At 43.5% G+C, this 288358-nt stretch overlaps 1 protein-coding gene across 1 annotated transcript; it reads right to left on the bottom strand.

Moving 5' to 3' along the window:
* Positions 1 to 6316: 6316 nt before the first annotated feature.
* LRRN2 (leucine rich repeat neuronal 2) lies at positions 6317 to 162720 on the bottom strand. Its single transcript, XM_033152780.1, has 2 exons — positions 162347 to 162720; positions 6317 to 9834 (listed from the first exon to the last, which is right to left on the bottom strand). Exon 2 carries the CDS (start codon positions 9564 to 9566, stop codon positions 7416 to 7418), a length of 2151 nt encoding a protein of 716 aa, XP_033008671.1. The 5' UTR covers positions 9567 to 9834; positions 162347 to 162720; the 3' UTR covers positions 6317 to 7415.
* Positions 162721 to 288358: the final 125638 nt, after the last annotated feature.

The raw sequence follows: 288358 nt of genomic DNA on the forward strand, positions 1-288358 counted from the left end.
GTTTTCTCAAGGTGGGTTCTTCTGATGGCCATTTCCACCTTGCCATAGGTTGAGGTCCCCAAAGAACTGGGTTGTCTGAAAGAATCCAAATAGTGATGGGTGCTGTGGCCAGGCCACTATGCTTTGCCCCGTCAACAGGTTTTCCACACCCATCAGCCAATCACCCATTCCCACCATCCTTCTGAGTAATACCCGTCCTCACTCTCTCACTATATATAAGGGTCTGGTGACTTCTGTTTCAGTGTATCTGAAGAAGTGTGCATGCACACGAAAGCTCATACCAAGAACAAACTTAGTTGGTCTCTAAGGTGCTACTGGAAGGATTTTTTAATTTTTAATTTATATATATATATATATTGGACATGTTTGGGCAGTCCAGTTCCAAGACTCTGCTACAGCAGCATAGGAAGCTGCCTTATACAGAGTCAGACCATTGGTCCATCTAGCTCAGTATTGGTCTATCTAGCTCAGTCTCCACTGACTGATAGTATCTCTCTAGGATTTCTGGCAGGAATCTTTCCCCAACTCTACCTGGAGATGCTGGGGATTTAACCTGGGATGATCTTCTTGCAAACAGATGCTCTGCCACTGAGCCACTGTCCATGTATTAGGTTTCTATCCTGAGTAATGTTGAGGATAGTCATTGCCTTACTGACTATAGTTGCAACTATTTTAATTTTTCCTTTTAGGCTCCTATGACAGTAGCCTTGTGGCAGCTCCACCTCATTAGGTTTAATTCAGCTGAGCTCAGCTCAGTTCACCCTGACCAACCATATTATGCAAGAAACAGACTTACATAAACATAATGTTAATAGTGGGATTTGTAGACAAGGCACTATCATTCCTTGCACCAAAATTTGACCACAGCTAGAAAACTGTCCCAAGTGTTGATGTTCTCAGTGCATTTCCCTCACCGTTTGCACAGCTAGCATGTAGCTAGATTAAAATATGTAGACTATCCAAACAAATGGATAAAAAGGAGGACCTCAATGCCAGGTGAATGTCAGTCTTGTCAAATATCAAAGGCTACTTTCTCTGTTGACATTCCAAAGCTTGCTAAACATTATGAAGATCCTCCTGGCTGATTGAAGTGTATGTGTATAAAATGAAGTATAAAATGGTGAATAAGTATAAAATGGTGAATAATACATTTCACCAGTTCTGGAGGAAACAGCTTTTGACTGAAAGCAAAAGTCAAACAACTGACGTACAGATTAAGTTGCTTATATCAATTTTGTACATGCAATAGTGACCAGAACTATCCTGTGTTCTTCCTGAGCTTGTCAAAATTAGAGTTTCCCAGAGAGGATTGTGTTCATTTTCCTTCTTGGTATGGGCAGGCTGCTCAGAGTGGAGAGAGACTCATCTGAGTTGGCAGAGGAAAGTAGAACGCTCGCCCTCAGGAGGTGGTGGACTCTCCTTCCTTGGAAGTTTTTAAGCAGAAGTTGGATGGCCATCTGTTACAGATGCTTTAGTTGAGATTCCTGAATTTCAGGGGGTTGGACCAGATGACCCTCAGAGTCTCTTCCAACCCTACAATTCTATGATTCTATGAATTTGTTGAACACCCCACCTGTGCAATCCACGTCTATGGAAGACATTGCTATTGTTAAGGCGTTTTTGCCGAGTCAGCTGTGTCCAACAGTTTTGGAACTCCTCCCTGCTTTGCTGCTTATGGTATTGCCGGAGGTAACAAGCAAACCCAGATATGTGTTTGGTCTGCCTGGCCTGGCCAGGAAGCAGAGACAGTCAGGCCAGTGCTAGATATTGCTGCTCTGTGCTGCTGTTTTGTTAACATATTGGCTTTGTGGTTTTATTTTAGGACTTCAATGTAAATTGTACCTTTTTTTAATTGGGATGCTTTTGTAACCAGCCCTGGGATTAAATAAGCAAACAAAAAACCAAAACAAATCAAGAACCCCACCCCAACAAACCAAAGGCAACAGAGTGCTTTTCTGCTCAAACATGACACACTGCTGTGAAAGACTTGGCACCAGATTTTAGAATTGTATGGTTTGGGGAACAGAGTAGTAAGTTGCCTAAATGGGGGGATGCAGATGCAGATTCCCCCCCATATGCCCCTGAGTAACTAATTTGAAAGGGTACTGTAGATCAAAGAAGCCTTGCTTCATGACAGCCGTCCTCATTTAGGAAGTTACTTAAGCATGCATTTAATTTAAACATGGGAATTAGGCCCCATTTACTCAATGGAGCTAAAGCACATGATTAAAGTTAAACAGAAGATTAAGTGCTGTGCTCAATGACACCATGGCTGCCAAGAGCAAGTGTTTAAAAGCCATCAAGAAGGCCCCTAAAACCAGGAGCTTGAAGGATTAAACTGTATCCTCCTTGCTTCTGCTGTCAAGAAAATGTCTCCTAGGAGGTGCCCAGCTAAATACAGTTGTGTTTTATAGGGGAAGTCCCAGGAAGAAGAGGCTTGCATATTGCCAGATGAGGCAAACTTGCAGCCAGCATCGGACTTTAAGGCTAATCCCTTTCCCACTTAGAAAAATAAATTCCAGTGTTAGCCTTTTCACACTCATCGTGTTTTATTAAGCACTGCTGTGATCAGTTTAGGGAAACTGGCCAAGAGCTGAGCTAACAATTCAAGTGTGGTCTGTTCCAAGGCGAAATTCTGTATATTGGACATGAAGAAGACAGCAGGGGAAGTTTTGAAATGTAGCTGTTTTTTAATGAATTGTGTTATATATTTTGTATGTTTTATTTGTCAGCTGCCTTGAGAGGGCTTTCCCCCTCCTGTGTTGTAAAAACTTAAAAAAAAAAATACATAAATGAATCATGTCCTGGGAAGATTCAGCTGACCTGGGATGAAAGGTTAAAAGTTCTCATGCGAAGTATGTCATCTACAGTGTCCAGCCAGAGTCAAATTACACCATGGCATGAGGGTTGGGAGTGATAAATAATACTGGAAAATGGAATATCATCTCCCCTCCATGAGACTGCAGGCAACCCCCTCTTGAGCTAATAGGTACCACATGCAGAAGAGAATCTCACATTGCTGGCAGATTGCTAAGGCTGGGACTGCATCTGTCCCATGCCCTTTTAATTTTTAATGACAGCCTTTCCATTGTACACCTTGAGCAACACTGAGTTATTTGCTGTTGTTACCTGCAGCGGGCTTGCTGTAAGTCGTAAGGGAAACGTGTTGATTTTCCCCTTTCTCTCTGAACAACTCAAGGGCCAAGGCCTCCCTCCTGCTAAAGGGAGTTGGCATCATTGTGTTTACAGTGCTCTGGCATCTTCTACGCACTGCTCCCTGGGCTTTTTAAAGCTTGCTAATGCAGCAAGAGAGGGGAGCTATCCCCGTTGTATATCAGGGGGGGCTGTGTGGAGAGAGTCTCTTCCTTTAAATTCCTGGGAGTCCATCTTAGTGAAGACCTTACTTGGAAGGTCAATACAGCCCAGGTGGTCAGGAAGGCCCAACAGAGACTTCATTTCCTTAGGGTCTTGCAAAAGAACAATGTTAGAAACAACTACTGTAATGATTTCCTTCTATTGGTCCACGATATAAACTGTCCACACTGTATCACGGTGTGGTATGCTGGTTTAACAGCCATGGACAGAAAATCCTTACAGAGGGTGGTGAAGACAGCACAAGACATCATGGGCTGTCCCCTGAGTCCGCTAGATGTTATCACAGAAGACCATTGCCTCAGAAGAGCGAGGAACATTCTGAAGGATGACTCACACCCTGGCCAGCACCTTTTTAATCTCCTGCCCTCGGGCAGGAGATATAGCAGCATGATAAGTCGAACCAACAGGTTAAAGAACAGTTTCTACCTGTGGGTCGTGAGGCTGCTGAATGGAAGACAGCAACATTGCAGCTGACATTTGGGGTTGGTGGTTGTACGACAGCAGATAGAGTGTAACAAGGACTGAGAGATTGAGGGGAAGGGGGCTTGTTTAATCTCACTGTAAACATGTTGTACAGTGACAATAAAATATTTCTATTCTGCTTTAGCTGATTACTGCTGAAAAGTGACCGGAATTTCCCCACTGGCACTTCAGTTTTGAATTGATGAATCCAACCTCGGGTTGTAAAAAGTAAGGAGTGGGATTTTTAATCCCTGGAGGGGTGGTTTTTTTGCACAGAAAGCCCTAGGCAACTTTCCTCTGCAAAGCTCTGCTAATGTCCGTGATCCTATGCTGTTGAACTGCTGACATCAGATCTGCTGAATCCCTTTTGCTGTTCCAGAATTTTGACCCCTGTTTCCCCAGCATACACACCAATTTACCATCTCCTAGGCCAGGGTCAGCTCACAGAGTATCCTAAGGATTATTACTGGACTCCAGGTTCCTTCAGTCCCAGCCAGCATGGCCAGTGGTCAGGGATAATGAGAGATACAGCCCAACAACATTTGGAAGTCACCACATTGTCTCTTCCTGTCCTAGACCTAGTCTAGCTCTGTACAAAAAAATAAAAAAATGGGCAATCTCTCTTCTCCCTTTTTCCTTCTTTGCAATTCCTGATTCGGTCCTCTATTAAGAGAGGTGCAAAGTCATCCCTGCTTCTGTTTATTTGACCATTGTTGGCTTACTGATAAGGGCTCATTCATACATGTCTGGAAATTAAGCAAGGGGCTGGACATGTTTTCAGAACTCAGAAATTTCAGACCACCTTCAGAAGAAGGTGAGTGTAGCTAGTAGTTCTTGTTCATAGGCGTGTCTAGAGGGCTAGGATGCAGTTGTGTATGGCTTCTGGTCCCTGGCATTGTAACTCAAGTTGAGGAACATTGCTGACAGGGATTGGAGAACAATGGATCAGCCCTTTCTGATGGATGGGCATTCTGGATGGATGTGAACGACCAAATACAGCCAGATCACCAGGCTGAAGGCCCCACCTCCAGGAGAGGAAATTTTGGATATATTTCATCTAGAAGAAACAGCCCTTGGCCCCCAAGTTCACCATATCTCATGGCAACTCCAAGAAAGAACAAAATGGTGCTACTCTAGAATAGCTGCTTAAGGAAGGCTCTGCATGATATACATACCTCATGTCATATTGGAGAGAGTTCCTTGCCACTGTAGGCCCACTTAGTGAGAAGGTTGGGTGTCCATGGATGACTGCCTTAAGTCAGTGTTTTTCAGCCTTTTTTGGGCAAGGGCACACTTGTTTTATGAAAAAAATCACGAGGCACACCACCATTAGAAAATGTTAAAAAATTTAACTCTGTGCCTATATTGACTATATATAAAGTAATTCTCTTGAATAGGAATCAAATAAACACAATTTTCCCACGGCACACCAGGCAACATCTCGCGGCACACTAGTGTGCCGCGGAACAGTGGTTGAAAAACACTGCCTTAAGTTGTTCACTGCAAGCAGCAAAAAGAGTACGTCCAGACTCGCTTCCTACTGTGGTTGTGGGAATATCCCAAGGCAGGAATGAGGAACCTCTCCAGACATTGCTGGACTCCAACTCTGCTTATCCATGTGCATTGGCCATGCTGGCTGGAGCTGATGGGAGTTGGAGTCCAGCAACCTATGGAGGTTCACAGATTCTCTATCCCTGTCTGAAGGGATTGATGCCTCCTTATTGTGCCGTGGAGAGCAAGGGAAGCTACGGCTTAGAAGTGCCTTATGATGAACACTGTGCCCAGGGTCAGTCCCATTGTGCTGTTGGTATCTGGGACTAAGGACTAACCTCCTCTCCCTCACCAGGGTCACTCATTCTGCTCCTGGTCTTAGTTGGACTATTGCCAGCCAAGAGAGCCCTGTTAGCTATCCTGCCAATTATCACCTAGGCCAGAGGGTGCTGCACTCTGTACTTTTATTATTATGCAACTGTTCACCAAATTGTTGGTTATATGGAGATCTAGTGGATGCATTTGTCATGCTTGACTGTGTGCCAGCTGGAAAAGTGGGATACAAATAAAGTGACTATTACATCACATCTGATGGCTGCATGATCCTTTACGTCGGGGATGGGGATCCTGTGCACTTCCAGCTGTTGCTGGATTACACATCCCATCATCCCTGTTAGCCATGATGATTGGGGACAATGGGAGTTGCAGTCCAACAGCATCCAGAGTCACTTGCAGCAGTGGAGCCAATCTAGTGCTCCTGCTGGTGTGTTTGCACTGCACCAACCTTGCCTTTCTTCCTCCCGATAAGCTGCAGCAGCACCAGTGATGGGAAGTCAGGTAAATGCTGCTGCCCCATCGACCACTACTGACAATGGTTCTTCTGTAGAACAGTTTCTTCCTATGTGTTGCACCCCCTAACCCACTGCTGCATTTTTATTTTATTTTGCTCAACTAGGAAGAGGTTTGGGGAAAGCACACTGCCCACTGGTATGTTTCATTTGCAATTTTAATTGGCTTATCAGAGACAAAGAGGTGATGACAGAGTTAGAAAATGAAACATTTATCCTCTCCCCTTTTCCTCAACCCTTCACCCACTCCACTTGCTTTTGTCTCCTGGGATATTTTGAGCTATGCAGCGTGGAGATCAGCCACTTCAAAACGAAGAGATTCTTATTCTTTGAAACCTCTCTTACATCAAAGATTATCCCCCATAGCCTCCCCTCCCCACTGCCCACCCCTTAGCTGAAGCAATGCTGACCTAGCATAAAGCCTTCTAGCTATGGTAGATTGGTATACAAAGGATTTTTTTCTTTTCTTTTCTTTTTCTTACAAAAAACAGAAAAGCAGGAATTTCTTCGCCCTCCCTCTTCCTCTTTTTTTTTTAAACATTATTCACAAAAGTTTACAAAATAGCCTTGAAAGTAAGCTCCAATCCACTTTTGAGATCCAATCCATTTTTGCTAACTGATGTTGCTAATAGATTCAAGGATGCATTCATTGTTCTGAGGACCATTATTGTTCCTTGTGATCTCATAGGCCCATAAGTTTGCCTTTCCTCCACATTCACCTTCCCTAAGGTGGTCCCCAGGAGGCAACCCATGCAGCCTACAAGAAGAGGCTTGGTGGATTTGGTTCAAGATTAGATTCTCTATGGGCAATACACATGTACACATAAGGGAAAAGCCTCTTTTTTTGTATTTCTAAGGGAGCAGCAATTTGCTGAACAAAACGTACATTGGTAGCAGGCTGCCAGGGGATCCACAGGCAGCCTATAAAGGGATGGTGAGATGCCAAGCTTGGTGCTTCCAAGCTCATGCTGTCTGCTCTCTGGGCACTGACTTTCTTTGCTGGAACTTTCCCTCCATAAACAATAGATTGTCCATCTTGGTATAAAGAAACATTGGTTTGGCCAAACTGGTGATTTTTGTTGTGTAAGGGGACATCCAAAGGGGACATTTTGTCATCTTCATCCTCCATGCTTATTGTTTTCATGGTTGAGCTTTTCCCCCATTTATATTTGGTAATTTTTTTAATCCACCAGAACTTCTTGCCCACCCTCTCTGGGGGGAAAAAGCTCCCAGAATCCTTCAGGAGTCTAGTGTTGTTGCTTGAACCTCCATGGCTAGGAGTGTCTCACTTTTCCTTGCTTGATCCCAGTGTTTGATATAAGTTGGATACACAACACGCACTGAAGAGGAACCTGACTTCCATGGCATGCAGGCCCCATGGCTCCCAGGCTGTGGCTTGAGAGCACCCAAACCATAGTTGCCTATAAGGCTAATAAGCAGCAACAAAACGCAAAGAGACAGCACCAGCAGAGCGCTCTGCCTGCTTTCCAGGTACTGGTATTGCGCCTCTTTAGTCCTAGCATTGACGCAGGACACCTTGCTCTGCAAGGCTACGAAGGCGACATGAAGGCAGGCCCAGTATTCTGTGCTGTGGTGTAGCCGTGTGATGTTGTACATATGGGTGCCTGTTGGGAGACGGGCCACACTCATCATGTCCAGGCTGGGGTTGAAGCTGGACCATGTGAGGTTGGAAGAAATGGTATTGAGATGAGGTTTCCAGGCAACCAAGATGTGGTAGGCCTGGACGTCCTTTACCAGCAGCTCCAGAGTATCCTCGCTGACGGGGAAAGAACTGTTGACCATCAAGCTGATGCTTCTTGTATCGGCACCAATGAGATTTTGAGCCATGCATGTGTACAGCCCAGCTTCTTGTGCTGTAATCTTGTGGATCTCTATTGTCCCTTCGGGGTACACTTTATACTTTCCATCTTCAGAGTAGGGCATTAGCTTGAGACCTGATGGTGTGACCCAGTAGATCTCTGGCTCTGGTTCTGCCAGAGCCCTGCAGTGAAGAGAGACATCCTCACCATCTGCCACCTCCAAATGGGAAGGAAAGCTTTTGTCAGAGATGAGGGGCAAGCACCTGTCAGTCATTTCCCTGAAAGGGACATCACGGATGTGCTTCCTCTTTAGGTCTGGTGGCTCAGCACATAATGTGGATTGAGGCTCAATGAAGCGGATGCGGTTCTCTGTACTGTTGACCCAGCGGATGACACAGTCACAGCGGATGGGGTTGCTATGGATGCTGATCTCCTGCAGATTGGGGAGGGACTCCAGTGTCTGCTTATGCAAGGCACTTAGGGCATTGTTGTTGAGCATGAGGGTCTCCATCTGGGGGAGGTGGTGGAAAGCACTCGGGTGAATGTAGGAAAGTTTAGGGTTATTGGTCACATCCAGCTTGGTCAGTTCAGGCAGGTTGATCAAGGCAAACTTGTCAATGGAAACCAGCTCCTCCATGTTGTTGAGTCCCAGTTCCTTGAGGTGTAGCATATTTGTGAAGTCACTCTGCTTAATCCTCTGAAGCGGGTTTTTGTTCAGATCCAGGAACTTGAGACCAGGGACTTGCTGCAGCGCCCGTTTGGGGACATTGACCAGCTTGTTGTCATAGAAAGAAAGGCTCTCCAGACTTTTCAGGCCTACTAGTGCATAATCTGAAATCTCCTTCAGGTTCATTCCAGCCAGAACCAAACTCCTCAGATTGGATAGGGCCCTGAAGTTCATATCCAAAATGGCATCCACTTTGTTGCCTCCAATCATGAGGATCTCCAAACTCGGCAGCACTTGGAACCAGCAGCTGTCAACTGCCCTCAGGAAGTTGGAGTTGAGGTGGAGCCGAAGTAGACTTCCAAGGCCTGAGAAGGCTTGGGGTGAAATCCTACGTATTTGATTGTGGTTAAGATAAAGCTCCTGGAGGTTTGACAGGCCCAGGAAGCTGTTGTCAGGCAGTTCAGCCAACTGGTTCTCTTCCAGGTGAAGGCTCAGCAACTGGGGCACATTCTTCAGGCCAAAGTCCAAAATGTCTGAGAAGCTGTTCTGCGACAAATCTAGCTCTGTCAGATTTTTCAGATAGTCCAGCTCGCTCTGCTCGACCTTGGCAACATTGTTACTTTGCAAGAGAAGAATCTGCGTCCCCTCTGGCAAGCTTTCAGGCACTGTGGAGATAAACAAATCATTACAGTCAACTGTGGCTGCTTCCCTGTACACAGACCTGGGTGTGTACCATGGCCTGATCTGGCAGACACATTGCAGTGGGCATTTGACCTTCCAGGGCACAACAGGGATTGCAGTGGTGGTTGCCATACAGATGAGAAGCAAGTTCAGTTGGAAGTGTCTCATTTTCAACTGGCAAGTCCAACTTCCATGCAAAGTGTAAGCTTTTACAGGACACATTTGGAACTCAACATAAGCAAAAACAAAACCCAGAAACGGGGAAGAGCAGAAAGCAAAAATCCACTGCCCTGCCACCCCCGGAAGCTTCTACAGAAGTTGCTGTTCCTGAGGGTGTTGTGCTAGGGGTAGGAGGCTTCCTCAGCTAAAGAGGTCATCCTAATGGGCCTTGTGGTCCTTTTTTCTAATCAGAGCTTCTCCTTTTCCTCCTCCATAAATGGTTCATTTTTTCTCTGGCTTGCATCATTCAGACTTCTTCTTAAGGCTGTACCTGAAAGAGATAAATGAAAAAACTTTGTGTAAGAAACAAAATTCACAAGCTAGCAACACACAGGAGTCAAAGCTTAGCATGCCATTGTGGAGATTTCATACAGAGCTGCTGTAAGTGTAGCAGAGGCAGTGTTTCAGAACTCATGACCAAAGTATGCATGATGTGTCCATCATGGGTTGACATTCTGTGAAAATTGTTCAAATCTGTTTGACCAAAAAGGCCTCATGGCTTGCTAACTGCTTTCAATATTGTGCTTTAATGTTTACCTGCTTCCCCCTCCCACCCATGATCCACTGCCTACAGCCAGATCTTATGATACTACTGCATTTGTGCCTGTCCTTCTGACAGAGAACAATGTCTGCAGGATTTACACCAGGCATTCTTAAAAGCCAGGGAATTGTGTGTGTGTGTGTGTGTGTGTGTGTGTGTGTGTGTATGTGTGTGTGCTGGAGGGGTGGGGACGGGCAGCAGCAGATTGACAGGGCCTGGAGGGTAGTTCACCCAGGAGTCATTGACTGTGGAAGACAAGCCCAGCACAGAAAGTTAGAGGGCACCACTTGTTACCTGCATTTCTTAGCTGAAACCTATCCAGTGTATCAGCCAGGACCTGCAATTCATTTGGGGAGATGCCTATTCCCTTTCATGGCCATTTGGAGGTGGGCCTGCCCTTCTTTATGAACAGTCCCCCTAGTCTGAAGTGGCTACTCACCAAATACCGGTGGGCTACAGCAGAAACATAAAACCCTGCAACAAACTAATGTGCTAACTCTGTCACCTTTTCTACCCAGGTAGGACTATATAGATACTTTACAATGTGAATCCTAGTAAGAGTTTGCCCACCCTGCTCATCTTCTAATGTGGCATACACTATCAGCTGCCAATAGCACCCCTGTAACATTTACAGATGTCAAAATGGTTATCTGCTGTGGAAGAGGATAAATGGACACAAATCTGGCATCAAAAATGTAACTCTAAAAAAACAGCAGGAGTCCATTTCAGACCATCAAGGCACTCTATAGCAAACTTTAAGGTTACAGTACTTAAAAAAATGTTTCAAGAGAAAAAAATGTTTTAAAAGGAAGCTGCCAAATGGGAATTCAGTAAGAAAACTGACAGTGTGGAATTTGGTCTGGGATACTGGGAATTTCAAGCTCACTATATAATTGCCCGTTTTATTTTATTTTGTTTTGATGATTCCTTCTTTATTCTAATGGGTCGCACCCAGGCCAACAGGCTTTTCCATGCTTATGACTGAATTCTGTATTCATTCATTCATTCATTCATTCATTCATTCATTCATTCATTCCAGCTCAGCAGTTGTGTCTCTGAGCACAGTGGCCTCCAAAGTTGGGGAAACTCTGGTTTATAAACTCAGACACAACTCCAAACCACAGGTAGCACAAACCATGGTTTGCAAACCTGTTTCAAAGCACAGCTTCTGATCCTGGTTTGTTGGTTGACTGCAGTTTGTCAGTTCAGACAAAACACAAATCCATAGTTAAACTTGCTTAACCATGATTTGCTGTAATGTTTAATTGATTTATAGCAGAAATCTACAGCCAGGAAATAAAAGTGAGAATGATTTTTGCACAATCCAGAAAAAGTTATGCATGATTAAGAGATCCCTTCATTCAGTATACAGTATGTCCACACAAAAAAGGAAGAAAGAAGTTACTGTATATGCATACACTGCACTTGCTGGGAAGGATTTCTCTTTCTCTCTGTCTGTCTGTCTGTCTGCCTCTCTCTCTTTTTAAAGGAATAGTCTATCATAGGCTTGTAGCTCAGAGAGAATATATTCTCTCTCAATCTTGCGTGCATGTGTGCACTCATGCACACACATTTTTTGAGTGCAGACTGCAGTCAAGGGCTATATTGGCAGCTTGTGAGTAATGCATCAGGTTGCTCTGCTGGCAGCTTAATCAGAGAGTGACCTCCTTCCTGGGGGGTGGGGGGACATGCCCTCCTTTGGAAAACCATGTCACCAACTATTATTCTGCCTCCATCTTCCCAGTGCTTCTATGATTATACTGCAACTCTCACAGACACGTTCCCTGAGAAGGTAGGATGGATAAGCCTGCTGTAAAAAATCACTCTCCTTCTGTTCCCAGACCCACATTAATGGCATTCATAAGAGACACATCGCAGGCTCAAATGTGTTCTTAGTTTCGCTTCCGGTTAGGTGCCGGTCAATGGCGGACGGGAGTCCGACGGCTCCGTCCTCCGCTAGGCTTTAGGGACTTCCGTGCCTGCGCCACGGGTCCCTTAAAGCCACGGGAAGAGCGTCCCGTGGACCTGAGCTTCGTGGGTCCCAGACGTGCCGTCTCCGTTCCCGATTGACCCTCGTAAGGGGGAAAATCGGGCGAGCGGAGCGCCGGCACGGGACTGAAGAAGCATCTGCCTGCGGAGGATCAAAGCAGCGATCCCGCCAGACTCGAGCACCCGGCACTTCCTGCAAAGAAAACTCCAAAGAAACTCTGTAAGTTAAAGAATTGGATTATTTTTACAAGTTTAAAGAGCACTACTTGCAGAGGAATTGCAAAAGGAAGCCTGTTCCCTTTGTACTGTTCGTGCGAGCTTGGTAGCGCTAAAAGATCAAAGCCGCGACTAACGGAAAAGTTTTGCGAACTCTGCCAAACTTTTTAAAAGTGGTTTAAAAGTTGCTTAAAGTTTGTTTTAAGACTTAAAAACAGTTGATATGGCAAAAGAAGACGCCCCTCACCCTCTGGATTAGGATTCCGGGTCAGTAGCGGGCTGTGATATATTGTTGCCATTTTTTCTTTGTTGGTGTCTCAGTGACTGTTTACCAGTGGAGACATTTTGACTTCTTTGCAACCAGATACAAGTTACTTTATAAACTTTGGTGGTAACACTGCAAGTTAAGAACTGTTACTGACTTGGGCTACATGAAAATGGACTCTTCTTGGCTTTAAGGAATTTATACTTTGGAATGTAAACTCTTTGCCTAAAACTTGGATTTTCGGGACTGGTGTGGGCTCCTGGCTCAGCAGCCTCTTTGTTCTCAGAACTGATCTGCTGGCCACCTGGTGTTTACTTTTGGGACTGTTGGCCTTCCACTGTGAATGTCTGAGATTGTTACTACAGCAACTGGAGTGACCTTGAGATTACAGTTGCAGAGCCCACAGGGAATGGAAACTAGATCTAAAGGAACTGGCTCTGAGAAAAGAAAAGGCTCTGTTTCCCTAACCCTACAGGAACAAATGGAGAAATTGGTTGCTAGTGTGGCAGAAATTGCAGCAGGACTGAAAAGCGTTACTGATGGGCTGAAGCAAACACAAGATCAAGTTTCATCAGGAAATACAGCAGTGAATTCAGCGATAGAAAAACTTCAAGCGGATATAAAAGCTGATATTAAAAATTCTACGCAGACCCTAGAAAAATCAATTGGGCAAATTGAGGAGAATGTAAAGAAGAACAGAGAAGAGATCAACAGGATTGGGCAAGAGGTGACCACCTTGAAAAAGGACTCAGAGGAAATTAAAGTGGTCAAAGAAAAAATAAAAAAGGTGGAGGAAAAATTGGACAATTTGGACTTGGAACAGATAGAGAATATTGGAACACGACAGAGGTCTGTGGAAGAGTCCCTTGCGTTTCTGCAACTACATCAAAGAGAGGGCAACATCCGCCTAAGAAATCTTCCAGAAGTGGAAGGGGAAGACCTAAAAGACTACATAGTGAAGTTATTTTCAGGATTTTGGGAGATAGAAGAGATCAACGTCTCAGCGCGCATAGTGAAGGCCTTCAGATTTGGTCCAAGAGGTTCCAGAGGAAAGAAAAGTAACAAAACAGTCAGTGACTGTTTGATTGTGTGTCACGACCGACACGATAGGGATTTCTTTCTGGACTGTCATTACAGAAACAACCTGGTGGTAGAGCAGAACAAAGTAATTTTTTATAAGGATATCCCCAGATTTTTCCTTGACAAAAGAGTTCCTTACAACGATTTGGCAACTGAGATTAGAAAAAGGAAAATCCCCTACAGTTGGGAATTTCCAGAAGGCCTGGCATTTACGTTTGAAGGGAAAAAGATAAGAATAAGGTCCCTGGCGGAGAAACAGAAGTTCTTGGATAAGCATCTGGAACAATTTAAAGGCACACCACTCGACCCAGCACAATTCTACAGGTCTCCAGAGGTATTTCCACCACCGCCGGGACCTCTACCAAGTCCACCAAGCCCAGGCAAGGATCCAGAGGAAGACAAGAAAGGAGAAGCAATTGGAGGAGAAGACTAGAGAAAGGAAAATGGCGCTCAAGTTAATGACATGGAATGTCCGGGGATTGAACCAGAGGCCAAAGAGACGCAGAGTGTTTTATAGCATAGAAAAGAAGAATTTGGATATAATATGTTTACAGGAAACCCACATAGCCCGACGTCACAGAAGATTATTACAGAATAAAAAATTGGGCCAAGAGTTCATATCATCGGACAAGGTCAAGAAGAGAGGAGTAGTGATTTATGCAAAGGAGAAATATAGCCCAAGACAGCTATTCAAAGATGAAGAAGGGAGATACATCGCAATTGAAATTAACGTACAAGGCGAAAAATTTTTGATTCTGGGACTTTATGCACCAAATGATGGAAAGTCAATCTTTTATAAGAAAATACATGACTTGCTGTTGGACTATTTGGATTACAAATTAGTTTGCCTTGGAGATTTTAATGGTGCAGTTTCCACATTAATGGACAGATCTCAAAGAACTAAATTAACGAATGATGGGAAACTCCCAAAGACCTTTTTTGAAATGGTGGACAATTTGAATTTGGTGGACTCATGGAGATTAAAAAACCCCACAGATACAGAGGCAACATATTTCAGCGAACCTCAGCAGTCATGGTCGAGGATAGACTATATTTGGATTTCGAATGAATTGGCTCCAAAAATACAAAAGGCAGAAATTGGCCCTAAAACTCTTTCAGACCACAATCCTGTACAGCTAAATTTAAAAATGATTTCCAAGGACTCTTTTAGATGGAGAATGGATGACGCTTTGATGAGAAACACCAAGCTAGTGGAAAGAGCGGCGAAAAAGATGAAAGAATATTTTCAGATAAATTGGAGCTCCGAAGTGGAGAAAAGAATCGCTTGGGATGCAAGTAAAGCTGTAATGAGAGGATTTCTTATTAGTGAAAAAGCAAAAAAGAAGAGACAACAAAATGCAGAGATGGAGAGATTGTTGAAATTAATCAAAGAAAAGGAAAAAGAATTAAGAGGACATCCCAGATGCGTTAAAATTCAAAAAGAAATTAAATACTTGCAATCCCAATATGCCAACATAATGAACCAGGACATTGAATGGAAAGTGAAAATGATGAAGCAAAGAACATTCGAATCGGCTAATAAGTGTGGAAAACTACTAGCTTGGCAATTGAAGAAAAGACAAAAGGTAAATGTCATCAATACCTTGGTAGTAAATGGGAAAAACGTGGAGAAACCAGAGGAAATCAGATGGTGTTTTCAAAGATTCTACAAGCAACTGTACAAGGAGGAGGAGATAGATGAAGCAGAAATAGACCGATTTCTGGAAAAAAACGGATTGCAAAAGGTCCCAGAGGAAAAATTAGTTACTCTCAACCACCCAATAACGACGCAGGAAATAGAAGATGCAATAAATAACATGCAATTGGGGAAGGCCCCAGGACCGGACGGATTAACAGCAAAATATTATAAGACATTGAAAGACTGGCTATCGCAGCCACTAAGAGAAGTTTGCAACAAGATACTAGAAGGAGATAGGGCACCAGAGACGTGGAAGGAAGCCTTTATCACACTGATTCCAAAACCAGATATGGATGTGACGCAAATGAAAAATTATCGTCCAATATCCCTTTTGAATGTGGATTATAAGATTTTTGCAAATATATTGGCTACAAGGTTAAAAAGAGTGTTGAAAGACTATATACATAGAGACCAAGCAGGTTTCTTGCCAGGAAGACAAATTAGTAATAATACGAGAATTATTGTGGACATTTTAGAAAAACTGGAGAGAAACATAAATACGGATGCGGCATTATTGTTTGTTGATGCAGAGAAAGCATTTGACAAAGTTTCTTGGACATTTATGAAAAAGAATTTGGAAAGGATGGGAGTTGGCGAAAAGTTTTTGAATGGAATTAATGCCATCTATACAGAACAAAGAGCAAAAGTAATTGTAAACAGTGTGATATCGGAGGAGTTTGAAGTCGAAAAGGGAACAAGACAAGGGTGCCCTATCTCCCCTTTACTCTTCATTACGGTCCTGGAAGTCCTCCTAAATATGATACGAAAGGACAAACAGATAAAAGGAATTCGTGTGGGAGAGAAGGAATACAAATTACGCGCCTTCGCAGATGATTTGATGCTATCCCTGCAAGAACCGGAAAGCAGTGTCCCCAGAGCTTTGGGAATAATCGAACAATTTGGACTTGTAGCTGGTTTCAAGTTAAACAAGCAGAAAACCAAAGTTTTAGGAAAAAATATGAGTGCAGAACAAATTCAAAGAATACAGGAAGGCACTGGCCTCAATTTTGTCAAAACAGTAAAATATCTAGGTATCAACCTCACAACCAAGAATTTGAACCTGTATAAGGACAATTACGAAAAATTGTGGATGGAAATAAAGAAAGATATGGAAATATGGACAAGATTGAAACTGTCGTTAATGGGAAGAATTGCCGTGATAAAAATGAATGTCCTACCAAGGATGCTGTTTTTATTCCAAGCCATACCAATTTTGGATAAACTGGATTGCTTTAAGAAATGGCAAAAGGACTTATCAAAGTTTATATGGCAGGGCAAAAAGCCAAGAATCAAGTTTAAGATCCTAACAGACTCTAAAGAGAGAGGAGGCTTTGCCCTGCCGGACTTAAGACTTTACTTTGAAGCAGCAGCCTTTTGCTGGCTAAAGGATTGGTTTAAACTAGAGAACGTTGATGTATTGGACTTGGAAGGACATGATAATATGTTTGGATGGCATGCATACCTTTGGTATGACAAGGTTAAGATCCACAGAACTTTTAAGTCTCATATAGTTAGAAAATCCTTGTATCAGGTCTGGACTAGATATAAAGACTTGTTAGAGAGAAAGACCCCTAGATGGATCTCTCCAGTGGAGGCCAAAGCCTATAAGAGACCGAACATGTCTGCAAATTGGTTAAGATATATGGACATATTGCAGCAGGAAGGGGACTCTTTTAAGCTAAAAAGTTACGATCAGGTGAAAAGTCAGGTCCCCGACTGGCTGCATTATCATCAGGTATATGAAACATTTAAAATGGACAAAAAAGTTGGTTTTCAAGTAGAAAAATCAAAACTGGAAACAGAACTGATAGAATCGAATTTTAAGAACCTTTCCAAAATGTATAATCTTTTGCTAGAGTGGCATACGAAAGATGAACTGGTTAAATCGTCAATGATAGACTGGGCGAAAGATGTAGGACACAATATCATGATGGATGACTGGGAGAGATTGTGGCAGAAAGGTATCAAATTCACTGCTTGTCATAGCTTAAGAGAAAATATAATGAAAATGGTTTACAGATGGTACTTGACACCAGTTAAGATAGCTAAGATGAACACCAAAATGTCAGATGTGTGTTGGAAATGTAAACATGCGAAAGGTACCTTTTTTCATATGTGGTGGTTGTGCCCAGCGGTAAATGCTTTCTGGGATAAGATTTATAACGAACTTAAGAAGGTAATGAAAGTTACCTTTTGTAAGAAACCAGAGGCATTTCTTCTGAGCATAACAAATGAAGAGATACCCAGTCAGGACAGAGTGTTTTTTATGTATGCCACAACAGCAGCTAGAATCCTATTGGCAAGAACATGGAAAGGTGAAGAGATACCAACGGTGGAAGAATGGCAGATGAAGATGATGGAGTATATGGAACTCGCAGAACTGACCGTCAGAATCCGGGACCAGAGGGAGGAGAAGGTGTCACGGGATTGGAAGAAATTTAAAGACTACTTAGTTAAATCAGTAAAATTGAATATTTGAGCAGAATCAAATAGAATAGCGGCTTTAGCAGGTTTATGTTAGATAAAATTGTTAGGAAGATATTTTTGTGTGAAAGATTTATTTGTTAGAAAATATGTTAAGATTTGGTGTTTAAGTCAAGATTTATATGCGATTAGGTATATGATTAAGTAAAGTAAAGCACATTAAAAATTGAGCAAATGTGAATAGAATAAGATACAAAGCTACCTAGGAGATATATATGATTATGAAGACAGTGGAGGGAATGGGGGAAGTCCCCTAAAATAGAGAAGATAGTACCAAGAAAAGTAAGAGGATAAGTGTTAGTTTAAAGGTTTGTATATGTTTCTTTTTATTGTAATTGTTTGATTGTGTTTTTGTGCTGTGTTTATGTATTGTATTTTTGTATTGTTTTGTATTGTTAATGGTGGTGTTTATGTTATGTTTTTCTTTTGTCTTAATAGAAAATAATAAAATCTTATAAAAAAAAAAAACAAATGTGTTCTTAGTTTCACTTGTGAATTGGCTTGAAGACCCATGCGGGGATTGCTACTGGCCATTTGGATGTTTTAATACATTTATCTGCTGGCATGGCTCTAAATGCACAATCCAGAAGTCAAGCTTGATCGATAGCATGCAGCAGGATGAGACAGCTGAATCTTGAGAGTGGACAAACGCAGCTGGCCCTACAATTGGACAGAATGAAGTAGCTGCCTCAGGAGACGTCGTTGCTGCTGCTACTGCTGTGTGTGTGTGTGTGTGTGTGTGTAGCAGCACATCTGCAGCCCCCCTGGTTGTTCCACCTGAAGCCTCCAAGCCGTTCCCTTTCTTGGATCTAGAAAACCCGTTTCCTCCAAGAGTGCCTGGAGTGTTGAAATAAGTCTCAACTGGTACTAGCATATAAGGCACTATATATTAACCCTTAAATGCCCAGTAGGTCAGTGCAGTCTGCAGGAGAGCTTTACTTTCATGTCCCCAAGGTATCTGAAGGGTGCTCTGTAAACACTTAAAAGCAGGGCTTCTGAAGGCGGCCCTGTTTAGGGAAGTTTTTAAGGACTGATGTTTTAGTGTATTTTTAATCTTTGTTGGAAGCCACCCAGAGTGGCTGAGTAGGCCCAGCTGGATGGCCGGGGTGCAAATAATATATTATTATTATATTCATTCATTCAGTCTGGTATGGCTGCCCCTGTTCTGTGGAGCAGCATGTATCCTGTGAGGATACAACAGGCACCCACCAGCTACACTTTCCCATAAACAATTGAAGACCTTCTTGTTCAAACAAGCTTTCCCATCTGGATTAATACTGTATTTCTCTGCCAGATCTACTCTGCTACTGTTTTCTGTGTTGTTGCTCACTGTTTTTATTGCATTTTGTACATTGCCTTGAGATGTGTGTTGAAGGTGATTAAACAACAATGGCCAACCTAGTTATGGAGTGGGCATCCTCTTGTATTTAGCATCTGGCAGCAAAATCTCTTGGGCCAGCCTTGAGAAGAGAGGTGATTGAATACTCTTCTCACAAAACCACATAGAAAACATGCGCACCTAGGAAACTGGTGTGCCAGAGAAAAGCCTAACCTGGAGCTCTTCTTGACACCTGATTTTTGTGTGTCCAGAGTCTCTATGTGCCAAGCCTGGTCCTGTTAAAGACAATGTTTGCCTATATTTCTTGATCAGTTTTCCCCAGATCACTTTCCAGTCTCAAGGAAACGAAGGAACCTTATTCTGTACTTGCCTCCTTTAAAAGAGGAAAATACATTGTTTTGCACGATCTGGATGGATTTATGGAAGAAAACACATCCGCAGAGAGGGGAAAGAAAGATGAAAGTCCATCAAGAAGGATGTGAAAATCAATACAGCCCACCCTTTCTTTAGTGCAGTTCCTCTGGGAGTCGCCATAATAAAAGTCAAAAGACCTTGTGGAAGGCAGCAGCGTAAATGCAAAGGATCAATTCTGGCACATGGGCCGCAGTGAGGCAGTGGCATATAATCTTTACTCTGACACCCTTTATAGAGTGAGCATTGGGCCTGTAACTAACTTCTTTGGCCTTGGAAAACCACGGCCTTGTTCATTTAATTTTCCTGGAGTGCATGATGATTGCAAGTTGCATGTTTAAGCTTCGTAGATGATTGGGGGTTTTGTTCTGCAAATCACAGGGTCTTTCTCTTTCTGAACCTCAAAGCCGGGAGGTGGTTTGAAGAAGAACTGTTAAACTGATCTGGAAATGCTGATCTTTTCAATTTGGAATTGGGAGTATAAAGTGAGGGTTAAAGCAAATCAGCTTTAAGGAAGCCTTCCTGAAAAGGCACAGAATACAGTTTATTTTCAAGGCATTTATTTTTGTCGCCCCCCCCCACTCCATTCTTTTTATCTGTTTGTTAATTTAGTTAAGTGCCTTATGTGTACATCTGGAGGTTGAGGCTCTGGGAGGGTGGAAATACAATTGGAGGTGGGTATAGGCTTATTTAAGGGACGCGGGTGGCGCTGTGGGTTAAACCACAGAGCCTAGGGCTTGCTGATCAGAAGGCTGGCAGTTCGAATCCCCGCGACGGGGTAAGTTTCCATTGCTTGGTCCCAGCTCCTGCCCACCTAGCAGTTCTAAAGCACATCAAAGTGCAAGTAGATAAATAGGTACCACTCTGGCGGGAAGGTAAACGGCGTTTCTGTGTGCTGCTCTGGTTCGCCAGAAGTGGCTTTGTCATGCTGTACACCAGCTCCCTCGGCCAGTAACACAAGATGAGCACCGCAACCCCAGAGTCGGACACGACTGGACCTAACGGTCAGGGGTCCCTTTACGTTTACCTATGGGCTTATTTATTTATTTGTATTTATTTGTTATGCGAAAAGGACGGGGGGGGGGGAAGGATCCATTTATTCTGGACCAAATCTTTTGGAATACAAGTTCTTATTTTAAAATACAGTATTGCTATATAAATGTTATTTTTTGTAAAAAACAACAACAGTGAAAACAATTTGGGATTTCTCTTTTAGGTCATCCTATGGATTAGTCGGTGCTCGCCCTCTCCTCTTTCATGGAACCTGTTTGGCCATTGCATGGTCAGTTAAAGCCTGCGCCTTTGCTTTCCATCACCTGTGGTGCTGTCGTATAGTGTTAACACTGACGAGTGTTAGGTAGGGAAGGGAATTGCCCTCTTTCAGTGTAGGTGGACTGCGTAAGTTATTGTAGGAGACCTTTGTGATAATCCTTCAGTCAGACCCATAATGTCGTTTGTACTGGTGTTGCCTTACATGTCCTTTCTAGGTCCAAATGTGGAGGTTTGGTGAAGATGAGCTTCTAGCAAACTGTTTGTTACAGAGGAGGGGTGTGGGTGTGGGTGGAGGAGGACAGTATTCTAGCAATCAAACTGTGCAGAATGACAGCTGCATTGTCTGTCACTCCTCATTAATCATTTTGTGCTTATCACTCATTATTACTGATTCCTTGTCTGCCATTCGTTGTTAACAGCCACACAAAGCATATGGGCTAGTCAATTCTGGTTATGGATTTAGCAATTTTACCTAATGGAGGAGCTGCAAAGGTAATTAGCAGGGGACCTTAGGCTAGTCCCTGCCCTGCTGAACTCTGTTGGACTAGGTTTCTGTTTCATGCTTCTGCAATGCTTGCTTGCTTTATATAGCTACATGCTCCAGTTTAAATTATTATGGCTCCTTTTCTCCCATTGCCATCTTTTCTGTAGCAGATTCCATCCATATGATAAGATAAATCTAACAGGCAGCACTTTAAGGCAGGAGTGTAAATGTTTATTGATGTCAGTGAATGGGAAGAGAGGAAGTCAGGTCCAGCACCAGTGACTGGTGGGGTTGGGCTTTGGTCAAGGGCTCCATCTGCTCCATGATTGGCCTGAGCCAGCCATGCCTCCCCCTGCCTGCCAACTTACTTACAACCTGCCGGGGAATGGTGCTGGCTGTCAGCTTCATCTTCCTTAGTCTCAGGTTTACTCAGCAAGGGAGGAGGAGTGTAAGGACAAAACCAAAATTAGCTGACTCTTCTTGCCATTGGCTCTGGCTCCTGCTAGTGTTGGGTCTCCCTCTATCAGTCCCATTGGTCACCAGACACCAATGAAAGCTTGAAAAATGGACATTTTTAAATTTAATTTGCTGGAAAACTTCCAGTTGACTGCAAACAACATCCTGCTTACAAGAGAACACAGAGCTGTGGCTTTCTCTTTTCACACATTTCAACATACCTTGGGCCAGGAAGTAGGCAAGGAAAATGTGCAGTGTGTTAGTTGGGAGCAAAGTTTTGAAAATGGGATTAGTCGCTGTTTGACAGAAATGAGGATTCTGGGAATTCCCCTGCACATTTTTTTTTCACAGTCCTTTGTGACAGTCTTGAATAAATGATTGTGACTGCAGGAGGATTTATTAGTGCTTAATAACACAAATTCCAATGAGTTTGGCCATTCATCTGTACCATTTTACTTTCTATGCTCTTTCCCAACCCAAGTCCACATACACAGAGCAAATGCACAAGAGCCAGTGTGGTGTAGGTCAGGTTAAGATCTAGGAGACCAGGGTTCAGATCCCCACTTGGTCATGCAGCTCACTGGGTAGCCTTGGACAAGTCACTGCCTCTCAGCCTAAGCAACCTCGCAGAGTTGTGGTGGGGATTAAATGCAGGGGGAGACAACCATGTCTCGAGCTCCTTGGAGGAAAAAGGTAGGACCTAAATGCAATAAAAATAAAATGAAATGAAATTTACCAATTTGCTGTCACAGATGCCTGCCCCCCGCCCCCTAGACCTTTGAATGGAAGTTCTATGGGGATACTACATAAAAAAATTCTCGTACTGTCAGAGATTTAAAGTTCCTAAGGGTGCCATGGACAAAGATTTTTCACATTGTTGAAAGCAGAGTTCTTCAAAAGAGATAACTCTCTACAGCCTGGGACGTTAGATTCAACGAAGGAGATGAAGCCGACCCACAGCAGGTTCACATCATGGGGCCAAAATCTCTCTGACTAGCATTTGAGCACACCTGCCGCAGCTACCATCTCATATAGTGTAGCTGCTCATTAAAGTCCCCAACTGCTAGTTCTGAAATCTTGGGCATCTTTTTCACACACACGAACTCTGAAGTACTTCCAACTTAACTAACCAAAAACATTCACATTCACTGTGCGTAGGCACCTTAAGGTTCTGTAATTGCTACCAAGTGACATCCTAATTGGTTGCAACGATGCTGTGAAGAGATGCTGGATAACAAGTGGAGATGTTGCATTCTCCCTTTCTCTTCTTTCTGCTTGCCATTCCTAGCCTACTGAGTCCTTGTATGTTTCTATCCATATGTGACAGGAGTGAGCCAGCAGTAAATCACACTGTGCACATTGGAGTTAACCCTTTATTAGCAGGAACAAGATCTGCACAGACTTGGCAGTTTCGAACTCATCCCCGGTAGGATCAGTTGCCCCCCATGGATCAGTTGTCGAGATTAAAGGTCCCTGCCTCCCTACAGCTGTCTCTGTCTCCTCTTCTCCAGTCAAAACAAAACAAAACAAAACAATTCCTTCCAGTAGCACCTTAGAGACCAACTAAGTTTGTTCTTGGTATGAGCTTTCATAAAGAAGTGTGCATGCACATGAAAGCTCATACCAAGAACAAACTTAGTTGGTCTCTAAGGTGCTACTGGAAGGATTTTTTTAATATTTTTTATTTTGTTTTGACTATGGCAGACCAACACGGCTACCTACCTGTAACTGGATCCTCTTCTCCAGGTTTCCCATGGATTGCTATTTACTCCTATTCAGTGGTAAAGAATGGATTTTTGGGAGGAAGTGCCAGGGCAAAAGAAAGGGAAGGGGAAGTTCTTGGACACAGTGCTTTAAAGTGCAGACCTGCACCTAGAAACGTGGCATGAAAGGAAGCAGTCATGTTCCATCAAATCTAGTCCACCTCTCCATTTACTTCCCCAAGATATCCCCCTCACCTTCCCACTATTATATATCTTTCCTCTGCATCTCCTCCCTTTCCATGATTTCACACCTTCCACATCCAGCAGCCCTGCTAGCACACTCACAGTGTGAGTTTGATACAGTGTAGAAAAGAGCTCATAATTCTACACTACTGATTCCCAGTCATTGTTTTTTAAGAGTACATTATCATCAGGAGTGACTCCTAAGTTAGTATCATGGGAGGGGGCAAGAGCTTTGAAAACGGGGGAAATCACATCTAGATGATTGCTTTAACTACAGGGGGTGGAGAATCTCTGGCTTTCCATCAGCCCCATTCAGCCAAAACATCTGGAGAGCACCAGTTTGGGGAAGGCTGCTCTCTAGGACATAGAGACCAGTGCCAGTTTACTTGGGAAAGAGTTGCACTGAATGCAGTAAGACATCTACAGTTAAGGCTAGGATCAGGGATCAAGCTTATCTCCCTGCATATCCAGAGGTGCACTCTGTTCGAGAAAGCTTCAGGACATGTAAAAGATGCATCAAACGAAGCCAATTGTCTTCCATCTAAACTCATTTATCTTGAAGGAATTTGCATCTGTTGCTATGGCACTGACTTTGAATCATGTGCTTTTAGGACCAGGGTGCTTGGATGGCAGCAGTACAGTGGTAAATAGAAGTCATAGAGCAAGGACCCTGGGGACATTGGCTTTTCCTCTGGGTAACTCATTATGCACCACTGTCCCCAGACATCAGCTGGAAGTTTTCCAAATGCCTCCTAAATAGAATTTAATGTAGTTTCCGTGAGAGGGCTGCATCTCTTTTATTTAATCATCCTGCTATTGTGGGGCCTGGGCCAGTCACACGGGAGCCCAAATGCACCCTCCAAGAGGCTGTTAAAATTCAATCTGTCTCCTTTGTAATGGACTGCATGTGCTTGCAGCACAGCCGCCAATTGGTTCACTGAGAGAACAAGATCTTTAATTACAGAGCAATTGTGGGCAGGTGGGACTGGTGGAGCTTGTTTGTGGAAGGTTAAAAATAAAATAAAGTCAAATTCTGTTATTGTAAATGTATTAATTCAGGAGATAGCAGGTGGCTGCACAGATAAACACAGAAAACACACCAGATGGACTGAGATGTTGCCCCGACAATCCATCGAAAGGACCAAGCCTTACAGAGTGTTTTGCACTTATTGCCAACTCCCAGCACCTTAATGTCCCATTAAATGTCTCAAGGCACTGAAGCTACCCGGGAAATAGAAGCTTAAGTACTGAGCAGGATCAGACTGTTAAACAGCATAAGATGTGCCTATGACGTTTTATGCAGATTGCCTTCTCCTACCAATCCAACAAGGTTGGCAGAATCAGGATAAGAATCACACACTTTCCATTGTTATACCAAAAAACGGAAGGTTGGTTCAGATGAGCATGTTTGTCATTTTATTAGCCAGCAAGCTATGGCTTAACATTGGAGTGTCGAGTGTGTGTTTGAACTGCATATTGTTCAGATGATGTCATGGGCTACAAAAATTTGGTCTGTGGAGTTTCATCTGTGGCGGCTCTTCCGCACATGCAGCTCGCCACTTGATGCTGACTACAAGAACAGTATTGCTGGATCACATTGAAGCTCCGTCAAAGCTTAGCATGTGTGCTGGGGTGGAGCTATGGAGCTACCCTTCTGACACTGATGCTGCTGGTGCATACCTGGGTGGGACTGGAATAGGGCAAAGTTTGGGTTTTGATTACCAGAACTCAGATCGTAGTCTTTCAAAAAACAAACAAACCAAAAGCAAAACAAAACACTCCACTCCTGGCAACCTCCCCTCCTTCCATTTCTTTGTTTCAGCAGCAGTACAGTTTAAGGAGGGAAGAGTCTTTTTCTTTTTTTCCAGGCGGTACAGTTAAACAACCAGGAGCCAGAAATCCTTCCTGATCCACCTTACACTGTCCAACCAACAGATCCTAATCTACTTTTACCTATCCCTGTTGTCTAAATCCACAGAACCATTGCCATTTTTCTAGAAAAAGGGGTGCCTGGAACTCACCATGAACTTCTCCCTTGTTCTCTTGGAATGGCAATGGTGCCCAGCCGAGCTCCGGCTGAAAAAAAGCACTGCATAGAACTCATTGCAACAATCCACTCCACTTCACCTGTTTCCATCCCCTGTTGCCTTCCTTGTGTCTGATATGTCTATTTATAGATGCCCTTCGGGGCAGGGACCTCCCCTCTCATTCTTTGTAAAGCAATTGACTGCTTGTCAATAGCACTAGAAAAACCATGCAATCCCATGCATGTCTACTCAGATGTACAGCACAAAGAGTTCAATGGGATTTGCTCCCAGATCAGCGTGAATTGGATTGCAGCCTCAATAAGTAAACCCATATACACACAGCCATAGTCATTTCTGAATGGTGGCCCTGGCAGATCTGGGGGCTGTGCATGACATGCTAATGTCCGCAAGATTTTGGTTGCTAGCTCCATACTTCCTGTGTCTATTCCTGAGCTCTGTTTTCAGAAGCATCATCTTTACTTCAAGCCTGTTGGTTTCTGCTCAATACTTCATTTTTATTCTTCTATCTTTTGCAAATCCTTTCCAGTTTGGGTAACCAAATGTGAAAGAGGGCTGATGAACGTTTCATAGTTGTGCAGGAGAGGCAGTTGCAGCAGGTGGGGGGGGGGCTACTTGTCTGAGAAGCTGCATGCCCCAAAATTTCTTCCTCTACATGGCTTTTACAAAGACAAGAAACTTGTCTTTCCTCACTCTTTTTCTCTAGCATCCCATTGTTAAATCCAGAAAATGCACGCGCTAACTAACATATAACAGTACATATCATAAGCATTTCTGCAGAGCAGAGTGCCTAATTAGGGTAGCTGATGCAAAAGAAGACAGGGTTCCTGCACCTTGGTGTAGGGAATACCTGCTGAATTTTCCTCAGCTGCTCACTTATTAAAGATGCAGGAGCCCCAGCCCTCTTTTGCATCTGGTCACATTAAGTTTAATGCAGCCGAATCTCACACTTGGGAGTCCAGCTTCCTTCCCCAGATTTCCAGCCCAGATCAGTTTCAGTCTCTCCTCTGGCTTGATCTCAAGCAGAAGATTCAGCCTTCCAGGAAGTCACAAGAATGCCAAGCAACAAAGCAGCTAATTAAAAATAAGTCCCACACATTTCTCTGCTGCTTCCTTCAGTGCCTTGTTCTAACCAGCCACCGCAGGGGAGTGTGGTTGTTCACAGAAGCAGGCGGGTAAACTCATTAGTAGTGCATTCCCTGTTCATTGCATGAGATAATTGTCGGAGGCTTTAGCACATTATAGGTGCTCTGAAGATGCGGCTAATGGATTGTGTACACATAACATTTCACTCATGCACACACCTACACACTCATCCCTGATTTATCCCAGGGAAAATTTGCAAGCCATCCCCAAGATTCCAAGGCAGATGAGAGGCAAGATAAACCAGGCAGTCCTGCATCTTGCTAGAGCCCTCTAGCTACCTTCAGGCTTCCCTTTTTCTCTGGCACCCCAGTGGGGGTTGGAAGAGTCCTGGGAAGATTCAAAGGCTTGCACTTGAATATACTCAAGATTATGATGTACAAAAGCAGTGTTTCCTAAGAGCTGTCATCACACCTATTTTGTCCGCTGCCAGGGATCTTATGTACGTGGATCAAATTGTCTTAACACTATTTTTATTTGTTTCATTTTATTTATAAGATGCCAAAAATGTTCTGGGTGGTATGCAAAGATTTTAACAGGCCATAAGTACTGTGCTCAGGCTTACAATGCAAAAGATGGTGCCAAGGGGGGAGGAATATGGGGAGGGAAGAAGGGAAACAACCAAATCCAGGTAGCAAAAGTTTCCACCAGCAATTAAAAACAAGACAAATCCTGTGTGATGTACAGCTGATACACAGGCCACTTAGTTGTTCATTGACCAAGCATAATAAGGTCTTTGGTTTAACCACTCATCCATTTGCCATTGTGTTAATAAGTTTGTAATGCATTAACTTTGTTGAATGTTAAGATGCGGGATGATACTTGATATACAGCACTGGTATCTGACAATACATTTAATAACAGCAGCAGCAACAACAACAATGAAATAAATTTATCAAGGGGTAGCTATGTTAGTTTGTACCAACAAAGACAGTAGTCTTATGGCACCTTAAAGGCTAACCAATGTATTCTGGCATAAGTTTTTGTGAGCAAAAGTCCATCATGGAATGAATGGAATGTTATCCTAAATTGACAGATTTAACACACACACACAGAGAGAGAGATGTAAAGAGGAAAAAATGTTAGCTGTGATGTCAGAGGGAAATTAAACGCAAGAAATGCAGACAGTAATAAGTGCATTAATACTTTAATGTTTGCAAAATAATTCCAGTGACAGTTCATAAAGCAGTGTTGAATATAATGCAACTACTCTGGTACTGGTGTGTTAATTAACACCTGTATCACCACCATCACCATCCTAACCACTAGAACAGACTGTTCTCTTGCTGCTCTGTGCTTTCCTTAGACCTTGGCTGCCTAGGAATTTATTTTTATTTTTTTACAAAGCAACCACTTCTCCTCCTTGCAACCTTGTTTGATCAATCAAACAAATACATTTGTTTGCATTCCCAGGCTAGGATCAATAGGCTATCCCTGGCCGCAAGACGAGATTTAGAACCAGCATTATAGAGCATGGGGCTTGAATGAAAGATTGGCTATGGCATCTGACTTCTCCCACCCGCATCTTGTGAACCAGTCAGCCTCTGCCCACCATTCCATCTCCCACTTCCAATGCACACCTCCAGGTTTGGGTGGGGGGGGGGTGGGGAGGAGAGAGAGAAAATGAATCACCATGAAGGTGGAATGGTATAGAGAAGGAGAATATAAGCTGAACAGAATCAGGAAGGGGGAGAATTGGCAGAAAACAATTTCCCTCAGGGAGGCAACATAACAAGAACAGCTGAGTGCATCCAAGCTGCCAACACAGAGTGCCTTTTGCAGGAGCTATACAACGATGCTTATGAAAAGGTGCCTCTTTTGAGCTAAATTTCCCCTGATGAAGAGCTTATTCCATCTCAAAATGTAACCCTATTTTGTACCTATTATGAAGTCTGATTTGATCTCTGTTGATTAGGTGTTCCTCTCATGCTGTGCCGCCGCCGCCAGACAAAAGCACAAGAGCACCTGTGTGTTTCGTTTAAGACCGGAGACAGAGCTGGACAATGGCTGGGTTCTCTAGTCCAAAAAATGGAGGATATGCTGTGATTTGGAAAGCTGCCTCTCCAGCTGTACCCTGGCTGTTTGAAGGGCCCATTGACTCCCAAGCCTGGAGCAATTCCTGAACCACCCTCCTCCCTCCCACAGGACAACCATGGGGAAGGAGCACTGAGGGTAGCAGAAGTGATGTGGGCAGCTTGGGCTCACCAGGAAAAAGGCCTGGCCACCACCCCTGAGCATCAGGAAGGGACAAGTATGGCTACCACATTCAATTGATGGATGGGCCTCTCCCCTTGGGTAACCATGTTACTCATTTCATTTTTGTCCAGCACAAATATTAATCCGCTTTCCCTTTGCTGCTCTCCTAGTGGTAGGGTGTCCCAGTGAAGGATCCTGGAACTGAGTGAGTGGCAAGATCTAGCAGGTCTCTCTTACGAAAAGCTAGGGTTGGTCCCTTGCCTATTATTCTTCTACTTCTCCCTGCCTTTTGCCCTGCGCTATGGATACGTGAGGCAGCATTACCCTCTTGGAAGAGCATTCCTTTTGTTTGTTATGTGGTACCAAGGAAATACCCCTAGGGAAAAGGGTTATTGAATGTGCACCTCTGTCGGCAACAAAGTACCAGGCAGCAGTGCTTTGCATTTTCTCTCCCCTGCCTTGAATTGATTGAAGAAGCATTTGGTCAGCAGCTCTGGCAGGAGAAGCAGAGAAGCCAGCAAAGCTTTTATCATTTGAAAACCAGCCAACCTCTCCTCCGCACCCCTGTGCTCTGTCGTGAAGCAAAGCCATTTTGTGTGTTTGTGTGTGTAACTCGGATATAGATTGTCCAAACCAAGGGCCATATTATCATGTGAGCGACCTTCTGGAGGCTGCTCAGAGCAAGAGGCAAAAGTGAGAGAAGCAACAGATGTAACTCTTAGTTTTGTACAGCCAGCTACATTTCAGCCCAGGAAAAAGGGGGAAAGGGCATCCAAGAAGACTGTAGAGTGCAGACCACCAGGTAGATGATTTGTGCAAAGAAACTTTCAGCAGGTGATGTGAAGTCTCATGCCACGTAGCTAGTTTTTCTGGCGCTTCTACCATTTTTAATTCCCTCTTGATGCCTTTCACAATGCAGTGGTCTTGGTAAGGGATTGCACTGAGGATCAAAATGGTGGTGGCATTGACGAGTCCAGCTGTGGGGGGGGGGCTAACACTTCTGTTGCTCCTTTAAAGCACACGTGTCTGCATGTACAGTATGTGAAGAGAATCCTTCCTGGTTAAAGGGTGCCATCCAACCCCCAACCCCTAGCTAGGGTTGTCATATGTCCAGATTTTGCACAAAAAAACCCCTCAACAACTTTGGCCAAAAACGAATTTTCCTTTCAAATTTTGAAAATAAAAGCTCAACAACTTTTCACTTTTTGAAATATGGCAACCCTAGTCATAGCAGAAGGCATTGATAGGAAGGAGGACAACTGGGCCTGATCCTTGAACCAGCTCCAGGCTGGTGCAGCAAACCAGGTCTGGATCAGACCTGATGCTTTTGCACCAAGTAACAAAAACACCTTGGGATCCAGAGCACAAACCTGCCTTCGCTTTAGGGCTTTCCACTGACGCACATTGGCAGAAGACACTGCCAAGGAGCTTTCCACCCACCCACGTTTGCCAGTTTAGCTGGCAGAGCTGGGTGAAGGGACACATCTGCTCAATCCAACCCCCTCCCAGTCCAATGTAAGTGGGGGTTTGGATTAATCTAGGATCAAGTCTCAGGATGCTGTGGGCTAGATTTAATCTATCCTGATGCCATGGGCTGGGACTTGGGTAGCAGAACATGGTACAAACTTGTATTATTACCTCCCTCTCCCCCTGAAAGGCCTTGTCTTCTTTGAATAATGGGAGGATTGATGAATCTTTGTTTAGTTCCTTTAAGCTCTTTACATTTCTGGCTGCCTGATTTGTATTTATAGCCAGACATGGAAGTAAATTAATTATTCTGAGAGGCAACCACTTCACTAGGGCTACTAAAGACTTGTGTGCCCTGAAGGAAGGCAGGAAAAAAAAGTCCAGACAAAGGAGCAGAATAGCTGAAGGCCTCCCCTGTGTGCCTACAGATACATGCATGCAGCAGGTTTCCATGCGGTCTGGAACTGCGATTGCGCAGTGGTCAGGATTACACAGAGCCTCCTCTGCAAGGCTCCTGTTTTCAAAAAGGACAGGAGGGCGGGGGGCCTGATCTGTCCAGCACTTTTAATTGTTCTCTGAGACGAGAAGGGGAGGAAAAAAAATTGGGACACTCCAGGATCAATTCAGAAACCAAGATGGCTTCTCTAATTCTGGGATTTCCCCTGCAAAATCAGGACACTTGAAGTGAATGCAAAAAGGGAAACTCCAAAGAAGTATCACCTTTGGGTTGTGACTTAGGGGAGTAGCAAAGGGCACTTGTATTTTCTTTTGTCTCTTGTCAGGGGCTGGTCTGGATCGGAAGATTGGGAAATGCAATTGCAGGGAGACAGAAGAGAAGAGGAGGGGGAATATCACCCCCCCACTTCCAGCATTTCCAGAAGCAGAGAGACAGGCAGACACAGAAGCTGCACAGTTGGGAGTGGAGCTACCCAGCAATGAGAGAGTAGCTAAGCAACCAGAAGAGAGGGAGTAGCTGGGTGATACATCAATCAAGAGGGGGGGGACCCCTCCTTCCCCCCAAACATGGAGGTCTGAGCATGTCAGAGATCAAAGGAGGAACTTCCCGTTGGCACGCGCGGAAGTGGGGAGGAGTCAGAATAGGCAACTGATTCCTTGCGGAGGGCTGCCTATTTGTGCTTGCAACATAATGCTATAACAAAAGGTCTATAAATCTACCAAGTGATGGTTAATTCTTATCGGTGAGCTACCAAAAGGGAGAGGGGAACTCCTGTACTTGACATCTCCATTTAAATCTGTGGTGAGTGAACAGGTTTGATGTGAGCAGTGGCGGAGTAAGGCTCCGCGGTACCCGGGGCAGCAAAGGAAACGCCCCGCCCCGGGGGCGTTTCCGGGAGTGCCGCCGCTGCTTCTGCAGCCCCCTTTTAAGCCGAAGAGCCCCCTTTTAAGCTCTGCGGCTCAAAAGGAGGCTGTGGAAGCGGCGGTCCGACGACAGAGTACGCCTGCGCACCGCTGCTCGCTCAGTCGCCCCAGGAGCTCAGCGCATGGCAGAGGGAGCACCCCGTCTGTGCAGCGCTGCTGCTCCCGGGGTGACTGGCCGTGCATGAGGAGTGGTGGGAGGGGCTGCCACTTGTCACCCCCACGCGCCTCCGTTCGCTCCGTTGCCCCGTGAGCAGCAGCACCGCACACACCGTGCGCTGCTGCTCCCGGGGGGACGGAGCGAGTGGCGGCACGTGGGGGTGACAAGCGGCAGCCCCTCCCACCACTCCCCATGCTGCCGGTTACCTTGGGAGCTCCCACCGCACCCCCCTAGCGACACCCCTGGATGTGAGGGATGTTAGGTGTGTTCAGCCTTGACATGTGAGGGCTAAAGTGCATAGGGTTGCAGCCCCTCCCCCGTGTGTCACCAGGCATTCCCCATCCACTTCTGGTCTTAGCTTCTTTAGGTCAAAGTACAGAGGGACTTATAAGCATATTTAGGTAAACATGCTTAAAAGCCTCTTCCTAGTCAAGAATATGCCCCCACTCCCCACTGCCCTACTATAGGCCTCGAAACTCCAGCCTGAATGCTTGAAGGGGCCTTATATTAATCTGTATTTGCCTGCTTAGAGCATCTTGGGTTAGCTGATTGTACTTTAGGAATCCGAGTTGATGTTCATGAATTTTGAATCACATTTATTAATTGAATTATTAATGTCCCCCATGGGATTTAATCAACAGATTATTGTTATATTTTTATTGTGGTATATTTCCCTATATTGTTTGATTTCTTCTTTTTGACATCTTGGTGCTCGTTTTGGTTGTTGACAGTACTTTCTTTACTGGGAACTACTGCTCTGTGCAAATAAATACCTGATATTTTGCCAATAAAACTATCGGCTTAGAACAGGGGTCGGTCCAGGGCCACATTTACTCAGGGTAATCTGTCAGGGACCACATACCAGCAGTGGGTGGGGCTAGACTCTAAAGCTCAGAGCCAAAAATGGGTGGACCCAGAGCCAAAAGTAGCTGGGGCCACCCTCTCTTCTCTTTCAACCGTCCCATTATCTCTTTCTCTTTTTCTGTTGCCCCTTTTTTCTCTCTGTTCTGCTCCTTTAATCTCCATCTCCTCCTCCTTGCCAGCCACTGAAATTAGACCAATGATGCCCACCTGTGGAATAGGATTTTGGAGCAGGGTGTCCTGCTGTGGAAAGAAGCAGACCCTTCCAACTCCTGGATCGTGTAGTGCACTACCCACAGTTTGATATTTCTGCTACTGAAAGCAGAATGTGGTTCCTGCCCTAGCTGTGTTTGCTTCCTTATGCTGCATACTCCATATCGGTGCAGAATTGCAGCTGCCATGACTGCGGTGGTGTCCCTAGTGGGCAGACAGACACATTCTAGACAGTCTGAGCATTGATGGATCACCTCAGCCTTATGTTGTGCTGACTGAAAAAGCCTCCCATCCCTTTGCGCCAGGCAGAGCCTTGAAGAACATATGACTGGCGTAATGGAATCTAACTTTGATAAACTTCAGTCTTCTTGGGGGAAGATAAACTGTGGCTAAGAAAATACAGACACAGAGACAGCACTCAATCTCTCTCTCTCTCTCTCTCTCTCTCTCTCTCTCTCTCTCTCTCTCTCACACACACACACACACACACACACACACACACCTGCATAGTCTGTACACAAAGCTAATGCTCTTACTGTTGGCAGATGCCTTGTAAAGGCTTCTTGCCAACACACCTTGTGCAATACTTCAGCCGGGGCCCATCAAACTGCCACGCACTGTTTTCCTGGCATTCCCCCGTCCATCACTGCTGCTGATGGCTAAGGTGTGTGCTTGAAAACATTCTCCCTCCATCATGGCTGGAAAGGGGGCACAGGACTCGTATAAGTGGTGGAAGGAAGCCAGACCTGGGACAGACAAGGGAGTATGGGCAGTGCATAATGATGACAGGGAGTGAGATGTCATCCAAATAGAGCTTGACAAGGACAATGAAGTCCTTTCCCGGTTGTAAGGCAGCACCCGGTTGTAAGGCAGTTTCAGATAGGGGCAGAAGGGCTATGGAAAGCAGCTAATGTTTCTCTTTCTGTACAAGAAACATATGGAAGCCCAGCTAGAGCAATTCCCCCAAAGGTAAGGAATGGTCATATTTCTGCAGATTTCAGTTGGTTCCATCCCTCCCCCCCCCCCCCGAGAGTATGGAAACTAAAGATCTGTATTCAGGAGCAACTTGTGCTCAGGTCCTGCTTGTGGGTTTTCAACAGAATGCTGGACTCAATGGGCCACTGGTTTGATCCAGCAGGCTTTCCTTATCCTCTTATGGCCCAGAATCTTAGAAGACCTCGGGTCCTCTTCCTCTGACACATCCTGTCTTTCTTACCCCCTTCCAGCTAGTGCCACAGGGCCCAAGGCAAGATGACCTTGGTACCCAAGAATCCCCATCCTTGCTCTCCATCTTACCTGGCACACACTCTGCTTTAAGAGGAGTATGATATCCCAAAAACTCATTTTGGGGGCAAAATTAGCAGACAATTAGACTGTGAAATGCTCTATGCGATCTCTAGTGACACTAGCACAAGGGGTCTAAAGTTCTTGGTTTCACACCTCCTGCTCTTTGCCTGGAGGGAAAGATGTGCTTTATATGCAGGGTGGAGCACAAGCACGGATAGGATTCACGCCGAGGGATTCCATTCTGTTTCTGCTTCCTCCCCTGCCTCCATTGAGATAATGAGAATCTTCTTCCCGCTTACAAAAATCTGCCCTATGCAAATGGGAGCACTGAGCTGGGCCGGATTATTTCCGTTGCCGAAATAAAGCTGGGGCAGGGGACCTGTTGGTCGTCATTTATTAGTTCCGCAGTCTAGAATGGAGTCTGCCTCATTATTTCTTAATTAGAAGCCAATGATGCCAGGAGGTAGCATGCAAAGTCATTTACTGTTTTATTGCACTGCACCACTGAGGGGCTTCAGGGAGGGGAAATGGGGAGCCCCTTCTGAGCAGGAAGAGCCAGATGAGACATTTATGAGTGTGTTTTAATGTCTCAACCACTGGGATGTATTTCAGCGTGGAGGGGAGGGAGATAAACTATGCAGAGGTAGAATGCTCACTTTAAACATTTACAGGGGAACTGAGCGATCTTAACATTTTTAGAGGAGGCCAGGAGTGAAAATAGTAATAATTTTAATTGGTTTTCCTCCCCCTCTACCCACAGGTCTTCCAACGTGCCCTAGAGATAAATAAATATTATGAAGCCCACTTTGTGAGATCAAATATATCCAGTGTCCAACCTTTAAGGTGCTCAGTACTGTTCTTTGAAACTTGGAGGTCCCTGGCATCTATCCCTGCACTCACATCTTGAACAGGTTTGTGAAATGTAAAAGCCAAGCAGCTAGACCCTTGCGTTAAGTTTCTGCGAGGATCACAGGGAACTTTTCACAGAAGGGGTTTCAGAATACCTCATCCCTCTTAATGCAGACAGTGTGCCTGGCAAGGGAAAAAGACTTTGTCTAGGGTCATAAATCACATCTGTGATTGCTGAATCTAGGTCAGGATTTTGAGAAATCCACAGCAGTAAAAAATCTAGACCAAGAGGATTAGTTAAACAATGGTAGCCATAATGAGGAATTCCCTGGATAACGATCAGTAGCTGAGTCTTCTTCGTTCTCAGCTTTGAGAAGTTGGGGGGAAGCATCCTTTTTGCATTCTGCTGCAGGAAAACTCTCTGGGTCTGAGGTGCTGTAACCCATCACTAGCATTTCTCACTGTATGATCCTTTGGGAGGAGGGGGACAGTGTGTGCCTGTGAACTGGTTCCACAAAATAAATGATACTGCTGAGGCAAAACATACAGTCCTATTGATGCAGCTTTTGCTGGGTTGTATGAACCATGGTGTGCAGGGCAATACTGCTTGTTTGGTCACCTCCAGATGACTTGTTTAATGAGCATTGAGTCTGATTTGTTTGCAGAGAGATAAGGCAATCACAGCTATTTAATCAGTATTCAGCCCAATTGTTTGTGGGCATCTTAGGTTGCATCAAGGCAAGTGCCACCCCACACTTCCCGGTGCATTTTACCCAGGGAAAGCAAGTCCTGTTTTGCTGCTTGAGGTGAAACAGGAAGTGCCACCCTGCCCTGCTGCCTGTGCCACCAACCCTGCTGCCTGCGCCGTTGGCAGAGAAGCAGCACCAGCATCAATGCCAATTCTGGATGAGATCCCGTGCACTTTGCAATACCTCTTGTGATTTCGGTGAGAGTGCTGATACTGGCACAACTTCCCCACTGGTGGTGGGGCAGGTGAGGTGCTTGCAGGGGTGCCACCTTGGGGGATTCCACTGCCTGAAGCAGCAGCCTCACCCCACCTAATGTTTTTGCTGGCCTTGATTTTACAATTGTTTTCCTTATTGCAAAAAGCCTGATTTTCTGCAGAAGGCCACCTCACCCCAATCAACTTTAATTGTGCAGCCTGAATTTGCTGGTATGTAACTGAGCTCCACCCCACCCCAAATGATGACAATCTCAAAGGGCCTTTTATGGTTGGGGAGACAGTGTCTAACATTGAAGGAAATCTCTCCTCTTCCCCACTCACCTTCAATTAGCAGAGCTCACCTCTACTTAGTTCAGGGCTGGGGAACCATCAGCTAGAGCAGGTGATGGGAAGCTTTGGCAGTCCAGATGTTGCTACAACTACAACTCCCATCAACTCCAGCAAGAAAAGACAAGGCTAGTAGTGATGGGACTTGTAGTTTAGCAACATCTGTAGAGTTAGAGGTTCTTCACATCTGAGCTCGAGCAACTCCTTGTGGTTGTGGCAAATCCCCAATGAGCAGCTGTCTAAGGAAAGCCAGCAATCTAAGTGTGATTGCAGGTAGCTGTAATTAACAGTGCTCTGTCCTTCTGTTTCCTCTGGAGAGAATTGATTGCACTGTTTAACAGGTTATCCAGACTTTCCCTTTGTATGAGTCTCATCTCATTAGGGGTGTGGATTTTTCCTTGCATGGCAGGAGAGTTGCTTACCAGATCATGGAGACAGACCTCATAGAAGCATGGTTTTAGTAGGTAGGAAAAAAGTCACCCACTCCCCCCACCAGCAAGGCTGCTGCTTCACCAGCAAGGCTGCTGCTTCTCCTCTTCCCTGGATTGCCCAGTATAGCCATGACTGCCATTTCCGGCTTCCTTTGCACATCATCACATGGGTCACACGGCACATGTCCCCATAGTCTGATTCTCTACTATAGGATCCTTCACCCCTTGTTTATTAGTGCAAGAGTGTATCCTCTAAACATCTTTTATGAGATACCAAATTTTGTACCATTGTGCCACCTCTGTGGTTCACCCTCAATTATGGAATACCCTCCCCCCTTCAGATACAGTGAAAATCTATTTATTTGAGCAAACCTTCCATGTTTATGGCCAGGTTTTGTTACTGTTTATTACTGTTAACCAATGGTTTATCTGGTTTTATGATGATGTTGATGGCATTTGTGCATTTCCTTTTCTCTATGGTCTCCTGCCCCAGGAACACTTGAGATGAAGGGCGGGTTAGAAATATTTTAAACAAACAAACAAAACAAAACAAACCCCTCACTGTATATGCACCAATGTAGCATGCAAAGAAGATGGCTTTAGCCTAGCCTTTTCCCTTGATGCATTTGCTTTATATCTGCAGGGATTATGTGTTTTCCCCAGCTTTGCTGGCACAGGCACATTTGGCAGCTATGAAAGCATCAGGGTATCATTTGCTTCAATTCAATAGCAAAGAAGAAATGTTAGGTTTTATTTTGCATGAATAAATCAGTTTGCACTATTTACAGAGTCTTCTGATATTCCGTATCAGCTGGGCAATCACAGCATACTCTTGGCTCCGCCCACCATTGGCTCTGACTCCACCTACAGTCAGTCTCCTTGCATTCCCACCACTGCTAAGATATTTCTTATAAGGAGACACAAAACCCTGTTATAGATGCATGCAGAATCCATTTCCCATAGTTATATATGCAGTATCTACTTCCCAAACTAAGATTGTCCAATTTGCAGGCCTAAGCTTTTTTGTATTGTTCTTTAGTTTAAATAGCTCTCCTTCCTTTATTGTACTACCCCCCCTCTAATAAATTTGTGGAACACAGGTTCTCACCACAATCCTCCCTTTTTTTCTTTGCTGAATAAGGTCACACTATTCTGATCCCTCTTCATAAGTTCTTTGTTTCAATAATGGTTCCAGTTGCTTATACGGTCCTTAAGAAAATCACGTGGGCCTTTTCACAGTGCCAGGGATTGTTAATTATATTGTTCTAGTTAAACTTCCTCATTAAGATCCAGTTTCCACCAGTGTGCAAAGAACTTTTACAGATTTGCTCCCCCACCCCCAATATTTTGCAAAATAGCGATAAAATTGTCATGGCCAAGGGACCTGAGCTACATCTGCATTTGCAACAACAGGCAAGGATGCGTTCTGCAAAATCCGGCAAGGTTCCTTGGAGATGAAAGGGTTATAGAAAAACAAGCTATTATTTAGGTTCGGGGGATGGCTCCTGCTGCCATTAAAATCAATGGACAGATTCCAACAGGAGCTGGACAAAGCTCTCTGTTGGCAAACTGTGCGCCGAAAGGACACCTTCTCATTAGCTCCCGTGTAGCACACGCATTTGCTGCATGTTGCCTGCAATCTGTTGCTGCTTCTGTTCAGGGAAGCGTGGGCTCAGATTCTGGGTTTTAAGAGTTTTTTATTATTATGATCTTCAGTTCAAAAGATTCGGCCTACGGTGCTGCATGCTGGAGTCTGCGAGGGAGAAAAAGTACTTGCTATGTGACTAGAAATTCAATGTCGGAGCCACGTGACACACATTGGAACTGTAAAGGCCCACTGTGTCTGTTAGTAATGAGCTGCTGTCAGCTGGGACTCAGCAGCTTATCCCTTCAGGCCTCGCTTGCTTCTGCCAGCAGTTGCTGAGATGCAGGCCTCTAACACAAAGGCGGCTGCTACGAGGAAGGTGAAGAGGAATCCCTCTAGCTCTTTGTCCCCTCGTAAGCAGGCCTCACTACCCCTTCATTCCAATTAAACTTCTGTGGCTATTATGCCTTTCCTCTGCTCATATTCAGATCACCAGACTCTTCTTGCCTCTTTCTCTCTGCTAATGGTTGCTAGGAATGGAAGGCTCTGTCAGTTTCATTTCTCTCCCTTGTCCATTATTCCAATCATCTTAAATTCAGTTCTCCACATTCTTGCAGAAATTTGCAAAACTATTTTTTTAAATCCCCCTGAGAATTACAATCTTAGTGTGAATTTCTCCCAATATACATGTATGTTATTTTCACCAAAGCCTTCCTTTTTATGCGTGCTTCCCCCCAAATATATGCATTTTTGCAACTATTGTTTAGTTGGAGAACTGCATCGCAAAATTCAGATGTGTGTGAACATAACAAAAGCCTGCTAGATCAGACCAATGGCCCATCCAATCCAGCATCCTGTCCTCACAGTGGCTGACCAGAAGCCTGCGGGAAACCCACAAGCAGAATTTGAGCACAAGAACACTCTCCCAGTAGCGGGCCTTGGAGCCTAAGATTTCAGTGGCAACTTCTGTGACACGAAAATTTGGCACCTCCCCAACTCTCACCTTCCAATTCTACATCAGTAGTTGTGGTGCCCCCATGGTGCCCCAAGGCTCTGCCTAAATCTGCTTCTGACTCTTCCCTCCTGTGCTTTCCAGCAATTGGTATTCAGAAACATACCAGCGATGGCTAGCCATCAATAGCCCTCTCACCCATGAATTTGTCTAAAGCCACATAGGTTGGTGGCCATCACTACATCCTGTGGGAGGGAGTTCCATAGATAAAGTATGTGTTGTGTGAAGAAATACTTTTAAAATCTGTCCCAAATCTTCCAACATTCAGCTTCACTGGATATCCATGAGTTCTAGGGTTCTAGCAAACTCCAAAGGAAAGTTACAGGTGGGTAGCCGTGTTGGTCCTGCCATAGTCGAAACAAAATAGAAATACTTTCCAGTAGCACCTTAGAGACCAACTGAGTTTGTTCTTGGTATGAGCTTTCGTGTGCACTGTATCTGAAGAAGTGTATCTGAAGAAGTGTGCATGCACACGAAAGCTCATACCAATAACAAACTCAGTTGGTCTCTAAGGTGCTACTGGAAAGTATTTTCTATTTTGTTCCAAAGGAAAGCTGTGTTTCAGTCACATATTGTTGTGCAAGTGCAAAGTTGATAGATTTGTCTTTAAATAGGTACAGAATCAAACTTCTTCTCCTCCCTTCCTACCAGCCACTCTGTTCTCTCCTTTCCTCCCCCTCCTTTCTCCCTGTGTCATGAACATTTGATTGAATTTTGACTTTCACATAAAACTTTCCTACGACACATGCACCTGTTGTGGGAACAGCCATTGTGTAAGGATGGCTTGAGTCTTTGAGGCAGCACCAGGGGTGAGGTGGGCTGAAGGGAGAGAGAAACTGGCTTGCCCAGCAACATAGTGGAGTTAATTTTTGGCCCATATATATTTGAGAAGTACACTGTAGCCCAGGGATGGGGAACATTCCACCCTTCAGATGTCGCTGGACTTCAGTTTCCATCTCCTGCATCCAGAATGGCCCATGGTTAGGTCTGATAGAAGTTGTAGTCCAACTGTATCTGGAAGGTCATGGGTTCCCCATCCCATGGGCAAATAGCCCAAGCAGTTTAGTTCCACATCTCATAGATTCTGTTGCTGATGGCTCAGATAAATCATTTATCCAGAATGTCCAAACCATATTAATCACAAAAACACAAAAGAACTAATACATGCATTGGATCTTCTGTACCTATTCTTGGCATATTTTCTGCTTAAGGATGTTTTCTTCTATGCATATGAACACTACCATGCACACACTTAATATTTCAGTGACATGGAAAGGATTTGGCCAAGGGAACCCACTGCTCTCATTTCAAACATGCTCACATTATTAAGGCAGCGACCCTCCAGTTGTAGTTGGAATAATCCCATCAGTCCCAGCCAGCATGGCAATTTGTCAGGGATGATGGGAGTTGTTATCCAACAACATCCTGAGGGCACTCCATTGACTGCCCCTGGATAAAGGACTAGAAGTGCCTAGGTTCCAGCAGGCTAATAACTGTAGAGAATGAACAGTGAGTTTAGATCATGTATTTATTTTTAAAAAATCACCATATTCCCCCCCCCCCCAAGAGTTGACATTTCTATCTTTGGCACAAGATGGTTATATGTGCCTGGTTCAATGGAGATAATGGAGAGATACTAGCCCCAAATAACTGGAGTATACCTTTAAAAATAAGTGGTGATATATGAAGCTTTTTCTCAGATCATAGGCTTTCCCCCCAAAGAGAAATAATGAGCAACAGGTGCTCGCATAAACAGCCTTTTAACCCCCCTCCCCACTTCAAAATAACTGCTTCTCAGGGTTAGCCAATATTTGGGGGGACTGCCCATGAAATAGATAGAATCTGAGAAATGCATCAAAGGGAGGTCTTGCGATGCCATAAGTAATTTTAGGGTGTCACTTCCAGATTGCATGCAGCTGTATACAGCTCAAGAGTAGCATCCCAGCAGAAGTAGCGTGCCCTCCAGATATTGTTGAACTATAGCCAGCATAGCCAGTGATCAGGAATAATGGGAGATTAGCTCAGCAATATCGGGAGAGCACCGAGTTAGCTGCACCTGCTCTATGGCATTGCAAAAAAGAGCAAACTGTGCAATGCTTGCAGCTACTTGAGGTAGCAAATTCTGCCCTCTTCATGTTTTTTATTTGTTTTAAGAATACATGTGCTTCTTTCCAACTTTATGGTTCATAAAGTGGCTCACAACACGTAAAACAGTATTTTTAAAAAATAAAATTAAAAATGCTTACTATAAAAATAACCATAAAAACCAGCGGCATACTTTTAAGAACAGCAGAACAATAGAAGCAGTTAACAGCATATCAGCGTAAAACAAGCGAATTTGCAGCCACAGATTTCTGGCTCCATCCCACTGTCCCATCTCTTTCTGTGTCATTCATTGCCTTCTTTAAAGCCATTTGTTAAAACCATGTTTATGGAAGACAATTTACCTGGCTACGAGTGATCACCGAAGAAGAAGAAGAAGAAGAAGAAGAAGAAGAAGAAGAAGAAGAAGAAGAAGAAGAAGAAGAAGAAGAAGAAATAACCTGCCACTAAAAGACCCAATGTTGGTGCCTACCTAACTTTTCAGGCAGAATGTACCATAGGTGGGGCACTAACACACCCTATCAGCCACTCACTTCATCTATGATGTCAGGACATCTGGCAAAGGGACTTTAGGCACACAAGATTCTCTGTGCACAAAACTCCGTGTGATCAACCCTGACATCTAAATTTAAATTTAGTGTTTTGGCAATCTTACTGTAACCTGTGGGTCTACTGGTAAGGCAGAAACTGAAAGGTGCCAATCAAATCAGCTTGATGTGCAGGTGGGGAAAGAAATTTAACAGGAAAAGCGTTCCTCACACTTACCTGCATACCAAGAAAATTTCACCAGTTCTATTTCTTTAAGTCAGGCTGCCAAAAAAAAAAAAAGTACAGAAAGCAAGACCAGGAAAAAAATAGAACAGAGACAGTTTGCATCCCAGAACCTACTCAAATCCTGTTTTCTGCCCCAGTAGGCAGGGAAATAACCTCTCTTACAAATTCTGCATTGATATTTATGTCTTGATAGTTTCTGAAATAGCCTGACAGGTCTAGTGCTCAGCTAAAAACCTTCTGTTGGTTCTTATGCTGTCAAGAATAGATCTGACTCGAGCATTCCATGGATAAATATATATCCAGCTTTAATTGCAAAGCACCATATGGTTTTAAAACACCAGGGCTCAGAGGGGGGTCTGTTAGGCAGGAAAGCCAGGATCCCTCCCCCTGAAGTGCAGTGGATGCCACAGATTGTAGTGGTTGCCGCCAGGCAAAGGGATTATGCAAAGGCCCTCGAACGCACAGTCTCTATGCTAATGAATATGGCACCAGAGCCTTTTGTGCCATCACTGCACGTGGAAATGAAGGAGAAGCGGGAGGTCCAATGTGCAGATGGAAGGAGTTCCTACAGGGACTAGCAGAACATTCCATCTGGACCATAGGTTGCAAATCTGTGATGCCCCAAAGCCTTATGCCTAGAAGGAAGGCGCTTGATGTGGCAGAGATCAGCAAGAACAAGCTCGGAGAAGTAAAAAATAAAATAAAAATGTAATAAAACCGACTTCCTCCTAATATCACTGCTTATGCTGAGTCCGGCTGTTCTGTGCCTGCCATCAATTACTTCATTAACTACACCACATGGCCAGCTTCAGCACAGCTACTTGCCAAAAGTGTACGTGAACATACTTCCTTGACCTTGAGCTCAAATGGAGCTTTTGGATCTGGACTGGGAGCTAATCTGTCAAAGCATACTTAGAGGCTGCGCTTAAACCACTTCTGTGTCTGCATCTGTCTCACATCCCTTATTCTGCCAGAAGTTCAGCCACATGGGGTTCTCTGTATGGTGTACCTGGAGAACACCAAAACAAATGATGCGATCAACAAAGAGTATGTTTCAGGGCGTGCAGTGCTACCTTTGCTTGTTCTGCTGAGGCCTTAGGGCAAAACTAGATGAGATGTGGGAGATACAGGACCTCAGATCTCCTGAAATCTTCTTCTTTCATTAAGAAAGCCAACTGGGGGCCAGTTTAGACCAGGGCCATGACCCTTTCTCCTCTACTCTGCCTTCCCTGCTCCTATACTGCTGTTAACTACAGGGTGGGGAGGGGGAATGACAGGTACTTGTATCTATTGCTAATTGTTGCTTCAATGAGTGATATAAATGGGAGAAAGGGTATAGAGGGGAGAATGGTTGGATACTAAAGGAGTTTCCTTTAGTACCATGGTCCTAATCCAGAATGCCCCCCGTGCAGCCAAAATCACAAATGCATGTTTTGCTATTCAAGCACAGGGCTAGTACAAAGAGAGTTCTTAAACTTCCTAGAGAGGACCCTCTGTATATGGTTACTTCCTTTGCCTCCTCTGGGTGGGAATTCTGTAACAAAGGAGACATCCTTTATATTTCCTTCTGCCTGTGAGGAGACTCTCTCTTTCCACCATGCCTCCAGCTCCAAGCATGTTAGCTAAGACTACCGACTTTTATTTTACCGTAACTTAGAAGTGCTTTCCTGCCACTACTTTGTTGTATTTGTTGCCTGCACTGATTTGTTAGTAAAACCCTTTTCTCGTTTATCTTACAAAAATGTGTGCTTTATTCTCTGCAATGGGGCTGAAGAGATTCATATACTAGAACTATCAAATGATGCTGAATGGTAGGTGAGTCGGGGCAGAAAAAAATGAGGTCTTGTTCATACAGTGATTAGCTAAGGAATGGGATAAGTGACAACATATGGTGCAGTGACCTCCAACCTGGACAGCTTTAAAAAGGAATTAGACAAATTAATGGACAATAAGGCCATCATGGCTATATACTACTTTCAGTTTCAGTGTTACCATAGGCATCTGGTTGCCCACTGGTGGGAACAAACACAAACAAGAAAGTAAAACAGATATCCAATGCTGCTTGCAATTGCATAGCAACGAGGGGGGGGGGATCTCATTTCCTAGGAGCACAATCTACTGGAACATTCTTAATTCTTGTCTGCTCCCCCCCCCCAATTCTGAACGCCTCAGCTCAAATACCACAATGGTGAGCACAAGAAAGATTCTCCTTTTCAGACCCACAGAAGGAACTGAAGTAGAGCTGTAATAGGGAGATCAGGGAGAGGGGGAGAGCAGGCAGAAAGGCAGGGGGTAGGAATGAGCAGAGATAAGAGAAGTAGGGAGATAATGAGAGATTGAAAAAGAACAAGGGAGAGATAGTAGTAATGAAAAGAAACTAGAATCTTTTCTATAGAGGGTGGGGGAGTGAATGCAATGAGAATGAGAATTGATGAGGCGCAGAGAAAGGAAAGAGTCCTTCCATCAGCAAGTTTGCCAGATGAACTGGGAGATAATCACCAACTGGAAGGAGCCTGGGTTTCAGTGCCTTTTGCTGGCTGCTTCTCTCCCTCTGTCATCTGTCTAATAGCCCAGCTTCAGGAGATAAATGGCTGCAGCTGAGTCTCAGGCTATTCACCCCCCCCCCAGCCACCCTCTTTCCCCAGTCTCTTTTTCTCACTCCCTTTGCTGCAGTGAGCAGGGTCTGTCACTTTCTTGACTGCAAAAGTGCTGGCTGGCTAAGTCCCAGGCACGGCACCATTATTCAGATTGGACAGAAGGACGGCGTTCATATAAAGCATCAGAGGCCGTAAATGTCTTCCGAGCATTTTATTAGGAGCATTATTATTTTTGTAAGGGAGAATTGATGCATAGCAAAGGCAGCCACCAGATAAAAGAAGGCGATAAATGACACGGAAAGAGATGGACAGTGGGATGGAGCCAGAAACCTGTGGCTGCAAATTCACTTGTTTTACGCTGATATGCCAATTGCCTCTGGCGTGAATTTCATTTCAAGGCTAAAATCTGTCCTGATGTGCAGAAGTCATTTTGACTGCTGGAGTGACAAGTTTTGCACAGTACTGCAAACATCACCACCGACTGTTTCATAGACTACAGTTTTTGTTTGCATGAGAAAAACCATGTGGCAGAGAGTCTGATGAATCTTGGGTTAATAAATGGTTCAGCAGCACTGGAACCAACTGGACTTCTCTACGGAGAGAGATCCAAAACTGAGGTGTCACCACAAAAATGTTCTCTCTGTGATAATGGCCTGTTTTCCTGTGGCAGGTAGGGATTGCAGAGAAATTTGATTTGGTACACATTTAAAAGAAAATCTATCAAACCATCACTTTCCAAAACAACAGATATTACACAAAGATTAATTATAGGCATTAATTTTCTCAGGAGCTCTGAGGAAATAAAACTCTATTTGAGATGTGGATGGCTGAAAGGTTCTTCTGACATCTAAAGACCTGTGCCATTTTTCTTGGTATTTATATTCTGTTTCCTGAGGTCAAATTATAATAATTATGGAAAACTTTCAAATGCAGAGTGCTTTACAGTCCTTTTCTCACTTGGCTTCCTAACAGTGGAAGTTTCAGCTGAAATATTCACACAACAACCGGTTGCCCCCCCTGGCTGGATGATAGCAGAGGGCCAATCCAGCACTACTGGCTGTCATGAAGGCTCCCAGACCTCCTCACTTTCCTCTGTTTCAGCAATGTGTGGCTGAGGGAAGTCACCATGTCCTCTTTCTTTGCCACCAAACTACTGGCGTTCAGCCATCCAGCCTGCCTTTTGACCTGTGGAAAACAAGATGCTGGATATGATAGACCAAGTGTGGGGAACCTTTGACCCTGCAGATGTTGCTGAACTACAATTCCCATCACCCTTGGCCATTAGTGATGCTTGCTGAGGCTGATGGGAGTTGTAGTTCAGCAACATCTGCAGGGCCCACACCTGGTCTATCACACCCAGCATCTTGCTTCCCACAGTGGCCAGCCAGATGCCTCTGGTTAGCTCACAACTCTCCTGCAGTGGCTGTTCCCCAACAAATGTTCTCCAGTGGTATATTGCCTCTGAGGATGGAAGTTTTATTTAATTATTATGATTTACAGCCTTTGATATACCTGTGTTCCATAAATTGGTCCAGTCCCCTTTTAAAGTCACACATGGGCACACTTCAGCCTTGTGAGATATACTTTGTATTTTTATTTGCATCCTGAGATCTACTAGAATAGAATGTAAAATGGTGACTCACAAGATGGAACCAATTATGGTACCTTTCACACTTCAAATCTGCAAGCAAAAATCTACATTTGAGTTACTACAGATCAGAAATTCTAAGAGTCTAATTTAGAAGGAGGGAAGCCTTTTTGCTGTTGCTAGACCATAGTCTGAAAACCGTAACTGATCTGCCAGTAGATCTAAGGTACTGCCACTGTACCCTGTGGTAGTAAATTTTGTCAGTTAATTAGCTCTAAAATACTACCTTCTGTCTGAAGCTATCCCCAATCTATTTTCTTGACTGACTCAGAATTCTAGTATCATGAGTAGGGATGAGGGAGAAATTTGATTCCGTTTGTTTTTAGAGGCAAACTTCCCTAATTCACAATTTGCAAAACAATTTGCAAATTGAAACACAGCCACCCTTCCAAATTCACATGTCTGAAATTCTCTGACCAAGTAATGTGTATGAAAGTGTATTTGCTAGGGTAAAATGTGTGTATATAAATGCATTATATGAAGGGGAAATGGTTTGCAAAAAAATGTGTATATTTGGAGAAATGGACACCAAAATGCAGAATTGAGGAATTAAAAAATTAATAAATCCAAAACTGATGTAGAAATGTAGAGAACTGATAGAAGAAAACGGAGAGAAACTGAAAATGATATATTCACCCATCCCTAATGATGTGTAAGGGAGAGAAGATGACCTCTATTTGCTTCTTCCACACCATGCATGATTTTATATCTCTCTATCATGACTCATCTGAGCCACTTTTCTCCCCCTAAACTGAATAGTCCCAAATCCCTGGAGCTCATGCAGCAAATCACAGGATGGAATCACCATCACCTCTTCTGTCCTGGCTGCTGTGACTGACAGGGCTTTGTATGCAGTGGTGGTCACTGAGGCCTGCCACTCTCTTATGGGATTTAGGATTCCTTCCTTAGCCTTATCTTTTAGGAAAGATACTCCAGCCCCTTGATCATTTTGGTTGCCCATTTCTGCACCTTTCCAGTTCTCGAATATCCTTTTTGAGATGTTGCAACCCAGACCATACACAGCATTCCAAATGCAACTACACCACACAAAGCCAATGCCAATAAAGGTGTTACAATACTGGCTATTTTATTTTCAGTCTTCCCCCTTTTTCACCACCACTAGAAATAAGCTGATATTTTCATTTTTTTTCTTGCCACCACAACTTTAGGATTCATCTCCTGGCTACCCGTAGCCAGTTCAGACTCTAGCAATAGAAATGCAAAATTTGGATGTTTTACATTACTTACTTTGCTAGGATGTGCATTACTTAATTTAAATCTTGTTTGCTACTTTATTGCTCACTGAAGAGAGATCTTTTTGGATTTTTTTTTGCAAGCCTCTTGGATTTTCATTATGCTGAATAGTCTGGTGTCATCTCTAAACTTGACTATCTCACTGCTCACCACTGACTCCAGATCATTTATAAATAAGTAAGCAGTACTATTCCCAAGATAGACCCGTGGAAAGGACTCCACTTACATCGTGAAGATTAAAAAACAAAAAAATTCCTTCCAGTAGCACCTTAGAGACCAACTAAGTTTGTTCTTGGTATGAGCTGCTACTGGAAGGAATTATTATTATTATTATTTTGTTTTGACTGTGGCAGACCGACACGGCTACCTACCTGTAATCGTGAAGATTGTTCATTTATCCCTACTCTCTACTTCCTCTTCTTTAACCAGTTGCTGATTTTAAAGAGGCACGTGTCCCCTTTTCTGTCTAGACTGGCCCTTTGCTACTTCAGTGAAAGTAAGACCAATGTAAGTAATGGCTTTCCTCTAACTAGGGCCGAGAAAACAATGTCAAAGTTTCTCAGAAATATTTTTGACCCTGCTGAAAAATATCTTCCACTTTGATATTCTTCAGTACTCCTTTTGGATATAATTGACTGTTTATTTGAACTGCCCATTTCTTATCGGTTTCTCTGTCTCTCAACTTCATGCGCTGTCACGCTTGTGTCCCACCTTTTCCCTCCTAAGATCTGAAGGTGGCATACAGGGTTCTACCCTCTCTCCTCATATAATCCCCCACAACATCCCTGCAAGGTAGGATAGGCTGAGAGGCAGTGAATGATGCAAGGTCAACCCGTGAGCTTCACATGGCTGAGTGGGGATTTCAACTTTTGCCTTCATAGTCTTTGTCCAACAGTCTAACCACTATACCACACTGGCTCTCAAAGTGAAAATTACATGAAATGCAGCAGTTGTCTGGTGAAACAATTGGCACCAACCAGAATGGTAAAAAGCGAATGTCAGCCCATCTAAGAGAGCAGGAGGGGGGCATTTCTGTGTCTCCTGAACACCAAGGTGGAGAAAATACAGGACAGCATTAGTTGGAAATATGCTGCCCTTTCTAGTCTCTCTTCAGCATTTTCTGCAGCAACTGAGGCTGTTCAAACTCTGAGCCTGTCACCCAGCAGCCTGCTTCTTTGCTTAGGTCCACACACACACATGCCACCCGCCACCACGTGCCAAAACCTAATAATTCTGAGTTCAGGGTCAGTGAATAACACCCTGTTCTAAATGTTGGAATTGGGTGTTAATGAGAAAAAGCATTCAACTCCAGCAGAGTCCTGGCCTGTAATTAATGACCCAATTGGTTTTGCTTGGTACCCCAGGCAGAAGGCAGGGTTCCTGTATGACAATTGCAAGCGACTGACCCTGAAGGGCCACTGGCAAAATTATACAGTAATAATTCGTAAAGGCTCTAGTTGAGATGCAGGTTCTGCTGACCCTAATTCTTGGAGGTGGAGGGCAGTGTACCTGATGCCTGGAAGCAAAAGTCCTGGCCTTGTGGTTAAGTAACTTTAGACTTCAGACTAAATCATTTTACAGGCCTTCTGTTTAGATGGTAAAGAGTATTATTTCACTTACTTCAACATGTGGTCAGCCAACTAATGTGATGGGGAAAAAGAGGGAGGGCATCACCAAAAAGAAAAAGCAGGGACACAGATTTGCACAAAGTGCATACATTTTCCCCACAAGAAACAGTGATAGCCACCAACTTGGATGGCATTAATGGAGGCTTAGACAAATTCATGGAGGAAAAGGCTATCAGTGGCTACCAACTCTGATGTCCATATTGTTAAGTATAATTATTTAATTGACACTGAAATGGAAAATAGCTAGTGTATTACTGAAGGCTTTAACATGGGTTTTTTCCACGGGGCTATATTTCAGCCAAGAATAGGACTCTGATCTTGGAGCTGATAATTAACTATTGTTGTTCTCTAGTAGCTAATATGTGAGTGTTTAACCTTAGATCAGGCGACAAAGGTATTTGGTTGCAAATCTCCATTTTGAAAGGGGGTTGCCTTTATTTTTTGTTCTCAGGCTCTGTTAAAGTAGAAGAGCTGCATAGTTTAAGCGGCTGGAATGCAGGCAATGGTGTGTGTGTGTGTGTGTAAGAGAGAGAGAGAGAGAGAGAGAGAGAGAGAGAGAGAGAGAGAGAGAGCTCTGATTGTCAGCTCTGATTATAAGTTTATTATTTTTAAGAAGATGTGTTAGACTTGCATAATAGCACATGGAATTATTTGGATGTATCTTTGATGTTTTTGTTCTGTTTTGAAGAAAGTTCTGCAAGTAAAGTTTTGAACAACCTAACGGGTCTGGACAGTGCTTCATTCCCAAAGGAGTCAGTTTTTATGCATCTAGTCGCTTCAGAATGTGCAATATTAATATCTGCATATATTCTGCTTCCACTACTTTCAGTAGTATGCTTCTGAATACCAGTTGCCGGAAACCATAGGAGCGGATAGTGCAGTTGTGCTCAGGTCCTACTTATGGACTTCCCACCAGCATCTAGTTGGCCACTGTGAGAACAAGATGCTGGCCTAAATGGGACATTGGCTTGATCCATCAGGCTCTTCTTATGTGCATCTGCTAATTTATATGTACAGGTGCAAAATTACAAAGAAGCTACAATCTGAATTGATTTTTTAAAAAGAAATTGAATTTTTAAATGAGATTTTAAGAAATAAACAAATAAGTAAATATCATACACATCACCATAGATTATGACCAGGTGACCTTGTACGTTTACTCAGTTTGCTGTTCAGGAGCTAACTGTTGATAGGTAAATTTGGAGCCCCTGTTCTCCCATCATATGATTCTTCATTTTAGATTGGACTTGAGTGGGACAGCCTTTCAAATAGGCAACTTCCACAAATAGAAGTCTGTTCTCTGCAAAGCAGGACACACAAGGCTATCTTGCCATAGTCTCTGATGTGACTTAGCTTTGATGAATAGGACAGTATGTGTTTAGCTAGAGTATTTAAACCCTTAGGAAAGGGCTCAATGGCAGAACATCTGTTTTGCATGCAGAAGAGCCAAAGCTCAATCCCCAGTATCTCAAGCTTGGACTGGGAGAAACTCCTTGCCTGAAACCTTAGAGAGCCGCTGCCTATCACTGTAGACAATACTGAGCTAGATGGACCAGAGGATCTGACCATAGCTGTCAACTTTTCCCTCTTCTTGCGAGGAATCCTATTCGGAATAACGGAATAACCCTTAAAAAAAGGGAAAAGTTGACAGCCATGGATCTGACTGAGTATAAGGCAACTTCCTATGTTCCCTTGGTGTGTTCTGTGTTTCCATCTTCAATCTTGGAAGTGCAACAAACAGACCAGGCAAGCATCAGAGGGTCATAGCCACCTGTTAAAGCTGAACTACATGACTGCAGCTTTCCTCGGCATGGAGCTACACTGATAGGAAAGAACTTTACCTGTTAAATTGCTGCCTGCCCCATAGCTATGAAAAATCCAGTAGTTCAATAAAAAAGAGGCAATTCTATTGACGAGGCTGCAGTATTTCTATAATTTGTTGCACTCTATGGTTTGTTCTGCGTCTTCAGGAATGTAAAGGGACTGTAACTCAGTGGAGGCAGGTGTAAACAGCTGCCAGGTAAATCAATAAAATTCAGATGGCATGAATTAAACTAATTACAATTGAGCCACTATTGATTTTTCTACACACTCAGGACAAGGATATATTCATAAAATGAAATAAAAAAAACTACCCATCGCTTGGAATAAGCTCCTTGGCTTTTCTGAATAGCCCAGAGATGGAGAACTGGGAGGAGAGAACTTCCTTTGATGAAACTGTGGCTGTGAACACACTATTCATTTAAAGGACTTTAGAAACACATGCCTTCCCCCAAAGAATCATGGGAAGTGTAGTTTGTTAACAGTACTGGGAACTGTAGCGCTCTCTCTCTCTCTCTCTCTCTCTCTCTCTGTGAAACTAAAGTTCCCTGGATTCTTTGCAGGAAATCACATGCATTAAATGGATGGTGTGTCTGCAGCCCAAGTAACAGACTAGTGTTCCATGATGGTAGTTACCGTGAGGCTTGTTCACACATTACATAATACAGGTGCATACCATATCTACGCAAGACATTTGTGTGAAAGTGTGTGCAAATGTTGTTTTATACAGCTCAAACTACACTCATTGACCGTTAACACTGAACATGGAATTGTGAGGGATGTGGTCAATTTTTAAAGCTAATGGGAATGCAAGAATGTAAGAACATAAGAAAATCCTGGTGGATCAGTCCAGTGGCCCATCCACTCCAGCATCCTGTTCTCTAAGTGGCCAACCAGATGTCTGTGGAAAACCCTCAAGGAGGATCAGAGCACAAGAGCACTCTCTCCTCCTGCGGTTTCCAGCAACTGGTATTCAGAAGCATTCCTCTTCTAACCATGGTAGCAGAGAATTGCCATAGTAGTCCTTGATAGACCCAGAGATGGAAAGAAGATAAAGTCCCCTACAAGACAAGAATGGCAGATCAAGTTGATGGATTATGCCAAAATGGCCAAAATGGCCAAAATGACCAGAAGAATCAGTAATCAGGAAGACCAAAATTTTAATAAGGAATGGGGAAAATTTATAACTTATCTTTAAAACCATTGTAAACAGTTAAAATCGTTAGTAGGATTGGAATATCACGTGTAGTTTAATGGTGAATTTTAGACACAACAGAGAGGTAAAAGATTTTGGATAATCATAAAAGATGCAGGAGGAAATGATTAACAATAGGACCCACAAAGGGGAGGAGGGAAGTCCAAGAGATTCCTTGGAATCTTGTTTTTTGTTGCAAGTTGGACATGTGACTGTAAATTTTTAATTTGAAAAACCATATATTAAAAAGTAGTCCTTGATAGCCTTATACTCTATGAATAAGTCCAATCCTCTTTTAAAGCCACCCTTGCCTCCTGTGGGAGTGAGCTTTATATGTAATTCGAAGTGGAAATAGGGATTTGTTAGGCAACCCCCATGCTGGCACTGAGGCTTCTTGGCCCCCCTGACAGCTTCTGCTCAAGACGTGCATTACATACAGCAGTGGGGCAGGTGCTGTGAGGACTGATGTTATGAGAACTGTCAGCAGGAAGGAGGCACAAGCAAGAAAAGAAATAGATTCGGTGAGAACATTGGGCAAGGCAACAAGAGAGAGAATGGACTTGGCTAACTTTAGTCCACATCTTTCCCGCTAAGGCCTGACAGCTGTAAGTGCAAAAGAGAGCAGCTTGTGTTCCCTTCTCGAGAGATTAGGTGGCAGCTGGAGTGAGTGGGAGGTCAGTTAGCCATAACCTGGGAACAGCTGTGCTGTGAGTTGCTCTACACTAGAACAAACTGAGGAAAGGAGGCTCTCTTGGTGTGCGCTCACATCTCTCCCCCCCCAACCCTTTTGCAGCAAATGATGAACAAATCTGTATTTGTAGTAGTAGAATATGACTGTAGAAATCAGGAATCGGGCCAAGGGCTTGTCCAGTCCTGCATCACCGTCTCATGGTGAACAACCAGATGTTTCTGCTACCACCCTGCAACCTGGATTTTCAAAGGTTGTGCATTCAACGCCACTTGCGACAACAAAAGTATGTGGTATCTCCAGTGCCAACACCATGACCTGTAGAAAAGTCAGATGTGTTTCCCAAAAACATCCATGCATGCGTCATCTTTCCTCATTATGCTGGGGTATTCTGTTTAGTAACATGTAGTGAACAGGCAAGAACGGGTGTTTTCCAGTGGTACTTCGGTTTTCGAACGTCTCCGTTGACAAACATTTCGGGTTCGAATGCCATAAACCCAAAAGTAAATGCTCCGGTTTTTGGACATGCCTCGGAAGTCGAACATGCCATGCGGCTTCCGCTGAGTGCAAGATTCTGAGGCCTAGCTGTCGGCTATTGAGTTTTCGGTTTTTGAACGTTTCATAACTTGAACTGTCTTCCAGAATGCATTACGTTCGAAAACCAAGGTACCATTGTATATGTGAAGGGGCTCTTACTCTCTTACTATCAAATATCTTTTTGTCCAGACTAAACCATTAATCTAGACAAAAAAACAACAACCCACAGATCCTTAGGAAAAGAAAGAAAAAAAGGGAGGGGAGAAGAGAGAGAAAAATAAAGTTAAGAAACTAAGGAACTTTCAATTCTTCATCTGTCAGCTATATAGAAACATTATTCAACTCATCCACTCCAATACACCCAGCACAACCACTTTCTATAAACCAACATTATATTCAACCTTCAAACCCAAATGTCATTATTTCTTTTTCATGCAAAAAGTCTATGAGAGGTTTCCAATCTTTAGTAAATGTTGACAATGACTTTTCTCTGATTAAGCATGTCAATTTTGCCACCTTAGTTGTCTAATAATTTTAATACTATGTAAACTTTCTTAAATATCAATGGAGCTCAGGTGACGGAACTATTGATCATTTGGTTTTCAGATATGAGCTGACAGCAAATGGAACATTTTCTTATATGAGTAATAACTGTGCTTTTAATATACTAATTAACCAATCAAAATTGATACAGTATATGACTGCTTTTTCAAACATGGGTTGAGGATATTTTCCTGACTTAAAAAACAAAAATGCAACCACCACAGGGTGTTAATTCCTTATTTAGTAAAGGCAGTGAAGGAAGCTCCTGCATGCAAGCAAAGGGTCCAATGCACTCATGGAGAGTCACATACAGTATTAAGAACTTGTTCACTTTTCTTATATGATGAATTGGAGACATGCTCTGTGGGTCCAGTAGTCTGTTGTGTGCATGAAGCTCTCCTTGACCAACAGAAGAAGATGGGGACAGCCCCATCTTTGCATGCCTATGTGTGCCTAGGGTATTGCCACAGGATAAGGATGAAAACTGTAACAAGGTTAAAAAACATGATATCATAATGACAACTCAGACAACGCTAACATTTCTTCTGAAAAAGAGATAAAGCCTCATTTCACAGGAGCCTGTAAGAGGGCTTGGTTTGGCCAGCCGGCTGGAATCCTAAGAATAGGACCATGATATGTAATAGTGCTGTGGGTGGTGATGATACACTACAACATTTTTTTTTTTGGCATGCTCCACTTGCAATATCTACCGGTATTTCAGAGGCAGGGGACACTGCTGAGCTTAACCTGCCTAGACTTTGACTGGATCTCTTCTCAGCCTTGTAATCTGCTGTATGTGAAACATGAGCGCACAGGTGAAAGAAAAATATTACCATATCAAATTATGTATTTTTTCTGCAAAGGATATGAATTTAGAATGGCTGTACGCTGTCTCACAAAGTTCCATGTGAAATGGAATCTGGCTGAAAAAAAGTTACTGAATGGTGAATTTTAATTTCCATTGTAAATTTGACTCCAGATTAATTTCCGCTTGTTCTGGATCAGCTGCTCCATAGTTGTGATCCTTGGAGTGTCTATTACCTGGCTGTTAATCTTGAATAAATGTTCTTAATGACCACCCTCTTGTTTAACATAATATAACTATGTTATTAAATTTCAATTACATTGGATGAGTCACTTGTGGTTAATGCTGACAGAAGCATATGTTTGTGGAACACCTTTGGCACCATGTTGAAAATCAGATATATCCTTTATATGTCACTTTATCACAGAAACACTGATAAATCACAGACTCATAGAAATGTAGGGCCGTCATGGACCAAGGGTCCACCAGGGCTTCATTTTAATAAAATAGGACCATAAGAATCTGCTGGACCAGGTCAAAGGCTCATCTAGTCCAACATCCTGTTAAAAGATTATTCCATTAAAAGAATCAGGTACCAAGTGATGGTAAAGACATTTCTTGAGATCCTGGAAAGCTGCTGCCACTCAGAGAAGGCAATATTAGGCTAGAAGTACAATTAGTATGACTTCTCGTAGGACGGTTTCCTATGTTCCTATCGCATTGCAGCCTGAACACAGAAAGTAATCAGGAGTGAACATGTTTAAGCCTATGCAGTGTATATATATTTCTCACTGTGGAAGAACAACAAACCCATATCCTGACTTAATGGAAGTGATTCCAAGTAAGAATGGATGACTTCCAGGCAGATTTGAGACACGATGCCCCTTATTTTAGCTTAAGCACTGATATGGTTCCCTAAATATCATTAATGCAGTTGAATTTATATACAAAGTGAATCTCCAGTCAGACTGGGAACTTCTTGGAATGGAAAAATTGTTCTGTTCCTTCACAGTATCTTATTTGATTTCTCCACTATGACCCATAGGAGAAACAACTATGTGCCCAACTGGTGGAAATATCAAAACGCTAGTAGAGTGGACAATATAGTTCTTCCTTATCTTTAGAAGGTACATGACTTAGTTTGAGAGACTGTGGCTCTTTGGACTGAGTCACAGGTAAAGTTATCAAGGGTGGACAGCACACAAGGGTGGCCGTGTTTGTGTGCTTCATCTCTGTGTTAGCACTGGCTTACAGAGAAGATCATGTGGTGTACAAGTCAGAGAAGAGTTCCCATGCCCTTTAATCGATCGGCCCTTGTCAAACAGTAGCACAGGATGTGCTACAGCCATGTTTGAGTATGATCCGCATGTGTGTGTATTTTGCGCAATGTATTCTGCTTCTGAGTAAGAGGATAGAGGAACTATGTATCATTATCCACTACTTAGAAATAATATTCAGTGATCCTCACAAGAGATGGTGAGGTTCACACGCTACCATCAAGGGCTCACAGATTGTTTTGAAATGAAAGCTGGGGTACTAAGAAACCTGAATTGTATATCCAATGTTATATTCTGGAGAGTTTCCCCCCTCTGTACTTGTGCAGGATGGCAGAATCCACACAGCCTTGTTTTATATCCCAACATTAGCAGCATACGGTATGGCACTTTTTTGAGAGAGAGAGAGAAGAGAGAGAGAGAGAGAGAGAGAGAGAGAGTAACCTATACTGTAATCACTCAACTGCATGTGCCAACAACACAGCCCACAGAGGCAGAGAAACAAGGAATGGCATGTCAGAGGAATCACTAGAAGATTAAAACCTGAATGGATTGAGGAAGTAATTCATGCTCCAAGAATACACACCAACACTCACTTTCAGTCAGATACACACTATGGAAATATTCTCCCCAGTCCACTATCTGTTAATCAACTAGGTTCTGAGTTGGGAAACAACCAAGACTCATCCATGATTTCAAGATGCTATGCTTCTCAATTAGGACCCTTCCTCTAGTTTTCAGCACACATTTGTGCATTGACATAAAGAGCTGCCCACTGATTTCATCTTTTTTTTTGGTAAACATTATTATTATTATTTCATTTTATAATATATATAAAACAGAGATAACAACAGACAAAATGATTGCACATAGAATGATTAGTTGCAGATGTGTTAAAAAGTGATTTTGTATCTTTTGAGATGTGTAAAGTCATTTTTCCATCTATGATAAATCTAAGTTCCATGCAGAAGGCAATATGACTTTTCATGCCTGAACTGGGACTTAGCCCATGCAATATTATAGTGTGGATTGAGTGGGCCCATTTATGTTCCTCTGTGGCCTTGTGATGGTGTGACTAGTCCTGGCTTTGAATGAGATTCATGCGCCATCTGTTTCAATGGCCAATTTCACATGGGGATCATTTCACTCACTATCCTTCAGACTCAGAGCCTTAAGTTAGGACTGTTTTTGCCTTGGGGTTTCTAGCTCAAGGCTGGAAATGGAAGCCCTGCAATACTTCAAAATTTCATTTGTCCTGGTATAAGAATGATGGAATCCCTCGTACAAATGATCAGAATGGAACTCATAGGAATGCTGTAGTCTTCATACTGCTCAGTTTGAAGCAGCATCAAAAGTCTATGGTACAATTTCAGAGTAAATTAATTCAGAACTGTGATCTTTGAGGAATCACAATCACGTATTTGCAAGGGCATCTAAGCAGTTGTTTGGAATTTCTGATGACTGCATCCAAATAAAAAAAACATATTCCAAGAAATGTTCATGACACCAAGAATGATTGGCATGTTACTCATCTATGCATGTTTGTTATGCAATGCCAAGGAGAAAGAAGGGTTAATTCCTTGCATGGTGGCTGTTGCTTGGTAGCTTAAGTGAGAGAAGTTGCTCACTTAATCAGACATCCCTCTATTCTTCTTGTTTCTTTCCACCTCACAGCCAAGAAGAGCCTCTTACTAGACTTTGAGAAAAAGCTGTGCTAAACTACCTGTTTTAATGGCGTGTGCATTAGAAACCTTTAGCATTCTATAAAACAGAGAGGGAGGACTCATGGCTCTCTCTAAATTGTTAGACTCCAGTTTGCATTAGCTCCAGCCAGCATGGCCAATGGTCAGAAATGATGAGAGTTGTAGTCCAACAACATCTGGGTGCCCCCAGGTTCCCCATCGCTCCTATAAACAAATGTAACATTTGTTGCTTGAAAATGCTTTTAAAAACTGGAGATTTGCACAAACTGCAGCAAGCTTTTCCATTTTCTCACTTGAATTCTAAAAAAATAATAAAGAAAAGTAAAGAACTGTGGGCACGTTGCCAAATGTAATCTGACCAGCAATGTTGTCAGTTTTAAACGAACCTGCATTTAATTCCAGCTTAAAAAACAATTATAACGCTTTGGATGGGAGCAATAACATTACCAGTATCATTAGTCTAATACTTCATTCCTTTGTATATTTACTTCTGAATATGCCCATTAAACTTTGGGACTTACATCTGAGTAAACATGCATAATATTGGGCTGAACAATTAAGTTATTTGCTGTAGGAGAAGGCATTTTATGGAAACGTTTCAGCATTTCCCATTTATTTAATCAGGCTTGGGAGAGAAAAAAAAGGGTGTGAGGGATTCCTTTCAATTTTCAGCTCTTGTAAAATAGTCTAAAGCTATGAGAAATAAGCCCTGATACTACTTCCCCTCAATTTCCCAGCCTGAAAAATGTGGGTATGGCTATTTCAAAAAGGCCTTTGAATAATATAGCAAGAGGATAATGTAAAAGCACACCAAAGCGAAAGCATTACTGGGCTGTAGGAAACAGTGTGCCAGATCTCCCTTTGTAACATGGCAACCAAATCTCCTGCAGCAACGCTAGCCTTCCTAATCTGTATGCTTTGTCACAGCCTCACACCATCCACTGGGTTAGCGCCATGGCAACACCATGGTCTTTAAACACAGGAGTTTGTGCTGTGATTGCAAACGGCATTAGGCAATTTAATTAAGAAGCTGGCAAAGGGGAAAAACTTTGTCACTTATGGGCCATTTTATTAAATTCCGCTGCATTATGAATCCCTGCACCACCACTATTTTGCTTAGAAGTAGAAGAGCAGACTTCTCTCACACACCTGCCTCATATTTCAAAAGAGCTGGAGTTAAGCAGGGATGCTTTGGAATTACTCTGCCATCCATTGGTGGAAATGCTAATACACCATTTTGTTCAAGACTGATTCGAAAAGCCTGTTCCATTTAGTAATAGCAACTCCCTTATTCATTCCACAAAACTGTCATACCCCAGGTTCAAACTCTGATGACACAAAGGATTGGGGAAGACTTTGGGGGGGGCATTCCTAGAGAGAGCCCCTAAATGTATGCTGCAGGGGACCCCAGAAGCCAACACTAATAATGATGATGATGATGATGATGATGATAATAATAATAATAATAATAATAATAATAATAATAATAATAAATTTTATTATTTATACCCCACTCATCTGGCTAGGTTTTCCCCAGCTGCTGCTTCACCCAAGGATGTAGCCCAGCCCCCTCCTCTGACTCCTCCTCCTTAGAACACTTCATGTGTGGGAGTGAACTGCCACGATACAGTCGGGGCAGCAACCCCACCAAAATGCCTCTAGAATTGCTCTTTTCAGTTGTCACAGCTTCCTACAGAGATGGCATGGCTAGAGAACACTGTTGGCTCTCAGTTACCTCTGGGCAGCAGTTTGAGCACTGTTTCTGGTGTTCTTTTTTGACTGCGCAGATGGAAACACCATTAGGCTTGCCATGCGTCCGTGATTCCTGGACATATCCGGAATACTGGAGTTGTCAGCAGGAAATTGGTAAAATGTCTGAGAAAATCCGGATGCATGGCAACCCATGTTGGCTTTTTGTGATTTGTATTAATCTACAATGGTGTGCAATCTGGTTCTTTCTTTTCTTTTCTTTTCTTTTGAAAAAGTGTTTCAAACTGAAAAGTTGAGCAAAGCCATTACAGTATTGCATCCAGCGTCTGATATTCCACAAGGAGCTGGCCAGGGTCCTGATCTCCTACACCGAGCATTCCTCTTTCAAAGTCTTTCTGGTATTCCAGCATGGTATCCAATAAGCCACAAATAAGTCCACATAAGGAGTTAGTTATGCCAACATACTGTAGGATCTTCACAGAAGACTGACCAACATGTAGAGATCAAAAGTGAGACGAGCAGTTGTGATCCTGCTCCCCTCTCCATGTGTTGGTTACCCCCATATTATTGTGTGTGACAGGACCGCCTCCCCTTCCCCAGGGAAGGCACTGCGGGCAGGCATCTGGGACCTCCCAGTGAACCAGCAGTGGGCGGAGGGATGCCGCCCATGTCATTAGGACTCCCAGCTGCGTCATCCCCCCCCCCCGGCTGACCAATCGGGTTAGCCGGGGTGTGTGGCCAATGCTCTTTAAACTGCAGTGCAGCTGAGGAGCGACCCTCCATTCACCTTCTTGACAGATCTTGGGCAGCCTGTTCCACAGAATCCTTCACACCATCATTTAAAGGCAATATGGATATTTTCTTATCCCTTTAGAAATGACCTAAATGCAGGATCTGGATAATGTTTCTTTAAAAACCTTCTGAATTAGGTTCCACAGGAGAACTAAAGTGGAAGAGTTATATTCTTTTTTTAAAATAAGAATTTATTGATTTTCTAAAAAATACAAAAGAATAACAAACAAAATACAATACAAAATATGAAACAAAACACTACTATAATACACTACAAAACTAAAATACAAAAACAACCTAACAAAAGAAAAAAAAACATTTATTTACCTAATCTTATCTTATTTATAATCTTACTTAGGGACTTCCTCACATCCTCTCTTCTGCGTTCATTTCAAATATACTATAGTAACAGGAAGAGTTATATTCTTGTCTCAGTTCACCAAAGCTCCACAGAATGACCTGGTTCAGGGGTTCTAGTCAAAGGGTTTCTACTCCCAAGGCCCACTTGAGATGGGGGGAAATTACTGAGTCTCACCAGTTACAAAAGTGGGTGCAGGACAGATCCAGTTATAATATGATGGCAGATGGAGGCTGAGTGGCATAATCAGCTGGCAGTTACTGACATCATCTTTTCACTGATATCTAATCCACCTTTGGAAATTGCTTGGTTCTTTTCCACAGTATTTTCACTATAGCTAGCAGTTCCATAGCTCAGCTTTCCTCAAGCTAAGTGCAGACATTTGCTCTGGAGGCATTGTGATTCACCTCTTCCTTTAGGCAGGATTTTCTGATCCTGAGGCTCTAAATCAGGGGTAGTCAATCTTTTTATACCTACCGCCCACTAATGCATCTTTCTTGATGGTAAAATTTCCTTGCCGCCCACCAGTGCTCGATGGAAGGAGGATTCAGCATGTGCCGTAGGACCCCCTACCGCCCACCTAGAATCCTGAAACACCCACTAGTGGTGGTAGGGACCAGGTTGACAATCCCTGCTCTAAATAGAGGAGGCATTACCTTTTATAATTTTGCATTCCCATTCCTCTCAAAGCATTTTTACCCATCTTTTGTAATTTCTTCTCCCATTCTCTTTTCACACCCAACTTGTATTCCACCCAAACCCTCCCAGTTTCTTACATCCCTTCTCCCTGGTTCTTTACATTCACTTCTTCCTCATGTAACATCTTCCCTCTCTTATCCCTTTCCTTTCCATTCCCAGTTTATTGATTTTATTCTTATAAATGCCTATTAGCTTTTTATCTTACATTCCTTTAGCAACTCCTCTGGTACTTTCCCCTTAAAGAAGGATGACCTTCCTTCCCTTCTTCCCTGTGAACTTCTCTGTCTCCTGGGCATCTTTACTCAGCAGACAAGGAGTTGTTGGTACTAGCATTAATCCAACCAAAAGAGGGTGGGACAGGCTATGGAAGGCTGTGCACCGAGACCCACCTGGAAGTGCTTGAGAAACACAGTTCTACATAGACTTCATACTAAAGCCGCAAGATCTGCCAGCTGGACTAAAGCTCAAATACATGTGCACACAAAAACCACTCCCAGTTATTCCCCTCTTCTTCATTTCAGCAGTACAACTTAGGAGGGAAATACCAGTAATTTTCTTGCTGCAATTGCTAATAATTAGGAGTCAGAAATCCTTACCATTCTACTTCAAATAACCTAGAGGACTCCCAGTAGATGCCAATCCACCCAGCTATATAAAATGTCACGGAACACATCTCAATCCTTTAAATAGGAGGACCTCATAGAACATCCCCAACTCACAGACTTTTAGCTGAATTCCAAGGCACATTCTAGGAAATACAGGTCAGTTTGAGTCTTTGATGGTTGGTCCATGGAAACTGCAATAGCCAGATATAAGAGGGCAATTCATTTCAAATGAGAATAATAGCCTAAAATATTTTTGTTGAAAGCTACAACCTTTAACTGCTGTGCCACAGGCTGAGTTGGCCATGCCCATGTAATCGGCACACATTGAAGCCAGCACATATGGCTTTTGACACTCACTCATGACCACAGTTTCAATCTTTGATCTGCCAAGGGCTGAAAGGGTTGTGTGAATTTGCCTGGAGCTTCTGTGATCTCATCAGAAGCTATTTCCAAGAGAGTATGCTAAAGGCCACAGCCTTAATGGACCTGCCACAGTAGCTGCATATTCATAACGGAGCCCTGGCTGTTTCATTTATAATATTCAGTTAATATTGGAAACTGTATTCAACTGGACCTCCAGTTGTTATGGGCGGCATGAAAAATGAATGCGCTCACAATGGCTTTGACAGCACTAATTGATGGATGGGCAGAATGGCAAGGTTTCTTCAGTCAATAGACCAAACCACTGTAGCAATCCTGACCTTTCTCCCATACCTGCATGAAAATTGCTTCTGGTTTTGTTGAAGCTGCAGGTATTCAAAAGTTATGCTTCTGGCCTTATCACCACAAGGCTTAATTCCATACATGGGAGGGGATTCCCAGGTGGCTCAATGGAGTCCTTTAACTTCCCACCAGTCCTTGTCCAAGCGTGCATCTCTTTGAGTGCACTGCAATGAGCCCAGCCATTGCCTGGAATGAGAAGCCTATACATACCTCCCACAGAGCAGCCATCTCACTCAGTGAGCAGACTGAGTAGGACTTGAACTAGGAAGACAATTCTCCAAATTGGTGCTCAACCACAAGACTTGGTGTGCAGCCTGGGAGTGATAATTATCCTTCAGCTTCTCCCACCTCAGAAGGCTGCTGTGGCACAATTCTGTCTATAGGGCATTGAACTTTTTGAAGGAGGCACCAGATAGTCAAAGTGGGGAGTCTTTTTGTCCTGGTGAGAGTCATGTGCTGCCAGTGGTGGAGCAGAATTGGGAGGGGGGGGGCTAGAGCCAAAAGTGAGCAGGACGGCTTCTTTTCTCTTTCTTCTTGCCAGTCCCTTCCTCCTCTCTCTGCTACCCCTCTTCTCTTCCACCATCTGCATGAAATCAAGTTGAGATCAGCATGAAATTAAGAACATACCAGTTATTAATAATGGTGTTAGAATATGCCTTTCTACTGCTGCAGCCGCTCAGAATATAAACAGAATCCTGCTGCTTGATCTCTGTAGCATACCCTGTTGATATTTTTTTTGTGTGTGTGTGATCCTTGCTCAGTAGCAACTCTTCTTCGTCTGGGACTCCTCGTAAGTAGAGCCCTGAAAACTGCTTTCAGTGGCATGGCCCAGTCCTGGAATGTGTGACTGCTTTTGTGCATGCACAGAGCATCCTTCTCATACAATAGGTTGTCAAATCCAGCCTCCAGATTAAAGGCTTTCCAGGTGGCAGTGGGCATGAGTTCCATATGAGTGTGAGCATCTTGACCTCTCCTTTGTAGATGCTCATCACTAGATAGCAGGTCTCTGTTAGTTTTAGGCAGTGCCTTTTTTTCTTAAAAATGCTTTGGGGTACTCTTATTTTCTTACTCATATTGAAATACTGCCCCTCAACAATGCCAAACTTACATTCACAAAATGTTTAGGGGTATGCGTACCCCAGCGCCCCCCAGAAAAAGCACTGGGTTTAGGTATTTTAAAGGTATCATTGCTGCTATTGACTCATGTTATAATGTGGCTTTGATAGTGTGCTTTTATTCTGTTTTTAAACTGAAGATAGTTGCCCTGGGAATCCTTTTTTAGGGGAAATTGGGATATAAAATCTAATATATCTGCCAATCGATCTGTCTGTCTGTCTGTCTGCCTGCCTGCCTATCCATTTGCAGAGATAAATAAATAGATAACACACAAAACTTTTCTATGGAGTTTTGGGAATCCCAAACAGGTATATTTTAGCATTCTGTTTTCATTGACTTCTTTTCCCAAATGTAAAAGAGATGTCTGTGCCAGAGTGCCTGCTGGGCCCAACCTGACTTAAAAGGAAGCAGTATAAACAGGCTGAAAGCATATATTTACATACTTTTTATGTTGGTGCCTTATTTGTTTTAAACACTTAATGTCTTGCCAATTTTTCATTTACATCTCCCATGTCTGATGCTATGTGATGCTCTTTGTAAGTCTGTGTTTCTCCTTGTGGTAAGGTTGATACCACTAATTCTGTTTGTCTTGAAGATGCAAAAGAAAAAAGAAAAAAGTGGGGAGGAAAGAGAGGGGGCTGCCATGATGGAGGTGTGTTTTGAGTAAACAACCACAGCTGGCTGCACCTTGTTATCTTGGGGAATCCTTAAGCAGCCAACGGGAGGGAACAGCACCTGGACAGACTCTGAACTGTTGCTGCTCGCCTTTCTTCCTGGTTTCCATTGTTGTTGGTTTTTTTTTTTAAAGAGGGTTGTAAAAAATATTTCACTTACTCTTTGCTGCTAGGAAGGCAGGGGATCCTGCCAACCATTTTATGCATTTCACACTTTCTCAATATGGGGGTTTGGAGATGGAGATGCCCAATAAAAACGAGTGTGATAACCTGTGGGAGATGAAATAATTAAGGAGCAGCAGTAGCAGGCAATGTGGGCAAGGATGAAGCTGCTTACTTGTCTCACTTGCCTGTCATGGTGCTTGGCACTGGAAGTACACAGAAAATGTGTACACCACTTCACTCTAAGCCTCAGTTGTTCTTATTTTGCAAAAGGAGCACAATCGTCCATGCATTTCATGTGATCCAGAAAAGGGAGAGAAATGCTGGCTAAAACAAGAATTTGCCCTATGGTCGGAATTCATTTGCAGAATGTATGAATAATATCCAATCATCCTCAGAGTAGATCCACTGAAGTCAATGGAGTTCATTGGGTATACTTGGAGTATGAGTTATCTGAATATCACCGTCTGTTTTCAGGAGAACATAGCACATGGCATTGTGAAATTTTGAGTTCTTGATGTACCTTTAGCTCCATTCAGGCATTCAGTTGCAAGCCCCCCCCCCCCAGTGCATCACCCATCCTTACTTTATCGCCCTCCATAAGTTGAAGGACTCATTTCTGGAGTGGGGAGCACCCTGTACTCTGTCGCGTCAATGCTGGTATGAGAACAGGCACCACGGAGTGCACAGTTTGTCATTTTATACACTGCCGCGGCGGCGGTGTGTTTTCTACCGTTGTATGTTCTATTATTCTAGAACAATTAGGCTTTTAACCAAAAGAACAACCACCCCATTGGCTTTTAGGTTGGTGGAAGATGTGAAATTGAAAGATGGAGAAAGCAAAGTAGAGGCTTCAGCAGTGTGTAACAGTGGGGGAGGAGATGGCACTTGCACCACAGTGATCTGTGATATGTTACAAGAGTGTACCTCCTTTTAACTGTGCAGTGATGGAGGGTACAGTCTGGTGGTAGAACATTCATATTCTCCCCCCCCTCTTCCCCCCCACTATTCCATGTTCAAAAGCCAACCAAGCTTGCTTGCTTGAGTGTTGGCAACAAGAAAACATTCTCCACTACATGTAAGAGCATCAGGCTAGCTTAGCAGCACAATGTGCTCTATGTGGTACACACAGCCCTTTCCTCCAACACCTCTTCAGAGGCTCCCAGCCATTCAACATTTGTTGTCTGCAGTGGTTGCCTCGCTCTACCTAATAGTCGGGCTGGCCTTCAGCTATGACAAACTACTACAATGCATCATTAATTTGGGCTCTTCATTGTAGATAACCCCCCCCCCTAAATAATCCACATGGTGTTGGGTACACATGAGCAACTCACCATGAACTGAGAGAAGCTGGAAAACAACATGTTCAGGGTTCCTCACCTCCACGGCCACCACTAGGCCCTTCATGTATACCCTCAGCCCCTTATATAAAGAAGAAGAAAAATTACATGTAGGCCTTCTTCCATCTGGTTTTGTCTTTTAGTTCAGGTGACAGAGGACTAGAAATGTTGCACTGGAGAGCTGTGAGCTCAGTTGCCCATGCAAGATGCAAAGAAAAAGAGCACAGCGTTTGAAAGCAGGGGAAGGCTTAGATCATTACACATGGACAGCCATGCATGACTCTCTGTCTCTTTTTCACACAGAGAATCCCGAGGACTTTTCATTCTCTTCGAAGATCACAGGCAGAAGACAAAATCTGTGAGAGCTGTACAGTTCAATCTTTTTAAAGAGAAGTGGGAGAGCACTGTGATCTGTGCTCCGGCTTGCCTAATTAAATGAAAGGTTGGGCAGATGGGAGCTTCCTTCTCATCGCATAACAGAATTGTGGCTTGTCCTGTCAAATGTGGTTCATGTGTGTGTGTGTGTGTGTGTGTGTGTGTGTGTATGAACAAATGAAAGGAGAATTATCCTGCAGTAGATTGCATCATATTGCATCTTCGGAAGCCTCACAAATGACTTGATCTCTAATAAGAAATGAATTCAGAAGTGGTTTGCTCCTGCCACAAAATCTAATGCCTGCTTTCTAGCATCAAATCAGCCTGGCACCAGGATCCTTCAGATGTTTATAAATGTGAGCATAACTAGCAAAGCCATTCAAGAGGAAGACTGCTGGGCTGGAAGGGAAACAAGAGCCCCTCTGGGGATGCCCCCCCCCAACGGTTTTAAAGGGGAGAATAGAAAACCATACACTACGGGCCCTGTTCTGAGTTTTACACACAGCAGGAAAGCCTTTGGGCTTTTTAGTTGGTAATGCATAGAATCCTGTGTAATTCAGACATGATCAGCAGAGCAAGAAGTGGCCAGAAATTCTCTTTATGAGTGACATACTGCCAGATTTTTCAAAGAGCCATATTAGAATGTATTATTGTGATTAGATTATCCTAACGTATAAAGCCCAGGGAAGTATGTGCTCCCAACAGAGCCCCATATCCAGGGCCGGCGCGTCCATTAAGGTGAACTAGGCAATTGCCTAGGGTGCCAAAATGGAGGGGGCGCTGACCAGGCTTGGGCGGGGGTGCGGGATGGGCTAGCAGCAGCTTCTCCACTGTAACGGAGAGGTGCAACTTGCCCCCTACACCACCTCCCGGCTCCCGCTAAAGCAGGCTTTGGCAGGGGGCGGGCGGCGGGACGGGCGAGCAGCGGCTTCTCCGCTACAGCGGAGAAACCGCTGCTTGCCTCTCCACCCCCCCACCTTCCTGCTAAAGCAGGCTTTGGCAGGGGGGGCGGTGGTGGCGCATAAAGCCACTAGCACTCGTACTCCCATATCCATGCTGCACTTGTTTTTGGTAGCAGTAACATGCCCTACAAAAGGCATACTGTTCATTATCCTCTTGCCCTTTCTACCATGATGTATACAGATTGCTACTTTGTGCCAAATTGGCATCTAATACTGCCAGGGGTAGCCATGTGGCACTGGAGAATGGTTGGTGAGGCTCGAGGTTATAGCATGGTGCTAAAATGTATAGATAGATGGCAACTCACTATGTAGATAAGATTTATTGGATTGTGTGTGTGGGGGGGTAGGTATTCCTATGAAGAGATTAAGAATAAGTGGTCCAGAACAAAAGGCACATCTGCATAAAGGTTTGGTATGTGCAGAACTGCAACTAAGCTGTTATTCTGAACAATGCCCTAGGCATAAACAAAGGTTCTGTTATATTGATTGGTCAGTTGGTAGTCCATAGCATAGGAAGCCATCTTATACAGGCAACTGTCTTTTTAGGAATTTGACAAGGATGAGGATCATTATCCGGAGCTTTGATGCATAATGTTTTCAAGGGTTCCAAGCACTGCTCATGCATTATTCTACAACTCCTAGAACAACCCTGCAAGATTGGTACTTATTATTGTTCCCAGTAACAAGAGTGTGTGTGCATGTGTCCTCCCGAGGTTGAGAAAGATCTAGAACAGCTTGTCACCAATCAACCAGTGGGTTTATGGCACAGATGAGATTCAAACTGGAGACTTCCTGATTCACAGCTCAGTTAACTAGCCACCAGACCAGCATTCAGGGTCCCAAAGAAGACTTCCAAAAAAAGAGAAAGGACAAGGGATCACCTATCTCAATGCTGGAGCTCATGTGCTGCAGGCAGAAGGTCCCAGCTCCAGTCCTGAGCCATCTCCAGACTAGTGAAAAATACCATGTGAAAGTCTTCCTGCTAAGATCCTAGATTGGCGATGCTGGTCAGAACAGAAAATACTAGGCTAGGTGAACAAGAAGTCTGATTTGGGTACATAGCAGCTTCCTAAATGACAGGGTTGTAGGAAGCTTGCCAATTCTCATGCTGATCACCATTATTTGAATGCCTCAGCCAGGGCACAGAACCAGTAATCACAGCACAAAGCTCCTGCTCTAGTTGGTACCTTTTCTCAGAAGTAATTTACTTCTGCATTTCCTTTTTGATGCTGCCTCAGCCACGGCTATTGGAGAATCAGGCTCCCAATAGCACAATCAGAAGGCACCTTTTTCTTCCACCCACCACAAGCACACTTCATTTGCCTGCAGTAGAGCAGAAAACGTAAATTTTGCAGGGAGCCACATGCCCTCATGGGTGGGCTGAGTATTTCTAGGGTCATTTTGACTCCATAGGATCTGGGAAGTGCTGTGTTATGGGGTCTCTAGGAGGTCTGAAGTGCCTCTCTACTGTATCATTTCAAACAAGATTATTTGTACTCAGGCACACCATCTAAGTACAGAATATTTGTACAACATCAGATGTGGAATGAACCAACTTCCCATTGTTGGCATTGTTGTGTCCCTAGATAATGCATTCAGAAAAATATCTTTTTTTTTTTTTTTTTATAAGAATTTATTGACATTTTTACTTATAACAACATACAACCTTAACCACACCTACATTTATACACATACAAACAAATACAATTACACATCTATTACAAAAATTGCCATGATTTTTCTTCTTAATTAGACATCTCAAAAAAAAATTTCTTTTTCCAATCTTGACAGTTGACTTCCCCTGCCTTTTCACCTTCGAGTTTATATCCATAATCTACTTTTTAACCTCTTCATTTAAAAAAATTAAACTTAATTATATATATAAAGTAAACATTCATCTTAATCTTCATCTTAATCTTAATCGTCTTAATCTATAAACTTAAACCACTTAAATTGACTTTATTGTGTACTACATCCTCATCAATCCTCACAAATCGTCCTCATCAATCTATCTCTTCTATCCTTTGAACTGCTGCTAATAACATAAAAACTTGAAATATCTCTTTCCATGGTTCAAACAAATAATAAAACAAACTATTGTTGAGTGTTCACCCCTCCAATTTCAAAATACCATAACAGATTGCTTTAGATTTTACTTAATACTTCACCCCACACCCCCTCTGTCCATTCTTCTTCTCCTGGATGGCATTCAGAAAAATATCAGCCTTAGAGACAAGCATCCAAAAATACACATGTGTTTTTTCACACTTGAAGCAGCACGCATTTATTTTGAACTCTGAACATAGTAAGTCTACTCCTTGGCTATTCTTTCATTAGGCTAAAAGCCCACCATGCTCAGCTGATGTTCCATGAAGCCAATGACAGGAGATTACTTCCTGATAGGAGGAGATCTTGCGTTGAGTGTTTTGACCTTAGAGCAGAGGTGGGCAACATGTGCCTCCCCAGATAATCTTGGAGTACAACTCCAGGGTGTATGGTCAGTGGTCACAGGGATGATGCAAGTTCTAGTCCAATGCATCTGGAGAGCCACAGATTCCCCACCTTAGAGAATCTGATACGAGGGCAGAGAGGCTGCAGAAAGAGCAGTTTTGGAAGAGAAAGAGACTGAGAAATTCCTAGTTGGAGTTAGGTAAGCATGCTGGATGGTACCCAAAATTGTTCTTTGGGATTCCTTGTAGGAGTGCTAGTTTGCCGCTGCTTATGCTCAGCCAAGTATATTTATAAGTAAAGCAAATATTACAAAGGCACCATAAGCTTCTAGTGTTATTTCTCATCCACCGAAACTTAACCTGATACCAATGGCTCTGAAACCCCATACTGCTTGAGGAAGTAAGCAGTTCAAGTACAGCAATGTTTCATTTGATGGGACCCTCTCCCTGCTCTGTCCAAGAGTCATAGGGTCACAGAAAAGGACCCAGAAGCTACCAATTTCCAGAGGCAGAAGCCATTCTTCCTGGATTCTTGTTTTTTTAATTCTCAGGTTGGTGTCGCTGCACGGATGCTGAGCTGTCAGCTCCGCTGTGAAACAACACGACAGGGAAAGCATCCCTGTGACCCGATAATAGGCACAGGACGCTGTTTATGATAATGCCAGCAATAAAACCTAGAGAGATTTGACAGCATCCCTTTTTTTGCACCAGGAACGGATCAAACTCCCCTGTGTGTCTGTCAGCTGAGCAAAAACCTTTCATTTCTCAAAAATAATAATAATTCAGATTTTGGCTCCCTATGACAGATGCAATGAGATGACAGGCGACAAGTAGGGCTCATGGCACGTAATATAGCAACTTCCTCAGCCCCTGGAGTGTGGGGGAGCAAGTGACAGTGGATCTAATAAAAGACCAGTTCTCTATCTACCTGTGGAAGAAATTTTGGGGACCATGGACATGGGGGGGGGGGACAACCTGGCCCGTCAATCCCTCATCTGGAAACAGTTGAGTTCAGAGTGTTCTGCCCTTCTTCCAATGAGCTTGCAGCAATTAGGGTTGCTTTTTCCCATCACGTTGCCATACATCTGGGTTTTCCCTGACATTTTGCCAATTCTGCAAAATTCCCCCCTGACACCATTTTTACACCTGAAAACCAGGACATTTTCCTGATGTATGGCAAGCCTAACAGCAATATGCATTTGGCTATCTTCAGACTACCACGTTTTTGGGAGAATTTGTTGGCTAGGAGTTGAACTACAACTCCTATTACCCCAAGGTAGAATGGCCATGATGACTGGAGCTGATGAGAAATCAAGTTCAGGACATTTGGAGGGCAGCAAGTTGCAGAAGGCTGCCCAAGGGTTACTGCTACAAGGTTAGCTGTAGCACTGAAGATATTGCCCTATGTTGGCAGTCTCTGAGTTTTTGCTCCTCTTCTACCCAGGGTCCTGTCATGCATTTGCTGCGTCTCCACCCCCACTGCCCTCCACCACAAACAGACTGCACCCTTCACCATGATTGGCTTGAGAAAAGGTAGCAAGCAAGGTGCCTCCCTCACCACCACATCATCAATCTAGATGCCACACTAACTCAAGCTGCCAAATTACCAAGCAGTTTTAACACTCCACAAAGAACAACCCCACACTACCCCCTAAATGCAGAGTTTCTTTGGGGCTTCCAACACAATTCAGATCCAGATCCCATGCAGGGACAGACTTTCAAATTTCAGCAGCACCCCGTGCAAGCCCCAAATTTGGTGCCCCTCACCTCTTACCTTCTGTTTTGCTCAATTCACTATGTCATCTTTCGCCCCAGAATTGGTTGTAACCAGAGTATCATCACCATGGCAGCCATTTTTGTGCTGGCACCTACATCTATATATGAGTACTAGCACCTCATTTCCCCCCCCCAAATCCCCACTGGTTGTAGTTTGGGCCTTGTGGCACAAGTAGACAGAGCCAGAAACAAATTCTGTACCCCAGCTGCTATACCAGTAGGGGGATTTCGTGGCTCTGCAGATGTTTTTGGATCGCAGCTGCCATTGGCCACAGCCAGCATGGCCAATGGTCAGGGGTGATGGGAGTTCTAGAGCCCAACCACACTTGGAATGCCCCAGGTTCCCCATGCCTGCAAGCAGTCACGTTTTCAAGTCACACTGCAGCTTCCATCAACCTGCTCTTGGCATCTGCCCCACTGTTTTGGATTTCTGCTCAGTACTCAGCATGCACAGTGTTCAAATGGCAAAGTGTGAACTAGAAGCTGATAGCAGTGTTCATGCAAGTAAAATGAGCTGGATGCTGAGATATGGCTATGGGGTTTGATCTTTCTACACAGGCTTCCAGGATTGACAGCATCCCCCACGCTTGCTATCTACATAACTTCCCTCTGACAACCAAAAGAAACAAACTACTCCTGTATCATTAAATGGCAAAGCTCCTATTCATTTTAATGGGAGAAGGATCGCAGTCTCAGTATTTATGGGCCAAAGAGAAATGCAAAATGTAAGATTTCCCATTAGCTGTTTGCAGAAAATGGGCATAAAGGAAAACTCATTCTTCCCCTTTAAGAGAAGAATTTTATATTTTACGTGCACACACAAATTCACAGAAAATGTAGTATCAACTTCATCACAGAAGAACATGATTTAATCAAACAGAGCTCTCATAGCACAACATGACTCTTCTGTAATACATTAATCTTGCTGTAATATATTGATGGAATGCATAATCCGGAGAAAGTTAGTTATGCTTAAATCACACTGAAATCAATAGGGCTTAAGTTAGCTGTAAGTAACTTGGTTAATTGATTTCAATGGGACTTAAGCATGACTATTTCCTCTGTATTGTGGGGGTTCTATGATTGTGAAGAACAGAAAATCATCCTGTGCAGGGAAAATGGGAGAATTTTATTTTTCATTGACTTTTTACATCCTTTCCTCATTCAGGAGTGAGAATGAGAGCAGACATTTCATGTGGGGCAGGAATTCCATTTGAGGGGCAAATTTGTTTATTTGTTACATTTGCCCTCACATAAATGGTAGTTTCTTTGCATGTTTCAATAGTAGGGCCTGCAACAAAATGTTGCAGCGTGGACAGCTCCTGTCCCGAATTCTACCAAGCCAGCCATTCAGCCATTCCCTTTTCTAAAACTCCATTGCAAGTTCCTCCTGCCAAGTTTTGTATTTCTGTACACAGTTGCTCTGTGCCCCGCCTTAGATTCTTCCACCCCACAAAACAAGATTTGTTGTACTTCTGCAAATGTTGGTGTTACTCCCAAAACCTGACAATGTCTCATTCTTCTACTTACGAGGAGCCCACCCAGAGAATGACTTGGTGATTAATACATAGAATTATTGTATTTTAGGAAGGAACATTTAAGTCTAGAAGAGAGCCAAAGGCCAAATACTTATGCTTGACCTTGGTGGTAGAGTTGCACAACAGCTCTACCTTGTATAGCCATGAGTCTGCTGATTCACTTATTTGGCTGTCGGGCCCTACATTAGGAACACAAGAAGCTACTTTATACACCAGGTTAATTTCCTACGTCCATCAAGTCCAATATTTTCTACTGGCAGTGGCTCTTCAAAGCCTTAGACAATGGTCTTGCCTGCTCCCTGTTCCTTTTAACTGGAGATGCTAGAGGTTGATCATGGGACTTACGCTGTGTACACACTGCACATGTAAGCACATAGGGCAGGATTCCTCTAACCGGCCCTATAAGTGGAAGTTCTGTGCAGAGACTACCATTTGTGCAACGAGGTTTCTCCTTCTCCCATGTGCCCTAGATGCCCCCTTAAATTAGCTTGGGGGCTCAGGAGAACTCCCAGAACAATGAAGGGGGGGGGAGGGAGCAGAATATCACTACATCTGGCAAAAGGGAATGCTTGTACAGACAGAACAATTGGAAGAGTGCAATGTTTAATTCCACCCATGGCTTCCCCCAGAGAATCCTGGGAAGTGTAGGCTATCTTTTCCAGAGCTACAATCCCTTAGCGCCCTTAAAAAACTACAGTTCCCATGATTCTTTGGGGAAGACATGTGCTTTCAAGTTATGGTGCATACTACACAGCTGTTCCATGTGCAGAGCATGTGCCCTACTCACAGAGCTGCAATCCCTCCCTGTCAATAACTGCTCTGGTACTAAATCTCATAATTAAGATGTAATTGCATCTTGAAACTACTAGCATTTTGGGAAGAGATTTTCTTAATCAGTGGTTTAGCTAGCTAATATTAGACCCCGGATATAGTGGTTCTTTGTGGTGGTGGAGGAGCTTTAGACAGTCATCTGCACTATTTCAGATGCAAAGCACACCTTGACCGTTTCTCTTTTCCACCCACCCCAATCCATTCTTTGCAACTGCTTCAGTGTTTCTGCTATAGAGCAAAGTGCAGACAAAAAGAGTTTGCCAACCCTGATTATAATGATGTTGGTGTTGATAATGATGACAGTAATACTACGAATAATCACATAAATACTCTCAAGCACATGCAGTTTCACATTTTTAAAACCCACTTGAATCACAGCACCATTATACTGCAGGAATAAAGTTTATGTCTGTTGCCTTGATGCTAAGGCAATTTACCTTGTGTGCAAGCACCACCCTGTTGCAGGAAAGGGTAATATAATTTTGAAGTAAAAATAATGAAATGAGGATTTGTAACAACACATGTGCCTGGCAAGCTGCCCCTCAACCATAAGATTTTTTGATTTTTTAAAAAACCAAGATGAAAGACAGGATGCTGCAGTGACCCCCATGCCCATACGTGCCACTACTCTCATCCACTGACACCAGAGGTGCCTTCTTCTGAAGCACATTGAGAGGGCCCAACACAACATCCTGACATGGCTCTGCACCCAAAACAAATACAATACCTTGTTACGCAGATGCAATAGTTACAACATATAGAGCACAATAGGCTGACAGGATGTATGCCATATACAATCCTTGTACAGTGGTACCTCTGGTTGCAGACACGATCCATTCCAGGGTGCCGTTTGCACACCCTGAAAAGTCCGTAACCAGAGCGGCGCTTCTGTGCATGTGAAAACTGCGCAGAACGCTTCTGCGCGTGTGCACGTGGCAAAACCCGAAAGTAAACACTTCCGGGTTTGCCGCGTTCTTAACCCGAAAAAAACACAACATGAAACGTTCGCAAGAAGAGGTATGGCTGTATATGGTGTACATCTTGGACTTGAATTGTATGTTAGGAAGTAACCAGTAAAGAAATTTGTTACAAACATTACCATTCAGCCGGTTGCGCTCTATATGTTGTAACTATGGCTCTGCACCCAGCTCTGACACTGAGAGGGCCCCCAGTGCCTCTGCTCCCTGGAGCTGGCACCTATATCTGTGACTCTCTGAGTGGTAGTCTGGGGAGTGGGAGGGTGAGCTGTGGGAAGCGTTGGGTGGTGCCCATTGGCATTGGTAGGCCAGAAAGCAGGGTGGGAGATCCAGCAGTAGGTGGATCCAGAGCCAACAACAGCCAGGGCCAACTCATTCCAGCTCTGTCCTCCTCCTCCCTGCTAAGTTCTACATGGACACAATGGAGACGAAGGAGGATGAAGCTGACAGCTACTGCCATCCTCTGGGCAGGTTGGAAGGAAGTAGGCATACAGGCATTGGTTGAGGGCATACCCTGTAAGTGTTCTGGAAAAAACTAGGCATCCCATTTTCCTTCTTGTGAGAGAATGATAGCCATTTTGGATGCCATGAACTTGCACAATTTAGTGCCGTGACACCCCTCCCCCACTGGGGGGGGACGAATCATGGTGTGAAATCAAGCAAGATCATGGCATCCAAAGTGGCCGTCATTCTCCCACAAGAAAAAGCAGGAAGAAGTTGTCCAGGAATATTGTTGTGTCCTGGATTTTGCTGTCTGGGTGTTATAGATTATGTGACAGCAGATTGCAGTTGGTGGGGTAGGGCCCTGTTCGTCCTCACAGACCAGCCTCCAGTGGCTGTGGAGCCCTAAGGTTCAGCCCTTGCTGCCCGACTGCTCTTAATGACAAAATAAGACTCCAATGAACATGTTTACTAACATTGAGAAATCTCTACACTGTAGTTTGAAAAGAATAGCTTTAAAGAATTTATTTGACTATCCCTTTGTAAGGTGGGACAAGCTACTTAGCTGTACTAAGTCCTCATTCTCACCTTTGCTTCCTCTCTTCCTTTTCTCATATTTCACCAGCAAACCCTCCCCCTCCTCACAGCGGCTCCCACAACATGGCTGCCTCTCCTGGCTGCTGTAGCTATGGCAACCATGCTCTTCCCCCAACAAATGATAGGGGCTATGTCTCCCTCCTCAAATGCCCTGTGGCCTCCTCATTAGTTGTGGTGCTGGCTTTTCAGAAGCCCTGCATCCCTACAAGCCAGGAGCGAAGGCTTGGGTTTCAATAATGGGTAGCGGGGGGTGAAATGGGATGGGGTGGCGAGGAGATTCAGGAGCCAGAGCAGCAAGGCATGCTTGCCAATTCCGTGCACACTAAGGCTGGCAGGGCTGGCTCGGGGCAAGGCTTCAGCTGCTGCTCATTCTGACAGCGGATGCGCTTGTCACATGCCCAGTTTCTCTGAGGCTGGCTCGAGTTAGAGAAGCAATGAATGAAGGCAGCCGCTGTGCATTAAGAGCTCACTCCTGTACCAGGGAGGGCAATATAAATGCCTTGAAACAAGCACTGAACTCAATAGAGCCTGTTTCTGTTTTGGTATAATTTATATTATCAAACTGCAATGAAATCCAAAGAGAAACCCTCGTCTGCACTTCAGCTTGTCTCATTCCAAGGAACCACAGGTCTGAGCAGTTTTCTGCTTGTGCAGTGCTTTCCAGGCATGGGTCCAAGTGGTTTTGCCTTTGCCCCACTGCTTTCCCACAGAAAACCCACTCTTGAGTGCTAAATCAGAGCAAACAGCAATCCAGAGAAAACCCGATTGACGTTTGCTCCGATTCAGCAGTAAACAGCAGGTTTGCCCAAGGGAAAGTGGAAATATGGACGAACCCTTAATCTAGGTGACAGTGCATAAATACTAGGCTCACGTGGGTTTCCAAATCATGCACATGCTTTTCAGCACAACCCTTTTATGCACAGATTGCCTTACAGGGATGTTTTCCCCAGACCTACATTTGCCATGGAATGAATCTGGATGCATACGTACAGAGCTTCCTGATAGGGCCACTCAGAGGCCACGTCTGCCAGATGGAGTCAAACTTCCCCAGCCCTTTAGATGAGATTTCTCCTACATGCCATCCCGTCAAGTGAGATGCTGAATAATTCAAGCAAGACCCTGAACAGCCTGGAAAATACCTCTAGGTCTTGCTTAATGAGCTCATCATGGACTGCTCATCCAAGGATAACTTAAAGGTGGGATGACAGGAGACTCGGCTGAATACATAGCTCTAGCACTTTGGGATGATGCGTGGGAAATGTCCAGGAGTGCTTTTCTAAAGTAACACCCATTAGAAGGGAAGGAGAGAGGGGGCTCCTCCATACTCAGCTGGATCCACTCTAGACTTGGAGGCATGCTGAAAAGTGGGTAGTTAGGAGAGTCGGGATTCAATGTTCAGACTTGGCAAAATAAAAATAAATAAAATGAAAAGCCACACATCTAGCTTTAAGTTGGAATGTTGAAGCCAGTTGTATTTGTGGTTACAAAAAGAATTGTATTCAACAGACTATGAGAGTTTGCATGCAAGATGTTTGCTTTCTCAAAAAGCTTTCTGGGGTGACTCATTGTGTCTATCACAATGAAGTCATACCATTTGTGTACAGGGAAGCAGGGGATCTGCTTTCCTAACCTGAATCCAAGGGTTTTCCATTCTAAGACTGATAAAACTACAAAAGGTTAATACGCATTCCTTCTCTATTTAGTGTTATACACCGGGAGATGCTCAGGCTCGTAAATAGAAAACAACAACAGCAACGGCAGAAGTTTCCAAAATGGTACAGGAAGTGAGGCATGTGGTGGCACAGGTCACTGGTTTTTTCACAGACACAAGTCAGTAGGTGCTTGTGATCCATGCCAATACAGTGCACATGATGTTTGTTTCATGTGCTAGTGGAGGCGGTGGCCATCACATTCCCTCCCCCACACCCGATGTAAAATTGAGATTTCAGTACTAGGAAATCTGATTATTCAACAATAGACACACTACTTGTGGAAAGAACTTCAGATTCCCCTGAGACGATTGAGTAATAGCTTCACATGTGCCAATATGTGATTGTCTTGCTAGGTCCTTAGTTACAGCTAGACCTCTTTGGACAAGTGACTCTCTGGGTTCCTTGTAGGATTTATTTCTCATCCGTCCAGCTTTCAGGGCCTGACTACAGGAAAGAAAGAAAGAAAGAAAGAAAGAAAGAAAGAAAGAAGAAAGAAAGAAAGAAAGAAAGAAGAAAGAAAGAGGCAATAGAAATGGAGGATCTATATTAGAAGCTGCATCCATCCTGTTGTTGCTTTCAGCTTGAGATGCTTGCTTTAGAAATATTTACTCCCCAAGTAATTGCAGCTGACACCTGGTGAGCGCTTTTCATTTCCCCTTTCCTTCACAGGTGACTGCCTGTGTTAGGATATTAATAGCTAAAGGTTGAGAGGGCTTGGGCTGCTTGTCCCAGCAGTGGATTGCTGAGAGCTTTCTTCGTAGCAGCCAGGAATCATTATACACCAAGTGTCTACTTTCAACAATGAGTCGACTGGGTGGTAAGTACAGCAATTCTTTTGGTTATAGAAGAGAGGGGGGCTCCACAAGCAAATGAGAAGCAGAAGGCTGTACACAGCCTAGCCTAGCCTAGCTGGCAGCAGATTTGGCACTTGGTCTCATTTCTCTCTTCTGCCCCTGGCACTTCAGACAAAGTTCGCTGAGCATCATTTGTATGGCGCGTTGATAATGGCCCAGCCAAATCTTGCAGTGAGTCTGGAGAGCATAATACATTCAAGATTGTGAGACACTTCGATAACAGTCAGGTGGAGAAGGAAATTTTAGACGAATGCAGGTGTTCATCATGTGTGGCAGCTGAGCTACACAAATAGAGTGAAATTCATGGCCTAAGTAACCTTGCTGGAGTGGCAGCTAATGTACGAGCTGTAGCCTTCTACTTCCAAGGCTTATGTTTGTGCTGGCTGAGTCTCTGGATCTGCATGAAATGGGTCAGCCTTCATTTGGTTCAATTTCTGTGGTTGCCCTGAAAATTCTTCGTAGTGATATGTGCACCAATCCCTTCAACTACAAGCTGTTAATGTAAAGAGGAGGGGAAAAACAGAACCGCTACATCAGATATGGAAGGAAGGAAGGCAGTGCCCTATTATAGGTGGAAGTTATTTAAAGCTGCTGCCTGTAAAGTAAACCAGGGATGGGTTTACCTGTGGCCTTCCAGATGTTGTTAGACTGCAACTCTCATCAGACTTGGCCAGCATGGTCAACATTCAGGGATGAAAGGAATTGGAGGGCCAAAGATTTCCTGTCCCTTTTCCTGCAGACAAGGACTTCTATATCTCATTTGAGAGAGAAAGAGATTCTATTGTTTCCAGTGTTCAGGACCATGCTTCATCGTATCTGCTGCTTATCATACCTTTTACATTCTTTTAAACTGCTTTTTAATTGTGTTTTTCAATTTTTTTCAAATAGTTTTTAATTGTTTTTAACTTTTTGTGTTTTTTTTGGGGGGGGGGTTATTCGGCTGTTTCTGTTTATATTTTGATTATGTATTTTGTGTTTTTATATTGTAATTTTATCTTGTGAACTGCCCTGAAACCTGTGGGTATGGAGCGGTATATAAATTTAATAATACCTGCACATGCGCTGCACTTTTCTCATGTGTGGCAGAAACCTTAGGATTCCCAGACTGCAATCGCTGGCTTTTATTGTTTTCAGCTGACATGAATTAGATCTTCACACTAAGCACCATTTTTTTTCTACCTGGGATTCTAGGCTGTCCTAGCATGCTGGCTCTTTTGCTCAGGGAAACTGGAATAGACGATGAACCTATTGAGGTTAGTGGAAACTCAGTGTGAAGGTAATATAGGTGCGTAGCCTTAGGAAATATAAATACAGTACATGAGTATTTATCCCCAGTATTTCAGGGAAAACTATTTTGCATTGCTCCTGTATGCAATGGGACCCGTTTCCTCAGTACCTCTCCTCATTGGGGTCTATATTTATCATAGACTGATACTATAGGACAGGGGTCACTAATCCAGTGCCAGATTACCAATATTCAGAGTAGGCACCAGCCTATGGGCCCCATGCCTTTTAGGGCCCCCGCGACAACGGATCAAAAATATTGATTTGATCTTGAAAAAAAATTACAAAAATGTATTGGGAAATGTTTTGTGAGGGGAGCCCCAAGATTTCTACTGCCTAGGGGCCTCCACAGGCTTTAAACTGGCACTGCACTTCTCTGTGTTGCTCCAGATGTTGTTGAATTCTAAATCCCATCAGCCCCAACCAGCATGACCCATGAGAGTTGTACTTCAGCAACATCTGGAGAGCTGTAAGTTAGCTACTCCTGGTCTAGGGTGCACTAGTATGAGGAAGACTAGGAACTCTTTGATTTCCTCACGACTTTTCCTCTTCCACTTAACAGCCTTTTCATATGCTGCTCGAATAGGCTTTAAATCTTGGGACTTCCTCATGCCAACGTAATTTTCCATCTGGGTTCATTTTGCTGATGGATCTTATGTAACAGTTTTCAGAGAGATAGCCGTGTTGTTCTTTTTCATCAAAATGAGAAGCATTGTGGCATCTTAAAGGCGAACCAATTTTCTAATGCTAGTCTTTAAAGGTGCCCCAAGACCCTTTGCTGTTCCATACGTTTACAAAATGTATAGATAGCTTTTCACCATGAAAACAGTATCATGGTTTCCATGATGCTAGATACCCTCTGGAGCTGTATTTGCTAGTCTACTCTGATCTTCTAGGATTTATTACTTGCTCATCATTTTTATGGACTGCTCCTGTGTCAGGAGTTTGCCCATGACTGGAAGAAAGCATTATGGACACAGTTTCCTTCTCTCTCTCTCTCTCTCTCCCTCTCTCTCTCCCCACCCCTCATGTGAAGGCAGAATTTCCCATTTTGCCTTCAGTCTGGAAAATAATAATAATAATAATAATAATAATAATAATAATAATAATAATAATAATGGTGGTGGAGCTGGAGCTGGAGCAGCATTTATAAGAGTTCCCTGATATCCTGTTTACTTTCTCAGCCCTATCCCTGATTAGGAAGATAATTGGGTTATCTATAATTTCCCAAGGTGGTAGCTACTAGAGTATGTGTGTGTGTGTGCGCGCGCGCGCGCACACACACACACACACACCAAACCCTTATTATTTCATTGTAGATTCAATTTTTATACCTTTTACTTCTTTCCTCCTGTGCACCAATTTTTAATAACTCTAATTACCAAGTCATGAGGCTGGGAGTTTCTGAAAGCTTACATTAAACAAACAAACAAACAAACAAACCTGGCTTGCTTTTTCTGAATTTGAGCTCTGAGAATTTGGCTTCCTTTTTGACTGAATTGTTAGAATACCTGGCCTTCTGGCTTATGAATGTTTCCTTTGAGCCTGAGACTAAGCTGGTGGAATAGCTAGGGACAGAGCAAAAGCTCTGCTTTTCAATGCAACAGACTTTGATGAGGGACACTAAGCTGGTGAGTAGGGGTTCTAGGTGGGATCCGAAGGATGAATCTTTTTCCAGTTCCAGAGAGGTGGGAACACACAAACAATGGAATTGTACTCACCAGCAAACTAGTTGTTATCAGCCCAATATTTTGATAATTAGTGGATAATTCTTTTATAACACAATTAAATCACAAAAACATAAATGCTACCATTTAGCTTTACAGTGGTGTCTGATAGAATAGCTGCTTACACTTTATGCTAGGGATGGAAAATTGGTTGTGCTCCAGATGTTGCTAGACTATAACTCTCATCATCCCCGACTTTTGGCTGTGCTGTCTGGGGCTGATGGGAGATGGGGTGTCTAGAAAGCACAAGTCTGAGCAGTTTTCCTTCTTCTCAGGGATACTAATTAAGCCTCTTGAATGTTTCGAGTCTGAAGGCTTCAAACATAAAATGGAATAAGTTGTCTCATCAACTGCCAAATACAAACTACCATTGCATGTTATCTATCAAACACCAAAGAGGAGAAGCATCAATTTAAATGCTTTCTAAAAATGAATATTACCGTATGTCAGACATTATATATTCTAAATTATGACAAGCCATTGGTTTTTAAATTATCTACCAAGGAGCAATTGCGACCTATAAGCTCATGTGGAACCTAAATTCAGAATTCCCCAGAGCCCTGTGTGTGTGTTTGTGTGTATAACAGAGTACCACCTTTAGGATGGAAATGATACATTTCAACTTGTACAGGAAACTTAGTGTCTGGCTTTTGATTAGAGGCAATTTTGGCATTGACCATGAACTCTAGGCTATATCTGCATGCACTTTACACGCATGTAAATTCTCTTTTCCCATTTATATACTCGAAGCTTCCCCCCATGCTCACATTGCTTGCCACCCCTGCCAAACCCATCACCCCCTTGCCAACCCCCTCCCTTTATACCTTGCCACACACCCTGTCTCCTCACAGCTCCTTCAATCCCCTCATCCCCACCGACCCACCTCACCCCATTGCCAATCTTACTCCTCCTGCAGCTCACCCAAAACTCCCCCTCCCACACAGTTTGCCCCAATCCCAAGATCCCTCTTTTGCTGCCGCCACTTGCAGGGGGGAGAGAAGTGAAGAGCAGAAAGCTTTTATTGCTAATGCTTTGTGCTTGGCTGAATGAAAGGTAAAGAGGGCCCTGTGAATGTCTACAAACCAGTCTACTGTACAAAGGTAAAAGTCACAGCCATTGCTTTGCCCACTTTCGCCTCTGGCCCCACCTACCACTGGCACGTGGCCCCTCAAAGGTTTTTCAGAAGGTAATGTGGCCCTCCGGCTGGAAAAGGTTCCCTATCCTTTGGCTAAACACACAACCCCGGAGACCCTCTCGACACCCTTTCCCTCTGCACACAAGGAACGTGGGAAGAAAGCTACAAGGGTTGCCATCCCAAGATAAACTTTTACACAAGCAGGAAGGATGTTATAACCCCCCTGAATATATTCACCAATGGCTACTGGCAACTCTCCTTTATGAACGCTGCCTTATAACTCACATACTTTACTTGTTTTTAGTTTACTTTTTGGATTTTTGTTGTACTGATCTTTACAGCTCAAGGTGGTGCGCAGAAAGCAATTTATTACGGTATATCAAAACACGAGGAAACGGATCTGTAAAGCCTGCATCCAGCTAACCCATTTAAAAACCTTCATAGGATTAGACTACAAAAGGGCAGGCTGCGGGAAGGTATTTATAAGGTCGTATTTTTTCAAGGAACGAGAGATTTAGGACTTTGGCAAGAGGTTGAAAGGGTGCTTGATACATCACTATCCCAAGACACACACACACACACACACACACACACACACTTTCAGAACAGTGCCACACAGTATGAGGTTCATCTGAACTAAGTGGGAGGCTCAACAGCCCCACTGGGGATAAAGAGCGTTGTCTATCATACTCGGAGCTGACAGATAAGGCTGCAACCCTGATGAGATTCATGGCCTCGGGTTGTTTCTGTGACAGAACAAATCGCTACACTTGAATTGATAAGGGGAAGCCGCATATGGGATAAGAATTAGCAGCAAGCAGAGTTCACCAGAGGATCTGATCCTGTGGGGATCAGATAAAAGGGCATTGCTCAGGACCATACAGGAGAAGGCAGAATGGCACATAGCACCCTGTGCAAAGGCATCACAATTTTTTTGGCAGCTCCGATCTTCAAATCAGACATAACCGATTGGTAACATTTGATTAATTCCTCTTAAAGGAACCACCATCAACATGATTTTGATTCTCTCCCAGCAGCCTGATTTAAATTGGTAATAGGCTTCCCTGTGGATGGATATAAACAATCTGTTCCCATGTTTAGAAAGATATGTTCGGTATAAAGTCTTGTAAAGAGCTGTAGTATATCAATTCTCCTATCAACATATCATTTGAAAGCTTCAGAATTATTTGCCTGCTTTGCTTCGCAGTTTGTTTGTGAGGGGGAAAGTTATCTCCCCTGCCCCAACCCCTGTGGGCAGAGAAGTAAACAGCCTACACAGGCATGAACAGGCTCATGCAGAGCTGGAAACCATTCAGAACATGTCATATATTATATATCTATTTATTGGATTTATATCCCACCTCTACCTTCGAACATGGTTCTCCCCCTCCTCATTATACAATATGAGGCAGCTGCTTCAGGAGGTAGTGGTTGTTAGGGACAGTGGAGGCTAGTCCATTAAGACAAATGGGGAATACACCACCAACCTTGGTCTGCCCTCAGCCAGCAGCCACTAGTCTGCCATCTTACTTACAACCAGGCATTGCCCATGAGTTGCCTCCTCGTTAGTCTTAGTCCTGCCCTAGTAGGACTCAACAGCGAGAAGCATGGGGACAAAACTAGAATTCATTGGCTCTTGGCTCCACTCTGTTGCTGGTCTCCCTGCCTTTCACCCTCCCAACCCCTGTGGTTGCTGGTCTGTCTCAGAGCCCACCTCAGTTTACTGCTGGTTAGCTTCAAAGTCCTGTACAACTTGGGACCTGAGTTTCTGATGGGCTGTCTTTTTTCACATGTACCTGTCAGGCGACAGAGACCATCATTTTTGAAGGTTCTTCTCCAGGTTTCTCCACCTTTCAGGAGCTACACATTTGGTGATCCTTGCCCAGAAAAGGGCCCTTTTGGTTGTGGCTTTCACCTGGGAGTCTCTCCTGGTACTCAATCCTGTTTTGTACCAGGCAAATACCACTTTAAAAAAACACCACCCAGTCCCCTCAAAATATCAGCTCATCTGACTTCTTTGTTCTCCTCCGTTTGCTGATTTGATATGTTATTCTTTTATTGCTTTGCAGTGCAACCTAATACACATCACCTCAGAAGTATGTCCCGTTGAGTGGGATTGGTTTTCTTTTGAATTGATTGTGAGTTGTCCTGAGAGCCTTTGCAAGGAGGGAATGTACATTCTAAAAATAAAATAAAAAACTATTGGGAAACAACATTTGTTTCTGAATTTAGGAAAGCATATTAACAAAATAAAGTGGCAGGGTTTCAAATGGTTGGCATTTGGTCCTGAGTTGTAGACAGCTGTTAGAATCATGCAGAACTTCTAACCAAGGTGGAAAATTCAAATGCCAATTTAAGACCTTTAACTGTGATTATCTTCCATCTACTTGTAGTCTGTCTGTCCCCCAACTACCCAAGAAAGTCTCCACCCTAGGCTGTAAGATTTTGGACTGTGGTAGGGTAGACACACCAACCTGTGGTAAAGATCATGCTGTAATGTGCAAGATTCACTACACCTTCCAAGCTCTGGAGATGGAGCAGACAGAACCACTAATGGCATCTCAGGCAGCTGTTAAGCAAATAATACATTAAATGCATACTCCATCCTTCTGACTGCATCTGTCCTTTTATGAACAGTTTGTCCTGCCTTTTTAAGATTGGATCTGTTCCCAGTCCTACAAAGAGAAGAGAGGGGAATTTATGTGCTGTATCCAGATATCCCTCTTTTCAGAGCTTTAATATTTCCCCCCACATCGACCACAAACTAATGTGGGGGCTGTGTGAACAGAGCACCCCACCTGTGTTTTATGATTCCAATCACAGCTTGACTAATGGCAACAGAATCATAAGTTCAAGCATGCCAGCATGACAGAACTGGTGCATTCTGGGAATGTTGTTCTGGCATCAGACAAGCTGATACCCACCAGGCTTCCAATCTCAATGCCAGAGCCTGGCTCATCTTTGTAAATTTGGCACTCTTTCAACTGAAATGCCCCCCCTCCCTCCCTCAGCTCCACGTACACTGTTTATCTTTCTATTAAAGGCAGAGGAGAAAATTCTTCTTTATCCTGTCAAATTGCACACATGGGCCTACCTGTCTCAGTATTGTAGTACTATAGCATTGTCATTACCTAGATTCTTGGCTCACCTTATTCTTAAGGCTAAGAGTGGGTAACAAAAAAAAAAAAAAAACAGTCCAAAGCTGAGTTAAGAATAAATATATTTCCAAATAAAACATTAATTAACTTTTAGCAGATCCTCAAAAAAACAGGGCTTTTCCTTTTGCAAAAAAGCCGCAAAACTTTTAGCTGATCCTCAAAAAAAAAAGGTGGTTTTTAGAGGAGGAAAACCAGAAAAATATTTTTTGGGGGGTTTCCTCCTCTAAAAACGAGGTGCACCCTATGATCCGGTGCGCCCTATGGAGCGAAAAATGCGGTATGTAGAGGACTGTAGTCATGCAAGCTTAGCCAACTGTGCATAAGATTACCTGATAAACTGGGTGTTATGTGTTGTAAAGCTGCTGTTTGTGGGGAGTATGTCAACACAGCTGCCTGCATTTTTGGAGGTTTTGCCCTTTGGTTTCTGTTCATCTTTCCTTTTTGAGTCTGAGCCTAGACAGAAGCCTTTTTCTTCACTTGTGACCTGACAATCCCAGCACCCAACTCGGATCACCTCTGGCTAAATTTAATTATTCCCAATTATCTATTATTTTAGCCTAGTTATATTATTTATTTTCATACAGTCTAGATGTCACAATAGGGTTTGTTCAACACTCAACGTGGGACACCACCATAGTTGTGGAGGCTTAGGTAAAGGTAAAGGGACCCCTGACCATTAGGTCCAGTCGCGGACGACTCTGGGGTTGCGGCACTCATCTCACTTTATTGGCTGAGGGAGCTGGTGTACAGGTTCCGGGTCATGTGGCCAGCATGACTAAGCCACTTCTGGCGAACCAGAGCAGCACACGGAAACGCCGTTTACCTTCCCACCAGAGTGGTACATAGTTATGCACTTGCACTTTGATGTGCTTTCGAACTGCTAGGTTGGCAGGAGCAGGGACCGAGCAACGGGAGCTCACCCCGTCACGGGGATTTGAACCGCTGACCTTCTGAATCTACAGCGCCACCCACGTAGCTATTACACATGTGGAAAAAGGAATGTAAGCAATCCCTAGAAGGATTTCAGGATGTTTCCTAGAAGCCTTCGTAACTCTTTTCCTAGACTTCTCTCGAGGTCTTCTGGAGGTGGATTACTTCATAGTCAGTCATCAAGTACCAGATGTTGCTTTTTCCTCTTTCAAAGTAAACAGCAGACGTTTGGCATCTATTCTGCATGTGGGTTGGATCTTGTTTTGAGTCCTCCTTTAGTGACTTGTCTGCCACCAGTCTGCACTGCACGAAGCCTACCAAGATGCAACTCCTCTGTCAATTAAGTCCTAAGGTGGCATCATCTCTTTAAGCAGCTTTTCTAGCATCTCCATTCCAATGGTTGATATTTCAAGACTTGACCAGGCTGTTTTCAGTGTCACAAGTGGAGGTATACAAACTATTATGCTTCCATCTAGTATGCTTTAACAAATGTTTAACAACAAAGTTATATTTTCTGTTTTATTGTTCAATCTCTTTGGTTTGTTTGTTTATCTGTCTCCTAATTTGGGACTTCCTAAATATCAGGGCTTTATCACATTTCCCTTACATGTTCACTGGTTCCATCTTCATTTATTTTATAAATTCATTCTGTGCCTCTTTTACCTGTTTCTAAGATTTCCTGCTCATCTGTTCTTCTTTGTGGAGTATTGCCTATTACAACCTTCATCTACCTGGTGGCCTCCAGATGTTTTGGGGCACTGGTGAGGCTTGGTAGGATGGTGGAGCCACTATGGCACCTCCAGTCTGGCTGGCACTGTGATTTGGCTTGGATTGCATGACAGCAATGAGAATGGCTTAGAACCCAGAAGATCCTGGGCCAGCCCCCTCTTTGCCCTCAGAATATTTGGGGGCTTCCCACTGTCCACTTCTGGTAGTGTCACCGAAAGTCAGCCTTCCACTCACCTGCTTGGTGACTTGTGAGAGGCCATCTCAGCCAGCAAAGCTGTGTGGATGGACACCTCTGCTCAGTTCAATCCCTTTTCCCCATACTGTATAAGGGAGGTTTGGATTGGTCTATCCAAAATTAATTACAACCCTAACTTTTAAGGGTGCTTTATAACTTAAATTTACTTGTAATAGGAATTTGGTGTGGTGCCAAGTGAACAATCAACTCAATGCTTTTGTATGTTAAAGATAACGCTTTTAGTGAGGACTAATGGCTAGAAAAGTTTATTTAATGGCTTTTGACAGGTGGAAGTATTAGGTATTTTGCCCTGCTTGGATAGTAACTGAAGAGAAATGATCTGGCAACTAGAATATAGAGGACAAAAATCAGTTTTGCAGTTATTTGAAAGAAGACGAAGAAGAGGCAGCAGAGGAGGAGGAGGAGGGGAGCAGTGGATTGTAGGCGTGGGTGGTGCTCTAAAGGCTACATTTCCCCCCAGAGAACTGATGCAGCTTTAAAGATTAGCACTGTCTGTCTTGGTGCTTGTCTGCTTTCCTATATTCAACTTGTAAATTTGAAAATAAACATCAGAAGGAAAATGCTATACAGTATAAATATCCAGCCTGTGCACATAGACTGAGCCTAGAACTTCCTACTACTCAGGGGAGTGGGAGTGTGTAAAGCACACTGTCATCTAAAATATATACAATTTAAACCACAAATTTGAACTTGCATCCTAGCCTCTAAATTATTTTTCCAAGCCAATATTGAAATGGGTGGGATTCTTGCTCCCGGAAACGGAGATCAGAAAGGCCTCCCAAGGATTGATTCCCTCTTCTACCCCCCTCCCCCTTATTTTCCTCCAGGAGAGATTTCATGCCAGGCTGAATAAAGTAAATAATATGATATTACAAAAGACTGCAGTATAGTATATTAGATACCACAGTACCATTACAGGGTGTCTGTCAGCACCAATCACCATGACTGATGACTTATCAGAAGCAGACCTGACATTTCCAAATGAGCTGTTTTGATAGAGATGTCATTTTTTAAAAAAAGCTTTCTTAACATAAAAAGAAAACCAGGTATAAACTCAGATGTACATGGAAAGCAGCTGTCACCTTTGCATTACCTATTTATAGGATTCCCACCTAGGCAACAAAACATTTGATGTTTTCCAAAACTAAAGAAATGAAATGAAAAGCAGCTGAATATCCCAAAGGAAAAACTTGGTTAGGATACTCTCTCAGATCAGAAAAGCTATACTCATGTTTTGCTGAATCTATTGCCTTCCATTTCAGACCTAGGTTGTTGTTATTTACATTACATCTCCAGCTGTGATAGGTGGAGAGCAATTATGTAAGACAGGAGTGGCGAACCTGTGGCCCTTTTTTATGTTGTTCAACATAAAACCTGTGGCCCTTTTTATGTTCTCCAAATCCCTGACCATTGGGCTATTCTGGTTAGGGCTGATGGAAGATTGAAACCAGCAACAACTAGAGGCCCCTGCGTTCCCCATCCCTGATGTAAGACAACGAAAAACAAAGGAGGGCTGCCAAACACCTGAACTCAGAGAGATATCTGAAAAATAGCCATGAGTGAGTGTCAATAGCTGGTTGCTTCAGTTGTTATAGATTGAATGCTTGCTTCCATGCATGGCTGTAGGAAAGGCAGCTTCCAATCAGTAATGGCTGGTGTGATAACACCAGGAACCACATAACACCGGTCCTGAGAGATCTACATTGGCTCCCAGTATGTTTCTGAGCACAATTCAAAGTGTTGGTGCTGACCTTTAAAGCCCTAAACGGCCTCGGTCCTGTATACCTGAAGGTGTGTCTCCACCCCCATCGTTCAGCCTGGACACTGAGATCCAGTGCCGAGGGCCTTCTGGCAGTTCCCTCATTGTGAGAAGTAAGATTACAGGGCACCAGACAGAGGGCTTTCTCAGTAGTGGCGCCCACCCTGTGGAACACCCTCCCATCAGATGTCAAGGAAATAAGCAGCTATCCTATTTTTAAGGGACATCTGAAGGCAGCCCTGTTTAGGGAACTTTTTAATATTTAATGCTGTATTGTTTTAACACTCAATTGGAAGCTACCCAGAGTTGCTGGGGAAACTCAGCCAGATGGGCGGGGTACAAATAATAAATTCTTATTCTTATTATTCTTATGGAACAATGGTGCAGAATATGCCTACCAACCTTACAGTCATGCGCCAAGAGTCAGCTTTGCCTGATGAACATCAGCCTGAAGGGGGAGAATGTGGAGTGACTCAACCTGCAGCTGATCAACCTTCAAGGATACAGAGGAAAAGGCACTGATGAGAACCAGGTAACAATGCTTGCAGTTCCTGGTCCTACCTTGCTGCTTCCTGCTTGTCTTGACCATTGACCCCTGGGCCATCTGACCATGCACGGTTGGCACTGTGGTCTAAACCACTGAGCCTCTTGGGCTTGTTGATCAGAAGATCCTGTTGCTCTTTCCCAGTTCCTGCCAACCTAGCAGTTCAAAAGCATACCAGTGTGATTAGATAAATGGGTACCGCTGCGGCGGGAAGGTAAACAGCATTTCTGTGAGCTCTAGCTTCATGATGGTGTCCTGTTGCGACAGAAGCGGTTTAGCCATGCTGGCCACATGACCGGGAAAGCTGTCTGCGGACAAACGCCGGCTCCCTTGGCCTGAAGTGAGATGAGTGCCACACTCCATAGTCATCTTTGACTGGACTTAACCATCCAGGGGTCCTTTTCCTTACCTTACCTTAGGGTTTGACCTGACTTTGCATGCTGACTCTGCCTTCAGGCAGGTACACCTCAGAGACTCTTATGGTTGGCTGGCCTCCCACTTCACTGAGCTCTGCACATTGTTGCTCAGCAATGAGACTGCAACACCTATCATTGCTGCACCTCACCTGAATGGGGTTGAGGCACAGTGGGTGGTGGTCATGTCAGGACTGTGCTGAGACACCAGCAGAGCCCATCCAATAATCTTACTGCTGCCCAGTCCCACCCTGCCCTGCCCAGTTAAGCTGCAGCTATGCTGGTGATGGGATAGCAGCTCAGCAGCATCACACCACACTCCTTGCTACTGAAGCCATTGGAAGAGGTTTTCTTCACAAGGGGATATATGCACAGGAAATGACATAGAAATCTTGCCACCTAAAATGATTGTATGAGCAACTGGCCCAAAGCATTTGAGCTATGCAATGGTTAGCTGACTTTAGGGATAGGCGGGTCAGTCTAAATTTGGTCTGTGGCAATTTTGTGTGTGGCCAGTAGTCTGTCCCATTCATTTCCCATGTCTGTGTGTGTCTGTGTGTCCGCCTTAAAAAACAACAACCCTACATTTTGGAAAGTGGTCTGGGGCAGCTGCATTTTAATCATCTTCCCCTTTCTTTAAAAGGTTGTAGCTATCTTAAATGGCTAGAAAGTGCAGCAGCTGCTGAACACCTTAAAATTGGGGTCACAGAAGGCCCTTGGGGTGGGGGTGGATGTATGATATGCCACCCCTCCCTTGGACTATACAGAATATAGATCCCATCTGCTGCTATGGGTTATATACTGTAGCACCCCATGGGGATTCTGTGGCCCCATTCTCAAGGTGTGTGGCAACTTTTGTGATTTCTAGCTGTTCCAAGGAGATAGAACCTGGGGGAAATGGAATTGGGGTTTGGGGGTTGGGACCAGAATGTTTAAAGGCAGATCTTCAGTTGGAATTCTAAAGCAGACCGCATCTAATTCCACATATTAAGCTGGGAGCTACAGAAAGGGCAAACCACTTTGGAACGCAGAGCCTCCAAATTCCTCAGTCATCCTTGGCTGGCATAGTATGGCACCTTGCCGCCTCCTTTGTGTGCTTGTCTCATCTGTCCTCCTGATTCCCTTTCCATCCTTTGCTCTCCCTTCTTTCTACATTGGCTCTGATCTTCTGGGGTGTGTGTGTGTGTGTGTGTGTGTGTGTGTGTGTGTGTATGTGTGTGACTTAGCTTTTTGGATCCCGATTATAAACTGTTCTTTTGTGTTGGTTCAATTCTGTTTGCCAGGTGACAGGGCCTCTAGGCTAGCATTTGACTTTAACTCATGGAGATGCCTGTTCTTTTCCCGCTAAAAGTAGAGGGGGGGGGAGAGAGAGAGAGAGAGAAGGGAGGAAATCACACTAAAATTCAGTAATGCCATTTCTAATCCACATAGGAAAAATCACTCAATTTACTCATTAATATTTAACACTTTAATTTATGCAAATATAAAGTAGCCTACTATCTACAGCTAGGCCAAAGTCAGGGTGGTTTGGAGGCGGGGAGCCATCCAGGTGGCAGCTATGCCTATTTCCCAAATGATGAAGTTGTTCTAGTAGCGTTTATTCCTCCCCTGGGGCACTGTTAGAGCGGATTCATTAATGTTAGTAAAATGCTCTGAGACTCTCCTTAGGGATGGAAGGACCCTGAAATATAATAACTTTTGTCCTCCCCTCCTCTTGATTGCTTCTGTAAATAAACGGATTAATTAGGTAAAGTAATACTCTGATATTTGACTACCTCTCTAGAGGGAAAACTGGCCAAGAGCCTGAATATTCGAACACTACTAAAAACCCCCGAAACAAAACAAAACCTCACCCCACACACCTAGGGTAACAGATACTTCCACGAAGCTGACCTGCATTTGCCTTCAAGGCAGAAAGATAGGACAGCATACATTTCAAACAGTGCAATCCCAACAATGTCTGTTCAGAGGTAAGTCTTACTTGAATTTGACGGGGCTTACTCCTAGGTAAATGGGGTTGGGATTGCAACCTTCATTAGCAGGCCCTACTTAGGAAAGTCTTTGTCCATTGAGTTTTCTTGGCAGGGATACCGGAGTGGCTTGCCAGTTCCTGCTCCAGGTGGATCACATTTAGCCAAAACACTCCACTATGACCTGTCCATCTTGGGTCGCCCTACATGGCATAGCTCATAGCTTCTCTGAGTTATTCAAGCCCTTTTGCCACGAAAAGGCAGTGATCCATGAAGGAAATCAGCCCTGAGTGTTCACTGGAAGGACAAATCCTGAAGCTGAGGCTCCAATACTTTTGCCACCTCATGAGAAGAGAAGACGCCCTGGAAAAGACCCTGATGTTGGGAACAATTGACGGCACAAGGAGAAGGGGACGACAGAGGATGAGATGGTTGGACAGTGTTCTCGAAGCTACCAACATGAGTCTGAGCAAACTGAGGGAGGCAGTGGAAGACAGGAATGCCTGGTGTGCTCTGGTCCATGGGGTCACGAAGATGCCAAAGGTAGCTGCCTCGCTGTTGAGTAGAGGGATAATTAATTGTATTTACAGGTAGGTAGCCGTGTTGGTCTGCCGTAGTCACACTTGATCTTAGCCAAAAGGCCGAGAAGCGATTGGTCTGCCATAGTCGAAACAGAATAAAAAAATTCCTTCCAGTAGCACCTTAGAGACCAACTAAGTTTGTTCTTGGTATGAGCTTTCGTGTGCATGCACACTTCTTCAGGTATCTGCATGCACACAAAAGCTCATACCATAACAAACTTAGTTGGTCTCTAAGGTGCTATTGGAAGGATTTTTTAAAATTAATTGTATGTAGAGGTCTCATAGCTTAGGGGCAGAGGCGGCATGACAGAAGCAGCAGGTAGATACTTTCACTATCTTGATCTTCAAAAAGATAGAGGCATGGTGGAAAAGTGTGGCAGCCCTGTGCCATCATGGCATATGTTCTACAAGATGCTGGGGGGGGGGGGGGAGCCAGACGTGCAAATTATATTTTCACATTTACGGTAACATCTAGTTCAGGCCTCCTTCAGAGAAGAAAATAATTAGCTAAATCGTTTGAGATGCTTTCTTTTAATGGTAGCTCTGAAGTCAAGAATGTGTTTTCTTCTATCTGCCTTCACCCACATTGTTGTATGGGAAGGTTTCCCCCTGTAGATGGGTTCCACCCACACAGGTTTCTGAAAGAAAGGCAGCTTGGAGTTTTCCAGCACATTATTTCCTGGGGAAAAATATATCAGCACAACCAAGTCCTTGTACTTCATAATGATTCACTGAGACAAAGATTGTGTGTGTGGTTTTTAAAAAAGAAATGTTGAAGCTGTATTCTCTGTAGAGAACCAAAATTAGGTTTCTATTGAAACACCACACACATCTGGTCGGCTTTCCAGTTCAATACTTGCAGAGCAAGCCAATCAGGTGCCTGAGGTGGCACACGTGCCCTGCACCCAGGGGCAGAGCTAGCTGCCGTAGGGTGGGGTGTGCCGGGGCAGGATGCTTTGCAGGGCCTCCAGGGAGTCTGCCTGCTTCCTCCCACTCAGCTGCCCTACAGCTGAGGGGGAGGCAGTGGGAGGACCGTTTGGGGCAGCATAGAGCCTGCAGGCGCCCAAGCCACCGCATCACTCCCAAGAGAGACGCATGGCTCCGGCGCACTGCAAGCCCCGCGGTGAGTGCCATCCAGCATTTTGTCACCCCCTCAGTGGTGACACCTGGGGTGGACCGCCCCCTTCCTCCCCCCCTGTCACCTGGACCCTTCCTGAATGCATGTAATGAGTCTTTCAACTTTGGGCCATCTCAGAATAATACTGAGTGTCTAGCTAAGACAGGGATAATGGCAGCAGGAATGAGAGAGGGTTTTTAAAGAGCTTCAATCACAACAGGATTTCCTGCTTACATGTTTTGGGGTATGCAAGGCCCTAATTAAGGGTTGAGGGACCTGTGGGCCTCCCATATGTTGTTGGACTCCCAGCATCCATTAGCTTGTCAGTTTGACTAACTGTCAGGGATGATAGAGGTGGTAAGCTGAAGTCCAACAACATCTGGAGGTCTGAAGTTCCCCAGCCCTGTTTAATAATAATAATAATAATTTTATTACGTATACACCGACCATCTATATACATATTGTTCTTGGTAGGGCAACACAGCCTCATAGAATGATCATGTTGCATCCTCTTAAAGATCTATCTAGACTCCTGGTTCCATTCTTACTATGACTAGCAGATGCCCCAGGGAAATTCAAGATGACAACAGCCACCCACAGTGCCTGGTGACTATTATTATTGAACTGCATGAGCAGTTTTGTAGTTAAGGTATGCATGGAGTGGAGCTGGCAGAGAGGAGTCCCTCCCCCCTTTCTCATAATACTAATAAACAGGACATTCTGGAAGATTCGGGTCAGAAAAAGGAAATACCTCTTCACACAGCACATAATGGAACAATGGAATGCTCTACTACCAAGCTCTACTACAGGCAGAAAGTTGGATCATTTTAAAAGGTAAAATTCTAATTCATGGAAAAGAAGACTATCAATGGCTACTAACCATCATGGCATCATGACTATCAATGGCTACTACTTTCAGTTTCAGAGCAATATGGCTTTGAACATCAGTTGCTGGGAATGCAAGCGGAAGAGTGCTGCTGTTTATTTGTAAAAAAGCATTTAATACCAACTCTTCAGTGGGGACTAGAGAGGTTTACGTCATAATAAAACTGTAAAATAAACCACAAAAAATAAACCACTAAAACAGTACAACCAATAAACTATTGCTCACAGGTCCTGCTTGCAGGCTTCTCATAGGCATCTTCTTAAGAAGCATATTACTGACTTTGTCTATTTAAGCCACAAAAAGCTTGTTTCTTATAAAACCAAGATGGATCGCTCTATCAATATGGAGGTTACTGCAGAAGAAATCTTGCAGGAGGGGTATGAGCTGTCTAAATTCAGGGAAATTGAGTGGGAAATGACTGAATTTACAGCTGTTTAAAAACGGGGGGCAGAAAGGTTTGATGTTTTTAATCCCTGATGCTCCCCACCATTTCCGGTTATTTGGCTGGAAGTGCAAATGTATCAGAAAATCCATGTATGCCATGGAGATGGGCCTTTCATTTACTTTTTGATAATCTGGACTTCCGGCGGCGACGCCATTGCGGGTGGTCGTGGGCTGCTTCGGCTGCGAAGCACCCAGTCCATCCCGGGGGTTAGGAGCCCTGCTACCGCAAAGCGGGGCTCCGGTTGGGGTGCGGGAAGAGCGTCCCGCACCCTGGGCTCCCCGGCTGTGCCCGTTGTGGCTCCGAACCCTTCCCCCGCTCCCCCTGTAAAGGGGGAGTGGGGGTGAAGGGATGACGGAGCCGGGCTATAGGGGACATGCCCCAACCGGGATGTAAATGCGGCGACAAAGCCTGTGATGAGCGTCTAAGTTCTACCTGTCTTTAACGAGCTGATAAGAACCCAGTGGCTGTGAGTATCTGATTGACTCTTTGTATTCTTGGAACGATCTGGGGGAAAGAAGGAAGGCAGCCCGCCTCTCTCCCTTCGGGAGATGAAAGAAATTAACTGTTTAAGTGACTGCTGCTACAATAATCGATAGAAAGTATCTGGAATTTGAAAACTGAGACTGTTGAGATTTCCCTTCGGGGGTTAACTGGGGAAAAAATATCTCCATTTGAAGTTTTGGTCTTTATACTCCGGCTTCGGAGAAATGGCGACGACTTGGACTGTCGTGGGAAAAATTGAAACAAAGGAAGGAAGAGGCAGGAACTGAAATTTGACACTCACCCTCCCTTCTAAAATGCTGGACTTTGTGTTTGCACTGGTATTGAACTCTGGTTTAAAGGATGAAGAAATGCTCACTGTCTTGAAGCTGGAACTGCTTAATCGGAAACTGCAAGTTTTGAGTGGAATTATAAATAAAAAGGACTCACTTTCCACAGAGGAGGCTTTTCAAAAGTTTTATACAATGGAATCAAACCTTGGCAAAGAGCTGGGAGGGGTGCTTGAAGGATGGTTCGAAATGGCTGGGCAACTCCGGGAAAAGGAACCGATTTCTGGGGGTGGCAGCCCTGGAACGGGAAAATTTATAATATCCAGACTCCGAGGTGGCAGCTCGGGGGCAAGGGACATGGAATTAAGATTTCTACAAGAAGAAGAAGTATGGTACAAAGGTACGGAGGAGCCCAGAAAGGAAGTGATGAACACCCTGAAGCTCGATGCAAGGTTTGTTGTGAATGCCTGGATCTGTGGACACTCAGAAGAAGACAATTGGAGATCCGGTTCTGGTGAAAGACAGAAAAAGACAATGGACAGAGGGGGAGTGGGTTGAAGTATTAAATGTATAATCCAAATGGTCTGTCATGGTACCCGAAATCGGAGTGTGAAGTCTGTTAATTATAAGTTTATTTTAAATAAGTAAGGAGATATTGAATCTTAAGTCAAAAGCAGCATGATAAAGGATAGAAGAAATAAGTTTAGTTATAAGAATATTTGGTTAAGATTTAGGTTATAATAAAAAGATCAAGATAATTGTGTTATTTTTAAGTAAAGTTAAAAATTTTTATAGAGAAAAGTTGTTAAGGAAATAGCATATTGATTTAAAACCGAAGGTGAAAAGGCGGGGGAAGTCAAACGTCAAGATTCAGAAGTAGATTTTTTTTTTTTTTGTAAGATATACAAATAAGAAGAAGAATCCTGACATTATGTGTATTTGTATTTGTTTTTGTATTTGTAGGTGTGGGGTTGGGTTTGTGTTATATTATGAAAATGCTAATAAATTCTGTTTAAAAAAATAAAAATAAAATGATTTATACTTTTTGATAATCTATTGAATACTTTTAATACAGTTACATTTTCAGTTCCTTTATCATTCAGTAGATACACACATACATTGTAGTTTTACAGCTGGCCCAGGAACTAGCATGAACAGGAACAGGAACAGACTACGGCTAACTTTAGATTGTTAGGTCTGGGTAGTGGTGGAGCACCCCGTATGGTGCCCCTGGAAGGGGAAACAAAGCAATGACTTTGAGAAGTAACTCAGAAAGGAGGTTTGTTAAGGCAAGGCTGCGTAGGTATCTGGACAGCATTCTCTCTCATCTCACAGGGTGCCAAGAGCCACTGATCTTCCCCTGCCCCATACAGACAATCTCTGTCCTCTGTGGTGGTGACATGTAGCCTATATAACATCATTAGCTATGTTGCAGTGTGGAATCAACTAACTCAGCTATTATGTGATCCCAATTGGCCACGAGGACAGCAAAAAGAAATGGAGGAGCAGAAAAGAGGAGGAATATCATGGCTGAAAATAGGCACAGATAAAGTGGGGAAAATCTAACCCCCCCACTTCTGTTAATGTCCTGCAAACACCCAATTTCACTCCTTTTTTTGTCATGGTTAATACTTTTGGCCTAGCCCTAATTGCAATTAATGTTTTCATTACAGCCTATCAGCTTTGTTGCAAGTTTTTGTCACATGCTAACCCTGCGAAAGGTAGGTATGAAGTGGAAATTCAGTGTGAAAAATGGGAACAGTTGCAAGAAAAAGTGTGTGTCATGAGCACTGACTGTAAGATGCATTGTGAGGCAAACGACATGCAATGCTTTCTGCTATATAAGAGCAAGTGGGTTTGCAGTTGGGAGAGCAATTGTTTGAATGGAAGGGATTTGCTTTGTAAATTCAGTAATATGGATCTCCCTTTGGGAAATAAAAAAAATAGGTGCAAAACAACTAAATAGTTCTGATTATTGTATCCTGCCCTGGGGTCTTAGGATGAAAGGTGAGGAGATGATGATGATGATGATGATATTAAACATGAGAATGAAGAAGTGTAGGATGAAAGAGCATCTACTTCAGAGAAGGATGGTATTGCCACGAAAAACATGGTTTGGTCCATTTCCTTTAAAAAAAAATCACATAGAAAAGATTAATGCTGAGTGTGGGTACATGTAACCATTGTAAGCAAGGACAATATGTAAGACTGTACAACATCTTTACTGCTTGTGTGGTGCTCAAGTTAAGCTAAAAGACTTAGCAGGCACAGGGCCAGCTTAGTTTTACACTTTGCCAAAGGGAAATAAATGACACAAATTTCCACAAAAGTTGTGTGTGATAACACACAGAGAGAGGGGGGGGGGGAAGAGATAGAGAGATGCAGAAATAGTTACTAATTAAATAGAAATAGAATCCTCTTCTTCTTTCTTTGGCAATCACTCGTAGCTGAGTAAGATTGTCTTCCATGAACACAGTCTTAATGTTGTGTCCGTAGGTGACTGGAATATGCTCACCACAGAAGTAATACTGTGACTAGTGGCTTGGACTATGCACCTTCAGCCTCCTGTCTCATTGCTAACTGTTGAAAGGCAGCTTCAAAGCCTCACCTCTCCCTTTTTATGGCTCATTGCCTTACACCAACTCAGACTGGACAGCTCTTCCGCTAGAAGACTCTGCTCCGAAAGCCCTTCAAATAGAGGACAGTGCAGTGCAGACTAGGGCACAGGGCCACCTGTTCATCTTTTGAATACTTTATTGTCAACTCAATGTACAGCCAGTTTCGTGATTTTAATGTATGATCTCCATGCCTTACTTGCCCTGACATCTAAGATGACAAATTTATGCACAATGATCTAATCATAAACACCCACAAACACACCGTTTGTTGGCTTTTTTTTTTTTTTAAGTGAATGCAATGTCGGCCAGAGAGGTCAATGTTACCAGCTTTACTAGTGATGAACAGCTTGTACTACTCATTTTAGCTATTAAGTACAGCACATGACAGGTGCTGCCTCCCTTTTTTAAATCGAGCTTTTTGGAGCTTCAATGGATTTGGAAGAGACTTCTCTCATACACTGAATGCTTTTTTTTTAAAAAAAAAAATTGGAATATTATGATTTAAACATAGTACAGTGTGCTTATACCCAGAACAAACTTAGTTGGTCTCTAAGGTGCTACTGGAGGGACGTGGGTGGTGTTGTGGGTTAAACCACAGAGCCTAGGGCTTGCTGATCAGAAGGTCGGTGGTTCAAATCCCCATGATGGGGTGAGCTCCCATTGCTCGGTCCCTGCTCCTGCCAACCTAGCAGTTTGAAAGCACGTCAAAGTGCAAGTAGATAAATAGGTACCGCTCCAGCGGGAAGGTAAACGGCGTTTCCGTTCGCCAGAAGTGGCTTAGTCATGTTGGCCACATGACCTGGAAGCTGTATGCTGGCTTCCTCGGCCAGTAACGCGAGTTGAGCGCCGCAACCCCAGAGTCGTCCGCGACTGGACCTAATGGTCAGGGGTCCCTTTACCTTTAAGGTGCTACTGGACAATTTTTTAATTTATTTTGACTGCGTCAGACCAACACAGCTACCTACCTGACTCTAGAACCGTACAACTTTGTAAATAATATTAAATGCCTCGGCAATTATAGGTATACTGCTACTGAACAAAGAAGTTGAACTTCTCACTATTACATTTTCTAAATACTGATAGAACTAACTAACCTCCATGCAATTATCTAGTTGCTTTAAGGTTGTCTATGCCAGTTGCCAACTCAAGAAGATGACTCCATCGCTTCGATTGAAATTGTCAGTGGCTCAGTGGTTAGTGAAGTATGGGCAGACATGTTAATCTGCAGTACTTGTTTTACACCAATAGAGGGGAAATGCCCTAGCATGATGCACTGAAATAACAAGAAATTGAATAAAACGACCCACTAAAGCAACTTAAGAAGGACCTTGGCCATTTCCCAAGCTTTCAATACAATTCTTCACTTTACAGCTCTTTGTTGCTGTTGTTTTTAAAACAGGCAACTCTGAAGTGCGTTCAATTCACACACAAAAGAATTCAAACATTTTTAAGCAAACAAGATGGATGAAATGGAAGGTTAAGCTGCAAACAACTGACACCCAGCATCTTAACACAACCAGCTTTTCAGCAAAGGGCCGTTCTTTTTCAGCCACAGAATAAAAAGCACCAAAAATACACCACAATGTTCAGAGACATCTTTGTTATGTACACACAGAGAGAACACACTATCTCTCCAGAATATACTATAAGGCAGCCTTTTTCAACCTTGGGTCCCCAGATGTTTTTGGCCTACAACTCCCATCATCCCTAGGTAGCAGGACCAGTGGTCAGGGATGATGGCCGCCGTAGGCCAAAAACATCTGGGGACCCAAGGTTGAGAAAGGCTGCTATAAGGGCTCTGTAACACTAGTTTTACAATAGTGATCAATTTGCATGCACACACGCACACGCGCACACACACACACACACAATATTCCAGTCTATTTGAAGCAGGACTGCAACTGGTAGATTAATCAGTTGAAGCTGGAGTTAACTAAAGTCCAATTTCATCAGAAGGATTGTGGTGTGAGGCTTCAGCTGTTATTGTTTTTAAGGCTTATATGGTTTCAATGTGTTATGCCACTTTTCCTGTCACTATTGCATTAGCCACACCACACATTGAAAGCACATAGCTTCTCCCCACCCCCACCCCCAAAAAGCCCTGGTGACTGTAGTCTGTCATGTGCTGTGGGAATTGTAGCTTTGTGCTGCGTAATCTTCAGTCCCCAGAATTCTATGTGTGAAGCCATGTGCTTTAAATTTATTGGGTGAATGTGAATGAATGGTAGTTTTTCAGTGCAACCCTATGCCCATTTACTAGGAAGTAATTCCCACTGAAAATGGTGGCTTTACTTCTGAATAAACATGAAAAGGATTGTGCTGTTCTACAGTTTAATAAACATTAGTTCACCTTCAGCATCTCAAAAAGTATTTAGTTTGAGTCTTTGTTAATAAGCAAATGCATTTAAATTTGAACAGTTAATCAATCAGTTAAATAGGAGATGGCTGGTCAACTAAAAATTATTTAATTGACTTGACAGCTTTAATTTAAACATATTTAATGATAGTAACTTTTTTTCTTGCTAAAATAAATTAAGCTTTAGTTTTACTTAAAATAATAACTATAAATATATTGCCCAAATCAAGAGATGTATGTAATTGTTTACAACAATGCCGTCAACAACTGAGCACCGTTTTAAGGGACAGCTCCATTTAAAATCCAATTAAAAGCTCACATTTTAAATTGTGGCTAATGAATGAATTGATTATGTGCACCAATTCATCAATTAGAAGTTTTAGTGCTAGCAAAAATAACATGAAGAGCAATTTGAGAGTATAACACAAGAAACCAAATGAGAAAATTGAGTCAGAAGACAAAGTAAAATATTTATAGAACACCAAACGTTAGCATCGCTTCATTTCTAATTCTTGGGTCACTCAGTGACAGCTTCCAATTTCATCCAAAAGGTTTAAAAAAAAAAACCCACTTCCCCGATTCATGTGCTTTCTTCTGTGGCCACATCTACATGGGTCACATTTAGTGTGCATAGAAGGGGACGACAGAGGATGAGATGGTTGGACAGTGTTCTCGAAGCGACTAGCATGAGTTTGGCCAAACTGCGGGAGGCAGTGAAAGATAGGCGTGCCTGCCGTGCTCTGGTCCATGGGGTCACAAAGAGTCGAACACGACTAAACGACTGAATGACAACAAATCCGTTCCTTACCAGCCTGCGAATGATCAGTGAGTGTTGCAGGCCTTGGTTTGAATACACTGGGACTTCCTTCTGGGTGAACATGAATCGGCTTGCACTATCAGCCCCTCAAAATTATGAGCCTATGTAAAATTTATTAGATGCAGGCACCCCCATTTACATGTGATTGACACATATACATACACTGGAAAATAAGTAATTCCATTCAAACCTGGAAATGGCAGGAGAGAGCTGGAGAGTTCTTGTGGCTCACAAAGACACCCTCCCCAGAGCCTGAAGAGGATGTAAGCGAGGGCACAGAAAGCCCTGAAGAGACCTGAGGCGCAGCAGGGCTTTGTTTAGGTTGCTCAGCCTCCCCGCATAGCAGCTGGTGTGCGTGGTAGTACAGCAGCCACATTCCTACATGTCCTCCAGCCTCCTGCCAACCCCAGAGCTTCAATTCTAGTTGTGGGTATTTTTAGATACAGTGTTTTTGGACTGGATTGGAGAGAATGTAGCAGACAGGGCATTTAAGGGGTGTCTAGAGGGTGCTCCCCACTTGCACAATTTTTGCTTATGAGCACAGGGTCCCAGAATGCAACCCCTGTGTAAGTGGGGGGACACCTGTACTTCAAACACATTCAGGGCTTTTAAAGTTTTTGCTTCTGGAGAGACCCTTATTTATTTAGATATATATATAAGAATTTCAACCCTGCACTTCTAATGGATATGCATATTTTGGGGCAGCAAGCAGCGTTTAAAATCACCATATCACAGCAGTTTCAAACAAAGTGTATTGGAATCAGGGGCATTTCTAGCCCCTTGGCTGCCCGGGGCGGGAAGCCAAGAGGCACCCCTGGGGGCGGGGCATCGTGGTGCGTGCCGGGAGTCCCGAAGCCGCCACCAGCCGTCACACGAAGGGGTGCCAGGCAGCAGATTTGGGAGTCTCTGCAGCCCGCAGACACCCCCTAAACAGCCTAAGCGCATGTCGGGGCAGGGAGAGGGACAGGCCAGCCCTTCTCGCTGGCCCGCCCCTCTCCATGCCCCGGCTTCACAAGCCAGCCAGCGGCGGAGCTCGGCATAGAGGCAAGGGGCGGGCCAGTGAGGAGGGGGTGGCACCCCTCCTCGCTGGCCCGCCCCTTGCCTCCATGCCACGGTGAAAAAAGCTGCTGGAAGGGGGGGGCTATTTTTGGTGCTGCCGGGGTGGAGCCGCAAGGGCGGCCAGCGAGGGGGGGGTGACACCCCTCCTGGCTGGCCGCCCCTGATGCTCCACCCCGGCAGTGCTGAAAATAGCCTTTAAAAAAATTTTAAATTTTTTTTAAGCCCAGGGGGTGGGGCTACCACCCAAAGTGTCACCCCCAGCAGGGTGCTGACGGCCCCCCGGCCCCCCGCCCCCTAGCTATGCCCCTGAGGGCATACAATGGAGGAAGGCAGATCAGATAAAACACAAAAACCTCAGGTAAAGATGTCGATCTCCCCTGCAGGAGGCAGGTGGGTGAGTGAGTGGAAGGTCCTATCAGAAGACAACTAGAGAAGAGGCTATCAGAAGTTCATGGGGCAAACTGTTCCAGAAAGAGTATTTATTTTTAGCTTTTAGAATTATATTATTTATATTTTGGACCCTCCACCTGCAATTATCACTGTTTTGAGACACCTCATGACCAGCTGAAATTCTCCCAGTGGAGACTCCCCCAAATTATGACTCATAATAAAATAACGGGCACTAGCAACCTTTACTGAGAGATGCGTACCATGAAAGGAATAGTCCTAGAAGAGTAGATAGCATTGTGGAAGCTGATAAAATATTGTTTTCCCCAAAGGCAAACAATAATATTCATTGTGAATGAACACTAAGCAGCTATTCAAACTATTCATAGAAGAGACAAAAAAGGAAGGTGGTTATTGCCTGAGGAAGCTTTCAGATGTGCCTTTATGGATATATGAAAGGAAAGAATCCCAGCTGTATTTTTTAATAAAGCACCAGAGAAGATAAAGGTAAATTTCAAGAATCTCTGCTCAGAATGAAAATCTACCATGGAAATAACATGGGAAGATATCCCCAACTGCTGCAGATGAAATATCAAGTCCAATTCACCTTTATAAGGGACCCTTTGTGCTGATGCCCACAGCATTAAACACAGCAGGAAGACCAAAAATAATTCACACAAGCTGCTGAATTGAATGGACAGGTTCAGGGACAGCTTCTCAACTAGCCCAAACCCCACTGCTTCTTTGATTTATTCTAGCAAACCATCCAAGCCTTTAAAAAGACTCATAGTGAATGAATGTCCTTTGCTAATCAGACATTAAGCAGACAAGCCACATAGTTATGTACTTCCATGTCAAAGGCAGTTGTATGTGTGTGTTCACACCTAGGCTCTCAAAGCAGCAGAAGTTTACTCAAGTAGAAACTACAGCAGTAAAATACTTCACTTCCACCCACATTGCCAGCTTCTGTGCTGTCTTCACTGCCAACATAGCAGGATGTAAATTGAGGGCATATGGATAATACAGAAATCAATTACGTTACTGGAATAAACTCTACTGCTCTTTGGGACTTTAGGTGTAATTGCACCAATAATAATAAACTGGCCTATCCAAGGCATCTAGTCTCATGCAATTGCCACAACCCACATTTTCTTCTGCTAGTCCCTTTAATTCCTATTTTCTGCCATAAACCCCTCATCCATCAGCCCCTGGTCTTCCCTGCTTGTTTCATTACAAACCCTTAACCAAACCCATAAATCTTTGCCTCCTAAGTACATATTCCTCATGTCTTCTTGCCAGTAAAATAAACGCTCATAGAAAAAAAAGAGAGAACAAGAGGGATGAACAGCTGAAACCAGTCTGGATCAGCAGCATCTTGAGAATTTGGATCCTACAGCATATATACAAATGGACTACTGTTCAGTGATGTTATGTATCACCAGTGGTTCATGGCAATTAATGCTGAGTACTTAAGTGCAGGAAAAGAGACTCAGAAAGTCAGGGACTTACTTAAGGGTAGGTGCTGCTGACAATGTAGTTGTTGATCATCCAGTGCTCACAATGGCAGAAAGGAGAGGATGCAATTAACATTCAGTGCATAAAATCGAAGCAGCTTAAGGCTAGTTTGCTGACTCCTCAAAACCTTGATGAATGAAGCACTATGATTATGACTGTTGATAATAGCAGCTGGAAACTTGGTCTTCTAAAGCCACCTCCATGAGTCATAAAGACACCACCTCAAATTATCCAAATGACAGTGCCAGTCCTATCCAAGTAGGAAGAGGAGGACCTCAACCTTTCCTCAGCTGTGATGACCCCAAAAGTCTTGTACACTAGTGGGGAGACAACGTAGCTTTGATTTAGCTAATCTCAGGAAAGTGTGGCACCATTCCCTATTGAACAGATTGATGTTAAGCATATAGCTGATTTGAGGATGTGAATGAATTGTATATAATATACCTCCGTCTTTGGTTGTCAGCACTATTCTCAATGCAGATGGTTCTGAGGACCAAGCAGATAAGTGATGATGCTTGATGAAATCATGCAAATGAAACATAATGAATGGGTTAAGGTAGACAGGGTTAAGAATGCTAATCTGCAGAACATGGTTGCTTGTGTTGGGGCTCATCAAATGAACACTATGACCCAGCAGAAGTACAGAGGGCATCACCCAGGTCAGTGTGTTGCTGTAAGAAGAGCAAACTGACTTCCCTTAAAAGCCTCCTCATGTTTACTCTGATATAAGTCCCACTATGATCAGCAGGACTTACTCTCTAGCAAGTGTCTTTAGGATTAAAATCTTAAAATATAAGGAGAGGGCCAAAATGACTTTGATAGGTTCCCTGCTTCAGATGGGCAATGGTTCAACATCAATTAGAGATGCCAGGTTGGAGACCATGAAATGCTACCTTTTTATTTAGACACTTAGCTGCATCTTAGAAAAGGGGTGGAAAAGCTATAGCTTCCCATGGGTTATTAGACTATAGATCTCATCACCCCTTACCATTGGCCATGCTACCTGAGACTGATTGAATCCAATGACATGTGAAATGCCACAACCTCCACACCCCATGTTATTATAAGGACTATGCATTTGAAGCAGTCTCATGCCACTTAAAGCAGTCATGGCTTTCACCAAAGAATCCTGGGCGCCGTAGCTTGTTGAGGGTGCTGAGAGTTGTTAGGAGACCTCCTGTTCCACTCACAAAGCTGCAATTTCCAGAGTTCCCTGGGAATAAAGGTTGGTTGTTAAACCACTCTGAGAATTGTAGCTCTGTGAGGGGAATAGGGGGTCTCCTAACAACTCTCAGCACAGTTAACAAACTGCAATTTCCAGTATTATTTGGAGAAGCTATGACTATTTAAAATGGAGTGCTAGTGCTTTAAATTGATAGTGCAGATGGATTGATCGGCTTCTTTCTAGCTCTGCAAGATTTTTTCCTGCTGGAAGGCGAATAAGTTGCCTTTTGCCCAACGTGAGGAGTTTAGATTTGAGAAGAAGACAGAAAAACAAGCCTTGAACTTTTGCCCCAATTCCACTTACCTCCTAGCAGAACTGGAGAATCAGACTAAATTGCATTTTGCTATATTCACACTATTTGCTTATAGATATGTGGCTTTGAGAAAGGGATCTCAAGGGAGTAAATCTCTCCCCCCCCCAACCTTATCCGAGAAAATGAAGACTGGGACTATTACGACATTTTGCTTAAATGATTTGGGATTGTTTTTATCATTGCATTAATATACCCCCCTTTTCTCCAAGGATCTCAAAGTGTTATACATGGTTCTTTCCCTCCTCAGTTAATCTCCACAACAACCCTGTGAGAGGTAGGTTAGGCTAAGAGGCAGTGACTGGGCCAAGGACACCCAGTGAGCTTCATGGCCAAGTGAGGATTTGAACCCTGGTCTTCCAGGTCTTAGTCCAATGCTCTAGGCACTACACCACTCTAGCTCTCTTAAGAATGCTGCTGCCTGGCTTCACCCTTCAGCCAGATGATCTTGTAAGCAAGAAGCTAAATCAGAGTGGGTCAGGGGTGATTTAGTCCAGAAGTCTAAAAGTGGGCCATTTACCATCAAGGGTCAAGAACCATGAGGACTGAGTAGTATAACATAGCTGCTACAATATATAACCTAGCAGCTATACAATCAATATAAGCTCATCAACAGTGATTGGAGAAGGAAAGAAAGAAGCAAGTGTAACCTCAACACCAAAATAAGTGTTTGGTACGAAAGCTCATACCAAGAACCAACTTAGTTGGTCTCTAAGGTGCTACTGGAAGGAATTTTTTTTTAAAAATTATTTTGTTTTGACCAAAATAGGAGTGATCTTAAAGCTATCAGGCATCAAACAAACAAAACTGAGCAGACAGCATTATACAGTATTTCAATCACAAAATAATGACACCCACTATATGGCATGCAGCTACGGAAAACCAGAATGATGCAAAAGAAATAGCTTTAGGAACTGTAAGCAATTTTGAGAAACATTTTTATTTTCTCTGTAGTTTTGTTTGCAAGAAACTGAACTGGAATAGTAGTATTTCCCAGTAGGTTTTAATAAGGTAGCTGTGTAGCTGCTACGAATCTGAGATATAACAGAAACAGTGCCTACTTCTTCTGGAACACTTTTGGAATTGATTCACAAATACTGAGCTAGATTGACCAATGGGCTAACTCACAGCTTCCTATGCTTCTATACCATGAAGACTAGGTGGTATAACACATTCATGTGAAATTTGCTGGGCAGTTCTCCAACCAAAGACCAAATACAAAAATGCAGACATTAGAGGAAAGTGTAGTAATTTATAAAATGCATTATATTAGGAGAAATTACTTGCAAATGTGTACATTAGACAAAACGGCATAGAAAAAAAATATATCTATTAGCAGAAATCCACACTAAAATGCTGAAGATTTTTCACAAGCATTTAAAAAAAAGAAAATTTACAAATTACTGCAGAAATGTGGAGAACCAAATTTTAAGATTTGAAAAATGGAGAGAACAAAAATGGACAAATCCTTCTCTCCATAGTCCAAAAATAAATTAAAGGTATAGATTCCTTTGTCTACTGTATACCTGGGGTTTTGTTTAACTGGAGAAACTTAATAAACAAGAAGTCTCTGGGTCAAAGGTTATTCTATAGCTTTTACAAAGGTAGGTGGAGAGTGCTCTCCTTGCTCTTGGCTGACACATCTGAACTTCCTTGAATATGAACTAATTTGGATTAATTGGCAATCAATTAACCCTCTTTAAAAACTCTCAAAGAGATGTTTGGCCACTACACTGGGGACTTCCAGAGCTGAAAGCCTAATAACTTGAACTAAAGAGATAACATTCTCGTTTAGCTTGAACAGAGAAAGACACATTTCACAATATGCACAAGGGAAAGAAATCAGGCCCAATTAGCATGAAATGTTTGCAGTTGCAATGCTATGGCACAGAAGCCCAACCATGGGATAGTTGTGCTTATGAGATCTTGGTCATCAGGAAGTTCCCTGTATTCACCCACTGTCTTAGAAATCTCCAGGTCCTTCCAGTTGTGCAGCCACTGAATTTCAACTCAGCGATTTGGTTTCTTGATTAAGTAGCATTTTGTTCCCATGTTGAAGAGAAACCTAGTAAATGTTATACAATCATGACAATGAGGATTGAAAAGTGGATTCCATTACCGACAAGTTCTTGGGATCTTTTTGGCTGGGTGGTCTAGTGGGTGGCCAGGGAAGACATGGTTTTAATAATCTGGTGAGCAATGAACCTGCTACTTGAGACTCTGGATAACATAAGTCATTATGTCTCAGCCTCTGCTCCACATATATAATATAGAAATGACAGTGAGCCCATTTTACAGGAAATCAAACACTATGGACCATTTTTCACATCCATCGTGCTGCACACGTTATAAGAGACTGCCACACATTTGGATTCCTGGCTGGTTTGCAGAAGCCCCAAATGCTTCTGGCTGTTTTCAGCCCCATTTGCACTGCCATAACTGAAATGTCCAACAGATATTGCATCGGAGAGTTAGTTGGTATTCAATGTCTAACAAGTGCCTCCTTCAATCTAAATTAAATCCCAGACCGAAAGGCAATTTAGCGTGAGACCATGAGTTCATTAGAAACCCATGCTGAATCCAAAAGGTGCTCGCAGAGAAAAGAGGGATGCACAAGCAAGCAGGTAGTGAGTCAAAGTTAGAAAAGGGGAAAATCGTCATATTAGGGAGATGAAGATTAAATGACAATACACCCTCCTTCCCACAATTGAAAGGACAAGCAGGCAGAGCTAACAAACTGTGACAAAGTGGAGTGCGCCGACACTCGTAGTCAATTCCCTTAAATAAAACTTTTATTAGAAATAATATCTGAAAACAAGCAGACTGCAATAGGAATTAATGGCAATTCGTGCCCCACCAGCCTATCTTTGCATTCACAGTGTGGAAAGGAGACATTGCTGTGTTTGCTTCTGAATGCAAAATCCTGCAAGCACTATTACTGGAAGCAGGTGAGGGTGGGGGGCTGGGAGGGGGCAGAGGAGGAGTGAGACGGAACCATTTAGCCTTCATTAGTCCAAATTAAAATCAGAAGTGAGATGACAATTACAATTTGTGACCAGCTAATTGTTTCCCTCAGAAGCTGATCGTTCTGTAGATCTGGAAAATTAATTGTTCACAGTCCCAGGTGTATTGGCTTTGAACCCTGCTGAGGAAATTAAACTCCTTTGAGCTAGGAATCTGTGACTCTGAGCCGTGCACTGCAGGCCAGGCCTACTAACACATAAAATGGGAATTGCCATCCGTAACCGGAGATGGCTGGTACACACTTTGGGAGACCTGGCTGGTAGCTGAGAGGGATTCCTTTATTTTCTAAACTACTGTATAGGAAACAGAGAGCTAAAGGCACATAATAGGTGGCACAGGAAATGGAAAGTTTAACCATTGCGCAGTAGGCTAGTTTCCATACACACTTCTCTCTCCTCTATCCAGGGAAGCAAGTGACATCGTCAGAGTTCAGGGACACATTCCAGCCAGGCAAAACTACTCAAGGTCTGTATGAAACAGGACTAGTGAAGACTGTGGCTAGGGAGAGGGCATGGCCTTGGGAGAGTCACAGGGGCTAGATCAGTGGTTCCCAAACTTATTTGGGCCACCCCTACTTGGTCCCATAAATTCATCCCCAGTGTCCCCTAGCCTACAAAAAGCATTATTCAGAGCAGCAGTTTGCCCAACCCACTAAGAAAGACAGTAACATAATAAAATTGAAAATGGTAACAATTAATTGCACATTCATTCAAAATCCAGTTAAAACCTGTATTGAGTTTAATTCAACAAAATTGATGAATTAATTCAGTGATTCCAACTTTTCAAAGTCTAATAGTCATTTACACCTTTAGTGTCACCCTGCTACCCACTTGTCTCTTAGCAGCCCCCTAGGTAACCCCACCACACCCAGGGGGCAGTACTGTTCCCCATCCAGTTTGAAACCATACCAGACCCTGCTTAGCTTTGCAAATGTGCTAGCAGCTTTACTGATGCACCAATAGCTTTGGAGCATATTACTGACAGCTCTTTCTACCTTCTTCCCAGCTTTTCACGTACTGTATGTGATATGCCACGAGTAAGCTTCCAGCTAGAGGCACTGGGCTTGCATTACCATTTTTCAATCAGAGTGGCTGCTATTCAAGGATGAGGCATTCCCCCACCCCAAGGGGGAGAAAACCAGCAGGAGTAGTTTTTCTTGGCATATTTAATTAGTAAAACAGTTATTGGAAAATTAATTTTCCTTTGGCTCTTTCACAGAAATACCTGCCCTGAAAAATGACTGCGATGAAAGGATTGCTCACTATGCAGAGTACAGAAAGTCCGGAAGTTAGCTATTGGGTCCTGTGGCTTAGCCATTTGTGTGGCATCTGCTGAATCTTGCCCCTGATGCTCTTGATTCTATGGAATGTCTTACTGCACGCTAGTAGCAGTATTCCAGATGTTCACTATACAGAATGAGAAGAAAACAGGATATTCTTACTATCACCAGGCTTCGGATTACTATTAGGCAGAGTAAGGCAGCTGCCTCAGTGGCAAATTTTGGAAGATGGTGGGGTGGTTGTGGTGTCAGCCTCCCCAATTCCTTCTGAAATTCCCAGGATGTTCTTGTGACAGATCCTAGATGGCTGAGATGGCTGCCCACCACATATATAGCCATTGAACTGAAGTCTCTGAGGACAGCCAGAGGAATGCCATTTTGATATCCCTTTATGAACTAGGGATCAGAGCTTGTCTCATAGGAGTATTTGGAGAATGCCAAGTCTGAGTGTTGGTGCCTAAGTGGAAAACCACCAATTCAGCCTGGACTTGTTGATATGTTCCAGTTCCTGACTTACAGATAGTAACCAAGTCACCCCAAGGTCTTTTTCTCAGTCTAGGGGTGACTAGAGGATGAATCACACACATGCATGTCACTGCTTTGTGGATCTGCCTACTTTAAGATTAAGATGAAGGGAAATGAATTATGTGAAGTATTGTCTTTTTTTGGCCCATCCTTACTTTTGACCTTTTAATCCTGTTTATATAATAAAAGTCTAACACAAGGAGATGTTCCCCATACTTAATTGTCTAGACAAGGCTCTTAATAGAGCCAGAATTATCTGTGCAGATAGATTTTGAGCCTGGATACCTGGAAGCAACTTACATAGAACCATAGAACTGTAGAGTTGGAAGGGACCCTGAGGATCATCTGCAATTGAGGAATATTCATCTGTCGCATATGGGGATCAAACCTGCAACCTTGTGTTATCAGCACCATGTTCTAACCAACCGAGCTATCCACCTCACTTTCAGGGGGGGGGGAGTCGAAACAAAATAGGAAACAAAATAGGAAATTCTTTCCAGTAGCACCTTAGAGACCAACTGAGTTTGTTCTTGGTATGAGCTTTCGTGTGCATACACACTTCTTCAGATACACACATGCACACGAAAGCTCATACCAAGAACAAACTCAGTTGGTCTCTAAGGTGCTACTGGAAAGAATTTCCTATTTTGTTTCCTATTTTGTTTCGACTATGGCAGACCAACACGGCTACCCACCTGTAAGGGGGGGGGAGTGTCATTCAGATAGGGGGCCTCTGCCTCTTGACGTTCTTCTTTGTTGGAAGTCAAAGCTGTGTGTATCACACAGTCTGTGTTGCATCTCCTAAACAAACCTGCTCTTTCCAGGGGCACTGGAGGATACTGCCCCATCACCATTGTAGAAGTAAGACCCAACTGACTGTTGGCTTCTGTATGTGGAATTAGTGGGTGTGCATGCACTAGCTTGTTATTTGCACCAGACATCAAAATGTTTGGGGCTTGCTGTGGGTTGACCCTAACCCCAGAAAGCTCTAAACTCAATGCAATGCAGTGGTACTTCGGGTTAAGAACCTAATTCGTTCTGGAGGTCCGTTCTTAACCTGAAGCACCACTTTAGCTAATGGGGCCTCCCGCTGCCGCTGCGCCACCAGAGCACGATTCCTGTTCTTATCCTGAAGCAAAGTTCTTAACCTGAAGCGTTATTTCTGGGTTAGCGGAGTATGTAACCTGAAGCGTATGTAACCTGAGGTACCACTGTATTCTGAAGTAAAAAATAAAGCTCAGCACTGGAAACAATTTTCCCACCGTTAGCAAGACAGCGCTGGAGACAGTGCTTCAGTTCACATGTGTTTTAACAAGACACAAAATATAATGAAACAAGGAACTATTACATCAATAAAAATGTTCAGAGATAAAATGTTCAGGGCACAGTGTGAGGAAAAAATACAGAATGAGATTTTCAGAGCACAGTGGGGAAAAGTATATATTTCGTACTAGAGAAGAAATGACCAAGAAAAGATTTGCAATACAATAGCATGGAATATGGCATTGTTGCCTACCATAGGTCTAAGGAACCTTTGGTCTTCTAGATGTTGCAGGACTACAATTGACTATTGACCATGCTTGCTGGGACTGAAGGGAGTTGTAGTTTAGCAACATCTGGAGGGCCAAAAGTTCCCTAGCCCTGGCCTACAGATTACACAATGGGCTCACCAATGTGGTGCCCTCCAGAACTTCAACCCCCCCCCCCCACCAGCCCAAGCCAGTGTGGCCAGTGGTCAAGATGGTGGAAGTTAGTGTCCAGCAACATCTGTAGAGCTCTAATTGGGCCACACATTATTTGCACCAAATAAACTGAGGCACCAAAGTAGAAAGTAGTTCATTCTGAGGTGAGAATTTAAGGCTGTAATACTGAGCATGATTGCAGCAAAAATAACTGAACTTTCTTTAGAAGAAATATGTTCATTATAGAAGCATTAATATGAATTACACATGTATTTCATATTAATGAAATACATCTATTAATTTACTTACTTTTGTCTCTAGCTCCACTCACCACTGGAAGGTGACAATTGGGATGAAAATTTATCCTGACCCCACCCCTGACTTTGAGCTGGTTTGAGAAACAATGCATAAAACAGTAGGATTTTTATAACCTAGTTCAAGATACATATGCATTTTAGATAATGTCATGTGAACAGGGATTGAAAACTTGAAATGCACACTAAGTGCACAGTGAGTGGAAATGTGAACACAGCCTTAGAATATCTCATGGGTTAGTGAGATGATGGCATTTCTTTTCATTGCTGATTTCTCAGAAAGATGCTAAAACAAAGTGCAGCAGCAGCAGCACTGGCAACCAACTAAACCTAAACTGGAATGGGGGCTGGCTTCACCGTGATACGCATATGCTTTCTTTTACAACCCAGGTCACTTGAAGACTCAGCTTGGCCTCTTTAGTGTACTTTCAGAAAAACTAGGCCCCCTGAGGATTTCCAATAGAGCGGCTTCTGCTAGTTATTCAAATATCTTTTTTCCCTGGCCTCCTTGCTCCCAGTTTTGTGCTTTAGTGCCAGCTGTCTTGCTTGCGTTCCGAGATTCTAAGCGGCACACTTCTCAATCAAATCTTTTTTATGACACCTCTATCCAAATGGTTATTTTTATACGCAGTTCAGGCATCCAGATGGAAAAGCACAGTTGCCATTAATAGTTGGAGGACTCAGGGACTTGACAAGCATTCACTTAACAGGCATAAATAGACGAGGCAGCCCCTGGATGTTATGCAATATATATAGGGTGCTTCCCATTCTAACTGGAGCACAGCTGCAAATGCGGAAGCACATTATATGCTCTAACATGAGGTCCTTCCTTTGAGGCCTCTCTCACTTCTGCTTACTAATTAGCTGAGAGGCTCGTGAACTAAGTGACAGATCATTCTAAATTTCCCTTTGGTATTTAATGTAATAACATTGATAGTATTCTGTCCACAGACCTGAGGTGCTGCCAGCCCCTGCACACTTTATTAGCACATCTGCCAAGTGCAAGAATAAACCAGCTTGCAAAGACATCACCCCCCCCCCGCCGGGTTATGCTTTCAATATAGAAGATCCCAAGTCCAATCCTTGCTGTTGTTGTTCAGTCGTTCAGTCGTGTCCGACTCTTTGTGACCCCATGGACCAGAGCATGCCAGGCACTCCTGTCTTCCACTGCCTCTCACAGTTTGGCCAAACTCATGTTGATAGCTTCGATAACACTGTCCAACCATCTCATCCTCTGTCGTCTCCTTCTCCTTGTGCCCTCCATCTTTCCCAACATCAGGGTCTTTTCTAGGGAGTCTTCTCTTCTCATGAGGTGGCCAAAGTACTGGAGCCTCAACTTCAGGATCTGTCCTTCTAATGAGCACTCAGGGCTGATTTCTTTAAGAATGGATAGGTTTGATCTTCTTGCAGTCCATGGGACTCTCAAGAGTCTCCTCCAGCACAATAATTCAAAAGCATCAATTCTTCGGCGATCAGCCTTCTTTATGGTCCAGCTCTCACTTCCGTACATTACTACTGGGAAAACCATAGCTTTAACTATAACCAATCCTTGCTACCTTCAGTTAAAAGGATCAGGTAGCAGGTGATGTAAAGACTCTCTGCCTGAGACCCTTTCAGGCTAGATGGAAGAATTGTCTGGCCAAGTATCAGGCAGATTCTTGTGTCCCTTTGAAATATATTCCCCATGTCTCAAAACTGATTCAATATAAGAGAATGAAAGCAATGCAGGCCATTTACATAGTGCAGGGAGAGGGGAACTCAGGACCTGGGGGCCAAATGCAGCCATCAAAGAGTCTCCATTTGATCCTCAGGACCATAGGTGCCAACTCCTAGGGGCCAACGTCCTTTCACCCCCCAATAAAAGATTTCAGGACTCTCACTAGGCCATATCCCTCACCATTCCTGCTCCACATCCTCCTAAAGTGCCTTTGTCTGAATGGGATACATCAAACTGTGATAACTAGCTAGTTGGTGTATGGGGGAAATGTGTCTATCAAAGATCTAGTGGTGGTACCAGAAAGAAAGATGGGAAGGGGACACACAGAAAGAGCAAAATGCATTTCCAGCAGGTGGGGGGAGGCTTTGCCTGAAACACAAATGACATGCTTATTTCATATTAATGTTTCTATAATGAACATATTTCCTCTAAATAAAGTAAATTATTTTTCCTGCAATCACATACGCAGGAGTACAGCCTTATTACAATTTCCAGTTTGTGTTTCAGTTATAATTTATGTGTGATGTGCAATTTATGTGCTCTCTCCTTCAAGTAACCACAAAGGTCCAGCAATGAAGGCAGTGTATGTGTGTGTGTGTGTGTGTGTGGTGTGTGAGAGCAGGCTCTTATGTCACCTGTGCACCTTTCACCCCCACGAAGGCATGTAGGTAGCTAGATGCCCTTGTGACATTAGATGTTTGATAGGTAGAAGGCCCTGTAGTGAGGAAGGGCAGTGGAGGTGCAGAAGAAGAAGAAGAAGAAGAGTTTGGACTTGATATCCCACCTTTCACTCTGTGAGGTGAGTGAGGCTGAAAGACTTCAGAGAAGTGTGACTAGCCCAAGGTCACCCAGCAGCTGCATGTGGAGGAGCAGGGAAGTGAACCTTGTTCACCAGATTATCAGTCCATGGCTCTTAACCACTACACCACGCTGGCTCTCAGAAGTGTGCAATGATTCTCCAGCTACCTGGTGGGAAATGTGATGCATTTGATGTCATATAATACAGGTTTATTTATTTAAAATTTTAAAAGATGATGCTGTTAAGGTGCTACACTCAATATGCCAGCAAGTTTGGAAAACTCAGCAGTGGCCAGAGGACTGGAGAAGATCAGTCTACATCCCAATCCCAAAGAAGGGCAGTGCCAAAGAATGCGCCAACTACTGCACAATTGCACTCATTTCACACGCTAGCAAGGTTATGCTTAAAATTCTACAAGGCAGGCTTAAGCAGTAGGTGGACCGAGAATTCCCAGAAGTGCAAGCTGGATTTTGAAGGGGCAGAGGAACCAGAGACCAAATTGCAAACATGCGCAGGATTATGGAGAAAGCTAGAGAGTTCCAGAAAAACATTCACTTCTGCTTCATTGACTACACAAAAGCTTTTGACTGTGTCAACCACAGCAAACTATGGCAAGTTCTTAAAGAAATGGGAGTGCCTGATCACCTCATTTATCTCCTGAGAAATCTCTATGTGGGACAAGAAGCTACAGTTAGAACTGGATGTGGAATAACTGATTGGTTCAACATTGGGAAAGGAGTACAACAAGGCTGTATATTGTCTCCCTGCTTATTTAACTTATATGCAGAATTCATCATGCGAAAGGCTGGACTGGATGAATCCCAAACCGGAATTAAGATTGCCGGAAGAAATATCAACAACCTCAGATATGCTGATGACACAACTTTGATGGCAGAAAGTGAGGAGGAATTAAAGAACCTTTTAATGAGGGTGAAAGAGGAGAGCGCAAAATATGGTTTGAAGCTCAACATAAAAAAAAACTAAGATCATGGCAACTGGTCCCATCACCTCCTGGCAAATAGAAGAGGAAGAAATGGAGGCAGTGAGAGACGTTACTTTCTTGGGTTCCATGATCACTGCAGATGGTGACAGCAGCCACAAAATTAGAAGACGCCTGCTTCTTGGGAGGAAAGCAATGACAAACCTAGACAGCATCTTAAAAAGCAGAGACATCACCTTGCCGACAAAGGTCCATATAGTTAAAGCTATGGTTTTCCCAGCAGTAATGTATGGAAGTGAGAGCTGGACCATAAAGAAGGCTGATTGCCAAAGAATTGATGCTTTTGAATTATGGTGCTGAAGGAGACTCTTGAGAGTCCCATAGACTGCAAGAAGATCAAACCTATCCATTCTTAAGGAAATCAGGCCTGAGTGCTCACTGGAAGGACAAATCCTGAAGCTGAGGCTCCAATATTTTGGCCACCTTATGAGAAGAGAAGACTCCCTGGAAAAGACCCTGATGTTGGGAGGGCACAAGGAGAAGGGGACAACAGAGGATGAGATGGTTGGACAGTGTTCTCGAAGCTACCAACATGAGTCTGACCAAACTGCGGGAGGCAGTGGAAGACAGGAGTGCCTGGCGTGCTCTGGTCCATGGGGTCATGAAGAGTCAGACACGACTAAACGACTAAACAACAACAATACAGGTGTGGGGAGATGGACACAAATACAGCAAGATCAACACATAACTAAAGTCCTGTATCTCAACTTTTGGAAACAAAACAAGCAATAAAGACAGCAGATTTAACATAATCAATTGCAAAAATAGCCTACAGCTGCAGAGTCCCTTAAGCATATTCATAGGTATATATTAAATATATCAAGAAGTTATTAGAAAATCCAGCAATGATAACACTATGGGGCCTATTCACATTAAATAGTGCTATGTGGCTGTCAGTATTTAAGTGTGAATGAATTCACTATGTCAGCTGTGGCCAACTTGTGGAGCTGCAGAACACACCCTCTGAACAATGACATGGAAGCATGTCTTCTGAAGACATGCTGCAATTGCTATTTACTTATTTTATGAATTAGTTTGAAAGACTGCTCATCATCCAGCCGGTAATCCTGTGGTGGTTTCTACCACATAAAACAACTCAAGAAAAAAATATAGTTAGATAAAGCAATCAATACAAATCCAAACACTACTGCAGCAGCCCAGAAACCAATAACAATGGCAGCTTTGACTGAATAATCCCTACTGTCCTTGGAAAACAGAAATGCTTTTACTTGGTGGCGGAAACCCATTAAGGTATTCACTCTCTGTGCCTCCAAGGGAATAGGATTCTGAAGCTGGGAAGCCACAACAGAAAGGCCCTATCATGTGTCACTATAGGATAAACCTATTGGGGGACAATTAGAAGAGCCCCTCTGCCAATCACAGGCCCAGGACTGTCCTAGCCATAGCCCCCAACTTCAAGAGCACAGATACAGAAGAAAGGGAACCCCAAAACCTTAGAGAGCTCTGGAGTCCAGTGGCATGGGCTACAGAGGCACCAGACATAGGCTCTGTCAGAACACCAAGGCCTAATTATCCTCTCAAACCCTGAGCCAGAACACCCTGTGGTGGAGGCCCTGTCAGAAATACTTACCCATGCTCCCCCCCCCGAGACATCCCAGTTTTTACTCACCAGCTGGCAAAGCCCCCAAACCCCAACAGCATATGGCCCTTTTAAACAGCTCTATCTATCCTAGAGGGAATGGAGCCTGGATTATAGCCAAGGCAGGGAAGAAGAGAAAGGCTGAACTTGGAGCTGTCCAAGGTCCTGATGCTTTAGCCTGGTGCTTCTACTGGCTATTGATAAATTTTCACTTGGGACCCCACATCCCAGGAACCTCTTCTTCTCTCTTCGCTCACAGTCAGGACAAAACAGCCTTGTACTTAACTTGTCCCAAAGCCTTATGGGAGTTGTGCACTGTTTTAAAGCTGGTAGGTATTAGGAATGGGTGAATCAGTCTAACTGCACCCTGTTTGGTGTAGTGGTTAAGAGCAGTAGACTCGTTATCTGGGGAACCGGGTTCGCGTCTCTGCTCCTCCACATGCAGCTGCTGGGTGACCTTGGGCTAGTCACACTTCTCTGAAGTCTCTCAGCCCCACTCACCTCACAGAGTGTTTGTTGTGGGGGAGGAAGGGAAAGGAGAATGTTAGCCGCTTTGAGACTCCTTCGGGTAGTGAAAAGCGGGATATCAAATCCAAACTCTTCTTCTTCTTCTTCTGTGTCACTTCTGCACATGTCCTCCCATGAATCTGTTTCCATACTTAGTATGGAATCTGTTGGGTTTTTTTAGGGGAGGAAACTGTACAAAAATCCACATAAAACACATATGCATTTAAAGAGGTGTTTTAAAACTTGTTGTCTTTCAAAAAAACACCATTCTAAGTGTATCTTCTTTCAAATATGCATTTCCAAATGTATTTTGCTCTCAAATACACACGTGTGTGTGTGCCTGGAACTGTGGTGAAACATTCAAGAAGTGAAAAAGCTGGAAGGCAGCTAAGTTCCTATCTGCACATTAGTTCAGGATATCCAGAGCACATCAGTTTGTATCCAATTTTGTAAGATGAGATTCTCTCTTTTTGGGGGGGAGGGGGAAAATGAAGAAATCCTAGTAATATTTCCTTTTCTGGAAAGGACATCTGCTAAGTAACAACTTGTGCTTGACTCTCTCTTCCTCTCTGCCAAATTAGGAATGTTAGCACTGCTTCTTCCCTCAAGGGAAATAAGAAGAGTGCCTGGTATTTGTGAAGTGGTGCCATGCCTCATGTTCACAGTCTGGTAGGAAGAAAGGGCAGTGGAAGCTGGAGGTGGGTATGAATTGGATTTGGAGCCACATGCAGCCTGTGGGCCATCAGTTGCCCATCCCTACTTGATAAGCTCTTTCACACTGAATAGACTTTTGTGTTTAAGTGGGGAGATGCTTCGGTTGTTTGGGACGCACAGGTGCCACATCTGACATAGTTTAGAAATATGTGGGCCTTTCTTTCCCAAGAGGTTTTACAGCATGCAGAAGCTTGTCCAAACACCTGAGATTTTCCTTCTGCTGATAAGATATGTAGTGCTCCAGGGCTAAATTCTATTCCAGGCCTGCATCTTGGTGGCAAAAGTTATGATCCTTATTGCTCCAAAGCAAAAAAGATTGATGACCATTGTAATTTGTATCCTGGCTGGTCTAACCTCAGTTGCTTTTCTCCTGTATCAGTCCAAACAGCTTCCTTAGCTGGTCTTCTTAGCTGGGGAGAAGATGGGGATGATTAATCACCCTTACAGCAGGCTGGCAAGCCAAACAGGAGTGGGGAAGATGGGCAGGGTGGGATTCTCAGAGCCTTGGTATTTTGCAACTACAGGGACTCTTTTTAGGTGGTTGCTACAGGCAGTGTGAATATTTGCCTTCGAATATGCAGTCAAACAAAAATACAACACACAAGCCCTGGAATCCAAAAAGAAGAGGGGTGTTGCTGACTTAATCTGGGGAATAAGCTTTTATTTCATGTTTCAATGAAGAACACTGTTCAGGGGGCTGTAATAATATGAGGAAAGTTTACAATATTTGGGTCCTTTTTAGGAGAAAAAAGTGAGAGCAGGGGGTACGTAATGGAAATGTACATAATCACGCATGGTGGGGAGAAAAAGATGTTTTTTTTCTTCCTCTCCCATAACACCAGAACTTGGGGGTCATCCACCTAAGCTGGATGTTGGAAGATTCAGAACAGACAAAAGCAAGTACTATTCCTCATAATGCATAGTTAAAACTATGGAACACCCCCTCACACAAACACCGAATGTAATGATGGCTGAGATGGCTTTGTAAGGAGATTAAAGAGACTCATGGGAGATAAAGCTATCAATGGCTACTGGTCCTGATAGCCCATATTTTGAGGCATAATGTCTCGGAATACCAGTTGCTGGGGAACATGATGGGGGAAATGCTATTGCACTCATGTTTCCTTATCTGCTTCTTGTTAGCATCTAGGTGCTACTGTGGGTATGGAACACTGGGTCTGATCCAGCAGGACTCTTCTTGGTGAAATGAACAAACTGGAGTTACAAGCCAGAAAGCTAGAACAAAAAACCCCTGGCATATTGGCAGACCTAGAGATTTAGGTCTGGTGCAGAAGACCATTCTGCTAGTGGGTCTAGTTTCTGCTTCTTCTCCTGTATCCTTGGCAGGTGTCTCATCATAACAGGTGCCTGATTTGCTCACCAGGCACAGAAAAATGTTGTGGGCCACCTTCATTCAACTCAATGTTGAAGGTGGTTTGCTGGCATGCAACATTCCAGTTTTCTGTTTATGTCATTGTGACAAACAATTCAGATGACCCGTTTGGCACTATTGGTACAGCAGCCATAATGACCTATGCAGTTGGTTGTTCTGATTCTCTGCTCCTTCTCATATATCAATGGCCAAAGCCAGTCCATCAGTATTTGTTTCCTAGTTAATACCAATTGATGGTGTGCATTATTTTTGTACCTAAATTTACAGACTAGCTCCCAACTGCTGCTATATAACATTCCCCTTGGTTTGGTACCAAGCACAGTATATTGCAGTACTGCTGCATTCTAAAAATTACAGTAATTGGGAGCTAGACTTGTGCATGACAAATTGGAAGGAAGGTCAGGCAAAACTAGGAAAAAACAAACTCTGGAAAACTTTAAGCATCTCCTACTCAAGGTCTCGAGAGCTTTGTTTGCACAGTTCCCATGCTTGCATCTGACCTTCCTGACATTACAAAGATGAACATCTTTGGTCATTTTCTAGGGAAGACATACATTTCACGAGCATGAGTAGCAAACTGTCACATTGGAAGCAAGACCAAATGTTAAAGACAAATGGGTAGTTGGCAGAGAGTTGGCATTTAAAGTCCAACTCTGTGTGCTCGTTTCAGTCAAAGTCAGTATTTACAGACATATACTTAATCTTGAGAAGATGCCAATCAACTTTGTTGCTTACTGTTACTGTGGGTAAAGGGTCCCAGGGGAGAGGAGATTCCATTTGTCTGTCTAGCCTGTTCCTGGTTGCCTTACCGGCCATGATGCTGTTGCTAATTCTAGAGGAGGAGGAGAATGGAAACAGTTGCAGATAATTGATTTGCATCTTAGTCTGCAGACTGCATAATCTGCAGTGTGGTGGACTAACTCTGGAGGGTCAGCACTAAGGGGGAGACACCAAAGGTGTTTTCAATTTGTTTTCTTGAACAAAGAAAGCAGTAGGAGATGAATGATATTGATAACAGGAACTGTGTTTTTGCTGCCCACAGTGGGGGTCTGAGTTGTAATTTTGCTTTGTGTGGCAAATTTGCTTAATACTGCTCAGTGTGAGGGGATGGCCCAATTGAGAGGGGACAGGGATGGAGTTGTTATGATGCTGTTTGTATGATACTCTATTGCCTTTTTCAGAATAAGGGTCATATTTCCTTCCGCATAACCTTCCAGGGCCACACACCAGTAGTGAGCGTGTGCAGAGCAATGAATGTAAAATTTACCTTTGTAGAGTAGGCTAGTTTTTGCACACACTTCCATGCACATTTTTGTCCTCCCTTTAGAAGCATGAGCAGAGTTCCTAGGACACATTCCAGGCAGGCAAAACCACTCAAGGAGAGTCTGATGGGTGTTGCAGTCCAAGACATCTGGAGGGTGCTGTGTTGACTAGGTCTGCACTAAAGCATTCAAAACACTTTGCATGCATTGTTTAACAGTAAACTTAACAATGCACTTGTAAGGCAAGTCACCGTGTTGCATATGTGTTTTGATAGACTTGTAGATAGACAAGACAGATAAACAGCATTTTGGCTTTTATGTGATTTTCTCACAAGCGTCAAAGAAAACAATGCACTGCTGTACGATGAGTAAATGCTCTGGTGGGGAGGTAGTCACGCTGTTGCTCATTCCTTAAAATAAGCAAGCAAGACAAATGGGAGCATACAGACTTCAAAACAGAAGGGGAAATAACAAGCTATTACAGTCTGTCTATCTACAAAGAGACATATGCAATATAATGTTGTCTGACCTTACCAATAGAATCAGCCTAGGATATTTCAAGAACTAGAGTGGTATCCTGCTGAAAGATATCTGGATCATGGGAAACTACAAAAAGTAAAAACATTTACTGCAAACAAACAAACAAATGTATCAAAGGTTTGTGTCGAAAATTTGTCACAGGAGCTTATGGAAGCAATTTTGCTCATGCTATCTATTTGAGGCTTGCCCCACTATGAGAAGCCACCCTTTCATTTAAATGAAATAAGTGCACCAGCTTTTGTTCTCATTTCATGAAAAATATTGGAACTATGCATGGGACGCAGTGCCAGCAGTCCAGCTATTCCAACAGTATCATCTGTTTGAGAAAGAGAGAGTAAAAAGAATTGGTTAGATAATCCATTTCAAGGAGAATTTTCCTCCTGAGCCCTATTAGTTACAGATTAGAGGATGCTCTGAGGAAAGAGGGTTTGAAAACACTCCCAGCCTTTCTAAAGCAGAATCAATGCAGCCAGCCAAAGGAGGACTTTTCTCTCACTCCTCCTATCCCATTCCTAGGTGACTGTGCAATGTAGCGAAGGCTGATGCGTGCAAAAACTGGTGCCATTACAGTAAACCAAACTTGAGGTTAGCAATGCACAAGTCACACACTATCCCAGTCCTTCCATGGCAGTACCTGGTGCATCAGTTTAAGCTGATAAAGGTGCTCCTTGCCACTGATACATTAAGGAGCACCTCCCAGACTACATATGTGATCAGTTGAGGTGAGGGCTGTTTGGTGAATAGTACTGATTGCAGATTTGCTATAACACACAACCTTGCTTATGAATATCCAACAGATCAGCCTTTCTAACTGGGTACCGTCCAAATATCATTAGACCATTGTATTATGGTGACACGTTAAATCCTGAAGTCTTCATGCCTTTTGATGGTTCAAAACAAGCAATAGTTTAGCAACAGATCCAGCAAAGCTTCAGAAACTGGGTTATTTGCAGATCTTGGTAAAAAAAAGACAACATGACTAGTCAATAGACCATATTTTCCAACATGGTGACAACTCCCTCACCATCGGCCATGCTGGCAGGGGAATATAGGAGTTAGAGTCCAACATGTCATAAACATATTACATATGAATAGTAAGGCGCTAACTGATTGCAATCCATTTCTTTTGCTAAAACAATAAGTTTATTCTATCAGAGAAATCAAATGTATCATGATGGGACGATAGTCCACAGAGTTGTGTTGGATAGGTCAAGTATTCTAAACATCTAAAACAGATTTTCAGAAGGGGTTGAGGACTCTATTAGGTACTGAGAGCTAGATTTCCACACACACACACCCCCAGAAGGGCTGATCACTCTTGCTCCCTGCAGGTAGATTTTAAGAAAAACTTGGGGAAGGGGTGGAGAGAGAAAAGGAACTGAGTCTCTTTGCAAAATCCTGCCCCAGTGCTAAACACTGAGTCATTTGGACAAGGAGTTTGGCCTGTATAATTTGTACTGTCTAAAAATCCCCATTTGCCATCAGATGGTGAGAAACTCCATTACAAATGCTGAAATGTCATAGATCTTACCTTTACAAACTGTGACATAAACCTGATAGCAAGGAGGGAGAGAAATCACTCAGGGGATCCAGGGCGGATTAAACTGAACAAGGCAAAAATTAAGGTTGAAAACTGGAATGGGAGGGATGCAATTCTTATCAGTCAAGCCTTCTCAAATGTGGGAGTGGAAGACCCACATGTTGCCTTGATTCAAATTAAATGGGATAAGAGAGAGAGAGAGAGAGAGAGAGAGAGAGAGAGAGAGAGAGAGAGAGAGAGAGAGAGATGGTGGATTTTGTAGTAAGTCACTGTATGTATCGTAAATTGCAATGACAGTGAGCTGGATGCTTAGCTAGTTGGGGAGCTGAGGGTCTTGCTAAAACCAACCGTCTAAATGAATCAACGGGTGTGAGGCTTGATGCAGAAATTACTGGCTGTATTCCCAGGGCATGTTTTAAGCAGTAGGTTGGACTCAGGACTCATATACACTTCCGCTTGTCCTGCGCCTAGAAACCACTAGGCACAGGTCCAAGTGGTTTTCCCCTTGCACCACTCTCTTCCCAGAGCAAACCCACTCTTCGGCTCTAAATTGGAAAAAATGTCAATCCACAGAAAACCCCAATTCCTGTTTGTTCCAACTGAGTGCTAAAGAGGGTTTTCCCCAAGCAGGGGGTGGGGTGGGGTGGGGTGGGGTGGGCAGCAGGACAAGAGGAAGTGTGGATAAGCCCTAAATGAATAACAGTACAATCCGCTAGGGTGCTTCCACACAGCAGTTTATTGTCAATTTGGTGTCACTCAGGCACACAAGGTACATGCAGTTTCTACATGGTATTGTTCTCATATAGATATAGATATATATAATCATCATTATTTCCCCATTAAATCTGGATTTACAATTTCTGCAAATTCTTTAAATAATCAATAAGTAAAGTAAAACAAAATGGAGGAAACAGTAGATCTAGATTGGGACTGGGATTAAGGGGTGGCATTTTGTTGCAGATGACATTGTGTGAATGCTGCATAAAACTTTTACTTGTGAGCAGCACAGTGGAAGTATCCCTAGTCAACTCAGAAGAATCCTTTTCAAAGTCTACTCATGGGTAATTGAGTTTAGGATTGCAGCTGCATGCAATGCATTCTATGTTCAGCATGCCTAGAATATTAAAAGTAACGAAGTACGGTGAATTTTATGTTTTGCCATTTACAATGTGAAATTTCTTTTAAATGTGCTTTTGATACTTGTATTACAAAGCAAGCCACTATGTTTACAAGTTTTACTCCGCAACAATACTGTTTTCAAAATGAATTTGCAAAGCATATCTACACAGAATACACAATCATCACACATACTGACAACTATAGCCATAACTCATTTGCCCCCCCCCCCAACTGAAATATCAATAATAGGGTTTTTAATGAGCATAGTCCTGCAAGAGTTACATCAATGGACATCTGGATATGCAGTCCAGATGTGATGGTGGTCCTAAGGAAATAGACTTGCATGCAGATAGTATTCATATTCACTGATTTAAATAATCCAACACAGAGGCATGTACTGGAGAGGAAAATTAACAGCCAGCAAACAATTGACTCCACCCCTCTACCACTCCCTAAAGATAGAAATGTAAAGAATGATATTTGCTTAGGTTTTGTTTGCTTGTTTTTTATTTATTAGTGATCCATAGGAGAGCTCCTGTGACCAGCTAGTACAGCAGGAGAGTGCTCAGCCATAGCCAGGCTTTAAAGAACAAAGACTAGAATATCATCACATTTCCAATTATTCACAGCTAATACTATCAATGATGTAACTGGCAGGAAAGGCTCTTCTTGTGCCTGCTAAAGCAGCATTCTGCCAGCCATGAATGGTGCAAAGCTGTCCATCTCTGCACCGCGTGTTTCTGATAGCTCCTGAGAATCCCATTTCCACAACTTTTGCATTGGCACAGGGATGCACCAGGCTGCAAGGCTGCTCTGCTAGGACTTCTGATCTCTTGGTGTGCTTTCCCCAGTGGGGAGGCTGCATGCTCTGACACCGGAGGGTGGAGAGCAGGCAGGGGCGTGGCTGGCGTGTGTCCTGGGGGGCGGGGCGTGTGTCCTGGAGGCGTGGCACCTGGCATGGTGGGTGTTTGTGGGTGCAGCACGTGTCCAGGGGGGCGCCTGCGGTGATATCCCCCTCCCTGATGGTGCTGGGGGTGGTGCGCTCCCCCCGCCCCCCGTTCCTCCCCCAGTGGCTTTCCCTAGTCCTTTCCAACCCATTCCCATCCCCACCCTCCATTATGAGGTTGTGGGGTTTTTGGGCCATTGCTGGCATAGCAACACAGAGGAGAAGATGTGAAAAGATGCTGCTACCTGTCAACATGCACCCAGTCTTCTTCACAGATGATGATGATGATGATGATGATGATGATGATATACCACCCTTGATCTGAGGATCACAGGGTGGTTTACAATATAAGAACACAAACATGCATAACGGAATAATAAACAAAAGCAATACCTCCCATAGTTTAAAAGGCCATAGGTGGTTTAATTAACCAAAGGCCTGGGGGAAGACAAATGATATTACCGCTGCTATATGACAGTCAAGCTCTTAATATGAAGTGCTCACTGCATAGGCCTACTGTCTATATGTGTGTGTGTGTGTGTGTGTGTGTGTGTGTGTGTGTGCTTTGAGAACTGATGTACATTTTAGAGTCAAATGTTTCTGTGCTAACCATGTTCAGCTGCTCCGAATTTGTAAAGCGGCACCGATTGTTTAATTTTGATTAGCAAAGGAACGCAGAATAGATATTTCTGTTCTACACACACACACACACACACACACACACACCATCTCATGCCACCGCACTAGCATGGATGTCTCAAATATTTCCGGACATTTTTATCACTACCTCAAAGTGAAAGGCTTTGATGTTTCTGATCGATTTTACATAGCAGGAGCCCAGAGTCCATAGTGAGAGGCAGCAGTGCAGAAGGCTATTGTTAATAGCTAAGTGGGAGCAAACCCTTTGAGGACTCCGAGCCCGAGGCATTTGGGAGGCCCTTGTGGTGCCTCCCCTTTCTCCGGGGCTCATGGCTGACTTCTCCAGCCTTTTAAGCCTTGCTGCCTTGTCATACAGAGTTGAAAGCTGAAACATCTGTTGCCAACGTTTTCTCTCCCCCCCCCCTTCCCCACACAGACACTGCAGGTTCTTCCCTGCTGTTAAGCAGAGCCAAGAGACACTTATTATTCCGGCAGCTGTTTCTGCAATTAGAGCCACAGGGGTTTCAGAGAGGCTGCCTCCTCTCGCCCTTCCCTCAGCCCTGAGTGACAGAGGGCACAGGCACTCCGAGGCACGGGTGGAACGAGAAGCATTAGCAAAACAAGTGTGTAGGCCCACTCTTCTCAAGCTGAGTCCTCCTAACCAGTTATCATCTGAGCATAAAGCAGAGAATATTGAGGCTGCTTCCTAGCAGGGCTAGCCCACAACATTTTTGCTGCTTGAGGCAAAGGAGGGGATGATGCCCCTCACTTGGTTCCAGTACAAAAGCAGACTGAATCTTACTTCAGCACTGGCGATGGGACAGCATCCCCCTTCATTGGGCAGGGGGGCAGGCAGGCTGCCTGTTGCACACATCGCTCTGGCTTTTGGGAGACCATGCCTGTGCTCACTCACCAACGGGCACCTGGTTGCTGCTGCCCACTCCAACAAATGCTGCAGTGCAGCAGAGGTGGTGTCTGTGTGTGTCATGGCAGCAGAGCAATCAGTGCAGCACTGGTTCCCCCACCCCCTCTTCATTTTAGCAGTTGTGGGTGCGGGGAGATGGGGTGGACATACTTGTGCCCAATTTCAGTGACATTATTCTCACTCCATTGATGTCAATGGATATAAGTGACCTATCCAGACAATGAGATGGTTCTTTCTACCTTTTAGATCTACAATAGTTATAAGAATATATACAGACCTTTTATGTTATACATCCAACATAGACCTCACTCTTTACTTATCTGTTTTTTATCTGTGCTGCTTTTCTCCTGCTTCAGCCTCTTCATTCTATTCCCCCCTCCCCGCCCAGTTGTCAAGGTTCCATGCACTCACTCTACCCCAGCCTGTGTGCACCAGATGTCCTTTTTTATTGTGCATTGATGATGATCTCCACTCATGTTGGTATTGGGGCCAGTTATACATGATCCCACTTTCAATACTGTTTGCGCCTCCAAAGGTTCTGGGGGCAAACATACGCCATCTTTTCTAATGAGTGCACAGCCCATTCCTTCCTGCTGAAATCTTGTGACTTTTCAGACCACAAGTGTTCTGGCGTGTTTTTTTCTGTCCCGCTTTTGTTGCGCTAGAGTGCCAGAGTGCGCCTCCAGATGGCAACGAGACGATAAAGTTGGGGAAGCATCACAGAAAAACTAATAAACCAGAATGATGTGTGGTTGGCCCAGTATAAATCCACCACACACTCTTAGTGCAGAATACACCTGTAAAACAACAGCCCAGTCTGGAGGGGCCCACAGTCCGGTGAATGTGAGGCACCTGACTGTTCCCTTGCTTAGAGATGCTGGATCTTACCTCAGCATTAGTTGTGCTTTATATCCACCACCCCTCCCCGCCGCCCTCAGGCGTTATGCCCCTGCTTGTTATTGTTATGTTTGGCAGGCCAGTGATGTCCTGCAAGACTGGCACCAGTTCAAAGTGATATTCCTCATGAAGACATCCTGCTGCCCACCTCAGCCTAGCCCGACAGGAGGAAAATACACCACGATTTAACACCATGAGCAGAATAGTAAATCACTGCCTATTTATTAGGCTTGGGAAAGTCAGGGGGGTAGGAGAGGGGGCCCTGTTGGAGAAGGATACCTTTGAGCACTCAGAAGGGGAGAGCCAATTCCCTAGATCTCAAGCTTGGGTGAGATGTGAGGGGCTCTGCTGCATGCCTTTCATAGCCCTGCTTAATTAGTGTGCCTAACATTAAAGGGATTTGGGGTGGAGAGAGACAAGCCAATCTCCAGCTGCCAAAAAGCTGTAAATTACAACAAATGCCAATAAGTCATTAGGAAGCACAAGAAAAATGTGGGGTTGCCATGGCAACTGACATTTACAGCTTTCAGGCGATGTTCTGGGGGCTGTGTTCTCTTGTTCCTCAGGTGTGTGTGTGTGTGTGTGTGTGTGTGTGAGCTCAGGAGATAGAAAGAGAAGAACAGCTTCCAATTACTATGCCATAGGTAGCTGGGGGTGGGATGAAAAGGTGGGGAGCATCGGGGGTGGACGTTAAAATCTACCTGGCTGAAAGGGAGCTTGTAGCATTTCAACGAGGAACATGAAGGGAGAGTTGACAATTCGGTTTCGGTGGACAGACTCTCATTAGCGTGTATGAGTATGGGGGGAAGTGAGTATGTCAATCAACCTCTTTGTCTTCACAGGGGTTACAGTGTGCATGCATGTGCTGGTGCGCTTTGGAGGTGTCAGCTGCTTATTAACTTTGACATCTGTCTGTTTGCAGGCATAGGATGGAGAGTGCAGCAGCTCCATCACGATGCTGGATGTTGCACAGGGCGTTGGAAGGCAGAAGAGAAACAGAAAAAATTACAGGAAGTGAGGGGAGTTGCTCCTAGTTTCTATTTTCAGTCCTCTTTCCCCTCGTTCCTAAGAATCTCTCTGTGCACCATATAGCAGATACACTGGTGTGACATATTGTTCCTACTGCATCTTCAAATTAACACTTCTTTTTGCCAAGTACATTAAGGTGCTCCTTTGTGAGGTGCCAATGGCATCAACCTCATCCAGTGTTCCAACACCTGACCAAGAACAACACAGAACTTTACTTTATACCAGGTCTGCTAGTTCTGTCTGCTCTGACTGACAGTGGCTCTTCGGGGTCTCTGACAAAGTCATTTCCCACCATATGATACCTGGTCCTTTTTTAGCCTGGAGATGCCAGGATTCAAATTAAAGAGGCCCACAAAGTCCAGAATCCTGTTCTCACATTGGCCAACCAGATACCCATGGGAAGCCCACAAGCAGGACATGAGGGCAACAGCATTCTCCTCACTTGTGATTCCCAGAAATTGGTATTCAGAAACATATTGGCTCCAACAGTGGAGGTGCAGCATAGCCATCATGACCACTAGCTGTGATAGCTCTGCTCTGCTTCCACAGTCAGAGGCCATATGTGTCTGAATGCCAGTTACTAGAAACTAAAGGAGGAGAGAGTGATGTTGCGTTCAGATCTGGACTGTGAGTTTTCCACAGGCATCTGGCTGGCCATTGTGAGAACAGGATGCTGGACTAGATGGGCCATTGGCCTGATCCACCAGGTTCTTCTTGTAGCCTCATCCTCCATTGATTTGTCTAATCCTAAACTGACTTGAGTCCTGTCAGTAATAAACCTCTTTTAAAGCCACCCAAGTTGGTGGCCATCACTATGTCTTGTAGGAACGAATTCTGTAAAATAAAATAAGAGGCTCCATGTAAGAACATCCAGTGGCATGTGCTGAAGATGTGGACATTTGTAATGTCAGAATAAACTGATGTGAGGAAGATGCCTGCATTTGTAATATCAGAATAAACTGATGTGAGGAAGATGCCTTCGCAAGAGTCTATAAGTTTTGTCCTTCTGCCTGACCTTTCTGACACTTAGCCGTTTCCCTTCTTTACACACATGTAATGTGGGAAACAGCCTTAACGTAGAATATTCTTTCAAACGACTATGGAAATAACTTTCTGAGGATATGACTTAAAGCAGAACAAAGTAGGGTGTGACATTTGAGTAACTGGCCAGCAGAAGATTGCAAGATGCCAATGTGGATCTAAGAGATGGAGATATTGTGCAAAGATATGTAGGAATGCCCACCCTGTGGAACGCCCTCCAATCAGATGTCAAAGAAATAAACAACTATTTGACGTTTAGAAGACATCTGAAGGCAGCCCTGTTTAGGGAAGTTTTTAATGATTGATGTTTTAATGTACCGGTATTTTTAATTTCTTGTTGGAAGCTGCCCTGAGTGGCTGGGGAAACCCAGCCAGATGGGCGGGGTATAAGTAATAAATTATTATTATTATTATTATTATTATTATTATTATTATTATTATTATTATTTCAACATGTCTTTTAGAAAAACATTTTGGTTTATGCATTTGTTTAAATGATGATTGTTACTGAACATCCTCCCTCCCTGCTCTCTTTCTAGTTGGGTAAAATTTCTCACCTACATGTTCTGATAGTCAAATACAGGCACTCCCCCATTTACGTGGGGGTTACGTTCCGAGGCACTGTGCTCATCAGTGAAATCATGTATATTTGAAAGACCATTGAAAAAGCCTGCAAACTTCCCAATCTGCCCCCACCCCATTCTGCCCCTTTCGGAGACATTTTTGGGTCACTTCTGGGTTTGGCGTGATGTGCATGTGCTCAAATGCACACATATTGAACGTGCATAAATGGGGGGTTGCCTGTATAGCCAGGGGGTGAGGGTGGGGCTTCTATCAAGATCCTAATGCAGAGGGTAGAGAGTCTTTAATCCTTTGCCCCCTCCTGTGGGCATGTCTTAAGCTTGTTAGGCTTAAACTGGTTGACATCCCATGCACTAAAACTCTACAGCCTCTACAGCCAGAAATGTATGTCTCCCATGGGAACTGGAACTCGGACACAGCAACTAAAGGTTTTAATAATCTAACACCTTGCATGTTTGGCCAGAAAGGGGAGCAATTAAGTTGGGGTGGCTAACATGAAGCCCTTCAGATGCTGTTGGGCTTCATCTCCCCAGGCAGCATGACTAATGGTTAGCGATGATGGGAGTTGTAGTCTAACAACATCTGGATGGCCAGATCCCTGAGTTAAGGAGGTTGCATTATTAAATGTATATTTGCATAGCTAATCAAATTGAAGTAAGGAAACCTTACTTATAAGAGCCAACTGGGTTCTTAAGAGTTGGTAAGAGGGAATGATATAACATGATTGACCTGAAATGCAAGGAATCAGATTTGGGGCTTGGTGATGAATCCTCAGCCTTTTATACAAATAAAATTCTGGTTCATGTTTCTATAGCCAATTTAAGTTTCCTTACCTAGGCCAGGCTGTCACAGGAGAATGAGATGTCCCACATTTCCCACCTGCCAGGAAGGATTGTCTACCACAAGCCACCAAATAACTCATTCTCCGTCTCCAGCCCCCTCCCAGCAGCCAGAGTGAATTATGAAGATCCTTTCTTCAAGTGAAAGAGATGGAATTGCCCTTCATGGGTGAGGAGTTCTATTTATTCTCAGCAAATTCACTTCCACTTTATTTTAAATTAAACTGTCTTGACTCTCACCATTTGGAACCTGATGATGAAGGAGGAGCCAGGGGAATGAGAGCAAGCCCCCCCCCCCGATCAGCTGGAAAATTAGCACCCAGACAGGCTTGTGTTCAAGCAAGCACAAAGCCTGGAGAACAGCACAGGAGGGATTCTAGGATGAAGCAGATACAATCAGGATGTCCATGACGAGAATTATCTCAGTGCTCCTGGCATTCCTATATGAGTTATTGCATTTCAGAACATGTGGCATTTCCTAGGTGAGTAAAAGTAAAATGCTGATGAATTTCCACAACGACTTTAAAATAGAAATGCAGTTTTTATGCCACTGTTTGCTCTCTTTTTTTGTGATGCATTTCCTTTCTGTTTTGCCAATGCACCAAAGGTCACCCTAACTGGGGCTTCTCAGTGGTCAGCCTCACCTTCAGCCTCAATACCTGCACCACTAGTGTTCTGGGCCCTTACTTAAAAGCAACAACAACTGATCTCCATGGATCATACACCATTGCTTAGATATGCACAATGCAAAAGAGAAAAATGTGAATGCAATGTTTCCCTAAATCACTGAAATCCATTCAAGTCTACAACTCCTATTGCTGATCTCTTTCCTCCATTATACAACACCCACTATTCCTCTTCATTCCCTTAAAATCTCCTTCAGGTTAGGTTTTACAGCTTTGCTGACATTATGAACTGGTCAGATAAAAGTTCAGACAAGCATCACATGGTATGAAAAGGATTCAGTATTAGCAACTGCCTTAAAAAGGCTGCAGGTCGGCGCCCAAGGGATCTATGTCTATTTACATATAGGGCATCGATTGGCTAAGCAAGTCATGAGGCACTAATTGGTTTTTCCAATGGAAAACTAATACCGGAGCCAAAAGGGCACAGTATTTTGTATAAACTCCCATGTGCTGCATCAGTCACCAGTAACTTCTGGAGAAGTTGGCATGGGGAAGGGAAGTAGCTCTGTCATTAAAGCACTTGCTCTGCATGCAGAAAGTCCCACGTTCAGTCTCCAGGCTCTTCAGGTAAAACTGGGAGAAACCTTTGCCTGAAACACTTAGGAGCCACTCAGTGTAGATAATACTAAGCTAGATAGGCCAGTGGTCACATCCAGGATAAGGCACCTTCCTTTGTTCTATTCATTTCCTTCTCCTATTACCTGTCAGTTCTGTTGTTTCCTTTTTGATTTCTGATCTCTGAAAGATAACAGATCACTTCTCCCATCATTCATATTTGAGAAACACTTTAGAAAACCATACTCTTTGTTCTGTGGAGCTTTATTTTCCTAATTTGTTTTGTTTTTAAGCATAAGCACCACATTAGAGGGACTTTCCTCCTCAGGTAGGAAAGATTATTTTGAAAAATGACATCCTTTCTTTTTTCTAACTTCCCCTCTGTGGTATTTCTTGCCTGAAGGTGCACTGCCCAGGACACTTGCAAATATGAAAAAAACCTGCTCCAGTTATCATCAGAAGCAGAAATCTCAGAGTCTAGCTGCCATCACCAAGATAAAATGAATCTTCCCACAATAGCTCAGTCAGACCTATTCTCAGCTGAGGGGGGAAGGGGGGAAGGGGGGAAGCCTAGCACAGCTCTGCTGATTTCACACAATGGCCAATTGACTCTACTGGAGATTTGACCGTTTGCTGTATACATGGTGTAATAATTGAGGCCCATTCTGGTACCAGAAGTACTAGTGGTGTCCATACAGAGTAGTTTTGTTGAATCATTTTATTCAACTCCTTGCTGAAGTTACCTTAAGTTCTCAGTATGTGGCCATATATAGCTAATGTGACCAATTATCTATCCTCATCAAATGCACCTGGCTAAATCGTTGACAATGCAATTCAGTTCAATTGCAAGTCTGCAGTTTCTTAATTAAGGCCTCAGACCTTGAAACTAATAATAAAAATTAAGCACACTTCGACTCTAATGAATAAAAAATATAAGTGCCGTGCAATAGGGACATAAATAAAATCCTTATTTTGTTAATCTCTAGCACTCAATGTTTTATTTCAACCATAACCATAGATCTGCCTTAATCTGTCAAAGAAGTACATAGGAGTGTAACAGAAGAAGAGCCCTGCTGGATCAGACCAAAGAACCCATCTTGTCCAGCATCCTGCTCTCACAGTAGTCAAACAGATGCTTGTGGGGGAAAAGCAAACAGGATTTGAGCACAAGAGCAACTCTCTCTTCCTATGGTTTCCAGCAACTGGTATTCATTCAGAACCATTGCTGCTGCCTCCCACCGTGGCAGAGCATAGTCATTATGGTTAGTAGCCATCAATAGCTCTCTCCTCCATGAATTTATCGAATCCTCTTTTACAGCCATCCAAGTTGGTGACCATCATTGCCTCCTGGGAGAGTGAGTTCCATAGTGTTTTTTTTATAAGAAATTTATTAAATTTTCCAATAAAACAAACAATACAAAATACAATAAAGCAACAACAAACAAAAATACTACAAAACTACAAAAATACAACTATCTTTTTCATATTCATCACATTATATTTAACTATACCGGGCATAGGCAAACTCGGTCCTCCAGCTGTTTGGGGACTACAACTCCCATCATCCCTAGCTAACAGGACCAGTGGTCAGGGATGATGGGAGTTGTAGTCCCCAAACATCCAAAGGGCTGAGTTTGACTATGCCTGATCTAGTCCAACTCCCTGCAATGCAGGAATCTTTCACCCAATGTGAGGCTCAAAACCATGACCCTGAGATTAAGATTCTCATGTTTTACCAGCTAAACCTTTCTTTATAGGGAAGTCACCCAATCACCTTGATCATGATAGATTTATATGATGCATTCATAATATTGTGATGTTTGCTGTTATAGGATATACATAGCTTAAAGACTGCCTAGATTTTTTAAATAGTTGGTGGTCACTGCTTGTACCCTTCTCTCTATATGGGCAAGTCTGTCTGCAATTATCTCCCCAGGACCCCTACATCTTCTGCAGGAGAAGAGAAACACTGGTTTCAATCACCACTGAAATTATTGGAGTCTCATACAAATTCACACCCAATGATGATGTAGTTCACTGTGCTGCTGAGTGGATCGTCTTTCTCCCCTCCTCCTTTCTTACTTAACAGGAGGTGACATTGCCCTTTCATCCATCTCCTGTGAGAAATTACAGGCATTACGCTCCATGTGTGCTGTCTGTAGCTGTGCACATCAATTTCCACCTCCTCCCACCAATGGGTAGGAGGCACTCTGCAGCTGGCTTCTCTGATTTTGCACATGGCATTCAAAAATATTAACCCCAGCTTCTCATTAATTCCTATGGAGCATCATTTTTCCTAGAAACACATTTGAGCTTAGATTTTTAAATATGTAATTAGTTCTCTTTTAAGCATTTCCTAGAAACACTGAGCATCTTTCCTATTTGGGACTCCAAGCAGATTTCAAATTAACATGCAGATGTGCCCAAAGTAATTCTTCCCCAAGTTCAAAGTTCTGCTTCCATGTTGTGACCACAGAGAGTTGATATTTGCATTTATTGGTTGACAGTTATGTGTTTCAGTAATCCAGTGATCCATAGCAGTGTATCTTATTGTTGGTCTCCCTCTGCCCACATATTGTCATCATCATTATAACCACCAAATTGCTGGTCTCATGGAAATGGAAAATTCTGGATGTTGACTGTTATATAATTTGACTGTGATGGAAACTGATATCATGCTATATCATGTTGTCTCTCATCCTACCCCAAAACTGTTATGTGAGACCCCCCTCAGGTGTTAAGCCTTCCAATCATCCAAACCCCAAATCTGTGACACCTGAGCAGGGATGAAGGAAGGTGTCATGATACCCAGGGTGGGCATCACTATGTAGGGTGCATGTGCAGCACTGCTACGTATGACGCATGCACCCTACGTAGCGACACTGCACATGCGCTGCATAGCGGTTTGCTGCCGGCGCCGCTCCAGCACTAGCGGTGACGGAGGGATCCCAGTAACATCCGTATGGTGCTAGAGCGCCACCGCTGCCAAACCGCTATATGTGTGGCATCACTACGTACAGTGCATGCGTGCAATGCTGCACATGCGCTGTAGTTAGCGGTTTGCTGCTGACACCGGCAGCTGCAAACAGAGGATCCTCCACATGTGGCTGCGGCAGCGCGATGGCTGCTCGTGCCACTGCAAGCCCCCATGGGGTGACTTCTTGTCACCCCCGCAGACATGGAACCCAGGGCACACTGCCCCCCATCCCCGTTGTGACGCCACTGCACCTAAGACTCCACATTTCAGGTTGTTGATGTTTGCTTAACTGTTTAAAAGAACATTTGCACATACACATCACAACCTTCTACTGTTCTATATTCTCCCGCTGGAGACCAAATGTCAGTGGTATAAAATCCCAGGTTTATATATTGAGGAAAATATACTGCCGATGAAGCAAGATATCCCAAGTCAAACAACAATACAGAATATTTGTATATGGTTTCCCTTGTATGTCCAAACGATGGCACAATTCTATCCTACACAAGCCTGTCACTTTAAGATTGCCCAGTGTCAACGTCAACAACAACAACAACAACAACAACAACAACAACAACAACATAATTGTAATGGTTCATTACAGAAGCTGTACCCTGGATAGCATATTGTGGGTGTTAATTCTGGAAGACAACTTCTTCAGCATCTGTAATGCCAAAGAAGAAACTAAACAGAAAACACTTCAAAGAGGCATTCATTAGTACAGAGATTTAGTGCTACCACTATTAGTCTATATTTTCCATGCCCATACAGCTAGTCCATGTTGACTAGTAACCAGTCATTAGCACCATTTCCAAATGATTTGGAGGGTATCAGAAATGTTGGTTCAGCAGTTCTGACATTTCTAAACTGTTCTGTTTGGGACCCCCTAAGTGAACTGAAGGCACTTTCCTGCATTGATACTATGATCATGAAGTAAATGCTACGCACTCCAGTTGATAGTACTTATACCCATGGCACAAAATTTGAAGTACCGGTACTTCTGGAGATCTTAATGAGAAACTAAATGCATTCTCTGTCTTGACTATGCCATTGATTACTGCCGTAATATTTGTCTTCATGGTTTGTCTCTTGAATTCCCTCTCTCAAAAAAATAAAAAATAAAAAAGATTGTCAATGGTGCTGAAGGGCTCTTTGGAATGTAGCATGCATGCTGGATATTGCATGAAATAAAATTGCACTGGGGTATGCACATGGAGCAGAAACTGTCACTCACTGATCCCAGCAATGCTGGTGTAGATCTGCAGTAACTCCACTGAGTTGCATGTACCTCCTCCCCTAGCTAATATTCTCTGGCTACTCCTGGTGTTATTCTTCCATCATTACCACCTTGCTAAACTGTTGATATCATTCACTCACAATTCAATTCTGCTGCAAGTTGTCGTTTCTTAAAGCCTCAAGTCATGAGGCTCATAATCAACTTGAGAGAGTTTCAGCTTTGACATATATCGTTTATATAAGTAAGATTCTCGCCCTGATTCTTGTGGAGAAACACTTCAAAATGTGATTGCTATCTAAGCCTGAGGGCCAACAAGGCAAAAACACATTAGAAATAGCCTAACTTTCTTAATCTTTAACTCTCTCAATTTGTAAGCCAGTCTAAACAATGACATGAAAACCCTTTTATTTAAAGGACTTACCAACAAAGTTTTATTATAGGGATGTAGAGCTTATCTTTTGATAACTTTCTCCCTTACAAGATATATAGTCTGATTGTGCAGTGCTTGTGGAGGTAAAATTACTAGAGTACTAAGGATATTTATTGGAAAGTGAGTTTCCACTGAAATAATTGGGGCTTTGTTGTTACTCGAACTTTTTCAGCCCAAGACTCTGTTCTAAATCCATCCATTCATTCCCAGCTGTTGATTAGCCTTCTTTTCAAATGCTGATGCATCACTCAGAGCAGCTTACAACATAGAAAATTAAAATTATATATATATATATATATATATATATATATATATATATATATACACACACACACACACACACACACACAGATAAAATACATTGCAATGAAAGTGGTATGACAGATCAAAGCCAACCCTCCTGATAAAGACAGCTATCTGCCCAGCAAAACAGAACTCTAGCAGAATAAACAAAGTATTTCACATTACCTGTAAGAGGAGCCAGGCTTCATGTTCCATAATTTGGGTGCTGCCTCATAGAAGGCCCTGTCTCTAGTCACAGAGACCATAGGTGAAATCAACAGAATGATCTCTGGATCTCTTAAATTCCTGCCCAATTACTGGGGTCTTTTAGAAAGTCACTGTTAGTGGTTCTTCATGGCTCAGATGCAAAGCTTGCATCCACCAGGAGCCATGCATTTAGTATTGTGGGCCCAATTTTATGGAACTCTGTTCCAGTGGAGATCACACAAGACCCCTCCCTACTGAACATTGCTTCTAAGAGCCAGAAAAGCAGGGAGAACAAGACAGGAATCACACACACAAACGTCATTCTATGCTTGGGGTTTTTGTTTAACTGTTTCCTCTCTTTGGAGGCAGAGTAGAAATCTACTGCTAGTGATTTTTATGACTGGCTAAGCAGATGGCTAAGCAGTTTGAAAGCACATCAAAGTGCAAGTAGATAAATAGGTACTGCTCCAGTGGGAAGGTAAACGGTGTTTCTGTGCGCTGCTCTGGTTCGCCAGAAGTGGCTTAGTCATGCTGGCCACATGACCCGGAAGCTGTATGCCGGCTCCCTTGGCCAATAAAGCAAGATGAGTGCCACAACCCCAGAGTCGTCCGCTACTGGACCTAATGGTTAGGGGTCCCTTTACATTTAAGCAGATGGACAGAAGCCTCTCAGTCACTGGAAATGCACTGATATTATTGTGGGTGATAGGCAAAGACTAGACCATGGCTTGGGAAGTTTTTTGAGGAGTACAGAATCTTGGCAGGGTTATGTCTCAATCTGCCCATAAGTGGAGCCTCCCCTGCAATAAATTGCCACCTGGGGCAACTGCATTAATCTGCCTAATAGTAGGGCCAGCCCTGCCAGAAGCATAGAAACTGAGCTTCTCCCTCCATATCTGCTGCATGCAGAGGTTCTACTCTGCCTTGCCTTAACCAAGCTAAACTTTGGAAGAGGGGAGGCTGAAGTAAGGAAGAGAGAGCAAGCTTCCAAGAGGGAGGAATCACCATGTACAACTGTCCCAATAGCTAAAGCTGCAACCGACTCCTAGAATCATGCTCCGTCACTTGTAAGCATCTCATGTCCTTCTAAGGGAATCCAACCTACAGTTTGAGAGCCCAGGACTCACCTGCAAAGGGGAACACAGGAAACTGCCTTATACTGGCCCATTGGCCCATCTAGCTTAGTATTGTCTGCACTGACTGGTAGCAGCTCCCCAGAATTTTAGACAGGGTTCTCGCCAAGGCCAACCCAGAGGTGCCAGGGATTGAACATGGGACCTCCTGCATGCAAAGCAGATGCACTGTGACTGAGCCATGGCCCTTCCCCATTGCAAATGTATTTCATTTTGTGGTTGAGACTTGTGGTAAAATTATGCCACACTAGGAGCAGCATGCAACAAGATACTGAAGTACTAGGAGGTGAGGGAAGAGAGACGCTTTTACCAGAAATGGGGAAAAAAATCTATTATCATTATTCAGTGCCATTCGTTCCTCTTACAGTTGCTTTCCAAATCTACTGCTCCATTTTCAACTTCTTCTTTTTTAAGCATAATTGATTTCCATAGACCTCCCTGGAAGCACAATCCTCAGCCCTCCTGCTGCTTTGTATCAGCAGCAAAGTAATGGGCACCATTTTTCACATGGCAGAGGTAGTGTTTTGCTGGTGCCGGTGCATAATCAGAGAGGGAGAAAGAGGGAGACTTGGGGTATGATAAGTTATCGCCTTTAAACATAAACAGGTCCTGTTAATTTAACTTCCATTTAAAAGGGGAAATGGCACAGGAGGAAATTCAGCACTTGCCAAACAGAAAAGGACAAATGCAATCAAGCTGGTGATGGGGGATTTATCTGTGGAGGATGTGTGTGTGTGTGCGTGCGCACGTGCTACAAATAAACCAGGAGGCAACGAAAAATATTAAATGCCAAAAAGATGCCTAGATAGCGTCACAGAAATCCATTTCGTCTCATTTAAATAGGAGCTTAATGAAAAAGAAGGTGCAGCAGAAGATCTCAGCTCTAGAATATGACACTCTCGGGTAATCTAGACACAGTTTGCAACAACAGGCACTGGGAGCAGCTCAGGCTTAGGATGGTGTCAGAGGGAGAGTCCATTAAAACTGGCAGCATCACTGTGGAGCTGACTCAGGAACTGGCTTGCAATTCCTCGGAAGGGGCCAGGGACACAGCAGCTATTTCTCTACCAAGGAAGCTAGCTAAATGTCAGCTTCACTGCCTGGCTTGCTGCTGCAGACATTGTAACGTTCACAAATGTCTCCTTGGATCCGTGTGTAAGAATCCTGATAAAATGAAGGGTGGGGCCCTCAGACCTCTCTGTCTGGCCTTCAGGACTTTCCCAGGCTAAGCTCCCATGTTGCCCTGCCCCTTGCCCTCCTCAAGTCCTTGCACCTGGCTAGAATGTGTCATTGAACTGCAATAATGCCTCTTGCTCATCTAGATGGAGGTGTGTGTGCATGTGTGTGTACAGAAACTTCTGGCTGTTGCATGGCTTGTTAGGGTGTCAGTTAGGGTGACATCATAGCTCCACCCACTTTTTGTCCTTGGCCCCCACCCACCATTGAAAGGAACATAGAGGGAATGTGGCCCTCTGGCTGAAAAAATGGTTTCCCACTCCTGCTATTAAGGATGAGGATTTTGCCTGCACTGTCAAAAGACATTATACCTCTGAATAACAGTTTCTGAGAATCACACGTAGGTGGAATGCTGTTGCTAGCTTGCAGGCTTCTCACAGGCATCTGAATGGCCATTGTGAAAATAGGATGCTGGACTAGTTGGGCCATTGGTCTGATCCAGCAGTCTCCTTTTATGTTCTTATGGTAGGAGGATGTTTAGGTCACAGCATGGGCAAATGAATGGGGGAGCCGAACCCTTCTCCTACTCACATTGCTACCTTCCCAAATCACTTCTCCCTAGCCATTTTTCTCCTAGTGCCAATCTGCCACCAGACTGGGGAGATGGCAGGTGTTCATTATTGCTGTGTGCATGAAGATGAATTTATGTGACTATGCATAAAAGTAGCACTGGGCCAGCCCCAGCATTAGGCAGAGTGAGATGGCTGCTTCAGGTGGTAGATGGTGGGGACAGGGAGCAGTTGTAAGGTCTTGGAGGAATGGGTTATGTGTGCCCTGCAATCTGCCCTGCCTTCCCATATCTAGCCTGCTGACATCAGGTGGAGTGAAGGGCGCTGTCCTCTTCCCAGTGCTGAACTTAGATTTGGCTGCCGATCTCTTCAGCTTCTGTATGTGAAATTGGGAGCACCATCTTGCCCTTTGCCTCGTGTAATGAAGCAACTTGGCCAGCCTTGATTTAACACAAAGGTTTGCTTAAGCAAGGCTGCTATGCAAGCAAATGTTTGTTATGAATACAATGTTTGCAGCAACTTTGAAATATATTTGCTTTGATTACACGAAGAAGTGTGCATGCACACAAAAGCTCATACCAAGAACAAACTTAGTTGGTCTCTAAGGTGCTACTGGAAGGATTTGCTTTGATGTATGTCCCCAATAATTTCAATGGAATTTCCAAATGTAATTAATAAATGTGTTTTGGATTGCAGCTGTTGGGGTTAGGAAACGTCAATGGTCACAGTCCACACAGTTATACTATTGCAATCATTATTATGTCAACCCCCACATTTTATGTGAATTCTCAGCAGGCACCCCCTACTAACACACACAGAACACATGCCTCCTTACTACTGAAACTTTTTGAGAACAGGTCATGGACAGAAAGTCTTCATATTTACCTTCTGGAGCAGAAATGGAGAGTAAAAAAGCCATTTGAACATTATACTTTTTCCACAGTAGATTCATGCCCAGTTTTAAAATGTACCTTCAGAGCTTCTCAGAATTGGTCATTCAATATTTGTTAATTTAATAATTTGATTTCCATTAGTTCAATATTCAAAATGGGATGTTTGCTAATAAAGTAATTCTCCAGCCTACAAATCTGGATAGTCTCCCTAGAATTCTCAAGAATACTGGATCATTTATGAGAGCAATTGCCTTTTATGCTCTAATTTGCTAAGTCAGTAGTGGCACAGTAGAGCATCTGTCCCAGGTGCCTTTACTCCTGCTACTAACCCTTTCCCCACTCTCTCTCCACAACAGTGACAGAAGCTTCTGCCTAGGGAGATTGTGATTTAAAAAGCCAAGTAGTTACACAACATGATTTTCCAACTTACCCTGATTGACACATCAGGGGGAAATGGTCAGTTGAAGTCTGAAAGAAAGCTCCTTCCTTTTTATGCTGAGCTTTCATTTATCTTTCTCCAGTGTGGTGTAGTGGTTAAGAGTGGTAGACTTGTAATCTGGGGAACGGGATTTGGTTCCCCGCTCCTCCACATGCAGCTGCTGGGTGACCTTGGACTAGTCACACTTCTTTGAAGTCTCTCAGCCCCACTCACCTCACAGAGTGTTTGTTGTGGGGGAGGAAGGCAAAGGAGAATGTTAGCCGCTTTGAGACTCCTTCGGGTAGTGATAAAGCGGGATATCACATCCAAACTCTTCTTCTTCTTTTTCTTAAGTATTGCAGATGGAAATAGGCAATTGGATAATATAGACTTAACATAAAGAGTCAATGCCATCTTCTCTTAGATGTGAAGGATCCTATCTCACTGAAGTGATTTAATAGATCCTACTTCATGAAGCAGTTCGCAGTGGTTGGCCAATGAGTATTTAGCTTTAACAAATAATTTTAAACACATCTATTTTTAGTTACAAAGCTGCATTTTGTATTCAATGTTACTTAATCATAAGTAGTAGGAACAAATGGGCACAATGAACCACCAACTGGGAATGTATTTCTATCTTAATATTCTACTGTATGTTGTTCAGCACAAAGGGATGTGGAATAAAAGATGGAAATCTAGGCTTTTCAAAAGTATATGACTATTTCCTGGTTTTCAGAGCAAAACAATGGAAGACCTGGGGATATTAGATGGCAAATCAGGAATAGTTCTCTGGCTTTAAAAATAATTTATCAGCAATTAAGAGTATTAAAATCAAGCAAGTACCACTGAATTTCATAGAAGCACAGGCGATCCTCTGGAGAATAGAACAATTTCTTGTCTTGTCTTTGAACTTTTAGGACTGATTCAGCTCAGATTTGATGAAAATGAAAGGGGAAGAACAAAGCCAGCCTGATATAACTAGGCGTCCTTGATAAAGTGTAATCTTGGAGGGGAAAATTATACCCAGTGATATTCTCTACTAAATATGACTTTATAATGGAGCAGAAAAAGGTTATTAATTCTAATAGGAATCACTACAGTCTCTATGGGGTCAGTTGATATTCCAAGCATTTTAGACTCAGAAGGTGCTGGAGGGGAAAGCTGGCATTAATACCAAGTAGAACTCCTGAATAATTCATTACAAGTAAATTATATGGGGTCTCTCATGCATCTGGTACCATTATCCCTGTCTAGAAGTCAGCACATCGTTGGTAGGAAAGATGGTCCAGTAGTGAGCGAGGATTGCCCTCTGGATAGGCATGATAGTAAATTTTAAAATCTTTCGGGGAAAGAGCATTTCTTTAAATTCACAGATTCCTTCTACTAAAACTAAATGAGAGGTTTTATGAGCATAAAACTCAAAACAGAACTCCAGAGCCAAATTGTATTCATTTTGCTATTTAGAAGATCTCTTTAAAAAAATATTTAACCGTAATGAATTTCCGCTCGTTCAGCCATAAGCTAAGAATGGCTGCAGCTTCTGAGCATGTATATGCATGGCAAAATGGAGATGTACATTCTTCAGTCAAGATGGCATACATGTGCCGGAAAACATTTTATTGTTGTTGTTGTTGTTGTTCAGTCGTTCAGTCGTGTCCGACTCTTCGTGACCCCATGGACCAGAGCACGCCAGGCACGCCTATCCTTCACTGCCTCTCGCAGTTTGGCCAAACTCATGTTAGTAGCTTCGAGAACACTGTCCAACCATCTCATCCTCTGTCGTCCCCTTCTCCTTGTGCCCTCCATCTTTCCCAACATCAGGGTCTTTTCTAGGGAGTCTTCTCTTCTCATGAGGTGGCCAAAGTACTGGAGCCTCAACTTTAGGATCTGTCCTTCTAGTGAGCACTCAGGGCTGATTTCTTTGAGAATGGATAGGTTTGATCTTCTTGCAGTCCATGGGACTCTCAAGAGTCTCCTCCAGCACCATAATTCAAAAGCATCAATTCTTCGGCGATCAGCCTTCTTGATTGTCCAGCTCTCACTTCCGTACATTACTACTGGGAAGACCATAGCTTTAACTATACGGACCTTTGTCGGCAAGGTGATGTCTTTGCTTTTTAAGATGCTGTCTAGGTTTGTCATTGCTTTTCTCCCAAGAAGCAGGCGTCTTCTAATTTCGTGACTGCTGTCACCATCTGCAGTGATCATGGAACCCAAGAAAGTGAAATCTCTCACTGCCTCCATTTCTTCCCCTTCTATTTGCCAGGAGGTGATGGGACCAGTGGCCATGATCTTAGTTTTTTTGATGTTGAGCTTCAGACCATATCTTGCGCTTTCCTCTTTCACCCTCATTAAAAGGTTCTTTAATTCCTCCTCACTTTCTGCCATCAAGGTAGTATCATCAGCATATCTGAGGTTGTTGATATTTTTTCCGGCAATCTTAATTCCGGTTTGGGATTCATCCAGTCCAGCCTTTCGCATGATGAATTCTGCATATAAGTTAAATAAGCAGGGAGACAATATACAGCCTTGTCGTACTCCTTTCCCAATTTTGAACCAATCAGTTGTTCCATATCCAGTTCTAACTGTAGCTTCTTGTCCCCCATAGAGATTTCTCAGGAGACAAATGAGGTGATCCGGCACTCCCATTTCTTTAAGAACTTGCCATAGTTTGCTGTGGTCGACACAGTCAAATGCTTTTGCGTAGTCAATGAAGCAGAAGTAGATGTTTTTCTGGAACTCTCTAGCTTTCTCCATAATCCAGCGCATGTTTGCAATTTGGTCTCTGGTTCCTCTGCCCCTTCGAAATCCAGCTTGCACTTCTGGGAGTTCTCGGTCCACATACTGCTTAAGCCTGCCTTGTAGAATTTTAAGCATAACCTTGCTAGCATGTGAAATGAGTGCAATTGTGCGGTAGTTGGAGCATTCTTTGGCACTGCCCTTCTTTGGGATTGGGATGTAGACTGATCTTCTCCAATCCTCTGGCCACTGCTGAGTTTTCCAAACTTGTTGGCATATTGAGTGTAGCACCTTAACAGCATCATCTTTTAAAATTTTAAATAGTTCAGCTGGAATATCATCACTTCCACTGGCCTTGTTGTTAGCGAGGCTTTCTAAGGCCCATTTGACTTCACTCTCCAGGATGTCTGGCTCAAGGTCAGCAACCACATTACCTGGGGTGTATGAGATCTCCATATCTTTCTGATATAATTCTTCTGTGTATTCTTGCCACCTCTTCTTGATGTCTTCTGCTTCTGTTAGGTCCTTTCCACTTTTGTCCTTAATTGTGGTAATCTTTGTACGAAATGTTCCTTTCATATCTCCAATTTTCTTGAACAAATCTCTGGTTTTTCCCATTCTGTTATTTTCCTCTATTTCTTTGCATTGCTCGTTTAGAAAGGCCCTCTTGTCTCTCCTTGCTATTCTTTGGAAATCTGCATTCAATTTCCTGTATCTTTCACGATCTCCCTCGCATTTTGCTTGCCTTCTCTCCCCCGCTATTTGTAAGGCCTCCTTGGACAGCCACTGTGCTTTCTTGCATTTCTTTTTCATTGGGATGGTTTTCGTTGCTGTCTCCTGTATAATGTTACGAGCCTCCATCCACAGTTCTTCAGGCACTCTATCCACCAAATCTAAATCCTTAAACCTGTTCTTCACTTCAACTGTGTATTCATAAGGAATTTGATTTAGATTGTATCTTACTGGCCCAGTGGTTTTTCCTACTTTCTTCAGTTTAAGCTGGAATTTTGCTATAAGAAGCTGATGATCTGAGCCACAGTCAGCTCCAGGTCTTGTTTTTGCTGACTGTATAGAGCTTCTCCATCTTTGGCTGCAGAGAATATAATCAATCTGATTTCGATGTTGCCCATCTGGTGATGTCCATGTGTAGAGTCGTCTCTTGTGTTGTTGGAAAAGAGTGTTTGTGATGACCAGCTTGTTCTCTTGACAGAACTCTATTAGCCTTTGCCCTGCTTCATTTTGAACTCCAAGGCCAAACTTGCCAGTTGTTCCTTTTATCTCTTGACTCCCTACATTTTATTACATTGAAGCAATATCTTCAGCTTTGTATATAAATGGTTGCATGTGAATCAAGACTGTAAAACCAAATGAAATGAGATGGAAGGAACAACAACAAAAAGTTATTCTAGCTTTTGTCAGAAGGAAGGATCTGTACAGTTCTGTTCTGTGCTCTTATAAGAATGTATGAAGAGCCCTGCTGGATCAAACCACAGGCCCATTTAAGCAAGCATCCTGCTTCCAATTGCAGCCAATCAGATGCCTACGAGAAGCCTGCAACCAGGACATGGGGAAATATCCCTTTTCATCATCACCATTTTTTATTCTGAACCACCTCAGCATCAGCAGTGCATCTCACCAGAAATGCAACACCTACCAACATGTTACTTCCCTCCCTTATTCAGAAAGGTCAACTTCTGTGACTAGAACACGTCATATATAAATATAAGTACATGTGCAAATGTAGTTGAGGTGTCCATTGAAAAGCTTGTCATCTTGGCATTCATGGTCAAAACCCTCCCACTAATCCACTTCCTGCACACAACATGCTCCTTCTGTTCCTTTGCAGATCCTCTCCTCTGCCTGGGTCACCCAGTGTGAGACTTGCTCATTGTATTTTGTGCATGACCTTGAGCAGGTTCCTTCTGCCTCTCCCAGATATCATGACCTGTTCAGTGCAATCCTGCTTCTTAATGGAAGGAGCAATCTCATCATACATGCACAAGCAGCGTATCTCAAGCCAAAGGATTCCGCCACTCTACTCCCCCAAAATACCAAGTGTTCCACCTTGCATGAACAGAAGTCACAGGACTTTGCTCCCTCTCGCCCACTGCCTTTCCCCTCTGACAAAGCAAAGGGGCTTGTACAGACCCCCACTTAGCTTCAGTGCCTGAGATGTGCCGAGATGCAATCGGAGCAATTTTCTTGACCATTTATTGCCTTACTAAAAACCACTCATTGGAACAGCCTTTTACACAACCTGCAATAAATATATTTATCGCAAAATACTCTACCCCATCAACAACCTCCAGACCTGCACGTATATTTCACTGCCTATAAACTGATTGATGCCCTGGAACTGCTTCAGGCTTTTAAACAGCTCTCCTTCACCTACTTCTCATTTTCCATGGCTTATGGGGAGGAAATACAAGAGGCTTGGGAGGCACAAGCTAAGTTCCAATTGGCCCTCAGCACAGGAAAGGGGAGGTGGGCAAGTGAGGTGGGGATGTCACCAGCATCTATTGAAGGTCACAGCAGAGTTTCTTGTAGAATGTATGGTTGCTCTTTCAAGCAGTGATTGAGTTACGCTGATAAGGCTTTCAAGTCATGTAAATATAAAAATAACAGGGAATTAAATGACATAGGTTAAATACTGCTGTGTGACTGACTGCTACCTGAACAGTAGGGCAGGGCTGGATTGCATTATAGGAGCTGTGTGCATAACAATTGACTTCAAGCTAGCCATTTGCTGGAATGGAGGAGAAATTCATTTGGTCCACATTTTGAAGTGAACTGAACTAATTTATTGGTCCCAGACGTATGTGTGGATTGGAACACAGCTATTAACTAGATTATGCGCTCCTCTAAATGCAGCTTTGGTTTAAAAAAATGCATACAGTAATGTGTATTTTATGGGAGAAATGTGTATTTTAGAGGAAAATACAATGGAAAGCATACCAAAATGCATATTTGGGGGAAAGAATGCCTACAAAGCATATCTACCATGTGTTCAAAAAGCAAACAGTTTAAATGATAACTGCCATACATTTTTCTTTTAAAAATATGCAAAACCAGCAGGAACTGACGTAAGACTGAGTGCCTGTGAACCTGACATGGAATGGAAAGAGGCTGGTTTGTCCATCCCCACTTCAGGTCCAAACTGCTTTGACTGATGGTTCACTAAAGGGTATGGCTGATCATTCATAGGAAATTTGGTGTTTTGTTGACCCTCCTTAAATGCCATTTGGCAGAAAGGAAGCATACAAATCTTACATTAAAATATTGATGCAGCAATCTGCATGGGCAAAACGACCTTAGTTCAGAGTGGAAGGACTCTAGGACACACCAAAGAATCCAATTGCCAGACAACTCCTTTCCCTCCCCAACAGCAAATACTGCCTACAATTCTGTCCATCAGTTGCTGTACTGGGTCCTGGGGAACACCGCTGTCACCTCATGTCTCTTTTTCAGACCATAGCAATTTTGGGGGCAGTGAGATACTGTATTATGTAAGGACCATGTCACTTGCCTCTCGGCCCCAATGATTATTTTACCTGCTCTTGTCTTCTGGCCTGCTATAGACATCCTGATCCCATTTTTACCAACAACAGGGAAGAGAGACAGAGAAGGATGCACAGAACAACTGCTGGAGCACACACTCCTTTCCTGATAGTAGATTGAAGACACATGGTGCAGCCACCTCCCTGAAACGTATGAGGTCTGAGTCTGGCCATTGATTGCATGGAAGACCATGCAGGGATACCAAGTATACTGTCCTGAGTTCTGTGATGGAAGAAAGGTGAGGAATAAATGTAATGAGATGATTCATGTAGATACGAGTTGCTGGGGACAGTGCTGTTGTGGCCTTTCAATAGGCTTGTGGGTTTTCAATAGGCTTCTGGTTAGCCATTGTGAGAATAAGATATTGGACTGGATCGGATTTTTGATCTGATCTGGCAGGCCTCTTTTGCATTCTTAATGATTCATGACACAGTGAACTCCAGTGCCCAAGGACATTTGTCTCCCCAATAGTTCATAGATCATAGAATCATAGAGTTGGGAGTTGCCATTCAGGTCATCTAGTCCAACCCCCTGCAATACAGGATTATTATTTTTTTGCCCAAGGTAAGGCTCGAACCCATGACCCTGAGATTAAGAGTCTCATGCTGTACTGACTGAGCTATCCCAGAGCTGCAACAGAACTCATTTAAAAGAATATCACCCAGAAAGATAGCACACCCCATCTCACCAGATACTGCTTCTGTACAACAAAACAAGGTTTACACAGGAGTAGGACTGGGTGGTTTGAGTCACTTCCTTAAATTGTAGCACCAGCCTTGATTTCAAAAAGCATGGTGCAATTTTTTTAATTTTTTTTTTTGTCTCCAGGTTTTTGATGCAAAAACTTGGTGTCGTGATAGAAGAAGAAATCTTTTGGGTGTTTTTCTTTTCAGGTGTTGGGGGAATTGTAATTTCCAGAAAAAGAGAAGGGGTATATATTTCCCAGGAAAAAATAATTTCATTTGCAGGAGGCCACACAACAGAATAATAGAAAGTGGCTGCCACATCTTGCTCATAGAAAGAGTCAGAAGAAGATATCATCAATCAGGACGCCAGTGGCTCACACTTCATTGCAAAGAGAGTCCAAGCGAGACACAGATCTCCATTGTGCTTCCAGGCGCAAGGACTAGATTGCAAAAGCAATTGGCTGCAGCAAGCGCCTACATGTAGGGAATTAATTAGTAAGCCCCAGTAGGAAGGCCCCAGGTATCTATAGGCCAAATCCTCATGTGATATAAACCAGAAATACCAAGAAGATTGGCTGGAGACAAACTGATTTACACCAGCTGAGGATCTGGTATACAGACACACAGTAAAGTGCAACTGAACGACAGGATTTCCTGAGCATCACAGAGGTATCAGTTGCTTTTAAATATGTATTCATATAGCTCAAAAGCCAGTCCAGGATGTATGATGGGATTAGGGAAGAAATTCAATCCAGTGTGAAATTAAAGATGAATTTACTAATGCACACTTTCTGAAACAATATGCAGACGGAATCATAGTCAACCTTTGAAATCTGCGCTCCTTCAAATTTTGCAATGTGGTTCTCTGGCCAAGTAATGTGTACAAAAAACACATATACTAGAGAAAATGTGCCTAAAACTCATACACATAACATACAAAATACATTATATTAGGGAAATATACTTTGCAAAAATGTGTATATTAGTCAAATTTGTATATTTTACAAAAAAATCACACTAAAATGCTAATGAATTTTCATGAGGACCTTATTTTTTTGGGTGTGTGTGTGTGGGGGGGGGAGAAATTCCACAAAAATGACATGGCAATGTGAAGAACTGAAATTAAAAAATTGATACTTGGAGAAATTGGCAGATTTGTCCATCCCTAGTGTATGGTCTTTGATAATGAAGACCAGAGGCTTGCTTCTGATATGAAGTGAGTAATTCAGGGTACTTTAAAACATCACAGACTTGACACAAGACTGTGTGTATTAAAAAGTATATAAAAATACAGAAATGCTAATCATATTTTGCAATAAAGAAAACTGTACAAAGGAACTGATTGTCAGAATTTTAGCTATGGACAAATAACAACCTTTTTATCCAAAATATGTGTTAGTTGCCAATCTTTTAAAGATGTTTCTCAATTTGAATCTTTCTGCAATTTCCAGATTTTCACAACACAGTCGTAGCATTTAAGAGACTGTAGATTTTTTTCCAATTTGCTGTTAAAACAAGTGAGTTACCTTTACCATAAACAACTGGATACTGGGGCAAATTTTGTGTTGTTTAAAATTTCTTCTTGATAGGCATGTTGTCGACCCTTGATTAGCTTTCACTGGTAATACTAGAAAAGTATAGCATCACTAGCTAGGACAGACCAAGAAGCAGAGAGGTGGAGATGTAGGATAACATCCTTTCAGATAGGAGGATATCTGCTCAATCTTAAGTGTTTACCAAAGCAGTAACTGACTTTTGCCAGCTTTGTGCCCCAAGGAAATTATGGAGCAATCCATCATCTCTCAGTCATTTCAAACTTCCAGTAGACAGGTATGCCTCTTGTGTAAAGTAAAATCCAGTTAAATTCTTGGCCAGTAGCCATGTTGTTCAGGAACTTTTCCATCCTTCCAGCTCTTTTTGACCTCAAATTGTTGGCCTTCACGATTTCTCTTGCAATATTATTTCCCAAGTTAACAATTCAATGAGAGACTTATCAAAACGGATGCCTGTTAATGTGGCTGGATGTTTGTTCCAACAACATACATGTGATCACAAAAATCACTGTATCTGCGCAGACGTAATAGCATCAGTTGCTACCTGCTATGCCAACTGTTCCCTGAGCTCAACAAATGATAGCAAGTTTTTAGTTATGAAATACCTTCTGCTTCTATGAGGTTGGCTGCAGAACAACTCTTATTGCCTGGAAAACTGAATAATATATAGAACCAGTAATGATTGTATAATGAAGTGTTATAACTTCTGTATCTTCCAAAAGTAGCATTACCATTGGTGGAATCACTTATACAAACAAATCAAATACTTTTGGTGACAATTAGTTACAAATGGTGGCATTTTACAACGTATGAGACTGGGCCCAAGCCCATTAAGATAAATAAATGTACAAAACATTCTAATTCTCCAGATTGTGCCAAGTTTCTCATTAGTTTTGAAGATTCTAGGATTACTTGATAAAATCACTGTTGTTCCTGGTGACAGCTACAGGTGATCAGAAATTCCTACAGGAAAAAATTCTATCAGAAGGTCACATTTGATTGGGGGGGGGGGGTTGGAACTCACATATTCATTCCTCCAGAATGCTTTCAGATTTTCTCTACAATAACTACCATGATGTTTTTTAGCAACTGAAATTCTCCAACATCATATTGTATGAAGCATCCAAATTATGTTCTCAACAATAAAATTACAGGGTTTTTTTTTAAAAAAAAAAAAGAAACAGCAAAACATCAAACTTTGTAAAACAAAAAAAGATGGTAAAATCCTATACACATCAGTCTAGGACTGCCCTGTAAAATGCCTTAAACAAAATCCCGAGTTTGGGCAGGACTGCATAGTGTAATTTGATGGTGATTCCTCTAAATTCAATGTTTCAGCAAGCAACCAAGTTATCCTGACTGAGGTCTTCACCCTCCAGCTAAGAATCAGTTGTGTCCAACCTAGTTTTAAATGCAGGAAGCAGCAGGAGGTTATTATAGGGCTAACAGACCTGACTGTCAAGCTGCTCTTCCAGAATACTTACTGAACTTTATCCCCTTTCCTATGCTCATTTCATGACTCCCAGCCATATCCCCTTGTTCTCATAATTCCTCTTCTACTTCCTATGCAGATAATTCAGGTGCTGGACCTGCAGCAGACCTTTTATCTCACAAGAACAGAAGAAGCCTCTGGAAATCACAGGAGACTCGGCAAGATTCTGCTGCTGCTGAAGTTAGAGGTACTTTGAAATTTAGGGCTCATTCACAATTCTGCTTGTCCCGTCCCCAGAGCCATAGCTACTGGGGGGGGGCAGTTAGTCAGGTTTGGTTTTTTTTGCCCGAGTGAAACCTCCAGAGGGGTGCCATTGAGACTCCCAAACCACCACCACCCCGTGTGTGTGTGTGTGTGTGTGTGTGTGTGCAAATGTGCATGGGAGGGGTGCCAAACTGGGTATTTGACCTAGGTGAAATAAAGCCTAGTTTCACCCCTGCCATGCCCAGAAAACACAGGTCCAGGCAGTTGTCTATTTGCCCCACCGCTTTCCCTGGGGAAACCTGCTCTTTAAACATCAATCCCAATTGATGTTCGCTCCGATTCAGTGGTAAAGATCAGGTTTTCCCTGGGAGAAGAAAGCAGGACAAGCAGAACTCTGGATGAGCCTTCAGAGGACTCCCAGATTATTTCTCCATCTATTATTGGACTGTGTCTGCCTCATCAGTCAACTACATTTATTTTGTCACCTTGAACTGACATGTATCTCTGGTTGTGTGTGATGGATAATATGATCCCATGGCATATAAAAACAGTTCAGGTTGCAGCTGACTTTCCAAAACACATCTAAAGCTTTTGACTTGATGGGACATTATCATAGATCTGGAGCCTTTGTGTAGCAATTAGTTCACTTTTTACTTTAATCAACCTGAATGGCAATCCGGATTAAGAAGGAGGTTAGTGATTTCTAGATTTACTGACAGCACAGAAAACACATTTTGAAAAACCTGCAACAGGTTATTTATTTATGGCCTCAGATTATTGAAAGCTTGGAAAATCAACTGGGGTTGGTTAATAAATAGGAGAGTTCCGAGCTTGAAGTTACTGGATACTAATTCATGGCTGGCCAAACCCTCTTGGCTCCGCTTCTGAGAGATTCTATGCCTTGTTTCAATTGCTTATGCCAAAATAGGTTGAAGAGGAACAATGAGTGAGTAATTTCTTATAGGATCACACCAGTGCAAATGAATGACTTAAACCAGTAAAGCATTTATTTAAGTACAGGACAATAACTTTCCCCAAAGAATCCTGGGAGCTGGAATTTGTGAAGGGTGCTGACCTCACAGAGCTACAGTTCCCAGCAGCGCTAACAAACAACAGTCCTTGGGAATCTCCATGACTGTTAAAGTGTGACTGTGACATGTGCTGTCATAATAGGACAAGTGCTTGCATAGGTGCAATACTTTGAGGATTATTTTCTAGAAGAAAAGATATTTGAGCCACTGAAAAGTCTGGTTGTAATAAATTGTGGTCTGGCATTATAATGTTAACAGAATGACAATCAATCTGGAAGCAAGAATTGAAAACCCCATATAGCTCTTCATTCATTTACCAAACTCACTGAAGATGCCTCTCTCGTGTCTTCAGATCTATCTTTTATGAGGAATCTTGTCTAACCATCCAAGGTGGTTGGCACAGACATGCAGATGTGTATAAAAATAAATGTCATAACACAACCAGTTGCTCTGCATGAAACTGTCTTTGGAAATAAACACATCAAAGAGCAGGAAGGAACAGTTTATCCTGGGAAGCCTTTGATGTGAGAACAGAAATAAGAGTAGAACATAAGACAGACCTTGTTGTATTGATACATCTGAGAACAGACCATAGCAGAAGAAAAAACACTTATGGGGAAAAATATTTTGAGCAGATATTTCCCAGGAAGAAACAGTTTAGTTAAGTTGATCCTGAGGAAACTAATTGGCATTTTGTTGTTCAGTCGTTCAGTCGTGTCCGACTCTTCGTGACCCCATGGACCAGAACACACCAGGCACCCCTATCCTCCACTGCCTCCCGCAGTTTGGCCAAACTCATGCCAGTTGCTTCGAGAACGCTGTCCAACCATCTCATCCTCTGTCGTCCCCTTCTCCTTGTGCCCTCCATATTTCCCAACATCAGGGTCTTTTCCAGGGAGTCTTCTCTTCTCATGAGGTGGCCAAAGTACTGGAGCCTCAGCTTCAGGATCTGCCCTTCCAGTGAGCACTCAGAGCTGATTTCTTTAAGGATAGATATGTTTGATCTTTTTGCAGTCCATGGGACTCTCAAGAGTCTCCTCCAGCACCATAATTCAAAAGCATCAATTCTTCGGCGACCTGTCTTCTTTATGGTCCAGCTCTCACTTCCATACATTACTACTGGGAAAACCATAGCTTTAACTATACGGACCTTTGTCGGCAAGGTGATGTCTCTGCTTTTTAAGATGCTGTCTAGGTTTGTCATTGCTTTCCTCCCAAGAAGCAGGCATCTTCTAATTTCATATTTTCTGATATAATAGGCATAGCTGTAAAAGGCAGGGGTTGGATACCTGTTACCCTTATCACCATCTATGGTCTTGTTTTGATTAAGAGAAACAAAGACTTCATAACATAACATAACATAACATAACATAACATAACATAACATAACATAACATAACATAACATAACATAACACAACACCATAGATCACACTGAAGACAGAGCAGGGCCACCCAAGACATTTTGCTACGCAAGGCAAGTGACAAGATGGCACCATGTGCAAAAGCTGCTGGGGCTAGTGCAGTGGTGGCCAAACTTGGCCCTCCAGCTGTTTGGGGAATACAACTCCAATCATCCCTAGCTAACAGGACCAGTGGTCAGGGATGATGGGAATTGTAGTCCCCAAACAGCTGGAGGGCCACGTTTGGCCATCACTGGACTAGTAGGTGAACCTTCCTTCAACACCAGCAACAGGACAACTTCCTCCAATGTTCATGAGGGCAGTGGGCCAGCTTAGAAGGTACAGAGAATGCCATGTGGCATACACTGTCGTGTCCACCCACACCTTTCTCCCATTCCCTATCCCTCAGCATCTGCCACCTGAAGTCATCATGCCACTCAGACTAATGGTAGGGCCAACCCTGACTAAAAGTCCTGTGCACACATTGCAATTATGTACACTGAGCATACAGGAAAGAGAATGGGGGCCCTTGCACATTCAGCATAGCTTGTGAAAAGTGTGTGTGTGTGTGTGTGTGTGTGTGTGTGTGTGTTGTGTGTAACAAACTTCGTTTGCATAAATTCTGTATGTGAGGTTGAGGACTCCACTTTTTGTGTATGAACATTATGTCTCTTGATGGTTATGGTGAATGCATATTGGGGGCTAAGCTAAGTAGGAGCAGGTATACACTATCAGTATACACAGTTATAATATGTCATAGAATCATAGAAGTGTAGAGTTGGAAGGGACCCCAAAGTTAAATCTACTCCAACCTCCTGCAATGCATTAATCACATCTAAATGTGTGCAGCTTTTATGTAAATGCAGCTACAGACGTGAATAATACTTGCATCAACAATCCCCTTTTCGCACATCAGGATCTGAGTTACTCCAGTTCATAAGACATTATGATGTATCACAGCTCACATCCCTGAATGGACTCAGCACTCCTCTTGTTTCTGTAATATAACTGTGCTGCTATAGGATGAGATAAGAAGAACAAAGAGAGAATGTATTTATTTCTTTTCTTTTTCTTTCTTTTTCCTTCAAAAAAGCCTTTTATCACATGAATGAATTCAGTGGAAAATCTTTCCACCGGGCTCATGTGGAAGTTCTTTGTAAGATTATGTAGGACGGAAAGGTGTCACCTTTTACTGAGCCAGCATCAGCTGAAGAGAATCCTTGAAGCAGCCTATAACTCTCCTTTGGACAGGAGTGAATACTTAGGCATTAGCCTTAAGCTTGTACTCTATGACTGCTCCCACTAAAAGAAACTCCAACCAATAAAATCCATCACCTTTCTCATTCACAAAATCCAACATGGTAACACCAAAACAAACAAACAACAAATCCAAACAAGTAACTTAAAACATATGGGAAGAAATGAATGAAGCTAAGAATGAACCTTTGCTCTTACTGAAGTTGAGGCTCCAGTACCTTGGCCACCTCATGAGAAGAGAAGACTCCCTGGAAAAGACCCTGGTGTTGGGAAAGATGGAGGGCACAAGGAGAAGGGGACGATAGAGGATGAGATGGTTGGACAGTGTTCTCAAAGCGATTAGCATGAGTTTGGCCAAACTGCGGGAGGCAGTGGAGGATATGGGGTACCTGGCGTGCTCTGGTCCATGGGGTCATGAAGAGTCAGATACGACTGAACGACTGAACAACAACAATACTAGCACGTGGAGATGAATAGAATACTTGGTACTTGGTTTTGGAGGAGGCAGATTTTAAAATCTGTTTTGCAACAAACTTCCAGGCTAGATTCCAAAATTTCTTGAATTCTAGAGCAGCCTCACAGCCTTTCTATCATATGTGCAAAACCTGCTGGGTTGGACTGCACTGACTTCAAAGAATATATGCAGATTCATAACCCAGGCTGCAGTGGCCTCATGTGCTAATCCCTCTAGCATGTAATAAATGCCATGTGATAATGCCATTGTTGATGTGTACAGTGGTACCTCGGGTTAAGAACTTAATTTGTTCTGGAGGTCCATTCTTAACCTGAAACTGTCCTTAACCTGAAGCACCACTTTAGCTAATGGGGCCTCCTGCTGCCGCTGCACCACCAGAGCATGATTTCTGTTCTTATCCTGAACAAAGTTCTTAACCTGAAGCATTATTTCTGGGTTAGCGGAGCATGTAACCTGAAGCGTGTGTAACCTGAAGCGTATGTAACCTGAGGTACCACTGTACATTGCAGCGAGGCCTTTGAGTATGTGCAGGCATAGAAGAAAGTTCTAGAACCCACTAGGATATCCCCTGCATCTAGGTTCTGGTAAGTCGGTGCCACATTCACTGCCAAAATGTACATACATAGATGCCATCCTCATGTTTCCTTGAACTCATGGTAACATAGGGTTGTTGCAAAAATTGTGAGGTGCTTGGACGCTCAGAGGTGTGTTATACAAATGCTAGATATTAGAAGCTGGTGGAACAGCTTTAGTAAATTACATTGCCCAGAGCCAGTCAGTCTTTCAGAATTTCAAAACTGGTCCAACCGAAGATGTCATGACAGCTTCATTGCTTCCCTGAGTCCTTGGGCCCAACAACACAACAATTCAGGGTTTTTTTTGTTTTTTGCTTAAAGCTAAATACAGTGAAACTCAATAACTCGCACAATGGCAACAACAGTGGTTCAGTCAATACCCCTATCCATGTTGTCTCTAATATTCTCTTGTAACATTGCACTTCCAAAATGTAATGAATTTTTTTCATTTACTTCCCAAGTTGCTTTAAATCTAGCATATAAGTAATTGCCAAAATTTGGAGAAACTTAACATTTCCCATTGTCTCTCTCTATTAACAATCACACAAACATGTCAACATTTACCAGAATTTGGAGGGGTGTAGCATACATAATATATGTAGGCAACACATATAAAGGTAGAGAGATTTGAGAAACCCAGTTGCCCTGCTGCTACCTGGCTTCTTCTGCTCCATAAATTTTGTCAGCACAGAAACTTCACGTGGAGTCATTTTGTATCAATCCAAGGCAACAACAGTTTTTCACTTGCTTTTAACACTGATGCTGAACTAGTGTAAGTGTCACTATTTAAGATGTAAGGCTATGGAGTAGCGCAGAACTAGGTCAGCTAAAAGAGGGTGGTTTTCCCCAAGGTGAACAGCGACACCAGGTCAAGGAATACTGCAGTATATTATCATGAGGCTGGAGAACGGAGGCAAGAGGTTTGTTTGATGGTGAGAAGACCTCTTGACCCACAAACAGGGAAGCTGTGCAGAGAGAACTCCTGGCAGGAGCTCTATGGGAAAAGGCTGTTTTCCAATCACTGGGCCATTTTGCCAGTGGAAACTCCTGATGCCACAGCTAGGTGTGTCCTCTGCACTGGGTTCCCAGTATTCATATTCAGGGGGGAAAGTCACTCTGGAGTTTCCTCCTACAGGTGATGATTAGAATGGAATCTGTTCCACTTGATGAAGGAAGGACAAACTGCAGCATTAGCCCTGCTTACATAGCAAAGCGCTTCTACGTGCCTGCCTTCTTGCCGGATGCTCAGCGGAGCACAGAAGTCCCTTGATCTCAAGGGCAAACAGCAGCTCGACTTTTGCTTAAATAAGGGCTGGCATCACCTGGCTTGGGAAATAGGATCGTCACAGAAAATTCAGCATACCTCCAGGTCTGTTTCCTCACTTTCCTGCTAGTAGTTGCCCTCCAAGCTCATCTGCCTTACTTTGAGTCCCTAAGATATCTACTTGGCCACCTCCTGGGACCAAGACCCTCCCCCACCCCAAGATATCCAGATATTCTGACAGCAAGCCACAGGTACCTCCTAGTCCTAGAAAAGCGGAGGGCAACCTTTTGGAGCTGAATCTCTCTCTGGCTGGCAATAAGCATTGCCTGCCCAAGCCATCTGATTATGGTTTCCTTCCAATAGCACATCCCGAGACTCTGAGAGCCTAGTGAGGAGAGGGCTGAGCATGCAGAGCACCCAGCTGACCATACAGATCAAGATCCAAGAGCAGCTTTGGCCATTTAACAGGGGGAGGAAAGGAAGTGTGACTGACTTGCGCTCCTGCTTTATGCACTTCTCCCCCCCACACACACACCTCCAAGGTGAGATGTGTGGTCATACATCTCACCCTAGTGGAGCTACATAAGTTCCACCTGCCAGTGATACACAGGAAACACAAAATGAAGGGCAAGTCATCTGGGCGTCCTTTCTGTGTGCAAATCCCCCTCCCCAGCGCACACGCACATTGGAGATGCTAATAGGAAAAGCTAACACAGGTCTGGGTCAAATTCCTTCACTTCTTCAGCAACAGCTTGTAAAGGATCGGCTACTGCTGAGGAGAAACACACTCCCTTTCGACAGGAGAGCATCATTGTGCCAGGAGCCTTGCATTGGAGGCGAGGGGGGGAGGACCCTTCTGTAGCCCTGCAACACAAGCCCTTTGACACTGAGTTTTGTAGAGAGAGTTAGGTTTGCGTAAACCTTTAGAGCACATTCTCCCCCTCAGAGAATTCTGGGTAGCTTCGTTCACCCCTCGCAGAGTTACGATCCCCAGCAACCCTTAACAAACTACAGAGCCCAGGAGTCTTTGAGGGGAGACGCGCTGAATGCACTTTAAAAGTATAGTGTGTACACAGCCTTAGGCAAAGGATGAGAGAATGAAAGATACAGGTCCATGCATCTGGAAAGAAAGAAAGAAAGAAAGGGGGCAAGTGATCTGATTGCTATGAGGGGAACTATGCACACACAGCCTCCCTGATGCTCACTGTAAAAAAAAAAAAATAGTCCTCCTTTTCCAATGTCCCCCGCCTTCCCCTTAGAGAGAGCTTCTACTCCATTACTACTAGGGAAGGTTTGCTTCACAGCGATGATCTAACCTAACTAACTGCATGATCTAACACAGAAGTGAAAGAAATACAAATTATATACAGATCTATTTCATGTGACGAAAGCTCCCGTTGGAAAAACTCCCTTTGCCTCGCCACAGGAATACACTGCTTTCCAAAGGTGGGTTGCAGATCAGAAGCTGGATTGCAGGGGGAAAGCGGGGGGGGGGGGGCTGAACAGAGTATCTTCACATGTGGGTAGGATATGCCATAACTACAACAGGGAAACGGTTCGGCAGGGCTGCATTTCTCCTTAGGCTCACGCAAGGAAGGGAAGGAAGGACCAGGCAGCAAGCAGAACCCCCTCCAACGCCCGCACTTGTTCCGCCAGCAACTCTTCGGCAGAGCTGACCCCCACCGCCTTCCTTGCTCGCTTCCTCGCAAGCTAGCCTGGGTCTCTCTCTCTCTGGGATGACGAGAGACAGCCATCGCCGAGTTATTGCAGGAGGCTTTAGGGGGCTGCTGGCAATGGTGAGTGAAGGTGGTTCTTTGGCTTGTCTGCAGAAGCCAATGTGGCTTCCTAATGCACCAAGTTCCTATTCCACCACCACCCATTTCTCTCTCACAAACACATACACGCACACTTCACTCTCTCGGTCGTCAGCTCTTCCTGGGTATTATGTTATGATGTTTGTAATCAGAGCCCTTTTCGTTTATGGCACCATCGCACGATGGAGACTGCTAGGCGACCTGAGCCCAGGCAACCTCTTGAGATCCTAAGGTTCGTCGGGGTGCAATGCACGGGATCCTGTGACTACATGTAGATGGCCGGTGTCAACCTCCTTCCCTCCCCACCCCCACGGGGACCACCCCTTTCATGGGAGCCACTCCGGATTGAACGTCAACCTCTCGCTCGTCGGACGAGGGGTTTCTGCGCTGTCTGGTAGCATTCGCCAAGACCAGAGTTTGCCCCCCTCACCATCTCCTTGGATAACTGTGTTTGTATGTGCATGTTTGTGAGAGAAAGAGAGACTCGGACACACCTGGATCAGAACGCCTGCTCTGTACAGCTGCCTCGGATTCCAGAGGGTCGACTCCGGATCCACGCCGCCACCGGGCGCGAAATCCGGATCGAAAGTTCGCAGTCGATTAGCGCCCTCCTCTTTCCCACCTAGTCCGTCTCCCTCCTGCCTTGACTTTCTCATCCGCTCCCCGCACCCAAAACCAGACCACCCGAGACACAGAGCAACACGGCAGCAGCTTCATCCTCGCGCGAACCCCATTCCTCGCATCTGCCTCTCCCAGAACAGGAGAGAGCGCGCGGGCGAAACCCACCCAGCGAGGGTGTCCGTCAAATCAAACCTCCTTCCCCGTCGGCCCCGGAGAAGCCCCCCCCCCCACTGCCCCCCTTCAAATGCTCCCGCCACGGGTAAAGGACAAGGAGCTCAACTTACCCTTGGATTCTCCTCTCTCCTCTCCTCCTAGCTGCTGCTCCCTGCCATCGAGGCACGCACATCTGGCTCAGACGGATCCCTGGAGTTGGCAGACACAAGGAGGCTGGCGGCGGCGGCGGCAAGTGGGGGGCGGTGCGATTCCGGGGCCCAGACGAAGCTCGGGAGCTTGCCCAGACTCCCCCACCCGGACGGAGAGGATGGCAGGAGAGGGCTCTGACTCCGAGGCTCTCTCCTTCCTCGTTCCCTGCGCTCTCTCTCGCTCTCTCCTTTCCAGCTAGTTGTTGGGGAAGCGGCGGGGAGAAAGATCCTCTTTCCTTTCCCCCCTCTTACATCTTATTTGCGATCTCTCTCTCTCCCCCTCTCCTCTCCTTTCCTCTCCGCCGCCGCCGCCGCGTACACCTCCCTCCCTCCCTCCTCCGCCTCCTCCTCTCCCTCTAGACTCTCTCCCTTCCTCCCTCCTTCCCTCTAGCTGGAGTCACTGCAATGTGCCACCCACCTGAATCAGCTCCTGCCTGCTTTGCCACTTAACTCCTGAGGCACCAGCCGGCTCGCTGTGGTAAACAACCCGGGAGAGGGACCCTGCCTGCGTGGCAAGAGGCAGTGGTGATGGTGGGCTGCTGGCAGCCAGAGCCTAGGCTTCAGGAGAGCAGCTGTCTCCAGGCAAAGGCTGCCATCTCTGGGCGTTCGGGTGGAAGTTGCCAGAGATTGTGCCCAGGCGTGCGCCGTGGAGTGAGGGAGTGAGAGAACCCACAAGTATCCCAGGGCTGGGGGGGGGGGGAGAGATCAAGGCAGGAGAGCCAGAACTTGCTTTTATTTATTACTTTTGTATGCCGCCTTTCACCCACAAAGGAGCCCAGGGCGGCAGGCATGGAAATGTTAAAACAATACAAAGTAAAATAAAATGAACGTATTTAAAATGTTTGAAAATGCTTAGAACATCGAAAAACACCGAAAAGCAATCACATACCCTCACAGTTAGTAAATTCAAGGTTGGCATGGCCAGTCTTGCCTATAACCCATCAAATCCCTGAGTAAACAGGAATGTATTTCCACCAGACATTCAATGACTTTCACCCATCAACCCAACCATCAACCCAACAATGAACCAATCTATGCAAAAAATACATTTTTGGACACTACTATAAAAATACAGGATGGACACATAGACAACCACCTTATACCGTAAACCAACTGACCGACAAACATATCTACATGCTTCCAGCTACCATCCCAAACATACCAAACAATCCATTGTATATAGCCAGGCCCTACATTACAGCCACATCTGTTCCAACTCTACAGACAGAGACTCTCACCTAAGAGATCTACAGCAAACCTTTTTAGAACTAAAATATCCACCTGATGAAGTTAAACAACAGATCAACAGAGCCAGACTGATACCCAGAGAGAACTTGCTGCAAGACAGATCCAAAAAAGAAAATAACAGAACACCACTAGTAATCACATACAACTCCCAAGTTAAAACAGTACAACGCATCATCAGAGATCTACAACCTCTCCTAGACAATGACAGTTCTCTTTCTCAAGCTGTGGGAGGAAGTCCCTTCATCGCCTACAGACAGCCACCCAATCTAAAACAACTCCTCACCCACAATAATACAACAACAGGACTCAACATGGACACTGGTACCAGAGCCTGCAATAAACCCAGATGCCAACTTTGCTGCCACATAAACCCGGACAACACCATTACTGGCCCCAACAACATCAAACATACCATCTCAGGACTATTTAATTGCTCATCTTCCAACATTGTGTATGCAATCAAATGCCAACAGTGCCCTTCAACTCTCTATATTGGACAAACAGGCCAAACCCTACGCCAAAGGATAAATGGACATAAATCTGATATCAGGAATCACAAGACAGAGAAACCAGTAGGAGAACATTTCAATCTCCCAGGACAATCTATAAAAGATCTCAAAGTAGCTGTCTCAATACAAAGGAATTTCAGAAATAGACTGGAAAGAGAAGTGGCTGAATTGCAACTAATCACCAAACTTAAAACCATGGAGAAACCTGGTCTGAACAAAGACATTGGATTCTTATCTCATTATACATGACAAAGCTATCTTTAGCCATCTCACCCCTTGCCTTTCCCTGTAAGACCCTGTAAAAATTGCAGTCGTTAACAGTCCTCTACCGTACATGTTTTCCACACCTATCAGCTGATCACCCATTCCCACCACCCTTCTGAGTAATACCCCTCCCCACTCCCTCACTATATTTAAGGGTCTGGTGACTTCCGTTTCAGTGTATCCGAAGAAGTGTGCATGCACACGAAAGCTCATACCAAGAACAAACTTAGTTGGTCTCTAAGGTGCTACTGGAAGGATTTTTTTATTTTATTTTGTTTCTGCTGAAAGTCAGTAATGAGGGAGACAGATGCACCTCACCAGGGAGGGCATTTCGCAAATGGGGAGCAACCACCAAGGAGCCACTGTTGTTAGAACTCCTATGCCTAATATTATTAATAAAAATTTCTATTCTGACAAGCAACAAAGCCATAAAACAATATAAATTAAAACATTGAGACTTTCTTTAAAAGAAAAATAAGCAGTCCCAAGATCCTCACAACCAGTGCTTTTTTCCGGGGGTCCTCAAGGGTATGGAGTACCGGCACCTCCCCCCCCCCAAAGAAATGTTAAGAATGTGGCACTTACTGTAACAACTTCATGGTGAGTTCGGATGCCTTTCCCCCCTAAAAAATAAAAAAGCACTGCTCACAACCAACCATTTCAAGGTTTCCAGGAACAGTCTATTTCATCTACCAAATGCTGGATGAACATGAATGTTTTTTGTTTTGTTTTTAAATTCCTCCTGAGTAGTAATAATAAGGAGGTGTCAATGGCAAAAAGGGGTGGGGGAAAATCCGTTTGAAAAGTGCTGAAGACAGAGCCTTACCTACAGGGTGGGGGTAGGGGATGGAGCCAGGTTTTTTGGCCCGTGTGAAGCCTCCAGAGGGGTGCCATTGAGGCTCCCAGCCTGTGTGTATGCGCGCACGCAAATGCACATGGGTGCGTGTGTGGGTGTGTGGGTGCCAAACTTTGTCTTTGACCTGGGTGAAATCAAGCCTAGTTTCACCCCTGTTGAAGAGAATCAGTTTCAAAAATGCTCCACCCAGGCAAGCATAAGAATGCAAGAAGAGCCTGATGGATCAGGGCCACGTACACAACTAGTCCAGCATCCCGTTCTCACAGTGGCCAACCGCATGCCTGGAGAAAACCCACAAGAAGGATTCATGCACAAGAGCCCTCTCCTCTCCTGTGGTTTCCAGCAACTGGTATTCAGAAGTATTGCTGTACAGGCATATTACAGCCATCTTGGCTAGTAGTCTCTGATGGTTCTCTCCTCCACGAATTTGTCTAATCCTCTTTTAAAGCCATGTAGGTTGCTGCCTCTATGTGGGAGCAAGTCCCATAATTTAACTATATGCTGTGTGAAGAGGTTATTTCTAAAGCAAGAAGCATTATCAGAGTTCAAGGACACAATCCAATCAGGGGAAAATTAATAATAATAATAATAATAATAATAATAATAATAATAATAATAATAATAATAATAATAATAATAATAATAAATAACCCACCTTTTTCCTTATCAGGGACTCAAGGCAGCTTCCAGATAAAATAGGAACAACTAAAAACAGAGAAAAGAAATTAATTAAAAACAATTAAACATTAATAGAATTAAAACTATATATGAATTTAAAAGAACTATTAAAAACATACAGATAACTGCACTAAAACCAGCATGGCACCAGCCCTTCCCTTAAAAGCAGTCAGTTCCCAAAAGTCTGTTGGAATTAGAAGGGATGACAAGGAGGGAACCTGTCTAACGTCTCTAGGGAAGGAGATCCAACGTCTGGGAGCAGCCACTGAGAAGGCCCTCTCCTGCATCTCTACCAAGCATAGCTGTGAGGGTGGCAGGACTGAGCAAAGTGTCTCCTCATTCAGAACCTGGGCAGATTATATGACAGAATATGGTCTTTCAGATAGCTTGGACCTCAGTCATGCACGGCTTTATAGATCATAACCAACACTGAACTGTGTCCAGAAACACAGCAGTTGTATGCTCCCTACCCTATAACCCCTGAGGAAAGTTTGAAGCATGGCCAGCAAGGGATATGTCTCAAGGGATAGACAGAGAGGGCCGGAAGTGCCCCACGCATGGAGTAGGAGAAGCCTTATGGTTCTTTGCTGCAAGACAGTACTAGGAGTTCTACAGGGAAACATCAATAACAGAGTCCCATTCCTGTGTACTGTGTGATGCAGGTCAGTGTGACCTCCGCATTAGAGAACCCGTGTGCACATACTGATGCAGAGGAAATGGAGCAGCTCAGGCTGCTGTCCAAGAAAGAGGAAAAAGAGAATCTCGCGTTAAAAGGAAGAAAATGTGTCTCAGCAGCCAACCTAAGCTCAAAACCACATGCTTCATTTATTCATTACGCTATTTATAGGTTGACTCGTTATAGAAAGTTATCTGGGCAGCTTACAGCATAAAACATTGAAACATTTAAAAATCACATTACAGTAAAATTGAATAAAACACCAACCTTCCCCAGCTATGATACAGCTGATTCAGAAGATCTGCTTCCTGCTAACTCTCCTATACACCAGTTTCAAATGTCTATGGGTTTAATTCTGGCCCTTTCGCTATAATAACATAACACAGAGAGCTAGCTACCATACTGGATAGACCTAGGAAGAATCCTGCTATCCTAAAACAATATAATAACTCATTGAGTGTGCTGTCATAGAATTATAGAACTGTAGAGTTGAAAGGGGTCCTGAGGGTCCTCTAGTCCAACCCCCAACAATGCAAGAATCTCAACTAAAGCATCCATGACAGACGGCAAATCAACCTCTGCTAAAAATCTCCCATGTCACTCATTGAATTGATACCTTTTTTCTTTTACCACATGGCGTGCTGATTCAGGTTGGGACCCACTGCTTGCCCGATGCATGTTGAAAAGCCTGCCTTTTCTTCCAGAGACACTATCATTGCCAGAGTTGGAGCCAGCAAAAAATTAAGCTTAGACATTGAGCACCTGACATTCTGTACCATAGCATGGCATCCAGTACTCTGAATCAGCCTTTGCCTACTTGGTGCCCTCCAGATGGCTAGGACTACAACTCCCATTGACTAGGGCTGATGGGAGTTGTAGTCCAAAATATCTAAGAGGGCACCAGGTTGGCAAAGGCAGCCCTAAATCCTATGCCTATAAATAGAGTTAACATCAGAGTTTGGACCTCTTCACCCTCTTGAAGGCCCATGAGAGTTCATAGCAAGCAGTGGGGTGGTGGTGAAGATCAACTCCCTTTCCTTTTAGCTAAATATTCATTGAGATCCAAAAGACCGCTGATGCCCTAGCCATGGCTTTTGTTTAGAAGCTATTTTGCAAACTGTGGGACTCGACATGCGAGGACGATGGAAAAAACCACCAGCTGAGAAATGCTGGGCTGTCACCTCCATCTCAGAGTCAGCTGCACCACAAAGGCTGACACAATTTTGACAGCATCAGTGTTGGGTCTGTTTTTAGCTGTCCTCCTAAGCTTTCTCTCAAATCAGCTTTATGAAGGCGCCAATAAGCACTCTTGCTCACATTCCATTCCGTGAACACCCTCGTTCACCAAATAATCAAATCTACGTAAGGGGCAGGGGCAGTCCGTCCTGTTTCACCACCTGAGGCAAAATGGGAAGGTACAGCAGCCGATTCCAGGGTATGACCCACAATCAGAGCTGGCTGGCATCAGCACCTGGCATCATTGGTCAGCTGCCAGGGCCCAAGCAGTTTGGCAGAACCCACTATTATGGTCCACCCTGCACCTCTAAAAAGTTCCTGACTTGGCACTCCAAGCATTGTCAGGAAGGATCTAGCCAGCCCTCTAATTTTTGATAGTGCCCCTGACAGTGTCAATCTGGGGCACTGTGAGAAATTAAAAGTGTGGCTGGACACAGCTGCCAAGTGCTGTACAGAGCATTGCCTCCACAGTCTGATAAGCCCACCAGGCTTCCAGAGGAATGGGGTCTCACTTCATCTGAAAACCCCACCACCACCTTAAACCTGTGCTGCCTACAGTGCACTGTTCTCTCAGCCAAAGTTGATGGGGTCACAACAGTTTTGGGGCTCCTGGGAGCACCAACAGTGACTAAGAATAGGCACTCGTTTCTTGTTTTGCCTTCTTCGCACATTAGATTTTAGATGGCGACTTGGTCTCTTTCCTAACAATATGCCTGAGGGCAGTGAACTAGAGAGGAAAGAGAAAGAACACATGCATGTTAGACGGTTTGGGGGGGGGGGGATGAATGCAATGACCTGATTTTGTTGGCAGTGCTGCAGCAACATACTCTTTGTGCCTGATAAGGCCCACGAGCTCAGTTTAAATGGCTGCTGCTGCTGCACTTGGTCAGAATGAATGTAAGCCTGGGACTCAACATTTTAGTTTAGCTTAGTTCTGTTCAAGGCATGTGTTTTACTGAAATGCTTTCCCAAAGATGGATGGGTTTTCCAAATGGAAATCTCATAGAGAAACAATGAGCCCAATGGCCTGGAGATGCACAGGAATGGTTGTGCATCCTGGGCAACTTTGCATCACAGTTCTGGCCCTGAGAAAATCAATGTCTGTGTATTTTTTATGCATGGGATTCAAGGGGTCTGCCATGAGCTCTTATTCTAAAATTCCAAATGTCTTGATTTTGCAAGGGATGGACAGGACACTCTTGTTGCTGGAGGGTGTTGGATTATTGTGAAAAGGTTTGTTGCTATGATTTTGCCCTAAAGCAAGAGCTGATCATAATCTGGAATCAGACAAAAGTGTATTCCTGTTCTTCCATAGTCAGTTGATGCTTCTTTATGAGAGCTGGTTGTTAGAAGCTAGTTTATTGGCACAGAGATAGGTTTTGGAATGGGGAAGGTGGCAAGTCCCACCACCACCACCACCACCCAGCTTGGGTTTTAAAAAATAAAATTGGTTTATAGCAGATCTAAACAGTGCTTGGAAGCTGCAATTGAGCAGTACAGATTGGATTTCCCTGGGAGAAAACAGTGGGACAAGTGGAAGTTTGGAGGAGTCCTAAGTGGCTGGTCCTGGAATGAGCAACCTTGTCAGTGACAGATTGGAGAAGAGGCACAAGATCTGCCATGACTCCAATCTGAGTGATGACAATTGGATCCTTCTGCTCATGAGTTCATCAGAACTGATGGGGAGGTGGATCCAGGGCAGATGGATACAGCAAAATATTTTAGAATGTTGAGCTGGGCTTAGCATGTCATTCACATGTGTATATTGCAACTCAGCACACGATCTACCAGTATTACAGGCATAGGCAAACTCCGGCCCTCCAGATGTTTGGGACTACAATTCCCATCATCCCTAGCTAACAGGACCAGTGGTCAGGAATGATGGTAATTGTAGTCCCAAACATCTGGAGGGCTGGAGTTTGCCTATGCCTGATCTATTATAATGCAAAAGGTTTTCCAGGATGTGGGAAACCATAATCTGCACACATGTAGCAATCCTGGATCAGAAAGTTGTGCACATAACTCTCAGTTTCAGTGTTTGTAAGGCATATACATGGTAGCATAATCAGATATGTGTGAGATGTACTTCATTAGAAAATGTGTTTTCCTAGATTCCAACCTCTCATGGATTCTCAAGGAAAATCAGTTGCCCAAATCAAAATATGAGTGGTTCTATGTAGGCTTCTGTTCTTCACTGCATTCACTTTAATTCAAGTCTCTAGATATTTTTGGTGCATGTACTTTTACCTGTGGCTGAAATCCACCATGGTGTTTGTACTCTCACATCAATGCATTAATGCTTAGTCATTATCATGGAATATTTTCTTCACGGCTGCACTGCAGCATGGGGGTTGTATTAACGGTGTAAGTATTTAGCCATTGTAGTGGATTTGGGAATATGTGCTCACAATTTTAAGCAGGACTTGTCATGAAAAGGTTGTTCTGAGATTTGACAAGGGGTGGCCTGGTGGCACACAAGGATTAATACGATGAGAATGATGATATTGGAAGAATTCATAATGCTTGTTGCCATGGCACTAGAAAACACTCCTTGGATTGTAGCACATACGACTAGAGTGAGTTGGGTTTTGCTAAGTGTATTCTGCAAATTGTAGTCCACTAACCTTTTCCCAGAGTGGAACCACTGAAATCAATGGACCTAAGTTAAACATGGTCATTAGTTTCTGTGGGTCTACTCTGAATAAAAGTTAGTTGAATACAACCAAAAATTCTGTTCCATTTTGATGGAAATGAGAATTTTAAATCAAATTCTCCATTTGGTGGATTTTTCAGTAACACAGTGTCTGCCTTTGCTTCTCACTCTTTGCTCTTAATTGGCTGGAGTTGATGCTTGCTTGCAATTAGTAGTTTATACCTATATAAAATCCTGAGAGGGTTTTTTTTTTTGCCAGCAAGGGGTTATCGGAGCAGGTTTCTGATTAGTCCTGTCTGTCTGTCTGTCTGTCTGTCTGTCTGTCTGTCCCTACTCTACTGAGCCTCACACCTATTTCTTTTCTGCACTTTCTATTATTCACTCAATATCATCTTGAATTCTTGCCTCTGGACTAGCCTGGCTATTGCTGTGTGACTCCAGCTAATTCTCAGGCATGGGTGTAGCCTCTGTTTACCCTTTTCCTGCAGACTGATTAGTGCCTTTTCTAGCAGTAACTTCCACTGAACCCATTTGGGATGGAAGGTCATTATCACCTTGCAGCTACGCTGAGCTGATTTGCACTAAGGTGACCCCCTCACCTCTGTGCTGTTCTAGCACTCAGAAAAGGATTGGGCTGCTTGCTGGGTTTCAGATGGAAGCCTGTTTCAAGCAAGCTCTCAAGCACCAAAGAGATGGAGGAATAAATGGAAGCACTTCTGTTTCTGTCAGCAAGCCCTTCAAGCATACCTTGATCTCATGCTTTTAATAAGCAGACAGAGGTTCAAGGACTATTATCTTCCTGCTATTCAAACATCCGACTCAATCTTGAGACCAATTAAGGGACTGATTTAAAATAAGGAGATTTTAAAGTAAGGAAAATAAACTAGAAAGGTAGGCACTGGAAGCCCTTGTATTTGCCTTTGTCTTTCTAATCCTTGTTTACACTTGGGTAATGCTTCCAAGCTTTACTCCCAAAAAAATAGGAGAAAATGTGCATAGGCACCCTAGGATTCTTCAGAGTTCATCCACTTCCCTCTTACAACAGAGCAGAAAGGTTTTTATTTCATAAACCACCCTGTGATCCTCAGATGAAGAGTGGTATAGTCATCCAGGACTCCACTTGGCAGAATAAGCTGGTGGGGCTATAGTAGGCTGGCTTCCACATGTACAAACAAGTCATATACTGTAATGCGTTGGTTGTGAGTTTGTGGGTGCCCTGGCTCCACTAAACTCATGGGTTCCAAATTCTCCCCTAATTTATTGTGTCTAAAGGGTGTTGGAGTTAAGAAAATTCTTGGAGTATTAGCATAGGCTGCCAAATACCGGATTTAGCAAAGTGTTAAAATACAAGCCAAACCAGTTTTCAATTCAGGAAATTGCCTGGGAGAAGTGTCATTATGGAGAACAAAAGGCAAGGTGATGAGCCATTCAGAAGGCAAAGTCTGTGCCAGTCAGCAAGGGAAAAGGGCTTCTCCCCTCAACTCCAGGTTAGTTAGCAGGATAAAGGCCAGAGCCGCAAAGAGTGTTGTTTAGGATTGCAGTTGGCTGGGATGTGAACTGGGAGAGAAAAGGGGAAGTCTGTAAAATGCAGCAAGCTAGAGCAGTGGGACACAGGGCCATGGTAGATTTCTGCTGGCATTCAGGACTGAGGCCATGGAAGACGCAAGAACTGCTTGGAGTGTAATGATGTGAGCCCCTCCATCATAGGCTCAGGTTGTATATATGTGTAAACAAGTCATATATCATAAAGACACCAGAGTCTCCACTGTGTTCAAAGGAAACACAAACCCTGTGGGTAAGCACCTGGAGCTCTGAAATTTCACACAGCTCAGAGATTGGGCTGGTTACATCTCAAGAGGGTCCCATCCCATCAGACCATTAAGTCCGGGATTGAAAAATACCCAACTACACCACTATGAAATTCAGATGCAGCAAGATGTTGTTGATAAGAACGTATTTTGCATAGAGACTGACATCTACAAAAGCTAGCATTCTAGTAAAGGAACTTCTAGTGGACTTTTAAGTGATGTCCCTTTGTATTAAGTAAGCAAAACTGTTTAGTGCTAAGGAAATCAAAACAGCTAATTTTATCCTTGCATTTCTCTCTCTCTCTCTAAATAAATATCATTTAATTGTTTTGTTTAAGCTGTGTTAAGGTAGATAATATATAAGAAGTGTGCTTGGACATCCTTTGAAGTACAGCAACTGACTTCTGCTTCTCCCCAAATCCATAACTCTGAGACCCAAATGTTTTGCACTCACACACCATTGCGCAACTTCTGTTTATCCAGAGAGTAAAAGCTGTTGGACGTGTTTATGGTGCAACTTTACTATTCCATAATAAGCACCACCAGATTCATTGTGACACTAAACATTCCATTAAGCATTCTTAGGTTTGGAGAAGTCAGGGCCAAACTAATTTGCTGGCAGCAGATCTGTGTGTTTAAATCCAAACTAGCTGTAATTATGCAGAAAGCAGGGGTCCGATTTAAGTCTTCCCTGCTATGGTGAGATGTATTTCTGCTTAAATTATACTAATTGCTTCTAAATTTCCATCTGTCCATATTCTTTGGAATGCACAAATATTACCCCCCAAAAGCCCCGCTTTCTAATGATGCATACGGTAACTAGTCCTCCAATCTCACCTGCCCTTCCTCTTCCCCCTTGGCTTTGAAATCGTTCCCTACCTCTCACTTTCTACCTGATTTCAGTTGATCCAGGGTTCAACACATGGATCTGTGGCTGTCCAGTCCAGTTTGCCCCTTAACTGACTTGTACATTCTACAGAAGAAGCCAATGCAGTCCAGGCTGTTGAAGAGTAAATAAATTCAGCATACCTCTGTGGGAAAGAGCCTTTAGGCTACAACCCTATAAGCACTTGCTTGGGAAGAGCCCCAATTTAACTCACTGTGGCATACTTCTGAGTAGTACACCATTAGCCATCTGTGATTGTGGGGAGGTGTTCAAGTTGTGGTCCCTGCAATAAGAATAGGTGTCCCACCCTCTTCAAGGCATTAAATGGTGGTGGGGGGGTGACTCTTCTCATACTTTTACTTCATGTTTTTGTGTGCATTCATAACTGTAAAAACAGTTTCATGCAATCAGAGATGCAGGGCAAACATGATTAAAAGCACATCAACTCGGATTTCTATGCTTTTTAACCTCCAGAGTGGAGTTTTTGAATCTCTCCAGTGATAAGACGTGCAAGCTGTATCCAAGCTGAGGATGTTACTAATCACTGTTAGGGTGGCCACTTACTCACTGCCAACAAGGGGAGACAAAGCGTGTGTGTGTAGATTTTCATACAAATTGTACATACAAAATTTTTATATATAGGTACAAATTTAGAAGTAATTACTATAATTTAAATAGAAATGCACCTGACCAGGCTTGCTTCCAGAATGTCACTGTTTTGGGGTGAGATTCAATTCATATTGCCAGCAAATTCAGGTTGCACAATTAAAGTTGATTTGGAGCTTTTACACTGCAAACTTCCTTCCCCAAAAGACTGGACTTTTCGCAATAAGGGACGTGATGGGGAAAAGCACTGAAGAATGTGGGATGTCACCTGTTGGACGCAACATCATCTAACCTCCCCACAAGCAGATAAGAATGAATGCTAAATAAATTGCTGTCATGTTTTAACCTCCCTGAAAGAAATCAGGATGAAGTCTCAATAAACAGGTTGTATGGATACAGCCTAGGTGACCTCTGTGTGTCGGTGCTCATTGAAATTGGACCAGGCAACCCTTCAAATAAAAGTCTCCTTCAGATAGTCATCTGAGGACTATCATTGGGCAACTCTTCGAATAGAGGTCTGTCCCATGTAGGCCAGGTATCCACCCTAATCAATTAATTTCCAAGCACCTCAGCAACCTCACACTGCACTTTGCTTATGGTGCATGGATGGTGAGAGGACCCAGCTTGCCACTGGGAGTGCAGTTGGGTCAATTCACTTGCAAACAGTTTGTAGTAGTGCACCCAAGTGTTATCTCAGCTCACTCACAAGTCAGCATCCATTTCCCATTCACCTCAAAGTGCATTGCCCTGGAAAAGGAAACAAGAATGCCAATACCAGCTCATTTGAATCTTCCCTAAGTACAGAAGCTGCAGGTGGGGACTCAGAGAGGTGCAGACATTCAGATCATCCAGTTCCACCATGTATATAAGTGTCCTCAGCAGGAGGAATATTCAGGACACCAGCAGTAATATCTGGACAATTTTCAAATCACTACAGATTTTTTTAAAAAAATATATTATAGTATCATCAGCATGGAGACTCTGAGCTACTAGACTAGTAAAGAAGGATGGTAACTTGTGCAGCAGAAGGAAGAGCCATTTACTGTAGCAAAAAGCTCCCTCTAGTGGAAATCCTCTGTGACCACTATAGCAGAAGAATCCAAGTTCTAAAAAGTAATAATAATAAAAAGCTTTTGCTCACAGCAGAAACTGAAAATAGTTTTAAATTTGAACACACACTCAGAGAAGCTAACATTTTCTGCTTATTTTCTTTAGCACAATAAACTGCTTATTACAGGATTTACATTATCATACCTATTGGTGCTCATCAAAACTTAAGTATTTCTTAACTTTCTCCCCTTTCCCACGAAGAAATAAATATCATAAACATCTATTTTTGGGGGAAGCGGGCAAAGGAGAAATTCCATCTTTTCCCTGTGTCCTGATCTGGCTTTTGGACTGTCAGTACTTTATAACAGCACTGCTCTAGCATTTTAAATACGAATAGTTTGGCGTGTGTGTGTGTGTTTGTTTGGGGGCTTTTGTCGTTTTATTTTTTCTTTGGTAAACAGGCACCTGGTCCTGCAATCTTTGGCAAATGCCCATTGGCAAAAAGAGATAGAGAGTGTGAGAACAGGGCAGACCCTCTGACTCCATCGCCTTCCCCATTTATGGCAATGGAAGGGTGCCTGTTGCTTGCACAGGAGCTGCACGAGTGCATCAGATCACACACAGGGCTCTGAATCAGGAGGCATGCATTTCTTCTTTTGAGCCACAAAATTATATCCTAGAGTTGCATTGTATAAAGAAGACTTGAAGGCCATTTGGTCCCGCTTCCTATGCTCAGGGAGTGTTGTTGGGAAATAGAAGATCCTAACCAGTGATGCATTGGTGAATTCTGAATTGCAGGAGCTTATCATGACAGCCTCCATAGCCCACACCCGCAAGGCAAATCCAAAAATGCAGGCAGCTGCATTGATCTACGACAGTCACAGAACAGCGACCTGGCAAAGTGCAATGTAGTGGTTAGCATGCTGGAACTTGGCTGGGAAGACCTTGGTTCACTTCCCTGATTAGCCATGTGCCTGCAATCCCATGCTCCATTGAACTCGGTGATGCTTCCTTCAGACTGCGGTTCAACTTGTAAAACGTATTGAGCGCTATCCAAAGATCTCCAGCCAGCTGAAATGCAACCCTTCGTTTGTAATTAGAAATGCAAACAATCTTGCAAAGGAGTGTGACTATTCAAACTGCTAGCATGAAATATTAACCCCATGAAACAAATGAAGCATCGTGCCTCTGCTTTATTATTTTCCTCATTTTCCATCCATGCTAATCTGTCACAAACAATAGTAAAAGGCGAAAGCCTCATTATTGCTACATTCACTTGCCAGAGCAAGGAAAGTCCATCAGTTACTCTGGTGGTTTGGCAGATGATGTGATGGCTTCTGCTCTGAAATAAGTCCCACAGCGGCACTCCACTTGACCTTTGTTCCTGTTTCACTACTCCACTGATCCTAACTCAGGCCAACCAAAACTGAACCTAACTCAGATCCACTGAACCAAGTGCAGCCCACTAGCCATGTAGTGCTCTCTGCCAGGTGTTTGACAGCACCACTATTGCTCCGAGTTCCCAGCAGGAGTGGCCAGCTGATCAAGGAATGAAATAAATGGATTTCTTAACTTCACTCATCTATTTCAATCGGTCTACTGTATGATTAATACAAGGGCTAAATACAGAATTCAGGTTTCTAGGTGCCATCATCATCAAATGTCTAGATATTCAGGCAGTCTGACACATGGGATTATTATGTTCCAGAGTTATATCTTGAGCATGACAACAAAATCTGTTCATCCATATTTCCCAAAATAACTTTTTCATAGCAATGTGATACAAATCCACAATTAATTGGGCCTTGTTTTGACGCCTCAGTGGGAAGGACCTCCTCGAGTTAACATAAAATTCTGAATCTTAATGAAAGGTTAGCTTCTGAAATCAATGTGGTGATGGGACAGCCATCCCTTCTGTGTCACAGGAGCTGCAAATGTGGGAAGCAAATGCTTCTGCTGCTGCAGATATCACCACATCCTATGCCCAGCTATGCCTTCTTGTCACTGTAGTCAAGGCCAGTGCATTCATCTCCCTCTTTCCCTCTCCATATCCACCCCCTCTGACTCTACTGTCCCCTCATGTTACACAGGATTCCTTGAGAATGAATAAGAGGCGGCAGTCACCATCCCTGGCATTGTAGCACAAGTGCATTTGTATCTAACAGCATCAGTATACCAGAGCAAAGCATGCACAAACATTGGCAGTTCCCTTGGCACGCCTCTCAAACAATCTGATATAGTAGGGGTTCTATCAAGGTAGGGTGAGGAGCCTCAGACCCAGGGACTGAATGTGACCAGGTCTTTTTTATCTGGCCCTCAGAATTTGTTCTGGGCTACACCTCCTCCTCAGCCACATGGCCTCTCCCAGGAAGCGTTATGGGAGGGTTTTGATTCAGTGTGCAAATGCAGCTGCCCTTCACATTCACACTTCCCTGAATTTTGTAGTGCAGCTATCCAGCCAAGTATACCAGGGTTAGGTATCTGTCAAAGACACATATATTACTGAAAACAGCATATTGACATGTTTATATTGGGATTAACCTCCACTAAAAGGCTGGTGAGTTTTCAAGAGGGCTTTTAGCTGATGTGGAAAGGTAGAAAATTGGACTTAAGATTGGAAAAATGAGAAACGGAAATTGAGAGGTTCACCCATCCCTATGCCCAGGCCACCTGCTTCACTAGCTATGTTAAACTCCTCTGGAGTATTTGTGCCTGTTGGTGACCCTGAACTCTGATAATGCCTGGATGGAGGAGAGAAAACAGAAAGGAACATGTGGGTAAAACTAGCCTATTGTAAAAGGAAAACATTGCATTCATTGCCCTGCCCACTTTTTGCCTCTGGCCCCACCCACCACTTGCAAGTGTCATCTGGAAAGTTGCCTAGAAGGGTGTGTGGCCTTTTGGTCTGAAAATGCAAGTTCCCCACTTCTTCTAAAAGCTACATCATGGCACACTCTAAAAGGAAGCAGAGCTTGGAAGGAGATTAAGTGAAGGCATACCCTCCAACATTTATCCAATGAAAATAGGGATGTCCTATTCCATAGTGATAATTTTACTATTTATACCCCACACATCTTACTGGGTTGCCCCAGCACTCCGGGCAGCTTCCGACACATATAAAAACATAATAAAGCATTAAACATTAATTAAACTTCTTAATACAGGATTGCCTTCAAATGGCTTGTGGGTCAGAGAACTCCATACCCTTCAACATTTCTCCAATGAAATAGGGACATCCTAAGGAAAAGCAGGACATTCTGGGATCAAATCAGAAACCAGGATGGCTTCTCTAAATCAGGGATGTCCCCAGAAAATAGGGACACTTGGAGGGTCTCAGAAGGTAAGCTCTAAACTGGAAACACAGAACATGTTCTTCTGAAGCCTCCCAAGATTCAACAAGCTCTTGCTGAGCTATAGCATTGCTTAAAGGTGTTGGTGATCTCCTGGGGGAAATGGTAGCATCGCAGAACATTGCTGTCAGGAATTACTTAAGTGTTAGTTAACCACATTCCAGCACCATTCTGGGCCAATCCTATAAGCTCTTATGCAAGATGCAATCTCTAATGCAAGCAGATGCCAGAAAGGAGAAGACCACAGCATGCAAATCCACATGCGTGGATACAGCCTTAGAATAAAGGACTGGTAAAGGTTAGGTGAGACACCAGAGGCAGAGCACATGCCTTGTATGTGGAAGTTCCTAAATTCATTCCCTGGCATGACATCCCAGCTGACCATTGAAGACCTTCCTTCTGCCTTCCTCACCTGGCTGGTACATGGCCTGCTCCTTCCCATTCTATGATTCCATTAAGGATCTCAAAGAGGGCCAGACAGGTGCATATCAAGGATTCCTTAGGCCTGTCTTGGGACTAGCAATTGGTCTTATTGGCGTATTGGTTCCTTTTAGTCCCATGATAATTTGTTTTTCTGAAAGGCTTGTCCTCTGCTGCTCTGACCCCTCCAGGGGATGAAAAAGAGGTCTCTTTCCTGCGAGCACAGTCAATACAGCACCTTCTCCAGGACTACATTCAATTAAAATACACTTTAAAACCTGCTGAAAAGAAGTGGAATTGTACAGCTTCCCCTTAATCCCATCACAAGGTCTGTTATGTAAGTTGCCAAAGCTGTTAATTCTATGGCTTTTCATGTATTGCCACCTCCTTCAGGCACCGTTTCCTCCTCTCTCTCTCTCCCCACCCCACCCCGCCCGCTTTATCTGTTGCTTCTTCTGTTTCTCCAATCCTCTGCAGTTTTGTCAACTTCAGCAGTAGAAACTGTGCTGTGCAGATATCCAGTCCCCCATGCCTCTCCCCACCAAAACAGGCTGCCTTTTTCCCATTTCACCTGGATGGATGTAAGCCTGTGAAGTACAACTGGCAGTCTTCCATTTTTCTCTTTCCTTCTCTCTCTCTTTAAGAACATTATCAATTCAGCCAGTTCTTTCAGGGCCCCTCCAGACTGGTGGGCTGGTTGGTTGGTTGGTTGGTTGTTGTTGTTGTTGTTGTTGTTGTTGTTGTTGTTGCAGCAGGTATATTCTGCTACATACTAGTGATGCAGTAATAGTGCATAATAATAATAATAATAATAATAATAATAATAATAATAATAATAATAATTTTATTTGTACCCCGCCCATCTGGCTGGGGAACTCTGGGGAATTAGCAGTGAATTCATTGTGGTCCGATGAAATCAGAGAACTCAGTATCTCCCCCCCCCCCCAAGAAAAGAAAAACACTCTGACAACATTGCACACTATGCATTTAAAATAACATGTACTCATCCTGGGCACTTTAAGCTGATGGCAACTCAGATGCTCTGCAGTTTGCCAAAACAACCTGGAGCATAATTGGGGGGGGGGGGTCCTTCCTCCCATCTCTAAAATTGGACTGACTGGGGATATTATTGCCATCTGGCCAGTGAAAGCATACTGACATTTCTAAATATGACAAAACAGAAGTTCAGGAAACACAATGGGAAGCTTAAAGGTTATGCAGCAACCACCATTTATCATGGGTCCCAGGTAATCAACAGTTCAAAATGCACCTTCAGCCATGGCCCTATGACTCACATGCAGCCCCCCCAGTGCCCCCCGGCATCTCCCCATTCCACTTGTAGCTTCCACCATTTCTGCAGTAAAATAGCCCCCATCATGTGGAGAGACTGCCAAATAAGTACCTCACTGAACTCCAGTGCTCAGCTATGGAGTGTGGTGACCAGGAGAGCATCATAAAATCCTTTGGAAAGATTAAATAGTTGTCTCCAGCTCAGATATGCACTTACCGGTTTGCTAGTCTCTATGGCTGCACCCAGGTAAGCTGTTTATTGATCATTCATCCTGATTTGTTTGCAGAGATATTATAGAACATTGCCTATTTAAAGAGCATTCATTCGGATTTGTTTGTGGGTATGTTATATGTGCTTCAACACAAGTGTTATCCCACATTTCCATTTTCCTGCCACTTTCCTTCTTGCATAAAGCCCAATTTTGGGAGGAAGTGGGTTTGCGGCACAAGACCTCCCTATCAACTATAATGGTGCAACCTGAATTTGGATAATGATTTGGGTGCTTTGCTGAGCCTTCTGGGTGTCTATGTCATAGAAATGCCCTAGAAAAGAAGAGGTGGCTAGTGTAGAGGGGTCACAAACAGTGGGAGCATTTCAGAGAAAAGATTTTGTTATTTTCCCGAAACAACAACACCCAGTTCAACCAGCTGTAATAGCTGCCCACATGTACGTTGCTGAGAGCTGCAGCCAGGGAGGGGTAGAGGGATTCCTTGCAAAACATCTGCTCATATTATGTCCAGTTGAATTAGTACTTACCAGACTCGTGCTTCCCTGAGCAATAAACCTCCCAAAGTTATAAAAAGACTTAACCCTTCATTTGCTACCAACAGCATCAAAGTATTATTTGGAAAGACAACATTGCAAAGCTTAGGGCTAGGAACACTGGGAAGATTTGGGTGAAATAACTTATTCTGCACTACAGGCTTACTAATTCACTTGGGGACAGGTCACCAACCAGTGCAGCTGCTATAAAACTGGTTGAAGATGTTCCCACTTCTTACACCAAAGAGGAGGAGGGTTGCAGGAGGAGGGTTGCAGCAGCTCAACTCTCAGACCTTGTTCAAAGCCAGCTCAGCACAGAATGCATTGCAGTAATCCATTACCCCCAAAGGCATGGACTACTGTGGCAAGTTCTCTGCCCTCCAGGCAGGCGGGCAGCTTAGTATCTGAGGAAATTGAGAGAAAGCACATTTGGCCCAATAACAAGTAAATCCTGTGCTCCAGAAGTCCCTTGTACCATTTGTACTTTGCCTGGAAACACCTCTGGTCTGTGGTCCTTCACAGTCTTTCCATGCTTAGATAATGTAATATAGACAGGTGTGCTGTCTATATTCTATAACTCTAGGGAGTGGAGGTGTCATCAGCCCCCTCAATATTCCTAAGCAGGGGGCTCAGCCCCCCCCCCAATATGGAGGGGGCAGAGGAGGCCAAACCATAGCATCAATGGCAGGTGAGCGTGTGAGAGGAGGAGCCATGGCCATTGAAGCTGTGCAGCACTGGGCAAGGCCTCCTCCCAATGACACGCCTCCTAAATCTCCTAATGATTGCTCCCCACAGCTTCATGTGGATGATAAATAGCATTGGGGACATGATGATACCATATGGTACCCAAGAGGGGCAAGGGGCAAAAGAACATGATTGGCCACATCATTGCAACTACGTTGGCCACATCTTGAGGCTCCATCAACTGAAACTGATGCCATGATGTAGCAGCAGATATTGTGATGGACCCCTCACTGGAGAGCAGACTGCAGTGAATGTGGATGTGGTGCCAAGATTGCCAAATAGAGGCAACTGACTTCACCTCCAAGTACCTTGCAAACAGGTAACAGTGGGCTTCCAAAATGTCTGAAACTCCATTTCTTGGAGTAGATATTACCAGATCCTGGACAATGCAAAAAAGTCTCCAGAGTGGCTACTTGAAGATGCAATGGAAGCAAAGAAGTGGGTCTTCTTTGCAGCCCTTGCTTTCATGCAATAGGCCACACATCTGTTGCCACTTGTGCTTTAGCTATCATTTGGCTTCTTTCTTCACTCTTAGACCTCTGGTATACCAGGGCTGCTTTTGTGGCTGAATGTTTGTGGCAGTTTTACTTTGTATTCTAAGGAGGAGTTTTGGTTCATTTGTTTTTCGCTATATTCTTGTTATACACCACCTTGAACATCTTCCAGCAGAAATACATTAAGAAACCCCACACGGCTATGGGGCAATGTTTCAAAATGACTACAGAACATTCATAGAAGTTCAGTGCACACTGCTGTGAAAAGTGTCACTTTCCCCATTGCACAGGTTGAAAAACCGAAGCACTTGAGGATACAGAGTGAGTCACCAACGAAGGTCTCTGGAAGGCTAATATCCCCCGTGTTTCGTTATGATTCAGATAAACAAGCACTATGAATTCTCACGAGTTTGGAACTGCTCCAGAAAGAAACAGGTTCTCTCAATTCATGCAGAAAAACCCTATAGTGGACCTTTATTTATCAGAGGGTGGACTTTATATGTATGTCACATTATACATCTGGATGCTCAAGGTCTGGATAATGCAATGAACATGAACAGCAATTGTTTAAGCCATTCAGTATTCTGCACTTGGCTAAACCTGCTTTCATAGAAACCTGGATGTCCTCTGAAACAGCCAGAAGTGACCTTTGCTGGTATCAGGAAGGTGGGCATGAGGAGGATTGTTGGATAACCCATATAATGAAGGGTTTCCTGTGTTTCAGAATACTCAGAACCTCGCTAAAATCCACATGCAGCCCTAGAAGGAATAAGAAAACCCCTAGAGAGATGCTTTTAATGCATAGCTGCATACTTCATACACCCATAATGTCTCATGGGGCCATAGAATAGACACATGCACACACAACTCTTTAATTCATAGTTTATTTATTTGCTTCTTCCATTTAAACCCTACCTTTCCATGAACTTTGTTTTTTGTTTTTTTGTCTTTTAAAAAATGTTTATTATTTTCTTATATTCCAAATAACCAGAAACAGTATTAGAACAAAGGTCCTAGGCCAGATGGGGAGGTGTTTTGGTCTTGTGCAACAAATCTAGTCCTTGAAGTCTTTCCCATTGCCCCTGTACACAATTCTCTTGCCACGACCAGCAGCTGCTGTGAACCAGAGAGGATTCCAACAATGGAATAGCACTGGGGACCATCCAATGAATGTTGCCAAAGGCTCTGTTTTCTGAAGCCAAACTCTATTGATGAAGTGTCACTGGCTTGGTGGTGACCTTTTTTGCAAACACAGCTGAGTGAACAAACCTCATACAGAGAGCTGGACGCAGATGAACTGCAAAGGACTTCATCAATATCTATTACAATATTAGCAACGGTTTGGAAATGCTTGGATTATATCCTTAAATCAGTATCATTTCCCCAAAGGAGTCCTATAGCTCAGAGTTGGAACTTTTGTAAACACTCTGTAATTTAATATTTGAGTTGATTTCTGATCTCAGTTTCCGTTTATTAACCCTATATTTATTAAAAGAGAGGTCTCGCTTCATAGTCCTGTTCCTTCTTGGTGTATGAATCTCTTCGTACTGGTACTTGAGAAATTTGCACTTAGAATCTCCCATTTCACATCTTGGCTCTTTGCCATGTCATGTCATGAAGATTGTTCATAAGGATTGTTATCAAGGAGCTCAGCTGGAATTCTGCTCATGCCCTGGAACCATGTGATTCCTTTTGTTTTGCTCAGCAGAAAACTATACAGAGTGTGGACTTTTTGCCAGTGCATAGAGGAAACCAGCCTTGACACAGATTGATGAGGGAAAATTACAGGTACTCAAGTGATTGAAGAGTGCATGAACTCTAGGTGTATGCTAATGACCTAATTACAGTATATACTTGTAGTATTTGCCAACTGCTAGCTCAAGTCTCTATTTAGTCTTCATTAGCCCCAGTAAGAACAAAATCTTCCTCCTGACTGGCACTGTCCTTCTGGTAACTTAAATAACAGTCATTTGCATCTAAGAGTAATCCACTTGGGACACCTCTGTCAATCAAGTCAAAATATGGTATGGACTTAATACAACTTTGTTCTTAATGGCTTTTGCCCTGCACGATTTCCCTCTAGCACTATCCCATCAGTTTGCAGCGACTACTTTTGCTATGTTTCTAATTATGTATTTATTCATGTTGTAAGCTGTCTTGAGCATGGTTTTAACTGTGGAAAGGTCACATGCAAATATAATTATGTATGTATGTAAGGATATGTACAGACCTGGTAACAGGGGTTTTTCAGAGAGAAAATGGTTTTGTTTCTCACCATGACATGGAAAACCCAAAGAAGCCCTCTGGTGCCATGTGCTTTACTCTGCGTAGGTGGGCCAGAAGGTAGATAATGAATACGAGATGCCTGGAAACCCTAGGGCAGTTCAAGGCTCATAGCAACATCATTTAATATTATTCTGTGCCACTGTTCCTCATCTGTTCAATCAGAATAATAGTTCTTCTAGAGGCTGAATCACCAATCTCTTCCAAATGAGTCATCTGAATAATTTGTCCTGCACACAAGCCTCGACTTTGCATGTCACAGAAAACCTCTTATGGGCTGAACTACTGGTATGTTATGCCAAATCTTGATATGTGCCTATGTTGAAGAATTAGGAAGTGTTCACTGCAGGCACACAATGCAGTTGGTGCACAGAAAGAACACCATTTGATCTCACAAAACACAGCTCTGTGTAAACTGGCAGTAACTCAAGGAGTTGTGTAGTATGCAGGTAATGCAACGTTTAGGGTCCTGTAACAGTAGTGGAGTATATGATTCAGTTAATTCAAAATGCGTTGCAATTGCCTGCAGCGTTGCAAATATAATTGGAAGCACTGGAATATGGACCTCTTTTCATCATTGCCCATCTGCTCCCACATGCAACAGGCAGCCACTGCATTAAACATGGAGGTGGGGGAAAGCTTTCAGCCTTTCAGCCAGACTGGGAGGCAAATGCACTGCTTTCAAGAGAACAAATGTGGTGTGTATTCAGACTGCTAACAGCAGCAAATGACTAATGCATGTCATTTCTGCGATGCTATCTCTGCATGGACAAGCACACTCTGATCCAGGTTTAAATTGGGTGTGATTCTAGCTGAGACGGCGCTAATTTATTTTCTCTGCTACTTCAGCGATTCTTGTGCTTTTACCAGGGTGAAATCATCCAGAACCTATTCTCTAAGAACAAAGGGTTAAAAGATTATCCTGCTACAACAGCAACTATAAATAAATAAATAAATAAATAAATAAATAAATAAATAAATAAAAAAAATCAAGGCCTTGGGCAGCATCGTACATATATCTGAGTTTGCCAATGTTCAGATAAATGTCGTCCCCCCCCCCCGAAAAGTGTGGCTGCTTAAGAAATATTCTTTGAATCCTGATGGGATGTTGTGGTTGAATAGGGGTCCAGAGGCTTCCTATATAAATAAAATAAAATAAAATAAAATAAAATAAAATAAAATAAAATAAAATAAAATAAAATAAAATAAAATAATAATTTGTTTGTTTGTTTGTTTGTTTGTTTGTTTGTTTGTTTGTTTGTTTCCCGCCCATCTGGCTGGGTTTTCCCAGCCACTCTGGGCAGCTTCCAACAGAATGTTAAAATACGGTACAATAATCAATCAAACATTAAAACTTCCCTGCCCATGGCTGCTTTCAGGTGTCTTCGAAAAGTCTGGTAGTTGTTTTTCTCTTTGACATCTGGTGGGAGGGCGTCCACAGGGTGGGCGCCACTACCGAGAAGGCCCGCTGCCTGGTTCCCTGTAACTTGGCTTCTCACAGCGAGGGAATTGCCAGAAGGCCCTCGGCACTGGACCTCAGTGTCCAGGCAGAATGATGGGGGTGGAGACGCTCCTTCAGGTATACTGGACTGAGGCCGTTTAGGGCTTTAAAGGACCATGAATAGGTCCTATTACTGCCCTGGGAATGCATTACATGTTACAAAATTTTGGCATGAAAGACAACTTTGTGTAGGAGTTAATGTGCAACTCATGCATGGATTATCACATGATCAAACATTCTGTACTAGCTGACCCAGTTCCTGAGGTCAGCAGGGAAGACCCTTTTTGCTCCACCAGCAGAGACAGCTACATGCAGTGACATGGTATAGGGTCTTCTCTGTAAAGGTAAAAAGGTAAAGGTAGAGGATTCCTGGACGGTTAAGTCCAGTCAAAGGCGACTATGGGGTTGTGGCGCTCATCTCGCTTTCAGGCCGAGGGAGCCAGCATTTGTCCACAGACAGCTTTCTGGGTCATGTGGCCAGCATGACTAAACCCCTTCTGGCGCACTGGAACATCATGAGAGAAACCATAGTGCACGAAAATGCCGTTTACCTTCCCACCGCAGCGGTACCTATTTATCTACTTGCACTGGCATGCTTTTGAACTGCTAGGTTGGCAGGAGCTGGGACCGAGCAACGGGGGCTCACTCTGTCACGGGGATTCGAACCACTGACCTTCTGATCAGCAAGCCCAAGAGGCTCAGTGATTTAGACCACAGTTCCACCTGCGTCCCATGTCTTCTCTGTAGTGACACCTTGACTATGGAATTCTCTCTCTCTCTGAAGGGCACAGACAGATGCTACATTTCTGGAATACTGGTGCCAGTTTAAGACACATGATTTGGTGGACTTTAATTGAAATGTCCAAATCCTAGGGTTATTATGAACTGCTGCTGCTTTATTGTCTTGCTGTTGTAAGTGTTTTTAGAAATGTTGGTTGTTTCATTGTAGTGTTTGCAAACTGCTCTTGGATCTATTTTGATGAAGTGCAGTTTAGATGTTCCATAAATAAATGTGGGCTGTTCTTTTCATGTACACATAGAATACACAAGCTGGGAAGTGGTAGCCATTTGAGGCTTCCCAGTGAATGTACCCATACAGAAAAACTCATGTATGCAATGGTACATGAGCTTTCCCCCTGATCTGACATTGTTTGAAGACAATGTGAAATAGTCTCCGATATCATGCTTTGATGCATGCATTCATAATGTACAAAATAATTTACTGTCTTTATTTATTCATTCTCCAAACAGGATGTGAAGGTGACCACTATTATCCTCATTTTACAGACTGAGGCTGTGAGACAGTGGGAACCCTCAATTATCAGTTAAGGGAGTTGGGCATGTTTAGCCTGGAGAAGAGAAGACTGAGAAGTGATATGATAAGTATCTTCAAATATCTGAAGGAAACAAAACAATGGATTCAAATAATAACAACAGAATTTCTGACTAAACATTAGAAAGAAATTTCTGACAAGAAGAGCTGTTCAACAGTGGAACAGACTGCCTTGAAAGGTGGTGGAATCTCTTTCATTGGAGATTTTTAAACAGAGGTTGGATGGTCATGTCCCAGAGGTTCTTTAGCTGTAATTCCTGCATTGCAGGGGATTGGACTAGATGACCCTTGGAGTCCCTTCCAACTCAACAGTTGTATGATTCCGTGAGTGATTTGTTCCAAGACATACAATAAACCAGACCACTAAAATCCTAGGCTAGTTTTCCATCCATTTAAGATGCACAGGCTTTCAGCCCCGTTTTTCAGTAGAAGGTTCAAGTCAAGCAGAACTTGTCGTTCTCTACCTTTTTCGAAAGATTCCAAAAATATGTGCTAAAAGGGCAACCCTAGTGACTCACAACCCTTGCTGTCTGCTCCATCTCTTATGTCTATTTTAATGCAAAGAAACATGTGCATTTCCCCTGTATGATGCTGCAGATGCTCCTAGCTCCATTCATCAGCAGGATTCAAAAATAGACTGACATCCTTCCATCAGAACCAGCCTGGCACACCCTGGGATTGGAGCACAAATGCCATTTAGCTCCTTCCTTGGAAGTTGGAAAACCATTCAAATAGTGCATAAACCCTTTGAATAAGTCTATCCACCTGAGATTAGGGGTGTGTGTGTGTGTGTTTATTCAGAGAGTGCATCAGCCATGCTTTTCTTTATCCAGCCTCTTGCAGGCATTTTCCTGGGAATTCTGGCTGTCCCAAATGCAAGCTCAAGGCAGGACGAGAAAAACAACGGCAGAAGCTTTTAAACCATCCCAAAGACAACCTCATTGCTATTCGCATGCAGAAATCTTTTTATGGTTTTCTTTTTTATTGATTTAATGAAATAAGAAGAAGAAGCAGCAGGTTGGAGGGAGAGAATAATAAAACGAAACGGCTGCAAAAAGGAGAGAGAGAGAGAGAGAAAGAGAGAGAGAGAGAGAGAGAGAGAGAGAGAGAGAGAGAGAGAGAGAGAGAGAAGTCCGTTTCCAGCTCAAGCAAGGCCTAATCTCCCCTCCTTCTCCCCTGTGAAGAATAAACCGAATCACCTAACAGCAGCACTGAGTAAATGATTGCAGGCTTGTCACTTTGGTAGGACAGAGTCATAAGTCACACACGCCCTGCACACTCCTGAATTATGGTCACCTTCATGCCCCAGGCGGAGCTGCCATACTTTACCCCTGGCATCCAGGGCTCCCAGTGTGGCTGGTTTCAAGCAAAGGTCGATAAGCCTGCCTCCCTTGGCAGTGACACTGAGAAAAATGGGTTGTGTAAAATACTGTCAGGGCTGGGCTGCCCAGGCTCAAGAGACTCGCTTCAATCAATCTCAGTAAATAGATACTTTTAAATGCCTGCTGTGACCACATCCTCCTCTTCCCCCTTTGTTTTTTCTCTTTGGAGGCTGCCCCTTTCTTCCTTACTTCCTAGATCCTTCACACTTACTTTTACCCAGCATCAGTTCCACTAGGGCTTCACCTTAATAGTCCAATAAACTGCTCCACGGAGCTGGAACTTTAGATTTAACAAGGGCTTTGGGGATGGCCATATGAACATGCTACTGGCTCTACTACACAGAGGGCCTCTGTCATCCTGCATTGCCTGCAAGCGTAGCTGGGTAGTAACTTACACAGTGCAATGAAGAATCAGACAGAAGCAGTTTGAGAGCCAGGAAGGAATGCTCTCCAGCTTTGGGATACACAAATAAGAGCTCTTGTGGGACTACCCTAGTTTGTTACAAGTTCACATGCTGCATTGGTTTTTCTGTACTACTCATGATACTAGTAATCCAAGAACAGGACCCATGGTAATATAACCTGAAGGAGCGTCTCTACCCCCATCAATCTACCCGGACACTGAGGTCCAGCGCCGAGGGCCTTCTGGTGGTTCTCTCACTGTGAGAAGCCAAGTTACAGGGAACCAGGCGGCGGGCCTTCTCGGTAGTGGCACCCGCCCTGTGGAATGCCCTCCCAGCAGAGGTCAAAGAGAAAAACAACTACCAGACTTTTAGAAGACATATGAAGGCAGCCCTGTTTAGGGAAGCTTTTAATGTTTGATTATTGAATTTTAATATTTTGTTGGAAGCTGCCCAGAGTGGCTGGAGAAGCCCAGCCAGATGGGTGGGGTATAAATAATAATAATAATAATAATAATAATAATAATAATAATAATAATAATAATAATAATAACAATCATTATCATTATCATTATCATTATCATTATCATTATCATATTTCTTTAAATTTGCCACCAGGTGAGCCTTCTTGGCAGAACTGGCCCTGCCATTAGGCAGAGTAGGGCAACTGCCCCAAGGAGTAGATGTTGGGGACCTTGACAACAGGCTATTTACTAGCTGTTCCTCCTGGGCCCCACAGCAATTAAGAACATAAGAGCCTGTTGGATCAAACTAATGGCCCATCTAGTCCAGCATTCCTGTAGCTGTAGGAAACCCAGAAGCAGGATTTGAGCACAAGAGTCCTCTTCTCCCCTGTGGTTTCCAGCAACCAGAATTCAGGAGCACTGCTGCCTCCAACTGTGGAGGCAGAGCATGACCATCCTGGCTGGTAGCCATCAGTAACCTTCATGAATTTGTCTAATCCTCTTTTGAAGTCATTTATGTTGGTGGCTATCACTGCCTCCTGTGGGAGCAAGTCCCATAGCTTAAGATGTACTTTCTTCATTGGATGCCCATGAGTTCTGCTGCTATTTATAATTGTCTGGAGTACAGAGCTGTCCATGGTCTGTCCTGGGGGCCCTAATGCCCCCCTCTGCAACTTTAAACTCCCACCGCTGAGTGTTAGGCAACCACAGGCATTTTCACAATTGCTCCATCCAGAACGCCTTGCTCTGAGGGAAGGACACCCCTGCCAGTCCTTCCTAGAGGGAGGCAGGGAGGGTGGAAGTGGCAAGCCTCCCTAGGCATGTGGGCCATCCAGCAGAGGCAAGTAGTAGGCTGGGGGCGAGACACCAATTTACCGCCTCTTGCACCTGCCGACTGAAGCTATTGACTTCTTTTGCCTAATTGTCATGAATACACGCTCGTTGTTTCCAAGATTCCCTGACACTAATGGAATGGATGGGTCCCTGAATGACACATTACAGAGAAGAGAACTCGGCAGTGGGATCCTCTTTTCATCAAGCGGCTCATGGTCCTCATAGCATGCAGATGCGTCCAGAGAGGTCTTCTGGTTTCTTAAAGGACAGTCCAGGCTGCCTTGCGCCTCTCCCAAACAGCACATGCTTGCCAAAGTTCACAATCACCTATAACAGAAGTCTAACTCTTCTTGATGATTGCTGATAAAGAATTCATATTGCTCTGCTGCTTCATGGCACTTTGGGGAACGGTGGGCCTCTGAAGATGTCATCAGAGCTGACAGTGTTGAGACAGCGCTGCCGTATATCTTTCTAGCCTGCTCTGCAGAGAGAAACATTCTGCACTGCTCTGTGTTCAATTGCCACATGGGCCGGGGGGGGGGGGGGTAGTAGCATCCTCTGCCACCACAGTTCAAGGATATGGGTACCACTTCCTGGTGGCAAGTTGTGAAGCAGCTGAAAAACAGGCTTCTGCATTCCAGCGAAACCACCCTTGGGATTTCCAATGGGGCGTTTGCCGCTGATATGCAAACCTACAGCAGAATGAAGGAATTCACAGGGGAGACACAACAGTGCAGGTTGGGGGAGAGGAGATACTTGATTTCATGTGCCTCGAGACCATATCCTAGGACAGGTTGGGTATTCACTTTACCTCGGCCGTGATGATTAATGAGCAGCAAAGCAGAGCTGGGTAGGGAACTACTTCTTATGACATTATCTGATGCCAGAGCTCAGTCGCCGTTGTAAACAGGCAGACTCGGAAGCAGGGAATTGGCAGTGGTGGGAGTGGTGGGACAGAGAGAGAGAGAGAATGTTTGCATACAGCTACTTCATTTTGTTACTTTGTGGCTGTTTTACAGCAACCATAAAAGCTTGCCATAAATCAGGGCCTTGGCTATAAAATACAGGGACAGCCACAGTTAGATGAATCCGAAAGGGGCTAGGTTCCCCCCCCCCCTTCTGCCACCGGTAGCCCGGAGGATGGTGAGAAGCCCCCCCACCTTCTCTGTTTCTTTACAGCCACCTGGTGAGTGGAGAAGTAATAGGGAGTGAAGAGGAGCTGAAGGAGCCACTGCTGATATGAAAATATCACTCCAGGCACAAGCTCGGTGCAACAACTGGGCGTGTGTGTGTGTGTGTGTGTGTGTGTGTTTTAAAGGAGACTTTTTGCATTGCAGAAATTTTACATCCCTCCCCTTCCCCTCGTCAATTTTATGGGCAGGCAATTGGCGCAGGGGGGGAAATAAACTCTTTATAAGAGCACAATGTTAGTGTTTTGTTTGTTTTTTTAATGTGATTACACTGCCTGATATATTCATAGCTGAAGTGCCTTCCTTTAAAGAGTCGATTTTTTATGATTTTATTGTCAGATCCAAATTCAATTAAAGGGCTGCTGTGGAAATCAAGTCCACTCACTGCATGTTTTGGGGGGAGGGAGGGAAGGAGGACACAGACATTTTTATTGGGCTGAGCTCATTTCAGCGACACACAAGTTCTGTGCCATCCAAGTTCCCAGAAATCAATGGGATGTAAGCCTGCATTATCTTCCTACTGGATTGCAGCCTTAGGGCAAAGCCAGGCTGGACCTTTCACGTGTGTGCAATTTGCTGCTGATAGTCAAATAAGGAAGAAACATGATTCTTACTGCTTCTTGTGATATGTCCCTGTCCCTGCTTTTATTCTTCTTCTTATAAAGCACAAATCTTGTTACTCATTGAGTGGTACAGCCTTTGGTTCAAATAAGATTAAAGGCAAGCTGTCTTATACTGAGGCAGACAATGTGTTCATCTAGCTCAGTATTGTTTACCAGTGTTTCCCAAAGTTGGGTCTCCAGCTGGTTTTGGATTACAATTCCCAGCATCCTTGACCACTCGTTTTGCTAGCTAGGGATGATGGGAGTTGTAGTCCAAAAACAACTAGAGACCCAAGTTTGTGAAACAGTGGTCTAAACTGACAGGCAGTGACATTCCAGAGCTTCAGAAGGGACATTCCCACCCTACCAGGGACTGAACCTCAGACCTTCTGCTCCCAAGCAGAAGTTCTACCACAGAGCTGCAGCCTTTCCCTGGTCTTGGTGGGACCTTTGAACCATTCCACCTTCTGGCTGCTGTGCTATGCGTACCTCTTCAGGACTGGACCATTGTTAACAGTGTGAGCTCCAGGTTTTGGGGACTTCCTTGGGCATGATGCTCCCAAGGTCCTCCTTTTCATCCCCCCTGCCATTGGCCACTTGCTTTTCATCTGCAAAATGGAAAGGATGGACAGCAGACCTCTGCTGCTGCTGCTGCTTCTCCTCCTTCTTACTGCTTGTTCAAGCTCTCACTTTGGGTGCAAGGATAGGAAACTCTTGGGAGAACATAAACACGACATCAAAACCCAAGTAAACCACTCCATATAGTCTTCCTCAGATAATTTTTTTAAATCTCTTGTTAAATATATCAAATCTTATTAAGGACACACTTTAAGGCTGTATAACACAATATTTCTGATACAACAAGCAAAATGCAAGATGGGAAACACAAGTGCAGACTAACACCTCACATGTCCCAGAGTCTTTGCCCTGCCTAACAATTATTCATTAGGTTTTCTATCATGCCTTGTTTTCTCTCTTGGTCACAAGAAGAAGAGTTTGGATTTGATATCCCACTTTATCACTACCCAAAGGAGTCTCAAAGTGGCTAACATTCTCCTTTCCCTTCCTCCCCCACAACAAACACTCTGTGAGGTGAGTGGGGCTGAGAGACTTCAAAGAAGTGTGACTAGCCCAAGGTCACCCAGCAGCTGCATGTGGAGGAGTGGAGATGTGAACCCGGTTCACCAGATTACAAGTCTACCACTCTTTTTTTTTAATTATAAAAAGCTTTATTTTATTATTCATCAATACAACTAATAATACATTCGCATGTTACACACAAAATAAACTAACATTCATTCTACACATCTTAAAGAAAAACAACAACAGCAACAACAACAATGACAACAAATAAAGAACAAAAACAAAAAACTCAACCGGTCTTTCCTTGCATCCTTACATCTGTTTTTCCCACCACCTTTCAACACCCCCCACCTTGTGCTTGACTGCCAATCAACTCAGCTGCAATTCCTCTCCACTTATCCTTTTTCTTTCTTTTAACACACTATTATTCCCATTTCTTATTTCTTTACAATTCTCCTTTGTTATCCAACTTGTTTAATGTCCAATATTTATAACGGAACCTGTTTATTATAATAGGAGATCCGACTTTTCAACATAGTTTTGTAAATACCCTTTGAACGCTTTCCAATTTTTTCCTGTCCTTTCTCTTGTGGTCCTTCCAGTTTCTTCCATTATTTTGGACATACTGTAATATTCTAGAAGTTTGGCAAGCCATTCTATTTTTGTTTGAATTACCCCGCTTTTCCAATTTTTCGCTATCAGTAACCTTGCGGCTACGGTTGCGTATAAATATAGTGTTTTATTTTCTTCCTTTAAGCTTCCTGGGACTATTCCCAGTAGAAAACCTTCTGCTGTTTTTTTGAATGAGTGTCTAAACATTTTTTTCATCTCATTGTATACCATATCCCAAAATCGAGCTATATTCGAGCAATTCCACCATATGTGCATCATAGTGCCTTTCCCAGTGTTGCATCGCATGCAAGTCTACCACTCTTAACCACTACACCATACTAGCTCTCACAATGCTGCCTTCCCCAACCTAGTGCCCACCAGGTGTTCTGGACTATAATTCACATCATCCCCAGCCAGCATGGCCAATGGTCAGCAATGCTGAGAGTTGTAGATGTCTTGCAACCTCTTGCACCAGGTTGAGGAAGGCTGGCATAGAAGAATGTGCCCATTTTGAGGGACAGTAAGCAAGCAATATGCTGCAACAAGAACATCCTATTGTACCTGGAATCAATATACTTTATCTGGAACTAACATCTACAGAGAATAGTTGAAAAGGTGCTCTTGCCTGATTGGTTTTTTTGTTTCTGGGGGCATTCTGAACTCTGAGAATCTTTCAGGATGTTTCTAGAATCTATTCTGGCTGCTGAGTATAAACCTGTACATTTGATTAGTAACAACAGAATCTCCTCTCACAAGAAACTGACTCTTCAAAAGCTGCTGTAAAATTTCTAGGATTGAACAAAGAGGAGAGCAGAAATACAACACCCACTTCCTCCTCCTCTGCCAGTATGCTGGGTTTTGTCCTTGAACTGGTATTGAACTCTGGACTAACAGATGAACAGAGACTCATTGCCTTGAAGGTGGAACTTGTTTATAGGAAAGTCAAAGTCTTGTGTGGGGATCTGAAAGGGAACCAATTGCCCACAGAGGAGGCTTTTAAAACTTTTGACACTTATGAAGAATGTCTTGCTAATGAGCTGAGAGAGTGGATGGAAAGATGGAGAGAACTGAGTGAGCAACTTCGGAGAAGAAATTCGCTTTTTGGGGGTGGCAGCCCCAAGGCGACGTTAAGATTTGTTATATCCAGTCCCCGGGGTGTGAGCTCGGGGGCCAGGGACAGAGAATTAAGGTATTTACAAGAAGAAAAGGAACGTTACAAAGAACCGAAGAAGCAGGGAGATGATGAGATGGACACCTCTGAACTCGTGGCAAGAAGAGACATGGACTGTGCCTGGATCTGTGGACGTTGGGAGAGAGAAGTTACACGGATGTTCAGTGCCGATGCCACCAGGAGAAGAATAATGGACAGAGGGGGTGTGGGGTGAAGTCTTAAACAAAATTTAAAGTAGTCTAACACGGCAAATCGAAAGTGGAGGGTGAATACTGTCAACAATACTCTGTTATATTTTTGTTTGTATATGAAAGGAGATATCTCAAGTTTTTATGTTATTAGCAGTAATCTTAAGGATAGAAGAATTAGATTTGATGCGAGGAGCAAGATTAAGACTTAGATTAAGTTAAGAAATTGATAAGATTGAATTAAGAAGAACTAGGATGAGGTATTATTATGGTGATGTATTTACTAGTAAGGTGTTGAAAAGATAATTTGATGTAAATATATAATTGAACTAATTTTTTTTTTTTTTTTTTTTTTTTTTTTCTCAGAAGAAATGGTTATAAAATAGATTAAGGATATAAAATCGAAGGTGAAAAGGCAGGGGAAGTCAATGGTCAAGATATGGAAAAAGAAATTTTTCTTTTTAGAAAGATACTATAAGAATCTTGACACTGTTTGTATTTGTCATATTTGTTTTGTATTTGTGGGTGTGGGTGAGGGTATATGTTGTTTGGAAAAATGCCAATAAATTCTTATAAAAAAAAAAAAAATTTCTAGGATTGCTTGAGGGAAAGGGCGTGAAATAATATTAATAACGCTTTCTTATAAGATCATTTTCGAAAGTGGGTCTCAGTATTACTTTATGAAGTCCAAACACTTGAGCTGCTAAAGAGGTCCGTGGTGCTGAAATGTGGTCAAGATGTGACCGTTGCACTGGATTTTAGGGGGAATCTCTGTTCCCATATGTTGTTTTCCATTGTGACCTTGTGCAAGCTCTCTGAAATTTGCTCTCCTGGTGTACCCCTCAGGATTTCAGGCTTATGCCCATGAAACTTTCTCATTGTAAGTTGCTAGGGATAGGAGGCAAGGCACTATGACAACTAATGACCTCTGTTTTCTCTTATCATCTTACACAGCAATTGTTAATACTGTGTGAATCTGACCACCGTACCAGGGAAGAGAGCACTTGCCTTCTACGGGTGAAACTCGAAAAATTAGAATATCGTGGAAAGGTTCATTTCTTTCAGTAATTCAACTTAAAAGCTGAAACTAATATATGAGATAGACTCATGACATGCAAAGCGAGATATGTCAAGCCTTTATTTGTTATAATTGTGATGATTATGGCGTACAGCTGATGAGAACCCCAAATTAACAATTTCAACTTTGGGGTTTTCATCAGCTGTATGCCATAATCTTCACAATTATAACAAGCAAAGGCTTGACATATCTCGTTTTGCATGTCATGAGTCTATCTCATATATTAAACTCCAGTAGCTAATGAAAACAATTGCTTACATAAATTGACTATTCTAATTTTTCCAGTTTCACCTGTATTTATTTTATTTTAAAGCATGTATAAACCACTTAAAGTTTGAAAAATCTCTAAGTGATGTACAAGGAAGACTAGCATTAAAACAAAAATACAACACAGAACTTAATTAACAGGAGTTCTATCCCTGTCAGATTGTGTGGTGTGTGTGTGTGTGTGTGTGTTTTAAACTGTGTGTGTTTGATATCAGAATCAGGGTTGAGAGGGAACCAAAATACTCTCCTTGGCTTCATTCAGTCTCATCACAATTAGCCACAGTTTGTCTTAAAAGAGTGGTTTAATTATGAATGTGCCTCTGCCCCCAGGAGTGGTAAGCCTCCATTCCTGTGGGCCAACGCTGACCCACCAGAGGTTTCAATTTGTCCCCCAATACCTTTCCCCCCTTCAAATCCACACCCAACTGTCAATCAGCTGACTTCACTCCAATGGAAGGGTGATGAGCTGATGAGCAGGGTTGGAGTTCATATTATGTGTCGGCTGCACACACCAGTTCAGCCAACGCAACAGGATTTAACTCCCTGTTCATAATACACAAATGAAAATACAGGAAACTCAAATGTAAATACCACAGACTATGTGCACCCTTATTGAGGAATTTCATTATGGTTTGGATGGGGAAGTCTCATTTTTGTGATTCTTAGTGCCTCCCTTTAAACTCAAGTGTTTCTCCTTGCCAACTTCTCTAGTGCCCTTTCCCCTGAAATGGAGACAGTGCAAGGCATGGCTTGATGTTGTTCTGCACCCGTCTGCCCTGTAAATCTGCTGAGAATACAGAAAGAAAAAAGAGAGAAGAGACTGAAAGCAAAATATCGGGCCTGGAGTTTTAGGCAGTGAGAGGGAAAGCAGAATAAAAGAGAGAGCTAGTGTTACAGTTTCCTGCATTCTTTATTGTACTTCCATTGTCTCATTTGTTGTATTTGTGTCATTTATCTCACTGTTCAAGGAAAAGTTTGGAAGCAAGAGAGAGCGATTAGTGGTGTTTAAGTTGCCATAGCAATATAGTCCATATTCTTTCCCCTAAGCATGCACACACCTATCTTAAAACCCTATTGTAGTTCTGCACTGTTTTGTCTCTTCATTTCCATATGAAAGGGAGGTTCCTCAGCCTCCAAGCATTGCTTGCTCCTAACAATACAATAATGGGATCCCTGATTTTAGTGCTGACCCTTGCAGCTGAACACACTGATTTGCGCAAATAAACTACAGGAGGGGAAAGCAGCCTTTATGAGTTACAACTATCCCTCCCAATCTTTCCCTTTACTTCTGCCATTTCCCTCTTACTGATCATGAGCACAGGGACTCCTGGTGAGAGCAGGACACAGAAATGTGTGGCTGCTGGATACTGGAAGAAGCTGCTTCTCTCCTGGTGTGTGCGAGAGGAGGGAAGGTGTGGCTCCTTATTATTCTCCACATGAGCGTAGCATGCATCTGAAATCGGTCTGGGCAAAGATAATTGGGCCAATGATAATGTGTTGTGCAAATATGCAGTAAAAAGCTCCGAAAGGGCTTGCAATTTCAAAGGAGAAACAGAAGTCCATACTGAAAGATAAGCACCTTCCATTTTACTGATGGGATCATAGAATCATCAAATAGCAGAGTTGGAAGGGACCATTAGGTTCATCTAGTCCAACCCCCTGTGATGAAGAAATCCTTTGCTCAGCACAGGGCTTGACCCTGAGATAAATATTCTCATGCTCTATCAATTGAGCGAGAAAGATTGCAGGACTTTAAAGCAGCTCTGCAACCATCTTGTTTTTGGTTTTTATTAAACCAGCTCAGCTTGCCAATCTTGTTTCAGATCAAACTTTTCAGACTCAGCTGTTCTTTTTTCCTGAAGATGTGAATAATCAGTTCAACACCCCTCCTTTCACCACCTTGATGAAAGGCAATTATGCAAATAACCCCGTAGACACTGATTGATTGGCTAATTTGACTTCAGTTAGTCACATTCCTTCCTGTCAATGCTTCCTGTGTTCTACTTGCATATTGATCTATCTATTGTTAATCGAACAACTTTAGAAAAATATTTCTGGTTATCTATGCTTCATGTGGGATCTGACATCACAATACTTTTTTTTAATCTTAAAGACATTTTAATTCACTGGGTATGTTTGGTTCCTTTCATAGCTCTATCACCTTTGTCACAGACACAAGCCACATGATTGTTTGAAACTCTGCATCTTTGAGGAGAAAGGCTAGATATATGATCTCTAAAGAAATAATAGAATTGTAGAGATGGAAGGAACAATGAGGGTCATCTAGTCCAAACCTCTGCAATGCAGGAATATTTTGCCCAACATGGGGCTCAAACCAACAGCTCTGAGATTCAGAGTCTCATGTTCCACCAACTGAGCTATTTATGTTAGACTGCTGGAAGCTGAGAGTGAAGGAGAATAGATCAACTTTATTATTGCCCACATTGGGATAGCCAATGTGGTGATCTCCACATGTTTCCTGACTACAGCTCTCATCACTCCTGACCATTGACCATGCTGACTGGGCCTAATGGAAATTGGAGTCCACCCACATCTGGAGGTGACCATGTGAGCTATACCTGTAGCATTTCCTCCAGGAAGTTCAAGGTAGTATACATGGTTCTCTCCTTCTCAATTTTATCCTCTCAATTTTATTATCACAACAACCATGTGAGATAGGTTAGGATGTGAGACAGTCACTGGCTGAAGGCCACCCAGTGAGCCTCATGACTGAGTGGGGATTTGAACCCAGGTTCTAGTCCAATTCTCTTAACACACTACAACACAATGACTCTCTTATATTGAAAGCAGCAGATTATGTTGAAAGCAGATAGCTGTATTCCTCAAACAGTAGAAACATGATTTCTGAGATACAGTCAAGAAAACAAAGCCTTGTCTGCAAAATTGCCAGCCTCCATTTAGAGGATCTAGACATAGAATGCATTGCTTGCAGTGATTTTAAGTGTGGGGTTCAGCTGTTGTTTAAAAAATGGTTCCACATCCTTCCCAGCAGAGATGACAGCAATCCTCCAGTCTCCCGCTTCACCAGCCCTTCAGCTGCTGCCTTCCTAAGCAAAACAGATCCTTCATTAACCATCACCCCTGGCTCGGAACACTGCTAAACCCAACCTCAGTAATCCCATTAGTTTTTCTTTCCTGCCTGGCATTATGGCCTCTTATCAGAGGCCTTTCAGAACCCTGGATCAGAGCTGCTGTTCCTGTTCATTGTCTCTGAGAAAGTCATGAGGCAAGCACACTGTGCTTGCTGCTGTTATTTTCTTTAATTGGAATCTCTGTTGAATCTGCTAATTAAGTTCTTTGCCTGCAACTAATATTCGGCTGTTAATTCCTCCCAGGAGTGTTCCCTGCAGCAGAGGTTGCATTGGCTGGCTTCAGGGCAGGAGGGGAAAGAACGAAAGAGTCCTTGTAACCACAGGGATGAATTGTGTATGTATTGCCTCTTCCCCATCTGAGTCCTGGTGCCGTTTTGTTTTGATATTTGATGGTCTAGAATTGCCAGAAAAGGAAAGAAGTCATCCATTTCTCTGATGGACAGCACCTATTGGGTAGTGCCTGTAACATCATTAATGAAGCACACCAGTGGTGAAGTTGGGAGTGGGAGCAGCTCAGCTAAGGCTTAGTCCTAGCATGTATGGAAAGGGGCAATGCAAAGAAAGGGTTCTGCTGTTGTCACATTGGATGGCCATCACATCCTCTTTTTTCTTCTGATCTTTGACTACCCTACCTTCCTCCACTCCACAAGGCCTGCAGGGTGAAGGAAGCTTCAGAGGAATCAGTCATATGCATTCTCCAGTTTGGTCACCCTGGGCTGGGGTCCATGACCTGACTCCTCCATGCACATCTGTGGGCTACACAGGTGGCAAACCAAGTAAAAATGCTCTTACTTTTTCTGAGAGAGGGGTGGGCAGAGCAACGGGGCGGGCCGCCCCAGGTACCACCCTGGGGGGAGTGACACTTGGGGCGGCACCCTGCCCCCGCAATCTGTGCCGCCGGAGCGCGTGGGGCACGGCAAGTTTTAAGGTTGCAGCGCATTAACAGCAGCACAGCGCCTGTGCTGCTATTCGCGCGCTGCAGCCTTAAAACTTGCCACGTCGCTTCACGGTCGGAAGGGGTGCCGCTGCTGGCCACTCGCGCTCGCCATCTTGGGTGGACACCTGCAGCGCATAGCAGCCTTAAAACTTGCCGCGGCGCCGCACGGTTGGGAGGGGTGCTGGCCGCTCGCACCCGCCATCATGGGTGGACTGCGCATGTCCACAGATGCGCAGCCCACCCGGGATGCTGCACACGTGTCGTGACATCAGGGCGCGTGCTAGGGAGCGGCGCCCTGCCCCCAAGGGGGTCCCCCGTGTTTGCTGCCCCGGGCGGCAAAGCAGCTCCCTACACCCCTGGAGAGAAAGAGATATTCTGGATTTACTAAGGAAAAAATACTGCTGTCAGCCAGTCCAAAATTTCTGGCTTCTGCACATAAATTCCTGGCAATTGGCCCAGAGTTCTGTTTTGTGCTGAACTGTTCTTGTTTTTGTTTTGTTTTGTTTTGTTACTAGTCGGCGGGCAATCCCTGTTTCTCACTGTGCTGTAGACTCCCAGTGGAAACTAATTTATAATACTTTGGTGTCAGGGGCAATATGCTTCTATGTAGCAGTTGCTAGGAATCACTGCTGGACTCAGGTGCTGCTTGTAGGCTTCCTCCAGGCATCTGGTAGGCCACTATGAGAACAGGATGCTAGATTAGATGGGCATTTGGCCTGATCCAGCAAGGTTTGGCTTTTCTTACGCCACTGCGAGACCCATTTCCTGAACGTGTGTGTGCTAAAGAGATTAAATCAGGTGCATTCACGGTGAAATCCTGAGAACTGCATAGACACGGGGTGGTCTGATAGCTATAAGCTAACAGCTTAGCTTTGCACCCGCACCCCCCAAGTCCTTCCTTGACATAGCATCTCTGTGTGAATTGTCCTGGGGCAGAGAGGCCCCCACCAGTTGCTCTTAAGACTTGGCACAGGCATTGGGCTCAGATGTTGAATTAAATGACATATACGACAACCCTGTACGTGTCTTATCTGACATATGGAGCCCAGTGAGACTAATTCCAAGATAATCAGGGTATAGGATTGCAACCTTTATTTTTTTAAAGGTGAAGTACCACTTAGCCTTCCCTTGCAATTGTTTTCCAAGAAGGGACAAGCCCACTGTCCCATTCCTCTTGGGAAAACTATGAAAAATGAGGCAACTTCCGAAGTGAGCAGGGGAAGCTGGCAGAGCAGCAGGATCCCCTTGCCAGCTTTTGGGGAGATTTAAATGGCATTTAATTAGCTGCATTCAGGTGGCCACAATGGTTTGTTTTTTCCCCATACAGCAGCAACAAGGAAGGATTGCAGTTTCTGGCATTTGTTAATTAAAGCAGCTCTTGACAGAGACTAATGATTTCTTAATGAGTCTGTTGTCTTAATGTCTTATTAAGTTTTGACTCTTCTCTTTCCTTCCCTGGCCGCCATTTTCTTGGGAACTTCGCAAGTCATGAATTATTGATATTCCCCCTCCCACTTCTCCCCACCAATGTTTTTCTTATGTACCTCCTTGATTTTGTGGCTTCCTTCTTTAAAAAGGAGATCCAACCAAGCTAAAATAATCAGCTGGATTATAGCCAGGATAAGGAGCTTAGTCCTTCCCCTAAAGCAATTTATATGACAATTTATATGATGAAAGTTTGGGTGCAAGTTAGCTTGCAGAAGAGGGATTTGCATGGGTCAAGACAGATAGTTAGGAACTTCCAGATTCCCAGACTATCCTTGTAACTTTAAACTCTTGAGCTGACCTCTCTCTCTGAGGTTTAGATTGATATCCTCAGGTTGCATCTTGTTTTACAATGTCCCTCTCCTTCCTCACACTTCTCTCTCAGTCCTCAAGATGCAAAGTCACCTTGGAGAATAAAGGAGCAAACCTGACTGACTTTGTTATTTTCCAGACTAGTTTGACTAGTCCAAATTATGTACTTACTACAATGAACTACTTTATTCTTTTCTTACCGACAACCATCTGTGTCTGTGACTGTAACAGATGAAGATTCAAGAATCTTAACCAAGATTCATTTGCCAAACACTGCTCACACACCATACAAAAGGGTTTCAATAGGTAATTGATCTAGTTAATCCCAAAAACAGTTCATACAAGTAGGAAAAGGGTTTTGAAAAGGTAAGAATGAGAGTTGCTCCTTCGGCTTGGAATAAGAACAGAAGAACATGAGGTCAATGGTCCATCTAGGTCAACATCCTGTTCTTGCAATGGCCAACCAGATGCCTGTGGGGAACCCACAAGCAGGACTTACAAGCACAAGAGCACTGGTATTCAGAAGCATTGCTGCCTCCAGCTGTGGAGGCAGAGCATAACCATCATAGCTAGTAGCCCTTTCCTCCATGCACCAGAAGATATCCTACCAGAAGATATGACCCATCTGATTGATGTGAACAATGGAATAGGGTCCTAAATGCCACTTCCCTGGCCAGTAGATATGGTTATGACATGAAGCCTGCCCATGAGGCAGGTGAGACAGCCACCTTGGGCATTGGATGCCCAAAAGGCAGCATTCCTGTGGGCACCTCACCCAACCCACCACTGTCAGAGGAGCAGCACTGGCTTCCAGCAAGATCTTGTCAGAAAGCTGTATAACCCTGATAACATGCCCTCCCTTTGAGGTGGTATCTGTGTGAGAGATGTTTCCACAACAGTAACTTAAGTCTGAATTATAAACTCATTGGGTTGCTGTATCTAGTATTAGTTCTACTAGATCCATTGAAATTAATGAACACAATTAACTTAGGCCCATTAATTTCAATGGGTCTATTCTGAGGAGTAGCATTGGATGCAACCCTTCATTGCTACTCAAGCTACATGATACATGGAATCACTGCTATTCTTTCACCAAAATGCCCAGGGGGCAGAGGAACTCAGAAGCAAGTGGCTCTAGTGCCAATGGATAGCAATTACTGTTGTGTTACAGAAATCCCACCCATCTTTTTATGTTACAGGTGGGTAGCCGTGTTGGTCTGCCATAGTCAAAACAAAATCGAAAATTCTTTCTAGTAGCACCTTAGAGACCAACTGAGTTTGTTCCTGGTATGAGCTTTCGTGTGCATGCACACTTCTTCAGATACACTGAAACAGAAGTCACCAGATCCTTAAATATAGTGGGGGAGTGGGGAGGGGTATTACTCAGAAGGGTGGTGGGAATGGGTGATAGGCTGATAAGTGTGGAAAACCTAATAAGTGTGAGTCGTCAACAGGTTTTCCACTCCCCCACTATATTTAAGGATCTGGTGACTTCTGTTTCAGTGTATCTGAAGAAGTGTGCATGCACACGAAAGCTCATACCAGGAACAAACTCAGTTGGTCTCTAAGGTGCTACTAGAAAGAATTTTCGATCTTTTTATGTGTTCCACTTTCCCAGAGCCTAGAGCAGCTCCAGTTCAACAAAAAAGTTTGCAAGGCAGAAAGCATCCACTGCTGGCCAAAAAGAAATACATGCCCAAGCATGGCTTTGGAGATCACTTGGGTTTAGAGATGCAACACATCTCGCTATTCTGGGAAAGAGTGTGACCAGGCGACCTTCATGTTTCTGCTCAGTCTGCTGTCCAGGTGCTAACTGTTAATGGAGAACTTGGAGCTTTCTGTTCTCCCTTCTTATGCTTCTTTATATTTTAACTGGTCTTTGACTGGACAACCCTTGAAAAAGAAGACACCTTCCGACAGACAGACACGTGGCTACTGCACTGGAAAACCAACTCAAGAGCAATCTTTTCTCTTTGGGTCTCTCTGGTGGTTCCTGCAACCCTTTTTCCATTGTACCCTACTACTCCTCTCTTTAACTTCATATTTATTCAGGAACGGTCCCATTTTTTCTCGCTGATATTTCAGTTGGTTGTCTCATGCATTTGTTGTTTGAGTTCCCCTGGAAGCATTATTTATATTTGCAATAACTCATAACTGCAGTAAAATGATAAAAAGAGAAAGAGAAAATAGGCATGGTCCAGAAGCAAAACAATTTTGTTGCGGCCGTGCTGAACTTTTACCAGGTTCAAACCCAAATATGGTTAAGAGAAGGAATATCTCATTATCTTGTTTGCTCTGAGGACAATTCATGCTTCAAAAGCTAGGCAGAGTACCGACAGCAACCTCCCTGGGTTAATTGAGTGTAGTGCTGCCACAGAAATGCCACCGCAAGCTAAATCCAAAGCAGTTGTGAAGGTTCCTCTTTAGATGGAGCATTTAAAGGAAAGTCAGTTGGAGCCAATATGGTCCTATTGATAAAACTAACAGAAATTCTCAGGAGGGAGACAGGGATGTTCTGCATGCCCTTAAGGTATCAATGGAATTAAATAAAGGAAAAGTTGAAGTGGATGTGTTCAGGCTCTTTCTTTGGTAAACTCTCTAGAGATTTTGAGGGAATTGTTTTGAATTTACTGAAAACGTTTCAAGAAAATTAGCAAAAATTCTCAGTAAGGTAATATCTACACCATACATGTAAAGCACTATCATACCACTTTAACAGTTCTGTAGAATGCTGGGTACTGTAGTATGTTAAGGCTGATGGAACTTGAAGCTCTGTGAGGTCAGCATCCTTAACAAACTACAGTTCCCATCAAGGCTTGATAATCATCAAGTCTTCATACATGCCTAATTGAGGACCCTTTCCTATGGAATGCTCAAACCTTGGAGTTTGCAGCATTTTCAAGACCTGTGAAAATATTACAATGAACACGTGCAGAAGATGGAGTGAGTTTGTATCTGCTGACCATGCCTCTCCTGTACATTCAGCAAATCTTTTGATAGGGCCTACAGGCATGCAAATTGTATGTCAGTAAGCACTGTCTCAATGACCATGAGCTCTAGAAAGAGGAGATGGCAAGGCTGGTGGCCACGACCTCCTTTCCCCTCTGTGTGCATGCACTGGAACATACAACCCAAGTGATGTTCCCATTGCAAGTGTTGTCATTGCAGAGAAATCACACTTTCTCAGCACTCACATTATTGGGAAATGACAAAATGAAATGCTTCCTAGAGGAAGGCATAGAAATATATAAATACATCTTTTCTAGAGCTGTGTATTTGTCTTTGGTGAAGAAGCCCAGGGAAGTACCCCTGCTTCTGAGCTACTGAGACCACCTTGGCATTCAGGTTTGCTTTGGAACAACTTTAGGGTCTCAGGAGAGCTTCTAAGTTGTTGTTTTTTCTGATTCAGTCTTGTAACCTTTCCCCAGGTACAGAGGAGAGGGGTTCTAGCTTCCAATCAGATAACAACTCTCCTTTCACTTCCAGTCACCATGCTTTGGGGAGTGAAATACAAAGAACGTATTTCAGAAGCTGTTTCCATTTCTGTGATTTTTAATGCAGATTGATTAGGAAACAAAATAATCATTCTTAACATCACAGATACTGTTTTTCGGTCATGCCTCCCTAATCCCTACACCTATCCTTGTGACATTTTGCAGATAACAAACAATTATAAGTTCGTGTAAATTATGTTCCAATAAATTGCCTACAAAACCATAAGAAAGCACATCAAACCTTAACACTGAATTATAATGACACCTGGCATAACCTCCCCAGGGGCAAAGCTAGCTCCTCCGGTACCTGGCGCGGCGGGGGCAGGGCAACCCACCCACAGGGCGGAGTGACCAGCCCACAGGGCCGCCGCCGTAATCCCTGCGTGGGGGACACCACTGCTGCCACCGCTACTACTGCTGCTGCCACCGCAATTTCTCCTTCACCTAGAAGATTCAGTGTCCTCATGAAAAGGTCAGATAGCAAATGAGTTCTCTCCATACACATGGGTCAAAAGGTGGTTGGAGGTTTCCTCTGCTTTTTATGAGGCATCACCAGTTTGTTGCTCAAATATTCACCACAGACATCATGCCATAATACTTCCCGTGATGGCTTCTCTTTCTTACTATTCCCTTCCTTTCAATAATTGGGTACAAGACTTGATTTTTAACATTTTTTTTTACAAGGGTAGATGTCATCATCCCAAGATTACAGCCACTTATTACACCCCTAATTTCAGGTCTGCCTGAAGCAATATGGGCAGTGCAAATTTCAGGGAAAAGTACCTTACATTTTACAAAGTGACTCTTATTTGCAGTCATTATATCGGGGAAGGTTTAATTTCACAGGCATTAAAATTCAGTCAAACTGGAAAATAATCTATCATCTTCCACCAACTTCAAAGCAAGGAACCAGGTGCTGTAGAAGGAAGCCAGTTTTCTGACGTTCCAGATCAGATAAAAAGATATTGCATCACTGGGCTGTCCCCCCTACCTGCCTTTGGTAGATACTTTAGGAGCCCTGCAGTTTAAGAGCAGAAAGTATGACAGTTCCTTCATCTTTAACTGCTTAACCAGAGAGCTGTTGAAGACGGTGGTGTGCTTTTGTTGTCAAATGGCAAAGAGCACAGTGTGAAGTAGCAGCTCTTGCCCACAAGCAGATGCAACAGTGTTCCACTATAGGTCACTAAGGTCTGTGGATGCTGAAGCACATTTACATCCTTTCTCCTGCCTGTCCTGTTCATAACTTGACATTTCTGCAAGGAGTTCAGGACCGTGTATGTGGCTCCCCTCACCCCTGTTTTTCTCATGACAGAAACCCTAAAAGGGGTTGAGAGAGTGATCAGCCCATGGCCAACCAGTGAACTATATGGACATGTGGTGATTCAATTCTAAGCCTTCCAGTCCAGGTATATTGGCTCTCATCCTCTCCTCTAATTTTAGCCTTTCTCCCAGCCACTCCTAGTTGCCAATATGGTAGCCATTTTAAAACAACACAGTGCACCTGGGAATGAAGTGAGCATCATGGCATGGTGTGTTGGGGTATTTTGAAAGATTCCCTACATGAAACCCCAGAGAGCTGCTACCAGTTAGTATAGATCATGGGTGGGGAATCTCCAGTTTGATCCCAATTTGGCCCACAATAACATTTCCCCCAAACCACACCTATGTGCCCCGCAACTGACACCACCTGTAGATTCAAAGGAACAACTGTGAGTTCAAAATGACCTTCCAATTGTTTTAAGAATAGGGTTGGAAGGGAATATCCATGCTCAGATTCCGTCCCGCCCTCACTTTCCAGAAAGCACTGCTGCCGCCACAGGGTTTCTGCTCTTTATAACCCTCTTGTGACCTAGCTTGATAACTGCAGGAGAGTTGTGGTTGGTTCCAGTTGCTGACCCCAACCTAGACTCCATGCATACCCACTATCTCCAATTATCTCAATAAGGTCAGTGAATCTTGATTAAATAGCTTATTCCCACTGAGAAAGTGCAGTTGTTTTGTGGGTGTACAAGTTTCCTAATGCGGCCCTCTTGTCATAACACAGGCTGCCAAACTGCATCTGTTGAATCATTTTACTTTCTGGCTATGGGCTTAACAGAGACTGACAGAGTCTGCAGTTCCAGGTAATTCCATTGTCAGTTTCCACAGCCCATCACACCTAGTTAAACAACGGCAGAGAGAAAGGCAAGGATGGAGGGAAGGTGGGGGGAGTCAGGTGGAACTCGGGCTGCCAGAGCCCATCTGTTGAATTAGCCATGCTCAGGCACCTGATACCACTGCCTAGAGCATCTCTGCAGTCTCTGGCAGGGGCTGGAAGGAGGTCACTAACGCAGGCCCAAGAAAAAGACCAGATCAGCCTGCTGTTCCCAAGGAAATAAACACATTGTGGAATGATGAATGATCCAATCAAGATTGATGGGGCAAATGCCCTCTGGTTGTGCCTGCTTGCAAGGATGCTGTCATCTTGGGGCAGCCACCTTTTTCCTTACAGAGGCTTGGAGTCTTTAACCATCTGCACAATGGTCAGGAAGAAATGCAGCTTTTCATCCTATGGCTATGCAATGATGGAGGAGGAGCCCATGTCCAGAAACACTGGTATCTCTTGCCACATGTGATTATACTGTTCATGTCCCCTTCTTTATTTGGCTAGCATGGTGAATAGCATTGGGGTCTGTTTTTAGTCACATGGAATTAGAAAGGCAAATGTATGACCAAAATCAATTTGGGTGCTGTGAAGAGTCAGCGCTCATGACATGATGCTAGCCTAGGATGGCCATACTGGGCTCCCATATCTTTAAGAGCTGTATAGAAGAGAATCTTTTGGTAGGTAGATTCTACCTTCTATATAATTATTAAGGATACAGAAGCCTTATCCCCCTTTGCATTTGATCACTTTGGGTGTGTTCATATTGCAGCCTTAGAATGCAGTGAAGTTGTTCCGACCAACCCAGTGCATTTCACAGCTCTTTCCCCCTATCAGCACAGCTCCATTAGTGTGAGATTCATTTCTGTTTGTGTACACACCGGGAGGCATTTGGGATGTCATTGCCCTATGCAAAGCTGTTCACACCTTGGCTAGAGATGAATTAGGAATGGCTTAAGGACTCTAATCAGTGTGAAGCTGGTTTGAGAAACAATGCATCAAACTATAGTAATTTATAGTGAAGCACAGGATACATATGCCTTTTGGATAATGTTGTGTAAAAACCCTGAAAATGCCGTGAGTGCACAATAAATAGGAATGTGAACACAGCCTTAGATGAGCCCTTTCTTTTCTTTTTGGGAGAGTGCCTGTAAAATTATAGAATGTGGAGAACAAAAGTTGGTACCAAAATGGGGACAAACTCCAACACTGAAGTTTCCTCTCTGCGTTTCTTTTGACTTTCCCTAGGCTAAACTCAGAGCCAGGGTTGTCGTGAAGACTCAGCACTCATATTTTTCTGAAATGGCACAGCATTGGTAAGAACATAAGAAGAGCCCTGAAGGATCAGGCCAGGAGCTCATCTAGGCCAGCATCACATCCCCACAGTGGCTGTAGAGAATTCTAACTCCCTGCTACCATTGTCTCTCTCTGCCCACAGGATGTCTTCATATAAACATCACCATCATCACCACATAGCTGGCACTCCCATTTGAGACAGAACTCAGCTCACGGAACCAGTTTTCAATTCCAATGCTCCATTCTGGGGAACATGTGACGTTATAATACTAAACACATACAAGCAGGGGCGTAGCAAGGGGGGGTGGTCCGCCCCGGGTTCCATAATGGAGGGGGTGACAAATTATCAAGGAAGAATTTTTTGTGGGGGAAAATTTGTGAAAAAATGTTTTGATTTTTTTTTTTTGAAAATGCCTGCTCCGAAGGTCTTATCTTACTATACTCGGGATTATATAGTTATATATGAAATTTCATGCATATCGGTTAATATCTTGACCCGCCTCCACCAAAATAGCTGTTCACTTGGCTGTTTTCCTTTGTCATGAAAGCTGAAATTTCAGTTCAGAGAACACTTACTGTTCCCAACCCTAACCCTGTGAAAAGCCATATAATTAGACTTTAATTTGATTTTGAGATGTTTTTAGGAGGTAATTTAATTATTGTTTGATTTTATACCAATGTTATGTATCTGATGTTAGCCACCCTGAGCCCGACTTTGGCTGGGGAGGGTGGGATATAAATGAAAGTTTATTATTATTATTACTTGTAATTATTCCTTTGTAAGAAAATATGAAATAACGTAAAACCATTTTTGCGGGCCGGGGGGAATCTATGGGAGGGGTTGACAAGAAATTTTCTGTACCGGGTACCACCTGACCTTCCCATGCCTGGGGGGGGGTGACATTTTTTTTTTGCCTCCGGGTACCATTTTACCTTGCTACACCCCTGCATACAAGGATGCCATCTGTGCATGTGCAGAGTGCCAGTCCATCATCAATGAATGACTGGTCAGATCTCATACATCTATATTCCATGTCAGTGCACATCAGGTTTCAGGCCTAGACTTCTTTTGCAAATGGCGCACTGACTGCATCCTCAAAAGTAAAGCCAACACAAACCTTTATAGCTGAAAGGATCCAGAGTACAAAAAGAGCTTTCAATCTTTCAGCTGAATGTTCCATGTATGTCTACGGCTTCCTCTCTTCTGGGGCTGCCCCTGTATTATTTCCATTATCACAATGATTGTTACGGAGGAACTATAACGACAACCTTGGCCTCTTTCTGAATTGCAAAAATCTCAAAGCTTGCAGGGGAAATCAGAATTCCATCACCTGTTAACGTAATAGCCTTGGTTACCAAGCCACATCTACAGAGCCTCCTCCCTCAGCAAGGCTGCAGCCTCAAAATGAAGGGAATATGATTGCCAGGTAAGCTTCTTTGCAGTGGTGGGGGCAACCGGTTCCCAGAGCTATTTATCACCATCTGTCAGGGCTCCCTACAAATGGCTGAGACCCTGCAGAAATGCCGGGTGGGCCTGTCATCACTGAGCAGGCTGCTCAGCACCCTGATTTATGGCTCTGCTTTTCCGAGCTGCCTGGATTCGCTGAGATGTAGGATTTCTCTCTAGATAGAACTACAGCAGAGGCCCAGAGAGAAAGAGCAAGCCAGTTGCTGGGGGTGGAGAGGACCTTTGCAAATTGCTTATAGTTAGGTTCAGACTTGGAGCAGCCACCCATCTCCTGCAGAAAGGCTACTCCATCTGATCTCCCCCTCCTGAAGCAAGGTCATCCCCTGACCTCTGTGATATCGGATTTGATCTAGTGCAAAAGTTGATCTCAGAATAAACATGTTGGTTTGGTAGTAACCAAAACGTTTGAGTTAGATCTAGAAGGGCACTGCAATCCAAACCTGGGGCAGAGTCAGGGAGTGGGTGGGTATTAATTTTTAAATTACATTTGCATTCCCCCTTTTCCACATAGAAATTCAAGGTGAAGCAAAGTTCTCCTCCTCCCTGCTTTATCCTCACGATAACCCTGTGATGCAAGTTAGGCTGAGAGACAGTGGTGGAATCTACACAGATATAAAAAAACACTGAAAATGCTTTTTGAAAAAATGTTTTGAAAAATATATTGAATTTGCCATAGCTCACTATCGCCATCTAGTGTCACATTTGCGCACTGCACTTTACAACACAATTTATTTGCAGCTGTATAGCTGAGTCCAGTGACTGGTTGAGGTCACCTAGCGAGCTTCAAGGCCGAGTGGGTTTGAACCCTGGTCTTCCAGGTCCTAGTCTGACAATCCTGCCACTCTACCACACTGGATACAGTGGAGGTGCTGCTCTCCACTCAGGATCACTGGCCTCCATCTGTGAAGTGATGCCGGATGAATGTGCTGGTGGACCTGCTGGCAGTGGTAGCCTATGGAAAGCCCTGAAAGGGAGTTTTCTGGGATGGGGAGGTGCTGAGCTGGGTTGAGATCAACTGGAGCCCAAGTCTGCCCCACTAATACCACATGGCAGCATCAGCCCTGATTTGGGCCCAACTACTGCAAAAGCTTTAGGCTGTTGCAATGATTGATTTCCTTTTCCTACAACCTTCTGCTCTGGGCTAGCAGTGGCCCCATCATTCTGTTAAGCCCCACCTGGATTTGGATTGCAGCCTAAATTAGTTGCTCTGCTGGAATTCATTTGAAAAGTTAATCATGACTAAGGGAGGTTTCAGTGATTTCAGTGGGAGCTAAGTTCTACTAATTTAGTCTGGATTCGACCCACAGAGTTTAAGAAGTGAGATTCCAACCAAGTGAGAGAGCCAGAAGCAACTTTGTTCAGTCCAATAAGATTTTATAGGTCTGTTAGGCCAGCTCAGTATTGCCAAAGCATAACATTAACCATCGCCACTCTTTTATACCAGTCCAAAAATGTCTGCTGAAAGCTCTCCGTGGGGCATCAAAGTGTGCTGAGGATGGAAAATCTCCCTATTTAATGTGTCTTGGCAGGAAATGAAACACTTGAATATATTCTGACACCTCTCCTTTCCCCCCACTTCATACATCATTACATTGATTGGACACGCTATAGACACTGAGATATACAGTTATCATCACAAACACTCACATGCATTGGGGTGGGGAACTATTTATTTATTGATATAACATATTTAATTCCCTTTCTGTTAAAAAGACAAACACACATATCCAAGATGATGTGCAACAAATATAATTTGAAATGCAGACAATAAAATAATAGTGCCCTAAAGGATAGTAACAAGGTGCCCTTGGTATGCGCGCGCACACACACACACTGTCGAAAACTTGCTCATCCATTTACTAAAAAGATATACTCACTCACACATGCAGAGTCAGGGACAATTTGTGCAAATATTTTAGCATTCTGACAGGTGGGTTGACTCAATTTGCAATGCAGTTAGGTCTGCAGCGAAACAGTTTTCTGATTGGTTTACCAGAAGCCTAGATTGCAACTTGCCACACATTTAGCAAGTCAACGCACCAATCTGCTTCCAGAGGCTTTGCAGAGTTGCAGTCAGGGATTAATACACCACTATCACCACACCCTTATGAAAATCTATAATGCTGCCGCATTTGGAATGGCTGTGTTCAGGTTTTGTCACCCCATCTCACTGGAAGGATATCATAAAACTGGCAGAAGTGCAGAAAAGACAACCCAAAATGATCAGTGGGCTGCCATACCTTTCCTACAAGAAAAGGCACTATATTCAAACCACATTCCACAAATATTCCACAACCTTAAAATTTGCACATATTAGCAGTTATTACTTAGTTATTTTTTTAAAGTTATGTAGAGAGCATTTTATAATCGTTAAATAAATAACGCATTACTAGCATTTATTTCTTTATTATGACATTACTGGTACTATTAGCCAACACTGGATACAAATCTGTACACTAATGTGCCCTGAATCTGTGTGTGCATAAACACACACTGGTATATACCACAAAATCAATTGTGCAGTGCCTTATGCGCAAACTAAGCATATTCCACTTTTGTGATCTCAGATACAGATGTACAGGCTGACATACATTCCTGAACAATCCATCTTGGGGGAGTCATTCAAATATACGGTAGCTGGCATCTTCCCTCCTTGATCCTGATCTTCTGCCCTGGCTCTGGTGAAATGCCTGGCACAGAGCAAGATACTGGAACAGTGCCTTTGCCATCATGATGGGAATAAAAGGTAGGAAATCTGGCAAGCGACTTTCCTGGCTTAACAGACCACAACAGCCAGAAAAGCAGTAACAGGGCTGTTATCTCATAAAGCCACCTTCTCTGCACTGCATATCTACAGGCACTCCTGGAGGAATTAGCCATGGCACACTGAGTTAAACTGCCCCGGGAAGAAACAAATGCACCTCTGTTTTATCTTGCCAGGGGAAATGCAAATAAACACAAATGTAGCAAGGCCTGAAGAGCAAATTTAAAGTGGTGACTTCTACCTTCTCCATTTCCCCAAATTGCAGAATTTTAACACAGCCAATTTGACCTGTTATCTAATTTTCAGTGGTTTGGAGATGTGGGGGCACTTAGCATCATAGTACAAGATCTGCAATGCAGGGTGCAACTGATGCATCCTTGAGGAATGGTGCCCCACCCCTGCTTAAACTTCTCCCATGAACATGGGCACCAACTCCTAGGGGCCAAGGCAGTTCTGGCTGCGCAAATATCTATAATTTGGGGGGTGGGCAGGGCCCCCTCAATATTCAGAGACTGTCGCACGTGTGACATCACACGCATGACGTCAAGATGTCATGTGACATGTCAGGCCTCCAGATTCTCTGGAGAAGCTGGCGCCTCCACCCATGAAAGTTAGCATTCTTAACAAACATTCCCAGGATTCTTTGGGGGAAAGCCATGATTGTATAAAGTAGTATGATACTGCTTTAAATGTATAGTGCAGATGTGGCCTGAGAGGACAGGCAGGAGAAGAACAGTTGGGGAAGGAGAAAGCAAGAGGCGAGAACAACAAAATAAAATCTACTCCCACTAAAACTTGCTCCCTGGGGTCTGAGCATCTGTTGCCTGCTGAGGCATACAAAGAGGATGGGTGGCTCTTCCACTCCCCCCCCCCATAACCAAAGTGGCTTTAACAGCATAGAAATAAGCATTCATCTGACTGGGAGTGAAACGAGCGCACAGCATGAAAACAAATGCAGCTAAAATAATTACAGGTTGCAAGGAATCAATCAGGTCTGCGTAAATAGCCTGCAGGAAGGCATCAGACACACTTGTCTTTAGTTCCACGTGGTTAGAGCACATAGACCTCCCAAAACACACACACACACACACACACAGTCCCACTAGAACTCAGTACAGACAATAGCTTTTCAAAGACTTGAAGGTAGCATTGTAGAGCTGCTATTACACAACACATGAACTTTTTCTTCTTGTTGTCCCATCCCTGTTCCTTGGTCCAACTAGGTTTGCAGAGGTTTCTTCAAACTGCAGTGCCCCAGATGCCCTAAAAGAGGCACCACGTGCAAAGCTGCACAGCCATCCCCAACCCTAGCATCAGGCAAAAACTACAGTTCCCAGGATTCTTTGGGGGAAGCCATGCCTGTTTACAGTAGTATAATACTGCTTTAAATGTAGAGTGCAAATGGGGTCTCATTTAAAATGAACCATGGGTAGGCCAACTAAGGCCCGGGGGCCGAATCCAGCCCAATCATCTTCTAAATCTGGCCTGCAGATGGTCTGGGAATCAGCGTGTTTTTACACGAGTAGAATGTGTCCTTTTATTTAAAATGCATCTCTGGGTTGTTTTTTGGGCCTGCCTGGTGTTTTTACATGAGTAGAATGTGTCCTTTTATTTAAAATGCATCTCTGGGTTATTTGTGGGGCATAGGAATTCATTCTTATTTTTCTTCAAAATATAGACCAGTCCCCCACAAGGTCTGAGGGACAGTGGACCGGCCCCCTGCTGAAAAGTTTGCTGACCTCTGATATGAGCAGAAATCATACATCTGGGCCTGGTTTGGGATACAGAAAGCCACTTTTGACAGAGCAAATTCTTTTCTATATATATAAAAAAAACCTTTCCCTGCTTTCAGTTTTATTCCTAACATGGGTGGAAATGCCTCTGTCATACCCCCTTCCTTTAAAACGGTGGTCTGTCTCCTTCATTCAGACACTGGGAAAGCCCAGGACTTTCAGAACAGACAACCTATCATGCATTCATGAGGTTCTTTTAGGCTCAGCTGTCGTTAGGTATTCAGGCAGTTAATTCATAGAGACACACTGTGAAAAATGAGAGGGCAGAATCATTGTAGTATTGAAATTTTCATGGCTTGCAAGCCTCATTACAAAACACTTTGAGGGAACAAGACAGAAACAATTTTCCAAGATGTTTCCTTTGCTTTCACAAACCCAGATGAATAACAGCTCTGCACATTGTTCCTCCCACTGTACTGCAACCTAGCTAGGCCACCAACCCCAAACTTGGTTGCCTCTTTGCATCAACCAACAGCAACATAAAGGTAAAGGGACCCCTGACCATTAGGTCCAGTCGCGGACGACTCTGGGGTTGCAGAGCTCATCTTGCTTCACTGGCTGAGGGAGCCGGTGTACAGCTTCCGGTTCATGTGGCCAGCATGACTAAGCCGCTTCTGGCGAAACCAGAGCAGCACATGGAAATGCCATTTAACCTTCCCGCTGGAGCGATACCTATTTATCTACTTGCAATTTGTGCTTTCGAACTGCTAGGTTGGCAGGAGCAGGGACTGAACAATGGGAGCTCACTGTGTTGCGGGGATTCAAACTGCCGACCTTCTGATCTGCAAGTCCTAGGTTCTGTGGTTTAACCCATAGCGCCACCCACATCCCTTATAACAGCAACATATAGCCCATCAAAAGCAGTTCCATGGCTTATTGGTGGCCATTGCTCAAACATGGAGGAATCTATGGACAATGGATCTGTGGTACAAGAACGTGTGGGAACTGGCCACAGCTGGGGGGAAAACACTACACATAATACCCGTAAGGAAAGAAGAACTCACAGGTGCCTTTTTTGCAACATGGTGGTTATTTGTTACATACACAAACACCACTGGGCAGCCAGACAAGTTACCAGCAAGAACATCACAAATATGCCTCTGAGTGCTTGCCAATTGGAATATGCCATGAGTCCTTACCTGCCCACACTTCATGCCAGCTATGACCAGAAAACACACCATAGCACCCAAATGGAACTAACTGCATAATGAATAGAGATGATCAAGGAACATCTCTGCTCCTCTTACAAGCTTCCCCCCATATTGTCTCCTTATTTGCATTCTCAGTTGTCTCAAGGTAACTGATTCCCAGATGAACTTGTATTGGGACTGCAGCCCAAATAGCATTGGGCATAACATTCCAACACTGAGTACCAAGTATCTGATGGATGTTCGACATTAAAATCTGCAGAGGATGGTTATGAGAAAAACTGGGGGATTTGTGCATTCCTTTCACCTCTAACACTACCCTCTTAAATATCTTGTCTCTATAATCATCAATATGCTAATCAGAGGTGGTAGGGAACTGAAAATGAGGGAAGGAGCCCCTAGATAATTGGAATATATTCACTGAAATCTGTTTTGATTTGCAGTAGATCGTGATTATGCTTCAGCAAGAGCCCAGCATTTTGTTTGTGTTTTATGTTATGCTGGCTACATAGTGAAATTTTGTACTGTTATGTACCTCTGCACTGCATTTGGGGGAATCATTCATAACGTTTGAAAACTAGGGTCCATGTACTTGGTATATTTATTGGTATTTTGCTACTATTGTCTGGCTGACAGATTCAAGTAAAAGGTAGAGGGGGAGTGTTCTAAGGTTTTCCAAGGGCAGGGAAGTCATTTTCACCAGAATATGAGCCAGCAAGCCCAGAGGTGTGTGCTGCATTATAACAGATTCAAAACACTCGTAAAGTCATGCCAGTGATTTAGCTTGCCCTGTGCACACTTACTTGGGCACAAGTCCCCTTGCAAACAACAGAACTTACGTTCAGTTGACATGTAGGTTTGCATTAAAAGAAGACCAAATGAGAGCTACAATTGGGAGTCATCCTGTGATAAGAGCAAGACTCTCATCAATTTCAATTTTCTTTGTTTCTGCTTTTTCATTGGTAGGCTGATCTATCTAGTTAAATAAAGTACATTTGGATTCTATTTAGTTTTTAGAATGCAATCCTATATATGTCTACTTGGAAGTAAGTTCAGTTGAGTTCAGTGCACTTACTCCTTGGTAAATGAGCATAGGATTGCAGCCTTACTCCCAGGTGAGTTACAGGATCACTGTCTTAGTTTTAGTTCCCTTTGTGTGAACTGGAGGTCACAATGTTCTTTTGCATGCAGAAGGAGGTTATCTGATTTCAATAATGCTAATGGTAATATTTTTTAAAAGCCACCACAATATCTGCCCTCATACTATGTAATACATCAAGGCCTTCAAGGTGGCTTACAAAACAAAATCCCATGGATATACCAGCAGATTAAAATTCACAATAATGACAAGGGTATCAAAAAGCAAACCTGATATAATCACTCACAGCCAGGGACAGCACTTAAAATAGCAATGCACAGCCACCACCTCAGTCTATTTCCATTACGTGGAATGCCTTCCAAAAAAGCCAGGTCTTGAATGACCTTCTAAAGCAGTAATCTATGGGGAATCCATGGCCCTCCAAGATGGTGCTAGACTACAACTCCAATCATCCTTGGCCATTGACCATGCTGACTGGGGCTGATGGAAGTCCAGAAACATCTGGGTAGGAGGGCAGAGGTTAGCCACCTCTGTTCTAGCAATAACAATGCTGAATCAACCAGTCCTCATTGACAGTACAAATAAACTCACCTCTCCCAAAGACAACTAAAGATACAGAGAAGAGGAGGGATTAAAACCATCCTATTCCCTTTCCAATCTCGGTCAGTTTTCTTCTTCATGGATGGATCAAACTGCTCACTTACATTTTTTGAAGCATCCCACAGAGAGGGAAGGCAAGTTTATTTAAATTATTTTATAAAAGTATTTAGAAACCACCAATTCTTAAAACAAATATCACAGTAGTACTGTATACAATAGAATCATTAAAACATCACACATTTTTAAAAAATCATAAAATACAGACCAAATAACTAACACTGCATCAAATTAATTCTCTAAAAATGCTTTATGAAACAGAAATGTTTTCAACAGGTGATAAATGTAAAAATTGGAGGTGCCTGTCTTCAGTGAGAACGGTGTTCCAAGTTCTGGTGCCACTCACAATGCTAAAAGCCTTCATTCACATACACACTAAAAGGCACATGAGATAAGTGTGCAACACTTAGGAGGGCTTCTTCATGTGATCACAATGATCTGGCCAATGAATAAGGGACAAGGGACATTCAAGTAATCTGGTTCTAGGCCAGTTAGGATTTTTATTCACTTAAAAGTAATACATTGAATTTAGCTTAGGCTACTCATATATTTCCATTCAGGAACTACAATCTATGTTCTTTGGACTGAGCAAAGTTTGAGCACCTTCCTTTTGGCTGACAAAGGATGTTCCGATGCGCATCAATGCTCCCAAAGGAATTAACTTGTCCCTTCCCCCCCCAATGGGATGGAAGCTGGTGTGTAATTATCCAAGCACATACAGTACAATAATTACCATGGCTCTGTGGGAGGAGCACTTAAATAGTCAGCATGTCAGATGAAAGGATACATTGACAGGAAAATCCTTCTGTGTAACCTATTTATATTGGTTGCTGAATGCAGAGGGCTAGATTGTCCCAGTAACTCCATTTTTATTTATGCACTGCAGGTTGGGAGACACACACAAATGGTTGCTTTTCTTGTCTCCATTAGGTGAGCTTCCATCATAGTCAGGGCCCAGGCCAGCCCACACATGATATCCCAAAGTAGATCTTCTCTCACTCCTTCCCTATTGGGGAGGTGGGCACCATTTGTGGTTCAGCGTAGATGCCAAAGTGTCTTGGGCTAGCCCTGGTCAGGAGGACACAGAGAAGGTTCCCTCTGTCAGATCTGACGCAGGCTGGTGTAGGAGAAGGGTGTTCCTAAGTTATCCTGGGCCCCGGCCATTTAGAGCTTTAAAGGTCACCATCAACACACCTGGATTTCAATAAATGGACATATCCTGATGATTTACTTTGCTGCATTTTACATTTCATTTGTGTAGCATAGTCCATATTTTGCTACTTGTTTTCCTCTGCATGGTTTAATTTAGGTAAGTTTTCGATGACTTAAAATGTATATCCTGCCTTTCCACCCTAAAGGGAGACCAGGGCTACTCCAAATAATAAAATTGCATAAAAATTATCCAAAACAACACTATATTACAGATAGCAGTTAAAATCAGCATTGTAAAAAACAAAACAAAAAAACAAAAAAACACTTCATAAGACTATTGCCCAAAAGCCTTTACATATTTCCTGAAAGCAGGTAAGGAGGGGGGACTGTCTGATTTCCCTTGGGACGGAGTGCTGCAAAAACAATCAAACTAAAATTTAAATAAGAGCACTGATTCTAACATCTGGATGGAAGGGGTTAAACTCCTCTTTCCAAACAGAATATCCATCACTGCCAATGCCTGCTCTCTGTGAAAGGATTTGCCCAGCCCACAGTAGCAGATGGAGAGAACTGGTCCATTAAGAGAAGCTCTGAGCCATGAAAGTTATTTTCAAATTTGGGTTCATCACGAGTAGCTCTCTGAAAAGAGGGGACAACGATTTAGATTGGGATAGGTGGGGAAACCACGTTGAGCCAGGATCTAAAAGTGACCAATCCTCCATGAGCCACTTTGACAAGTGGGTTGGGGTACCAACATCTCAAATGCATGATGTCATAAATCAGTGGTGGAGAACCTCTGGCCTAATTTGGCCTACCTGGCTTCTGAATGTGGCCCATGAGATGGGGAAACTATGCTGACCTTTCCCATGATTGACCTCATATGATGTCAAGAGCAAGAAACTTTCAAATATTGACTGCCAATGGCCCATCTAATCCAGCATCCTATTCTCAGAGTGGCCACCCAGATACCCATGGGAAGCCTTTAAGCAGGACCCAAACATAAGCGCACTCTCCCCTCCTGTGGTTTTCCAGCATCTGGTATTCAGAAGCCTTATTTTCCATGAATTTGTCTCATCCTCTTTTAAAGCCATCCATGTTGGTGGCAACCACTGCCTCCTGTAGGGCTGAGTTCCCTAGTTTAAGTACAGTGGTACCTCAGGTTACAGACGCTTCAGGTTACAGATGCTTCAGGTTACAGACTCCACTAACCGAGAAATAGTACCTCGGGTTAGGAACTTTGCTTCAGGATGAGAACAGAAATTGTGCAGTGGTGGTGCAGTGGCAGTGGGAGACCCCATTAGCTAAAGTGGTACCTCAGGTTAAGAACAGTTTCAGGTTAAGAACGGACGTCCAGAACGAATTAAGTTCTTAACCAGGGGTACCATTGTATATGCAACATTAAGAAATGCTTTCGGTAATCTGTCCTGGAATCTTCCAACAAACGTACATCTTCTCTCACCACTGTGAAAGGAGAAATTGGGTCTGCCAAAATTCTCCTTTCTCTCAAGGCACAGGAGGCTTCACCCATATTGAATCTGGCAGTACTGTATGCAGGCTGCACAATAAGTTGCATATCTGAGCACATCATGCCTTTGGAATGTTAGACCTTTTCCCCCTGAGGCAAACTGGGAGGATACTTCCTCAGTAGCAACAAATGAAGGAGACATAGAGGAAAGGTGAAGCATGAACAATTACATCTGAACAAGCACAGTAGTGGAGAGGGCAGGTGGAGGGGGGAGGGATAGAACAAAGCCTTTTGTGATACCATATCTTAAGGGATGATAACAGCACAGCACAATTTGCTGGGAAACTGAACCAAGGAAGCTAGACCAAACAACTCAGGCTGCAGACATGCACTCACTGGTTTGTCAAGGGCATCAGAAATATGAACGTTATACCGAACCTGAGGGGAGGGGGAAATTCCTATTCATTTCCCTTCCACTTTTCATTTTGACATTTTCTAGCTGATATATTGCCTGCACAATGCTCCTTCCCAACTGATTGATCTTCTCATGCCCCGAGGGATGTTTAACTAGATGCTAATTTAGTGCCATGGTCAGCTCTGAAGCATATCAAAATGAACAAGAGCTCATTTGGCAGCATTAAAGCATCGATTATTTCTAAACATGTTGGTGGGTAAAATGCTACCTCAAGGTTTGGTTGAACTACAGACCTAACACAGCTTGAGTAAAGCATGCCAGCTTTCTTTGAATGCATAAGGGAGTGGTTCCCCTTTTGACATTCAGCACCCCCAGTAGAGAATCCTCCTCCATCTCTCTGAATTCAGAAAAGTGATTGAAGTTCTTCAATTGAGATTTCTGGCTTGTTTGTTTGTATAACCAGCAAATTGCTTCTTACTATAAAATAGATCAGTGGTGGAGAGGAAACAGCACCAAACTCTTCCTAGCTGACTGAGGGGGGGGGACAAACTCTTCATCCACAGATCAGTGCTACCTGTTTTTATTTCTCTGGTTTTTATTTTAAGCAAGCCACGTACAGTACATACTTCCAAGAAGCAGGAACACTTCACCCAAAAAAGGGGTGGGGGCATAAAATTTATACACACAACTTGTGAACATCCAGTGGAGCTGAATGCTGGAAGATTCAGGACAGTTAAAAGAACGCTCTTCTTCATGCAGCGCATTATTGAACTGTGGAACTTGCTGCCACAGGAGGCAGTGCTGGCCACCAACTTTGTTGTTTAGTTGTTTAGTCGTGTCTGACTCTTTGTGACCCCATGGACCAGAGCACGCCAGGAACTCCTGTCTTCCACTGTCTCCTGCAGTTTGGTCAGACTCATGTTGGTAGCTTCGAGAACACTGTCCAACTTAGACAGACTTAAAACAGAATTAGGCAAATTCATAGAGGAGGAGGCTATTGATGGCTACTAGCCATGATGGCTGTGCTGTACTTCCACATTTGGAGAGAGCAGTGCTTCTGTGCACCAGTTGCTGGAAACAGCAGAAGGGGAGAGAGCTCTTGTGCTCAAATCCTGCTTGAAAGTTTTGTTATTGTTTTTTTTAAAACAAATACAAACACACAGGCATTTGGTTGGCCACTAAGAGAAAAGAATGCAGGACTAAATGTGCTATTGACCTGATCCAGCAGGATTTTCTCATGTTCTTATGGATTCCTGTCAAATGGGACCTCCATAAATCAGGGGTGGGAAACGTGTGTACTTCCAGATGTTGTAAGACTCCAAATCCCATTGGTCTCATCAAGCATGCCCAATCTTCAGGGATGATGGGAGTTGTAGTCCAGAAAGATCTGGAGGGCTGCAGGTTCCCCATTCCTACCTTAAATGAAGTTAAAATTCAGCCTTATCTTTCTTCTTCATAGACTGTGTCTGTAAATACCACCCAGATCTGCCATCCTCAGTTGAACACAGAACCAGGAGACGTTAGAATGATTCCTTCTTTTCTGCCCCTTATGTTTGGACCTCTCTCCTGGAATGCCTATAACACGCATAGGCAAACTTGGCCCTCCAGGTGTTTTGGGACTACAACTCCCATCATCCCTAACTAATAGGACCAGTGGTCAGGGATGGTGGGAGTTGTAGTCCCAAACATCTGGAGGGCTGAGTTTGCCTGTGCTTGGCCTATAACCTCTATCTTTTCCTTCAAAGACCAACTTTCTCTGAAACCTTGCACTTAACCACTTATTTCTTATCTCCAACTAAATGTAAACCTAAGGCTGAACTGAACTTCTCCCATCGGCCCTTGGAGCCCAGTACACAGAAGCCGCAAAATGGTGGCAGCGTCCTGCCAAGCCGCTACTGCTGCCCAACTTGTAAGTGAGTGAGCGGATATTTACATTGTTAAGCTTCTTGGAGCACAGGCCTCCCTTTTTTTGCTTGTTATTCTGTAAAGCACAATGGACACTGAAGGTACTATAACAATGAAGTTGTTGTTGCTATTGTTAAGAGTATAGTATTATTATTAACCTTCCCCCCTTTTTTGAAGGGGCAGAGGGGGGGGAACAAACCAGAATGCTCAGCCCAAGTTGTTTCTTTCTGCAAAGCTACCTAACAAAGTGAGGGACCACACTGTTCACTAGCACCATTAATCTTTGTACATGGTTCTATGTAAAGCGACAATGATCCAGTCTGTAGGTGTCCTCTTTGAACTGCTACTTGCTGCACAAGAACAGCATAATGCTTTTTAAATGAAGGGTCACTGTATTTACCTTTGATATGAGACAGAAGCTTGGAAGTTTTAACTCCACCTGGTCTGGTCCTGTACCTCTAAGAGAGATGGAGCAATTAGTGGATTACCATCTCAGTGGATGAAAAGTGCCAGTTAATCAATGTCTCATTGGCAGTACATCTATACAACTGGCTCGTAACCTTTATTTTCATTGCACAATCATCCAGTTTCCTGAACATGCACATTTTAGGTGCGGGCATACAAATGGTCTAATGCAGGTTAAATGTGAAAGTGTTCGCAAGGACACTTACTCAAAGCACAAAGGTAGCTTTGGTACAATCTGAGTTTTTAAGGGTTTTATTTAGGCCTGCTTTTCTCCCTTTGTCACACAAACAGATAATGCTTAATAGAATTGAAGGACTTTTGTATGTGAAAACCCATGTTCTTATCAGTCACATAATGTGCAGTCTTCTGAACATGTGGCATTGAAAATTAAGGAGTTCAGTATGTAGAAGATCTTTTAGCACTGAAAATATAGGCAACTTAAATTTCTAAATAACCTTCATATTTTGAGGCTTAACTTTTTGAAACGCTAAAGACACCTGCAAATATTTCAATTCAAAGCTTTCTGAATCTGAATCTCTACATTCAGCATTTGTAGACTGGCAAATTAATCAATGTCTAATTCAATCTTGACATTTGATTCATTTTGCTCCCAACCCACAAAGCTGAATTGAATGCAGCAGTGGCAGTAAGTGCTTCTGAAAGGGGTGAGTCTGTTGTCCCCAGAGAAATCTAATTTGTGTCCCTTTCCTACTCTCAAGTGTTCCTCTTCAAGGAAGTTTGTAGCCCTTCTTTGGCTGTCAAAGTGACTTAGGAGGTCATCAGCAACTGCAAAGAGCTACATTAAGAAGAGGTGAAGGTGATGGTTAGAAATACCCTTTCTCCCCTGGAACTCTCTACTACCACACACAGTCTCCTACCCTAACCCAAGAAGGAGCTATTGGCCAATGTTGTGATTAGGGCCATGGAGAGGAACAGTTCATAATGGTTCTGTCTCACTTCATGATGGGTCTGCCTCAAGTCTTTAATTTGGGCTTGATTCTTTTAAATTGGACCTGTTATAAATCGGGCATAGGGAGCTCCCCAACACTGCAAGCTCTTTCGCAAACTTACTGGGGAATGTAGTTTGAGTAGGGTTCTTATAGCAATGGAAGTCTCGCATGTAAGGTATTATATTTCACATACTTCCGATCACTTAAGTTTCTGCTGCTATAAAGCTTCCCCCATCATCAACCTCTTCCCATACCCTTGGTATGTTCAGGAAATGGAAGGGTGGAGAGATCTGGTGGTTAATTGGGCCTATTGTGAGTTGGGCCCAAACCTCTTTTCAGCATTCCAAACCTCACAATTTAACAAGAGAAGGAACCACCACTCATGAAGATACATTATGTTCCTGCTATAGATATGTCACGAGACTAGAAGGCAACTTCAGGGAACACACGGTGCAAAGAAGGAATCTAGGGTGATAGGCATGCCTTCAGCACCATGGACAGCATACAGTGTAGTTCAAACTAAGGATAGCTAACTAGTGAACAAATCAGTAATCTGACCTGATTCTCAGATAAAGCCAAAATAGTTAGCTGTCTACTGAGATGCCTCCACACCATTAGTATGTAAAGATTTGTTTAAGCACACATTTAGGTTTGAGGAACTAATGTCAATTAAAGTGCTCTAGCACAACAAATCCATTTTTTTTCAATGGACTTTTGTGATCAGAAAAGTGATGGGGAAATGCACTGAAAAGTGAGGGATGAATGATTGATTAATGGAAAGACATATAAAAGCCCTACAAGCAAGTCAATATGAATGCTTGTTGTCATACAGCTTTCCTGCAATCACATCATAATGAATGCTCAGTAAAGATTGGTTATAGTCTAACATCAGCATAAGTTTTGTGCAAGCAAATCAGGATGAATGCACTTTTTAAAAATGCTTGAAGTTTTTATTACAGTATGTTTTTAGATATGCTGTAAGTCACCCAGAGTTGCTGGGGAAACCCAGCCAGATGGGCGGGGTATTTATTATTATTATTATTATTATTATTATTATTATTATTATTATTATTATTATGTCACCTGGAGGAGCTCTGAGAGCAAAAATACTTGCTCCACCTCTCAGGTGGAAAAGATCCCATTTAAAGGGTAATGTTCTGGTTTTTCTGAAACAGGCACTTCAGCAACACCTCTGGAACTGACTGGCGTGCTGATGAAAGCAGGATAAGACAAAAAGGAGAACAGTCTTCAGTGCCCGGTGATGCAAAACTCTCTTTTGTAGCTCAAGGCATTTCAGAGTGAAAAACTCCTTCAGGAGAATTATTAAAATTCAAAAACACCTCATTCCACCTAAAGAAACAGCTTGAAGAAGTAGTATAGCAGTATTTTCTCTGGGTGCTCACATCTATGTTGAACCTTAACAGGTGACATTTGGATGATAGGTGACTTAGGAAGCAAAGTCTTCTCAGTAGGGCTATCAGCCTGTTCTGTGGATGTCTCTTTCTATTGGTTGGTTCCTGGGATGGTCAAGATAAAGGAACCCTGGGGGAGAAATAAATTTCCTCCAAGGCAATATTGAGCCACAAACTCTGAACAGTTTATTGTAAATGTGACCTGTGTTTCTTACAGAGCAAGAAAGAGTCAAATGTCTGTAGCTTTATGGCTGGTGTCCTATAATGCTGTGACAGACAGTATCTGACAAGCACACCAAGGATTGAAACATGGCCCTTCTGAGTTAGCAATAGCCAGAAATCTCTGCCTTGAACTAACAACTCAGTTTCTGAAGGTATAATATGTGGCACTTAGAATGAGTTATGACCAATCCATCACTTAGCCACAAAATACCAGATGTACTTGTGGCTAAGTGATGGATTGCTCATCAGTCAGCCCTACTTTATGTGCTGTACAAAAAAAAATGGTGTAAGTTCAAATGCTTAATTTTTGCAATGTTTTTCTGAATGTATTTGGGAATAGGGAATTGGCTGCCCATCTTGCTACTCAATATAGCTTTTGCTGTTCACTTTGTCACTGGGTTCCCTTCATCTGATGACACAGGCTAACTTGCAAGCTACTAAATAATTATCAATTATGAAATGAACATAAAACTTATAGACATTGAACTAAGGCAGCCTGTGTCAACTCCTGCCATCCTCAGGCAGTTACTGAGGCTTGCTTGAGATGGGCTCACCTGCCAATCTGTAGCTCTCTGGCCTAGTTTTACCTTGTGGTAGATAAGGGTTTGTTTTTATTTCACATGTGCCAATTTAAGTTTCCAATAATGATTTGATTATTTGATTTTGATTATTTCTATATTGGATTATTCTATATTGCTTAATATATTAAAATATATCCAAGCAGTATACGAGAAACAGAAGCAACAACAAACTTAAACAAAATATTACAAAAAAGTTGCATTAATGCACACAGGGAGGGGGGGAGCACCCCCATCATCCACCACCATACTTTCCCACAGAGGAGAGTTCTTTGCCTCTCCTCTCTGGTTAGAATAGAATGGAGAATTGATGTCAAGTCACAGAATCCAGTGAAATGTGGGCATATTTAAGAGTGCATTCAATGTAAAAGGGGCTGAGCAGCGCAAGCAGGAACTGAGCAGGAAGAGTAAACATTAATTTGTACATTGTGGATTTTTGAGTGGGTATTTGTTGTATGTTGTGGAGTGGTGGTGGGGGACTGGACTGGCAGAACATGTATGACCCAGAGAAGGGCACCATTTTTAATGGCAAGAAAATACTGCTAAAGGACCTTATTAAGGAAGCAAGCTTCATTCTTCTTCCAATTGCATTAGAATGGCCTGTGCTTGAATCTAGTCCTGGAGAGTGCATTGAATGGTGGGCTGGCTGGTGCGGGGCATGCCTGAACCATTTTGTAGTCATGAGTCTTTTTTGCCATTTTGTGTTACGTTATGCCTGCCCCCCATGGCAGCCATTTTGTGATTGACGCCCATGGACTTTCTCAAAATTCCAAATGTGCCCACTGGCCCCAAAAGGTTGGCAACGCCAACCCTAAGCCATGGGAGAGGCAGATCTATAGAAAAGGAGCATATTAATTATTATTACTACTACTACTACATCTGACTGGTTTGCCCCAGCCACTCTGGGTGGTTTCCAGCAAAATATAAAAACACAATAAAACATCAGACATTAAAACTTCCCTATATAGGGCTGCCTTCATAGGCATACATGAAATAAAACATATATTTCAGTCTGTATCGGTGGAAGGTCCAGAAACCCACAAAGAAATATCAATCAAAAGAAGTTGAATATCAATGCAAGGTATACTGACTGAGATATAGCTGAAAGTGAAGGAAGCCTTCTGGTCTCATTAAGCTTGATATGACATCTGAGAGGGACCAGAAGTGACCTCATGCCTCTCCCAGCACTTGCCTATATCTCCATATGGAAAGATCTGGCCTTCGCTAATGCCCCTCCTCTGTTTCCATTTTCAGCATGAAGCATTTTCTTGTTTGTCTTCACTGTGTCTGGGCTTTATAAATATTTATAGGATGTAATGCTGAAGTTTGTCACATGTAATTATGTGAAAGTAACATGATGCTGTCTGCAGGTGGCATGTGTAGGTTGAGATGCTTTGCCAAAGGACATGATTGAATGGCATGCGCAGAAGGAGAACTGCCTCCAAACACCTATCAAAAGAGAAGCTCTTTCCTAAAACATAAACACTGGGGACCTGGGCAGCTCAAACCAACCCTTTCACAGTGTTTACCTATCTCGTTGAGTGCAAAACAGGCAGTCACAAAGCCATCCTTTGATTTTGCTGTCCGGTGGGAACTTAGGAAACGTGGATTCACTTTCCTTGCTCTTCCCCCTTAAAGAAACTACTTCGATTTTGTGCACTTATAAAACTCAGACTTTTCCAATCTTGCCAATGTGACATTTATGACAGAGATTGCAAAGCATTTCGTTGGTTGGATAGTATGTACATCTGATATCCTATAGCAATTACTGTATTTAAATAGCTTATCTGGAGACAAAAAGCTCCTGTCACATAGCAGTCTATCACTTCTGTCTGGGACTCCAGGACTTTCACCAGGAATTGCATAGCCTGAAGATGAGGCCATGCTTAGTAAAGTACCTGAGAATATGTATGTTTAGGCTTTAGAAGAATGCAGGAGTGTGCAAAACTAGCCCCTGTAACTGGCAGTCAATATGAAGTCTCTGGGTTGGCCAGGTCTGGTACAGTGGTACCTCGGGTTACGAACTTAATTCGTTCTGGAGGTCCGTTCTTAACCCAAAACCGTTCTTAACCTGAGGCGTGCTTTTGCTAATTGGGCCTCCCGCTGCCACCAGCACACGATTTCTGTTCTTATCCTGGGGCAAAGTTCTCAACCTGAGGTACTACTTCCGGGTTAGCAGAGCTTATAACCCGAAGCGTTTGTAACCTGAGGTACCACTGTATAAGCATTAGGAGCATAGTTTTATGACCTAGTATGTCCAGCAGGATCCTGCCATACTTTTGGGCCTCAAGTTGGAGAACACACGCTTCAGGACTAGATTCAAGTACAGGTCATCCTAAAACAGTTATAAGAAGAAAAGAGGTTGCTTCCATATTAAGGTCCTTTAGCAGTGCTATTTTGCAATTGAAAAATGGGAGAGGAAATCCATTGCCCTGCTCCATCCCACTCCAGGAAATCTGCAGCAACACCAGTGACCAGAGATGGGGGCATTTTGGGCAAACCACATCAGCAGCTTAATTAATTAATTAATTAATATATTATTTATACCCTGCCCAACTGGCTGGGTTTCCCCAGCTACTCTGGGTGGCTCCCAATAGAATATTAAAAACATGATAAAACATCAAACATTAAAAACTTCCCTAAACAGGGCTGCCTTCAGATGTATTCTAAATGACAGATAGTTGTTTATTTCCTTGACATCTGATTGGAGGGCATTCCACAGGGCAGGTGCCATTACTGAGAAGTCCCTCTGCCTGGTTCCCTGTAACCTCACTTCTCGCAGTGAGGGAACCGCCAGGCCCTCAGAGCTGGACCTCAGTGTCCAGGCAGAACGATTGAGGTAGAGATGCTTCTTCAGGTACACTGGGCCGAGGCAGTTTAGGGCTTTAAAGGTCAGCACCAACACTTTGAATTGTCCTCGGAAATGTACTGTGAGCCAATATACAGCTGCATATTCTTCAATCGTAAGACTTTTCAAGGAATCTGGGGGGGAAACCATCCTGAAAAACTGTGGACTAGCTTGAATTTGCCATTACTGAACTGTTCCTTTCTCCTGATATCCAGTGAAATTGGTTTAACTATCCAGGCAGCAAATTTCTAACAGGAGAGACTCTCGCTAGTATCAGTCTCCTCTGTTTTCTCACTCAAATGTTCCCAGAGCCATTTTGCATTAGTCACTCTCTCCTCCCACAGACGACAACAAATACTAATGGGATATGACACTGTAACAGCTGAATGAAGTGCCACTAATGGGACGAGGCTGTCACATTGTCTCAGTGCAAGGGAAGTCTTCCATGCAGCTTCAGCTTGTTCTCACCCATGCCTGCAAGCACCAGCCTGCCCCTTGGGCTCCCTGGGAAATCCAACCTCATGAGCATCCTCCAAACTGTTCATATAGTGGCAGGGAGGAAACTGCGCAAGCATATGCCATGGAAGACCGTGACTTGGCTGGGCTTTGTCAGCTAACCACAGAGGCATGACCTTAGCTGCAGCACTCCCGAAGTCCCCGCTGTGAGAGTGCACTGGCCTCTGACCAGCTCAACAAATACAGACCAGAGAACCTGTCTGTGTTTCACAGGCATGTCCACGCTTCAGCTTGGTTGGGTTTCAGGAGCTCATTATCACACACAGCACTCATCCAGCTCCCAAAGCTCCAGTCAGGCATCCGATACGGTTTCAGCATCATGAACTGGGGGATAGCTCAGTTGGTAGATCATGAGTCTCTTAATCTCAGAGTCATTAGTTTGAGTCCCATGTTGGGCAAAAGATTCCTGCATTTCAAGGGGTTGGACAAGATGATCCCTGTGGTCACTTTCAACTCTACAATTCTGTAAATTGTAATCTAAGACTGGATACAATCTTATACCCACTTACACAGAAGCAGCGATTAAGAAATCTGATTCCCTGCCCCCCATTCCATTTCTCATTTTTCCAGTTTTAAGTTTTCATCCTATTCCTGCACTAGTTTGTGATTTTAAAAAAGAGAGTCCCCATAGAAATTCACCTGCATTTTATTTTATGTTCTCTTCATTTATGCATTCTTATCTACATTTCCCCCTAAAATATGCATTTTGAACACTTGTTTTGGATAGAGAATAGCATTGCAGCATTCAGAAAAGTGTGAATTCCAATAGGTAGCTCTATTTTGGTTCACATATTGTTTTCAGAAGCGTAAATGAAGTAGGTTTGCATTAAAATGTACCCGGTAAGTAGAACCAAATCCCCCCCCCCATCCCTACCAGAGAGAAAGCCTCATTGAATGGGACTTACTTATGAGCAGACATCTATAAGGTTGCACTGAATATTTACCTCCAATGTGCATTCTGAACTCCATAGTCTCATATTGGAGAAATACAGGATTTTTAGAGACTGCTGCATAGAGAGAACTACTCTCACAGCCTTAAATCTTTCTCTTTCGTATAATGTCTGTGAGCTCTTTGCATTGTTATTGTTTTGATGGTTTGGTCCAGATATGAAAAGAGTCTCAAGCCCAAGCTGATCTCCCTCACACAAGTCTCCAAGAAGTTACAGCTGCTACTTCAGCCTTGGCCAGCAGTTTTCCCATTAAACAATGGACGGTCACAGTATCATTTTTGTATAGCAGCCTGTTCTTTCACTTGAACTTCAACCATTTGAGCATGACTCACAGGGTAGGATGGCATCCATCCACAATAAACATTGGTCTCCAACATCCTGGAGCCACCCACACTTGGAGCTGTGATGATTACAAAGCCATTTTCCATATTGTCACAACCTTCTTTTCATTATAAGGGATCACCTAATGACCACTTGTGCTTGTCAGTGTTGCTGCTGTGTGGCCCCAATTTAAGCACTTGTATCTACCTACATGCCTGCATACCCATTTATAGGTAACAGATCTGTGTAAGAGTGTGATTTTCTTTTGTTCTGAACGTTTCAGCTGCTGGAGGCTTTTGAATTGCACACCCAGACTCTCAAATAGTCTTGCCATTGTTCTCTTCACTTATCACTGTGCACTGAGTCATACTGTTATCTGACAGTGCAGGAAGAACGGGTCTCTGAGATATCAGATGCAATCCAGTCAGCATCAGGCTGTTTTGTTGGTTTCAATCTGTGCTTTGCCTTCAGAAGGGTAGCAACAAGAGGGGGAGGAGGGGGAAAACTAATGAGATTAATCCTCTGAATTCATTATGCAAAATCCTGGCATCCATCCAAGCTCTCTTGCAGGAGCGGTCAATGCCTTCCTTTAATAGCATTAAGCAAAATTACAAATCACAATGTTGGCTAATCAATCTCAATAGGTTTCACTGCATCCATTAAAAAGAAAAGAAAACTCCATCCAAGAGAGCCTGTAGTCACTGGAATTCAGGGTGGGGGGGGTGGATCTTTCTAAGCATCTTCAGCAGTAATTGCTGGAGAGGATGCCAGTGACTTTTATCTGTTTTGAAGTTCTTATGCAGGCAGGCATAAAGGTGGATATGAGGAAAGAAAAGACAGAAAGGTGGTTGGGGGGAGAGCAGAATGAAAATAATCGGGCAAAGGGCAGTGCAAAAGCAAGGAGGAATCTGGAGCGGGGGGGGGGGGAGGCAAATGAGCTCAGTTTATCTTTCTCAAGCAGACTTGGCTGCTTATGTGTTGCTGAAACTGACCAGAGATCAACCTATCATAGAGCCATTCATCTGCACCCTCCACCAGATGTTTGGCCCTATTTTGATGGTTGCCGCATGGCTGATGAAGAAACATGGCGTCACGGCAGGCTATGGAGAAGCACCCCAACATTGCCCCAATGAACTCAGTGGGATCTGTTGAAGAAAGAGGCAAAGCTTTTTTTCAAGAACTTCCCGTGATTGATTACAAATGGAAACAGGGCTTTTCCTGAAAATTAGGCTGTGACAGAGACTGGGTAGCCAACATGGTACGCTCAAGATGTTGTTGGACTACCAGTCCCATCAGCTCCTGTCAGCATGGCAGATGGTCGGTGCTTATGGGAGTTGTAGTCCAACAATACCTGGAGGGCCATAAATTGACCACCTGAGATTTAGAGGATACTTACTTTAAAAAAAAAAAATCCTTATAATTACAGAACACATATTGAGAAACAAGGGAAAATGACAATAATTTCAAGCTCCCCAACCTTGTCTAGTGTCAGTTCCTGTCCAGATAGTACAGTCTGGAGGATGTTTACTTGTAGCAGCTGAGCACAACCTGTTTCCAAACTAATGCTGAAAATAAAAGTACAAAATGTTGACCAGAGCACATCAAAAAATCTAACACCACAAGTCCCTGTTCTGTATTAACCCAGAGTTTAAAGGGGCCACCAGTCCATCAAATCTTCTCCAGCACAAAGCATTTCACAGGCAGCTAGTAGTTTCCTAAGCAATTTCTAAGGGCAGGCCCCCTCCAATAATCATGTGGCACAGGATAAAGGATCAGCAAACATCTAATAAATCCTTGATTCAATGGGAATGTATTTGTGTTTGCAAGGGGGATATAACTCACTTTTGACAGTACATATTTGTCTCTACAAGCCATTTCATAGGTTTAGCAGGGGTCTTTTAAAAACCTCCAACTTTTTCTCTTCAAATCCTGAATTCTTTAAGAAGAGCAGTTGGTGGTGAAAGACACTTACTAGCCTACAAAAGCAGATATGGAGAGCCTTGCACTCAGAGGCTGCATACTGCAATCCCCCAGGCCACATCCCTCATTGTCCCTCCTGTGATCCCTACCTGAGCGCTTCTGCCCCCCCCCCCCCCGTTTACATTTGTTTAAATATTACATTTATTCCATCCTCTCCCCTTCATTTATTCTCACAACAACCCTGTGAGGTAGGTTCAGCTGAGAGGCAGTAGACCAAGGTTACCCTCTGAGCTTCAAGGTTGAATGTAGATTTGGATCTGGGTCTCTCCAATTCTAGTTCAACACCCTAACCATTACACCACACTACCATCTTGGTTTGCAGAGACCTCTGCCTCTGGAAAAACTGGGCAAAATGCAAAACTCAAGTGCCAGTAGGAGACATCTGTTAGAGATTTGCTTGTGCAGAATCAGGTAAATGGGGGGGGGGGTGGCAAGGTGAACTCCCCAGAACTAGAATCTCAGGAGGTTGGGATAAAAGTGAACTGGTGGCTATGTGTATTAGTGGCATAGCAGGTGAGCACTTCTGATACCACAGATTTTGACATTTGAGAACACTAGAACAGCAAAGGCATTCATGGCTCTGGAGCTGGAGTTAACAAATGAGCTATTTCAGCAGAGCTGCCTCAGGGAGCTTCAATGCACTGGTATGCTTGTCTAAAGTCAATACCTTCAACTCTGGACTTACATGAATATTGAGCTTCTCTCTCTCTCTCTCTCTCTCTCTCTCTCTCTCTCTCTCTCTCTCTTCATTCCCCCACCACCTTGTTCAAGAAACAGCAGAAAAGGGGTCTGAGGGAGATCCCTTACCACAGGCATGAGGAATCCTTGGCCCTCCAAATATTGCTGCATTACAGTGCCCAGCATAGAACAGCAATGCTGTACACCTGAAATGCCAGCAGCAATGTCACTTCCACTTACTGGAAGGGCAAAAGGTGAGGCAGCAAGGATGTCAGTGCTGTGCACTGCGGAGCCAATCTGATACCCCCACCAGTGCACCCACACAGCACCAACATCCTCCCTCCTTCCCTCCTGGTAAGCAGCAGCAACGCTGCTGCTAGGAGGTCAAGTTGCAGTGGTGACCCTTCCTGCCAAACACTGTGGGGATTGCTACAACTTCCAGAATCCCCAAACACTGACTGTGCTGGCTGGGGTTGATAGGAGTTGGAGTCAAATAACATCTGTTGGATACATCTTTGGAATAAGAGTCATGTTCAATGGGGCAGTTCACTGTTAATAGAGACAGCTCTATATTAAGGAATTGGGGGCAGTATCATGATTTGGGTTATATAATCTTCCTATGATGTAATAAGATATAGTTCATCTCAAACAATCCTACCGCACAATTTACCTCAGCCCAGGTTTCAAGACATCTGGTGGGCCCAGTTTCTCTGACTCCCACAGCTTATCCAGGCTAGTACAACCCCCTCACATGATGACATTGCCCCATTGCCTGTTGTTTCGTACTCTTACTACCTCAAAGTGTCTCTCTGTTGTTGTTGTTCAGTCGTTCAGTCGTGTCCGACTCTTCGTGACCCCATGGACCAGAGCACGCCAGGCATGCCTATCCTTCACTACCTCTCGCAGTTTGGCCAAACTCATGTTAGTAGCTTCGAGAACACTGTCCAACCATCTCATCCTCTGTCGTCCCCTTCTCCTTGTGCCCTCCATCTTTCCCAACATCAGGGTCTTTTCTAGGGAGTCTTCTCTTCTCATGAGGTGGCCAAAGTACTGGAGCCTCAACTTCAGGATCTGTCCTTCTAGTGAGCATTCAGGGCTGATTTCTTTGAGGATGGATAGGTTTGATCTTCTTGCAGTCCATGGGACTCTCAAGAGTCTCCTCCAGCACCATAATTCAAAAGTATCAATTCTTCGGCGATCAGCCTTCTTGATGGTCCAGCTCTCACTTCCGTACATTACTACTGGGAAGACCATAGCTTTAACTGTGACTCTCACAATGCGTTAAATTCCAGTTGTACATAAAATTATTTTAAGTTATAGAGCAAGAGTAAGGCACTGAGATTAAAGATGTAATGAAGGACTGTAGGTTTTTCTTCAAAGTCTAACTAGAATTGAGAGAGAAGTGGTCCCTTGGTACCAATACCTACAATGGAGTAATTTGATTCAAGACTAGCATTTGTGCAAAACTAATTGGAATCTGGCTGCGTTAAAAATCAGATCACTAAGTGACTCAGTCAGAAGGGGGCACATCAATACTCTGCAACTTACTGGGGCCTCAAGTACGGCAAAAAAAAAAAAAAATCCCACCACAACAATTTCTTTATGCTGTCAAATGGTTCCAGGTCTTTTCCCCAGAGGAGAAACAGAGGCAGATATGGTCCATCACAGTCTTCAACACAACCTGAATCTTCCTCAATTTTTTTAAAAAGAGAAATCTTTTCTGTGGTAACAACAAGGAGCGCACTCCAGCAAAGTTGCAAAATATTAAAATATTAATGAACAATGTTCCAACCATGGTTGGGTGGACATATTGCCAGCTTGGTTGGTTATGTCCCCAAATCAGAAGAAGATTCTGAGCCTGGATACACCAGTTTATTGACTCAGTTGTGAGCTATCGCATCCTATTAGACATGTGGGAAGCCCTCCTAAGTATCCCACAGTTATCTTTTATTCATTTAGTGGTTACAGTGTAGAATCTACAGTACAGTGTTGCTACGATGTTTAGATATAGAAGCTGTGTGAACAACAACAACAAACAACAACAACAACAGATGCTGAATTGTGACTAGATGAAAAGACCTTCATCTGCTGCCTTTTACAGGTTGGCATGATAAAATGTGGAAATCTTTAATAATGGATGAAATTTCCGAAAGAGGCATATGACCTGCTCTTTCTAGAAAAATTGTTTCCATGTATTGTTAGCTCAGCAAAAATAATACAGTGGTACCTCAGGTTAATAACTTAATTTGTTCTGGAGGTCCGTTCTTAACCTGAAACTGTTCTTAACCTGAGGTACCACTGCCACCGCGCCACCGCCGCACGATTTCTGTTCTCATCCTGAAGCAAAGTTATTAACCCGAGGTACTATTTCTGGTTAGTGGAGTCTGTAACCCAAGTGTCTGTAACCCGAGGTACCACTGTACATAGAAGACAAGTGCATATAAATCAATATTTATTGTTTAATGTTAAAGAGAGGGAGAGAAAGAAAGAAAAAACAAAGAAAAATCACTCTTCAACTGTAAAATTTAGTGATCTTTGATTTTTTGATACTGTGGGTATTTTGTAATGAAAAAATATTGGTTGTTATTATTGCCTGTTTTGTCATTGCATTTTCTTCTTTAATTAAAACCTATTAAAAATACAATTGGTGGTGATTATGGAGTATTGAACAGTTCTTAGAAACAGAACAGTAAAACAGTATTGCTGCACGTTCTGGGACAACGCCTACTTGGAGGGCCCTGGAGAATGAGAACTGTGAGTTTGCACAGCTAGCAGAAAGCCTGCTTTGTTGGTTTCATTCTGTTTTTCCTTTAAAAAGTCAACTCCGGGGGGGGGGGGAGCCCAGGGGCCCAAATCAGGGACACAACTTGGAAAGTCCCCTTTACTTTCTCTTTACCATGGATCTGTGTATCTGAAGAAGTGTGCATGCACACGAAAGCTCTTACCAAGAACAAACTCAGTTGGTCTCTAAGGTGCTACTGGAAAGAATTTTTGATTTTGTTTTGACTATGGCAGACCAACACGGCTACCCACCTGTAACATGGATTTGAGAGACAGAGGAATTACCAGCCGAATCTTTGCTATGCTGCAGTGCCACCCCTATGGTGTGGGGGCTGGAAATGCAGCTTTCCAGACTGGTCAGAATCATGTGACTTGTGGAACCAATGGGGGCCTGGTTAGTTCTATATGATTCTTGCACCAAAGTGTGTTCTTCAATCTGAGTAATTTGCTGGGTGAATTAATAACACAGATTGCCACAGTTCTCATCTGCCCAAACTGTTACCCAACTTTCAGCCTGTGTTTTTGTGCTCATGTATATGTGGCCACTGGATAAGGCTGGAGAGAACTTCAGTTAGTGAAACTACCTAGTTTCATACTTCATGTGACAATATGTGGATCACAACACAGACATCCTTCAAAAATGGCACTTCTTCATATTTTGCAATGTAGCTATCCAACCAAGTTATGTACACAAAACAGCATGTGCATAAAATTCATACATTGGCATACATACAAACATGGATATATTTGCAAAAAGGTTTATATCAGGCAAAACTGCATACAAAAACGTGTTTTAGGTGAAAATCACATTACAGAATGCTGATGAATTTTCAAGAGGACTTGGGGGGGAGCAAAACTGATGTGGTGAACGAAAATTAAGGCTGGAAAAATGAGAAACTGAAATCGACACTTTCGCCTGTCCCTCTCTGGATCTGAGCCTGTTCCACTTATATAATGCCCAGATATTGGTGGTTGTATAACCCTGCAGGAGTGTGCATTGCAAGAACATTTGCCTGCAATATAGCTGTGATCTGTAATATGGCCATATGTATGCATGTCTCCAGCTTCAGATCACAGCACCTGTGTACAACCATCTGCAAATAAACTGGCAGACAGAGAATCCACTCCTTGAAGGAGGGAAAGTCACTGCTGTAGCTTCCCAGCCTCCTCCTCATCTAATCTAAAATTAACTCCACTGTTCAGCTGCATTTAAGCAAAACCAGTTGCCATGGCCACGCCAGGGGCTCCTGGATGTAGCGAACGAGGCAATCAGTTAAAATGAATAGCCACCGAGCTGATGCTTGCTGTAGGTTACATATGAAGTTCATTCACTTGTTAAACCTAATGGACTGGATTGCCCGTGAATTGGAAATGTAAATTTTGTCTCTTTCAGTGGCTAGAGTTCGAAGCAGGCGAGAGAGCCAGGGAAAAATGTCGTCTGGCAGCTGCTGCTATCGGTGACATGAGCTGACAAACGCCGCAAGGCGTGACAACTGACTGGTGGCATCGGAAGGGCTGCGCTTTCGGCAAGTAAGTGGCAGAAATCACAAGGTTGAGCACCCCTAGTAATTCCTCAGAAGGTGCCTATAATATTTAGTTAGTGGCTGTCCTGGTGTTTTCTCCATCGATGCAGCTATTCCTTTAATCTTGACCCCTGCTACTTACTTAGCCCCTTTATGATTATAGGACCTTTGCAGGCAAAACCACTAGAACTGTGAAAAGCAATGTATCTGTGGCTTCATAGACATGACCATTTTTGACAGTTATAACACTGAAGTATATTACCACTGTTTCTAATATCCAGCATGAACTCTCTCTCTCTCTCTCTCCAATGTAAGATGTTGTCAAAGGTTACAGATTTTAGGGGGGCGTGGGGCATGGCAGGGAGTGAACCTCAGCAAATTTGAAATACCCAAACAAGATTAAATTGCGAAAGTTAAAAGTATAGTCAGATAACATTTGTTGTGATGAGCTGCACAGCTTCTTCCTCAAAACAACAGCAAGTTCAGATGTAATGCTGAAACATAGTTTAGCATTATAAGAATGAATCTAGGCAAAGTGCAGCCATGGGGATTTTTGAACCTTTTCCTTAATTTTTTTAAAATTAACTTGCCATGTCATCTGACCCAAGAAACCGTGGCTGATCTTGCCAATGGTTGGCTGAAACAAGTGAACTTCCAAGTATGTTGTAAGAATCTAGATCGTTTGAGCAAATCACAGTTAAGATGAACCACGGTTCAGCTTTGATCACAACACTAAACTGTGGTTAATATAAAATTGAAGCAGAAGCTTCCAGTACCTTCTTCACAGCCTCCCTGGAGGAGAAGGGTGTTTGAATGGCTGATCCTCATAATGCCAAACCATGGTTTAATGTTACATGTGAACCCCACAACCCTTATTTTAAAGCAAAGAAATGCATGCCATTTGCATGCAAACCTCTTGTAACCGTTTCTACAAAAATAGTGTCTTTCTATACAGGGACAGTAAGCTGGCCAGAGTTATAGGAGCTGCTGAAGAACTTGTGGTTTGAAACACAGATGGCATATACTGCCTGCCCAGCCCTATCATCCATAAATGGGATCCCTGGATACAGGAAAACATTTCCATGGTATCACATGTTGCCAGTTAGGAGCATTGGTAAGGGTTGGACCAGGGGACTTCAGGGGGTTTTTGTGCTGGACCTCTTAAACTTAATATTTAAGGCAACAACAATGTTGCTTATAGGGTGCTTGGGCACAGTGTTGTGAGAACCAGCCATGATCCATGGAAATTTGCCCAGAGTTCCCCAAATGTCAGCCAAATTTGAATGTAAGAAGCTGCCTTGTACCGGATCACTGGTCCATCTAGGTCAGTATTGCCCACACTCACTGGCAATGGCTTTCCAGGGTTCCAGGCAGGGTTCTGTCCCAGCCCTACCAGGAGATGCCAGGGATTGAACCTGAAACCTTGTGCATGCAAAGCAGATGCTCTACCACTGAGCTATGACCCTTCCCCTGCTCTGAGTCTCCTTCTCCTCCATTCAAAATAAGAACAAGAAACCAGGTCTTCTCAGGTATCACCTTTGGAATGCCCTTCTCAATGAGGTTTGTCTATTTTTCTGTTGCTGCCAGGTGAAAACCTTTTATTTGGCCAGGTCTTTTAATTTGCTGAGTTTTATATTACCTTGGAAGTTGATTGCTGCTGTGTTCTAATGTGTTTTACTGTTAGTCATTTTATTCTTAATGTTGCTCTGAGATCTTTGGCTGAAGTGCAAGCAGCTAATAAAAGTTTTAAATGAATAAATAAATTTTACTATATATAATATATGAGGAAGGCAGAGAGCGTAGGTCATGCTCTGCTGTTGGCCCAGTCAGCAACAAATTTCTAGTGCCTGTTGGTTTTGACATGGGATGAGAGGATCTTGGCCTCATTCAACTCAGCTGGACTTGAGCACAAGAGCACTCTGCCCTCCTGGAGTTTCCAGCAACCAGCACTCAGAAGCACAACCGCCTCGAGGCAGAGCATAGCCATAATAGCTAGTAGCCATCAATAGACTTCTCCTTCATTAATTTGTCTAATTCCTTTCTAAAGCATCTAAATTGGTTGTGAGTTGTCCGAGAACTGTGTTATTGGGCAGCCTACAATCTATGCTGTAAATACACAAATAAAGTTGGCAGAAACAAAATGGCAGCTGGGCCAAACAAAGAAGTACTCTGGTGCTGCATATAGCTGAGCAAGAAGACACCTACCATGACTTCAGTGCTAATGGTGAATCACTCCCTGATTCTGATTCTGAATTTTGTAGGGATGTGCACTGGATTTAACCAAAGCCTGAACTGAATTGGTTCAGTTGGGGGGGCAGGGATCCATGTTTGGGCCAAGTCAGGTTGAGACAGCCCTGGATCACCCTGGGTGAGGTTGGACCACCTGGAGCTATCTAGGACTGGCAGGGGTGAGGCATCAAGCAGGAAGGCTGCTGGTGAGCAGAGCATTTGGTTCTGTGGGCTGTAGGGTGTTCCTTCTCAAATGGCCACAGGGATTGATCCCTCCTACTCTGGGTCTGGAGCGGCATAGACAAACTCAGCCCTCCAGAATGTTTTGGGACTACAACTCCCATTATCTCTAGCTAACAGGACCAGTGGTCAGGGATGATGGGAGTTGTAGTCCCAAAGCATCTGGAGGGCCGAGTTTGTCTATGCCTGGTCTGGAGGGTGAGATCAGATGCAGCTTCTCCTTCCACTGTTCCTCTCCTCACCATATGCTTAATTATTAAACGTTATCCCTGCCTGTCTAGATGTTCCTCAGGTCATGGATAATCCAGGACCCCAAATCAGGGGGCAGAGGGGGTGCTATGCACAGCCCTGGAATTTTTGCACCTCTACTGTCCTGAACTTTGCTGCCTGCAAATGGGGTGATGAAATTCAAGGTCCATTTGGGTTCGGTCAGTCAGATAAATCCTGGTTAAAACATCATTAAATATATTATACAGTCAATATAAATAGAAATTGGCTATATATTAATGGGTTTTAATGAGCTATTGCATACCCTGTGCTATAACAGTTACCACTGAAACTGCTTGGGATCAGCTGCAGTTACTGCCAGCCTGCTAGAGTGAATAAGACTTCATACAATGTATAAATAGTATGCATGCTATGTTTGTCATAACTTACTTACTGCTAGGAAATAAACTGCAAAAGACGTGTGATGTTCTGCTCTTTCATCTTATATTTTTCTTAAGGATTCTGCTACAACCATAATCATCCCTTTATTGTTCCTGACCAGCAGCCCAAAAGTGCCAGCAAAAAGTTAATACCAAATTAACTTTCCGAATTTTGTGTTCAAATTCAAAACACATTAGTGAACATAAGAAATTTTTTTAGCTCAAAGAAGACTTAAGTTGAGTTATTTCCAACACTGAAGCAGTCCTCAATTTAAATCAGGAGTGAAGAACTGAAACACCGTATTTAAATGATTTTTTTAAAAAAAAGGAAGGTAAAGAAGAATCAAAATATAAGCAACACAAGCACCAATACATACAATTTTACAGAAAAAGATTAATACTGTGTGTTATTTGAACTTCTTTGAAGTATTCTTTCTCAACAGCAAGGCTTCTTCAATATTCTAGATGTGTTTACTATCACTTGGATGGGATATCAGCCTCAAATAACCAGCATGCTTAGCTCTAGTTAATGCACAAAGGGGTTAAGACTATAGAGTAGCTAATTTGCCAAACTCAGCTTGGTCACGCCTTCTCATCTTGGGATGAAGGGTTGAGCCAGGGGTCCTCAAACTAAGGCCCAGGGGATGGATGCCACCAAACCGCCTTCTAAATCCGGCCCGCAGACGGTACGGGAGTCAGCATGTTTTTACATGAGTAGAATGTGTCCTTTTATTTAAAATGCATCTCTGGGTTATTTTGTAGGGCATAGGAATTTGTTCATATATTTTTTTCAAAATATAGTCCGCCCCCCCCCCACAAGGTCTGAGGGACTGTGGACAGGCCCCCTGCTGAAAAAGTTTGCTGACCCCTGGGTTAAGCAAAGCTCTCTGTTCACTCTCTTCCACCATGTGAATCTGACCAGAAAGGACATTTGGGCTGATCACGCCAAGCCTAGACCATGTGTTTAGAAACATTTTACCAAATTTTGAAACTGGGTGTTACTGCCTGTGTTTGTTTGCTGCTGTATGGAAAAGCACATGAATCTGACCTTTGAAGAGGTTGTAAGTAAACCATTTTTCAACTTGCCAAAGTCTGTGCTAAAGTCTAAGCTAAAGGGGAAGCATTGGGAGTGACTTAAAATGGGATATTTTAAAGGTCTAACAGCCTATAGTTTCTACACATACAAGTGGCAACCATTTTTGGCACATCCAACTGACATACAGCTGCTGATGTGTGGGTCCTTTTGGACCTGGGAGAGGGAGGAATGGGGGCAGAATGGTTGGGTGGAATAGGGCAGGCACATTCTGCTGACATTCACTTTGACCCAGAATGCAAGCTTCGCAGAACTGGGGAGCTGCCTGTAATCAAACATCCCTCTCTATCTTCCATTCAAGCAAGCAAGAGGATTTTTAAGAGTTCAAGAATAAATTCCAGTCAGCAAAAAATACTCGAGGAGGTGTAAGCAAGGCCAGTGAGGCGTATGGCCTGGAAAGAGTCAAGAGAGCAAGACAGAGAGACCTGGAGTGCTGAATATGCACACACACACCCAGACCTGAGGTTTCCCATCCCTGGTGTAAAGCAACATGCCAACCAATGTAAGTATAATATTGCTGTCAAACTGTTTATTCAAAGACCTGATTCTGATAAACAATTAGTACCCTTAATATGTAGTGGGAGATTTTGTACCATATTTTGTAATTTTAAGTCAATACAGAGACAGCAAGAGAGATCCTTTCAGTTGTTGTGTTGTTTCTGGAAGAATGGTTGTGTCTAGGCTGGCTGGCTTTGTGCACTTGGTAACATATAAAACCCTCCAGGAGCAAGACTGATAAGGAAATTGTCTGTCAGATCTTTTTACCCCAATATACATGATAATGATGGGATTCAGTCTTTAAAATAAACATCAGAACACGGGTTATCATCACTTTAGCTACACTAGATCCCCGCTTGTAATAACTTTACATTCAATGGACAACACTGCCTACGAATACAAGATACAGCTGTCTGTGGGCACCTGCTTGACTCCATTTTATGCAAAGCTGTTTGTGGGAAAACTTGAACAAGGCATCCTGAAAGAGCCTGTTTGTAAACCACTTATATGGCAGTGGTACGTTGCTGATGACTTTGTGCTATCACCAATTGTATATATTCCTCTTTCAAGTTTACGTTTGGTAACACCACCGATAAGCCATCCATCCCTTTCCTTGAGCCCTACCACCACAACCAAAGCAAAAAAAGTCACTGATCACAACAACAAATGCACTGATGCCCACAACTATCTGGAGTGGAAATACTGGCATTCCAGACATATGAAGAGAAGCATTATCCACAGCTCGAATCAAAATCATCTGCAACAACAAAGAAAACGATCAAAGAACCAGTTAACCTGAAGAACACCATCTGCACAGGGGATATCCTCCACATGTTAATACAACATCCACCAGGAAAGCATTTTACCTGAAAACATGTTCTCCATGAAAGTGATGCATCAGTCAACAACAACATCAACCTTATTCTGTGTTTAGTAGATTTCTATCCAACTTCTCCTAGGTATCACCTGGCAATCAGAGAAAGCTACCCATTACTAGCAAATTCAGAACATCTTGCTCAAGCAATCAGCAAGCCTCCTGTTATAGCATTCTGCCAGTCTCCAATCTATGGAGACTATTAGTGAAAGTTGTATTGAAGCCACCAATCAGCAATCCTAGATCACATCTTCATGACTCAGAACACTGTATTTATCTCAAGCAAACAGTTACCCCTCAAGAGCACTATGACTGGCATAATTTATTATATCAAACAAAACATCACTTGTGGGCCGTGCAATGTAGTTTATTTCAGTGAGTGCAAATGCCCAGAATGCCAAACTCAGTTCATGGGTAAAACAACAACTGATCTACGCACACCTTTTAGGAACCATAAGTCCACAACCTTGATTGGGAAAATGGAAAAACTAGTTGCAAAGCACTTCAATTTTGAATCACAGTGCTCTGATTTCAGTGTTTTTTAACGAGATGGCCGTCTGACCCAAGAGCATCTGGGTCTATAAACTTGATGCTAACACCACAGGAGCTCAGCCTGGAGGACAATACTATTACCTGACATCACTCACCTACAGCATGTGCTATACCTCTGACTATTCCATCCTCAGTGTCCTAGAACTGTCAATCTTGGGGTATGGGCGGGGAGTCTCGGGCCCAGGGGCCAAATGTGGCCCTCTGAGCCTCTCTGCCTGGCCCTTGGAACTCTTCCCAGGCCACAGTCCCTCTCCACAGGTCACACCTCTCATTGACCCTGCTTTGCACCCCAAGCATTTTTGCCTGGAAAAGAATATGCCCTTGAGCTCTGATAATGCCTCTTTGGTATAATGTTGTGGGTGGTAACTAGCCTACTGTACAAAGATAAATTTTAGTTCATTGCAACACCCACTTTTGCCCCTAGCCACACCCACCACTGCCATTTAACCCTTGGAAACTTGCTCAAAAGAGATCACCTTGGGCTGAAAATTGTTCCCTGCTCTATTTCTGTTTTTCTTTCATCCCTCTGTCTTTCTTCACTTTCCCCCCTCTCTTCTCCTGTCCCTTCCCTCCTTGTCACCCACATGAAATTAGATAGAGGGTCACATTAAATTGAATGGAGGGCCTTCTCTGGCCCTGAGGCTGCCCATCCCTGTTCTAAACCCTGGAGCTCTGAATAAATTAATATTTCTGATGAACCAGATATCCAAACACCACAATATTTCAAACCTGCTGCACAAGCACAAATTCAAATATTCTTTCCCAAAAGACCAGCATTTGAATCAATACTTTAAAAAGAAAGAAAAAAGCAGTTTCATAGTACTCCTCCTGGGGTTTGCTCTGAACACGATTCCCCAGAGCAGCCTTTATTTGTTCATCGTGCTGTTTCTCATAAAAATTTTGGAAGAGGAAAGCATAATGTGTCATTGCCTTGTCCCTCTCAAGTGTGCTACTTTTTCAGTTAAAGCAAGACTTCTATCCTACTCCACCTTATATGTGAATGGGACAAACTATGAATACCAGTGACAATTTATGAATGTAAACAGGAAATCCTTTGATTTGCATTTGCATCTTGCCTGTCCCCCAAAGAGCTCAGGATGCACCAAGAAGTGATGGCTGCCCAAGTCATTAGTATGTCTGTTCCATGACTGAGCAGGATTTTGCACCCAGCTCTCCTAAATTAGAGTTTAACATTCTATCTGTTACACCCCTCTGAGTCTCATGTATTTAAGGCCACAGTCCAATGGAACACTCACTCTTATTCAGTCTCCTGTTTGACAACAGGTGGTGACTTATCCTTTATTTTGAACAAAGGTCATCCTCTTAAATGCCTCACTGGATTCATTTTATGCATGTCACTGACCAGTGCAATTGCTGTGCTGCCTCCTTGACCTCAATGTGTGACCCAATGACACTATTAATTAGCGGCATTTTTCAGAAGGTTTGACTGATTGCATTCATTTATTAATTGGATTCCAGCACAACTATAAACTAAATTGGATGGGTTTGGTTTCTCCCCAACACCCGCATTACCTATAACACTTGCAAAATGGAACTGTTTTACTTGCCTGGCTTTTATGTTGGTTAAATAATTGATTGCTAATTGTTGTTGTCCCTTCATTACCCACCATCATTACTGTAAAGGGCAAGCTAGAGTTTGTTTGCTGGGTCTAGTGACTTGGGCAAAAGTCAAGCCTGCATAGAAATGATCAAAGCTGGATCCTCATTATGTGCTAGCATAAGTACATCTCCATAGATTTCAGCACTGTCACTCTGATTTATATTGGTTAAGGATCTAACCCAGAATAAAACTCACGATCTGTCTTGCTCTTAATGGCTTTATTTACTAATCTGGGGAAAATGAACTTTCCCTCTGACAGACAGCACAGCCATCATCTCTGAATAAAAAGGCTCCTGCTCTTAGCAACCCACAAATTATAGCTATGCTGAGTGTTTTATCAGTAACAGTTCTACCCTGACAATTTATGTGTGGCCAGGCAGAACCCATTTGGAATACTCAAGCACGCTGACGCTTTGATAAGTTGCATTTGGGTCTTCAGATGCTTTGCATTATAAACAAAGAGGATGAGTTATATATAGTAAATAGGGACCCTGGCAGGGTGGCTGGGTTGGAAACATTCTCCATTGTGTGTCAATAATTGCAGGAGTCTCTCTTCTCTGTGTTATAACTTTCCTTTTACTATGTAACTCTGGTGCCTTTGTCTGATCCTCCCCATACATGGCACCAAATAGGTGGAAGCTAGCTATGAAAATATAGGCTCCTGACTGGTCTTTAACTTGGTAGATGTGATGCTGTATCTGTGCCAAACCACAGGCCAGTGGAGTCTAACATCCAAGACTGAATGAACCATTATGCCAGGCAAACAGCAAACTAAGGCCAAATGGAAATGCTTTTGTGGTGCAATTAGGATTGCTTCGAGAGCATGATCTTTGTACTAGGGTCTTGCAACAGTTTAATTGCTTAGATCAATTTAGAACATTATGTCTACTCCTACAGCACAAAACACGAGAACAGTGGGCCAGTTTCCAGTTAGAATACTGGTAGATTTGCCTGTACCAGGAACAGAATATAGTGTTTACTGCAAAATATGTCAACAGCAACATATAATGGGCAATCACAAGCCTCTCAGCATGTGGCTAGGTGTACATTGAGCAAAGGTGTGTTCAAACTGGCAGTGTATTAAGTGATGTGGGAGGGGGGGAATTGCAGTCAAACGTAAGTATGCATAAGTGCTAGTTAGCTCATAAAGGGGTTAAGACCAAGGAGGTCTGTTCCTAGACTCAGCTAGGTCACATCTGCTCATCTCTATGAGGGAGGAAGTGTAACTCTCATCAGCCTTATCCAGCATGGCCATGGGGCTGATGAGAGTTGTGGCCTAAAACATCTGGAGAACACCAGGCTGTTAATACCAAATAGGTACCACTTGCAGACCCTATTCCACAAGACAATGCCATCACAATCTTGGGGAAGAATTGCATTTTCCAAGACAGTACACTTTGAACAGCCTCAGTGAGAAACATTGGCTGTTTGGTCTGTTTTTGTTGTTTTTCAGAGTGTTGAGCCATTATTTCTCATGATACTTTTTTCTTCCCCATTATATTTTTTGCAAGTATTTGTAGTACTTCAAAAACCTGCTGAATGTGCTGGATCAGAGACAAGGAAAACGAGAATAAGTATGCATATATACAATGGGCAACAATCATGGCTCTGTTGTATTAGCTTCAGTTGGCTTAAGAATGATTGGCCCCAATGCCAGAAAATGAGATTTCTCCACAACAGAAGCAATATATTGACAGAAGACATCTGCACCTCAAACAACAAATAAACAGAGCATTGTGCAACTATGCATTTACTGGACAGGGGTGGAGAAAGAGAGAGAGTGAGTTGCATCCAGCCCATTGATACGAACACTGACAGAACAGAGAGCCTGTTTAATGGACAAGAAGGGCAGGTAACCTGGATGTGATTCAACACAGAGCTCACATGTCCTTTGATGTGAACTTGCAAGGATCAGCTCATTCAAGAAAAACCCTTTAACCAAGGCACCAATGTCATGAGATATTTGGCATCTTCAGAACTGACTGACACCTACTCAGTGATACATGGGGATTTTCTTTGCTAAGCCACTCACAACCCATTGGTCATAGATAATTGGATAGTCCTTATATAATGTATAATCCGGCATGTGCGCATGAGAACCCAGACACTGAGAGAAATGAACCATTTACCAAGGACAGGCATAAGAGATGTGCACTTGGAGAGTGGAACCTTGTTAACTTTTAGACTCATGAAGCTGCCATTTCATAAACCCTCTGAAGAAACAAATTGTCCCTCCCCATTTCTCAGTTTAAAATTAATAGCAGAAACATCCAGTTATGGCCGATAGGTAGCTGGACACCATCTGATTGCCACTGAACATGAGCCTTATCTTATCTCCCTCCTTTGCAACTGCTCAGAGAAAGAATTATAAACTGGTTGCCTGGGAGACGAGAACAGCACTGCTTTGGGTGATGAGGAGTTCTGCTGCACCCAGGACTCACTTAAGGCTGTTTCACACAGCAACAAACCCAAGTTTGTTACCAACATTCAAGAAGAACCTGCCAAATCTCTGGGCTTTCTGTTGAGCTTGTGTGTTGTTTTGGTTTTTTTTTTTTTTAAAATGCTATTTGCATTCATACTTTACATTTTTCGGAGTATTCTTAAGGGGTAGATGACACAAAAGCAAATGTCTAAAAAGAGAGGTGCCAAGGGATGGACTGCAACCCACCTAGGATCCAGCATCTCTGATCTAGAATTGCCCTGCAATCTCAGACACGTGGACCATTCGGTGGTTGCTCAAGTGGAGGGAGAAATGCACTCTGCATATGCCCAGATAGACTTTTTCTCTTCAGATTTACATGGTCCAGAGATGAGCTCTTGTGAACAGGTTCTGAGCTGAGACCTGAGTCAAATTTATTTATTTCATAACATTTATACACTGCTTGGTTTTTTTTAATATTTGAAGTGGTTTTTTACAAGATAAACCCAGTGATGTCTATGGAGATGGCAGAAGAGGGGAGGGGAGAGGAGGGGAGAGGGGGACTCACCATTTTTATACATGACAGTATGGCTGTAGCTTGCCTTCCTCTCAACCCCCATTTCCTCTGGAAAAACATTATGTACCTGCATCAATCAGCTCCTATACACATGCCAATGGAAGAAGAAAAAGACATTATCTCAATGAACCGAGGGTCCTTAGACCTTATCTTTGCCACTCTTGGTAATTTCTCTAGGGAGGTTTTCTGCTTGCTGCCTCTACTTTTAGTGCTAATCAGCCATTTCCGGCTGCAAGGATGTATTGATCGGATAACGCGGGATGATAGGCAGAGGTGGGAAAAAACTGAGCAAGTACAGAAGCATTACCTCCTTTAGATACTGCAGCTGTCAGCTTGGAGAAGAAGCAGACCGCATCCCATACTTGCCAGTATACAAACACTAGGATGCTGATAATGACCTCCAGTGAGGGTTCAAGAGAACACCTGAGGGGAAGCAAGCTCTGGGAGGAAAGGCAGTATTGTAAGTATATAAGGAGTCTGCTGGGTCAGGCCAATGGCTCCTGCAGTCCAGCATCCGGTTTTTCACAGTGGCCAACCAGATGCCTGTAAGAAACCTACACACAAACACAAGCACAAGAGCCTTCTCCCCCTGAGGCTTCCAGCAACTAGTATTCAGAGCATTACTCCAGGCACCCCCAAACTTGGGCCTCCAGATGTTTTGGGACTACAACTCCCATCATCCCTAGCTAACAGGACCAGTGATCAGGGATGTTGGGAATTGTAGTCCCCAAAAACCTGGAGGGCCGAGTTTGGGGGTGCCTGCATTACTGCCTCCAACCATAGAGTATAGCCTTTCTGGCTAGTAGCCATCAATAGCCTTATTCTCCTTAATTTGTCTAATCCATTTTTGAGGCTGTCTGTGTTGGTGGCCATCATTGCCTCCTGAGGGAGTGAGTTCCATAGTTTAACAAGCACCTTCAGGTTTGTCCAAAGGGAAGGTTGCTTTTGGTCACATGGCGAAACAAAGCATAGTTACCTTAGAAAAGCATAGTTACCAGGAAACTGTCTCATACCATATCATGATGAAACAAATAGTTATCCTAGAAATTATGCCCTACCTTTTGAGGAAGTTCCTCTATAAAGCTGCTTACAGTCTCTGGTAACAGTCGGCTCCACCTGGCAATCAAATACACAAAATACAATACAGCTGAAAAATATAAACCATCATAAAAAGTGAAGTACAAGAATGGACTATAAAACATAATATGGGTCATAAAACAGTATAAAAAACACAAACCAACACGAATGAAAAGGCAGAAATGAAATAGGCTGATTTGGGGAGGCTTGGAAGAAAAGTTTTCAACGCATGTCGAAACACTGCAACACTGCAGTTTGTTTCACTTCTAAGGGAAGAGGGCAACACTGGTTGAATGGACTGGACTGCTAACCTGGATTCCTAATGTTGAGCGTTGCTGCTGGTTACCAAGAGGGAGAGGCAAAGAGCAGGAAGGTCTGCAAGATGCCTGTACAGCCAATCTGATGCTCTTGCTGCCCACCCACACTGAGTTCCTCACACCAGCCCCTCTAACCCTTGGTAACCAGCAGCAATGCTCAAAATTCGGAAGACAGGTGAGCAACACTGCTCTGCCTGCACCCCCTCCTGGAAGTGATTTCCAAAGACATAGGCTCCATTGGTGTTAATCTTGTCCCAGTTCAAATAACCATCCTTCTAGATGGTTGCATTACTTGCTGGCAATTCTGGTTTCTCTCTGTTTCTTATTTTTCTAATGTTCAGTTTCTTCACATAAGTTTAATATTTTTTTTAAGGAAAAATTCACCAGCATTTTAGTGTGAATTTTCCCCAATATACATGTTTGTATGAAAACTTGCCTGACATGCAGATTTTTGCAGAGCAAATTTCCCTAACATAATGCATTATGTTGTTATCTTCATTAATGCATGCATTTCAGTGCAAATTTTATGCTAGTGTATACATTTAAACACATTGGCTAGGGAGCTGCAGTGCAAATTTGTAGAGGTGTGGGTTTTGAATAATGGCTTTGTTTTGGTTCAGAAAGTGTGAATCAGGTGGGTTCACCTTGAAATATGAACTGAATCAAATTTCTCCTCCATCCCAAGCTCTATTCATCAGTGTTCCTAAAATGAAGGCAATTATTGAAAGCCAAACAGTGGCTTCTCTTGTATTTAAATATGAATTCTCTGCTAGGGACACATACACTGTTGAAGTATAAAGCTGTCCTAAACAGCATTTAATTATTATAGTGGTGCTGCAGAGCAGTAAAGCAAGGAACTTTGCAGAGTAGAATTTAATGTGTGCCTACTGTTTAGCAGAAGGCTGGCACGGGGGGTGAAAGGCTGTTTCCTAATTCATGGAGTCATATATAGCAATTATACAAGACTGCAAAGGCTCCTTTAGCAAAATGACCGATTTCGGCCAAAGCCCCAGCCAGTGTCAAGCAATGTCACTCCATCATATGCAATGGAGCCACTTTAGTTACAGAACAGGAAAACTCAAGCATAAAAAACCCAGCAGTCAGAGGGACCAGAATTTCAGAGAAAGTTTTTTGGGGTTGAGATATCTATAGTGGTCTTTTAGTACATTTTTAAAATGAACCCCTAATGCTCACCAGAGCCCTCTGTATACATCAATTAGAAACAAGACCTATGTTCTCCCAGTGTGCCCAGGTGTAGCTGTTTGACAATACAGTCTGCCTTACTTGGCAACTAACTCTCATCACTTGGCTAGTTATAATGAGTTTGAAAAATATGCTGATGTGATTTGTGCATTGTAGGGAAATTCGTGCCAAAGTTAATATTGTTGCATCTACTGTTGCTATTGTAACATACAAATTGGAGAGACATCTCTATCTCTAGGTTTCGGTGCAGTCTGCAGCAGCTGGATACAATATGGCAGCAAGGCTTCAGGAAGAACTACTGTCCAGTTTGCATGCTACCTTTTCTGCCATAGCTCAGTGGTAGAGTGAGCACATGCAGATAGTCCCAGGATCAGTTCCTAACATCTCAAGGCAGGACTGATACTGAGAGAGATGCCTATGAAAAGCATAACTGCCTACAAACATGTTTATATCAGGAAGAAAGAGACACTAAAATGCTAGTGTGGGTGTGTGTTTTTACGACTTTATATTAAAAATCTGGAAACTGATGTAGAAATGTGGCCAACTGAAGTGAAAGTTAGAAAAACAGGAAACCAAGAGAAACTGAACCTGAAATATTTATCTATCCCTAGGTGCAGTGTGTGTGTGTGTGTGTGTGCGTGTTCCCTCTAACATACGCTGGAGGGCGTGGAACATTTTCAGAATGATGCAACTGTTGGCATAAACAGGAATTCAGGTTTCCATCGGCAGCCTAGGGACTCAATACTTGGGTCAATTCCTGCTATGTTTTGAGGAAGGGTAGATCATAGCTGTCAACCTTTCCCTTTTCTTGCAATGAATCCTATTCAGAATAAGGAATTTCCCTTAAAAGGGGGGGGAGTTGACAGCTATGGGGTAGATTGATTAAAACAAAATAGGACTACTGCAGCTTTAATGCTTGTGTTGGAAGAGGGAATTTCTATAGGTGAAATTCTCATTCGCCACAGGTATTAAACCTGCAGGCACCCTGTTTTCTTTTATGCCTGGCCACCCTATTGTTGGGGTAGGGGGGAGCAGAGCAGAGCCTTTCATGTGTACAAACTAGGCAACCAGGATGGTGGTGTCTTTAAACTTTGACACTTCCAGTTCTTTGTCTGCAAAAGAGAGATCAAAGTTTTATGCTATTCACTTGCCTTGTAAGTGCTGAGGACTAATCAGCACAATCAGCATGGTAAAGTGCTTTGGAGGCTAATGGAGCCTTGTAAGCATTTTGTATTAATATTTATTACTCTTGATTAAGATGGGAACCAAATTGAGTTTCTCATCAATGACCCTTACAGCATACTCTGGGCAAATATTTTCCCTCCTTCCCTCCTCTCTCTGCAGCAGTCCAGGTTTTTGGGACTTGTCAGGGATACCACCTACATGAGAAATTCTCATTCGTAGGGGAACAATCAATTTCCAGGTCAGTAACCATATATGAAATTGGAGCACTTTGTAATTTTCACTGAGTGAACTGTTTGTTCCAGTAGGAGAAAGCTGGGTTAGTCTGCTCCAGTCAGGGCAGGGAAGTGCATGTCTGCAGGGATGCTTTTAAACACCTTTTGAAGAGAACAGCCAAAGGATTTTCACCTAGCCTGACATTTCAAGCAGGGTAAAGGGAGACAGTCAAACATGGGACTCACTTGCTTCAAATAAGAGTTCTCTGCAGAGCCACACATAACTGCTAAGGTGTTTTGATGGTCATTAACACTGCTGCATTTAAGAAGCTGACCAAAAATGTAAAAGGATGCATGGTTGCAAAAAGGAAGACAGAATTATTAGCCAAACCGGAATTATTTGACTCTTCAACTATGGGATGCCAGACTGTCCCATGAAGCTAAATGGGGGTGGGGAAACCAGTGGCCCTCCTGGTGTTGCAGGAGTTGTGAGAAGCAAACAGGGAGAGAACATTTCTCCCCCTCCCCATCTACAATGCTGTATTATGACACTAGATATTGTGGAAGATGCAAAATGGAGGCCGGGCTGCGAAGATAGTTGCTGCTGTTGCCATTTACAGCAACAGCAAAACAAAACAAAACCCACAACTGTGGGTAAAAAGAAAGAAGCTGAGCTATTGCTACTGCTTCATGGTGAACTCTGCCCTTGAGAATGTGTTGAAGAACTTCTCCTTTCCCCCAGAGAATTTTGATGAAATGCCGATGCATTCCATTTCTTTGCTCAGCTTCAGACTAGATAATGTCAAGAACCATTTCACAGCTCCAGACTTTTTCACTCCCTGCTATAGCCATGCCTGGTTACCGGAAGCAAGAGTTGTGGTGCAAGGTGGGAAGAACTTGTTAAAGCTTGCTGTGGTCTGCACTGGATGGCTGTCCTGGTTGCCCCAGGAGTTAAATTAAGACCAGTTGAAGTGTGCATGCAAACGAAAGCTCATACCAAGAACAAACTTCGTTGGTCTCTAAGGTGCTACTGGAAGGATTTTTAATTTTTTGTTTTGTTTTCCACATGCTGAGCCTGTGCAGCTTTTTCTAAATCCATATTTACATATACATTTAAATACTTAATCACAGGATATGTATTTAAATATATATATCCATGTATGCATTTTAAATGCATTTTATCCTAAAACAGAGATTGCTTCTTGAGCCAAGAACTGCACTGTAAAATTCCAAAAAGTGCGAAATCTGGATGGCAATGTCATAATTTGTGAACTAGCCCAGGAGATTTAGTTCACTTTAAAATACAGACCAAATGAAATTCTCTTCTATTCCTAGTTTCACCTTCCCCAAAATGCCCCTGAGAAGTTCCCAAGGCCCTGCAATATTGCCAAACACTTCTGAAGGGAGCTGTAGCTTTGTGGGGAAAAACAAATCATTGGCAAACAATAATGAAAAGGCATCAGATGCACGTCTGACAGATCAGCACAGTGGGCAGTAGATTGCTTCACGCTGGGCTCTTCCACTTCCATCAGAAGCCCTTTGGCTAATCAATACGGTTTGGTGCTAAGGAGAATTTTAATTATTCTAGGAGTGATGGAAGTTCTCCTTGCACTGGGGAACTGTTTTTCTGTAGATAATAGATAACATGTTCCCCTTTCCACCCTGCAAAAAACCATGAGGATCAGGTAGAGTTGACTGGGACTCACAAAAAGCCTGTATTAAATGGAACAATTGCTTTTGTCCCAGTAACCACTATCCTCCGCACAGCCCAGCTTCTGGATAGAGGTCATGGTACCTAGCCACAGCCTTCACATTTTATAGGAATCTAGTTAAATGCAGTTATGTACCTAGACTAGTAGGGACGCGGGTGGTGCTGTGGGTTAAACCACAGAGCCTAGGGCTTGCTGATCAGAAGGTTGGCAGTTCGAATCCGCGTGACGGGGTGAGCTCCCATTGCTTGGTCCCAGCTCCTGCCCACCTAGCAGTTCGAAAGCAAGTCAAAGTGCAAGTAGATAAATAGGGACCGCTCCAGTGGGAAGGTAAACGGCATTTCCGTGCGCTGCTCTGGTTCGCAAGAAGTGGCTTAGTCATGCTGGCCACATGAACCAGAAGCTGTACACCGGCTCCCTCAGCCAGTAACGCGAGATGAGCGCTGCAACCCCAGAGTCAGAAATGACTGGACCTAATGGTCAGGGGTCCCTTTACCTTTTACCTAGACTAGTATTCGGTTTGGGGACTTGTTCTCAAGCATAGGCTTCAGCACCCCCATGTTCTCTAAAAATGGGCTTTCTTGACATTCATGGGGAAATTGTGACCTTTCAGATAGACCATTGCTTTGGCTTTTGACTTGCCTTTCATTTTTTTTGATGCTTCCATAGGTATGTAAGCATCAACAATTGCTTTGTGGCATTTTAAAATGTGTCCCATTTCCCAACTGTGCTGAGCTCCTAATACACAAATATTTGGGTGTTTACATGAGATTTGAGGGTCAAATGTGTTGAGTGGCTAAGAGGTCCATGACTGGATCTCCCATGGGTGCTGCTATTTGTTGTTTAAAGCAGCTTGGGGGGGGTGCACAAATAAAGTCAGGGAAGAAGGCAACTCTGGTGGTTGGTATTTAAGCTTCTCCCCTACACTGTTTTTTCCTGATCTAATTCACACATTTTCCAAACCTCCTATCTGTACCCTGTGGAAAACTTACTGGTTTTTGTATGGTGCCTTTCTATTTTCTCCTGTGGAACAAACAGCAGCTTTTAGGGATGGGGGCAATTTAGATTGGTAAAATGGTGCTGGTGGAAAGGGTCAAACAAACACCCTGTTTTTCACCACCGCTGCCCTTTTCAATGCACACACTTGTTAATTGATTTGAACTTAAAAAAAAAGTCTGGAACCCCTAGCCTACCTGGCAGCAAGTCAGTATGTCAAGTCCAGGGTCCATCCACACAATCAAAGTCCAAAATCTAAAGTCCAAAGTCCAAAGATCAGGAAACACACTCCAGGGTCAATACAAATAAGCAGTCCACCAGTCAGGATACAGCCCAAAGCATAGTGCCATAGAGGTCCAGGAGAAACCAAGGCCCATCAACACAGGCAGTTGAGCAGACACAACACCTCAGCTCTGCTTCCCTTTTGTACTTTGCCTGCTGATTGCAGCATCTGGGCTTGATGAGGCATGTGACCCTCACCTGTTCCAAGCCTACTCCAGCTGAGGAATCACAGCCCTCCTCTCAGAGTTAGCGAGCCCACCTGGCCAGCTAGAGAACTGGGCTGTGAACCCTTGCTTTCTCTGCAGACTCCTGGAGCACTTCTCCCACTGCTCCTTATGCCTCAGAGCCTGTTGTGTTGACGGAGACAGGGGTCCCTCTGGCTCTGGTGGTGGGTCCTGCTGTTCTGGTTCCTGTGTATTGACCCTCATCCCCTCGCCATCCTCCATCACCCAGTGAGTACTTACTTCCCCATTCCCAGCTTGCCCTGGTGTCCCAGACCCAGCTACACCCCTTGGCGCGATCCTCTTCCTCCTCTCTGTCATCCTGCCAGTTCATGACAGAAAGCGGGAAACCCTGTCACATATTTCCCAGTGTCTCTACTTTAGCCCCGAGGGGTTAAAAACGTGGGCTTTAATCAGCCTGCACCCAAGTTACTCATCTCCAAAATGGAGTTGGTTTTCCCTTTCCCATACTCTTTGATTTTTTATGACTGTAACTTCCATAGTATATATTTGACCAACACTCTAGATTGGTCTGCAAAGCCATTCATTCTATACGTGCAAGTATCTCGTCCAGTGTGTTCCGCAGGCTCAAAGTTCCATAAATTCTAGCACTATGTACTCACACTTCTAGGCTAGTATTTGGTTAGGGAGGACTAAGCAAGCAAGGCTTGAATTGCACAAACAGTGCAGTCATGAAGGCTAGGAAGCAATTCGTAATACAGCCAGGGCCAAATCTACCCCCAGATCAAATCATCTCCACTGTACTGTATTGACTTGGTCTGGGGAGCTATGCCAGTTTACAGCAAAGAAACCACCCTCTCTCCAAAGATGTATTAGTGCTTCTGCTTATCTTTCATTTACAGCCTGAAGCTGCCATGCTTCTTTCCGTTTGCCAAAGGTGTGTTCTTTAAACAACATATAAAGGCTCTAAAAGCAAGAGGAGGAAGCAGACAATTCTCCTGAAATTAAAATGGCCAGAATCTCAGGCTTGGCAGGTTCCCAGCTCTGTATTTTCAATGCTTATTTGCAGAAGAAATTGCTGCTACAAGAAACTAGCAAAAGCTTCATTCTATTCAGAGGCATCTGCTGATGGAGCTTTCTGGGGGAGCGGCAAGCCAAGGAAAGGAGCAAGAGATAACCCTGTGTCATTTAGGATCAAAACTCTTCTTTAAAAAACACAAGATGGCCGTTGCATTGCCTGCCTGAGGGCCCCACTTTGGAGAGATTCTCAATCCAAAACCAGTGCATTAGCCTTGCCGTTCCCACCTTAAGAAAACCTGTCAACTGGCTTGAAAACATTGCAGGAATCCTTTAAGTTAGCAATGCCTGGGGAGGGGAATAAAAGTAAAAACTTCCTACAAGCTGCAAAGATGAGGCATAGGCCTGAGGCAAAATATATGTTTGATCTCCTGGAAGGAGGGGGAATTAAAGACCTTCTTAAATAGTATACTCTGCACCAAGCTAAAGGCAAATGGCTTTTCCCTAGGGGAGGGAAAGTGTGTTTGTGAGCCAGGAACTCCTCTAAATATTGCAGTCTTTTTAGGGAATGGTTTTAAGATCTCTCTCTCTCTCCAGAATTCTCAGTTTGCCTGCTCTGAAATGTTTTAGGCAGGAATGGGGGGGCCCTAGCTCTTCATATGTTGCTGGATTCCAGTTCCCATCAGCCCCAGCCAACTTGGCCCATGCTCATGGATGATAGAAGTTGTAGCCAGAAACATTTAGCGACCCATAGATTACCATACCCTTATTTAGGGGATAACTAGAAAGTACAGGAGCAACAACAATGTAGTGTATTTATTACATACAGCTTTTGGCAGCTCTAATAAAGTTTAAGGACCCAGCTGATTCCAATCTACTGCTAAGTCTAGTTACACTATAGTTATAGCGACTTCAGAAGGTATGTCCATTTTGGAAAATGTTGCCAAGCTTCATGATTCTTTGGTTTGGAATACAAACCTTGGTAAATTGTAATTAGGAACAGGTGAGCTGCTGTTTGCTTGGCTCACAAACCATCTCATTCTTTCTAAGCATTCCTGGTGAGTACAGTATTTGAAACTCAAGTGCTGGTGGGGGAGTTGCAAGACCCCACCAGGAAAGCTTGCAAACATTGAGATGCTGTATGTTTAGACGTATCTCCTCCCTTTGCATGCAAAGCTATCCTGTTACATTGTGTTAGTGGGAGAGAGACCAGCTCACTGCCTTGCAGGTCTGCTCCACATGCTGAAATGATGGTAGTGTGGTGTAGTGCTTAAGAGCATAATCTGGTGAAGCGTGTTCATGTCCCCGTTCCTCCACATGCAGCTGCTGGGTGACCTTGGGCAAGTCACACTTATCTGAAGTCTCTCAGCCTCACTCACCTCAGTGTGTTTGTTGTGGGGGAGGAAGGGAAAGGAGATTGTTAGCCACTTTGAGATTCCTTAGTGATAAAGCGGGGTATCAAATCCAAACTCTTCTTCTTCTTCTCTTCTTCTTCTTCTTCTCTTCTTCTTCTTCTTCTTCTTCTTCTCTTCTTCTCGTGCTCAGGACTGCAATTTCTGTCAGGATCAAGGACCATGTAATAAAAGACCAATGCCACCAAGTAAGATTGTTTGGGGACTCACAAGCCTATTCCCATCCATAGCAACACTGTGAGAGTTAATCCCTTCGTGATCTGTCAAAAAGTATTGTGGATTCATTGATTTTGTGAAGTCAAGCCACTTGCATAGCTGATTCACTACAGTGATGCAGTTGAAATCGAAGTCCTGGCCAATAGCCTGTGTGGTAATCCTCCCAAACCCTTGCTTCACATTGCAAGTGACCTGGCTTACCTCCTGGCAGTGCAACTTCTCTTACTACTGTAGAAATGTAACTAAAGAATATGGGTTTTGTCAACAAGCACACACATCAAGCAACCTTCTTTGAGTTAGGAGCTGTTAAATAGGCTCACCAGCCACCTACTTCTAGGTACCTTCAACAGCTACCTGACAGGCAGAAATTAAAGAGGTGTGGTTTCCCTTCTTCTCTGCACCTTCATGTTGGCAAAATGTTTCCCTGCTCAGTCATACATCTGCTAAAGGCACATGAGCTTTGCTGAGTGGGGGTGATGTAGCCACTCCTGTTGTGGTACAGTTCTTGCTGCTCAACATGATAATATGAATGTACCAAAATTGCTCACAGAGCAACCCTATGAATGTTTACTCAGAAGCAAAACCCACTGTGTCTAATGGTACTTACCCTCTGGTGTGTGTGCTTAGGATTGCCACCTGTGTCCAGTAACAGCAAATACAAATTCTGAAGGTCTCATGCTCTATCAAAAGCAGGCATCATTAGGTACCGAGTATATTATTTTGTTGTTGTTTTCTTTAATACCTCCATTCATTTGCAACACCTTTCTCTGCCATGTGAATTTCTCGTGGTTGTATACATAGTATTCACTCAGTGGAAAGTGGAAAAGAGAAAGGGGGGGTGTTGTTAAGGAAAGAGAATTTGCCAGGGACTTGATCCTTAACTTAGATCAGTGCTAGAGCCCGTTGGACCAGCAGTATGTGCGATAATAATAAGTAGCATCATGCTGCTTCTGAGCGATGCAAAACAACTTTACCTCACTGATGAAATATCATAGAAATTTGCACATGCATGTATGTGAACATTCATGTGTACACACAACGATATAGATTATGAACAGGAGACTGGATTCCAAAGGGTATGTCTTCTAGTCTACCTTGAGCCCCAACACACATTTTTAGCAATTAGTCCTGGAAAAGAGCATTCTGTTTGGGTATAGCCTGGTTAATGTGGAGTAGAATGAAGTATTCTTCTGGGCTCCCAGCAGGAATGCTCACTCCTTTGATGGAGAGAGAAGAGAGTGAAAGGATTTGTCTGTGTAATAGATGTTTCCCCTGAAGGTCTGCGTCAGATCCCCAGGTGGGGAGCCTGTCTCTAGCTGCTGATATTCAATTCCATGTCACACATAAATAAGGGAGAACAAGCCAGCTCCTATTTTTATAGGCCTTTTATCTTTCACTCTCCCTGTCTCTTATTCTCTCTCAGATACAAGTCCTTTCCTGCATATTCTGGGCTTTGCAGTACAGCACTAATTAACTTTGCTAATTAGCTCAAGCTTGCACTCACTGACAATAAATATGCAGTGCACTGTGAGTGCAGAGTATTATTAATGAAATGGACACAGACACCTTCACTGGGGAGAAGAAAGCTTAAGGGCTGTGTGTGCGCCAAGTGGCATTGAGAAATATAACGGATGTGGCAATGAATTTATTCTGCAGCTCATAAACCTAGTACATTTCCATCTCCTGAAGTAACAGACACCAGGGAAAGGAGCAAGGTACTATCAGTGTGTATGTGTGAGAGAGCAGATTTAGTAGTGGCCAGGGCTTCTGCAGCTTTAATAATTGTATAAAAGGGGAATTTTTGACTAGTACACCTTTCCCAACTGCCTAAGACAAGAATTGCATCATCTATATAATGCATTAAAAGTGCAGGAGGTACCGGGTATGTATTATACAGTGCAAACCAAGTCACCCTGCAAACAGGAGCAGAAAATAGTTTATTATTTTTAAAAAATTATATACTGCTTCATCATTTGCATTTCTAAGTATCATGTGCAAAAAAAAAAAAAAAATCTACAGAAAAGGAGACAATAAAGCAACAAAATTACCATCAATCTGAACACAGCCTTAAAATGCCTGCCGGAACAAGAAAGCCTTAGCCATGCTCCTGAAGTTCAGCAAGAAGGGTGACTGCCCAATCTCAGTTAGAAGAGCGTTCCACAGGTTTGGGCCCACTGCATGGAATGCACACCTTCTAGCAGTTAGGAGCCATGTGTCCAAGCCAAGGGAGCCACCAACAAAGGCTCCTCCGGATAGCTCAGTGATCAGGCCAGGTTCTTAAAATTACCTGGACCCATGTTGTTAAGGGCCTCATAAATTAATGCAAGAACCTTGAACCTGGCACAGTAATGCACGGACAGCTCCCTGGAGGCAACAAATATGATTAGGCTGCAGCTTATCAACCATGTGGAGGGAAAGACCATGTTTCAGTAGCAGCAGTGCTTTTTTTCTTTAAAAGAATTTTTTAGGGGTACTCTCATTTTCCTACTCATATTGAAATACTGCCCCTCAATGAGGCCAAACTTTGATTCACAAAATGTTTAGGCATATGTGTACCCCTGCATCCCCCAGAAAAAAGCACTATCAGGGTCCCTGGTTTGCATGCAAAAGGTCAAAGGTTTTGTTCCTGGCATCTCCTAGGAGTGCTGGGAAAGACTCTGTCCTGAATTCCTGGATAGCTGCTGCCAGTTAGTATAGGCAATACTGACCTAGGTGGACCAACTGGCTGATTTGGTATTAGGCTTTTTCCTACGTACAGAACAAATAATTCAGGTACTTCTAGGGCTGCAGAATGGGACAAGGCTGGTCTGCCTTTAATTGTTGTGCAGAGAAGGGTAATTTCAGCAAGGGAACTTCCCCTCCCCCATTTTTAAGCATAAATATTAAATATATAGGAGCGAGGGAATGCCGTATTCAGAAGCAGGAATCTGCACAGGTGCACATCTGGATCTATGCATTGCATGCTCATCTGGGTCTCTCTGAACTGGTTGGATATGTCTTTTGATGTAGATGGGGATGCACATTTCTGTCCAGGGTCCATTGGTTGCTGTACCTGATTAGTTGCACATAACTGGAGTTCAGTCAGAAGCAATGTGTCTACTTTGTTCACACATTAATATATGGAAGTTGTATATGTGTCACTAACACCCGCACGTAAGTCCTTCAGTTTCCAAATTACAATATGACATTGCCAGTGCTTTTTTTGTGAATATACTCACTGATATAGAGTATCAGCCACTGGCGGAGGAAGAGGAGTGGCAGGGGGAGCGCACCGTCCCCGGCAGCACGATCACAGTGGGGTGCGATCACGGCTGCCCCCCGCCCGTGCTGAGCACCACACCCCCAGGACACTCACCAGCCCCACCTCGCCTGCTCTCCGCCCCCTGGTGCAGGAGCATGAAGCTCCGCCACTGGTATCAGCACCTCTTTTTTCCACCCATAGCAGCCATTTTGTGTGGCATGAACACCACTTACGGCATATCAAGAGTACGGGCACCTCATTTCCGCACCCCCAAAAATGGACTGGATATTACTGTCTTCACTGTGAACCACAGAAGGGTGCAGGACCCCAACCTGATAGTTAAGAGTGTGAGGTCCTAGGATGAAAACTGGAATTTAAACTTAGCATTTTTACTCTTGATAAAAGCCTTCTCCCCCCATCTCCTTTGCTCACTGAAAGGTTGCTTCTGAAGTTATTTTACATAACAGATTGAGGGTGGAATAAACTTGGATTGTTAGAAATAATAAGCAGAAGAATACACAGTTGCTATGTACCTGACTCAAATCAGTTTCTCAGCCGTTGACCTGGGAATACAGGAGCCTATCCTTTATGAATACCAATTACTAGTAACTGTGTTATTCCATCAAAGTTATAAGAAACTGTGTGCCTTTCACATATCTCCCAGCGCCTGACTAAGGGAGACATGGAGCTATCAAGACTATGAAGTCCATTTCTCTGAACTACTCTCGAGGGATTTTGGACCAGATGATTGGCTGGTGTAAAATCACTGGCCTCAAGGAAACAATGCTGGTTGGTGGCAACAGAAGATATGACCCATTGCTCTCAAAAGCTGAAGCTGTCCTGGCAGTGTTAGGCTGGGTGTTCTGTGGTGGCTTTTCAAAACAACTGAAAACCTATGGGAGTTGCAGTCCAGCAATGTATGGAGGGCCAAAGATTCCTCACACTTATTATAGAAGAATGAAACATGCTCCTCAGAAAGCTAGAAACATCCAATTTGTTTGGGTCCCTTTGATTTAGAAAGAATTCACTTCTCCATTTGGATTTTGCCAATGTCCTGTGACATAATGAGTGCCATTGGCCCAGTTATGTCCTATGTGAGAGCAGAATTCTTTGATTGGCTGTGACTCAGGCTTTCCTTCAGACATGGGGTTTATTGTATTAGTTTTACTGCTTATAATATTCCTTTTATACTAAAGTTCTAATGGTTCTTTTATACTGAAGTACCTGTTGTCTTATGGAACTATGGTTTTTGATCAATATGCTGCCACGTTGTGCTAAATTTTAAATGGTGAGAAAGAACTGTAGCCTATGCCAGGATAGTGACCCAAATTTTATGTTGTGAAATTACAATGCAAAAATTCCAATGTTTTTCTGAGTTAGGAAGATTGCAAATTGTTTGTTTTCTGCAAACAATAAACAGGGAGAATAGCACTAAAATGCCATTAGATTCAACTAGATTTCCAGAAGTAGCTTTATGTCTAACAGGTAAAAAAATATTAGGTAAAGAAAGAGAAGATGGAACAAAGTGCTACTCGGTACAGCCTCAGTTATGGGAACTGGGGTCTCAACCAAGCAGCTGCAAAGTAGAAGGGAAAAGGTATACTCACTGTATTTGAAACAGACAGGTGGTGGGTGTGAGGCTTTGCTAAACATTTAATGTCCCCCTGCCGCCGCCCACCCAGCACTTGCCCTCTGCAGCCACTTCTTCCCACCCACCTCCCAAGCTGCTTTTTAAAAACTATTCTTCATGAGGAAAAGCAGCTGGGGAAGGGAACTCCAAGGGAGGGAAGGGTTAAGCACATACCACCACCATTTTGCAGCTGTTCATCAGATTTCCAGGCATGATATGCAAATCCAGCCTGAGAATGGCTTTCCTTATACCATTTGCATTATATAGCTTTATCTTCTCCCTATCTTCCTGCTCCCCCTGTTACAAAGTCAGATGCAACAGATGTGTGCCTTGTCTTATCCATGTCTGAAAAATGCAACAGCAAAGCCTTTTAATTCCTTAATTAACAGTAACTAATCATTCGGCATTCTCCCCTTCTCCCCCCACCACCATTTCTTTTTTTAATGCAAGTGCTTGTTTTTTTGTGACAATGCAGAAATAGCCATGTCACCAGGCAGAAAATGCAGGAACAGCTTTTTTCCTTCAAAGTGTTTTTTCCCCCTCCCTGCTTTTAGAGGCTGCTAGGGAAGGGAATAAAAGGACAAGTAATAAAAACAACAAACCCATCATGTTAACGCTCCAGAGGAGGCCACTGTTTCATTTGTATTAAACTGAATTGGTTGTATTTATTTGCCCCCAAAGTAATAAATGTTCATCTCCATTCCGAAGGCCTGATATTTAATAAGGCGTCATTCACTTCCACAGAGACAGCCTGTTTCTTTCATTGGAATGCATAGCCTGACCACACTTAAATTTCTCCAAATCTGGCTCTTTATGTAAGTAGGGACAGGAATGGAATTGGAGACAGAAGATCAAAGAGCAGGGCCTTTCTGGGGGGGTCTGGTTAAGACATGAATATCCAACACTTGATGGCTGGCTGGCTGCTGAATGTGTGAATTGACTCCACTGACAAATCATTGCTTTTGAGGTGATGTTACGCAATACAGAAGTTCCTTCTATGGTGTTTTATCTGTGATGGCCCATTTGTGCATCGAAGAAAGGAATTCCTTGAAATTGCAGTTAACCACTGATGAATACGCATGCCTAAACTAGTGGCAAGGAATGAACTTTTGGTACTTCCAGTAGACAGGATGCTTCAGCCCATTCTGACCTGATGGACAACAGGGTGGGGTGACAGCAGATCACATCAACTAGATGGTTGGCCTGCTGCTGTTAGAAGAGGCAGATATGTCCCAATGTTATTATTATTTGGTATTAAAGCCAACATTTTCCACAGGATACATACCACATTGCTGGTTGTGTGCTGCAGCATCCAGCTAAGAAGGAATCTGCCAGAAGGAAGGGATGTAGGTTAGTGGTAGAGTCCTGCCTTGCATGTAGACGGTCCCAGTTTCAATCCCTGGCATCTCCACATACATGTGGAAGATACCCTCCGCCTGAGACCCTTGAGACCGTCAGCCAATATAGATCAAATTGAGCTAGATGGACTAGGAAGGCAGCTTCCTCTGTTTCTATGCCATCTGAATATCCCTTTGGAATATAAGTATCCTGACAATCTCTTTTTTCCCTTTTCATTTTTAACCATTCTAGCCATCAGAGATTATTTCTCATAGCCACAACAGTCAAATTGCAAGTGAAGCTAGAAAATGTTGTCTTGCTCTACAGTAATTATGCATTACAGGCATTTTACAGCAGCTTTTGCATGCTGCCATTGGTAGAAGAGCTTATTTGAGCCAGCGTTATCTTTACACAACGTTGCATTGCCAACCCCCAGGCACACTTCCTGCACCTACTGTTAAAACAGCTGCATTTCCTTCACAATGGTTTTCTTTGCCTGAAAGTTCACAGCAGCTCAAAAAGCAGCGCTGTGAAATAAGCATTCCACTTACCGAACCAGGGGGGGTTGCCTGTCAAGAAGCTTAATTGCGCACACTGGCAATGCAACATTGCATAAAGCCAGAGTTGTTCTGTTAATTCTCCAACCACGAGCAGCATCTATAAGGTGTGATGATAGTAGTACACAACATTTTTCATATTTGCTGGTTTAGCGTGCTGTTTCTTTCTTTGTGGGTTGGAGCTCTGAAGAGTGGGATTCACATAGCTATCTCACAGCTTTGCAAAACAGAAGGATGTGTCAAATATGCATGCGTAATCTCAGAGGCCTTCGCCAGCCACACACACAAAGCAGCATACAAGGTCTGCTCTACAATACACACATGAATCGCATTACTCACATGGCTTCGTCGTGATAAATTCAACTCATTCCTAGAAATACCAAGTCCTTACACAACTGCAAAAAGAACATTCTAAGAAGGCTATAGGCTGGGATGTGGGAAGGATTTGTGATAGTCAGATTACTGGTATATTGTTAGACTAGCAGATAAAGAATAGCTAGGGTTGCCATATCCCTGGGAAAACCAGGACATGTCCTCTTTTGGGGAGCCAACATGCCAATCTGGGTAGATTTTTATATTTTAAAAGAAATGTCTGGGTTTTTTGGGTTCAGGCTCAGGCTTCTCTGCACACCACAACTGCTGCCAGCCCAAGCTTGGGAAAGAGGTGCATACCCCTCTTTCCCCGGCTTGGGCTGGCAGTGGCTCAGTCTGTCCTCTTTTTTGGTCTTCAAGATATGGCAACCCTAGAATAGCAGATAAGAGTAACAGATAAAGAACCTGAGTGCAACAGACGCTTCCCCTCCTTCAGTTCCTGATGACTGGTATTCAGAGGCACATTGCCTCCAACAATGACAAGAGAGCATAGCTACTGTGGCTAATAGCCATCATCTTCCATGAACTGGTCCAATCCTGTTTTAAAGCCATCCAAGTTGGTGGCCATTGCTACCTCTCATGGGAGTGAATTCCAAGTTTAGTATCTGCTGTGTGAAGAAGTAGTTTCTTTTGTCTGTTCTGAATCTTCCAACATTCAGCTTCATGGAATGCTCTGAAGTTCTAGTATTATGAGAGCGCATGGACTCTCACTATGACATTTCTTGCGCTCCTGGGTACTTCTAGATTGCACCCAATGTGCAGTGTTCTGTGCTTTCTTGTCTTTGTAGAAGAAGAGCACAGATCAAAGAATAGTTTGCTGTGTTATTTTAGTTATGCCCAAGACAGTAACTTGACAGCACAAAAAAGTAGGCGCAGAACAGCGTATTGTCAGCCAGACACCTGATTTTGCGAAGGCTGAATTGCAACCAAAGCAGCATCTTCAATTACTATTAATAAAGCTCCAATCTAGCAAAGCAGTTGGGTAGCGTTTGGCATGACGTATCACATGCTCAAGGGTTTAGTTAATAGAACAGTGCTGTATTAATAACAGATGTTGGGGGTGTGTGACACATTACTTTCGCCAAAGATTCCTTGCACTACCAGTGTCTTTCCTTATTATACCTCTGGGAGGTAGCAGTAGGCTCAGTCCCAGCCTGGCAGGAACAACCTCTGCTGGTGATTAAACCCACAGCTACTTGCTCCATCACTCCAGGTTTCTCTGACTAGCAGTGACAAGATCTCACTCTGCTTAGTGTGAGAAATGTGCTGTGTATCAAAGAGGCGTGCGATAGCCTTAAGCCAATTGCCAGTTTGATCTTGGGACTGAGCTCACTTGCTAACTTTCACTGTAGGTGTTGAGACCGTCAGACATTGTCCCTTCAGTTTGCATTTTATCTCTCCCCTTTCTTCAGCAAAGAAGCAAGCCCCAAACTTGCAACCATTGATGGAATTGTTGTTGTTCAGTCGTTCAGTCGTGTCCGACTCTTCGTGACCCCATGGACCAGAGCACGCCAGGCACGCCTATCCTTCACTGCCTCTCGCAGTTTGGCCAAACTCATGTTAGTAGCTTCGAGAACACTGTCCAACCATCTCATCCTCTGTCGTCCCCTTCTCCTTGTCTTTCCCAACATCAGGGTCTTTTCTAGGGAGTCTTCTCTTCTCATGAGGTGGCCAAAGTACTGGAGCCTCAACTTCAGGATCTGTCCTTCTAGTGAGCACTCAGGGCTGATTTCTTTGAGAATGGATAGGTTTGATTTTCTTGCAGTCCATGGGACTCTCAAGAGTCTCCTCCAGCACCATAATTCAAAAGCATCAATTCTTCGGCGATCAGCCTTCTTTATGGTCCAGCTCTCACTTCCGTACATTACTACTGGGAAAACCATAGTTTTAACTATACGGACCTTTGTTGGCAAGGTGATGTCTTTGCTTTTTAAGATGCTGTCTAGGTTTGTCATTGCTTTTCTCCCAAGAAGCAGGCATCTTCTAATTTCGTGACTGCTGTCACCATCTGCAGTGATCATGGAACCCAAGAAAGTGAAATCTCTCACTGCCTCCATTTCTTCCCCTTCTATTTGCCAGGAGGTGATGGGACCAGTGGCCATGATCTTAGTTTTTTGGATGTGGAGCTTCAGACCATATTTTGCGCTCTCCTCTTTCACCCTCATTAAAAGGTTCTTTAATTCCTCCTCACTTTCTGCCATCAAGAAAAAATTGATGGAATAGCTAATATAAAAGCTGCTGGGTTTCTTTGGCTGGCTGGTGAGGACCCCATTACATCTTGTACAGTTGATTGCTTTATATCCTGCAACACCACATGACCCACTTGCCAGGGAGAGTATCTGTCAACATCTCTGTATTCCTTTGTATCTAGAGTACATGAAGCTCAAAATCCCATAGCTCCTAATCCCACTTTCATCTCCAGCAGTCAAAGCAAACAAGACAATATGCTTTACTGGGCCAAAATTAACTGCAAGTTTAGAGAGATTCTTTTGATTTTAAAAAATAATATCAGCAGTGCTTTTTTCAGCTAGAGTGTGCTGAAGCACAGTTCCAGTACCTCTCAGCTGGGCACCATTATGGGCTGGCACTCCCCCTGTCCACTTCTTGCCTCTACGTACTTCTTAGAATCCAAAAATGAACATTTAAAGTCAAAATGGAAGCTGACCAGTGTCTGTGAGTCTACACTTTTTTAAAAAAGATCTATGACTCCACCTAGCTCTTAGCCACTCCTAGGTGTGATTGGTCAAGCTATGGAGTGGGGCCAATTCATATTTGCTTTTCTTCAAACCCTGCAGGGTTGTGCCAGAGCCCTGGACCCTTGACACTTTGGTGTGCCCTGCTGACAAGTGCCACAACACTGGAACGGAAGGAGCTCTGCTGTTAATTCAGCAGGGCCGTAGCAGAGCACCTTTTGGTCTGGCGCTCTGGTGCTGACTCACACCAGAGCAAGATACTTTTGGTCTGGAGCGCCAGAGCGCTGGACCGAAAACTGAGACATTCTAGGATGCAAACCGAAGCTGGGATTGGCTTCTGTGTTTATGGATGTCCCATTTAAAACAGGACAATTGGGGGGTATGCTTTCCTTATTTCTATAATGTGAATGCAGGCAAGCCCTACATTAGCTAAAATGTACCGGTAGATCTGATTACAGAATGGTTCACTTCTGCTTTCTGCCCCACATTAGCAACATTCTTCTGTATCCACAAACAACACATGAGACACTCAAAGCAGCTTGAGTTGTCATGTTGCATGTGGAAAGTAAACCACCTAAGGCCTATGTCCAGTACGTCCTGTGAGAATGAAGGAAGAATTGTCTGCCTGTATAGCGAGATGTTCCATGTCAATTTAACCCAATTTCACAATCCAGGCGAAATCTCTCTGGGCTCACACAAGTGAAATCAAGTGTCTCTTTCTGTTGCCTTCTTAACTCTGTTCCCCAGAAGACAAATATTATTATTCAGAGATTAAAGTTTTAACATGCAGGCGTTTACTTAAGTTTTAAATTCACATTTGCACTTCATTTGAATTCATTTTGCTGTATAGATGAGTCCCAGGGCCTCTACCTTCTTTGCTGAGAAATCCTCAGGGCTGCTTGAAATTAGCTACTGCTATTTCCCTGAAGGCTGACAGGACAAATTGTGGCAAACAGCTCTTTCAGAAAACTTAACCCACCAAATAAGACATGAGAGAGCATGCAACATCATGTAGTTGGGCTTTTAAAATATATACGGCAACTTCCACCCCCCACAAAATATGACCAGGGCCAGCCCGGGATATTTTGCTATCTGAGACACATAATAAGATCCCCACCCCCACCTCCATTCCACATACAAAAGCTGAGTAGACTGGCAGCTGAACACTGGGAATGGGATAATGTCCTGCAGGGCACCAGCGGGCAGCAGGCTAGTTTAGTGGGTGCAGGACATGCAAACAGAATTCCTGTCCTGCAACAGAGTAGAATGCCACCTGAGGTGCTTGCCACACTCCGTCTGATGGTAGTGACAACCCTTATTTGAATCATGCATGCAAGCCCCTAAATCACACACAATTATGGAAAGGCGTCAGGTATTGAAAATATATGAATAGGCAATAAGATATATATATATATATATATATATACACACACACACACACACACACACACACACACACACACACATATATATATATATATGAAATAGTGGCCGGTGGGGTGGGACGGGGGGCCATAGAGCTGCCTTCTCAATATCAATGTTGCTGCAGCTTACCTGGATGGGCCTGGGATGCTAATGAGGTTAGAATAGCATGAGTGCACAGGTGGGAGTGTTGGGCTGGCTCTGACCGTGCAACTACTCAGCCTGACTTCTGTAGTACCCTGCCCAGCCCCAGCCTCTTGCTCAGCATGGATGCTGAAGAAACATGACAATGGAGCAGCAGTGGGGAACCTCAGACCCAGGGGTGAAAGGCAGCCATCCAAGTCTATTTACCTGTCCCCCTTCCCCAGACTACATACCATCCTCTCTTCCCAGTCTAGCCCCCTCACCAGCCCTGCTTTGCACCATCCTCGGGTGATTTTTGCCAGGCTGGAATGTGTCCTTGAACTCTCCTAGTGCATTTTGCTTGCCTGGGTAGAGGATAGAGAGGGTTGTGTGGATGTTTGTAGAAACCATCCTCCTGTACAAAGTTAAAATTGCCTGTAAGCCAGGGTTATCTAAAGTGATGGAGCATCCAGCTGGCACCATGAAAGGAATACAAAGTTATTTGGAGAAGGGAAAGGGCAATGGCAAGTGAGGAAGATGAAGAAGACGAAGGTGACAAAAGGAAGCAAAGGAAACTGACATCAACTCCACTCAGCAAAGGAAGGGAGCTTTGGAGAACAAAGAAGAAAATTGGAAATATCACACCCCTCAAATCCCCTTGGATACAGAAGGGGAACCTGAAGCTGGGGGAGGTGATACATTTGCACTTTAGTCCCTATGTGCGAGAAAGAGGTGGAAATGAAGGTCAACCTAATGAAGGGAGATGCATCTTACAGACTGTCTCTGCCTACCCTGCACTTAACAGGTGTACCTGCCCTGCATACAACTCTAACAATTCAGCCCACTTAAGTTTCCTTTCAGCAGATTTGTTAGTGTCATTGAATATAGAGTATGTATGACATTTGACAAGCATAGCAAGCAGTCATGTCATTGCACACAGCATGCTTCACATGCACAGATTCGATGCATTTAAAATTGCAAGAGGAGGGAGAAAGAGGGACTGATGCTTAGCTGATCTCTACTGACCTAGATTTGTAAACTTCACCGAAGCTGAGCCGATAGACACCTGCTTTGGCAGTGGAAGCTGGACTTCACCAGAGACGCTCCATAATGTATACAGATTCAGAATTCAAGCCTGAATCTGGATTTAAAAAGCCACTGTTCAAAATGTGCACGATCAGTTCTTCCCGAAGTTAACCAAGTTTTGATGCATAGTTTGAAAAACAATTGGCAATTCACTACATAATGTAGGGTCAAATTCTTGGAAATAAAATATGTCAGTACTTAAAAAAAACCCAAGCCCCCAGCACATTTGCATCCCACCTTTCTTCCAAGGATAGGCAGCACGCACAGGGCTTTCCCCTTTATGCTCATAACAGCCCTGTGATGTAGCTTAGGCTGAAATACAGCAACATGTGCAAGGGCACTTTCTTAAAGTCATGGAGTGGGGAGTTGAACAAGGTCTCTTGAGAAGTCCCCAGTCAATCCAGAAGTCTGTCCACTACTTCACACTGGAATTATTGCTCTGAACATGCACCATCATGTTCTCAATGCACTAAAAACTTGGATTGCTGAAAAATTCCCGCAGATAACAAGGATATGAATACTCCTGTACATTTCACACATCAGGAAGTTCTGGGCACTTGGCAAAGTGGAAATTCAACTGAACAAGATCTCCCCAGGTCTGCGTGATGATTATATTCCATAGCATATGAGCAAAAGTGAAAGAAGAAAAATCCCACCCTTGTATGTTATACTGACATCTAGTTCCTTATTCAAACTTCAAATCCACATGCCAAAAGAAATAAAATCAAAATCTTGGCTCAGACTCCCCACCAAAAGAGTAGTAGTAAACAAATTAGAAATTTGTAGGAAGATACTTTTAGATGGGGGGACGGGACAGGACCCAGAATCAAGCAGACAGCAGCAATCCAGCACCATCAACACATCAGCTGGCTCTGACTTTGTTCCTTCAGCTGATGGCATGGGGCTGTCAGGTACTGTCAGAGTAATTATAGAAGATTGCTACAGGATAAACATCAATGTATTTTGAAGAGTAATTGTGCTGCAGCCTCGGGATCGTTTCTGCATGTGAGGCAGCAGGCACCAATTTTAGCTCTTTGCTTTCTGACAAACTCAGGAATTGCAAACCCATTTCATCCATTTTTCTTGCTTCTCTTTCCTCAGGTCATTATTTCTTTGGGAAGTCAGCTCCTAAGCAACATTACCCAAGAAGACATTGGCATTTCCCAGAGTTGGTATTAGAATGAGACTAGAATCGAAGCAAAAAACTCTGCAGGTTGAAGATTTGAAGAATTTAAAAATAGACTCATTACAATAATATTGTTGTTCCATTTCCATGCATCTCTGCACTTCATGCTGTTATTAAGCATAGGTTTTGTTTATGTACAAGCTTTTCTTTATCTGAAGTAACCAACTTATTGCCATTGTTTGCCCTCATTACAGTAAGGGTCTCTGAAAGTCATAGGGCAAAGTTCTGCTCAGTGTCATTGCAAAAGGCCACCTCCATCTAGTTCAGTCTGCTAAAAATGGATATTTGAGTCATTTCTCTGTGGAAACACAATGGTGGCTCAATATGCCATACAGGAAGTAATTAACTATGATATGCCCCATGTACCATATGACTTGGAAGGCGATTCCAATTACAGTAGCTATGAAGCTCATTGTAGAGCACTTGCTTTTCATTTGCTCCAGGTTCAATTCCTGGCTTCTCCAGTCAAAAGGATGTTGGGTAGCAGAGCTCAAAAGGGACTGCTGCCTAAGACTTTGGAGATCCACAGCCTCTCAGAGTAGACAATCCTATTCTGGTTATATGGACCAGTGATCTGATTCAGTATAAGCTCTTTATGTTTATACAGTGGGACCTCGACTTATGAGCTCGTCGACGTATGTCGTTTTCGACTTGCGAATGACTTCCAGGAGAAAAAAAAATGGCCGCTGCTTCTGAATTTTTCGACCTATGAAGGGGAAGCGGCGGCACAATACCTCGACTTACGGGGTTTTTAATGTGGTTTTCACGACGTACGAAATTTTTTTCCCTCCGGAGATAGCGCCCTTCGAGTTACGAAAATTTCGGCCTATGAAGGCGCCTTCGGAACGCATTAACGTCGCAAGTCGAGGTACCACTGTATTTGTAAATACTATACTATGTGAAAGTACAGTGGTACCTCGGGTTAATAACTTAATTCGTTCCGGAGGTCCATTCTTAACCTGAAACTGTTCTTAACCTGAGGTACCACTTTAGCCAATGGGGCCTCCCGCTGCTGTCACACAATTTCTGTTCTCACCCTGAAGCAAAGTTCTTAACCCAACGTACTATTTCTGGGTTAGTGGAGTCTGTAACCTGAAGCATCTGTAACCCGAGGTACCACTGTACATAGCTTAATACCAAATTTATTGGGATCAGCTAACAGTCATAGAATAGTAAGCTGGCCTCATCTTTCCTCTACATTAATATTGTTGCATGCCACTCCAGTCTCCAAGTGGTGTGAGATTCCAGGGGTTGCAGGCACTTACTCCTGAGGAAGCTGACTTGACTCCAAAACCTACGTTTACTAATTTCAGAAATTATGGGGAGAACCTGGCACCCAGGAATTTTAAGGGATCCTTGCCTCCTGCAAACCCATAACACTACCAATTATTTCACTTGCCACGGGAGTAGGGCCCATCAATTACCCTAGTGCTCTGACAGTTGCCATCAGCATTCTGGTTCTTAAAGAGCATTCCCTTGCATTCCGTTTCTGCTCTGCTACTTACTGCTTCCAGTGTACCTAAAGCTTCTGCTACCTGGGGTCAACCAATCAGTGGTGGGAGTAAGCCCCTTTGCAGCTAATGGTGTCATAATGATGTCAGATGATGTCACCCGTCAAAGTTGGCCCTGTTTGAAGGGAAAATTTCTGCCTGTTTCCTATGTATACATGAGCCCTCAACATGATTTTTTTTCATTCTTCCTTTCCTTTTGTTCCCAGGATCAATGCCAACTTATTTAAAATTGCAAACACCCTACACATAGCAACTAGGATAAACTGTTAACTCATTTCTGCAAATTTGCCTAAATTGTGCAGAATTGGGATTTTTCTGGTTGCAAAAATGGGGGTATATGGTTCAGCTCCATGTCTATGCAAACAAATTGACCCACAGTGCCATCCAGCTTGAAAGGGATTCTTTGTTTGGATATTGACAGATCTTAACATTTTGAGAGCTGTATAACCAGAAAGAACGGCAAAGACTGCCAGAACCCAGCAGCTTCAATGAAGACTCCCTTTTATGTTAATTATAGCCAATGCTTTCAGACTATTAAGCTAAATCAAAACAGGATGCCCTTAATCTGCAATAAGTATGTTCACACACAAACCACCATCAGACAAATTAACGATATGAATTACAACTAATTTAGTTATTTGCATTTCAGTTTGTGTAAAAAACAAGCCTGCAGGCATGTGTTATGGGTTGATTTTCTTTCTTTAAACCAAAACTTGGACCAGGTACCCTTTCAGATAGAGGACTCCTTCACATGGAGGATTGTTTTCTGGCAGCACTTCCAAAAGAGAACTTCTTAAAGTAGAACACAAACCCACTCTATTAGTGAACTTTAAAGTCCTTTAAATCTGGACTTTTTACTTTCTTTTTACTAATAGTACCCAAGGCAGAATGAGTAAAGGGAAATGCTGGCTGTCTCAATCAAATGGCTTCATCAGGCTTATAAACCGGCCTACGCTGACTGACAGAGCAGGGTCGTACTGTCAAGAGTTGCTCTGTGTGATCAAGACACTCAGCGAAGTGAAAGACTAATAATCCTAGTTCAAGGCAGTGATTATCGTTAGGTCAAGTACTGTAAAAGAGCTGCCCATGCCTCCACCTCTCCTGTGCTTCATCACCCATTCCAATAAGCAGCATGCAGAGGCAGACTCAGATTCTTATGCTAACTCAGGAGTGATTGGATGCAGATTTTTATTGGGGACCACCTAAATGACAACTTGCCGCAAAAATCTGGCAGATGTCTCCCTCTGGTTAGCCCTGCGTTGTATATGAGGCCAGTTGCATGGATCGTAATGGCTGATGACCTTAATATCACAGGAGCTATTATCATTAAGTACCTGTTAGTGCATCAGGCTGTCTCATAGTCCACCTGGGTCAGAGGCTGTGTCTAGAAACGTATAGGCTCATTATAGACAGAATGCAAAGTAAAGTCCCCACCCCTCCTGTATTCTGCATATGGCTTTCAAATCAACATTTCTAGCCTGAACATCAAAATTGGCAGAAAGGTTAGCCAGAGCAGCCTAAGCTCCTAGTCACGCAGCAATAAAACTACAAGCACTTCTGCAAAGCTAAGCAGGTCCGGCATGGTTTTGGCAACCTGGTGCCCTGAGATATTTTGGACTACATTTCCCATCATCCATGGCCATTGGACATGCTGGTTGGGGCTGATGGAAATTGTAGTAAAAGGAAACAAAAAACTGTCGGCACAAAGCTGATGAAGTCTGATATTTATATATGTGATTTCCAGCCATCAACATGTTGGATGTCCATATCCAGTGGGAAAACAATCACAACACATTTCACACTTTCTGTGGAGAAAAGTAGTTTTAAGTGGTCTTGTTGTATCAGGAACTATTTTAATTTTATATATCACACACACACCCTTTCAACTTGGGCCCACTTACTGAGTTGACACAGTACATCCCGGGAAGTGGTTTGCCAGCTCTTCAGACTTAGGAGAAGAGGCTGGAACTACAAGTCCCACAATGCACTGAGGTTGGCCTGACTGAAAGAATTTTGAAACACATTCCATTAAGCTGGCATAATTTCTCCCCTTCTCAACTTAATGCATATTGAAAATGGTCATCAACATATGAGACAGAGATTTTTTTTTGTTTGCTGAGCTGCTGTCCTTTAAACCAAAGTAAAGACAAATATTTCAAAGAGGAAGGATTGGGAATGGGAATGGAGAATGGTGAAAAATGACTCCCTGAAAGGAGGGAGATGAATGAAGGTTATGCTGGCAGAGATGTAAGGTGGCGTTTTAATGATGCTAATTTCCATGCCTGTCCATTTTTCTCTTACCGACTAAGCACCTTGGTTTGGCTGTGCCGCCTGCCCTTTCGCCCCATCCATTAAACCCCACAGCGGCACCAGTGAGACACCAGCACCAATTTACTTGATAAATTCTGCTGCTTGTTATTTGAGGGATCGGACAGGCATCGCGCTTTTGGGAGATTAATTTTTGATTTATGGTCGGCAAACATGATTTATTCGGATCCTTCCCCAGGGCAAAGGCAGGGCTGTAAATATTTTAAATGCTGTTAGCTGGTGACAAGAAACATCGCTGGATGGGAAGCAGGGCAGATGGGAATTTGAAATCATAGCAGCCTTTCCACTAAATTACTTAAAGGCAACTCTGAATATTTGGTAGTCTGTTTAAAGTGGGGAGTAAGGAAAAAGCAGGGAGGGAAAGATGTTAAATTGTTATCTTATTAACTGAGACAACATCTCCTGCTTTCTCGGCGGAGTCCATTTGCTCCCAGTCCTGCCATTGATTGCACAGCATTAAATCTCCAAGCCTGCTATGTGGCACTTCTGAGGAAATAAAATGTCCCCCCAGGGAGAGGAGCGAGGTTACTGTAAAAATGCTCATGTGGGTCTACTTAGAACCACACCATTAACATAACTAGCCATAATAACCTGGCACTTTGTGTGGATTCTGAACCATCTCTCAACTATGCTTTCTCTTCACAATTGAAAGTTTATTATTGTAAGTGACAAGGGTAGCCAACCTGTGGCCCACCAAAGGTTGCTGGGCTACAGCTCATATCATCCCCGACCGTTGGCCAAGCTGACTGGAGTTGATGGGAGATGGAGTCCAACAACATCTGGAAGATCGTCAGGGTTAGCCACCCCTGACCTATATTGTCTCATCCTTTTTCCAAAGGGCTCGGGGCAGTGTGCATGCCCCCCCCCTTTATCCCCACAACAATTCTACTTAACTGCCTCTAGCTCCTCTGATCTTTGCTTGCTGCTCCAGATCTTGATTTCTGCCTGACTGGGACTGTGTACTACTTACCACTGGTCCTTCCCCCTAACAGTTAGGAGGTGCATGGGACCCCAGAAAACCCTGATAACTGGGCAAAAAGACTACTTTTGAGGTAGATGGAGATGTCAGTGGGTGGGTCTTCTTCCCTGCCTCATGCACAGGGACCTTTTCCAGCTGGAACTCACTGGAACTCGGTTCTGGCACCTCTCAGGTGGGTGCCGTTGCCATTATAAGAGAATAAGGGAGGTGTAAATGGTGAGTTTCGGCATCTCTTTTTCTAGAAAACAGAGCACTGCTCATGCACCTAAATTAACGTGACACATGAACCCTCCAATATGCAGTCACTAAATTGCCACTGGAATTATAGCTGACAGCTTGTTGTTAAATATGTGCATGTGATTTTATGTGCAAGATATGAAAGACTATATGCATATATGTGTTAAGGGGAGTAGGGATTAAAGGGTCGTCTTGATGTTGTAGGTTGAAGAAATTTTAATAAAAAATTAAACAGTAAAATCTGAAAACAACAAGCATTGGGGGAATAAGAAGCTGTGTGCAGTGGAAATATGCTCATGTATTGCTTATGCTTCTTGGAGGGTAAGGAAACACATTTTGAAGTGCAGCCTGCCGCCAGCTCCTTTAGAAGTTACATTTGGCTTTTTCATTATCACAGTCAAACCCCACCTCCTTGTTCCCACAGTGTAAGACTAGCTTATTTTCCTCAGTTGAAAGCTGGAGGGGATGTGAGGACTGAATTATTGGGAAGGTCAGAAGCTTACAACCATGGTCTTTAATGTCTGGTGCAATGCATGCTGTTTGTGGCAGGTGCAGGCTATGGCATAACAGGTGGTGCAACATATTTTTCCACCAAACTGCAGCTGTGAGCTCTTTGCAGGGGGTCTGGGAAGCAAGATTTATTCAAGGGCGGGTGTTCCTCTGTGCCACAAGTCCCTCGGTACTTGTGCCTTGATGCTGTGCTGTATTGACAATCTGAAGACTCTGATCAAAGAGAACCTGGATACTGCTCCTACTGCGAGAGGAAAGTGTACTCCGTGAGCAACTCCAGCAAAATTATGCAAAAACATGCAAATAGGGTGGCTTCTTTTCTTTGTATTTGAAGATTTATTTTAGGCCTATCTCACCAGACGTTAGAGACAGAATTTCTTTTTCAGTGGTTGCAAGTTAACTCCTGAGTATTTGCCACTCAGTTATTTCAGTAACATCACTGGGGATGGACATCATCAGCTTTCACCCAAGGCTTTTGCCCACAAAGAGGGCTGGCAGGCAAGGCTGATCTGAGCTGTCATTCTCTCCCTCTCCCTGCTCTGAAAAACAATGTGCTAAACTTCGGGTCTGCTAGTTATAGCTGCACAATATTTCATCTTCATTGGAATATCCTGCACTGAGCTTGGAGTTGGAAACATATACATGCAGTAGAAAGCACACTAAAATACTCTGAATCGAGTTAAGCTGTTTCTTAATTAGTTTCAGGAGATTGTTACAAGTTTTTCCAATTCGGTGAGCAGTGAAAACTGTTAACAAATACACTAATAAGCCTAAAGAGGAAAATGCTAGGATGTCTGCTCCCTTTATTGTATATTATCTATTTGTTCCTAAACAGTGGCCACATGTCACTGTGGTATCAGTTGTCTGCTGTGTGCTTTCATGCCTTGAGTACAGACAATGATGCTGCTGCTGGAAAATGCTGGATTATTCATTTAAGCATCTCAACTCTTCTCTAACAACAAACAACACCTGTGATTGATTAGGTCAGGGATGGGGAACCTGTGGTCCTCCAGATGTTGCTGGCCCACAACTCCCATCCATCCTTGACCATTAGCCATGCTGGCTGGGGCTGGTGGAGTCCAACAACATCTGGAGAGCCCATCCCTGAATTAGGTATTTACCACTGGGATAAAATACAGGGTCTTGTAAAAGAGCTAATCCTAAGCATTTTATTCTGCTAAGTAACCACTTCATCAGTAATGTTCAAGAACATAGGGATCTATCAGTGTCATATCCTGAAGCCTAAGGCTTCTCCATGTGACCACATTTCCTGCAAAACCTATCCTGAGAATCATAGAATTGTAGAGCTGGAAGGGGCCACGAGGATCATCTAGCCTAACTCCTTGCATTGCAGGAATGTTTCAACCACATGGGGCTCAAATCCACGACCCTGAGATACATATGAAGATCCTGCTGGATCAGGTCAATGGCTCATCTAGTCCAGGATCCTGTTCTCACAATGTCTGACCAGGTGCCCATGGGATACCAGCAAGCAGAGCACTCTGCCCTCCTGTGGTTTCCAGCAAGTGGTATTCAAAAGCATTGTCACCTCCAACTGTGGAGGCAGAGTACCGCCATCATGGCTAATAGTAGAAAACAGATGCATTCTGCCTACCTTGGTTGATTTGATTTATTATATTTCTATGCTACTTTTCATTCAAATGAATCACAAAGCAGCTTACAAACAATGAATAACTGGAACATAGTAGAACATCACAAATCATATAGAACAATTAAGAAATCATCGGTAAAGCAATTGCAACCCATAAAGCACCATCAACAAAACATCTAAAAAATAAGCTAAACAGCACAATTGCAGCACATGTTATAGGATTCACAAAATAGTGCAGCATTCATAAACTATAAAGCAACACCAACAACATTAACAAAATAGCAACCAAAAAGTAAATCAAGCACTGCCACATTCATACAACACTCTCCCCACCCCGATGACTCACAATCTTTCACTCTATCCAGTTCATTAAAAGGCGCGCGCGCACACACACACACACACAGGTCAGTGATGGCCAAACCTGGCCCTCCAGCTGTTTTGGGACTACAATTCCCATCATCCCTGACCACTGGTCCTGTTAGCTAGGGATGATGGGAGTTGTAGTCCCAAAACAGCTGGAGGCCCGAGTTTGGCCATCATTGGGTAAAACCAACGACCCCATGGTGACAAAGTCTCTCTCCCCTCACAGTTCTTCCTCTGGAAACAGCTCCTTTATGAAGGCTCCTAGGGCTGGAGGGTCAACCTAGGCAGGTGGGAAAAGCCATTGCACGATGGACAGCACAAAGTCTCTCTTCTCTCACTTCATGTTGGGTTTCTTTTCCATTGACAAGCTGTGTTGTAAATACTGTAGTCCCTCTGGCACTACAGGTTTAGGAGAACCTGAGATGTGGCTTGCCAAGAGAGGCTTGGCTTCCTACCCATTTCCAACATGAATTCTGCAAGACAGACAAAGACACCACAGGCTGTCAAATCTGAGGCATTCTGCACCATCCCCCTAGTCTTAACTGCAAGTTTGTTAGTGTTTTTTTTTTCTAATGTATGCCTCTCATTAAGGAGGTTTTTAATCATGGACAATTACATCCATGACAATTACATCCATCAAGGACCAACTCCAGGCCTCCTGATCCATTACGTTTTGATCTCGCTAATTCATTCTTGTCGTGTGCGCTTACAAGTCCTACACCCCTCATTTTCCTCCACACGTTTCCTTAGCCCCATTCATCTTCACAAAACCAGTGACACACACAACTGTGAGGGAAATGCTATGGCCGCCTCATTTCCAAGGTTCCCTTGCCACTGCAGCAGGCAGGTCTCTTGGACTGGCTCCCAAGCTATAAAGGCCATTGTGCTGTGCTAGGACTTTGGCAGGTTGAAGCATACGCCTGACATTTGCATAGGAAGATTCTTTTCATAAAAGGCTAATATTGACATTCCCTTCTTCCCTGACCCCTTTCTTTCACGCAGAAGAATAGCTTCCTTTCACTGCAAGATCCAAATGGATTTGCAGCCCAGCAACTGTTTGCTGTTCCTGATGGGAGTGAATGCTCAGTTTGAGGATATTCACAAAGCCATTTGCTGTTGATGTTTCATGCAGAGACATCTGTAGTCCAAGGGGCAGCAGTACTCATTCATATATGGTTTTCAATGCCATCCCTAATGGGAAAGCTGAATAGCTTACCCAGATAAACAGTAAGACGTCTTTGTACAGTTCAGCCCCTGCTATTGGAGCTCTGGGTTCTGCCCTTTTGTGAAGGCAGCAGCACACTAACCATAACAGATAGTCTCAAATTTTTTTTAAAAAAAAAACTTCTAAAAATAATAATTTGTGTTTCCTGCCTTTGTGGCATTATCCACAAAGGCTGAAAAGAGCCTATAATTCCTCATTAGCATAGCTAGAGGACAGCTACAAGGGTCATTCTCAAACAGATGGGACCAACTATCATGTTTGGTTTAAATATAACATAGGAACACAGGAAGCTGCCTTATACTGAGTCAAATCACTGGTCCATCTAGCTCAATACTGTCTACATTAACTGGCAGCATCTCTCCGGGGTTTCAAGCAGGGATTTCTTCTGGTCCTAGTCCTACTTGAAGATGCCAGGGATTGAACTGGAGACCTCCTGAATGCAAAGCAGATGCTCTGTCACTGAGCTACATCCCTTCACCTGGGCATGTCAAAAAATGTTTTCAATCTGAGGCTAGGTGTGGCTTTTTGCTCACAAGGTGGGTTGCCGGTTCCTGTGTATACCAGGAAATCATAGCATAGGCGCGTACTGCACCAGCACGCTAATTCTAAACAAGGAGGAAGTAGGGATCTGTTTTAAACATGATGACAGCCACATATAAGTGAGCATAAAGGGCCCAGGGTTGGGATTCAATTGGGCCTTTATAAAAACTAAATGAGAATGTGGAAGTATTTATTAACTTAAAATATCCATACCCCACCTTTCTGCTGCAGCACCATGCTTAGGAAATTTACAACAGGTAAAATTATAAAATATAAATAAACATTAATATAATGTACATAAACAATTTCCATTCCATACAATAAGTCATGGGCTGTAGCAGGAGATAAAACATGGGTAAAAACAAAAGTTTAACTTTTAGGATGTTCTGAAGAAGGCAGTGTTGTTCCTTCTGTTTTTAGAGTCAGAACAATCTTGTTCAAGGACTAGTGATCTCACTGAGGTTCATAATATATTTTAGCTCTGAATATAAACTTCAGGAAATCCTAATGCCTGCCTTTGACCCAAGGTGAGCAGTACAAACCCATACAATTATGGCTTGGTTCCCCTCTGGCTCTGTAATCTGACCCAGAGAAGAACTCTTCTCTCTCTCTCTCTCTCCCATGTCCAGTTCAATTACTCACCTACATCCATTTACTTATTGCCCCCCTTTTCTTTATGGGTGCTGCAGATTTAAAAATGACAGGTGTATCCCTCCTCCCTTTCCCTTCCTTCTTACCACATGTTGGCCTTTGCCTGAGCAGACATCAAGCACCATGAGGAAATTAATTTTCCCACAGTCCCTGTTATGTAAGCTTCTTCAGGATGCTGAGGATATGGATGTGGGAGAGGAAGAAGGGATCATTTTCCCAACTTTAAGCAGTGACATGACCACTAATTCAGAAGACTAGGTTCCCAAAATTATCGGAGAGCCATGAGGCCCGATGATGCATACGGCAAAGGCGTCGGGTACAAACCTTGACTCCCATTTAGGACCCAGTCACCCACAGCTGGTCAAGCCAGAACCCCCTGTGGTAGCACCTTTCAAGCAGAAGCCCTATAGGAACTATTGCCCTCATCCAAAGGACTGCTCAGTCTCCATCCAGCTAGAAGTAACTGAGTAGTGATGGACTGGAAGGCAGCAAGTATGAGAAAGCCTGGCCCTTTGAACAGCGCATATCCCAGTGGCAACAGCACCTGGAATAGGTAGCCAGGTCAAGGAGGTTCCTTTTGGCTCCCAGGTGGCCATAATATGTAAGCAGGTCCCTAGGAAAGTTCATGTAGCAAAGAGGATACAAGAAAAATCATGTGATGTCAGACTTGTACTGTATAGTAGATATTATTATCCTGTGCCTCCCTGCTCAAGTTTGTGAGATGTATCTTCTTCTCAGCTTTTAAAACCGATAAAAGCCGAACACAGTTTTTGCCAAATTAATTAACTGTTGGTCCAGATGTGCTGCAAAGATCAAGATTTGTCCCTCACCTCATGTCACCACCTAGTGGCAAAGGGGAGAGGTACTGAACACAACCTCCAAGTTGAGGCGGCCTGAGAGCCATTAATGCGTTGTGTTCATAGCCCTCTCATGCTTTCTTTCTGAATCCATTTGGGAATTGTCTGAGGCTCAGAGACTCTCAGCATTTTCTCTTTGCTGTTTTGCAGATGCATGGCCAACTTGTCTGTCTTCCAGCTATGAGCCAGCTGATTCAGGTCTCTGGTAGACATCTAGAGGAGGAGTCAGTACTCCAGCATACAATTTATACACCCATCGCAACCACAGCTCCAGTGTAGTGGCAACGTGTTGTGTAAGCAAGAGAAGCAGCAGGAGGTGCGCACGACAGCAATCCTTGTTGCTCTGATGCTTCCATTTCTTTATTTCTTTTCTTTTTTTCTGGTCTGCGGCTATTGTACCAACCTTTCATGTTAGAGAGGAGAATGGAAACGGAGGAGTCAGAGCAACAGGGGTTCCTCTCATGCTTACTTCCATGTATAGCATCTCCATCCCCAGCTGCCAGAGGCTAAAGGGCTCTGCTGTCTAGCTACCCACTTTCTGAAACCAGAACTGTAGGACTCAAAAGCTGGCAACCTGACTGCTAATTCAGCCAGAGATTGCCCAGTTTTGAAGGGCCACAAAACAGTTCATGGAGCTTAGCTCCAGAACATATTCCTCTTTATAGTTGCAGGGCAATGTAACCTGTACATGAGGATAAAATTGGTTTCTTCTCTCTCTCTCTCTCTCTCTCTCTCTCTCTCTCTCTCTCTCTCTCTCCCTGTACAACAAACAGGATGAAATCTTTTCCTCCTGCTGCTAAATTGGAAAAAAGGAAAATAAAACAAAACAGCAGCAGCCTAACAATAAATATCTTGGAGGGGGAAAATAACTGGAGCATTGAAGATAAAAGAACGGCTGTTAAATGAAAATGTTCGGGCAGAAAGGCATTAGACAGCACTAGTAATTGTTAATTTGTACTCGGTTGGGGTACGAAAGGGCTTTTATTACTTCAAATATGCATTTATTCTGTTTTTCCATTTGGAGGAAGTAACACACAGATGAAGCTCTAAACCCCCAAGGTATTGGGTGAAATAAAGTAAAATAAAATAAAAATCTCCTGTAATGGATTCCATGCTTTTCTGGACCCAGCCACCAAGCCACATTATTTTAAACTGTCTTGTAATGAGTGACACAGAAAATCCAATGGAGCCGGCAGCTTCTGCAGTGTGCATGCAATTAACTTGCTGTCATCAACAGGAAAGCAAATAAGCTGATCTGCCATTCTCATGAATGGCAGGGTCTTGACTATATGGATAGGAGTGTTGTCCAGTGGTTAGTGGTTAGGTTCAGATGGTATGTCAGTATATGAATCTGTGACTTAACTGTGTTTGTGGTTTTTTTAAAAAAGTTTTTTCTTTCTTTCTTCTTTATTTATTTATTACATTTATAGCCCACCTTATCTCTGAGCTCAGGGTGGCATACATCCATCTCCTCACTTCATTGCCACAACAGCTCTGTGAGGTAGGCTAGGCTGAAAGGCAGTGACTGGCCCAAGGTCACCCACTGAGTCTTCATGGTCAAGTGGGGATTCAAAGCCTGGTTGCTTAGGTCCCAGCCCAGCACTCTAACCACTACACCACATTGGATCTTGCATTTGTTTTGAGGAACCACCCAAATAACATAGGGCAGCAATATCGATTCAGCTATATTTAGATAGATATTGGTACTTTTACTTAGAAACTGAAAAAATGAGGGAGGGGGGACAAAGGTAATATCAGGGCCGTCTCCGGTTGGATGGTCCCCTCCTCACCACATGGCCATGTGGCACCATCTGTCCTGTGGAAATGAACACCTGAAGCTGGCTGCTGCCTTTGTGGGACAAATCTTTGTTAGCTGCTTTGAAGACTCCTAACTGAAAAGTGGGATATAAATTGACCAAATAAATGATAAATAATAATTTGATATGCAGCCAGCAGCAAGGAACTTGCATTCCCTGTTTCTACCAGGACTGTGCTCTAATTGTCAGTTTGCCTCTGACTGTTGTGGGAAGGGAAAGGGCACTCTGGCTCCTAAAGGTAAAGGTAAAGGTACCCCTGACCGTTAGGTCCAGTCGTGGATGACTCTGGGGTTGCGGCACTCATCTCGCTCTATAAGCCGAGGGAGCCAGCGTTCGTCCGCAGACAGCTTCTGGGTCATGTGGCCAGCATGACTAAGCCGCTTCTGGTGAACCAGAGCAGCGCACGGAAACGCCGTTTACCTCCCCGCTTGAGCGGTACCTATTTATCTACTTGTACTTCGATGTGCTTTCAAACTGCTAGGTAGACAGGAGCTGGGAATGAACAATGGGAGCTCACCCCATCGTGGGGATTCGAACCACCAACCTTCCAATCGGCAAGCCCTAGGCTCAGTGGTTTAGACCACAGCGCCACCCGCGTCCCCACTCTGGCTCCTAGCATGAGCCAAAGCTCTAAGGGGTCATGAGGGGCACACTTCCATTTGTCCCACCATTTCCCCCCAAGAAAACCCGCGGTTTAGCACTAAATCGGACGGAACAAATGGCAATTGGGTTTTCCACGAGTTGCCATTTGTTCTGATTTAGTGCTGAAGAGTGGGTTTTCTGGGGGAAGGCAGTGGGGTAAAGGCAAAATAGCTCAGATCCATGCCTAGAAAGTGCAGGAGAAGCAGAAAACCACTTGGACCCATGTTTTCTATGCACAGGACAAGCTGAAGTGTGGACGAGCCCTAGGTTGTTATTCCACCTCCATATGTCTATCCCAACAAGATCGCCACCAGCAAGAGACCGGCCTGGTCTCAAACAGATATAAATGCCTGTAAATAACTCAGCCCCTTAAAAAAAAAATCTGGCACTGTCCAAACCATTTCACTTCTCTCCTTTTGCCCTCAACTCTCCTTCCTTCAAATGCCTGAGGCAGGGCTCATGTATCTTATTTTGATTTCTTTATGGTGCTTAGCAAATGCAGGTATAAACAGATAAATAAGACACTGTGCTACGTTGCTTCAATTCCATGGTTACCAGCTGCCTCTAGATTAGCTTTTCCTGTCAGCCTTCCATATTTTGTCATTTGCTAATTGCTTGCCTGGTTATTCTTCACTTCTTTGTGGCTGTTACCCACCCAAACAACAGCTTGTTGTCCAGTCACTGGTGTGTGATTTAATAACCAAAGGCAGCCTTTGCATGATCAAATCTGCCCAGAGACCAGCAGAATTTATCTATCTGGAGCGCAAACTGTGCATTGTGTTTTCAGTTGTCACAAGCACCAGTTTTACAATACTGGGACTCACGTGATGAAGCGTTTGCAGTGCTGGCTAGATAATCAGTTCCCTGGGATGTTCCTGGGGATCCAGGGCTGCAGATCTGTGGCTGATGACTTCACAACTGCAAGGGTTGAAAAAAGATGCTCGAATATACACTCTGTGAATTAATTCTTTAGTAGTAACACTTAGCTTCCAGTTATACATGATAGATTACTATTTTGCAACTGCTATTTCCACTCATAATAATAATAATAGGGGGGGAAAGAGAGCTGAGGCTTGCCCAAGCAAGTTAGCCCATCCTGAGACTGTGTTTGTTGCTTGTCTCCTTGTGTATGCATCAGCTGCCCTTATGCATTAATGATCTGTGTGCACACCACAGCTTTATGATCTGTTATTCTCTGTAATGTTTCATTAAGAGTTTGTAGCAGAAGTTCCCAGTGGGTGGGTTACGCTGGTTGATTTGTAGTGTTGGGACAGCCATGTTGCCAGCACACAGTCTGATCCATTAACAGAGCATCGCCTCCTTTCCAAACTGGTTTTCCTTTACATTTCTTTTCTCCTCTTATTTTTCTCCTGCTCGCTGGGTGCTTTGAACTCTCTAGTGGTAAAAGCAGTGACAGGAACCAAGGAGACAAGAGGAAGGTGTCTACGGCTCTTATTTTCCTGCTTAATAAAATATTGACCTTTGTTTGAACCTGTCAGCAGAGGAAGCGCCGCGTCATAACCTGAAATGCATTAAGCTTTACCTTAGCTGCAGTTTTTAGAATGCCTCTGTTTTGCGGGTTGTTGCCATGGACTGCTGCTGATATTCCAGTGGGCTTGGTGACATTTTGCTGGGTGTAAAGACAAGACCTTTGAGCATCCAGGTGAAAACTTAGAAGCACTTGTGTCAATCAGAATTGACCATGGACTGGTAAATCTATAGCAAGGCCTAGGTCCTTTGGAATATCAATGCATTGACATTTTAGATCTGAATCACCCTTGTTTCAACTCATCTGATCCTCTCCTGCTGTCTGACAATCCAGTACTCTACCCACATACTTTGCTTGGTCATCTAATGTAAGCTGGAGGTCTTCTGAATGGACATGGAGACACTTCTTTATTTGGTCTGTGTATTGTCTAGCACACTGATGACCTAGAGATGTGCATATGTTTCTCTCATAGGAAACAGTGGGATAAAAGTGTGTTGGTTGGGTTGTGCCCCCCCCCCCCCATCTCTCTGACTCTTTGACATGTGTTCAGAAGTTCTTACATAAATGTCACAAAACCTTTGGTCATTTGAAAAGGCATTGCTCCAAAACAGGGGACTGAATTAAAAAGCCACCAGAACTTTAAAAGAAAAGTGTGCACAGCAGTACATCTGCTTAACCATGAACTCTAGGATCCCCAGGAATACAGGTCACCTCCTGAGTATAAAAAGGGTGATGCCAGTTGCCCTGAATTTTTCTCCAGTACACTGTTAACATACTGGGCTTTGTGAGTGTCAACAGTCTTCTCTGTGTAGCAAGAATGCAGGTTAAAAAAAACCCTCTCTTTCGGTGCATGACAACATGACAAGATTGTTTCTTGGTGGCCCAATGCTAACTTAACCTAATGGGGGATCCTTCCTAAGACAGCTGTTGGCTCTTAGCAATTCACACAAATATTCATAATCATAAAAGTCTTCTGGTTTTTTTTCAAGTGCAAGTTAATCTAAGCAAAGTTTTATTGGGTACTGATGCCCAGCAGGAAAGCGTGTAACAGAGAATTATTGTGCTGCAGTTCTTCCATCTTTCCTTGGACAAGATGATTGCCTCTATTTTGATTATATCTAAACTTGGAAAGATATATTTGGGGAGCCTCTGTGCCAAAAAAACCATAAGCCTAACC

The sequence above is a fragment of the Lacerta agilis genome, chromosome 6 (genome assembly GCF_009819535.1).
Source record: "Lacerta agilis isolate rLacAgi1 chromosome 6, rLacAgi1.pri, whole genome shotgun sequence".
Taxonomy (NCBI): Eukaryota; Metazoa; Chordata; class Lepidosauria; order Squamata; family Lacertidae; genus Lacerta; species Lacerta agilis.

What these genes read in the sequence shown, in the direction of transcription:
- LRRN2 (XM_033152780.1), bottom strand. Translation starts at nt 9,566, where the DNA reads ATGTGTCCTGTAAAAGCTTACACTTTGCATGGAAGTTGGACTTGCCAG.